Raw genomic sequence first — 215,461 nt, 5'->3', positions numbered from 1 at the left:
GAGGAGCAGGCGGTTTTAAAGTTCTTTATTGTGCATTCCAACTATAAAGCAGATGCAAACTATTTTTGTACCTTTTGATATGTAGGCTGCCTCTCTGTAAATTCTTCTATTTGTTAGTTTAAACCATTGTTTATTTATTAGTGTCACTAGTAGGCTTACATTAACACTGCAATGAAGTTACTGTGAAAATCCCCTTGTCGCCACACTCTGGTGCCTGTTCGGGTACACTGAGGGAGAATTTAGCATGGCCAATGCATCTAACCAGCATGTCTCTCGGATTGTGAGAGGAAACCAGAGCACCCATAGGAAACCCATGCAGACACGTGTGGAGAACATGCAAACTCCACATAGACAGTGACCCAAGCCGGGAATCGAACCCGGGTCCCTAGCGCTGTGAGGCAGCAGTGTTAACCACTGTGCCACCGTACTACCCCTTCTATCCTTCATGATGACTTCCCTCTTCTATGTGCCACCTACGGCCAATGACAAGTGTCTCAGCCTCTGTTTCCAGGTCTACCGAAACCATTGGGAAACTAAACACCAGGGTTTAAACAAACAAATAAATAGTTCCCACTAATTTTCGACAGCAAGTAGGGCAACTGAGGATGGGCAATAAAAATGTTGACCTACCAAGCAATGCTCATGTCCCATGAAAGAATAAAATAATTTTCCGAGCTAACTCATTTAACCTTCCTATATGAGCTTCTAGTTAACTCATTGCCTTCCTATAGAAGATCTCTACCTAACTCATTGTCTTCCAATAGGAGCTCTCTAGTTAGCTTTCATCATTTTTCTACCTAGCTCGTATGCACTCTAGATAAGAGATTCTGGTTAACCCATGTTTTCCTCTCTCAACTCTTCCATTGTTAAATTATTTGACTGCCTATCTGACATTCAGTACCGGATGAGCAAAAATTTCCTCTAAGAAATATTCTGAAGATTGAAGCCATTGTTTTCAGTCCCTCTGTTCCTCGACCATTCTGCCCCAGCCCCTCCATTAATGTTTCATCAAAAGTAGCGCAAACAAAAACTAGCCCTTATTCAACATGACAAAATGTCTACATCACAGGCTGTAAAACTTGTGTCTGTTTGATAGTGAGTCCAGCACTCAACGACCCAAAGACACTTAAAGCAGACATGATAAAACCATTCCCAAAATGCAAACAAGCTGTTGTTATGGTGTGAAACCAGGGCAAGAAAGCAGAATATTTCAACTTGTATAGCTGTCATTGTAGCAGATTTTCTGAGAGTCGATACACATGTTGGTTACTAGTTACTGCGGCAGAGGGATCAAAAGTAATGTCTTGGAGCTGCCTTTGGACTAGTTGTCGTCGTTTTGTTGCAAGGATTAGATACAATTTTGGTAAATTAAGAAATGCCTCAAGATGTTTTCAAATCCCTCCACCTGGCCAAAGAACTTTGGAAGTAGCTCTTTCATCTTTGCTCATTTAATGAATTCTTCCATTGGCTGATTTGTCAACGGCTGTAATAATGTTAAGGGTATTGGTGTAATGTTTGTGCTGGGACGCAGGATCTGTGATGTTTGCTTTTCAAGGTTATGAAATTAATGTGGATTTCTGCCTGAAGATTCTGTGGGAGAGCTGATTCCGGTTCCCAGGAATTTGCAGCCCAGCAGTCTTTAAGTTCCTCTTATAAGTGTGGAATTTTAATTTGTTGGATCATAGTGAGTAGATTAACTGTTTCTATCCTCGGGTAAAACTCCAGTGGCCTGATTGTTGTCTGTACAGACACATAGCCGGAACTCTACCAGCTCGCCCGCCATGGAATGGGCGTGGGCGAGGGTCCGACAACGGAAATCTCCGTTGACCTCGGGCGGGAATTTCCGGTCTCGCCCGAGCGAGGCACTAAAATCCCATCCGATCGAATTTACTAACAATTGTAATATTCCCAAATGCTCAAAAGGCAGAACAATTGATAAATCTAATGAATTTGATCTGTTTCATCCTGTTTGAGGCTACTTGACTTGTCTTTAATTTGCAGTTAGTTTTAGTACTGCATGTAATATTTTTTTCCCGCTTGACTATTTGGTTGCCTTATCAAAAGTCTCTTAAAACTAAGGTGCTTCTCTTGGTTCGGAGATCTGCTTTCCTCCCTAAATATTTTCTGTTTTTTCCGGGCTAACTGTATACTGGGTGTTCAAGGAGGGTTTGTCTCTCCCTTCCGTATCCCTTTGCTTTTCCATCCATTTGTCATATTCTCTCTCCAATGATAAACAGAAGCTACGATAGCACGCCCCCCCCCCCCCCCCCCCAACCAACTGTTGGTGCAGAGCGTTTAACTTGACGACCTTGTGCGAATGTGCACCGCTATCTGTATAAAGTTTCAAACAAGCAGTCTCATTGATTCAGTCTCTGTACATGGATTGTAGGCAGCAATGGCACTTTGTCATTCATTCTCTTTGCCTTATCTATGTGGGAATGCTACAAAATCAGCTTGAATCAATTTAAACCCAGAAGTGGAGTGGTCTGCTCTGTCATAGTAACAGTTTCAAATCCATTGGAGATAATATGTGTATCATATTATTGATTTGCAATATCTAATATTGTGTTTACTTTTCCCTTGTGAAGTACTAATGTCACATTTAGCCTCATGCTCCTCTATTATAGAATCCTACACTGCAGACAGAAACCATTCAGCCCGTTATGCCTATACTAGCTCTTTGAAAGAGCCAACCAATTCATCTTGGTACATTGGGTTGTAAATATTATGTAATAATTTTAAGCACCATTTCTGTGCCAGCAAATCTTAGCTAACATTACTACCACAAACATTCCAATTCAGGACACTAACCGATTTCAAACCTTTGTAATAAATAAATTGCTTCCACTGATACTGCTGAGATTTGCTGGAGCAGTAATGGGGATTAAAACTAGAGGGCATAGGTTTAAGGTTAGAGGGGAGAGATACAAAAGGGTCCAGAGGGGCAATTTTTTCACAGAGAGGGTGGTGCGTGTCTGAAACAAGCTGCCAGAGGTAGTCATAGAGGCGGGTACAATTTTGTCTTTTAAAAAGCATTTAGACCAGTGGTTCCCAAACTTTTTTCACTGGGCCGCACTTTTGGAATAAAAATTTGCTCGCGCCACACCAAATTTTTTATTGGTAAGAAATACATTCAAAAACAAAACAAAAACAACTCCTAGCAGTGCTTGATTCACAACATAGAACACAACTACTTTATAATATGGATCATGGGACATCCAGAAAGTATAAAACAATGCTTGTTTAAACCATGGTTAAATGTTTCTTGATTGTCCTTGAATCTTCCCGCCACACTTGCCATCCTCTCTCGCCGCACCAGTGTGGCGCGCCGCACCCTTTGGGAACCACTGATTTAGACACTTACATGGGTATAGAGGGATATGGGCCAAATGTGAGCAATTGGGACTAGCTTTGGGGTTTAAAAAAAAGGGCGGCATGGACAAGTTGGGCCAAAGGGCCTGTTTCCATGCTGTAAACCTCTATGACAAGTGTTCCAACTTCATTAGTTTTATTTTAAAAACTCTTATCACTGCAACCGTTTCCAGAATGTTGCAAAGTGAGGTTCCAGGAATTTTTCCTTATCTTTTAAATCCCATTTGCAAGAACTTTAGTGCCACAAAGCTCAATTCATACTCCATCTATCCCACCAACAGATTGTTGCAGTAAGAGCTTGTACGACGTTTCCATTGGGAGAGGGCAACATTGCCATCCAAAACAAAATTGCCGAAATGTTTCAAATAATGATTGACATTGTCACCGGCACTCGAACCTCTGCCCTCATCACAAGAGTGGCAAATTCAGAACACTGGTGGAGTTAACATGTTGTGGAAGTGATTGCTGCAATACAAGCATAACTTGAATGCCAGTCTTGATCTGGGATACATCAGAACTTCCTGATATTCCTGGTAGCAGACTGGCTCATGAGACTGAGACTGGGAATCTCCAATCTTAAAGTTTAAAGTTTTAAAGTTTATTTATTGGTGTCACAAGTAGGCTCACATTAACACTGCAATGAAGTTACTGTGAAAATCCTCTAGTCGCCACACTCAGGCACCTGTTCGGGTAAACTGAGGGAGAATTTAGCATGGCCAGTGCACCTAACCAGTACATCTTTCAGACTGTGGGAGGAAACCGGAGCACCCGGAGGAAACCCACGCAGACACGGAGAACGTGCAGACTCCGCACAGACAGTGACCCAAGCCAGGAATCGAACCCGGGTTCCTACCGCTGTGAGGCAGCAGTGCTAACCACTGTGCCATCATGCAGCCCTTGCATTCCCTGCCACCGCTGCCAGCTAGAACGGAGAATTTGGCGCTCAACCAAAATTTTCATTCACTGCAGTGGGATTGGAGAATCCTAACCAAGGGCGAGATCGGAGAATTCCAACCTGTGTGTTCATTAAACCTTTATATGTCACCAGGTCACACCGCTATTTACAAGAATGGAGGGTAAATCTCTGAACTGTTCACAACTTTTTTCTATTTTTATAATAAAAGATGAAAAAAATTAATTGCTGAGTATTTATACTTGTAGAAAGAATCAATTTTGTAAGTTTGTTGTGAATATTTTTTACTGAGATGGGTATGTTTTGTAATCTAAATTAAATGTTCTTATGAAATGGTGTTTATGTTATTGAGTGTTCAATTCATCTCAAATCAACCCATGGTGCCATTAACAGCTTTCAGTCAAATCCCAGTGGAGAGATTGAGCTGCTGCATTAAGGGGAGAGCTGGTTATACATTGGCTGACTTAGCAGTAATGCAACTGGTCAGCCCAGTCTCTATATCTCCATACTCTGGTGAAGCTGTGAGCCACTCTTAAGATTTCAAGTGAAGTTGTTCCTCTTTTCAGGTCTCCCCACTCCAGATATCCGGAAACTCCACCCATTCTGCCCCTGAATTGGATGCTGTGATGCAAATGTGCCTGATACTTGGGATGAGAGGATTGTCCCTTAGAAAAGATTGAGCAGACTAGGTCATAGAGACATGAAGATATACAGCGCGGAAATGGGCCCTTTGGCTCAACTCATCCATAATGACCAGGTTTCCAAAACTGAACTAGTCCCATTTGCCCGCGTTTGACCCACATTGTCTAAGCCTTTCCCATCCATGTACCTGTCCAAATGTCTTTTAAATGTTGTAATTATACCAGCCTCTACCACCTCCCCTGGCAGCTCATTCCATATACGCACCACCCTCTGTATGAAAAAATTGCCCCTCAGGTCCCTTTTAAATCTTTCCCCTCTCACCTTACACCTATGCCTTCTAGTTTTGGACTCCTCCAGCTTGGGGAAAAGACCTTGGCTATTCACCTTATCTGTGCCCCTGATGATTTTATAAACTTCTGTAAGGTCACCCCTTATCCTCCTACACTCCAGGGAAAAAAGTCCCAGCCTATTCAGTCCCTCATAATTCAGACCTTCTGGCCCCAGTAACATCCTTGTAAATCTTTTTGCAGCCTTTCCAGTTTATTAATATTCTTTCTATAACAGGGTGACAAGAATTGTATGCAGTTCTCCAAATGTGGCCTTACCAATGTCTTGTGCAGTTGTAACATAACTTCTGTACTCAATGCTCTGACCAATGAAGACAAATGTGCCAAATGCCTTCTTCACCAACCTTGTCTACCTGTGACATAAGTTTCAAGGAATTATGTAACTACACTCCTCGGTCTCTCTTTTTGACAACATTCCCCAGGGCCGTACCGTTAACTGTATAAGTCCTGCCCTAGTTTGTCTTACCAAAATGCAACATCCTGCATTTATCTGAATTAAACTCCATCTGCTATTCCTCAGCCCACTATCCCAATTGATCAAGATCCCGTTGTAGTCTTAGATAACCTTCACTATCCACTACACCACCAATTTTGGCTGCCATCCGCAAACTTCTACCCATGCCTCCTATACTCGCATCCAAATCGTTTATATAAATGACAAACAACAATGGACCCAGCACCAATCCCTGCACCACACTGCTGGTCACAGGCCTCCAATCTGAAAAACAATCCTCTACCACTTCCCTCTGTCTCCTGCTGGCAAGCCAATTTTGTATCCAATTGGCTATCTACATTCCCTGGGGTTTAATGAATGAGAGTTAATCCCTTTGAAACATAAAATTCTTTAGGGCTTTACAGGGCAGATGCTGATAGGTTTGCCATCGAGGTGGGAAGCACAAGTAAAGAACACTCCTGATTCGGCAGACCCCTCTCCGTGGAAACAAGTCCCACACACACTTTCTTCACTCCAGGGTGGGGTGGAGTGAGGCCAGGCAGGGGTGGCCATGGAGATAGGCATGTGCTGAGATACACTGGTTAGAAACCCCTCAATTCTCTCAGACTTCTGCCCATTGTATAAAAAGGTGTTAGGCTCTCTAACCCTCACCTCCCCGCTCATCTCCATGATCTCTCAAATCCCCAGGCAACCTTCATAGCCACGCACTCTAGTATCTACTATGGGCTGACCTTGAGAAAATTAAACTTTAACAACCTAAGAGGGCTTCCAATTACACATATTTTATACAGAAAAAAAATCATGAATGAAACCCATTCAAAGATTTTTAATCCCCTCAATGTGTAATATGTAAAACAGTTATAAAAGTCAAACCTCTATTTACTAACCAAATCAATTTTTTTTAATAGCATCTTAAAATTATTGTTCAAAATGTGAACGCAACCTCCCTTTTAAGGTAAGTAGTTTTGGAACTTTTGAAACTCACTCAAGCATTTATAAAAGTCTCAGCTGTAGTAACAGTCCTTCCAATTTGATAATTTAATCTATTGAAACTGCAAGAACAGATGATAATAGTTTTTTTTATAAGCTAGACCAGATGATCTGTCAATCAATGCACTTTGGCAGCAGTTTGTTTTTATTCTGACAGCTGCAGTCCTTTTTCATTTTTAAAGGGCTGAGGATTTAAATAACTTAAGATCACGACATTTAGAACAAAGAACAGTACAGCACAGGAAACAGGCCCTTCGGCCCTCCAAGCCTGTGCCGCTTCTTGGTCCAACTAGACCAATCGTTTGTATCCCTCCATTCCCAGGCTGCTCATGTGACTATCCAGGTAAGTCTTAAACGATGTCAGCGTGCCTGCCTCCACCACCCTACTTGGCAGCGCATTCCAGGCCCCCACCACCCTCTGTGTAAAAAACATCCCTCTGATATCTGAGTTATACTTCGCCCCTCTCACCTTGAGCCCGTGACCCCTCGTGATCGTCACCTCGGACCTGGGAAAAAGCTTCCCACTGTTCACCCTATCTATCCCCTTCATAATCTTGTACACTTCTATTAGATCTCCCCTCATTCTCTGTCTTTCCAGGGAGAACAACCCCAGTTTACCCAATCTCTCCTCATAGCTAAGACCCTCCATACCAGGCAACATCCTGGTAAACCTTCTCTGCACTCTCTCTAACGCCTCCACGTCCTTCTGGTAGTGCGGCGACCAGAACTGGACGCAGTACTCCAAATGTGGCCTAACCAGCGTTCTATACAGCTGCATCATCAGACTCCAGCTTTTATACTCTATATCCCGTCCTATAAAGGCAAGCATACCATATGCCTTCTTCACCACCTTCTCCACCTGTGTTGCCACCTTCAAGGATTTGTGGACTTGCACACCTAGGTCCCTCTGTGTTTCTATACTCCTGATGACTCTGCCATTTATTGTATAACTCCTCCCTACATTATTTCTTCCAAAATGCATCACTTCGCATTTATCCGGATTAAACTCCATCTGCCACCTCTCCGCCCAATTTTCCAGCCTATCTATATCCTGCTGTATTGCCCGACAATGCTCTTCGCTATCTGCAAGTCCAGCCATCTTCGTGTCATCCGCAAACTTGCTGATTACACCAGTTACACCTTCTTCCAAATCATTTATATATATCACAAATAATTTCTTCTGGCAAAGGAGCAGCGCTCCGAAAGCTAATGGTGTTTGCTACCAAATAAACCTGTTGGACTTTAACCTGGTGTTGTTAAAACTCTTACTGAGCTCTGCACTATACAGGAATGCAGGTTTGAGCCCATGCTCACCAACTACTTGCATTTAGATAGTACCTCTAACCTGGTAAAACAGCTGAGTTTCACTGCACTGCGGTCAGACAAAATAACACCAAGATACAAGGGAGGTTAGGACAGGTGATCTAAAGCTTGGTCAAAAAGGAAGGTTCACAGGAACATTGTAATGGAGGAGGGAAGGAATTTGACAGCTTAAGGCCCAGACAGGTGAAGACAAGGCTGCCCAAGGAAGGATAAAAGGTAATCAGAATTTCATAAGACTCTCTGGGCAGGATTTTCCGGCCACGCTCTCCCCAAGATCGGAAAATCCCATCCAAGGTCAACAGACCTTTGTATGGTCTTGTCCCACCTGCTACGAATCCCATGGCGGACAGGATGAGAAAATCCCGCTCACTCTGCAAAGTTTGCACATTCTCCCTATGTCTACATGGGTTTCTTCCGGGTGCTCCGGTTTCCTCCCACACTCCAAAGATGAGCGGGTTAGGTTAATTGGCCTTGGTGTCATGGGGATTAGCAGGGTAAATACATGGGGTTACGGTATAGGGCCTGGGTGGGATTGTTGTCGGTCCAGGCTAGATGGGCCAAATGGCCTCATGCACTGGAGGGATTCTATGAAGAAGCTTGAATTGAAAGAACATAGAGTTCTTAGAAAAAAAATTTGAAACAAAGTTAACCATAATAATGATAATACTTCTTCCATCCCTGAAAAACAAGGTTTCCTTCACAAATTGCATCTCTCATCCCAAACTTCAATCAATATAGGTGATGGAAGGCATTACAAACATGACTTCCAATTAAAGTTATATTTTAATTGTTTTGGAATGCTGAATAGTTGCAAATTAGGACGGTGAACTTCAAAGCAAAAAACCTTTCTTGCGAGTGAAGTAGTAACTACTTTGTGTATTAACCAGAGTGCTGTTTAATCATAAACATCTCCTAAACAAACTTATCAAAGTGTGTGGCACAGAGTTTCCATAAACCGCAGCTCAAAATATTCATCTTTGTAGAACCTTGTTCAACATTCCGATGTAACTATCCACCAGTCCAACCAGAGCAAAACATTCGTCATTTTTGTAGAAATAATATTTAACCTGTTTTGTGTTACCAGAACAAAACATTATTAAATTGTTTAATTTGGGATCTGTTTTACACTTTGACCAATATCTGTATTTAGTTACTTTTCCTCTGATTGAGTTACTGAGTTACCCTACACTCCTGCCCCCCACCCAACCACCCTCCCTTCTCAAATGTCCAAGTAGCCCCATAGTGACCAGTGCTTCTGATTTTCTGTACTTGGGGAGAAGGGTTAGGGTATTCACTCATCTCTTCCTTAAGCAGAACTTGATTGTAACTTGATGCATTAGAAAAGCTCGAGTCTGCATCAACTCTCCAAAAGAGCATCCCACCCAGGCCCTCCCTTCTGCCCTATCCCTGTAACCCTGCGCATTTACCATGGCTAATCCACTTAATCTGCACATCTTTGGACACTAAGGGGCAATTTAGCATGGCCAACCCACCCAACCTACACAATTTTGGACTGTAGGAGGAAAGCCACACAGACATGGGGAGAATGTGCAAACTCCACACAGTCACCCGAGGCCAGAATCGAACCAGGGTCCCTGGCACTGTGGGGCAGCAGTGCTAACCACTGTGCCACCGTGCAATGGGTTCAATGGCATGTTTCTGTGCTATGGATTCTATATAGTAAAATATGAATTTTAAAATGTTCATCTAGTGATTCTAGGAGCAAACGAGTTGGGCTAGGTGACTCATGTCCAAAGTCTAATCGCTGATTTCATGCTGCCATACGTCAGCTAATATTTATGATGCATCATGTTACTCCTTAGCTCAGTTTACTGAAGTGTGGATTAGTTTCTGACCTGTGCTAACGTGTTCAGAAGTCTCAAGGAGGCTTGAAGGGGAACTTTGTTCAAAGTTACCCCGATGTTCCATGAAAGAAAATAAGTTTTATTAGAAATGACTGCTTTTTTTGAGCCTCTAGTCTTTGCAAAAGTATTAAAAGCAACCTTGCAATATTTAGAAACTTGCAGCCTGTGAAGGCAGCTCCATGATGGCTGTGGTGTTAGAATCACAGTGGCACAATGGTTAGCACTGCTGCCTCACGGCGCCAGGGATCCGAGTTCAATTCCCAGCTTGGGTCACTTTCTGTGTGGGGTTCGCACGTTTTCCCAGTTCTGCGTGGGTTTCCTCCGGGTGCTCCAGTTTCCTCCCACAGTCCAAAGATATGCAGGTTAGGTGGATTGGCCATTCTAAATTGCCCCTTAGTGTGAGGGGGACTAGCTAGGGTAAATGCATGGGGTTACGGGAATAGGGCCTGAGTGGGATTGTAGTTGGTGCAGACTTGATGGGCCGAATGGCCTCCTCCTGCACTGTAGGGATTCTATGATTTTAACTAGCAATGAGAGGATGCAAAGGTGTGGATAACATTGAAGGAGATGGCTAACTATTAAGTCTGTGGCATGTATCAATGCTTCCACAAGAGGACACAATGGCACAGATTTCTGCTGCTGAATGCGCAGAAACAGGTGAATTCCCAACTCCAGAAACCGACCTATAAAAATGGACACCCAGACGTTGAGCCAGAATAGAAATTGGGCAGATAATGCCCAATGTAGTGACGGGTTGGCGGCAGGCCTTGCTTGGGTTGGGAAACTCGGGTGCAGATAAAAAGCAGGCTTTGCGAAAGGCCCATTTCAGAGGTAGGTCATCAGTGGTGGAGCCCCCGTGTCCAGGAGGAGACACAATAGGCGGGACTTTCCCGCCGCACTCGCCCCGAAACCAGAAAATCCTGCCCGAGGTCAACTGACCTTTGCATGGTTCCCCCCACCCTCTCCCCCCCCCTCCCCCCTGCCCCCACCCCCCCTGCCCCCACCCCCCCTCCCCCCACCTCCCCTTGCCCCCCCTGCCCCCCCTCCCCTGCACCCCCCTCCTGCCCCCCCGCCCCCCCCCTGCCCCCCCGCCCCCCCCTCCCCCTCCCCTCCCCCTCCCCCTCCCCTCCCCCTCCCCCTGCCCCCCCCGCCCCACCCCCGCCCCGCCCCACCCCGCCCAATGTGATTCTTGTGGTGGGCGGGATGGGGGAAAATTCCCCCCAATTTCCTTGTCAACTAAGTGTCAACGCTAGGGTTGCCAGCCCTCCAGGAAGTGCTCTCATTCACTCGTGTGTGCTTACATGCACTAACCAGTTTCACCATAGCAGCAACGATTACGGGAAAGGGTTGGCAGAGAAACTGGCTCAGTGCTCAGTGCCACTTATGGTGCAGCTCCAAGCTAGCATGGTGTGCTCTGGGATCACTAACAACCCTACTGGTTTCCTTCCTCTTCATCACACTGTTGTGCCATGATAGTGTGAAGTTGTGAGGGACTTGGTCGATGGTCAACAGTGTGGGTGTGTCTTGTTAGATGAGTGGCAAGAGGGCAAGTGGATGGGATAATCAGCTTGTTTAGCATTTATCCGCCCACTGAGTCTTGACAGCTCACTACTAGTTAGCTGCCAAGACTCAGTGGGCGTATGAATGCTAAACATGCTGATATCTGTACCAAGTAATAGTTGCAAGGTGATGCCACCTCCGTGGCTGTATCTTGAGAATCCACTCCATGCTTTTAGTTGTTCAGTAGAGAATCATTTGATTAGGCAGCAATAATGCCAATTCTCCCTCAGGGAAAGCAAGCCCATGATGGTCCACCTGTTCCGGTCAGCTAACAGTTGGATAACAATTACACCATTGACTAGGGTTGCTAACTGTGATTAAATGTATTCCTCAAGGTTTCGTCACATGACATTTTGCTATGCTTCAGCTGTGACCGGATAGGGTACCCGGATGAGCACTCAGATCCTAAATGGACCAGCTGGCAGAGGTATTCGCAGATATCTTTAACCTCTCCTTACTCTGATCTGAGGTTCCTATCTGCTTCAAGACGATGACCATCATCCTGGTACCAAAGGAAGGCCAGGCAGCGTGCCTTAATGACTATCACCTGATGGCTCTGACATCCATCATTATGAAGTGTTTCAAAAGGCTAGTCCTGCCACACATCAAGTCTGCTCTCCCAGATTGCCTGCATCCACTAGTTTGCCTATTGCCACAACAGGTCCACAGCTGACACCCTGGCCCTACACTCAACCCTGGACCACCTGGATAACAAGGACCCTTATGTCATACTCCTATTTGTTGACTACAGCTCAGCTTTCAACACCATTATCCCAACAAAAAATCATCTCCAAACTCTGTGGTCTGAGGCTTGGCTCCTCCCTCTGTGACTGGATCCTGAACTTCCTAACCCACAGACTGCAATCAATAAGGGGTCAGCAATGACACCTCCTCCACGATCGTCCTCAACATTGGTGCCCCGCAAGACGGTGTCCTCAGCCCCTTACACCTATGACTGCATGGCCAAATTCTGCTCCAACTCCATTTTTAAGTTTGCTGCTGACACCACCGGAGTGGGTCGAATCTCAAACAACGATGAGATGGAGTTCAGGAAAGAGACAGAGAATCTGGTGAAATGGTGCAATGACAATAATCTCTCCCTTAATGTCATTAAAGTCGTGGCAGGAGACTCCCAAGCGGAGAGCAGAAAGACTTCAGTGACGTCCTCAAAGTATCCCTGAAGAGATCAAACATCTCCGTCAACTCAAGGGGGTTCCCGGCTTGTGACTGACCAAACTGGAGAAGGTTCATGCTGGAACCATCAAGAGACTTCATCGGGAACATGTAGAGACAAGGTCAAGGCATCTGAGACAGCACACTAACCTCCAAACATCTCACGTGCTCCTCCCTTCGAGTGCCACTTGCCCCGCATGGGGAAGGGTCTGCAGATCACACTAATCAGCCACCTGAGAACCTATCCAACCAGAGTGGAAGCAAGTTGTCCTCAATCCCAAGGGACTACCTAAGAAGAGATTCCCCTGCCTTGCTTTCCCCATTCCTCGAATGCACTATCTGTATCACAGATTTATACCAATTTGAACTAAGCTATTAAATAGCGGGATGGGCAAATGTTGCGATTTTTCCCATATTTTCTTCTAAGAACAAATACTGACATTTTTTGAAAATCATGATGTGGAGATGCTGGCGTTGGACTGGGGTAAACACAGTAAGAGTTTTAACAACACCACGTTAAAGTCCAACAGGTTTATTTGGGAGCACGGTAGCACAGTGGTTAGCACTACTGCTTCACAGCTCCAGGGACCTGGGTTCAATTCCCGGCTTGGGTCACTGTCTGTGTGGAGTTTGCACATTCTCCTCGTGTCTGCGTGGGTTTCCTCCGGGTGCTCCGGTTTCCTCCCACAGTCCAAAGATGTGCAGGTTAGGTTGATTGGCCATGCTAAAATTGCCCCTTAGTGTCCTGGGATGCGTAGGTTAGAGGGATTAGTGGATAAAAGATGTAGGGCCTGGGTGGGACTGTGGTTGGTACAAACTCGATGGGCCGAATGGCCTCTTCTGTGCTGTAGGGTTTCTAAGATTCTAAGAAATATTACCAAATAAACCTGTTGGACTTTAACCTGGTGTTGTTAAAACTCTTACTATTTTTTGAAAAGCCAGAGAATGGAGGGGAATTCATACAAATATAACAAATAATAATACTGGTCTGCTTTTACAGTAACAGGGTGAAATCATGGAGATGTCAAGTGAGATTCTCCAGCCTCCTAGCCGTGTGTTTCCCATCGGTGGGAGGTGGCGCGTTGTTTGCTAGCGGCGGGATTCTCTGGTCCTGCTGCTGTCAGTGGAATTCCAATTGACGTCACCCCATGCCAGCGTGAATGGCCAGAGAATTCCAGCCATCATGTTTAGGATTTGGGACAGCACAGTGGCACAGTGGTTAGCACTGCTGCCTCACAGCGCCAGGGACCCAGATTCAATTCCAGCTTTGGGTGACTGTGTGGAGTTTGCACATTCTGGGTACTCCGGTTTCCTCCCACAGTCCAAAGACGTGCAGGTGGAGGGATTGGCCGTGCTGAATTTCTCTTTAGTGTCAGGGGGTTAGCAGGGTAAAATACGTGGGGTCACGGGGATAGGGCCAGGGTGGGATTGTTGTCAGTGCAGGCCCTACAGTGCAGAAGGAGGCTTTCGGCCCATCGAGTCTTGGGCCGAATGGCCTCCTTCTGCACTGTAGTGTTTCTAAGATTCTATGATTGATGAAACTAAATTACACAGCACCTTGATAGTTTTGCAAATTAGACTTTATTTCATTACTATTCTTACAAAATTTAGTCAGTCTAGGTTTACAATGTGACAGTATTTGGCAGCCTCTGATATGCAGACGGAGCTAGCAATGTAAAAAAATAAGAATGTCATTCTGGAGAGAGAGTACTATTCACAACACCCGTAGCTTGCTTCTAGCCCTCCGACAACGTGTCCTTTCCATTACAGTTTAGAAAAAAGAGGGAAAGAATAAAGTGCTTGGCGCAGGGTAAGATTTGAACCAAAGTATCCAGGCAGCGTGCACACTGGAAAGCTTTACGCTATAAGTACAAGTCTTGATTTGTTATCAAGCATTAGCAATGGCTCAAGTTTCAGAATGTCGACTCATCATAAAACAGAAACTTGCATCTGTGCAGTGCGTATTAGCTCAATAGCAGAAACTGCCCCAAATTCTGCAGGCAGTCACAATCTCAGCAGTTATGTCCTGTGTACTTTAGTTGGCAGTGAAGAAGCAGCAACTAGCTGTGCTGTAGTGGAAACTGTACCTTAGAATATAGTGCACATCCTGAACTGTCTGCAATTACATATAGGTGGGACTTAGGATTTGTAAGGGTAAACACTGACAAAACGATTGAGCGATCTTTTTAAAGTATTAGTGATAAACACGTCAATTTTAATGGAGCAATGATCAATGTTGTGGATTATTGCAGTGTTGGATATTTCATGTATACCGAGATTGGCTATTTACATATAATTCAAGGTATTTAATTTCAGTATAAACCATCTCTGCGGAACAACCTTCGAAACCTTTTGCAATGTGTCGCAACACATCTGGAAGCTTTCTATTTCAGTTGCACTTGATTTTATTAACCCTCTGTCTGCTGGATTTTCCTTTGAATAATACAAAAATTGTGAAGATAGCTGTTACCATTTCAGCACAGCAGACCCTGGATCAAGTGGTGATGCAGCCTTAATTCTTGCCAGGTCGGGGACAAGTTTAACCATTTTCTTAAGACCGTCGTACCTCTGAGGCAGTGCAAACCCGCCTTACAAGACATTTGGCTTCTTACGGGCAATCGTTGAAAGAATACATACAAATTGTGAGACCAATTGAATCCCTCCTCCATAGAAGACTGAGTCAAACAGTGGAGGGGAGAGGGGAAACAAAGCTCAGAATATAAATGGGAAATAGAAGATGGGAAGAAGCCAGCATATTCTAGAAGGACATGGCGCCACATTTTCGCAAAAAAACTCTCAGCTTTGGACAGTGGCTAACGAAACCGGAATCTTTGGAACATTGAAATGTAAATGAAAGGAGATTAGATGAAGAGTGCGCCCATGTTGTGTGTGATGGAATGTGTAGTCAACTGCGAGCTGTGTGCGTCACGATCATACTTAGTCCAGCTGCTGAGGAATGGGATTTGTTCATTTGTCTCATTTCACAGGTAGTTTACAAAGCATCGGCGCCAACTGGTCCACTGTTTCTAGACCAAGTTCATTACATGAAAGTATTAAAATGATTGCCATGTTCCCTTGTTATTAAAGTACCAGTTTAAATCTTCACATTCACGAGTCTTTCTTCAATATTCCTATCGCTACCTCATTTACGAGATGGGATCTGCCTGTGCACTTATGGGATATCATAAGTGATCAGAAGGGAATCAGCTAAAGCTTTCATTCATTTTGCAGCCAAGGCCAGGCCATTCCACAAAGCGCACAATTAATCTTCCGAGGGAATAATTCACCGAGAAACACCAAGATAAAACAGCCCTAAGCTGAAGAGCAGAGGGTAGGCTTAGTAGAATGTGATAAAGGTGGAATGAAACCAAGTAGCAGAAACCAAGAAACAAAGGAGGTGACCACGTGCCAGTTTCTAATTACTCCCCTAAGCAGAGTAAGGCAAGAATGTGTAGTACAAGGTCCATCATTATAACATACACAATCACTGTAATACATGTTACTCCCCCTAACAGAACCATTGGTTGATAAATGCCTCCCTCGAGGCATGTAGAATCTGTGCTAACTGTACATTTTTTGGAAGCAGAAATCTAATCAAAGATCTGTCTGACTATTTTACAGATTCTGTATCTTCATAGTCAAAATATATCTGGGTCCAGAGAGAAAGAAACAGTTCCTATCTATGTTGTACAGGCAGTATTTGCTTTGATACAGGACAAACACCTACTTCCCAGACTGTATAATGCTTTCAGGCAGGCTTGGTCATTTTTACTTGTACGAGGATTAATCTCCAGCTGTTACTTTCATTCAGTGTAAACTGTTCAAGATCTGACTGAGAATCATTAAAACAGTTGGAAGTCTTTCATCCCAGTCAGATTGGCACACAGGTATCCGGATATGGGAAGACATGTGAAGGTGCTGAGGGCGTGATTCACCTGTCTCCTGGATTCTCCCACCAGCTACCCATCCGTATCTTCAGGTTGTTCAGCGTTCCTCATGCAGTGTTCCTCAGCTTGGATGACAGTCACTGTGGCTGGCCATACATTTTTCAGTTGTCTATGGTGTCTGCGAGCGATAGTCCTCAAGCCTACTTGCTAAATCCACTGGTTCCAATCTTGCTTTCTTCTAAAGGTTGATGGTGCTTGACACTTCAGAGTTTACCCAAGTATTCCTTTGGCAGGCAAAATACAGCAATTGGGTTCACGAGTCCTGTCCCCTTTATGTTGAGCACATCTTTAAGGGACACACTGTTAAATCGGTATTGGAGAACCATGTGTCACCAGTGTGATACCTGCAGATATCTTCTCACCTCTTTACGATGCATTTTTCACAACGAAAATCCTGTTCATTGGCTAAGGTGAGATTTTCCTTTCCCATCTGACCACCCAGGTTCAACAGAAATTTGTACAGTGAGGCAGCCAAAGAGGACACACATCTGCACCCGGCATGTAGAGACTGACATTTCTGTGTTCTTCCATTTTGGCATCTACTTCTTCAATCAGAGTTTTGAGTGAGAGAGAGAGCCCACAGGATATAGTTTCATAACACCTTCCCAACTTTGAATGAGGATTTTGCGGAACATCAGAGAGCTTGGAAACTTTTGTCTGTCTCACCGATTGCTGTAAGAAGGGACGGTCACCTCGTGATGCAGAGAAAGTGCAATGTTCTTGTGCCTCAGAGAAGGTTCTTCGCACACAATCCATCAAAGAGGTGACCATAATGCACCAAGATGAACCATTTCAAATGCTTGTGGTGATGAACTAGCGGGAATTGTCCATTAGAAGATTGGTCCATTGATTAATAATCATTGGTGGTGCTATATTGCACTTGATCGGTGACAGCCATTCAAAAACGACAGATATTCACACTTGACCAATGATGGTGGTGGGGAATGATGGAGGGTGTAGGGTCTTTCTGTACTTCTAATTGGAGGTATAAATGTCAATGCTCTTTCTAACAAACTAGAAATATGTTGAAATGAACGACGATGATTTAGGTTCCTATTATGATTCTTTCAGCCAAGCCGCTTGGAGATACATTCCTGATGAAGGTAGTGCGTATGTCGAAAGAAAAAAAGTTTACTCATTTTTAGTTCCTTTTACTTTCTGGTCATACGTGCCAGCGTGTTTGTATCCCACTACGTAGCCTGTGTTTTGAACCAGGTACTCTCTGCCTGCTTTTCCTCGGCCTTTCCCACTTTGATCAAACCTTTCCTTGTGGGAACCGGTGAACTTTGAGGTGTCTGTTAGCCGTGTCAAAGTGGGGGACAGCACAGTTTTCTGCAGAGAAAGCAGTTAAAGCAATATTACATTTTAAAAAAAGTACTTATGGTGCATAATTTTTAAGAAACCAAATTTAAGCTCTTACAGAATTGTACACGGGTATCATCTTGGCTCAGGGGGCTGTAGTTTCTTACCCAAGTTAATGGTTTATGGATTTAAGTCCCATGCTAAGGAATTGAGCACAACATTTAGGCTGCTATTTAAATGCAGTAGAGTCATAGAGGTTTACAGCATGGAAACACGCCCTTCAGCCCAACTTATCCATGCTACCCAGTTTTTACCATTAAGCTAGTCACAATTGTCCACATTTGGCCCATATTCGTCTATACCAATCTTACCCATGTAACTGTCTAAATGCTTTTTAAAAGACAAAATTGTACCCGCCTCTACTACTACCTCTGGTAGTACTTATGTCTTTCACTGAGGCTCTTTCTGCTCTCTCATGTGGCCCAGGGCACTATTTCGAAGAGATAGGGATGGCTCTCCTTGGTGTCCTGGCCAACATTCATCCCTCAGCCAGCACCACAATTATCTGGTCAGTTAACTCATTGCTGTTTGCAGGAGCTTGCCGAGTGCAAATTGGCCGCTGTATTTCCTATCGGACAATGGTGACTACATTCCATTAGCACTGGATTGGTTTTAAAGTGTTTTGTGCTCTCCGGTGCTACAAATTGGTCTTTCTTCTTTCTGTCTGATGTTCGTAAACAGCCTTTTCGCAAACAAAATGCATCCAGCATTTGGGCTTTGCTAAGCTCAGCTCTCGACATGCTTTAACGGGTGTCTGTATGATATTCCTGAGCGGTGCCTCCAACCAGGCTTTGTGAGATTTACAGAGTAATGTGTTTTTTCTTTATTCATTGGTGGGACATGGGCATCGCTGGCTGGCCAACATTTATTGTCCATCCTTATTTACCCGAGAGCAGTTGTCAACCACGTTACTGTGGCTCTGGAGTCACATGTAGGCCAGACCAGGTAAGGACTTCCTTCCCTAAAGGGCGTTAGTGAACCAGATGGGTTTTTCCAACAATGGTTTCATAGTCATCAGTACATTCTTAATTCCAGATATTCTTTTATTGAATTCAAATTCTACCATCTGCCATGGCGGGATTCAAACCCGGGTCCCCAGAACATTCGCTGAGTTTCTGGATTAATAGTCTAGCGATAATACCACTAGGCCGTCACTTCTCCTTGCAGACAAGAAATTAGTATTTTTGGCAACCTTAGTCTAGACTCTGGAGAACATTAGCCCTGGCAGCAAGCGTGGAGCTGCACTTGTAGAGGCAGCCAATCTAAGAATGCACAAATGCATGATAACGTGCAGAGCTTGAGCTAGAACATTAGCGCCAAGTCCAGTGCTTTTAACCCAAGTGTTCTAAAGCAGAGGTGGATCCCCCTCTGAAAACTAACACCTAACCACTCAAAGAGGAATACCTCCCCCTATAATCTGTTAGAGTGTGAAGTGGTACGCTCTGCTCTTCAGCAACTTCTAGTGGCTAAATCAAAATAACTCCCTGACTCACTCTCTAAAATCAACAAGTAACAATTTATTTATCTAACTAACAGTGACTGGTGAACTAAACTATTAACAAACCAAATAAAACACGATTCTAATGGTATGCTGTTCCAATAAATACGATTCCCACTCATTAACAAAAAAAAATAGAATTTTAGTCACTCTCTAAATTACAACCAGGTTTTGTGTCTTCCGGAATATCCTGGGTCTTCTCTGTTGATTTTTTTTTGGTACCTTTGCTATCTAGATGAGGCTTTGAGCTAAGAGCTGTGACAGGTGCTCTTTGTCTTTTGTCCCACTGCCCTCTTCTTTTATACCTGTGATGACCTATCAATATTTCCCATAATAATTTTGGCAACCTAGGACCAATGCTATCAGATTTAAATTTAGTAGGTTCTTGGTATCTAAGTGCCCAATTCAAATTGATTGGCTGAATTCAAAAAATTCAAAAGCCTGAAAGCCTGTTGCCTTGGTAACACTGCCGTTTGGCCTTTCGATACAAATGTTTCACTTTGGGCACGCTATGTGCTTGCACTTTTAACCATTAAGCATTTTACAATTTTACAAACACCAAATTCTAACATCCTCCTTTTCAATCTACAATTGCTCTACTCAACTTCGCAACATTAAACAACTGGACATGAAAGGCATAGATAGGGTGAACGGTGGGAAGCTTTTTCCCAGGTCGGTGGTGACGTTCACGAGGGGTCATAGGTTCAAGGTGAGGGGGGGGGGGGGGAGGTTTAACACGGATATCAGAAGGACGTATTTTACACAGAGGGTGGTGGGGGCCTGGAATGCGCTGCTGGGCAAGGTGGTGGAAGCGGACACACTCGGAACGTTTAAGACTTATCTAGATAGCCACATGAACGGACTGGGAATGGAGGGATACAAAAGAATGGTCTAGTTTGGACCAGGGAGTGGCGCGGGCTTGGAGGGCCAAAGGGCCTGTTCCTGTGCTGTATTGTTTATTGTTCTTTAAATGAACAGCTTACATTTATTCAGCAACTAAAATGTCCCCAGGAGGCCCCAGAACACTTCGCAGCCATTTAATTACTTTTTGAAGCGCAGTCATTGTTATTATTCAGGCACATGTAGCTGATTTATGCACAGCAAGATCCCACAAACAGCAATGAGTTAAAATGTCCACCCATCTTCAAATATTTTCACTGGAACCATCTGAGCAAGTAGACAGGCTTAACACTTTTTCTGAAAGATGTTCTGACAGTGCAGCACTCATTTAGTACTGCACTGGAGAGGCAACCTGGATTACAGGCTCAAGCAGTGATAGTGGTTATGTTCCTGAAGTAGTAATCCAGAAGTTTAGTAAGTGAGAGATCAATAGTTCAATTTTCACCATGGCATTTGCATTTGTTTTTTTAAAATCTGAAATCAGTATAAGTGACCGGTGTTGTAAGAACTCAATGGGGTGAATTTTACCATCCCGCCTGCCACAGGGATAGGAGCGGATGAGGGGACAGACCATGGAAAGGTCCGTTGACCTCAGGTAGGATCTTCTAATTTCGGGGCGAACAAGGCCAGAAAACCCCACCCCATGGGTTCACCAAAGCCTTTAGGGAAGGAAACCTGTCATCCTTACCCAGTCTGGCGTATATGTGACTTCATCCCACACCAAAGTAGTTGATTGTCATTTGTCCTCTCAAGTGATCTAACAAATCACTCAGTTGTATCAAACTGCCTATGGAGATCGGTCCACCACCTTCTCGGGGCTACCAGAGATGGGCAATAAATGGTGGAATAATGGGGGAACAAAATTCGAACAGGGACAATTTCTTTTATGAAAACTACATTCTGTTGAGATGAAACCTCATTGTCATTTTTGCTGGCCCTGAAAATCTTGGCATTTTAATACATTCAACCAAAATAAAAGCTGTGAAATCCTGTCATCACATATTGACCATCGCTTATGGATCAGCCATGATTTTATTGAATGGCAGAAACAGGCATGAGGGGTCGAATGGCCTTCTGCTCCTATGTTGCACGTGAACATGACCTGCTATTTAAATTAAATAGCAAGTCATGTTGGGTGGCACGATGGCACAGTGGCTAGCACTGCTGCCTCATAGCGCCAGGGTTCAATTCCGGCCCCGGGTCACTGTCTGTGTGGAGTTTGCACATTCTCCCTGTGACTCCGTGGGTATCCTCCAGGTGCTCCGGTTTCTTCCCACACTCCAAAGATGTGCAGGTTAGGCTGATTGGCTATGCTAAATTAAGCGTAGTGTCAAAGGGAGGGTAAATAAAGCCTAGTGTCAAAGCAGCGTAAATATGAGGGGTTGTGGGGATAGGGCCTGGGTGGGTACAGACCCAATGAGCAGAATGGCCTCCTTCTGCACTGTGGGGATGCTATGATTCTATAAAATAACTTTGGTGGGATGATTTTCTGCTAACCATCCTATGTATAAGGGAGCACAGTAAGAAGTTTAACAACACCAGGTTAAAGTCCAACAGGTTTATTTGGTAGCAAAAGCCACACAAGCAATAGTGTCACACTATTTCACATAAATATTTCTGCTTTTTTCCTCCTGAGTCTTTATCATGCGATCCTAGAATCAGAATTTATGTCACACTATTTGTAACTCCCACAGTTGCGTGGACCTGCAGAGTTTCACTGGCTGTCTTGTCTGGAGACAATACACATCTTTTTAGCCTGTCTTGATGCTCTCTCCACTCCCATTGTTTTGTTTCTTAAAGACTGGATTAGTTGTAAGTATTCGCATTCCAACCATTATTCATGTAAATTGAGTCTGTGTCTTATAAGTTCTGTTTGTGAACAGAATTCCCACTCACCTGAAGAAGGGGCTCAGAGCCTCGAAAGCTTGTGTGGCTTTTGCTACCAAATAAACCTGTTGGACTTTAACCTGGTGTTATTAAACTTCTTACTGTGTTTACCCCAGTCCAACGCCGGCATCTCCACATCATAAGGGAGCACAGACAGTTACATATCAAACTGCTGGGTTACTCCCCTCGTAGGGGGCACAGGCTGTGGTGTAGCACTGTAGATGGTTAAGTCATGTAACTGTGAATATACAAAGAAGCCCATGACGTACTGTTATGCCTGAAACGACAGGTGACATTCCTTCAATTAACTTGTGAATCTCCTGGATTGCTTCTTCCTTGATCTTCCCTTTAAACCTCTTCTGTGCAAGCTCGTCAAGAGCATCCTTAAACTGGTCAAAGGTGATAGTCCTATAAGATTTTGCCCTGGAACACAAATTAGTAGATGTTAGAAAGACAATGTTCATTTTTAAACCGGTTCCTGTGATTTTTCAATGTGCGCTGGCTATGTGCAATCTCTTATAAAAATTCACGCCATGGTCTCTCAGTAATCCCTCGATATATAGAATAAATCCCTGCATTTTATAGCACCATCACCCTCCCCCCAAATATCCCAAAGCACTTTACAGCCAAGTAAGTACTTCTGAATTGTAGTTGCTGTTGCCATTATGTAGGGAAATGTGACAGCCACTTTGCACACAGCAAGATCCCATGGACAGCAATGAGATAATAACAAGATTGAAGTGATTTTGGTTAAGGGATGAGTACACGGTCTGGAGTGAGTTACATGCAGCGATAGGCGGAGGAGTCAGCAGACAAGCTCACCAGAAAAAAAGCAGCCTACCCTGTGTTTTGAGTTGACAAGGCCAAGTTAATTCCAATTTTGGTAGAATCTCCTCCCTCCCTTAAACTGAGAAGAAAGTGTTAGTCTTCTACAATGCTTTCAATGTGAGCGCTTTGATGAAATGCTTTAATCTTTTGTGGTCTCAGGTTTTATTTCAGTATATATTCCAGCGATTAGCAGTCACTGTGTACTGGAAATGTTGTATATTCCAGCGATTAGTAGTCACTGTGCATTGGAAATGTATATTCCAGGAATTAGCAGTCCCTGTGTATTGGAAATGTTGTATATTCCAGGGATTAGCAGTCCCTGTGTCTTGGGAATGTTATATGTTCCAGGGATTAGCAGTCCCTGTGTATTGGAGTTCATAGAATCCCTACAGTGCACTGTCAGGAGGTTGTGATTACAGCATGACATGGTCTCACAGTCATTGTCCATGATATATGTGGAGATAGAAATTCAACGCTCTCATCCAATTATCCCCGCCATCTAACCCTATTTTATCTGATTACTAACACTTGATCTCAACTCCACCTGTACAAAACCAGGAAATATAATGTTACACAATATTAGTGCAAAATGCAAACATTTGTCTTCTTTGAATTTTCTAACAGCTTGCATTTACACAGTGTCCTTCGTTACTTGGGGACTTCCAGGGATTCCCCAGTTTCTCAGCTACCTCCTAGGTACCATGGCCAATTCCCTCAACCTGCACATCTTTGGACACTAATTGGCAATTTAGCATGGCCAACCTGCACATGTTTGGACTGTGGGAGGAAACCAGATTACCCAGAGGAAACTCACGCAGACACGGGGAGAACATGTAAACTCCACCCAGACAGTGGCCCAAAGCCGAATCGAACCCAGGTCCCTGGCACTGTGAGGCAGCAGAGCTAACCACCGTGCTGCCAGCCTTCCAAAATCTCCCCCTCCCCACGTAGCAGAAGTTCTGGGCCATGGTGTTCGTAGAATAAAACTTATTTTATTGTAGGACAGAGCAACTGGCAAAATATTTTTGTTTTAGGTGGTTAAGGGCCTTATGAATGCAATCCTCTTTTCATTCTTTCCAAGCGCATGCAATGAGTCAAAATACGAGCGATTCATAACCAAAGATGCTGATCTGTTTTCACATGGTGTCTTTGGACCAATGTGAATAGAATCAGGATGAAACAAATATGCGTTTAGGTATGATCACTTAGAAATGAGATCAATCAGATCTGTTTGAAAGTAAAGCATGAAACAAAACCTCAAATCATGATTATTTTCGCCATAGAAAGTCAGCGAGCTTTCGGTTTGGAAGGCAGGCAGCAAGGTGGTTAGCACTGCTGCCTCATGGTGCCAGGGACCTGGGTTCGTTTCGGCAAAAGTTCTCTGACTGTCTTCTGTTATAGGTTAATAATGGCACTTTACCCTCCAGCCATCAGCTATTGAAGTTAATGGAAATATACTCAGAAAGCATTGCTCTGGAAAAAGCAATTCATCAGACACTGGCTGGCTTCAGAAAGACTCTGTTTACTGCTGATGTGCTAATGCCCCTTTCAGAATCTTGGCTCCATGTAGAAGAACGTACATGTGTTCTAAACAAAGCAATATTTGAATTCCTCCAGTGCAACAGCTGATTTAGGTACAGTAATAAGCCAGCAGAATTTCTTTATTGGACTGTAGGCTCTGTGAAATCTCTCAGAAGCATCTAAGGAAGCATTCTGTCATAAAGACCCGTCAATATGAACCTTGGATGACACCTCGGTCCCAGAAATGGGGAGCATGACAATGACCCTCTTCTCGGCACGGTAGCACAGTGGTTAGCACTGCTGCTTCACAGCTCCAGGGACCTGGGTTCGATTCCAGGCTTGGGTCACTGTCTGTGTGGAGTTTGCACATTCTCCTCATGTCTGCGTGGGTTTCCTCCAGGTGCTCTGGTTTCCTCCCACAGTCCAAAGATGTGCGGGTTAGGTTGATTGGCCATGCTAAAATTGCCCCTTAGTGCCCTGAGATGTGTAGGTTAGAGGGATTAGTGGGTAAAATATGTAGGGATAAGGGGGTAGGGCCTGGGTGGGATTGTGGTCGGTGCAGACTCAATGGGCCGAATGGCCTCTTTCTGTACTGTATGGTTTCTATGGAATTCTATGGAATTCTATTTCTATGGAATTCTCCTTTTGCCGTTATGTGTTAATGTTCAAGTAGGTGTAGGCATTTGGTTCACCTACCCTATCAAACTTACATGGACAGGTGGCATAAGCTTGGTTTATATTCCCTGGAATGTGGAAGATTGAGTTGTGATCTAATTGAGGTGTTTAAAATAATAAAGGCTTTAGATAGGGTAAATATGAAGAAGCATTCTTCCAGTGGAGGGGGGAGGGGGGGGTGCCAGAAATCCAGAACAAAAGCAACATAATCTTCAAATTTGAACCAAACCATTTTGGAGTGGAGTTCAGGGAACACTTCTGCACATAAAGGGTAGTGGAAATCTGGCACTCTCTCCCCTAAAATGTTGCGGATGTGGGACATGTGGAACTTTTGCGGAAAGACTTTTGTTAGTTGAGGGAATGAGGATATGAAGCCAAGGCAGCTAAATGGGGCTGAATTACAGATCAGCCATGATTTAACTGAATGGTGGGAGGGGCTGAGTGACCCTTCCACCATTCAGAATGACTGTTCCTAATGTTCTGAGCTGGGAGGACAAATTATAGAATAGTGCTGAAGCAGGACTTTTGGCCCATCGAGCCTGCACCAGCAACAATCCCACCCAGGCCCTATCCCCAGACCTCCACATATTTACCCTGCTAATCCCCCTGACACCAAAGAGCAATTTAGCATGGCCAGTCAACCTAACCCGCACATCTTTGAACTGTGGTAGGAAACCGGAGCACCTGGAGGAAACCCACGCAGACACGGGGGAGAATGTGCAAACTACACAGTCACCCAAGGCCGGAATTGAACTTGGGTCCTTGGAGCCGTGAGGCCAGCAGTGCTATCCACTGTGCTGCCCTATAGGAAACAACAGCCAAGCAACGCTCATCCGGGAAGAGTAAGCTTTAACGCAAAAATATAGGTGGAAACTTAGCTACATGTCCGGATTCCACTGATAGCTCCTGCAGTTCCAATTATGGCCAGTGCTCTTGGTGGCGCTGCTGGGACAAGACACTTGAAAGCCATCTGATTGGCCAGCAGCTGTCAAATGAGGGACTTCCTTGCTGATGAGGATGGAAGACTCGCCTTGAGCCAATTAGCGGCCCGGCAGCCATAAAATGGCCGGCCAGTCAGCCATGTGGTGACTACTGACTTTCATGTAAGGGGGCAGGTACCTCACCCCCAGGGTAAAATTCAATCCCTGTTTCAAAATAAGACAAAGACCTTTTCAAGTAGAAAAGGATTCACAGGGTCAACCAGAGTGCCAAGTGCGCACTGTGATATTTACCAGACAGCAGTTAGACTTAAATAAACCTTATTGGTGCACATCGAGGCAAGGATATTAATAACACAACATTTTCGCATCACACTGAACACCAGGTAGTTCAGCTCATGGACAGTAATACAAGGTGCAGAGGAAAGTTCCCTCTACTCTGCCCTAGCACCATTGAGAATCATAGAATCCTACAGTGCAGAAGGAGGCCATTCGGTCCATCAAGTCTGCACTGACCACAATCCCACCCAGGCCCAATCCCCATAACCCCATGTATTTACCCTAGCTAGTCCCCCGACACTAAGTGGCAATTTAACATCATCAATCCACCTAACCCGCACATCTTTGGACTGTGGGAGGAAACCGGAGCATCCCGGAGGAAATCCACGCAGACATGGGCACAGACAGTGACCCAAAACCGGGAATCGAACCCGGGTCCCTGGCGCTGTGAGGCAGCAGTGCTAATTACTGTGCCACCGTGCCGCTCACTATATGAACAATACAGCATTGCAGCACTAATTGTCAAGTCTGTGTTGCAATTTCTTCATCAAAACACTTCTTCCGGTCCTACTCTCCCACGCACACCCTTTGCCCTTCAATATCCCTGTTTTTCCACGAGGAACCAATTTTGCTTTGCAGAATGCACAATTGAGGGGGTGCTGGCAGAAATAGGCACAAATGATAACTTTCAAAATGAGTTTGGGATAAATACTCGAAAGAGAAAAAATTGTAGGGCAATGGGGTAAAAGTGGAGACTTCTTTCAAAAAGCTGGCACAGGCATGATGGGCCAAATGGCCTCTTTCTCTGCTGCACGATTCTATAAAATGTACAATTATGACTTGACTTTCACTTCATCAACCTGCGTTGGATTTGAAAGCCTGTTCTATTTGCAACAGTCGAGTGCTGTAACATAACATAGCATCAAGTTTCCCACGATCCGCATTAAATCTGAACCTCAAAATAACCATCTCAGAGTTCTTTCAGGCTTATCATTCATTTCAGCCCTTGTCCCTAAAGCCTGATGGGATGGTGCTGTAAGCAGAGACCTTGCAGTCTCACCACTGTCATATTCAATGCCCCAGACAAGACATGATATTCCAATCAGCCAGCTATAGTTTTGATGAAATACATATTACACCACTTCATACCACAGTATCATCTCCAATACTCAGACTTCTTAAACTCTGAAATTACATAGCAGTATGCATAACTTTCCACTTGAAAACTAACAGGCCTTAATGAAGATCTATTCTTGCTTCGCTACAAGATGAACAGGTGGTGGGTTATCATTAAGGAAAATTATTAGAAGGGAAGACTTTTTTTTTATTATTCACAAAACATCAGCATTAACTGGAATTACCAACATCCTTTCTCAGGGGGCTAAGGAAATTCGGCATATCCGCTAGGATTCTCACTAATGTTTACAGATGCACCATAGAAAGCACCCTTTCCAAGTTGTACCACAGCTCTGTTTGGCTCCTGCTCTGACCAAGACTGCAAGAAGCTCCAAAGGGCTGTGAACGCAGCCTAGCCCATCACGCAAGCCAGCCTCCCAGACTCCTTCTACACTTCCCACTGCCTCAGAAAAGCAGCCAGCATAATCAAGGACCCCGGACATTCTGTCTCCCACCTTCTCCTGTCGGGAAAAAGATATAAAAGTCTGAGGTCACCTACCAACCGACTCAAGAACAGCTTCTTCCCTGCTGCCATCAAACTTTTGAATGGACCTATCATATTAAGTTGAGCTTTCTCTATACCCTATCTGTAACTGCAACATGCTGCAACTGTACAGGACCTTGGTGAGACCACATTTGGAATATTGTGTGCAGTTCTGGTCACCTCACTATAAGAAGGATGTGGAAGCGCTGGAAAGAGTGCAGAGGAGATTTACCAGGATGCTGCCTGGTTTGGAGGGTAGGTCTTATGAGGAAAGGTTGAGGGAGCTAGGGCTGTTCTCTCTGGAGCGGAGGAGGCTGAGGGAGACTTAATAGAGGTTTATAAAATGATGAAGGGGATAGATAGAGTGAACGTTCAAAGACTATTTCCTCGGGTGGATGGAGCTATTACAAGGGGGCATAACTATAGGGTTCACGGTGGGAGATATAGGAAGGATATCAGAGGTAGGTTCTTTACGCAAAGAGTGGTTGGGGTGTGGAATGGACTGCCTGCAGTGATAGTGGAGTCAGACACTTTAGGAACATTTAAGCGGTTATTGGATAGGCACGTGGAGCACACCAGGATGATAGGGAGTGGGATAGCTTGACCTTGGTTTCAGATAAAGCTCGGCACAACATCGTGGGCCGAAGGGCCTGTTCTGTGCTGTACTGTTCTATGTAAAACACTATATTCTGCACCCTCTCCTTTCCTTCTCCCCTATGTACTCAAAAAATGGTATGCTTTGTCTGTCTAGCTCGCAAGAAACAATACTTTTCACTGTATCCCAATACGTGACAATCATAAATCAAATCAAATGAAAGGAAAACATATCTGACGAAAACCCCCACTCTATATCACCTCAAAATAACCAGATTTAGTGTGTAGTGAGATGGTGCGTGTGTTAGGAGCATGGGAAATGCTCCCGTTTGCAAGCAAGGGTGGCACGATGGCACAGTGGTTAACACTGCTGCCTCTCAGCACCCTGGACCCGGGTTCGATTCCCAGCATAGATCACTGTCTGTGTGGAGTTTGCACATTCTCCCCGCGTTTGCGTGGGTTTCCTTCGGCTGTTCCTGTTTCCTCCCACAGTCCAAAGATGTATGGATTGGCCATGCTAAATTGCCCCTTAGTGTCAGGGGGACTAGCTAGGGTAAATGCATGGGGTTATGGGAATAGGGCCTGGGTGGGATTGTGGTCGGTGCAGACTTGATGGGCTGAATGGCCTCCTTCTGCATTGTAGGATTCTATGATTCTAAGTCATTACAGCATCCTCTAGAATGTAGCAAATGTGATGATCATTCAGTACGCACAGTGCATTGAGCGTATCATTCAGGGGCAGGGCAGAAATCACACTTGTTGAATTGCCTCAATTACATTTTTTCAAATCAACTTCAGTAGTTGATAATGCAATTTTTAATATATAATGTACATGCGACTAAATCAGATCAAACTCTGGCCAACAAGGTTTCCAGTGAGATTCATACGGCTATAAAAATTTACTGCCATAATACATTTCTTTAATAAGAGTTCCATTCACATAGAGTGTCTAAACCGAGGTGAATCACTGCTTGCTCTAGAGGTTTTTGTGGGTTTGGCAGAGGATAAAACTCAGGTCTTCATTCAAAACAGCATGCTGAGTGACCACAAGTGTGTAAACTCTGTCGAAAGATCATTAAAGTAGTGATCCTGTGTGTAGTAGGCCCGCTTTCAACCTCTTTGGAAAATCCCAGCTAGAATTCTGAGGTGCTTCATTATAGAAAACTAAAGCAACATATTATTGACTTTCCTGGTATTCTACTCAGTAGACAAAGAATTCCATTTACCCATTGCTGTGGAAACTATTTGGCTTCACACAAAGGACTGATGCACAGTTTTCTCCATCCCGTTCCGATCTTTCTATCCTCAGCCTCCTACACTGCCCCATTGAAGATGAACAGAAGCTCAAAGAATCACAACCCATCTTTCAGTCGGTACTTTACAGCTTTCCGACCTCAACAACACTGAGTTCAACAAATTCAGGCTATAATTGCTTCTCCCGATTTGTGGGGCAGCCGATTCGGCTCTTGATATTGACACCTCCTCACTGGCCCTTCGCTTCATACAAGTTACACACGGTCAAGGAATACAAGTCTTGAATTTGTAACATTAGTAGCTGACGACCTTAGGTAATTGTCCTTCCACTGCTAATTATCCGAGGCTTTGAACTTTTTGAAATTAACCCGTGCCACAATCACAAAGGAACTTCCCGCGGACAATACTGGTTCTGTAGCTGTCACCAACAGCAATCTGCAGCCTATGTGAAACTAAAGTTCATGGGCTCTGCTGTACCTTTAACCCTCCTCCAGCCACCCTGACCAATTCATTGGTCAGTGCGTTTCTGCCCCAAGATGGCTGCAATTCTTACGTTTCCTGGATGGAAGAGGGTCAATCGTGAAACAATACAGCTAAGTCCGGCAATCTTTCTACCAGGTCCTGAAGCACAGCGTTGACCATCACAGATTTCCCTGTCCCATTGGCTTTCTTTTGTACATCATACAATAAACCTCGCATGGCAGATGATGGTAATCTGAGAAGCTCCTGAAAAGGGTCCATCTCTGTGCAGTGTTAAACCAGCCTCCCATCCATCTCTCTACACTTGCCGCTGTCTCGGAAAAGCAGCCGGCATAATTAAGGACCCCACACACCCTGCACATTCTCTCTTCCACCTTCTTCCGTCGGGAAAAAGATATAAAAGTCTGAGGTCACGTACCAACTGACACACGAACAGCTTCTTCCCTGCTGCCATCAGACTTTTGAACGGACCTACCTCGCATTAAGTTGATCTTTCTCTACACCCTAACTATGACTGTAAGACTACATTCTGCACTCTCTCCTTTCCTTCTCTATGAACGGTATGCTTTGTGTAGCGCGCAAGAAACAATACTTTTCACCTGTTAATTAATACACGTGACAATAATAAATCAAACCAAACATTAAAATACTTTGCTTAAAGATTACTTCAGGTGAGGACAGTTGGAGATGAAAATGACAATTCAAAGAAAAAGCGACCGCCCATTGGCTGAACAGCAGATGAAGGACGTACTTGACTTTGGAAAACACAATGTCAACATCTGTGATCGTCACATTCTTCCCGTCAATGATGTTGCAGTCTTTACATAGTTTTGACCAATTTTTGCCGTTCATCTCTTTCCCCATGGCTCTCGTGTCTCCATGAATGGCAAATTTTCTGAAGGCCTCTTCGAGGTCAGTGAGCTCATCCACTGGAGTTGATCCCCCATCGCTGCCATTCGAGTCGGATATGCGCCGTTTGGCCACTTTCTCCTTTAGCCTGTCACTCTGAACCTTGGCGGAAAGTTGGTCCCTCTCACCTCTTGCCGGTTTGGCTTTGCAGTCGGCCATTTTTAATCCACTGCTGGGGGGAATAAAAGACATTTTATGTATCAGATTTCAAAACAAGAAGAGGAGACATTCACTTCGTTATGATCATAATGCATCCCAAAGAGCATTGTTATTGAGAGGCAATATTCTTATACAAGGCACAAAAGCTTTCGAACTAAGTACATTATTCAGCTTTTTCTGCTATCGCATTGCTGCAGTACGGTAGCTTCTAACTTCACCAATTTTTCTGCTCTGGGTAAGACTGGGGCGGCACGGTGGCACAGTGTTTAGCACTGCTGCATCACAGTGCCGCAGACCTGGGTTCGATTCCCAGCGTGGGTCACTGTCTGTGCGGAGTCTGCATGTTCTCCCGTGTCTGCGTCAGTTTCCTCCGGGTGCTCTGGTTTCCTCCCACAGTCCGAAAGACGTGCTGGTTAGGTGCATTGGCCACGCTAAATTCTCCCTCAGTGTACCCGAACAGGTGCCAGAGTGTGGTGACTAGGGGATTTTCACAGTAACTTCATTGCGGTGTTAATGTAAACCTACTTGTGATACTAATAAATAAACTTAAAAACACCTCTAACAGTCCAGCACTCCCTCAGTACTGCACGGGAGCGTCACCCAGGATAATGATTGTCTGGAGTGGGGCTTGACCCCACAACCTTCCCGCTCACTGATGTGACTGCCAACAACTGATCGTTAGCTGACAATACGCTTGCAGCACACCACAAAATACAAAGAATGAATAAAAGGCAACAAGGCGGGACCCCCATTCCCCGCGGCACTCTTTACAGGGGTGGAGGCAGCCTCCCATTGGCCGCCGGTGGGATCTTTCGGTCCTTCCACCCGTCGTCAACGGGTTTTCCCATTGTTTGCACCCTTCATCATCGGGGAACCTGTGGCAGGGGGCCACGTTGGCGGGAACGCCGTCAGCGGGACCAAATGATCCCACCTGTGGAAACTGCCGGAAAATTTTGGCCAACCTATACACTGGTTTAGTTTTTCCCAGAACTGAACCCAAACTTAAAATTACACTCAGTTATCAAATCTTGGGAGAAGGCCTGAAGCTGTGGAGTTATTTTATTTTTTTTCCTTTGGGATTGGCAGATTGTCCACCTAAAATGGCCCCTTCCCAAGACGGAAACATAACGTTATGTTGAGGCCATTACCTCTAGTTTGTAAGGTGTCATTTTGTAGTTCATTTCTAGTTTTGTTTTATTCCTTTGTGGGACATGGTTGTTAACGAATTGCCAGCATTTATTGCCCATCCCCAGTTGTCCTTGGAGGGCAGTTGAGAGTCAACCACATTGTTGTGGCTCTGGAGTCACATGTAGGCCAGACCAGGGAAGGACAGCAGATTTCCTTCCCTAAAGGACGTTAGTGAACAAGATGGGTTTTTCCAACAATCAACAATGGTTCCATGGTCATCAGTAGATTCTTATTTCCAGATTTTTTTTTATTGTTTAAAGTTTATTTAAAGTGTCACAAGTAGGCTTACATTAACACTGCAATGAAGTTACTGTGAAAATCCCCTGGTCACCACATTCCAGCGCCTGTTTGGGTAAATTCCACTATCTGCCATGGTGTGATTCCCAACTACATCTGTAGTTGGGAAAATATTAGTTTCCCAACTACATCCGTAGTTAGGAAAATGCTGGAATCTATCATTAATGAAGAAATAGCAGGACACCTGGAAAAGAATGGTTCAATCAAACAGACGCAGCATGGATTCATGAAGGGAAAGTCATGTTTGACTAATTTACTGGAATTTTTTGAGGATCTAACGAGTGCGGTTGACAGAGGGGAACCAGTGGATGTGGTGTATTTAGATTTCCAGAAGGCATTCGATAAGGTGCCTCACAAAAGGTTGCTGCATAAGATAAAGGTACACGGAGTTGGGGGTAAAGTGTTAGCGTGGATTGAGAATTGGCTATCTAACAGAAAGCAGAGAGTCGGAATAAATGGGTGCTTTTCCGGTTGGCAATTAGTGACTAGTGGCGTGCCGCAGGGATCGGTGCTGGGGCCTCAACTATTTACCATATACACCCTACACTCGGTCCCCTATCTGCCATGGTGTGATTCCCAACTACATCTGTAGTTGGGAAAATATTAGTTTCCCAACTACATCCGTAGTTAGGAAAATGCTGGAATCTATCATTAATGAAAGCAAATTGCGTGGAGGATGCGGAAAGTCTGCAGAGAGATTTGGATAGGCAAAATGAGTGGGCAAGGATCTGGCAGATGGAGTATCACGTTGGTAAGTGTGAGGTTATCCACTTTGGATGGAATAATAATAAAATAGACTATTATTTAAACGGTGAAAAATTACAACATGCTACTGTGCAGAGGGACCTGGGGGTCCTTGTGCATGAATCACAAAAACTCAGTTTGCGGGTGCAGCAGGTAATCAAGAAGGCAAATGGAATGTTGGCCTTTATCACGAGAGGGATGGAGTATAAAAGCAGGGAGGTCATGCTGCAACTGTACAGGGTACTGGTGAGGCCGCACCTAGAGTACTGTGTACAATTTTGGTCCCCTTATTTAAAAAAGGATACATTAGCTTTGGAGGGGGTACAGAGAAGGTTCACCAGGTTGATTCCAGAGATGAGGGGGTTAGCTTATGAGGAGAGATCGAGTAGACTGGGCCTGTACTCATATTGGAGTTTAGAAGGTTGAGGGGAGATCTTATAGAGATATATAAGATAATGAAGGGGCTAGATAGGATAGAAGCAGCGAGGTTATTTCCACTTACAATGGAAACAAGAACTAGGGGGCATAGCCTCAAAATACGGGGGAGTCAATTTAGAACAGAGTTGAGGAGGAACTTCTTCTCCCAGAGGGTAGTGAATCTTTGGAATTCTCTGCCCAATGAAGCAGTAGAGGCTACCTCATTAAATGTGTTTAAGTCACAGATAGATAGATTTTTAACCATTAAGGGTTATGGGGAGCGGGCGGGTAAGTGGAACTGAGCCCACTCTCAGATCAGCCATGACCTTATTGAATGGCGGAGCAGGCTTGAGGGGCTAGATGGCCTACTCCTGCTCCTATTTCTTATGTTCTTATGTGATGCGAGTCCGAGTCCGCAGAACATTAGCTGAGTTTCTGGATTAACAGTCCAGCGATAATACCACTCGGCCATTGCTTCCTCCTAATGCTCAGGAATATCCTTTGCCCCTAGGCGCTCGCTGCTATTCCTATGTTGATGCGGTTTCCACAGCACCAGAACAGAGGAAAAACAACATATGTGATACTGTATTTGGTTGCTGTTCCTTTCCTTCTGGCTGGGGAAATCTGTGTGCAGGGCAGAATGTAGAAAACAGTGGCCTACTGAGAGTTTGGATGCACAGCTTGCTTGAAAAAACTCAAAATAATTTCAATCTATTTTGTTCCATTTCTTACCAATTCTAAACTGGCTGCAGACAGCAACAACAACAACTTGACTTTATCTTGCACCTTTAATTGAATCGCATCAGGAGATACTCGGCCAGGGAATGAAAGGTGTGATCAAAGCTATATGGATCACCTGAAAGTGGAGAGATGGAGAGGTTTAGGGACAGAGCTTAGGCAGCTGAAGGCACAATCACAATGAAGGGGTAATGAAAATCAGGATGTAAAGAGTGTGGAATAGAGGGGAGCAGGGATCTCAGAGTTGTAAGGGGAAATTATAAAGCTAAGAAAAGGCGAGGCCTTTGAGCGATTTGATTTGTCACATGTATTAGTATCCAGTGAAAAGTATTGTTTCTTGAGCTCTATACAGACTAAGCATACTGTTCATAGAGAAGGAAAGGAGAGAGTGCAGAATGTAGTGTTACAGTCATAGCTAGGATGTAGAGAAAGATCAACTTAGTGCAAGGTAAAACAAAGATGAGATTCCTAAACAAAAACAGAAAATGCAGGAAAATCTCAGCGGGTCTGACAGCATCTGTGGGGAGAGAATAGAGGCAACGTTTCAAGTCTGGATGACCCTTTGTCAGAGCTCTCTCTCGCTCTACAGATGCTGTCAGATCTGCTGCGATTTTCCAGCATTTTCTGTTTTTGTGTCTAAGCTGTTGACTGCAGAGTCACCACACGGATGAGCAGTGAGGTGCAGGTGTTTACCAGGTCAGCATTAGGACCCAGAGCTGTGTCTCGTCTGCACACTCTCCTTTCCTTCTCTATGAATGGTATGCTTTGTCTGTATAGTGCGCAAGAAACAATACTTCTCACTGTAATACATGTGACAATAATAAATCAAATCAAAATCAATGTTAACATATTACACAACACTGGACCAGGGAGATAGAAGCAAGTCTTCAGAATGCCAGCTATATCTTACATTTTGTCTTCACAACCATAAACAGAATACCAGAGTACTGAGCGAGTGCCTGCCAAGCAGCGACAGATTCACGAACTTACCCGCAATACCCAATAATCCTTAGGCTGCACAAACTTACATTTAGCACTCAAGGAAGAGAAATAGCGCAAGCTTCATTTTGTATTGTCATCACCCTTGGGAACAGATTATTGAAACATTCAGGGAGATTAGACTCTTTACGCTCATTTAAAAGGGAACTTGACAAGTTCCAGACTGGAGACAACATGGCTGGTTGTAGGAAGCCCATCACAATCTCCTGGCGCTTGGTTCGTCTTTTGGGAATCAGGAAGGAATTTTCCAGTGTTGCAGTTTGGAATCGGTCACTAATCCCCCCTCCTCCCCCACACCCACCCACCCAAATGCACACCCGCCCCCACCCAATCCACCCCCACCACCCAATCAACCCCGATCCAAATACACGCCCCCACCCCAATCCATGCCCCACCCATCCAATCCAACACTCCCATGCCCGCCCCACCACCCAATCCACCACCCCCTCGTCCCCAACGCCTCTCCATGTTGTTAGAATTTGTTTCCTTTCCTTCGGGAGGTTGTGCGCTTTGGAGCCGCTCAGTGATGTGTGTGGCTGCACTATTTCTGCATGCGGTGTGTCTAACAGGTCCCATGGAATTTTCCTGACATCCTCCTCTTGTGTAGGAAAGCGGTGCAAGTACAAACACGAAAAACAGTTCAATGCCATTATGGATGAAATTGAAGGGTTTGTGCCAATGGATGAGTCAAGGTGACCTTCCTCATTAGTATCCATTCTCTGGTCTGATATTACACCTGGCAGTGGGAAGGGGGCTCAATGAACCAAGCTACCAAGAAGGCTGGAGGCAAATAAGGCAGGATTTCTGATTGTTCATCCAATGATCTCTGCTGGAAAGTGCTGGGTTTGGAGAGACCCAAGCCTGGCCCATTCTCTGGCCACATTCATCCAGAACACAAGGCCGAGGACTGCACGAGAACTGTGGGACCATGGGCGGAATCTTGTGCTCTCACTGGTGGTGAGCATGGAGCTGAGAAAGGCATGTGATTAGGTGATATGGTGGTGTACTGGAACCCTGTTGCCTTCCTAACTCGCCCAGAATTAAGAATGGATGGCACAGTGGTTAGCACGGCTGCCTCACAGCGCCAGGGACCCGGGTTCAATTCCGGCCTCGGGTGACTGTGTGAAGTTTGCATGTTCTCCCTATGTCTGCATGGGTTTCCTCTCGGTGTTCAGGTTTTCTCCCACAGCCCAAAGATGTGCAGGTTAGATGGACTGGCCACAATAAATTGCCCCTTAGTGCCCCAAGATGGGTAGGAAAGGGGAATTAGCCTTGACAAATGTGTGGGGTTACAAGAATAGGGCAGAGTAGTGGGCTTGAGTAAGATACTTTGCCAAATGGCCTCCTTCTGCACTGTGGGGATTCTATGAAGTTCTGGGTGGGTAGGGCCATGGGCAACCTTTCTACACCCACCGCCATTTGAGGCCTCCAAATGGTCAATGAATGAGTACTTAACGGCTCCATTCACCAACGCTGGTATTAATTCATCTGCAGGTAGTCCTGACACCAGCTAAATCCGTGCGGGCTGCCTGTGATCTCAGGAGGTGGGGGCACAGGAAACAAGTGGGTCCCTCGATCAAAGACATTCTGTCCCCGATTGGAAAGGGGCCCAGTGAGTGCCACCAACACCAACCCCCCCACCCTTACTGCTGACCCACTGCATCTCTCTTCCCATTACCCCCAATTCTCAAAAACACCTCCCACTTAGCTGCAGCTTTGGTTGCTCCCCTACCTGGGACTACCTGTCCTTCCAGCAGCCGCATAGCCTCCCGTCTGGCACTGCTGGGCACAAGAATTGCTGGCCTCTGATTGGCCGGCAGCTCTTGGTAGGTGAAGCATCCGCCCCAGGGTCTTGATTCCAGAGCTAGGCCTCGCCACTGCCTGAGTGCTTTGCAGTTCAGAAGGCAGTGCAGGGCCTCTCGCCAACTCTCCAGTCGACGGGCAAGATCTGTGGTGCCCTCACAAGATTCCGCCCCATATCTCAAACAGTCACGGCCTTCAGGAGATGAGGCCCGAAATTTGGAAGGACGGGGAAAAGAAAGGTACAAGTTGGACAATTCACTTTGCAGATAAGAAGCTTATATTCGAAATTACTGCACAGAAAAGAACAGGGATCCCTAGCTCTTCGACAGAAGAAATATTCAACCAAATCATCAGGATGACACAGTGAAAATAATGATGGCACATTCTTTGGAGTCCAATTTCCCATTACACATTCAATCATAGGATTCTAGCATTCTTCTAAGCTGCACGAAGTGGATCAGTTACCATGGTTCACGGATTCTGGCTGTCGGAGGAGAAGGGAAGTAGGAGTTGATTTATTTTAAAAATCATAATATTTAGAGGGAACGTTCCCATCTGGACTCCTTTGAAACATCAAACCATTACAAAGAATCATCAGCCCAAAGGCGAATCCGTGGCCATCTCTTTGAGCATTGACTGACAATGACAGTCGGGGGGAGGGGGGCAGTGGGGTTCAATGTGTTACTGAGCCATCAGTATAAACAGCACTTCACTCAGGAACAGCTCGACTATCTACAGATGTGAGTTATCATGCTCAACAACATCTCCGAGACAGCTCTCGCCATCATTGCCAACAGCCAACTATTTAAAATCAACAACATGACAGAAAGCTAAGATAGGTGGAAACTAACCATGCACTGAAAATTAAAAGCAATTATTTTGCAATGGTCCGACGGTACTCTTTCAATCAATTCAAGTAAGTTACAGGAAAAGGCCAACAGAATTCATCGACATATTTTGCTTCGAACCAAGGAGATCTTAATTTACTACCGTCAGAGTTAAGACACGAATAACGGTGTGCAGATTGCTGGAATAGTCATGTACAAAGGCAGCAAAGCATTGACATGCATTTCGACAGCAGATGAGCTGGGACAGGGATGGATTCAGAGGTGGAACTAGGCTGTCACTATGGTGGCCGGGATAAGACCATAAGATATAGGAGCAGAATTAGGCCATTCAGCCCATCGAGTATGCTCTGCCATTCGATCATGGCTGGTATGTTTCTCAACTCCATTCCCCCACCTTTTCCCTGTGACCTTTGATCCCCTTCCCAATGAAGGACCTATCTATCTCTGTCTTAAATACACTCAATGACCTGGCCTCCACAGCCTTCTGTGGCAATGAATTCCGCAGATTCACTACCCTCTGGCTGGAGAAATTCCTCCTCATCTCGGTTCTGAAGCCCTTTACTCGGAGGCTGTGCCCTCATATCGCAGTCTCTCCTACTGATGGAAACATCTTCTCCATGTCCACTCTATCCAGGTCTTTCAGTACGCTACGTTTCAGCAAGATCCCCCCTCATCCTTCTAAAGCCCATCAAGTACAGACCCAGAGTCCTCCAGCACTCCTATGTGGTCAGAAGCTCATCTCGGGATCAAATGTGACACCAAGGTTATGACCAATCTGAGACTGTCACTGCGGAGAGGAATGGAGTTAGTCGACAGGGAACAGAGATTGTGGCTGGGATTGAAAACAAGGACTTCTGTATTTCCAATATTTAGCTGGAGGAAGTTCTGCTCTTCCAGTCCAGGATGCCAGATAAGCAGTCGGATACTTTAGCAATAGTGAGGTGGCCTTGACAGAGAGTTGGGTGTCATGACCGTACATTCACAGGAGCATTATCAGGCTAAAATGGAAATTGAAACAAAGAAGGAAACATTAAGACAGATGATCAGAAGCCTGGTCAAAGCATTAACTTTAGGGAGGGAACAAAATACTGGATAAATTATGTGGTTCGGGGAGCATCCATGCAGTGAGGAACAGAGATAATGCTTTCAATTTGGGGTGGCATGATGGCACAGTGGTTGGCACTGCTGCCTCACGGCGCCAGGGACCTGGGTTCAATTCCGGCCTCGGGTGACTGTCTGTGTGAAGTTTGCACATTCTCCCCGTGTCTGCACACTCCAAAGATGTGCGGGTTAGGTTGATTGGCCATGCTAAATTGCCCCTTAGTATCACATGATGTGTAGGTTAGGGGGATTAGCAGGGTAAATACGTGAGGTTACGGGGACAGGGACTGGGTGGGATTGTTGCCGGTTCAGGCAGAATGAGCTGAATGGCCTCCTTCTGCACTGGAGGGGTTCTATGATTCAGACTTCCAGCAGGTTAAGGAGGGCTGGAGATGTGAAGGAGGGAAATGCAGAGCTTGTCACCTAGATGGCTGCAGAGATGACCACCAGAATGAAAGAGGAGAGTGATGCACTAAATGCCAGCATTGGATGAGTGAAGAGTTCTCAAAGGTTATGAGGGCTGGAGGAGGTTTGAGAAATAGGGAGGACAAGACCAGGGAGGGATCTGATCTGCTGGTCTGGTGGAAGAGAGAGATGACTCTGGGGCAGCTGACTGGAGGTCTCAATCTTAGTGATAAAGTTGTTCATGAATTCCTCACACTTATTAGGAGAGAGGAGGTGGAGGGAGAAAGGAATTTGAGAAGACTATTTGCATTTGAGAAAAGTAACTGAGGGTTACCCTTTGTATTTATTTCTTATCCTCTCACCTTAGTCCTTAATGGAGACATAGCCAGGTGTGAGGAATGGTGTTTTGATCGAACAGCATCACATGTAACTGCCATCATTGAGAGTGCAAATGAAATCTGCCAAGATCATCCACTTAATACAAACCCTTCCCATCCCAGGGGTAAACAGAACAAAATTGTACAACTGAGTCAATGAGTGTAAATCTGGGACAAATCAACTAATACTTCTGATGGTGAATTTATAATTGGAATGAATAGTTTAAAAAGATAGTGACCTGAATGTTGCAGAGCTGACTCCTTTTCAAACAAGCCTTGGGTTTGGAAGGACAAAAGAGTAAAGGAATGGAATCTGGCACACCATGATATCCAAGTACACATCTTCTGCTGTGCTTTGCATTATTAGAAATTACAACATGGAAACAGGCTGCTTCACCCATTTTGTGTTTGTGCTTATCCCCCACACGAAAACCATCCTAATGCTTTCCCATGTCCTTTCATTCCTATTTCCTTCAACCACCCACTCTTAAAGGCTGATATGGTAATTGGCACAATGACAAATTATATAGTCATTGTCACTTTGGGAGAACATGTTGTGCACAAATTGGCTGCTGCATTTTCCACATCAGTGACGAGATGGAATTGGATGTAAGGTCAGGAAAAGTCCTACACAAATATCATGTTTTTGCCTTTGTTCCAGTCTTTAACTTCAACATTCCACAGCCTGAGAACTTATAGCCATCATTTTAAAAAGTGATTCTCTTGTTCTCTGCTCTTAACTTTAATCTTATAGCCATGACCCTTGCTCTGGACCCCTTACTCAATGAAAGTTTGTTTTTCTTTATTATATTCACCCTGATTTTCCAAATCTTTCTTTCTTTGGCGAGACTATGTTTGATATTCTTGCTTATGAAATATTGAGCCTGGAGTCTAAGTCATTTTTTATTCAGTGTTTCATAAGCTCATATGATCTTTAGATCATGATAAATAAGAGTAGGCCATTTGGTCCATTGAGTTTATTACAACATTTGATAGATCATGGCTGATCTGACTGTGACCTTAACTCCACTTTCCTGCCTGTTCCCTTAATTCACTTGTCGATCAAAAAATCCATCTAACTCAGCCTTCAATATACTCAAGTGACTTAGCCTCCATGGCTCTCCGGAGTAGCAAATTCCAAAGACTAACAGCCTTCTGAGAGAAGAAATTCCACTTCATCTGTGTCTTCAATGGAAGACCCCTTACTCTTCATCCCCTAGTCTAGAGTTCCACATGAGAGGAAACATCCTCCCAGGGTCTACCTTGTCAAACCTCCTCAGAAGCTTCTGTTTCAATAAGATCACCTGCATAACCTTTCCTCCTATGACAGATTCTTCCTTGCAGTTGATTCCTCGTCTTAACCTCACAAAGTTAATCACACATTCAGCAGCAGGAAAGATCCCCAGCAGATCCACGTAAAGGAATTATCGATTACTTACAGGTTAGTTGTTGGCTGAGTCCTTATAGCTATTGCTGCAATTTTATTAGTGTCTGATGCTTTCCAATGTTCTTTCAATTTATAAACATCCACAAGGAATGAAGTCGTAAGTTTTCATGGATTTTCTTGCTAACTTCAAGGCTCTTCATTTGCTTCAAGTCATGGGTCCAGAGTTGGGACTTGTCCAGTATTACTGGGTGAATGAATAGAGGCCATGTGGAGCAGGACCAACTGCTAGAAGAGGGAGGAGAAGAGAAAAGGACTCAATGGAAACCATATCCATTTAGGGAGCAATTCTTCTACCTGATCATCAATGAGGGACAATGACCAGAAATTTCCTGGGAGTCGTAGCAGGCGGGCTCGCGGGCAAAATAGGCAAAGGTTCACTGAGCTCAGGCAGGATTTTCTGGTTTTGGGGCAAGCATGGCTGGAAAATCCCACCCGTTGTGAGTTGAATGCACTCATAGGAAGGGCACCAACACTGAAATGTGCCACCTACTGCAGCCACAACTGCAACCTCAGAGCAGGGCTAGGACCAAATTGCCAGTGACTGTGAAGATAACCATTGTAATGAACTTTTATCTATCTGGCTTCTTCCAGGCTGGAGCTGGATATAATTACAACATCTCTTTGCCGTCCACTTTTGCATCAGGGAGGACAAAGGCTTTCCATTCAAAGGATGCTAATTATAGTTCATTCTTTCTGGCCAGAGTGAGAATTTGACTTTAACAGGATTGCAAGCTTCTCCATGGTGCAGGGAGTCATTGGCTGCACACACACTTTGTAAGTAGCACAGGTCAACTCTGCCCTGTATTGGAGCTGAAACATATTCAACACCCCCAGCTGGTGTGTGACCATTGGCAGAGGCCAGGGTCTTGGCATCAATCATGATGTCTTCATTCTGCAGCAGTCAACTAGGCCTTTGAGCCAATGCAGCAACCAAGAGACGGGCTGGAAGTGATCTGCGAACAGCATGGCTCAAGACTCTGGTGTGCAGCCCATGCATGCACGGGCAGCATGTACACAATGACAGCCACACAGAGCATGGGAGAGCAGACCACTGGCATCCTGAAAGAATGCTTCCTCTCCGGAGGAGCCACCCATTCTCGGCAGAGTGGGTGTCAACATTTGTGGTGGTGCGCCGCATGCTGCACAACCTCGCCACCATGAGGCATGACCCTTGCCACCAGCTATACAGAAAGCAGCTGAGGAGAAAAAGGATAAGAGGAAGGCAGGAGGCAACCTAGACAGCCGCTTTCCACCAGAGCTGTCTGGAAGAACCAACTTTGAGTGCGAGATCAATAGTCGCAATCTTAATTCCACGTTCAACAAAAGTTCCAAGTTCACAAAAGGGTGACACGGTGACACAGTGGTCAATTCCAGCCTTGGGGGGTGATTGTGTGTGTGGAGTTTGCACTTTCTCCCCATGTCTGCGTGGGTTTTCTCCGGGTGCTCCGCTTTCTTATCCAGGTAACGTTGATTGATTGGCCATGCTAAATTGCCCTTAGTGTCAGAGGTATTAGCAGGGTAAATACGTTGGGTTACGGAGAGAGGGCCTGGGTGGGATTGTTGCCGGTGCAGGCTCGATGGGCCGAATGGCCTCCTTATGAACTGTACGGATTCTATGATTCCACATCTTACCTTCCCTAAGTCACTGGCTATCACAATTGCCACAATGCAAGAGTACAAGCCACCACAAAATCAACATTCCAAACCAAATGAATAAATAAAACCACGTCATATTTCATACAAAAGTCAACTAATCACACTCATACTTCATGCCAGTCCTAAGCACCTGAAACTCCAGTGGTTGTCGATAGAAGACTTTCACTGAAGGAAAGATTTCGAGCAGTCCTGGGTCTGAAGGACAGCAATCTGGGGTTGGCCAACAGACAACGCAAGGCACTGACGGAATGGCAGGGATGGAATGGTATCTTTCAGAGAGAGGACTGTAGGTTTCTGCTCCGTGGAGCCACTCCACTGTCCTAAGGTGGCACAACAGCAATCTGTTGAAGGACAGAGTGCTGCACTGCCCTGACACCCTGTACACAACCCACAGTCATAGAGATACAGTCTGATCTTCCACGCTAGCTAGCTTTCAAAGGGGCTATAAATTACAAGGAACAAAGAACAATATAGCACGGGAACAGGCCCTCTGGCCCACCAAGCCTGCACCAATTCCCAATCCTTATTTAGACCCACTACTTATTACCCATACATTGGGGCCACACGGTGGCGCGGTGGTTAGCACTGCTGCCTCACAGTGTCAGGGACCCGGGTTTGATTCCCAACCTCGGTCACTGTCTGTGTGGAGTCTACATGGGTTTCCTCTGGGTGCTCCAGTTTCCTCCTACAGAGCGAAAGACGTGCTGATTAGGTGCATTAACCAGGCTAAATTCTCCTTCAGTGTACCCGAACAGGTGCCGGCCGGAGTATGGCAACTCAGGGATTTTCAAAGTAACTTCATTGCAGTGTTAATGTAAGCCTACTTGTGGCACTAATAAATAAACTTTAAACTTTTCTATCCCTTTGTTCATCTCCTGTTCATGTGTCTATCAAGATATGCCTTGAACTTTGCTAATGTGCCTGCTTCCACCACCTCCACTGGCAATGCGTTCCAGCCACCCACCACCCTCCGTGTGAAAAACTTTCCATGCACGTCTCCCCTAAACTTACCCCCTCTCACCTTCAACCTGTGCCCTCTCGTAGTTGATCTTTCCAGCTTGGAGAAAAAGCCTCTGACTATCCACCTATTTATGCCTCTCATAATTTTGTTGACCTCTATCAGATCGCTCCTCAGCCTCTGTCTTTCTGGTGAAAATAATCCGAGTTTATCCAAACTCTCCTGAACCCAAAAACCCTCCAGACCAGGCAACAACCTGGTAAATCTTCTTTGCTCCCTCTCCAAAGCATCCACGTCCTTCTGGTAGTGTGCGACCAGAACTGCACACAATATTCTAAATGTGGCCTAGCTAAAGTTTTAAACAGCTTAAAGTTTTAAAGTTTATTTATTAGTGTTACAAGTAAGCTTACATTAACACTGCAATGAAGTTACTGTGAAAATCCCCTAGTCGCCACACTTCGTCATCTGTTCGAGTACACCGAGGGAAAATTTAGCATGGCCAATGTACCTAACCAGCAAGTCTTTTGGACTGTGGGAGGAAACCGGAGCACCCGGAGGAAACACATGCAGACATGGGGAGAACATGCAGACTCCGCACAGACAGTGGCCCAAACTGAGAATCGAACCCGGGTCCCTGACACTGTGAGGCAGCAGTACTGACCACTGTGCCACCATGCTGCCCTGTAACAGAACTTGTCAACTTTTATACTCGATGCTCCGGCCGATGATGGCAAGCATGCTGTGTGCGTTCTTGATCACCTTATCATGTGGCCAATGCCCAGTGCAGTTAATGTGTCTGCGTATAGAAATCATTATAATGAGCAGGCAACGCAAAGTTGGTATGCTGTGTACATTTCAATCAAAAGGTGTGGATACATTGCAGATTAATTTTTAGGTGCTATCCAACTGGTCTCTACATTGAATATTTGCTCAACAGGTGGGAGGGGGGGGGAGACAACAGGATATGGAATTATACATGTTGTTCCATTGCACATGTAGCACATCAGAGTCTCAGTGTGTTTCCCCCCTACAGACACACGCACGCAAAACCTAGTGGCGCATTATGGGCAAACAAAAATATCACTTCAACCCCAACCACTAATGATTACATTATATCTCCCAATCACCCACAACTCGATTGCAGTAGGCGAGAGATGGAACCGGCAAACAAGCATGTCAACCAGAAATACAAATTTCCCCACCTACCCATCTCAAAACGCACCCTGACGGGGGGCTAAAAAATCCAACTAATAATTCGCCAAAGCAGACAGAGTAGAACGTTTCAATTACAGAGTAACAGGGAACTTCCACTTTAAATGTGGTCGCAGGATTCGAAATGAAAAAAATTGAAGGGTACACAAGGTTGTTCTCCTTTCCGTCAGGTGAATTACAAACTTTCAACTTTGCAGGTTCTTCAGTGGCGAGTTTGACCACGCAGAGTAAACACAGTAAGAAGTTTAACAACACCAGGTTAAAGTCCAACAGGTTTATTTGGTAGCAAAAGCCACAAGCTTTCGGAGTCTTAAGCTCCTTCTTCAGGTGAGCTTAAGGCTCCGTAAGCTTGTGGCTTTTGCTACCAAATAAACCTGCTGGAGTTTAACCTGGTGTTGTGAGACTTCTTACTGTGTTTACCCCAGTCCAACGCCGGCATCTCCACATCATGCAGAGTAACACAGACTAGATAAGTCCCAGTTTGATTCCAGGTCACAAAATGTTGTTTAAACCAAGGCCCCATTTGCCCTTTCAAGTGGCTATAAAGGATCTGATTACAATCTTTCCAGGAAGGAATGGGGAACTTCCCTCAGTGAACAGACCAACAGTTACTCAAAAGCAATATCACTAAATAAAACAGATCTGACCATGATCACATTGTGGTTTGAGAGTCCTCGTTGAATGCAAATTGGTTGTTGCATTTCTCTACATTGGAGAGACTTCAAAAATATTTCATTGACTGCAAAGTACTTTGGAATGCCTGAGGTAGTTGGTTTTTCATGCGCAAGTCCCTTTTCTTCATTAATCTGTACAGAGTTAGCTGATCTAGAATGGGGCAGTTGCTATATATTTAGCTTTGTACTACTCAGACTGGGGGATAGATTTTCTTCCGATCCAGTAACTAAACCCTTCAGCACCGTCCACCACACGGGCGAGAAAGGGCAGTAGGTGTATGGGAACAATATCACCTGCAGGTTTATCTGTTCCTACATTGGCACTGGGTCAAAAATCGGAAATCCCTATCTAACAGCACTGTTGGACTACGAGGACTGCTGCAGTTCGAGACGAAAGCCCACAATCACTTTCTCAAGGGCAACAGCAACAAAAACTTGCATTGCTATAGCACCTTTAATGTAGCAAAACACCCCAAGGCACTACACATCACAGCTTGTTCAAAACAAACTTTGGCGCACAGCTGCATGAAAAGGTACCCGGGCAGGTTAACAACGATTTTAGCCAAAGGGGCTTTAAGGAGTGGCTTGAAGGACGAGAAAGGGTTAGGAAGGCAGAAAGACGCAGGAAGGGCCTCGGAAGCTAATGACATGGCCGCCAGCAGCACTAATCCCATAATGATAACCATCTTGTGTCAACAAATAGCTATTGAAATTGTAAGCACTGATCTTTTTTCCAACTGAGAGTTACAGCATGAAAGGGGATTTAAATGTCTCAACACATGATAATTCTGCAAAGCTTATCCACCTTTTACACATATTAACATTGACTGTTAACAATCTGAAAGGGATATGGTAAACCTCCGCAAAAGGACAACTACATCACTCCCAAAGGCTACCTAACCTTTCCAAAGAACCAGGTTCAGACATTTCCCTCAAACGCCTGAAGCCCTTGAGATATGTTTCAGAAACCTGCGTGAGGAAAATTACTTCTGAGTCAAGGCAGCTGCACATTTAAACATGCTGCTCCCTCCATAAACTGCAAATGTGCAAAATATGAACATATGAATTAGGAGCAGTAGGTCACTCAGCCCCTTGAGCCTGTTCCACCATTCAATAAGATCATGGCTGATCCAATTGTAACTTCAACCCCACATTCCTGCCTCCTCTTTTTAAAAAATTAATCTGTGGGACATGGGCGTCGCTAGCTGGCCAGTATTTGCCCTTGGAAGGCAGCTGAGAGTCAACCACATCTCTGTGGCTCTGGAGTCACATGTAGGCCAGACCAGGTAAGGACAGCAGATTTCCTTCCCTAAAGGGCATGAGTGAACCAGGTGGGTTTTTCGACAATTGACAATGATTTAATGGTCATCAGATTTTTAATTCCAGATATTTTTTATTGAATTCAAATTTCATCATCTGCCGTGGCGGGATTCGAACCCAGGTCCCCAGAACATTAGCTGAGTTTCTGGATTAATAGTCTAGCGATAATAACACTAGGGCATCGCCTCCCCTGATAACCTTTCACCCCCATCTTGTTAATCAAGAATCTATCTAACTCTGCCTTGAAAATATTCAAAGAATTTCCTTCCACTGCCTTTTGAGAAAGAGTTTCAGAGACTCATGACTCTCAGAACAAATTCTCTGCATCTCTGTCTTAAATGAGCGACCCCTTATTTTTAAAAATTGTTCTAGAATCTCTGACAAGAGGAAACATCCTCTCCACATCCACCCTGTCAGTACCCCTCAGGATCTTAAAGATTTCAATCAAGTCATCTCTTACTCTTCTAAACTATAGTGGATGCAAACGTAGCCTCTCCAACTTTTCTTCATTAGCCACCTATTCCTGATTTTAGTCTTCCAACCCTTCTTTGAACTGCTTCTAATGCATTTATTTACATCTCTCCTCAAGGTATAGCTCCTTGAGGCCAAAGGGATCAAGGGTTATGGGGGGCTGGGGGGGTGGTGAAACGCCAGAACAGGGTATTGAATTTGCTGATCGGCCATGATCAAAATAAATGGTGGAGCAGGCTCGAAGGGCTAAATGGCCTATTCCTGCTTCTATTTTCTATAAAAGACCAATGCTGTACAACACTCCAGAAGTGGTCTCAATTCCCACAAGGTTCCACCCTCCCCCCTCCTCCCCCGGAGTAAATATGTGATGGATTCAGGCATGGGATTTCCAGATTCCAGCATCATTTTGCCGAAGACCCAAAGCTCTTCCAGCTCTGTGACTACTTGGCTGATTTAGAGGGAGGTCATAGAGGTTTACAGCATGGAAACAGGCCCTTCAGCCCAACTTATCCATGCCACCCCTTTGTTTTTAACCACTAAGCTAGTCCCAATTACCCACGTTTGGCCTACATCCCACTATACCCATTTTAGCCATATAACCTTTTAAAAGATAAAATTGTACCCACCTCTACTACTACCGCTGGCAGCTTATTCCAGACACTCACCACCCTGTGTGTGAAAAAATTGCCCCCTGGACTCTTTTGTATCTCTCCCCTCTCACCTTAAACCTATGCCCGCCAGTTTTAGACTCCCCTACCTTTAGGAAAAGATATTGACTATCTAGCTGCTCTATGCCCCTCATTATTTTATAGACCTCTATAAGATCACCCCTCGGCCTCCTACACTCCAGAGAAAAAAGTCCCAGTAGTTTATCCAGCCTCTCCTTATAACTCAAGCCCTCAAGTCCCGGTAGCATCCTAGTAAATCTTTTCTCCACACTTTCTTTTTAATAATATCCTTTCTATAATAGGGTGACCAGAACTGTACATAGTATTCCAAGTGTGGCCTTACCAATGACTTGTGCAACTTCCACAAGACATTCCAACTCCTGTATTCAATGTTTTGACCAATGAAACCAAGCATGCTGAATGCCTTCTTCACTACTCTTTCCACCTGTGACTCCACTTTCAAGGAGCTATGAACCTGTACCCCTAGATCTCTTTGTTCTATAACACTCCCCAATGCCCTACCATTAACTGAGTAAATCCTGCCCTGGTTTGATCGACCAAAATGCATCACCTCGCATTTATCTAAATTAAACTCCATCTGCCATTCGTCAGCCTACTGGCCCAATTGATCAAGATCTCGCTGCAATCCTCGATAACCTTCTTCACTGTCCACTATGTCATCAATCTTAGTGTCATCTGCAAACTTACTAACCATGCCTCCTAAATTCTCATCCAAATCATTAATATAAATGACAAATAACAGTGGACCCAGCACCGATCCCTGAGGCACACCGCTGGTCACAGGCCTCCAGTTTGAAAAACAACCCTCTACAACTACCCTTCCCTTTCTTCTGTCATCCAGCCAATGTTGTATCCATTTGGCTACCTCACCCTGGATTTCGTGAGATTTAACATTATGCAACAACCTACCATGTGGTTCCTTGTTAAAGGCCTTGCTAAAGTCCATGTAGACAACATCAAATGCACTGCCCTCATCGACCTTCTTGGTTATCCCTTCAAAAAACTCAATCAAATTTGTGAGACATGATTTTCCACTCACAAAGCCATGTTGACTGCCCCTAATTAGTCCTTGCCTTTCTAAATGCCTGTAGATTAAATGTTCTGTCAATCAAAAGCCTGTGAGAAGGTATTCTGTCTCTCAGAATGCCTTCTAACAACTTACGCCGGCCTGTAGTCCCCAGACTTTTCCCTACAACCTTTTTTAAACAAAGGCATGATATTTGCCACCCTCCAATCTTCAGGCACCTCACCTGTGGCTGTCGACGATTCAAATATCTGTGCAATTTCCTCCCTTGCCTCCCACAACATCCTGGGATACACTTCATTATTTCATTATTCAGTTAGACAAAATTACTCCTCATCCATTTCAGAATGTGGGACAAGCAGTGGGACAAATCAGGGAAAGTGGAGGCATCAAGAGAGGTAGTGGTGAGGCACAGTTGAGTGTCAATGTAGATGTGGAGCCTGAAATTGTGTTCTTAGGTAATACCATCAAGGGGCAACAATATGGATGAGAAATACAAAGGGGCCAAGGATAGATCCTTCAGGGATTCCAGACGGAGTGAGAGTGGGAAAATAAACCATTACAGGTGATTCTCTGGCTACGATTAGATAGATAAGAATCAAACCAGACAAGCTTACTCGCACCCAAGTGTCAGAGGGGATGTTGGAGGACGATGGTGTGGTAACCACCTCAAAGGTTGAAGATGCATCAGAAATATTTTGTCACTGTCACAATCACGCAGCATACCATTTATTACTTTGATTGGGACGTTTCAGTGGTGGGGACCCGTTTGAGAAATAGGCACAGATTTGATAGGTCCCCACACTTTCAGGCAGTTTATAAAGTCAAAGGAAGTTAGAGAGGAGACGATTGTTAACAAAGACACCGGAGTCTAGTGTTTGCTTTTTGAGAAGAGGAATGAATGCAGCAGATTTGATGGGAACAGTACCCAAGGGAGGGAACCATTAATAACACCAGCTTTACAGGGGCTGAGAAGGGAAAGTGGGTCATCAGCTGTCTGATGGGAACAGGTTCTAGAGAGCAGGGAGTGTATTTCATGGACAAGGTGAGCTTGGATTGGATATGATGGGAAATAGGAGCAGAACTAAGAAACAACAAGGGTGGGGCAATAAATGCTGATCTAACCAGCCACGCTCAAGTTCCAAGAATTAATAAAGAGTCACATTTCCTAATTTGAACATGAACTAGTTATTTCTGCTGTTGCTGCACATTTTCTTAAATGCAAAGACAAGAACAATAAGATGATAACTGACTTATTCCAATCTACCTTCATTTAAAACAGGATTCTGCAGGGATGATGACAAAGGGCAATTCTTCACATGAGATCAAACATGTTGAGTATTTGCCTTTGATTCCAGTTTGGAATAATTTGGGTGTTTTCCTTCCTCCTCCTAATTAAGAGGAATATAAAAAGGAAGAGGCCATTCAGCCCCTTAATAATTCTCTGTTATTTAACTGGATTACACCTGGTCTTTATTTTAACTTCAGTTATCCCCCATGTTTCCATATTCTGTAATATCCTTGCCTGATAAAACCCTGACGCGAGTCATAGCGTCATTGAAGTTTACAGCATAGAAACAGGCCCTTTGGCCCAACTTGTCCATGCAGCCTTTTTTTTTTAAACACACCTAAGCTAGTCCCAATTGCCCGCATTTGGCCCATATCCCTCTAAACCCATCTTACCCATTACACTGTCTAAATGCTTTTTAAAAGACAAAATTGTAACTGCCTCTACTATTACCTCTGGCTGCTCGTTCCACTCACCACCCTCTGTGTGAAAAGATTGCCCCTCTGGACCCTTTTGTATTTCTCCCCTCTCACCTTAAACCTATGCCCTCTAGTTTTAGACTCCCCTACCTTTGGGAAAAGATATTGACTATCTAGCTGATCTATGCCTCTCATTATTTTATAGACCTCTATAAGATCACCCCTCAGTCTTCTACGCTCCAAAGAAAAAAGTCCCAGTCTATCCAGCCTCTTATAACTCAAACCATCAAGTCCCGGTAGCATCCTAGTAAATCTCTTCTGCACTCTTTCTAGTTTAATAATATCCTTTCTATAATTGGAAGGTTCATTTGAGACACTCTGCTGCATTAAAAAAATGCTCTCTGACACCACCCCCTATTTGTTTACTTTTAATTTTAGGTGGATAAATGGGTCTCCTCCACATGAGAAGTAATCTCACTGCTCCTAACCCCTTCTTGGGGTGTGGTTCTACATGAAGGTCAATGATATAAATTACACACTGTGATTGTTGTACAGAGAAAGTGAGTTAGTACAACCGCTCCCCCAAATGGAGAGTTTTTGACCTGTGGCCTGCAGAGGACGTTACCAGTAAGAGAGGAAACGCCTCCGAGCAGTATTAATCTCCCTGATAAATGTGTGAAAGGAGGCCAAATTCATTCGTCACAGACTGGGCTTCAATTTGCCCTGATCTCAAGTTCACCTGTGATGTTACAAGGAAGCAGCACCGGATAAACCAAAGCCCTGGCCAATGTTGCCCTACCCCTCCTACTCAGCTGAGAACCTCCAAAACCAACTGCAATAAGTGCCCCAGAGCGGATTAATACCAGTCCAGCAATCAAACTCAGAACTTGTACCAGTTTCCATTTGCTTTGTATGCAATGTTAGAAGCACCGAGGCAGCCGCTGCTCCTCTCGCCACAGACACTGTCTTTCTTGCTGAGAATTTCCCAGCCCTTTCTGTTCGATTCCAGCATCTGCAGTATTTTGCCTTTACAATGGGTTTACACGGGTTTAATGGTTAACCCAGGAAATTATGGCAGTCGAGACTGGTGACCATTCTACCTGTGTGTGTCTTGTACCACAAGCATTTCCACATTTACATCGCAAGCTACAGTGAAGGAAGACTAAAAGTGTACATATTTTTTAAAAATGCAACAAGGACCTCTTAAAGCACAAACAACTCTTAATCCAACCTCTCACACCCCAGTCTGAACCAGGCACCTTGCAGCTCAGAATCAAACCCCTGACACTGCATCCTGTTTTGTGTCATGGGCAACCCGAGCGATGTAGAAAAGCATAAAAGATCGTCGCACGGTCGCCAGTCTGAGTACAAGGGGAGGGAGGTAGCATCGTCCAGAGACTGAAATGTACAAGAGTCAGCTTTGGCACACAAGGATCGACTTTTTGCTTTGTGAATGGTACCTGGGACAAGGCAAGGGTTTCGGATCAGCCCCCCCCAATTACTCACAGCTACTCCTCGGCGTCTCCGCACAGGCAGGTAGGGTCGAGGCAGCCTTAGCCTGGGACAGGGGAGCAGACGGTGGGCACAGCCCATTGGCCTCTCCGCCTGCAGCCCCAATCCCGGAAATGGGCCACCCATTGGCGGAGGCGGCTGTCACTCAGGCGGGGAAATTGACACACTGATGTTGCAGGGAGAACGCGGAGTAGCGAATTGTCCTTACATGGGGGTTTCCCCAGGGGGGGATTTCCAGCCCGGCCTCACACCCACTGTGCGGGAGGGTTTCAGCTTCTGTCGCTCCCAGGGGCAATGTGCTGTGTTTATCTGCCTGGGAATGTCTGCTGGTGAGTATCTGCGTGTGTGCGCGGGTGAGTATGTTGATGTGTGTGTGAGCGTCTGCATGTGGGTAAGTGTATGTCTGTCTTTGGTGAGTGTGTGTGTGTCTGCATGTGAGTAACAGTGTGTGTCGGTCTGTTGGTGAGTGTATATGTGTGTGGGTGGGTATCTGCATGTTGGTAACAGTGTCTGTTGAAAAAAAAGTTTAAAGTTTATTTATTAGTGTCACAAATAGGCTTACATTAACACTGCAATGAGGTTACTATGAAAATCCCCTAGCCGCCATACTTCATCGCCTGTTCAGGTATACTGAGGGAGAATTTAGCATGGCCAATGTACCTAACCAGCACATCTTTGGACTGTGAAACCAGAGCACTTGGAGGAAACCCACGCAGACACGGGGAGAACCATGACCCCATGCAGACTCCACACAGACAGTGACCCAAGCCGGGAATCGAACCCAGGTCCCTAGCGCTGAGAGGCAGCCGTGCTAACCACTCTGCCACTGTGCTGCCCCTGCACCGCCTGTGCTGTGTGTTGGTGAGCGTGTGTGTGGGTGAGTGTCTGCGCGTGGGTAACAGTGTGTGTCTGTCCGTTTGTGAGTGTGTGTGAGGGTGAGTGTCTGTGAGTGGGTAACAGTGTGTGTCTGTCCGTTTGTGAGTGGGTGAGTGTCTGCGTGTGGATAACAGTGTGTGTGTGTCTGTTTGTGTGTGGGTAAGAGTGTGTGTCTGTCCCTTTGTGAGTGTGTGTGTGGGTGAGTGCGTGTGGGTAACAGTGTGTGTCTGTCCATTGGTGAGTATGTGGGGGTCAGTGTGTGTGGGTGAAGGGGAGTATAGTGGGACAGTGGTTAGTACTGCTGTCTCAACTCCAGGGATCCGGGTTCGATTCTGGCCTTGGGTCATGGCTCTCCCCCTGTCTGCGTGGGTTCCCTCCGGGGGCTCCGGTTTCCTCCCACAGTCAAAAGATGTGCAGGTTAGGTGGATTGGCCGTGATAAATTGCCCCTTAGTGTCTGCATGTGTGTTTGCACGTGTGTGTTAGCAGTGTCTGCATGTTCGTTGGCAGTGCCTGCTTGTGTATCGGCACACTTGTGTTGGGAGTGCCTGCATGTGTGTCAGCTCATGTCAGGGTTGTGGGGATTAGTGGGGTAAATACATGGGGTTATGGACATGTGTGATAAGGCCTGGGAAGGAGAGACTCGTTCTGCACTGTAGGAATTATATGATTCTATGACAGTGTGTGTCTTTGTGTTAGTGTGTGTATGTTGGTGAGCATGTCCATGAGTGTGTGTGTGTTAGTGAGCTGTCTGTTGGTGGGTGCTTGTGTGGCTGAGTGTGTCTGTGTGTTGGGAGTGTCTTTGTGTGTGTGTTGGCACACGTGTTGACAGTGTCTGCATGTGTGTTGGCACGTGAATGTTGGGAGTATCTTTATGTATGTTGGCAGTGCCTGCTTGTATGTCAGTTCATGTATGTTGGGAGTGTCCGCATGCATGTTGTCACATGTTTGGGAGTGTCTGCGTGTGCATCAGGAGTGTCAGTGCATGCATGCTGGCACGTGTTGACAGTGTCTGCATATATTGACATGGGTCTGGCAGTGTCTGCATGTGTGTGGGCTCATGTGTTGGGAATGTCTGCCTGTGTGTCAGCACTTGTGTTGGCCGTGTCTGCGTGTTTGGCAGTGCCTGCGTGTGTGCTGGCAGTGTCTGTGTCAGTTCATGTGTGTTGGGAATGTGTGCATGTATGTTGCCATGTGAGTTTTGGCAGTGTCTGCTGGTATTGTCTGTGTGTCGGCGTGTGTGTTGGGAGTGTCTGCATGTGTCTCACTGCATGTATTGCGAGAGTCTGCATGCAACTCACGCAGACAGGAGGAGAGCCATGACCCAAGGCCAGAATCGAACCATTTGTGTTGAGAGTGTCTGCATCAGCTTCTGTCTGTGGTCGGGCAGTCTTAGCGTGTGTGTGGGTGAGTGTGCATGTGTGGGGTTGCTGGGTGTGTTCAAGTCTTTTTCACACTCAGGTTATTTGAATTAGATGCTGACAGGAGTTAGCAGTGATTCAAATGTAAAAATGGGTTTTGGATGATCTCCCTATGGAAGATCTCCAGTTGCATGTATACAACTGAAGAAGTGATAGGAGGATGACAGGACTGTGAGCTGCCCCCCCAGTTCTGCATTTACAGACATATTGAACTTTCAAATAAGATGTGTGTTTAATAAGACATGTCTCAACCATTACATGAGTTGGTGTTAAACTTGACCCTTTGTGTCCTACAGATGACTGACCTATAACTTTGTTTTTGTGGCTTGTGATGGGGTCTTCACCCCCGCCATCCAGAGTCATCAGGGAATGCAACCCTGCATTGATTAGCAGCGGGTGGGAATTCCATCTGGACCTGGAGGACCCGCTTTGAACTTAAAAATTGCAAGAAAAGTACGAGACAATTCAAGTGTGGTGCTAATTCTCTCACTTAAACTGCCACAATGTTGGTCAGGATTTCAAAGTCTACCCCTTCCCAAATCACTGTGCTTTAATCTCATTTCTCATCATTTTCATTGTGTGGCTATTGGATAGATGTTGGGCGGCATGGTGGCACAGTGGTTAGCATTGCTGCCTCACAATGCCAGGGACCCAGGTTCGATTCCTGGCTGTATGGAGTTTACACATTCTCCCCGTGTCTGCATGGGTTTCCTTCGGGTGTTCCGGTTTCCTCCCACATTCTGAAAGATGTGCTGGTTAAGTGCATTGACCTGAATATGCATGTGTGGCGACTAGGGGAATTTTGCAGTAACGTCATTGCAGCGTCAATGTAAGCCTTACTTGTGACTAATAAATAAACTTTAAACTTTATGTTCAGTCGTGCTAACTGGACAGCTCTTTCCAAGAGCCAGCATTGGTATCTTGGGCAGAATGATTTCCTTCTGTGCTGTATGATTCTGTGATCTCTCTATTCTAAGTAACACTTTCAATCTGTTGCCAATTTTGTGCATTGTGTCCACATGCTGGAAATAATGAGAATTTCTACAGCTTTCACCCTTTGTTTTGCTTCTTTCCCTTTCTCTGCAGGCTCTCTCTGTTGCTAGGAGCTGGCTTGGCCTCGTTTTATACTTGGACTATTAAGTATTGTATCCTCTTGAACTGCGGCAGCAATAAGCAATACAATTGGCCTAGGGGTTTTTGAGTAGCTGGCTGGCACACGAACTCCGCAGCCCTCCAAGAAAGAAGTTGTTTATCCCACCAGTTTGCACTGGATTCAAACCCAGGTCACAGGGGACAAAGGAGAATGCTTTAAGCCATCAGATCAGCCAATCCCTTGTCTTGTATCCAAATCTATTCCTGCAATTTCCTATTGCGCAAGCAATATAAATTGAAACTGAATTTAGCCCTCCTGCAATCAGAGCACAAATGCTTCGTTAAAAATAATTAATTGAAAGAAATCTTGAATAGAAATGCAAACTCCTAGATACAGACAATAGGTTAACCAACATCTGAAAGACCGGGTGGACTCAGAGTTATGGTGAATGGTTGAACCCAGAATGTTATTGTGTCTTCCTCTTTAGGATGCCAATCCACTTGCTCTGCATGTTTCAAACTCTTTCATTTTCAGACAGGATATTTAATTCATGGCAAATACTCACCTTGTGGCTGTTCTTGGTGACTTGCTACTGCATTAACACATCAGGGGGAGGCAGTGGTGTGGTTGCATTGTCAATGGAATTCTAATCAAGAGACTCGGAGCAAGAGCTGGGGAACTGGGTTCAAATCCCACCATAGCAGATAGTGAAATTTGAATAAAATAAAAATCTGGAATTAGAAGTCTAATGATGACCATTATTGTTAAAACCCATCTGGTTCACTAATATCCTTCAGGGAAGGAAATCCTTCCCTGGTCTGGCCGACATGTGACTCCAGAGCCACAACAATGTGGTTGACTCAAATGCCCCTGAAATGGAGGGCAGTTAGGGATGGGCAATAAAATGCCGGTCAAGCCAGTGATGCCCACATCCCATAAATGAATTTTAAAAACAATTTCTAATGCATATTTTGGGAGAGCCACATCATGTAGAGAGGAGTGAAATCTGTAGAGAATAATACAAGAGAGAAAAGTGGACACTCAAAGAGATATCGTTCTGATTTTGACAGTTATGTTGAGAATGAACTAGGTGTCCTTTTTTTTGCCAGTTCCCTCTAACCCCACTGATCAAATGTTTCAAAATATATTAAAGGGTCTCCAGGCTGTTTCAATATCTGGGGAGTTGTAAATGAACACTGTGCAATCCTCAGCGAACGTCCCCACTTCTGATTGATGGGGAGATCATTGATGAGCAGCTGAAGATGATTGGGCCTCGGACACCACCCTGAGGAACTCCTACACCAATGTGTAAAACCCAATGATAAAGGGCAAAGGTATTATTTCCCAGGCATAGACAGTCAAGAGCAGAGTTATATGTTTACAGTTTATTTATTAGTGTCATAAGTAGGCTTACCTTAACACTGCAATGAAGTTACTGTGAAAATCCCCTAGCTGCCACACAACGGCACCTGTTCGGACAAACGGAGGGAGAATTTAGCATGGCCAATGCACCTAACCAGCATGTCCTTCGGACTGTCGGAGGAAACCAGAGCACCCTGAGGAAACCCACGCAGACACGGGGATACCGTGCAGACTCCACTCAGACAGTGACCCAAGCTAGGAATCAAACCCGGGTCCCTGACGCTGTGAGGCAGCAGTGCTAACCACTGTGCCGCCCTGTAACAGAACTTGCCAACTCAATGCTCTGGCCGATGAAGGCAAGCATGCTGTATGTCTTCTTGACCACCTTATCAGCCTCTTGCCATTGCATGTGGCCAATGTCCAGCGCAGTTAATGTGTCTTCGTATAGAAATCATTATAATGAGCAGGCAGCACAAAGTTGGTATGCTGTGTACATTTCAATCAAAAGGTGTGGATACATTGCAGAAAACCAGAGCACCCGGAGGAAACCCACGTAGACACGGGGAGAACGTGCAGATTCTACACAGACAGTGAGCCAAACCAGGAATCGAATGCGGCTCCCTGACGCTGTGAGACAGCAGTGCTAACCACTGTACTATAGGATTTGCTTCAGAATTTTCTTCATAAATAAACTGGAGGTGACTGCTTGTAATACTGCAAAATTTACTGATGATACTGGGCTATGAGATTCGGAAGGAAGATACCCTAGGGGTAGAAGTATAAATACACATTCAAAGTATCAGTTTCCAAATTTGTTACAATCACACAAAGAAAATAAATCTTCAACCAGTTGATAAATATAAGGGAGATGAACAGCAATCTAAAATATCTGAGAAACTGGGTTAAACAATGTTTGATTTTAATATAGCATATAGGAACAGGAAATGTGCTGACACCCACTAACAACACTTGAAGATTGTGGGAGAGTATTGGTAATTCACCGAATTTGTTCCATTAATGTAAAACTGGTAATTGTAAACATTGAGAATAATTAACAAACTTTGGTGGGTACAGACATACATAGGGGAGATGGTGGCATAGTGGTAAGGTCTTTAGACTAGTAATCCAGAGACTCGGCTAATGCTTGGGGAAATGGGTTCAAATCCCACCAGCTGCCGTGGTGGGATTTGAATTCAGTAAATAAATCTGGAATATATCAGGAATGGTGACCATGAAACTAATACCAATGGTGGTTTTAGAAAAATGCTATCTGGTTCACTAATGATGTGGAGATGCCGGCGTTGGACTGGGGTGGGCACAGTAAGAAGTGTCACAACACCAGGTTAAAGTCCAACAGGTTTATTTGGTAGCACGAGCTTTCGGAGCGCTGCTCCTTCATCGGGTGAGTGGAGAGGTATGTTTCACAAACACGGCATATATAGACAAAGACAAAATTGCAAGATTTGCATTCCAACCATTATCTTGCAATTGTGTCTTTGTCTATATATGCTGTGTTTGTGAAACCTACCTCTCCACTCACCTGATGAAGGAGCAGCGCTCTGAAAGCTCATGATTCCAAATAAACCTCTGGTTCACTAATGACATTTAGGGAAAGGAAATTGCTGTTCTTACCAGGTCTGGCCTACACATGACTCCAGACCCACAGCAATGTGTTTTTTTTATTCATTCATGGGCATCACTGGCTGGCCAGCATTTATTGTCCATTCCCTAGTTGCCCGTGTTCAGAGGGCAGTTGAGAATAAACCAACACTGCTCAACTCTAGAGTCACATGTAGGCCAGACCAGGTAAGGAGGGCAGATTTCCTTCCCTAAAGGACATTAGTGAACCAGATGGGTTTTTCAGACAATTGACAATGGTCTCATGGTCAAAAGTAGATTCTTAATTCCAGATATTTTATTGAATTCAAATTCCACCATCTGCCATGGTGGGATTCAAACCTGGGTCCCCAGAACATTAGCTGAGTTTCTGGATTAATAGTCTAGCGATAATACCACTAGGCCGTCACCTCTCCCTTTGACTCTTTCTTAACTGCCCTCTACAATGGTGTAGCAAGCCACTTAGTTTAAGGGCAATTAGAGATGGACAACAAATGCTGGCTATGCCAGTGGAGCCCACATCTCATGAACGAATAAAAAAATACTGTTGAAATGGCAGATTCAATTTAACACAGAAGAGGGATACATGTTGGATGGAAGAATGAGAACCAAGATGAATTAAATGAACCATTTTATTGGGACACAAGAACAGAGCGATCGGAGGGTTTGCAAGGAGAACTCTTTGACAGTGATTTGTTGATAAATTAAAACATCTGAGAGGTTGGCTTAAAAACAGAGAGGCCCCGAGTACAGAAAAGGAAGTTATGCTAAAGCTTTATAAATCAGTGGTTAGGCCTCAGCGAGAGTATTGTGCTCACTTCTGGGCAACACACTTTAGGACGGATGTCAAAGCCTGGGGGAATATGCAGTTGATGATCAGCCATGATCAAAATGAATGGCGGATCAGGCTCGAAGGGCCGAATGGCCTCCTCCTGCTTCTATTATCTATGTACGTTTCTATAAAATGAAGGATGTAATTCTAAAATGGCATCAAGAGCAGAGGAAACTGGTGGATATGTGAATTGAAGGTGGTAGGACAGGTTGATAAAGCAAACGGTATCCAGTCTTATATTAAACATGTAAGGAACACTAGTATGATCTGGAGCGTTATGTCCAGTCCTGGGCACCACACTTTAGGAAAGATGTGACGACATCAGCGAATACAAAGAAAGATTCTTGAGAATGGCCCCAGGGGTGAGCAACTTGAGTTACGTAGAAATATTGGACTGCTTTCCTTGGAGGGAAGGTTGAGGGGAGATTCGATAGAGGTATTCAAAATCATGATGGGTCTGGACAGAGTAGGTAGAGAGAAACTGTTCCCACTGATAGAAGGATCAATAACAAGTGGGTACAGATTTAAGGCAATGGATAGAAGAAACAATGGTGACGTGAGGATCTGTAACTCACTACCTGAGACTGTGGTGGAGGGTTAATCGAGGTTTTCAGGATGGAATTGGATTGTTATCTGTAAAGGAAGAATGTGCAGGACTACGGGAGAGTGACACTAGGTAAATTCATCCTATGGGGGGCCTGCACAGACACAATGGGCTGAATGGCCTCCTCCTGTGCTGTAACAATTCTACGAAGTAATATTTTCTCACATTTCAAAACCTGTCTGAAGAGTCCATTCATGCTTTCTGTACACTTGGGAATTGTAGGGGCCTTGTATGCTGGAAATGTCTTCCCGGTTTGCCAACTCTGAACTTCAGACAAAGCTCCGGGAAGGTAGGGGGCTGGGGTTTGGTGGTGGGTTCGGGAGGAACAGCGATGGTGGGAGCGGTGCAGGAGTTGGGGTGGGGAAAGGAAGAGTGGGGGAAATGGCAAGCAAATTCAGGGTAAAATGATCATTCTGTTTCACGTTAAATCACTGGTGCAATCTGCAATTTGTTGCAAATACTTGTTTCTGTTACTTTGATGCAGTTCCCTGCTCTGCACACGTTCCTGATGCCAGCACTGCTGGACATGAGTGAAATTTTAAACGGTGTCGTCCGACAGAAGTCACAGACTAATCACAGACATGGCTCCAATTTTAACCATAGTCACTAATTTTAGTAGAAAATACCTTACACATGGTACAAATGGATGTACGTCACATATGAAAGAAAAACAAAGAACTTGCTATTATATGGCACTTCTCGCAACCTTGGGACACCGCAAAGTGTCTTACAACCAATTTAGTGCCTTTAAAATATAGTCACTGTTGGTGGATATTTACAGCAGTCACAACAAAGTGCCACCATAAACAATGGAATAAAGACCAGATAAGATGTGTTCTTGTTGATTTACAAAGAACAAAACAGCATAGGAACAGGCCCTTCGGCCCTCCAAGCCCGTGCCGCTCCCCGGTCCAGGATTGAATCCTGAATCCAGGATCCCCGCCCAATTTTCCAGCCTATCTACATACTAATATCCTATCCACCGAGCTGTCCCTCATAGCTATGATGCTTTGTTCATCACAACCTATTAACTCACCCCTACCCCCCCCATTCCAGACCATGTGATCTCCAGGGAGAGGCGAAAACCCAGAGTGAAAACCCCAGGGCCAATATGGGGAAAAAAAATCTGGGAAATTCCTCTCCGACCCCCTGAGGCGATCGAAACGAGTCCAGGAGATCACACTGGCCCTGATCGGAAAATGCTTCCCAACCCTATTCATTTCCACTTCCATGAACACCATATGAATTCCCTGCCCCCGAGACAGGTTCCCAACTATCCGCAGTCTCGCTCTGTACTGGCACCAGCAAGATGATCATAGAATGAAGCCTTGAAACGAGAAACAAAGAACAATTAGCCCGCGCCGCTCCCTGGTCCAAACTAGACCACTCTTTTGTATCCCTCCATTCCCACTCCGTTCATATAGCTGTCTAGATAAGTCTTAAATGTTCCCAGTGTGTCCGCCTCCACCACCTTGCCCTGCAACACATTCCAGGCCCCCACGACCCTCTGTGTAAAATATGTCCTTCTGATATCTGTGTTAAACCTCCCCCCCCCCTTCACCTTGAACCTATGACCCCTCGTGAACGTCACCACCGACCCGGGGAAAAGCTTCCCACCGTTCACCCTATCTATGCCTTTCATAATTTTATACACCTCTATTAAGTCTCCCCTCATCCTCCGTCTTTCCAAGGAGAACAACCCCAGTTTCCCCAATCTCTCCTCATAACCAAGCCCCTCCATACCAGGCAACATCCTGGTAAACCTCCTCTGTACTCTCTCCAAAGCCTCCACGTCCTTCTGGTAGTGTGGCGACCAGAACTGGACGCAGTATTCCAAATGCGGCCGAACCAACGTTCTATACATCTGCAACATCAGACCCCAACTTTTATACTCTATGCCCCGTCCTATAAAGGCAAGCATGCCATATGCCTTCTTCACCACCTTCTCCACCTGTGACGTCACCTTCAAAGATCTGTGGACTTGCACACCCAGGTCCCTCTGCGTCTCTACATCCTTTATGGTTCTTCCATTTATCGTGTAGCTCCTCCCTACATTATTCCCACCAAAATGCATCACTTCGCATTTATCAGGATTGAACTCCATCTGCCATTTCTTTGCCCAAATTTCCAGCCTATCTATATCCATCTGTAGCCTCTGACAGTGTTCCTCACTATCTGCAAGTCCTGCCAGTTTTGTGTCGTCCGCAAACTTACTGATCACCCCAGCTACTCCTTCTTCCAGATCACTTATATAAATCACAAAAAGCAGAGGTCCCAATACAGAGCCCTGCGGTACACCACTAGTCACAGGCCTCCAGCCAGAAAAAGACCCTTCCACTACCACCCTCTGTCTTCTATGACCAAGCCAGTTCTCCACCTATCTAGCCACCTCCCCCTTTATCCCATGAGATCCAACCTTTTTCACTAGCCTACCATGAGGGACTTTGTCAAACGCTTTACTAAAGTCCATATAGACAACATCCACGGCCCTTCCTTTGTCAACCATTTTGGTCACTTCTTCAAAAAACACCACCAGGTTAGTGAGGCATGACCTCCCTCTCACAAAACCATGCTGACTATCGTTAATGAGTTTATTCCTTTCTAAATGCGCATACATCCTATCTCTAAGAATCTTCTCCAACAACTTCCCCACCACGGACGTCAAGCTCACCGGCCTATAATTACCCGGGTTATCCTTCCTACCCTTTCATAAATAACGGGACCACATTAGCTATCCTCCAATCCTCTGGAACCTCACCTGCGTCCAGTGACGAGACAAAGATTTGCGTCAGATTTGTTTCATGGGTAAATATTGCCGCGGCCAACAAGACATCTCCCCGCTCTTCTTCAAGTAGTTCCTTGGGATCTTTAGCATTTACTTGAGGGGACAGACATGGCCTCTGTTTAACGTCTCATCTGAAAGACAGTGGACGACACCCCCGGACAGTGCAGCATTCTCAGGGTATTGCACTTGGAGTAGTGACTTGGATTAAGTGTTCAGCTCTCTAGAGTTAGGGCTGAGCCCATGAAATCTGACTCAAATGATTCAGTGCTGTCACTGAACCACATTGCTTAAAAAGACTCCCACCACTGAATAGCCAACAAACACGCTCACAACAATCTGCTTTTCATTTTACTTTTTCATAAAATAAATGCTCAAAAGTAAAAAGTTCATGCATTCATGAGTATGGAGATCACACGCCCAATGATGGTGTCCATTACTAGTTTTTATTTCATTAGCCATATCTATATTTCCAATTAACCATGTGCAGCGAATATATTGGACAGCTCTGCTTTATACCAAACAAGAAGTTTGCAAATGACCTAAGACATGGCAGGTTGGACTGCAGAAATACAGTATGAAGAGATTTCAAAAACTAATGAAAAGTGCCATTAAAAATATGACTACAATCCAGCTGTACAGAGAGACTTACACATTTCAAAACCTTTTCAAGTTTCATATAATAGGCACTAAAGTACAATCATATAAATGGCTATAAATGTTAAAAAGTGACATATTTAGCACAGTATATCTTCCATCAAGAGTGCATTTAAATAAATCTAAATAAAATCGAAATTCACACGGATTGTACCAATTGGAAATGGCATGTCTAGACCATGCTGCACATCACAGTGTCTAGCTATACGGTCGTCCTTTGGTACAACACTAGTGAATACTACTTTGTTTTATCTAAACAGTTCTTCAAATCATTCAGCCAAGGATATGTTCAGACTTAGCTGGTAGCCTATACCAAAGTTTTAAGAAGATAAACATTAAAATGTTTATCTGCCATTGCTGATTTTTATCTGGGCATCTTGATAACCAATTACGAAGTGATGGTTCTTCGAAGATTGCTATTTATGAAAACTTATTTGTCATTGATTTCCAATGATTTTTTAACCTTAATACTAGTTAATCACCTCCTGTAACACACACAGACAGTTAAGACCAACTATAGTCTTTATTAGAGACGGTGCTGGATAATTGGATCTGGGTGGGAAGACTTCATTTAGCTATCTTGTCCTTGTTTGTTATATTTTTGTAATAACTTCCTAAGTCAACATTTATATTGGAGACTCCCTGGGTAGTGTATTTATTAGTGTCACAAATAGGCTTACATTAACACTGCAATGAAGTTACTGTGAAAATCCCCTAGTCGCCACACTCCGGCGCCTGTTCGTGTACACTGATGGAGAATTTAGCATGGCCAATGCACCTAACCAGGATGTCTTTCAGACTGTGGGAGGAAACTGGAACACCCAGAGGAAACCCACGTAGACAAGGGGAGAAAGTGCAGACTCCACACAGACAGTGACCCAAGCCCGGAGTCAAACCCAGGCAGCAGTGTTCACCACTGTGCCACTGCGCCACCCTTAACTTGTTTAACTTGTCACATTGTAATTGCATCTTCCTGCCAATGCAAGTGGTACGGCACCAGCATTGGGTGGAAGGGTTAGGGTTAGGGTTGACTGTTAGGCATGACTGTTTTCACAGGCAGTTTCCATTATAAAAATTAACACAGAAAACTGTAATAGAAAAAAATCTACAGGAAGTGCGCATAGATAGAAGATTTTAATATATGACAAATTGAGCCATAAATCAATCTCATTAAAAATATTTTAAATTCACTGTGGAGCAACTGCTTTGTATTTTACTGTGAAAGGACTTCATTTGAGTAGTGTAGGCCAGTGGTTCTCAAGCTGGGGTCTAGGGATCCCTAGGAGTCCACAGAAATCTCCCAGGAGGCTTGCAAAACAATGAACAGACCTTAAGGGCAGCCACATGCCACCTTACCTTCACCAACTTGCCTCCAGGTTATATAGTGTATGCAAATCAGAGACCTAGTTTGTTCCATTCGTTTCTGTAAGTATGGTTCAATGACCATGTGTCTGATGTCTTGGCAAATAAAGATGGCTGGTTTTCTGATTAATTGCATGTTTTAAAGTTAACCGTTTGAATTTAAACTGATCGTGTACTGTGTGTAAGTTAGGTAAAGAGTGGAACCTCTTATCTGCATTTCAGTTTTTGATCTTTCTGATTGGCTGCTAATATTTTCATGGGACAAAAGCTGACACTGGAAAACAGTTGTATAATCAGACAAAGTCAACATGGATTTACAAAGGAGAAATCACGCTTGATGAATCTATTGGAATTCTTTGAGGATGTAACTAGTAGAGTTGACCAAGGAGAACCAGTTGATGTGGTTTATTTAGACTTTCAGAAGGCTTTCTACAAGGTCTCACATAACAGACTACTATGTAAAGCACATTGGATTATGGGTAGTGTCTTGAGATGGATAGAAAGCTGGTTAGCAGATAGGAAGCAAAGAGTTGGCATATATGGGTCTTTTTCCAATTGTCAGGCAGCAACTAGTGGGGGACCGCAGGGATCTGTGCTAGGACTCCAACTGTTCACATTATATATTCATGATTTGGACGAGGGAACTAATTGTATTATGTCCAAATTTGCAGACGGATACAAAGTTGGGTGGGAGGGTGAACTGTGAGGAGGATGCAGAGATGTTTCAGTGTGATTTGGACAGGCTAAGTGAGTAGGTATATGAATGGCAGATGCAGCATAATGTGGATAAATGTGAGGTTATCCACTTTGGTAGCAATAATAGGAAGGCAAATTGTTATTTGAATGGGTGTAAATTGAGAGAGGTAGATATTCAGTGAGACCTTGCTGCATCAGTTACTGAAAGTAAGTGTTCAGGTACAGCAGGCAATAAAAAAGGCAAATGGTATATTGGCTTTCATAGCAAGAGGATTTCAGTATAGGAATGGGGATGTTTTGCTATAATTGTATAAGGCATTGGTGAGGCCACACCTGGAGTATTGTGTGCAGTTTTGGTGTCCTTACCTGAGGAATGATGTCCTTGCTTTAGAGGGAGTACAGCGAAGTTTTACCAGGTTGATTCCTGGGATGGCAGGATTGTCATTTGAGGAGAAACTAAATCAGTTAGGATTGTATTCACTGGAGTTTAGAAGAGTGAGATGGGACCTCATAGAAACTTACAAAATTCTAACAGGATCAGACAGGGTAGATTCAGAAAGAATGCTCCTGATAGAATCACAGAATCCCTATAGTGCAGAAGGAGGCCATTCGGCCCATTGAATCTGTACCAACCACAATACCACCCAGACTCTATACCCATAACCCTAGGTAGTCCCCCGACACCAAGGGGCAATTTAGCATGGCCAATCCACATAATCCACACATCTTTGGACTGTGGGAGGAAACCAGAGCACTCGGAGGAAACCCATGCAGACATGGGGAGAATGTGCAACTCCACATGGACCCAAATGGGGAATCGAACCCAGGTCCCTGACCCTGTGAGGCAGCTGTGCTAACCTCTGTGCCACCGTGCCGCCCGATGGTGGGGGGGGGTGTCCAGAACTAGGGGTCATAGTTTGAGGATAAGGGGTAAACCTTTTAGAACTGAGGTGAGGAGAAATTTCTTCACCCAGAGAGTGGTGAATGTGTGGAATTCACTACCACAGCAAGTAGTTGAGGCCAAAACATTGTGTGATTTCAAGAAGAAATTAGATATAGCCCCTGGGGCTAAAGGGATCAAGGATATGTGGGCGGGAGGCGGGATCAGGATATTGAATTTGATGATCAGCTATGATCAAAATGAATGGTGGAGCAGGTTCTAAAGGTCGAATGGCCTACTCCTGCTTCTATTTTCTATGTTTCTATGAGACATCAAAATTACTTTTACAAAATAATTTTCGACTTTGCATCGTCCTTGGCTTTATTTTTCTTCATAGGGAATTGATGTACTAAATCTGTCAGACTGCAGCACGGGGACTCAACATTCTGCCAATTTGCCCTTAAGAGTATATAATGGAGAGTTCACTGGATGTAATATAACATGGGGCATTTTGCTCACAATGTGTGTGAATTAAGTATGTGCACATGATATGTGTATAATTGCATGTGTACAATCAACACTTATAACAGTACTAGTAGACCAACACGATAAGCACGCTTTAAAAAAATATTTCATGGGATGTGGGCGTTGCTGGCTGGGCCAGCATTTGTTGTCCATCACTAATTGCCCTTGAACTGAGTGGCTTGCTAGACCACTAAACCATTTCAGAGGGCAGTTAAGAGTCAACCACATTGCTGTGGGCCTGGGGTCCCACGTAGGTAGATTTATTTCCCTAAAGGGGCATTAGTTCACATTAGTGAATCAGATGGGTTTTTAGGACAATGCTTTCATGGTTATTATTAGACTTTCAATTCCAGATGTTTTTATTGAATTTAATTTCCACTGTCTGCCATGGTGGGCCTCGAACCCAGGTCCCCAGATTATTACCTTGGGTCTCTGGATTACTGGTCCAGTGACAATATCGCTATGCCACCGTCTCCCCCTACATTTCTAAGCATGTATGTATCAACTCACAATGACTTATAGAGTCATAGATGTTTACAGCATGGAAATAGGTCCTTTGATCCAACTTGTCCATGCCGCCCTTTTTTTAAACTCCTAAACTATTCTCAATTGCCCGTGTTTGGCCCATATCCCTCTATATCCATTTTACCTATGTAACTGTCTAAATGCTTTTTAAAAGACAAAATTGTCCCCGCCTCTACTATTACCTCTAGCAGCTTGTTCCAGACACCACCTTGTGTGTGAAAAATTGCCCCTCTGGACCCTTTTGTATCTCTCCCCTCTCACCTTAAACCTATACCCTCTAGTTTTAGACTCCCCTACCTTTGGGTAAAGACATTGACTATCTAGCTGATCTATGCCCCTCATTATTTTATAGACCTCTATAAGATCACTCCTAAGTCTCCTACGCCCCAGGGAAAAAAGTCCCTGTAATCTATCCAGCCTCTCCTTATAACTCAAACCATCATGTCCCGGTAGCATCCTAGTAAATCTTTTCTGCATTCTTTCTAGTTTAATAATATCCTTTCTATAATAGGGTGACCAGAACTGTACACAGTATTCCAAGACTTGTTTAGTAAAGGGATACTTAAACAAAAATGAGCACACTTTATCATTGATGAACACATTGTTTGTTCAGTATAGAAATTTGCCATGATATACAACAGAATATTACATATATGAACTTTAACACACAGACATATAAGTCCTCAGTAGTATAATAATTTAGATCGAAACACCCATGATGATTATCCATTTGAAAGGAACTCCTTCAACCAAAAATGATTGACAACTACTGACGCAGATTTAATATAACAAGAAATGTATTCCTGTAACACTTCTTTGTCTCACTTTGATTAATGCCAATTTTATTTTTATAAGCAATGGAAAATATGTTCCAAGATTTCAATGTAAGTGACTGAAAAGCAAAATACTGAGGGTATTGGAAATTTGAAATTTTAAAAAAATACTGGAAATACTCAGCACAGACCTGAAATGTTAACTGATTTTATCTCCACAGATGCTCCCAGATCTGCTGAGAGTTTCCAGTATTTCCTGGTATTACATGCAAGGGAATAAACTATGTAGACCATTAATTGAAGCACTTTCTATATTCCAATTATTTAGTGTGCAACTCTATCGATTCTTTCACACATAAAATCCCTTATTTTACAATGCAAAATCACCATGGTGTTCCATTTACACCAGGTTAGGCAAAAGCAGCTCATATTCTCAATAGCTTGTACACTATGGAAAATTAAAGATGCCCTTTTTGGGTACAGATCACATACTAAAGTTATGATGTGGAGATGCCAGCGTTGGACTGGGGTGGGCACAGTAAGAAGTCTCACAACACCAGGTTAAAGTCTAACACTTTATTTGGAATCACTAGCTTTGAGAGTGCTGCTCCTTCATCAGTTGAGTCCTCAGGTGACACCTGATGAAGGAGCAGCACTCTGAAAGCTCGTGATTCCAAATGAACCTGTTGGACTTTAAACTGGTGTTGTGAGACTTCTTACTATACTAAAGTTGGGTTTTGTGCTGGCAAGCAGTTCAGTCTGAAGTACATGTGTCTGGATACCGAAGATAGCCAATGCTTGTTAGTGAAAAAGGTTTTCATTGGAATTTTGGCCTTGAGAAAGTCAAATGTGCTTTTTTGAGCCATTATGCTAAGGAAATCTCATGTGTCATTTTGTAGAATCAGTAGTCACTTGGGCTTGGGGTCACGTACCAACCTTGTGGTAATGGAGATGGGCTTACATCAGTGGATTTACTTTAAATGTTCTAAACTGAGGAGGGTTTATTTTTAAAGCAGGTTATCATTCCAATTGCTCAACTCTGCATGTGACCTCAATCACGGCATGAGTTTGCTTTCTTCAGCAAATCACATTTTTAACAAATCACCAGGAGGAATAATTACTGCACAGGAAAGCCGAGAAGTTAATTTTGGCCAAAGCCTTTGATTGAAATTGAGGCCTGCAATTCTTGGGATTAGAAAGGCAAAGATACTCAACTGGGTGTTCCCTTGGGAAATTATACCATCATATGCCGTCCATTGGCTTCAGGACCCTATCCCAGGTGGCAAATGAGTTCCAGTAAATGCCCCAGAAGCTCCCCAAGTGAAAACTAGGCAATCTCAGAAAGGACTGTTGCTTTACTTTCAATGGTGCCCATAATTCCTTTGAAGCGAAACACATTCCTACCATATTTCTTCTCGTGGACCAGTTTTAGGGCATTGCATTTCAACCGGTGGGACAGAATGGGCAGCATTGAAGTACCCCTTCAGTTGCCATGTACTGCCCCAGCCGTGTAATTGATTCAGATATGGCACGGGGCCTCCAGGTTGCAAGGATTGCTGGGTCACTACCGATGGGAGGGGAGGTGGGGGGGCTCCATTTGTATCAACGGAGCGGACCCTACAGGGGTTTTTGGGGTCTGAATTGTTTACATTAGTCACATTGCTTTCTTCCATGCATCACCCTTTATACCATTGCCGTTAGATGAAGCCCATCACGTCACCAGGATACAGAGCGAGTGGGACACTTAACCCAAATAATTCCGCTCCCAGAGATTCTGCCTCGGTCTGAAACACTACCGGCTGACGATGCTGGCCAATCATATGAAGGCTCCGGTAACCTTGGTGATTTCAATCCATTTTTATATTGCAAAGCAGAGTTCTGTGAAGATCTTCAATTTACACTGACATGGCGTTCTGCCCAGCAATGCTGGACCGCTGAGCTATCTGACTGTGCCTTTGATGAGCTATTTCTACGTCCTGCTTGACCAAAGAAGTCCTTGCCGATTGTTGGCTCGCACCTCTCACAGACAACTGTGCGGAATCTCTTGGATTAACAAGTAAGCTTGGAATATTGTCCTGGAGTTCACTTTGATTGGATGCATCTAAGCACTTCTCCGCATTGCCTGTCCCTTCCCTGCATCCACTGTCCATAGCAGCACTACCAAGAGGGTTTTGGACCACTGGGTTCTCTTCAATGGACTCAAGGCTTCGTCGGTGCGACCCTTGAAAGTTATGATCAGTCTGTAGCGTTCCTTCAGAGTTCTCCAGTGGTTCCGGAATAAAGCTGGCTGTGGAGACGAGTAACAAGAAATTGAACAACAAGTACGAATGCATTCATATCTTGAGGAAAAGTGACACACTGCGCATCAACTCCTCATCAGAATACATGGGTCTACATTAACTCCCAGACTACCGACGCCTCAACTTTAGAGTTCTCATCCTTGTGTTCAAATCCCCCCCCAAAGACTCACCCCTCCTTATCTCTGTAACTTCCTTCAGTCCTTTAACCCTCTGAGAACTCTTCATTCCTCCAGTGTGCATTCCGCATTGCTTCACCCCACCCCTGAGGGCTGAATCTTCAGTGACCTGTCCCCTAAGTGTTTGAATTCTCTCCTTATCCCCACCTTACAAGCTAATTCTTTGATCAATCTTCTGGTCACTACTCCTAATATCCCCTTACATGGCTTAGAATCATTGAACCAGACAGTGCTGAAAGTAGTGATTCGGCCCATCGTGCCTGCACTGACAACAATCCCACCCAGGCCCTATCCCCGCCACCCTACATATTTACCCGGCTAATCTCCCTAACACTAAGGGGCAATTGAGCATGGCCAATGAACCAAACCCGCACATCTTTGGACTGCGTGAGGAAATTGGAGCACCCAGAGGAAACCCACGCAGACATGGGGAAAATGTGTAAACTCCACACAGAGAATTACCTGAGGCCGTGTCCCTGGCGCTGTGAGGCAGTGGTGCTAACCACTGTGCCACCATGCCAATTGGTGTTATATTTTGTCTGATAATATTCCTGAGAGGCATCTTGGGATGTTGAAGGCGCTATATTAATGCCAGGAGTTGTATTTGCCATTAACAAAAACCCTTTTAATGAAATTGGATTTCATTTTGAGAGTGTTTTTTTTCCCTTTAAACACTGGAACTTGAGTGTCAAAGGGCGAATGAAGATAAAATATATGTTAAATTCATCTGTAAGGAATACAGAATTTATTGCTCATTCCATAAGTGAGAAGGTGACTGATTAGTCAGTAAGTTTAGGCAATTATAAAGATTTTTCTTACTGTGTTCAAGTGTTTGAACTTGAACTTACAAAACAGTTTGAAACCGTGCACACACACTCTCAGTAACTCATCTAAAAAGAGTTAGACATTACAGAGATCTTCAAAAGCGAAGAGGTTCCCTCAATATTTCCCACAAAATTTTACTGGCATGGGGGAGGGAGGGGGGATGGAGAGATTTCTCTGTGCCTGGGTGTTTAATGGTTAACTTATGAGTCTGTTCTTTTTTTATTAATTCGTGGGACATGGGCGTCACTGGCTGGGTCAGCATTTATTGCCCATCCCTAGTTGTCCTTGAGCTGAATGGCTCTCTGGGCTATTTCAGAGGGCAGTTGAGAGCCAACCACATTGCTGTGGATCTGGTGTCACATGTAGGTCAGACCTGGTAAGGATGGCAGACTTCCTTCCCTAAAAGGACATTAGTGAACCAGATGCGTTTTTATGACCATGGTTTCATGGTCATCAGTAGATTCTTAATTTCAAGTATTTTTATTGAATTCAAATGTCACCATCTGCCGTGGCGGGATTCGAACCTGGGTCCCCAGAACATTAGCTGAGTTTCTGGATTAGTAATTTAGCATAATATCACTCGGCCATCACCTCCCCACACTTGAGCTCAATCTGTTTTTGCAGGGGACATGACCTGGATTTCGTGCTCAAATCTCTGATGTGGGTCTTGATCCCACAATCTGCAGGCTCAGAGCTGATATCCAAAGGAATGTTGTGCGTTGACTATATTTTTGTGACTGACTGACGGGTAGGAGTAGATGAATGAAGACGGAAGTAGATTATTGACAATGTTGTACAAGGTACAAAGAACATTTGTAGAAATACAAGTACCTTCTTTGTTTAGTGACTAAGGTGATGATCTTACAACCTCATCCTGCCCTTTGTTCAGCGAGGCAGGTGATACGATAGGGTGAGAAGTGAAAACCCAGGTTTGTGCCCAGTTTCTAACCTCCCCCGATCTTACTGGCCCCGTTCTTCTGGCAAAATCAGCATTGTGCCCAGAGGGGAGGGAAGGGGAATTCTGCAGGGATGGTGAGAACTCTGCCAACGGGGCTGATTGGCAGGGAGGGGTACGACTCTGCAGATGGGGGAGGGGGTGATTAGCAGAGTGGGGGGGGGGGCTAACTTCTGCAGACTGGGGGTGATTAGCGGGAGGGGAGGAGCGGCAAAGGCAGTCATCGGGGCAGGGGGGGGGATCTCAGGGCCTGCACAATGGCACTCCAAGAGCTCAGCAGCCAGCTTCACCGGTGAGCTTAGATTCTGCGCGCCCCCCTACTGGCGAGAATCACATCCTGGCTCTTTTTTTGCACTAAGTGCCATAAGATTGCAACTCGTAGCTCGCTGAAGAAAACAGTGTGATTCTCTCATTAGGTGCTTAGAATTATTTTTGTGAGATCGCGCCCTAAGTATAAACCGTTTTTCCAGTGTTGTCATGGTTATTTTCTGGGACATTACAGCACTTGCTTAAGTATGGGTTACTGTGGCTCCAAAGTAAACCAGAGTAACACCAAAGTGGATTTGTTGTTTAAAAAAAAAATGACTCTACTATCAAATCAAAGTTATTTTCAGATGTCCTGGCAGATGATTTAAAAATAGTTGAAGTCACTATGGATTAAACTGATTAAACCATTCACGTGCATCAGCTCCATAATGGTGAGAATAAATGTCCGTTTTACTTCTCAGTTATACAAGGCTTTGGTGAGAACACATCTGGAATATTGGGCAGGATTTTATGGCCTCGCTCATCCCGAAACTGTAAAATCCCACCCAAGAGCTTGCCATGTTCCGCCCCTCGCCCGCTCTGATTCCTGTGGGGGCAGGGTGATAAAATTCCAGTCATTGTGTGCACTTTTGTTCTCTTCACTGAAGGATTGATGTGATTGCATTGGAGGTGGCTAATGAGATTAATATTAGGAATGAACGGGTTGTCTTATGAGGATAGGTTTGAAAGGCTGAGCTTGTTTTCATTGGAGTTTATAAGAGTAAGGGCTGACTTAATTGAAGTACACAAGATCCTGAATAATTCTGACAATGTGGACCTGGAAAAGATGTTTCCTCATGCGGGTGAGTCCAGAATTATTAAAATTAGTGGTCACCCTTTTAGGACAGAGAAGAGGGAAATACTTTCCTCTGAATGTTGTCCGACTTTAAAACTCTGCCACAAAAGGCAGTGGGACAGGATTATTGGATATTTGTAAAGCGGAGGTAGATAGATTGTTAAGCAAGGGGAATCAAAGATTATTGGGGGTAGATGGGAAGAATTTCAGTAACCAAAGGATCAGATTTAAGACAATTGACAACAATAAACAGAGGGGAGGGGGGGGGATAATTTTTTAAAGCAGCAAGTTGTTACGATCTGATTTGCACTTTCTGCAAACCTGGTGTAAGCAAATTCAACGGTAACTTTGAAAAGGATAGATGTGCAGGAAAATTCCCTATGTAAACATGTCACACTAAATTACATCATCCCATTCCTGGAAGACTTATGGGACTGTTCAAATAAAATAACATTATAATTTGTAGATAGATCATAAAATGACCCATTTTTAAAAATTATATTTCTTACCAGATGATGTTCTCTCAGAAGTGAATTTAATCTCATCTGTGTGATTGTCCCCTTTGAAACCACTTTTGGGCCTTTTATTCAGAGGCTAGCATTAAAAATGGATACAGGAGGAAGGGTTTAGTAAAATGAACTGTACACATATACACTGTATTTTTAAAAAGTCTTCATGTAACATAGCCAGCAACTTCCTGGCTCCCCAGTGTCAGATTTGGAGGTATCCCAAAGAGATGCCAGGGAAATCCTCTGGGAAATTCCCAGGTCAAGGTTTACGCAGTAATTGTCCAGAAGTGCTAACTTCTCTTGGACAAATGTACAGGGCTGAGAATCATCCAACAAAATGATTTAAATCACTAATTTGGTTCTGACAATAGGTACTTTTCAATAGTTAGAAGAAATAAAACCTCTTCTAACCCCAGCGTTAACTATTTTAAACACCCTGACATTTCAGTAGGTTTGTCAAACATGAATTCCCTCTCAAAATCCATGCTGACTCTGTCCAATCCGGCCACTGTTTTCCAAATGTTTTGCTGTTAAATTTCTTATAATGGACTCTAGAATATTCCCCACTACTGACATCAGGCTTACTGGTCTATAATTCTCTGTTTTCTCTCTAGCTCCCTTTTAAATTGTGGGGTGACATTAACTACCTTCCAATTGTAGGAACTGTTCCAGAGCCTTGGAAAATGACCACCAATGCATCCATTATTTCTCAGGCCAATTCCCGAGAGGCAAGGACAGAGGATGGACTTCAGCAGCCCCATCCCCACCCACACCCCTGCTCCCTTAATCGAGCATTCAGTGGGCATGGGTGAAGGCTTCCCTCCTTCCCATGATGCCACAGGTAAAGTCAACAGGGTTTTCTACAAAAACTTTGGGAGCCATGAATGCGCCACCAATGGATTCTAGTGGCCTCAACAATAATTGTTGTCATGTGACTCATGAATGAGCCTAATTGGCATCCTACTGCCTTCAGGCAGAATTTCCATATCAGGTCCTGCCACAATCGTGTCCCCCCTCCCAACCCCCGACTTAATTGGGGACAGTTTTCCCAACACCAGGAATCAGACATGAGTACTAGACCAGTAAGCCTGAGTCAACCCAATGCTGTAAAGTAACACTAAGGGGAGGATTTTCCGGCCGCGCTCGCCCCAAATCCAGAAAATCTCGCCAGAGATCAACGAACCCTTTCATGGTCCGTGTCCCGCCCACTCGCCATGGAAATCGTAGCGGCAAAATCCTGCGCTAAGTGTCCACATAACATTTAAATATCAAACCATTAAACAACCTTAGGATAATTGACCTGAATATTATCATTGTATTTTTCTGACACTGGTAAAACCATGGCTAAAAAGAAACAATTGGAATTTCTTGCGACTGAGCCGTAAAGTTACCTGCCCACTGAGAGAGGAGTTTGTAGCTGTGGAAACACTTGAAGTCTCCAAACAAATACTGTTGGACAATCTGTTGGTAACTGGACCTTGGTCTTGATACTTCAAAGCACTGGTGGAAGAAGGAAGGATATATCTCAGGAACGTGGGCACCATTGGCGCAGTCAACTTCAGATCCTGTCATTGGATTTTTTTTTCAAGTCTGCTGTCTCTTGCAGTTAACCGATCAGTTTTAAACTGGGAGGTCATACCTGTTGTAATTGGACCTCAAGCCCTCTGTCCATTAGAAATACTCTTGAATGGCCACCACATAATTAGAATGAGTCCTGGCCAAAGAACTCTCCCAAGTAGACAGCAAATACCATGATGAACCCAACCTACCAGCCAGTGAGCCTTTCACTCATTTGGTATTTGATTTATATCACGTTTTAGCCCCTAATGCAACCTATGCCTATCGAGATCACCGGATGTTATAGAAATTTGCATTCCTAATCCCCTCCCCTGCCACCCCACCCCACTGAGATCACTGGATGTCATTGATATTTGCACTCCGAGCTCTCCCCCCACACCCAGAGGGGAGACCTGGAATGGAAGATAAAAGATAACACAGCAGCCTCAGTCTAAAGTAAATTTCTGCTTGCCTCCATTTTCTACATTTCCAAATAACAAAGAGTTTGAGGCAAATTATCATGAGAGCAGTGCCCCTTTAAAAAAGTGCTCAAGGGTTTGCAGTGAAATTATATTCATAAATTCATAGAATTGGAGAATCCCTACGGTACAGAAGGAGGCCATTCAGCCCATCGAGTCTGTACTGACCACAATCCCACCCAGCCCATATTCCCGTAACCCCACAAATTTACCCTGCCGATCCCCTGACACTACGGTCAATTTAGCATGGCCAATTAACCTAACTCGCACATCTCTGGATTGGGGGAGGAAACTGGAGCACCCAGAGAAAACCCATTCAGACATGGGGAGAATGTGCAAAGTCCACATAGATAGTGACCCATGGCCGGAATTGAACCCGGATCCCTGACACTGTGAGACAGCAGTTCTAACCACGGTGCCACCCTCATAAGCCTCAACAACTCATCAAAATAGTTGCACAGGAGAGATGATTGTGAGTCATCCCATTGCTGTACAGTAACACTAACGGCAGGATTTTCTGGCTACGCTCGCCCCAAGACTAGAAAATCCTGCCCGAGATCAACAAACCTTTTCATGGTCCATGTCCCGCCTGCTACGATTTCCACGGTGGGCGGGCAGGATGGCACAATTCTGCCCTAAGTGTCCACATAACATTTAAATATCAACCCATTGATATTAATGAAGTTGGAGTGTAAATATGTTCCTACTGAACAAAACATGGGATTTTGCAGTCTTCCACTGACTGGCAAGACGCAACAACAATGGACTATCGCAAAATATATCTTCCACAGAAACTACACCTTACCATCCTTTATATGTAATTTAGCTGTCTTACATTAGGGGGCACTATTACACCAAAACATTATCTGTCAGTCATATAGGATATGGAGATGCTGGCGTTGGACTGGGGTAAACACAGTAAGAAGTCTCACAACACCAGGTTAAAGTCCAACAGGTTTATTTGGTGGCTTTTGCTACCAAATAAACCTGTCGGACTTTAACTTGGTGTTGTGAGTCATATAGCAGGAAGACCACAAGACCATAAGAGATAGGAGCAGAATTAGGCCACTTGGCCCATCAAGTCTGCTCCACCATTCAATCGTGGCTGATATTTTTCTCATCCCCATTCCCCTGCCTTTTCCCCATAACCCTTGATCACCTTATTAATCAAGAACCTATCTATCTCTGTCTTTAAAGACATTCAATGACCTGGCCTCCACAGCCTTCTGCGGCCAGGAGTTCCACAGATTCACTACTTTCTGGCTGAAGAAATTCCTCCTCATCTCTGTTTTAAAGAATCATCCCTTTAGCCTGAGGTTGTGCCCTCTGGTTCTAGTTCTTTCTACTAGTGGAAACATCCTCTCCACGTCCACTCTATCCAGGCCTCGCAGTATCCTGTAAGTTTCAATAAGATCCCCCCTTATCCTTCTAAACTCCAATGAGTACAGACCCAGAGTCCTCAACCTTCCTCATACGACAAGCTCTTCATTCCAGGAATCATTCTTGTGAACCTCCTCTGGATCTTTTCCAAGGCTAGTACATCCTTCCTTAGATACGGGGCCCAAAACTGCTCACAATACTCTAAATGGGGACTGACCAGAGCCTAATACAGCCTCGGATGTACATCTCTGTTTTGTATTCTAGCCCTCTCAACATAAATGCTAACATTGCATTTGCCTTCCTAACTGCCGACTGAACCTGCACGTTAACCTTAAGAGAATCTTGAACAATGACTCCCAAGTCCCTTTGTGTTTCTGATTTCCTAAGCATTTTCTCATTTAGAAAATAGTCTATGCATCCATTCCTCCTTCCAAAGTGCATAACCTCACACTTTTCCACATTGTATTCCATCTGCCACTTCTTTGCCCACTCTTCTAACCTGTCCAAGTCCTTCTGCAGCCCCCCTGCTTCCTCAATGCGACCTGTCCCTCTACATATCTTTGTAACCAGGAAACCAGGTACAAATATTTACAGGCAATTTCAGGTGTATCCATTGATGTATGATACTCCTTTGCTAGAAACATCTCCAAGTTAATGGGAAGGTTGATTTTTGCATTGAAACAAATTCCAGTCTAAAATCAATGAGGCACCAGTTATTCTGCATCTTTATTTCTCAGCTGCTAGGCACTGAGGGAGAGATTGAGAATTATACTGATGGGATAGAAAGAGAAAGTTGGACAGAAAGATCAGAGAGACTGTAGCTCCCAGTAGCAAATTATAGACTAATGCAGGCATCAGCCTAAAGACCAGAATGGTTAAAGTTAATTTATTAGTCACAAGTAAGGCTTACATTAACACTGCAATGAAGTTACTGTGAAATTCGCCTAGTCGCCACAATCTAGCACCTGTTCAGGTCAATGCACCTAACCAGCATGTCTTTCAGAATGTGGGAGGAAACCTGAGCACCCAGAGGAAACCCACGCAGACACGGGGAGAACATGCAAACTCCACAGTGACCCAAGCCAGGAATTGAACTGTGAAGCAGCAGTGCTAACCACTGTGCTACCGTGCCACCCGCGGTTCTTTTTAAGCTCCATATGTGTGAAAAGCTGATATCACAGCAAATGGTAAATTTTTTGATTTTTTAAAATTTTGATTTATTGTCACATGTATTGGTATACAGTATATTGTTTCTTGCTTGCTATACTGATAAAACATATAATTCATAGAGTACATAGGGGAGAAGGAAAGGAGAGGGTGCAGACGATAGTCTTAGAGTCATAGCTAGGGTGTAGAGAAAGATCAGCTTAATATATGATAGAACCATTCAAAAGTCTGATGGCAGCAGGGAAGAAGCTGTTCTTGAGTCGGTTGGTAAGTGATCTCAGACTTTTGTATCTTTTTCTCGACAGAAAAAGGCGGAAGGGAGTATGTCTGGGTGCGTGGGGTCCTTGATTATGCTGGCTGCTTTTCTGAGGCAGCGGGAAGTATAGACAAAGTCAATGGACGGAAGGCTGGTTTGCGTCATGGACTGGGCTACGTTCACAATCCTTTGAAGTTTCTTACGGTCTTGGTCAGAGCAGGAGCCATACCGAGCTGTGATACATCTGGAAAGGATGTTTTCTACAGTGCATCTGTAAAAATTGGAGAGAGTCGTAGCTTCCGGAGAAAATAGAGGCGTTGGTGGGCTTTCATTATAAAGTCATGTAAAAGATAAGGCTGAAGCATTGCTACAATCTTTTGCCAGAAGTGCCAAGTGGATGATCCATCTCGGCCTCCAGAGTTCCCCAGCATTACAGATGCCAGTCTTCAGCCAATCTGATTCACTCCACATTGTATCAAGAAATAGCTAAAGGCATTGGATACTGTTAAGACTATAGACCCTGACAATAGTCCAGCAATAACACTGAAGACTTGTGCTCCAGAATGTGCTGCACCTCCAGCCAAGCTGTTCCAGTGCAACACTAGCATCTACCCAGCTATTTGGAAAATTGGCCAGGTATGTCCTGTACATAAAAAACAGGACAAATCCATCCCGGCCAATTACTGCTCAACATCTATTCTTGATCATCAATAAAGTAATGGAAGGGGTCATTCATAATACTATCAAGCGTCACTTGTTTAGCATTAACCTGCTCACGGACACTCGGTTTGGGTTCCCGCCAGGGTCATTCAGCTCCTGACCTCATCATAGCCTTGATTGAAACATGGACAAAAGAGCTGAATGCCAGAGGTGAGGCGACATTTGACAAGGCAACATTTGACCAAGTGTGGCATCAAGGAGCAAAACTGGAGTCAATGAGAATCAGAGAAAACTCTCACTGGTTGGATACAAAGAGCACAAAGGTTGTGGTTGATGGAGGTCAATTATCTCAGCCTCAGGACATCACTGCAGGCATTCCTCAGGAGAGTATCCTAGGCCCAACCATGAAAGTAAATTACTGTGGATGCTGGACTCTGAAACCAAAAGAGAAAATGCTGGAAAATCTCAGCAGGTCTGGCAGCATCTGTAAGAAGAGAAAAGAGCTGACGTTTCGAGTCCAGATGACCCTTTGTCAAAACTTTGACAAGATGCTGCCAGATCTGCTGAGATTTTCCAGCATTTTCTCTCTTGGTTCTAGGCCCAACCATCTTCAGCTGCTTCATCAATGACCTTCCCTCCATCATAAGATCAAAAGTGGGGGTGTTCACTGCTGACTGCACAATGTTCTGCGTTATTCGTAACTCCTCAGATACTGAAGCAGTCCATGTTCAAATGCAGCAAGACCTGGACAATATTCAGACTTGAGCTAACAAGTGGCCAGTAACATTCATGCCATGCAAGTAGCAGGCAATGACCATCACAGATAAGAGAGGATCTAACTAACACCCTTTGACATTCAATGGCATTACCATCGCTGAATCCCCACTCTCAACATCCTGGGGGTTACCAAGACCAGAAACTGAAGTGGACTAGCCATATACAAACTGTAGCTATCAGAGCAGATCAGAGGCTTAGAATTCTGCAGCAAGAAACTCACCTTCTGACTCCCCAAAAACTATCCACCAGGTACAAGTCAGAATTGTAATGGGATACTCTCCCTTTCCTGGATGAATGCAGCTCCAACAACACTCAAGAAGCTTGACACCATCCAGGACAAAGCAGCCTGCTTGATTTGCATCCCTTCTACATTCACTCCCTCCACCACCGATGAACAGTGGCAGCAGTGTGTTCCATCTACACAATGCACTGCAGGAATTCACCAAGGCTCTTCAGAAAGCACCTTCCAAACCCACGACTGCTACAATCTAGAAGGAAAAGAGCAGCAGATCCCTGGAACATCACTACCTGGGAGTTCCCCTCCAAGTCACTCACCATCCTGACTTGGAAATATATCGCTCTTCCTTCACTGTTGCTGGGTCGTAATTAAGGAACTCCTTCCCTAACAGCACTGAGGGAGTACCTATAACCACATGGACTGCAGTGGTTCAGGGGGACAGTTCACCACCAGCTTCTCGAGGACAATTAAGGATGGGCAATAAATGCTGGCCTAGCCAGCGAGGCCCACAATCTTTGAATTAATTTTTTAAAAGTTAGAAAAAGTTAGAAAAAGCGGCACGGTAGCACAGTGGTTAACACTGCTGCTTCACAGCTCCTGGGACCTGGGTTCGATTCCTGGCTTGGGTCACTGTCTGTGTGGAGTTTGCACATTCTCCTCGTGTCTGCGTGGGTTTCCTCCAGGTGCTCCGGTTTCCTCCCACAGTCCAAAGATGTGCGGGTTAGGTAGATTGGCCATGCTAAAAATTGCTCCTTAGTGTCCTGAGATGTGTAGGTTAGAGGGATTAGCGGGTAAATGTGTCGGGATATGGGGGTAGGGCCTGGGTGGGATTGTGGTCGGTGCAAACTCGATGGGCCAAATGGCCTCTTTCTGCACTGTAGGGTTTCTATGATTCTAGATCAGGAAAAAAGGGGGGTGGGTGGAAGTGCTTTTTGCCACAATGAGAAATGGACCTTCAACAAACGAGAAGCCAGTTCACCAGCAATTTGTTTTGTGCGACTGTAGGAGGTAAAATGAACTCCCTAACTCGGCAAGTATTCCATTTCCGTCTTCAGCTTTTCTTGGATTGTGAGAGTTTAAGGTTTTGCGAACCTAATCCGGATAAGTCCAAGAACATCATATTAAGCAGTTGATAGCTTCTAATGCATTTTCCCAGTGTTTGGGTGCAATGAATTCAATACCATGGTGAGCAGTGGAAAACAATCAGAATTTTACCGGCACGTCCGCCCGAGGTTTGGATGATCCACCCAAGGCCAATGGAGCATGCCGTTCTCCGAGCCTCGCCCGCTCCCGGAATTGGTGAGGGCGTGCCATTAAAATTCTGGCCCATGTCTCATACATGGGAGGGCCTAAAGTGTCAGGTGCAAGTGCAGCAAGCTGATTATATAAGAAATAAGAGTCAATATTTAAGTCTTGATGGTTTATTTGTTTTGTTGTGTTGCTTTAAAAAATAGGTATTTCATATTCCCGAACAATGTCGCTTATAAGCTGTGCAGCCACGCGCAAGCCTGCCCCTTTAAGTTACATTGCATGCATGACCATGCAAAGAAATTTAAAGGGCCCTCATGCATAAACAAATTGGCTTCATGCTGCAAAAGAAATTTGAAGGGTACATTGTTCTTGAACACCTTACCTTAACCTGGAGGAGGCACCAAGTTCTATTTCTGGCTGAGTCTTTGTCACGGGTAGACCCTGCAAATGATAATACAGAAGATACAGATAACGGCAGCAACAGATAGAACAAATATCCAATTACACCCAACAGGTTCAGCTGGGTCTATCAGCGATGTATGTAAAATTATTTACAACCGCCATCCCTTTCCCTCTCCAGGCCATTGAATACAGAATCGTCCATAGCCTACTCCGAGCTTCCTTCTGTAACCTTCTCCAGCGTGGTGCCCCAGCTCCGACCATTTAGTCCTTTCTTCCTTCCCTCCTTAAAGACGTTGCTCAGTTTTGAGGATTGTGGTTGAAGGCAGAAGGTTTTGGCATGAAAGTTTTCCCCCTTGTTATTTTTAAAAATATAAATTACAAATACACGCAGGTACAGCAAGCAATTAAGAAAGGGTATGTTGGCCTTTATTGCAATTTGAGTATAGGATTAGGAATGTCTTATTGAAATCATATAGCTCCTTGGGGCGGCACGGTAGCACAGTGGTTAGCACTGCTGCTTCACAGCTCCAGAGTCCTGGGTTCGATTCCCGGCTCGGGTCACTGTCTGTGTGGAGTTTGCACATTCTCCTCGTGTCTGTGTGGGTTTTCTCCGGGTGCTCCAGTTTCCTCCCACAGTCCAAAGATGTGCGGGTTAGGTTGATTGGCCAAGTTAAAAATTGCCCCTTAGAGATCTGAGATGCGTAGGTTAGAGGGATTAGCAGGTAAATATGTGGGGGTAGGGCCTGGGTGGGATTGTGTTCAGTGCAGACTCGATGGGCCGAATGGCCTCCTTCTGCACTGTAGGGTTTCTATGATTCTATGGTGGAATCGCACCTTGAGAGTTGTATGTAGTTTTGGTCTCTTCACCCAAGGGAGATATATTTTCCATAGAGGGAGTGAGAGAGACTAGTTTCTGGGATGGAGGGATTTTCCCATGAGGAAAGATGAAATAAACTGGGCCTTTTTTCTCAGGAGTTTGACAGAATGAGAGGTGATCTCGTTTAATCTGACAAAATACTTACAGGACTCAACAAAGTAGATGCAGGAAGGATGTTCCCTCCTGGCCGTGGGAGGTCTACAACCAGGGGACACAGTTTCAGTATAAGGGGCATGCCATTTAGAGCTGAGATAAGGAGAAATTTCTGCACCCAGAGGGTGACAAATCTTTGGAATTCTCTACCCCGGGGGGCACTGGAGGCTCAGATATTGAGTATGTTCAAGACGGAGGTTGATGGATTTCTACATATTGAAAACATCAAGGGATATGGGCAGGAAAATGGTGTTGAAGAAGATCTGCCATGAAGAGCTGCATGACCTACTCATGCTCTTACATCTTATGTTTCCTCTTCACCGCTTTTAGAAACAGTCTTGATCCATCTCAGCCCTACTCTCTGGACCTCTCTCCCTGCCTCACCCCCCTCCCTCATCACACATCTTCCAAAGCCTCCTCAGAATCATCTCATCTCTTTGATGACCAGTTCTAATTCTTCTCCTGTTGCTGTCTTGACACCCATTCATACCTTATGGAAGTGCCTTGGGCAACCTTGGACACCAGGTTAAAGTCCAACAGGTTTATTTGGTAGCACAAGCCACAAACTTTCTGAGCACTGCCCCTTCATCAGGTGAGTGAGAGTTGTGTTCACAAACAGGGCATATATAGACACAAACTCAATCACCTCCTATGATTTTCCGCGGGACAGGAAAACTCCCCCCCAATGTTTCAGTTTGATGATTTTATGTCAGAGCAAACCTGCAATGTTAGATGGGATTTTCTGGCTGTTCCTGCCAGCACGATCTTTTGGTTCCCCGACGGCAGAGGATATGAATGACGGGAAACCCTGTTGTTAGTGGCAACACCGGAAGATTCCGCCACGAGCCAGCAGCAGACTGTCTCTACAGGATGCACCACTGGGGGATTGTAGAAAATCCCATCCTTTAACTCTGTTGCCTTTACTTCAGACGCTGCCCGACCTTTCTGCAACCTGGGCCAGCCTGGAGGAACCCTGCCATAGTTGGCCGTGCAGGTGTCAGGCTTGATGGAAGTCTGCCACATGCTGCACAACCTCGCTGTGCTGAGGGGACAGAGTTTATGGTAAGCACGAAGGTGAGGAGGAGGAAAGCGAAGGGGGAAGAGGAAGACAAGAGCATGCCTGGTGGAACTGCTGACTTTCAGTATAGGAGTTTGGGGTGGCACAGTGGTTAGCACTGCTGCCTCACAACGCCAGGGACCCAGGTTCAATTCTGGCCTCAAGTGACTGTCTATGTGGAGGTTGCACTTTCTACCCGTGTCTGCGTGGGTTTCCTCCGGGTGCTCCGGTTTCCTCCCACAGTCCAAAGATGTGTGGGTTAGGTTGATTGGCCATGCTAAATTGACTCTAGTGTCAGGGGGATCAGCAGGGTAAATACGTGGGGTTACTGGGATATGGCCTGGTTGGGAATGTTGTTGGTGCAGTCTCGATGGGCCGAATGGCCTCCTTCTGCACTGTAGGGTTTCAATAATTCTACGAAAACATCAGATTTATGATCCAGTCCCCAAAACTGGCAGATTAGTGATCGTACTCATCTATTAGAAGACAGTTTGTGATATTGTTGTGACACGCTGCACTGTAGGATGACCTTTGAACACAATAATCCACAATGACGATGGTAGACCATCTTTCACTGCAGCATTCAGGATGGGGAAGATTTTGCTTTGTGGATGCTGAAACATTGACCATCTTGGCTGGGTCCACACGCGTGCAAACGGATCTGGTCACCACTTCCATTCTGGAGAGGATGAGCTCCAAGTTCTGTGCGAAGCCCTATGCCAGAGTAAAACTGGACTCCTCTATGCTCCTTGACATGGACTGCAGGTTCCCTGGCAGGCTTCCCCATGCACTGAATATTGTGTTGTGTATAACCATCAGTATGTATCTTCTATCGGCTGCCCTGACAAAGTGCTCACCTGACTCCTCCACAGCGGCTGGGCAACAAAGGCTGGACTTGCTTTCAATGTTCGCACCCCTTGGGGTGAATTTTACTGTCCCACCCTCCACGGGAATCGTAGTGGGTGAGGGGGAAAACCGTGGAAAGGTCCGTTGACCTCGGGCGGGATTTTCCGGTTTCAGGGCGAACGAGGCCGGAAGACGTCTGCCCCATGAGTGAGTTATAAAAAAGAATTTGTCCCCTAACAAGTTGACACTACGGAGACAATGAACAGCACAGTTAGTGCAGGCAGCACAAATCCAGCGCACTGCTTGCATGACACTGACCGGGTGTAGGTTAATCACAAAGTGCAAGATGCGTGTGTGTTCTATTGGGTTATCTAATTTAGCCCTCCCACATCTCTCTCCTGAATTGTACCATGGGATCTTCCACATCCACCTGAGGGGCAGTCAAGGCCCTAGTTTAATCAAACGATGCCACCACCGACAATGCGGCACTCCCTTAGGACTGCATGAAAAACTAGACTGGATTATCAAGGCTGGAGTAGGCCTGAAGTCAGGACCTTGTGATTGCCTCTACTGCACTCTACCTGAACAGCGGTCATCCTAGCAGATGCAGTCTGTGCACACTCATCGTTGGTCCCATGGTCTCGGACTTCCTGGTTATGACGCTCCCGTACCACATATTCATACGTGCTTAAGTTCTTGAACACTGGAAAAGTAGAGGAGTTACATTCAGCTCATCTCCTCTGAAGAGACCAGTACCATATCCATTTCCTGTGCAGTTAGATACATTATGGTGCTACAAAGAAATTGGCACCAGATGTAAGATATGATTCTAAATTTTGAACAACCACTTGAATTCATCAAGGTTCTCTAACTCATAACCATTAGTTAATGGGAGCGATCTTATGAAAAAATTCGAATTGCCAAACGAACGAGAAAACGGGGGACCTATTTTGATTAGGTTGATTGACAGGGACAGTCATGTGTTAATAGGTGGAGCTAACCTTCAGGGAAAAAGCAGTCAGTTTCTACCGGGTCCTGAAAAAAGCAAGAGGAGTCTTTCTGACTCTCTCTCTCTGGAGGCTGCTGATTGGGCTGTCAGAATGTAGGTCTCTCCCTCTCTTTCTCTCTCTCTCATCCTCTCTTTCACCAGAGCTTTTCAAAGACTCTGGGACTGTTAGCCAGTACAAGTACATAAGCCTGGAGGTTTGTTAACTGATTTTGAAGAGGGAGTTTAAGTCTATAAGAGGAATATTGCTTGAATTGGGACTAATAGAGATAGGTTAGCAATTAAGAACCGTATCTTATCATATTTAAGTATTTCAATTGGTAAAAGTTGAACAAATTCATTTGTTCTCGTTAAACTGTATTGTTAAAGTTTGTTTTGATAAAAGCTTCCTAGTATGTCAATAGAATCACAACTGGAGTGAATCCTCACACTAATGCCAAAATAAAAAAATCTGTTGGGGTGCAGTTGGGCTTCATAACGTATTTTGGGGTTTCTGCTCTGTTATCCTAACACCATGAGTGAATGAAAGGTCATACAGACTTTTAAGGCCTGAATTTTATTTCTTGAGGGATAAATTAAAAAGTAGGAAAGTTATGCCAAACCTGTATCGAACCTTGGTTAGACCATATTTCGGGTACTGCATGCAATTCTGGCTGCTGTATTATAAAGTATTATATTTTATATAATCACATAGAATATTGAAGGCTTCATGACATTTAGGAAGGATATGAAGCTAGGAATAATTGGAGGGGTGGCTCTGTTAATTAATGATGGCAATAGCACAATGGAGAAAGGTGACCTAAGTTCAGGAAACCAGAATGGAGAAGTGGTTTGGATAAGAGGTGAGAATTGATAAAGGCGAGAAGTCACTTGCGAGAGGCTCTCTAACAGTATCCACACAATCAGACAGAGTATAATGGAAGAAATAATGAGAGCTTGTCTCATAATCATGGAGGATTTTAAGCTATATATAGACTGGAAAAATCAGAAAGTAGCAGAGATGAGGAGTTCATAATGTCTTTGAGATAGTTTCTTTGAACAGCATGTTCTGGAACCATCCTGAGAGCTGACTATACTGGGCCCTGGTATTGTGCAGTGAGGTAGGATTAATCAATGACCTCATAGTGAAGATGCCCCTAGGTAGCAACGATCATAATATGATTGAATTTGACATTGAGTTTGAAGGAGAGAAGAATGGTTCTGAGATTAGTATTTCAAACTTAAATAAGGACAATTATGAGGGCATGATAGCAAAGCTAATTAAAGTGGACTGGCAAATTAGATTAAGGAAGGCTTATCCAACCTTCTCATACGAGGGACCCCATTTCAATTTTTTTCCCACTCCAAGAGCAACTTGCAAAAAGATAAAATTTGACACAACATGAAACATGAATTTCAATAAGATGTTGAGGTATGAAGAAAAGAAAAAGCTTATTGAGCAAAAATACAGCAATGTCAAAGCGATAAACTGATAATTTAAAATATTAATTATTAAAGATGACCATTAAAGTGTGAAGGAGCTGTGTTTTTCCAGCTCATTCTCAGGCTTTGGAGAGGGTACAGAAAAGGTTTACCAGGATGTTGCCTGGTATGGAGGGTATTAGCTATGAGGAGAGATTGAATAAACTGGGATTGTTCTCCCTGGAAAGACGGAGACTGAGGGGCAACCTGATAGAAGTTCAGAAAATTATGAGGGGTATAGATAGGGTGAACAGTTGGAAGCTTTTTCCCAGGGCAGAAATGACAATTACAAGGGAGCACAAGTTCTAAGTAAGGGGGGAAAGGTTCAGTGGAGATGTGCGGGGAAGTTTTTTTACACAGAGGGTGGTGGGGGCCTGGAATGCACTGCCAAGTGAGGTGGCTGAGGCAGACACGTTAGCGACATTTAAGACTTATCTGGATAGACATATGAACAGACAGGGAATGGAGGGATATAAGCGGTTGGTTTAGAAAGGACAACGTGATTGGTACAGGCTTGGAAGGCCGAAGGGCCTGCTCCTGTGCTGTACTGTTCTTTGTTCTTTGTACCATAGAACCAAAGAATCCCTACAGCGCAGAAAGAGGCCATTCAGCCAATTGAGTCTGCACCACTCTCCAAAAGAGCATCCCAAATACACTTTCTCTCCCCCCTCCCCCCCACACCGACCACTCTATCCCGTAACCCCAAGTATTTACATGGCTAATCCACCTTTGGACTGTAGGAGGAAATTGGAGCACCCGGAGGAAACCCACGCAAACATGGGGAGAATGTGCAAACTTTACACCATCATCCAAGGTCAGAATCAAATCTTGGTCCCAGGCACAATGAGGCACTGTGTCACTTAATGCATTCACGTGCAACCACTGTGTGAGCTGTGAATGTGAACCCCATGACTGGGAGTGACACACGCACGCACACACGCATCTTGGATGTGGAAAGGTTATGCATATCAGGAACGAATTTTTTCGTGAAAAAAGAAATCTGAGGGGTGACCTAAGAGAGGTTTTTAAAATGATGGAAGGTTTTTATAGAGTGGATACAGGGAGAAAGTTTCCTGTTGTGGGAAAGAGAATAATTAGAGGCCATCAATATAAGATAGTCACCAAGAAATCCAATATTGAACTGAGAAGAAACAGCTTTACCCAGAGAGAGGTGAGAATGTGGTGCTCGCTATCACAGGGAGTGATTGAAATGAATATGCCGATGTATTTAAAGGGAGGTTGGTCAAGATCAGGAAAGACAGGAGAAGGCTCAAGTTGATGATAAAGGCCAACGTAGCTGGGCTGAGAGTCTGTTTCTGTACCATATTCTGTGCAATCCTATGAGAAAGAAGGGGAAAGATGGAAGGATTTAAATTCAGAGTTCTGGAAAGTAGGGCTCGGGTAGCTGAAGGTTTCATCACCAATGGTGAGAGAAAGTGAGTGGGCATGAGAGTGGCTGGAGAAGATTACAGTGATAGGATGGAAGAGTGCCAAAGGGCACAGAAGACTGGAGGAGATTGTGAAGATCAACCAGAGCCTATAGAGAGACGTATCTGAAGATGAGGCTGAAGATTTTTAATTTATTCTTGGGATAGAAAACAGGAAACCAGATTGTGAGAAATGGATGGTAGGTGAAGAGGAGTTAATGCAATAGAGGACAAGACAGGATAAGAAAAGCAAAGTTCTGTCCAAAGTAGAGTTATGGAGGGTGAATAATGGGAGTAATTGAAGGAAAAAAGTGTGAAGAATTGTTTTAGTGGCTGAGGAGATGAGGTGTAGATGGGCAATGTTGGTGAGCGGGAAGACCTTCAACTCCCTTTGCCTTCTTACTGGAACACCATCACCAAATCACTCCATCTCGCCCACTTCAAAACCCTTTGCTGATGGATAGTTTGTTAAATTTGACATTTGTAACTGTCTCAAATAGGACACCTGGATCTGGAAATTGGTCAGTGCAGCATCTATTTTACAGGCATAAAATGGCCATCTTAGTATCTATCATGTCAGGTGGCTTTATCAGTTTACATTCTGCACTGTTAGGGTGCTGCATTAGTAAAGGCTGGAGTATAGATGTCTAGAGACTACATCATGCACAAATAAGAGGTCTTTTCCCAAAATGGATCCATCCTGGATTCTGAGCGGTGGACCCACTGCATTGAGGAACAGGTGGACTACTGGTGGCACAACCATTGTCCTTTAACCATTGCTGCCAAAAATTCAGGTCTCCTGTCCACTCACTCCCCTCCTTCCCAATCACATCCCACTCCCAGCCCACCCACTACCTACCTGAATGTCATGACCAGCAATGCAGCACGGCAGACTGAAATTTAAATCACAGCCCTTTACCACTAAAAGAAAATCTGGAAATTCCCTCCATAATTTGAAAAGACAAATGAAACTCACGCAGATAAATGTGAAAGCCCAGCAAGTGACCAAGTAACAGCAGTGAAGCGAGTCCGAGAACAATGGTGATTCCTGCTATGACTAAAATTCCAGCCTGCGTTGTCTCCACGGGAGCAATGGGCAGAAATACCAACCAGGTGTTGTTTCCTCGAACTTCTGTGCGGATAAAGCAAAATGCAATCGTTTAAGCTTGGCGCAATCGGCTGAATGATAACACCCCAATATCATACGCGAACAGCTACCTGAATATCTTGTCTATGATCAACATCAAGGGGAGGTTGTTGAGTTATAACTAGCTCCTGCACTTGTATAATTCTGTCCCTGGATCTCTGCCCCATAGAAGCCCCCAGAGGGTGGTGAATGTGTGGAATTCACTACCACCGAATGTAGTTGAGTCAAAACATTGTCTGATTTCAAGAAGAAATTAGATATAGTTCTTGGGGCTCAAGGGATCAAGGGATATGGGAGGAATCGGGATATTGAATTCAATGATCAGCCACGATCAAAATGAATGGTGGAGCAGTCTCGAAGAGCCGATTGGCCTATTCCACTTCTCGTTTCTATGTTTCTGAGCAGCCAAGCGTTAGAATGTTCTGCGAGGGTATTCTTGTTTCTGTTCCATTTAGAATTCAAAGGGGAATTGTTGAATTGATCAATTTGATTTATTATTGTCACATGTATTGGGATACAGTGAAAAGTATTGCTTCTTGCATACTGTACAGCCAAAACATACCGTTCATAGAGTACATAGGGGGGAAGGAAAGGAGAGCGTACAGAATATAGTGTTACAGTCATAGCTAGGGTGTAGAGAAAGATCAAATTAATAGTTGATAGGATCATTCAAAGGTCTGATGGCAGCTGGGAAGAAACTGTTCTTGAAACGGTTGGTACGTGACCTCAGACTTTTGTATCTTTTTCCCGACAGAAGGTGGAAGAGAATATGTCCGGGGTGTGTGGAGTCCTTGATTATGCTGGCTGCTTTTCCGATTGTGTTAGATTTCACATTAAACATTCTTTGACTTATGAGCTAATCTGGATTAACAATACAGACAGGGGCCAAAATTCTCCCATCTTGCCTGCTGCGGGAATCATAAATGCAGGGGACCATTTAAAGTTCGGGAGGGAATTTCCAGTCTTGGGGCGCATTGCGGCCGGAGAATCCCGCCATGTTTTTCAATCTAGCAAGGTCAATTTATGTTTATGTAGTGCCAGTAACATATTAAAATGTCCCAAGTCGCTAATTCTCAGGGGCATTATCAAACAAAATTTGATGCCTACTCAATTCAGAAGATATTGGGACATGTGACCAAAGCTTGGTCAACAAAATATATAAGGTGCATCCTAAAGAAAAGAGCAGGGTTGAGATGTGGAGGCAGGAAATGCCAGAGCTTGCTGTTCCAGGCAGCCTCCAGTGTTAAAGCAAAGAAAATCAGAGAAGCGCAAGAGGCCAGAATAATGGATGGGATGGCTGGTCTTTCAAGTGTCAGTCGCAGAGCAAGTGCACATCATGACCAACAATCATGCAGCTTTCTGGGAAAGATAGGTAAATGAGAAATTGGGTTTACTTCTCTTAACAAAATCTGACATGTTAAGAAAATGCTGGTGAATGCATTCTGCTCAAAATGGCACCATAAGACCATGAGACATAGGAGCAGAATTAGGCCACTCAGCCCATCGAGTCTGCTCCGCCATTCTAACATGGCTGATATTTTTCTCATCCCCATTCTCCTGCCTTTTCCCCATAACCCCTGATCCCCTTATTAATCAAGAACCTATCTATCTCTGTCTTAAGGACACTCAATGACCAACACAAACCAACAGTATTACTCTAGGCTTCAGCTACTGCTAATATAACAGCCAAGATAAACTGGTGTAAAGTACGGTGTGGAACTAACCGGGGGGAGCAAATTAATGTCTCCAAGATGCAGAAGTAATGATGGGATACAAAACAGACTTCTCTATCAGCCATGTCTCTTTATCACCTCAGAGTCAGAAGGTTGTGGGTTCAAGTCCCACTGCAGACAAAATCTAGGCAGTCATTTCAATTCTGAACTGAAAGAGTGCTGCACTGTCAAGAGGTGCCATCTATTGGATGAGACATTAATGCAAGGCCTCATCCACATTCACACTTCAACACAGCACCCTGTTGTTTTATATTTATTTCACAACCAACATCACAAAATTAGGTAATCAGGTGAGTATCTCCTTGCTGTTTATGGGACATTGCAGAGGTAACTCCCACATTACCTTGCGCTACAAAAATGACCACACCACAATGTACTAACTTAGTTGTAAGGTGCTTTGGATATTCTGAGGTCATGAAGGGTACTATATAAATGCAAGTTTGTTCTTCTTTGCCTAAGCTGTATGATTAAGGCATGAAATTCCAACATGTCACACCAAAGAAAGAGTTGGCAGCAGTAAGGCCCAGTGTCAGGTGAGTAAATGGAGTCATCACACTAATCTATCCCTCGGAGGTGAATCAGTCCACAGCTAGTTGCTATTTTAAAGAAAATTGATTGCCTTTCATGAGGGTCCTTCTGAGGCCTGTGTCAAAGGCCTCATCACTACACAAACCAGTTTCTAGTCAGCAAGAGTTGTACTGAGGCCTTTTAATATATGTAGTGGAATTACCAGACTCAAAGTACTGGAAAATTCCTAAATCCCGCTTAACTGAAAATGGCTCAAAATAAAAATGGAGTAGAATCCCTGTTAGGTTTTCTGAGCATTGGTCCGGGGATTGCCTGAATTTCCACCCATGTCCAGATTAAAATTTTAGGTCCTGGATGTCTAGATTATATTCCAGATTTTTTTGTATAAAAGACTTGAAAAACAAACAGGTAGAGAGCATAGACCCCTTTGCCAAAGTATTAAATCTCTGGGATAAAAGCAAATTACTGCAGATGCTGGAATCTGAAACAAAAACAGAAAATGCTGGAAAATCTCAGCAGATCTGACAGCATCTGTGGAGAGAGAATAGAGCCAACGTTTCGAGTCTAGATGAACTTGGGCGGCACGGTAGCACAGTGGTTAGCACTGCTGCTTCACAGCTCCAGGGACCTGGGTTCAAATCCCAGCTCGGGTCACTGTCTGTGTGGAGTTTTCATGTTCTCCCTGTGTCTGCGTGGGTTTCCTCCGGGTGTTCCGGTTTCCTCCCACAGTCCAAAGATGTGCAGGCTAGGTTGATTGGCCATTCTAAATTGCCCCTTAGTGTCCCGGGATGCATCGGTTAGAGGGATTAGTGGGTAAATATGTAGGGATATTGGGATAGGGCCTGGGTGGGATTGTGGTTGGTGCAGACTCGATGGGCCGAATGGCCTCTTTCTGCACTGTAGGATTCTATGATTCTATGACCCTTCATCAGAGCTAAAGAGAACTTACAAAGAGAGATCAGGCACTTTAGCCCTAAACTCCCTGGATCTTAGAAGAATGGGAGGAGATCTAATTGAGGTATACAAGATGATAAGGGAGATTGATAAAGTAGACATGGAGAGGATGTTTCCTCTCATAGGGCAATCGAGAACAAGAGGTCATAGTTTTAAGATAAGGGGTGGCAGATTTAAAATGGAGATGAAGAGAAATTACTTCTCTCAAAGGGTCCGGAGTCTGTGGAATTTTTCTGACAATCGACAATGGTTATCCATGGATTCTTAATTCCAGATTTTATTTGATTGAATTCAAATTCCACCATCTGCCGTGGTGGGATTCGAACCCAATTCCCCAGAACATTAGCTGAGTTTCTGGATTAATAGCCCAGCATTAACACTATTAGGCCATTACCCTTTACAAATCATCTAAAATTATCACTGTCATTATAAATGTGCTTGAACAGGCACGACCAATCAGGTGGGACAGATTGAAGTTTTGGAAAGGGTGCAGAGGAGATCCACGAGATTAATTCCCAGTTTGAAGCAAGTTCGTTATCAAGACAATCTCAAAGGGCTGGGACTCTACACTTCAGAGAGACTTAGAATTAGGGGTCATTTGTTTCAACTGAATAGAGCATGAGGGGGACCAGGGTCACAATTTTAAGTTGGGTAAGGCAGAGTTAGGTTCGATGTCAGAAGATGGTTCTTTTCCCAGTCGCTAAAACATTTAGGCTGCCGCTCATGTGGTGGAAAGTGATTCGCTAAATTCCTTCTGGTAGGAGCTGGATCTGTTTCTGACTGAGATCACTTTGTGCTGAAGGTAGACACGGCATAACATCATCATCATCAGATCTCCTTATTCATATATAAATGGTCAGTCTGGAATTACACAGATACCTCTTCGGCGCGGTGGCACAATGGGTAGCACTGCTGCCTCACAGCGCCAGGGGCCCGGGTTCGATTCCCAGCTTGGGTGACGTTCTCCTAATGTTTGCATGGGTTTCCTCCAGGTGCTCCAGATTAGTAAGGGTAAATACATGGGGTTATGGGGATAGGGCCTAGGTGGGATTGTGCTTGGTGCAGACTCGATGGGCTGAATGGCCTCCTTCTGCACTGTAGGGATTCTATGATTCTAAAATACCCAGCCCATATTCAATGCCATGTGCACAGATGAAGAATATATAAAGGACATAGAGGTACAGTTAGCAATGATGACCAAAATGCAGCCCTATTATTTAAAAGGATCAATATATGAGGATGGGTTATGTGGGCAAAGCCTGTATTTCCTTGAGTATAGACTAAGGGGTGATTGAATTGAGGTGTTTAAGATGATTAAAGGAATTGATAGGGTGGGTAGAGAGGAGCAGTAAGAATCCCAGAGGCTGGAACACAAAATATAGAATGAGGTTGTGCAGGGGTGGCATCAGGAACGACTTGTTCACACAAAGTGTAGTGGAAATTTGGAACTCTCTTTCATCTGAAACCTGTTGTGATTAGGGTCAATTGAAAATCTCAAGACTGAACTTTTGTTAAATGAGGGGTATGAAGAGATATGGAACCAAGGCGGGTAAATAGGCTTCAGATACAGATCTAGTTGAATGGCAGTGCAGGTTCCAATGACCTTCTGTTTCTAGAATGAGCCTCCTCCTAAGTTGGAATCACACTTGTCTGATCTTTCTTCAACATATCAATGAAGGTAGAATATGCACATAATTTTATAACATTTTAACTTCAGCCTATTATGCAGATTAAAACACAGCCATCTTCCACTCATAATCAAACAGATTGGTCCTTGAGACTAATTATATACTGAGGAGAGCAATCAAATTGTTTCTGTTTGACTCTGAAATATAATTACACAGATCCTTCAGCATAGGATTCTGATTTAGAAAGCTGTTAATCAAATCTTTTTCCTGTAAGATGGCGCACACAGCTTTAAGTATTTCTGTGGAGATGTTAAACCGAGCCCTAAGAACATAAGAAATAGGAGCAGGAGTAGGCCATCTGGCCCTTCGAGCCTGCCCCGCCATTCAACAAGATCATGGCTGATCTGAAGCGAATCAGTTCCACTTACCCGCCTGCTCCCCATATCCCCTAATTCCCTTATCGATCAGAAAACTATCTACCCGTGATTTAAACATATTCAGCGAGGAAGCCTCCACCACTTCAATGGGCAGAGAATTCCTGTCTGGTGGATGTACGTGATTCCCTATTGAAGAGTAGGGAAGAACTTTGCTTCTTGCCCCTTTTTCATTTATCATTTTCCCGTTCACTTATTTTTCTTTATCTCTTTCCAGCCTTCTGTCTTTCCATCCATTGATCATTCCCACCTCGTCTGTGTTTTCTATCCATCTGTCCTTTCCACCCTATCTTTTCCATCAGGGCAGCCATTGTCTTTGTGAATTGCTAACTCTATGTGGATAATTGAAGTGCATCATAAAATTGCATTGCCTTGAGCAATGTTAGACGGTCTCCATCCCATCCAAAGCCACATGGATTTCCTGGGAGAAGAAAAACCCCAGACCAATTTTATAGAATCATAGAATCCCTACAGTGCAGAAGGAGGCCATTCAGCCCATTGGGGGTCTGCACCGACAGCAATCCCACCCAGGCCCTGTCCGGGTAACCACACAGATTTACCCTGCTAATCCCCCCGACACTAAGGGACAATTTAACATGACCAATGAATATAACCCACACATCTTTGGACTGTGGGAGGAAACCGGAGCACCCAGAGAAGACCCATGCAGACATGGGGAGAACGTGCAGACTCCACACAGACAATGGTCCCAGGCCGGAATTGAACCCGGATCCCTGGCACTCTGAGGCCAGCAGTGCTAACCACAGTGCCACCATGCTGCCCTCCCATTTTTCCACACGAGATATCATAACCAATGTATAGCTCAGGATCATTGGATAGTTTTAAGGAGTGAGAAACATGGCTGAGTCGCTTCAGCTGTGTCGAGGGTCCCTTTGTTTCAAACATAAGGAACAAGGAGCAGGAGTAGGCCATTCAGCCCCTCAAAACTGCTCCGCCATTCACTAAGATCATGGCTGAACTGACAGCAACCTCAAATCTGCATCCTGGCCACCCCTGATAACCTATCACTTCCTTGCTTACCAAGAATCGACCCACCTCTGCCTTACAAATATTCAAAGACTCTGCTTCCATCGTCCTTTCAGGAAGAGAGTCCCAAAGACTCATGACCCTCTGAGAGAAAAAAAATTCCCTCATCTCATTTTTAAAAGGGTGAGCCCTTATTTTTAAACAGTGACCCTGAATTTTAGATTCTCCCACGAGAGGAGACATCCTCTCCACATCCATCTTGTCAAACACAAATTATACGTTGTACTGTCTTGCCCTGTGTAAGCAAAGAGGATAATGCTGGACACAATTGTTAAGGATTCAGGTGATGAATTCTCCATCAAATTGGCTGATTTCTAGAGTTCAGAATTCTGAGGCAAATTGCAGCATTCCTAAAGCGCCCGATGTGTATTCATTTTATTCCTAGTTGGAAAAAGGGCACTCTAAGGGATTGAATCCCGTGACATCCTGATGACATCATCAGCCATTTGCACAGGCAAATGGGCAGTCTATCCTAACAGCCGGTAGAGTAAACACCTTTCCGATAAAGCTTTTGCGGTCTGCAAGTCTATCCTTTAAAAATACTACAAAGAAAACTGGCGACGAGGTGATTGACCCACACTGCAAACATCCAAAAAAAAAAGGAATTGCAGAAATTATGTAGAACAAGAGAAAAATCTTCGGTCCACGCTGCAATTATACTTCAGAAGTTAAAAAAAAAATCACTGCACCAAAGCTGGTGACGGGTGAATAACGGAAGCAGCCATCGAATGAACCAAAATTTAGGATTCTAAACTTGTTTAGGATTCGGCAAAACAACATCAAGAAGAAGCTTGTTGCATGCTCTACCCGGAAAGATCTGGAACAGTGCAGGGAGCATCATGAGTAGGAAGTACCCAGCAACCCTGGGGCAGCATGGTGGCACAGTGGTTAGCACTGCTGCTTCACAGCGCCAGGGTCCTGGGTTCGATTCCCGGCTTGGGTCACTGTGTGGAGTTTGCATGTTCTCCCCGTGAATGTGTGGGTTTCCTCCCACAGTCTAAAAGATGTGCTGGTTAGGTGCATTGACCCGAACAGGCGCTGGGCTGTGGCGACTAGGGGAATTTCACAGTAGCTTCATTGCAGAGTTAATGTAAGCCTTGCTTGTGACTAATAAATTAAACTTTAACTTAATAGGTTTAAAGCTGGGATTGTTGCAAAACTTGGAAGGAAACAGGCTGAGCACAGGGGTACTTTGTTTGAAAAAAGAGCGAAGTGGTGCTAAAAGTCTTTGTGGCACATCGTGCTTATGCGAGCGCTTTCCAGTAAAAAATGGCGGGAATTTCTGGTGTCATGGCGTATGATGAGAATACAGAGCTGTGGAGCTCATGTACTGAAAGATTTGTTTATTCTGTCCATAGAACATAGAACATTACAGCGCAGAACAGGCCCTTCGGCCCACGATGTTGCACCGACCAGTTAAAAAAAAACTGTGACCCTCCAACCTAAACCAATTTCTTTTCGTCCATGAACCTATCTACGGATCTCTTAAACGCCCCCAAACTAGGCGCATTTACAACTGATGCTGGCAGGGCATTCCAATCCCTCACCACCCTCTGGGTAAAGAACCTACCCCTGACATCGGTTCTATAACTACCCCCCCTCAATTTAAAGCCATGCCCCCTCGTGCTGGATTTCTCCATCAGAGGAAAAAGGCTATCACTATCCACCCTATCTAAACCTCTAATCATCTTATATGTTTCAATAAGATCCCCTCTTAGCCGCCGCCTTTCCAGCGAAAACAATCCCAAATCCCTCAGCCTCTCCTCATAGGATCTCCCCTCCATACCAGGCAACATCCTGGTAAACCTCCTCGGCACCCTCTCCAAAGCCTCCACATCCTTCCTGTAATGTGGGGACCAGAACTGCACACAGTACTCCAAGTGCGGCCGCACCAGAGTTGTGTACAGTTGCAACATAACGCTACGACTCCTAAATTCAATCCCCCTACCAATAAACGCCAAGACACCATATGCCTTCTTAACAACCTTATCTACTTGATTCCCAACTTTCAGGGATCTATGCACACATACACCTAGATCCCTCTGCTCCTCCACACTATTCAAAGTCCTCCCGTTAGCCCTATACTCAACACATCTGTTATTCCTACCAAAGTGAATTACCTCACACTTCTCCGCATTAAACTCCATCCGCCACCTCTCGGCCCAACTTTGCAACCTGTCTAAGTCTTCCTGCAAACTACGACACCCTTCCTCACTGTCTACCACACCACCGACTTTGGTGTCATCAGCAAATTTGCTAATCCACCCAACTATACCCTCATCCAGATCATTAATAAATATTACAAACAGCAGTGGCCCCAAAACAGATCCCTGAGGTACACCACTTGTAACCGCACTCCATGATGAATATTTACTATCAACCACCACCCTCTGTTTCCTATCCGCTAGCCAATTCCTGATCCAATTTCCTAGATCACCCCCAATCCCATACATCTGCATTTTCTGCAGAAGCCTACCATGGTGAACCTTATCAAACGCCTTACTAAAATCCATATATACCACGTCCACTGCCTTGCCCCCATCCACCTCCTTGGTCACTTTCTCAAAAAACTCAATAAGGTTAGTAAGGCACGACCTACCTGCCACAAAACCATGCTGACTATCACCTATCAATTCATTACTCTCCAAATAACTATAAATCCTATCCCTTATAATTTTTTCCAACATCTTGCCGACAACAGAAGTGAGACTCACCGGTCTATAATTCCCGGGGAAGTCTCTGTTCCCCTTCTTAAACAATGGGACAACATTCGCTAACCTCCAATCTTCTGGTACTATACCAGAGGCCAACGACGACCTGAAGATCAGAGCCAGAGGCTCTGCAATCACTTCTCTTGCCTCCCAGAGAATCCTTGGATAAATCCCATCCGGACCAGGGGATTTATCTATTTTCAGACCCTCCAGAATATCCTGCACATCCTCCTTATCAACTGTAATACTGTCTATTCTACTCCCCTGCAACCCAGTGTCCTCCTCAGCTATATTCATGTCCCCTTGCGTGAACACCGAAGAGAAATATTGGTTCAATGCTTCACCAATCTCCTCCGGTTCCACACATAACTTCCCTCTGCCATCTATAACTGGCCCTAAACTTGCCCTAACCAACCTTCTGTTCTTGACATACCTATAGAACGCCTTAGGATTCTCTTTAACCCTATCCGCCAAAGTCTTCTCATGTCCCCTTTTAGCCCTTCTAAGCTCGCTCTTCAACTCCCTCTTAGCCAATCTAAAGCTTTCTAGTGCACTACCCGAGTGCTCACGTCTCATCCGAACATAAGCCTCCTTTTTCTTTTTAACCAACAAAGAAACTTTTTTGGTGCACCACGGTTCCCTAGCCCTACCAATTCCTCCTTGCCTGACAGGGACATACCTATCACAGACTCGCAGTAGCTGCTCCTTGAAAAAACTCCACATGTCGGACGTTCCCAGTCCCTGTAATCTCCTAGTCCAACCTATGTTTCCTAATTCTCTCCTAATAGCCTCATAATTACCCTTCCCCCAGCTAAAACCACTGGCCCGAGGTTCATGCCTATCCCTTTCCATCACTAAGGTGAACGTAACCGAATTGTGGTCACTATCACCAAAATGCACACCAACTTCCAAGTCTAGCACCTGGTCTGGCTCATTTCCCAGCACCAGATCCAATATAGCCTCACCTCTAGTTGGCCTGTCTACATACTGAGTCAAAAAACCTTCCTGCACGCTTTGAACAAAAACTGACCCCTCTAACGAGCTAGAGCTATAACAATTCCAGTCAATATTAGTCAAGTTAAAATCCCCCATAACAATTGCCCTATTACTTTCACTCCTAAGCAGGATTGACTCCGCAATCCTTTCCTCAACCTCTCTAGAACTTTTAGGAGGTCTATAAAAGACTCCCAACAGGGTGACCTCTCCTCTCCTATTTCTAATCTCCGCCCATACTACCTCAACAGATAAGTCCTCATCAAACCTCCTCTCTGACACTGTGATACAATCTTTGACCAATAATGCTACCCCTCCCCCTCTTCTACCTCCTTCCCTACTTCGACTAAAACATTTGAACCCCGGGACCTGCAGCATCCATTCCTGCCCCTGCTCTATCCATGTCTCTGAAATAGCCACAACATCGAAGTCCCAGGTACTGATCCACGCTGCAAGTTCACCCACTTTATTGCGAATACTCCTGGCATTGAAGTATACACATTTCAAACCCTGCTCCACCCCACCTCTGCAATGCCGTGCATTGCAGTCCCCATCCATGCATCCCTCACTTTCAGCCCCACTACTCAGAATCCCTCCCCCCCCCCGAATCAGTTTAAACCTCCCTGCATGGCCTTAGCAAATTTACCCCCCAGGATATTGGTCCCCTTCTGATTAAGGTGTAGACCATCCTTCTCATAGAGGTCACACCTTCCCCAGTACGAGCCCCAATTGCTTAAGTACCTGAACCCCTCCCTCCTGCACCATCCCCTCAGCCATGAATTCAAACCTTCCCTCTCCCTATTCCTCTCTAAACTATCCCGTGGTACAGGCAAGAGTCCAGAGATAACCACTCTGTCAGTCTTGGCCTTTAGTTTCCACCCCAACTCCATAAATCCCTGCCTAATATCCCCTTCCCCTATCCTCCCTATGTCGTGTGTCCCCACATGTACAATAACTTGTGGTTTATCTCCCTCCCCCCTAAGAGTCCTGAATACCCTGTCAGACACATCCCGGACCCCAGCCCCTGGTAGGCAACACACCAACCCTGAGTCCCTACCTTTAGTTCCGACCCTCCAAGCGAATAAAATTGCGGCAGATATTGTAGTCCCACTTTTCTGAGTACAATGAGGGGGGAAGGGGAGGGGCAAACATTCAATCTCCTGAGAAGTCTGGTACAGCCGGAAAAGCCAGGTTCAAAATCCGATGACGTGATAGCAGAAATATTGCAGGGTACTCCCCACCTAAACCGTTGGTCATCATCGAGAGCTTTTGGTTCCATAAGTGTATCCAACAAGGTGAATCAATCATGCAGTTCATAACTACTTTGAAGAACTTTAGCTGAATACTGTGAGTTTGGGGATGTCTTGAATGACATCATTAGAGACGGACTAGTGTCTCGAAGGAGCTGAAAATACGAAAAGGACGGACAGAGGTAATGAACCCGAAGATGGGAACTGGCCTGACTCGCGTTTCCAAAGCCTAACATAAAAATTCCAAGGATCTGTCTTTGCTCTCCAGGATGATTCTAGAAGACTGGTGATTCTTAGTAGGGCTATGAGAGTTTGCAGAGCTTTATTTGGACAAGTCAGATCTTGTGATGGATAGTTAAGCAATGTGTGCTAGGTTTACTCAACAGCCTCATGGTCAGTTTTCCTGTTGCCAGCTTTTAATTCCCAGATTCTTTACATTCAGTGTAACATGTCAAATGGACCACAGAAAACAGAGACCCTAAAATACAGGGCACGTTAACTGAGCTCTGGATCTTAGGCCCTCTTCCTGCCCCCATAGGCACCAGAATACAACGCCAATGCTCCTAAGTATGGAACATAAATAGCAACTTGCAGTTAGAGCACTTTAATGTTGTAAAACATCCCAAGGCACTTCACAGAAGCACTTTCAGACAAAATTTGATAAAGGAGATATTATGGAAGTGGATTAATAAGATAGTCAATCACCTTTGGTCAAGGAGATAGGTATAAGGAGCAACTTAAAGGAGAAGAGGGAGGGGGACAGGTTTATAGGGGGAATTCCAGGGTTCTCGGCTGAGACAGCTAATGACACGGGTGGCAATGGAGCAATGATGAAAAAACTCAGCAATAATGGTGGAAAAGATTACTCTCTCATTGTAACAGCATAAAGTTATGGTCAACATGAAGCTCAGCCACTTACTTTCAAACTGAGGAGCAGTGCGGAGTTCCTCTGGATTTACAAATTGCTGGATGAAAACATAAAGGATAACCAGTACAATCATCAGGATACCAAGAACAGCTGACACCACAGTATGGAAAAAAAACCTAAAGAGATTTGAAAAGAGAGGAATATTAGATGTGGCAAATTTAAAAATTAAAACATGCTCAAATTGCTTAACCCTTTGGGGCCAGTAGGTTTGCACTTTTTAAAAAGTCACTCATGATTCAATCATGGGATGTGGATGGTGCTGGCTGGGGCAGCATATATTGCCCATTTCTTATTGTCCTTGAACTGAGGCCATTTAAGAGTCAACCACATTGCTGTGGATCTGGTGTCCCAAATTTTTAATTCCTCCCTGGCCATGGGGAGTGCCAAAGGATTGGAGAACAGCTAACGTGGCTCCACTATTTAAGAAGGGTTGTAGAGATAAGCCAGGGTCTCACGTCAGTAGTGGGGAAACATATTGAAGAAAATGATGAAGGAGAGCATGTATCTCCACTTGGAGAGGCAAGGTTTAATCAAGGATAATCAGCATGGTTTTGTCAGAGGGAGGTCGTGCCTAACAAATTTGATTTAATTTTTTAAGGAGGTGACCAGGTGTATAGATGTGGTTTATATGGAGTTCAGCAAAGCCTTTGACAAGGTCCTACATAGGAGATATATAAAGAAGGCAAATGCACATGGAATACAGGGTGATTTGATAAGATGGATTCAAAATTGGCTTAGTTGTAGGAGACAGAAGGCTGCTTTAGTGACTGGAATTCAATGTCCAGTGGCGTAACACAGGGATCTGTGCTGGGTCCCTGGGATAGCTGCATGCCTTCGCAACAAGGGAAGTGTGTTAGGTGATCCAGTCTCAGTTTCATTTTGGCCACTGAGCGGAACACAGCACACACAACTCTGCTGCTGATGTCTTCAAAGCTTTTCTGTGCAGTCACCATGCTGCAATTTCAACACACTCTGACGCTACAAATTTGTTGTGGTTTGATGAAAATGTGGAGAGTTGTGTCATGCGACGTAACATGATCTAAGGCTGGTCACCATGTTGTACCTGTACTTAATCTTGCTACCACTCTGTTTGGCCACCACTGAACATCATGTTCATTTTTGTGATGATATAAAGGCACCAATCAATGAGAAGGGATTGTGCAAACATGTTCTGGGTATATATATTTAAATTAGACACACAACAACATTGATAGCAAGCTTGAAGACATTGCGAGCAGGGTTGTGTGTGCTGTGTTCTGCTCATAGACCAAAGTGAAACTAAAGCTGGATCACATGACACACTTCCATTCAAGTGATGGCAAGCTGCAATCCCTTAAAGGTATATTACAACAGAGAGGTGGCCAGGAGAGCTTTGTGAATTCATTGCATCTACAGGGAGAGAATTCAGAAATCAGAAGTTCAAAGGGACTTGGGAGTCCTAGTTCAGGATTCTCTTAAGGTTAACTTGTTTGTTAAGTTGGTAGTTAGGAAGCCAAATGCAATGTTAGTATTTGTTTTTAGAGGACTAGAATACAAAATCAAGGATGTACTGCTGAGGCTTTATAAGGCTCTGGTCCGACTACATTTGGAATATTGTGAGCAATTGTGGGTCCCGTATCTAAGGAAGGATGTGCTGGCCTTGGAGAGATTCCAGAGGAGGTTCACGAGAATGATCCCGGGAATGAAAAGCTTGACATATGAGGAGCGTTTGAGGACTCTGCGTCTGTTTTCGATGGAGTTTAGAAGGATGAGGGAGGATCTCATTGAAACTTACAGAATACTGACAGGCCTGGATAGAGTGGATGTGAGAAGATGTTTCTATTAGTAGGAGAGACTAGGATCCGAGGGCACAGCCTCAGAGTAAAGGGACGACGCTTTAGAACCAAGGTGAGGAGGAACTTCTTCAGCCAGAGGGTGGTGAATCTGTGGAATTCATTGTCACAGAAGGCCAGGTCAAAAGTCTGAGGTCACGTACCAACCAACACAAGAACAGCTGCTGCCATCAGACTTTTGAATGGACCTACCCTGCATTAAGTTGATCTTTCTCTACACCCTAGCTATGACTGTAACACTACATTCTGCACTCTCTCATTTCCTTCTCTATGAACGGTATGCTTTGTATAGCGTGCAAGAAACAATACTTTTCATTGTATGCTAATACATGTGACAATAATAAATCAAATCAAATCAAGGTCACAGAGTATAGTTAAGACAGTGATAGATAGGTTCTTGATCGGTAAGGACATCAAAGGTCACGGGGAAAAGACAGAAGAATGGAGTTGAGAAAGTTATTGGCCATGATTGAATGGTGGAGCAGATTCAATGGGCCGAATGGCCTAATTCTGCTCCTATATCTTATGGCTTCAGAAGCAGATGAGGTGATGCAAAGACGGAGGTGGGAGTAGGTAGTTTCGGTGATGGAAACAGTCACTTAGAGTGTGTTACACTTGTTTAGATTTAGGATCATTTGAGGGCACCAAAAATTAAATACTCTTAATGGAAAACTCAGTTGTTGAGGGAAAATGGCTTTTAAAAATTATGCAAGTATTTTAAGCAACTCAAAGCAAACAGTTGTTCCCCTCCAAGCCTCAGTAAACACAGTCTGACCTGTGAGTAAGCATTTCACGCTACCTTGGTAACTGTTCCATATAAATTCTTTACTCTGGCCCTGCTAGGCAGTTAACCATTAATGATATCTGGGAAGCTAAGAAGAGAACTAGTTACTTTCAAATCAGTTTTAAATAGCGACTGCGCAATTACAACACAAGGAGATCTTTTCTTTAAAAATAAGCTGTTTACAAGAACCAGCTTAGAGTCACTGCAAGGCAAAAGATTAAATATTAAGCATTTGGGGCTAAAGATTAGCTCTTTTAAAAGATATTCGATGTACAGCAGGCCTTCTCTGAGAAAGCGATCAGAATTTCTCAGGATATTTGCCTTGCCCCCCTCATTGCTACAGATCAAGGAAAAGCTTCTCACAACCCGTTGGGCTAACAATTAATTTTTACAAACTCTGTTTCCCTCTCCTTAAAAAAAAACCACAGAATCCACAGCACACCAAATAATTTTCAAGATTTGGGTCAGAACCATTCTCTTCATCGCCTTCATTGAAATCCTCTCAGGACAGGTGGCACAATGGCTAGCACTGTTGCCTCACAGCGCCAAGGATCCAGGTTCAATTCCGGCCTCAGGTCACTGTCTGTGTGGAGTTTGCACATTCTCCCCGTGTCTGTGTGGGTTTCCTCCGGGTGCTCAGGTTTTCTCCCACAATCCAAAGATGTGCGGGTTAGGATGATTGGCCATGATAAATTGCCCCTTAGTGTCAGGGGGGTTTAGCAGGGTAAGTGTACGGGGTTAAGGGAATAGGGCCTGGGTGGGATTGTCATCGGTACAGACTTGATGGGCTGAATGGCCTGTTCTGTACTGTAGGGATTCTATGACAGATTGTCCAGGCATTGCAGTTACGACCATCAGGAAAGACTGAACAGGCTGGGGCTCTTTAGAAAAGAGAAAGAGGTGGGCTGATAGAGGTTGTTAACATTATGAAGAGTTTGATAGTTTGGACAGCCGAAGATGTTACGCCTGCGGGGAATCCAAAATGAGAGATCAAAAATGTAAGAAAGTCGCTAATAAATCCAAACAGAATGCAGGAGAAACTTCTTCACAAAGAGAGTAGTTAGAATGTGGAACTCACTACCACAAGTAGTTGAGACAAATAGCATAGGTGCATCTGAGGAGACTTTAGGTAAGGACAAGAAGGAAGAAAGGAATGGAAAGATCTGCTGATAGGGTTAAATTAAGTAGAGTGAGAGGAGACCATGAGGAGCATAAAGACTTGCAGAGCCCAGTGGGGCTGAATGGCCTGTTTTTCCTGCTGTAAACTCTCTGCAATCCTATGTATAGCCCAGGTTGTCTTTAAAGTACACAAGGAAGTCGCAGTAACATTGTTCCCTATTTGCACACATGCATTTTGATTATACATGTTCTCAGAATAAAAAGCCACACTCCAACAAACTGGTTAATTATTAATATCCACTTCCTAGCAACACTCCATATTGAGACATTAATTTGCCTTTTTCCCTTTGCAGATACTGATTAGACTGTATACTTCATTTTTATTTCCAGCACTTGCAGTTTTGTTCAGCTTTTAAAATATTTAACATAATTAGCAAATCTCAGCTACAGAAAACAATGGTCATATACTTGGATCTGTGGACTAAGATGGATAAAGAAAACTAGTTTCACCAGCTCAAATGCTGCATTGATAGAATGAGATATGCGATGGAATTTTAATGATATTCTCACTCCATAAAGCATCCGACCAGGATATTGAGTGAAACTCATACCAGTTCAGCTCAGGGGCTAACTCACTGATCCCCGAGTCTGAAAGTTGTGGATTTACGCTCCACTGTAAGACTTTGGCCCATAATCTAGGATGGCACAGTGGCACAGTAATTAGCACCGCTGCCTCAGAGTGCCAGGGACCCGGGTTCGATTCCCGGCTCGGGTCACTGTCTGTGTGGAGTTTGCACATTCTTCCCATGTCTGCACGGGTTTCCTCCAGGTGCTCCGGTTTCCTCCCACAGTCTGAAAGACGTGCTGGTTAGGTGCATTGGCCATGCTAAATTGCCCCTTAGTGTCATGGGGTTAATACATGGGGTTACGCAAATAGGGCCTGGGTGGGATTGTTGTTGGTGCAGCCTTGATGGGCCGAATGGCCTCCTTCTGCATTGCAGGAATTCAATGATTCTAGGCTGACACTTCAGTGCAGTACTGAGGGAATGCTGCACGGTCAGAGGTGCTGTTTTTCAGAGGAGACTTTAAGCCATGTCAGTCAGTCCTTATAGGTGGATTTTAAAAAAATACTTGGCCACTATTTGAAGGAGAACAGGGAACTTATCTTGGCTAACAATTATCCTTCAACTAATACCAAAGAGAGGGATTATCTGGTGATTTATCTCATTGTTGTTTGTGGGACTTGCTGTACGGAAATTGGCTGCTGCATTTCCACACATTACAACAGTGCTGGAATTTCAAAAGTATTCCATTGGCAACAGAATACACTGGGATAGTCTGAGGTTGTGAAAAAGTGTTTTATTACAACAAGCCTTTATTTTCCTTTTTTAATTTATGAATGGCCCTCAAAAATTAAATGGCCCAGCTTTTGCAGAGATTGACAAGGTGACAGTACTCGCCACTGGCTTTGGGGAAAGATGCCCACAAGGATCTAGTGATCCCTGTGGTATAGATTTCCTCCTTTCCCAACGGTACTTTGAATCTGGCATCAAGGGAATCACCAGGCTTCCAGCAACAGTGATATTATCAATCAGGGTATGCAGCCAAACACACTGACCTATTCTCATAGACAACAAACCAGGAAGCAAAATACACTGATCATCCTTCACTTTTAATTATAATTTACAGAGAGCAAAATAATTAGGGTAGAAGGTGAAATATCATGAACTTTAAAATATATATTTTAAAAATGGGAATTCTATCTTAATGGAAAAGTTTTTCTTTATTCATTTGTGGGATATGAGGCGTCAGTGGCTGGCCAACATTTATTGTCCATCCCAAGTTGCCCTTGGAAAGCAGTTGAGAGTCAACCACATTGTTGTGGCCCTGGAGTCACATGTAGGCCAGACCAGGTAAGGATGGCAGATTTTGATCCCTAAAGGACGTTAGTGAACCAGATGGGTTTTTCCAACAATTGACAATTGTTTTATGGTCATCAGTAGGTTCTTAATTCTCTTTTATTGAATTCAAATTCCACCATCTGCCATGGTGGGATTCGAACCCGGGTCCCCAGAACATTAGCTGAGTTTCTGGATTAATAGTTTAGCAATAATATCAAGACAGTTATTCTGGGGAGGGCCAGGACTGTCTACCAAAGCAATTTTTCCTCCTTCGTTTCCACTTTCCTTCCATTCACACAGTTCAAAATGACCCATAACCAATCCTGAGCCCAATGCCAGATTCCATTCCCAATTTGCGTTGAGTTTCCCGAGTGGCCCTGGCGGCACAACAGTTAGCCTTGATGCCCCTGGGCTAGTGAGTCAGTCTGGGTTTTGGCTCCTGGTGGCCGACCAGTGACCTCCCCACTGCTGGCAAAACATGCGTGGATGGCAGATGAGGATAAAGTCGGACTCGCTCGGAATCTCACTCACCGCCCTGGTGTCACTTCATTGTATATTTATTCCTCAAAAGCCGAGAAACCCGAGGAAGAGGAAGCATCCCCGCTTCAGAAGAAAAAGAAAAGAAGCCAGGAAATAAGTAAGTAAATAAACTCTTTCATTTATATTACTGAGGTTGGGGGGAGGGGTGGGGGGGGGGGGAGGGGGAGCGGAATAAAGGCATGTCGTCGAAGCTTTTCATCTTGCACTCATCGGGAAAAATGCAAGAATGGTTTCATGGTCATCAGTAGATTCTTAATTCCAGATATTCTTTTCTTGAATTCAAATTCCACCATCTCCCATGTCAGGACTCGAACCCGGGTCCCCAGAATATTAGCTGAGTCTCTGGATGAGTAGTCTAGCGAAAATGCCACTAGGCCATCACCTCCCTCCCTTTTAACTGCACGCATACAAACTCATGCAGTCGCTGTCAGTTTTAGAGGAGTAATAATGGCAAATACCAACAGTTATCCAGACCATGTAATCTTGGCTGATGAAAATGTAGGTGCTTTCACTTGTTAATCATCTGCTGAGTGCTTCAACTATCAACCATTTTAATTAACCACTTTTAAAAAAATCTGAAGTTTTTGAAGTAAATTCATAAATGCCACGTGACTGACCAGTAGTTTCGTCCTCCGACGCAGTTGTTCAGCCATTTGCAATGATGATCAAATTCAGAAATGCATTTGTTACAAGTGCTGCAGTGTTTGGCTTTCACTCCCCTGAAAAGAGAAAGCAAAATGTAAGATTCATTCAGCACACGGCTGCTCAGAGTATCCTCTGGCAAGGAGAGAAAACATCACTTGCTTTACACTGGAACAGCGATTAGGAAGGACAAAGCGATGAAAGTTTGGAATAAGCTGCTTGAAGAGGCTTTTAAAAGGCAAAAGCCACAGCACGGTGGAACAGTGGTTGGCACCGCTGCCTGACAGCACCAGGGACCCAGGTTCGATTCCTGGCTTGGGTCACTGCCTGTGCGGGGTCTGCACATTCTCCCCGTGTCTGTGTGGGTTTCCTCCGGGTGCTCCAGTTTATTCTTAGTCTGAAAGACGTGCTGGTTAGGTGCGTTGGTCATGCTAAATTCTCCCTCAGTGTACCCGAACAGACACCAGAGTGTGGCGACTAGGGGATTTTCACAGTAACTTCATTGCAGCGTTAATGCAAGTCTACTTGTGATACTAAAAAATAAACTTTAATACTTTAAAAACATTGGAGGTTATAATGGGGGACTATTTGCTACTTTCCTAAATTAAGAATTGAAGGTTTCAAACAAGTGGTTTTCCCATTATGGGGATCATGAACTGGGGTCTTTCAATTAGCACCAACAAGGTTAAAAGGGTATCTGATTGGAGATGTTAACAGTTACAAAGTGTTGGAGATAAAGAAGGATGAACTATGTGATGAACCATTACCAGTGACCTGATGATATAGGTCACTCAACTGGTAAACCACAAACCTAGAGTAATGTTCTGGGGTTTGAGATTCAAATCCCAATATGGTAGAGGATAAAGCCATCTTGTGGCAGGCATGGGGAATCTGAAAAATCTTTGTGGTGAAAGTGATGATGGTGTAGTGGAAATGCCACTGAGCTAATCATCCAGCAGGCCTCTGGGGACGTGGGTTCAAATCCCACTTTAGGAGCTGGTGGAACTTAAATCCAATTAATTTTCGCCATATTGATGAGGCGATATCAAAGTGCACATGCATGCTCTTGCCAATGCTGTGACAAGCATCAACAATGCAGAGGAGCATGGAAAATGGCAGGTTCTTGTCTGACCGTGCTCCAGAGTGATTGTGAGATTCCTGAATGTAATGTTGAAGCATGGTTACATTGGGGAATTTGAGATTATTGATGCCCACGGAGTGTGTGCGCGCACACCTGTATCTGTGTGCGCCTGTGTCTGTGTGCACACACATGTGATACACGTGTGCTTGTATGCGTGTGCGCACGTGCCGGTCTGCCTGCGCACACCAGTCCGCGGGCGCACGCCTGTCCGCGGGCACGTGCCTGTCTGTCTGTGCGTGCGCACCTGTCTTGCGCACGCGGGCGCCTGTCTTGTGCATGTATGTGTGTGATACACATCTGCGTGCACGTGTGCTTGTACACGTGTGTGTGCCTGTACATGTGTGTGTACTTGTACGCATGTATGTTTTTGTATGTGTGTGTGTGTGTGTGTTGTGTGAAGATAATTGCCAATCTCACAGGCAGACTGAACAAGTGCAGTGTCATAAGCCCCAGGTTTGATTTTCAAAGAGCTGGAAAGGTCTACAGCCTTCCCGTCAGTTTAAAAAGTCCTAAAGTTCTAAAGTCTTCAGCTGGCATCATGGACCGTGAAGAGACCAAGCAAAAACATGCGGGCGCAAAAATCCTAGGATTCTTTTTCTAAAATGTGAAACCAGTCTATAATAAAACATTGGAGGCGATCTTACCAGAATTTGGCAAAGTATCGGAGTCTGACTAAAAACCGACATGCATTCATATTTGAGGGGCAGGCCAGTAAAGCCTGGCTACACAGATCAGGGCGCCATGGTTAAAAGAAACAATAACATCCCCCCCAGCCCATCACCGAGGTCTCAGGGGCTCCTCTCCTCTTCCCCTGACCCCCCCACTGTAATCAGAGCCGGCACCTCTCCCCCCACGCCCCACTCCAAACAGTCAATGCTGGCACCCCACCCCCTCACTAAATAGTAAATGCCAACAACCCTGCATCCCCCTGAACATCGGACCCCTCCCCCTCCCCACCACCCAAACATCCATCACCGGCCTCCCCAGCTCACACGCCCATTCCCCCCACCATCACAAATAAATGAATCCCATTCCCCCCAACCCGCCACCCCTGGCACTGCTCTTTGGCACTGCCCACTGGTACAAGTTGGCACTGCAGGTTGACAGGCAGTGTCAACCTGTGCCGTGGGCACTGCCAGCCACTGCCTGGTTATGTCCTTTTCCACTGGGGGCTATACTCACCTTTATGGCCCCAAGGGGATCCTACAACAAGTTCACATCTGGGTGAACCTGTTGTAAACTCACCAATGTGACAGAGGTGAGGTTTGAAATTACGATGAGGGGTAAATATATGGCGAGTGGTGTTTAATTATATTAAAATATATTCAAATGTATTGAAATCAGGTTCGTGTTTGGCCGTGAACCTGATTACAACCCTGGCGAATGGCAGCGAAAATCGGAAATCGCGATCTCGCCGGAGAGATTCGCAATTTCCAGGTTACGCCGGATTTTGAGCTTCCACTGCCAATCCCCTGGATGACAAGAGGGGGCTCGAGATCCCACCCAAAGAAGCCAGAATAAAAAAGTGCTCAAAGGAGGAAGTTTAAACTGACCATCAAAAAAAGCAAAAGGAGATTAGGGGCAGCACAGTGGTTAGCACCAAGGACATGGGTTCAATTCCCAGCTTGGGTCACTGTCTGTGTGGAGTTTGCACATTCTCCCTGTGTCTGCGTGGGTTTCCTCCGGGTGCTCCGGTTTCCTCCCACAGTCCAAAGGTGTGTGGGTTAGGTGGATTGGCCATGCTAAATTGACCCTTAGTGTCAGGTGGATTAGCTGGGGTAAAATGCATGGGGTTATAGGGATAGGGCCTGGGTAGGAGTGTGGTCGTTGCAGACTCGATGGGTCAAATGGCCTCCTTCTGCACTGTAGGATTCTATGGCTTCTATGAGAAATATAAAACAGACGACTGGTCGGACATAGCATGATGTGGAGATGCCGGCGTTGGACTGGGGTAAACACAGTAAGAGTTTTAACAACACCAGGTTAAAGTCCAACAGGTTTATTTGGTAGCAAATGCCATTAGCTTTCGGAGCGCTGCTCCTTCATCAGATGGAGTGGAAATCTGTCTCAAACAGGGCACAGAGACACAAAATCAAGTTACAGAATACTGATTAGAATGCGAATCTTTACAGCCAACCAGGTCTTAAAGATACAGACAATGTGAGTGGAGGGAGCATTAAGCACAGGTTAAAGCAATGTGTATTGTCTCCAGACAGGACAGCCAGTGAGATTCTGCAAGTCCAGGAGGCAAGCTATGGGGGTTACTGATAGTGTGACAGTGCCGGACATAGCATGCCAGAAGTGGAAGCAACACCTGCAAATAGCTTCTGAAAGACATATGCATTAATATTTTAATTTAAAATGAAAGGAGAGGGGACTGAGATGTTGTGGACAGCTCTTTCTGAGACCTAGCAATAGGCAAGATGGGCAAAATGGCTTCCTTTGTGCTACAAAATGTTATAAGTTTATGGAATTTTAGCAGTTGCAGCCTACTGGGATAAAATTTGAGGGGCTGAATGGCCTCATCTCAGTCTCCACTTTCTTTATATAATTCTCTGACTGGGTATCAACCTCCAAAACTCTATTAGTTGCAAACCTTTGGGCCTCATACCATCTTCTAACAGGTTTTCAACTACATTTATAACTGATGCATCACTGGTAATATAGCACTCCCAGCCTTAGGAGGAAGCAAAATAAAACACACAGCTTTTTAACTCTCAGTCTGCCCATTGATTCATGCTGGAAAGTGCAGGTGCATGGGTGTTGTTCCATTCAGCCTCAAGCCTGGCTGTGGATTATTTAGAATTCGTAGCACAGAAATAGGCTATTAGGCTCAACTGGGCTGGATTTTGTGTCCCTTCCCTCCACTGGTGTATTTGAAGATGTGGGGACATGGGGTGGGGACTCAAAATGAAATGAGAAGCCTTCCCACTGGCTTCCTGCCCACTCCTGGCCTATCTCCCATTTACCATGGCTGGGAAAAGCATTGGGAAGCCCACCCTCCCTTTACCCTATTGAGGTCCTCATTCCACTTCTGCTGCTATTATTCCAACAGCAGGAAAAGGCAGAGCCAAGATGGGCATCTCAACAGTGTTCGCTGTGCTGTTGTTGGGCAGCAAGTGTAGGGGTACCTTCTTTAGAGGAGGGGGCATGAAGGGTACCTCATGCCACTCCACAGGAGTGGAAACCCCCTAAAACCCTTTGCCTTCACAAATGCAGCCACCTCCCCTTCTCATTCCTCCTACTCCTTGCTGGGGTCTGCCAGCGAGGCCTGTTCAAAACCCCAAGCTTACCTTGAATGCCAGGCTCCATCACCTCTTCACCTTTGGGGACTTGCTGCAGTCCCAGCAGTGGCCACCGCTTGCTCCTGGCGCTGCTGGGACCACAGAGCAGCTGACCAATCAGATTGGTCTACATGACTCACTGGGGAGCGTACAAAGCACCTGAGCGATTGCTGGGAACTCGGTTTGACTCGCTATGGGGGAATTACCCCTGCCCCTTCTGTTATCCAGTGCTAAAAGTGCCGAGACCCATTTGGAATACCGTGCGTCAGCTCATGAACCTTTTACACTGCTTAACCAGGCTAATACATACACGTCCACTTCACACAGGTAGCAGTGCTGGTTCTGAATGGCATGGGAATGCTTGGCTCGATCAAGTGTTGGCATGGGAGTGTTGTAGTTTTTTCTGGTACGCACACTGTGGTCTGCTGGGTCAATGGTGACAGCAACCAGGTGGACAATGAAATGATAGACAAACAAGAGGCCAATTATCTGAAACCGCTGGTGTTAAGGGACAAAACTAGACTTAGGAAGTGAAGGAAATTAAAAATAAGTTAACACAACTCACACCTTTAGCATAGGACTGCACACAGTAATGAAGACCACTGGACAATTGATTCACCGTTTGAAGGGAAATGAGATAATGTGGCTGGAAATTCGACCTATGTGAAGTAGATTGTGAGAGACCTTGATTGTGAAGTAGAAAGCATCACAAATGTATGGGCCAGGCTAGACAGACCAGTTGGTCACTTCCTGTCTGACATTCTAGTACATTTATACATGAATGAAAACTGTATCTTTTTCACAAGATAATTCAGACCCTAGTGCAGCTAAACACCATGTGAGACAAAGCAGCCCACTTGATTGGCACCTCATCCACAAATATTCACTCCCTCCCCTACTGATGCACAGTGGCAACAGTGTGTACCATTTACAAGATGCACTGCAGGAACTCACCAAGGCTTATTACACTGCACCTTCCAGACCCACGGCCACTACTATCTAGAAGAGGAAGGGCAGCAGATTCCTGGGAATACCATCACCTGGAAGATCCCCTCCAAGCCACTCATCATCCTGACTTGGAAATATATTGGTGTTCCCTCAGTGTTACTGGATCAAAATCTGAGAACTTCCTCCCTAACAACACTGTGGGTCTACCGACACGACAAGGGCTGTAGCAGTACAAGAAGGCAGCTCAGCGCCACTTTCTCAGGTGCAAATAGGAATGAGCAATAAATACTGGCCGAGCCAGCAAATCCCATGTCCTTTGAATGAATGACAAAAAAGAAACACACACTTGTTCATAGAATCCAACAGTACAGAGGCCATTCGGCCCTTCGATTCTGCACCGACCACAATCCCACCCAGGCCCTATCCCCATAAACCCATGCATTTACCCTAGCTAGTCCCCCTGACACTAAGGGGCAATTTAGCATGGCGAATTCACCTAACCCTGTGGGGGGAAACCGGAGCACCCAGAGGACACCCATGCCAACACGGGGAGAACGTGCAGACTCCACACAGGCAGTGACCCAAGCCGGGAATTGAACCTGGGCCCCTGGTGCTGTGAGGCAGCAATGCTAACCATTGTTCCACCGTGAGGCAGCAATGCTAACCACTGTGCCACCGTGCTGCCCTCTGTATATTGTTTGTTTTTGCAAGTCAATTACAGCTTTGTTTTAGGCCAGTCAGTTGTGGGTTGCACAAAGCCAGAAGCGTATGGGTTCCAGTCCCAATCCAAGACACTGGAGTACAGAAATGTAAACACTTCAGTACAGTGCTGAGGGAGTGCTGCACTATCAGGGGTGCCGTTTACAGATGCAATGTGAAACCAGGGCGTTGTCTGCCTTTTCAGATCTATGTCAGTCTTTTTGAAGAGCAGGGAATTATCGCCGGTGTCCCGACCAACATTTATCCTTCAATCAACATCATTAAAACAGATTATCTGGTCTTTATCACATTGCTGTTTGTGGGAGCTTGCATGCAGAAATTGGTTGCCACCCTTGCTATATTCAAAAGCAACTACACTTCAAAAGCGCTTTGAAATGCTTTGGGATCTCCTGAGGTCAGGGTAGATGCTACAAGTTCTTTCCTTAATAACACTCCACTTTATTTTCCATTGGTCCCTAAGATTACTTTGACCACCTTAGTTACAGTCTGACAATGAACAGTGGCACATTCAGACACTGAAGGAAAACTATGTTTGTACTGAGATTTACAGAAGTTCAGAAAGTAGATAGTTGGCTTGCAAATCATTTTTCTTTCGCAATACCCCTTGTATTTAGTGAGCGGTTGAGGCTGCTGCATCTGAAACTTTGTATACCACTGGTTGCTATGAGGATTTTTTTTTCCATCCACCGTACTATTATTAATTTCACAGTAAACATTTTCACTGGGAGACAATGGAGTTCCAAAAGCCTATTTATTCAACTAGAAGACAGATCTGTTGTATATTCAGCATATGCTTTATGCTTTCATTCTTTGTCAGTTGGTCCACTCATGCAATGCAGTTGACAACAGTATGTCAACTGTCTGCTGTTGCTCATTGGTAACTGCTGAGCCAAACTCCAACTCAAGGGATTTGAGCACATGCTTTGACTGATGCTCCAATTTGGAACTGACTATCTTTCCGATGACACCATTAAACTGTGTCCCCCACTTGCCCTCTTAAGTGGGGTATAAAAGGCCATGCTACCATTTCAAAGACTTGATGTCCTGGCCAACATTTATCACTCAGACAAGCACTACAAACAGATTAATTACCCCACTACCACCTTACTGTTTGTGGGACCTTTCTGTGCACAAATTGGTTGCTGTATTGCCTACATTACAGTAAGTAGTCTCACAACACCAGGTTAAAGTCCAACAGGTTTACTTGGTAGCACGAGCTTTCGGAGCGTTGCCCCTTCATCAGGTTAGTGACTCAGAGTGTCTCACCTGATGAAGGACAACACTCCGAAAGCTCATGCTACCAAATAAACCTGTTGGACTTTAACCTGGTGTTGTGAGACTACTTAATGTGCCTACCCCAGTCCAACGCCGGCAACTCCACATCATGCCTACATTACAACAGTGACTTCACTTCAATGGCTACGATAGGCTCCAACACAATCTTTTTTGGCAAGCTGGAACTTGTGGGGCTGTGCAGATGCCCAGCTATCTTAAAGGGACTGCACAGTGCAACATATGCACCTCACAAAGCAAAGAAAATTGAGAGGGAATGTTGCACTTGATCCCGGGACTTACTGACTAAGAAGTGAAAATGCTTCCTGGAGCCACGACTGACACTTCCAGACAATATGGCCAGAATTCTCTGGCTGTTCACACCGGCGGGATTCTCCAGTCCCGCCAACTGGAATTTCCCATTGACAGCGGAGGGACCAGAGAATCCCACCGCTGGCAAGCAACATGCCACCTCCCATTGGTGGGAAACACGCGACTGGGAGGTCAGAGAATCTCATCCCTCATCTTTCTCCCAGCCTCAGGAGAGGGACTCCTGCTGGATCAGTAATAATTCCCACCTTGTCACTTTTGGGTATTTGTCTTTTGATTGTTAGCTCTGTGCCCCTGGGGGGAAACATAGGAACAGGAACACCCCGTTCAGCCCATTGAGCCTGCTCCACTATTCAATTAGCTCATGGCTGTCCTGTACCTGAACTCCAATAAGTAAATATCCAATGATGTCTTCAACCAGCAAGAATCTATCCATCAATCTCAGTTTTGAAAACTCCTATTGGCCCCCAACATTTTGGAGAAAGAACGTTTCAGATTTCCAATAGTCTTTGCATGAAAGTTTAGGTCCTGCTGTTACTTCCAATAGCCCTAGCTCTTATTACAAAATGGTTGCTCTGCACAGTCCTCCCCCGCCCCTCCCCTTCCGCCATCTTTGTCCTGGATTTCCTCCGCCTGGGAAAACAGTTTCTCTACATCGACCCTTTCATTATCCCAGGCTCTTTCACTTTGAATTTATCTGACAGGCAGAGAGAATCATAGAAACCCCACAGTGCAGAAAGAGGCCATCTGGCCCATCGAGTCTGCACCGACCACAATCCCACCCAGGCCCTACCCCCTTATCCCTAAACATTTACCTGCTAATCCCTTTAGCCTATGCATCTCAGGACACTAAGGGGCAATTTTAGCATGGCCAATCCACCTAACCCGCACATCTTTAGACTGTGGGAGGAAACCGGAGCACCCGGAGGAAACCCACGCAGACACGATGAGAATGTGCAAACTCCACACAGACAGTGACCCAAGCTGGGAATCGAACCCAGGTCCCTGGAACTGTGAAGCAGCAGTGCTAACCACTGTGCTACCGTGCCGCCCCAAAGAGAGAAGGGTATGGGATAAAGTTTGAGAGGGCAAAGAGCATGGGACCAGGACTAATAGGATAATCCTTCAAGGAGTTTGCACAGACTCAAGGGCCAAATGCTCCCCTTCTATGTTGCAGAGTATGAAATAGATACAAATGGTCTGGTTTTTTTTTAAGTTAATAACTTACAAAGTGCAACCCATTGGGAGATCTTTCTCAGCCATCAAACATCGCCTCATACAAAGTTTTTTCTTTGGGTATGTCAGTGAAATTCAGGCAAGATGTGTAGGGGCATACAGATTAACTTTGATGGAAGAACGTCAATTTATTTAATCAATTTCACAGAATCACAGAATACTACAGTGCAGAAGAGGCCCTTCGGCCCATCGAGTTTGCGTGACAGGTCCTGACCTATCCACCTAATCCCACTTGCCAGCACTTGGCCCATAGCCTTGAATGTTATGGCTTGCCAAGTACTCATCCAGGTACTTTTTAAAGGATGTGAGGCATCCTGCCTCCACCACCCTCCCAGGCAGTGCATTCCAGACCATCACCACCCTCTGGGTAAAAACTTTTTTCCTCAAATCCCCCCTAAATCTCCCACCCCTTATTTCTAACTTGATAACCAGGGAAATTGAGGGACTGGTCAAAAAGAAAAGAGAGGCGTACGTTAGGTCCAGGCAGCTAAAAACGGAGGGAGCTCTGGAGGAATACAAAGAAAGTAGGAAAGAACTCAAACGAGGAATTAGAAGGGCAAAAAGGGGTCACAAAATGTCCTTGGCAGACAGGATTAAGGAGAATCCCAAGGCATTTTATTCATACATTAGGAACAAAAGGGTTGTCAGGGAAAAAAATCGGACCTCTCAGGGACAAAAGTGGGGAATTATGCTTAGAGCCCAAAGAAGTAGGGGAGATCCTAAATGAATACTTTGCGTCGGTAATCACAAAGGAGAGGGTTGTGTTGACTGGAAGTGTCTCAGAGGGGAGTGTTGAACCGTTAGAGAAAATCTCCATTACAAGGGAGGAAGTGTTAGGTTTTTTTAGAGAATATAAAGACTGACAAACCCCCAGGGCCTGATGGAATCTATCCCAGGTTGCTCAGGGAGACGAGAGATGAAATCACTGGGCCTCTGACACAAATCTTTGTCTCGTCACTGGGCACAGGTGAGGTCCCAGAGGATTGGAGGATAGCTAATGTGGTCCCGTTATTTAAGAAGGGTAGGAAGGATAACCCCGGTAATTATAGGCCGGTGAGCTTGACGTCCGTGGTAGGGAAGTTGTTGGAGAGGATTCTTAGAGATAGGATGTATGCGCATTTAGAAAGGAATAAACTCATTAACGATAGTCAGCATGGTTTTGTGAGAAGGAGGTCATGCCTCACTAACCTGGTGGCGTTTTTTGATGTGACTAGAATGGTTGATGAGGGAAGGGCCGTGGATGTCGTCTATATGGACTTTAGTAAAGCGTTTGACAAAGTACCTCATGGTAGGTTGGTGCAAAAGGTTGGATCTCATGGGATAAAGGGGGAGGTGGCTAGATGGGTGGAGAACTGGCTTGGTCACAGAAGACAGAGGGTGGTAGTGGAAGGGTCTTTTTCCAGCTGGAGGCCTGTGACTAGTGGTGTTCCGCAGGGCTCTGTATTGGGACCTCTGCTGTTTGTGATTTATATAAACGATCTGGAAGAAGGTGTAACTGGGGTGATCAGTAAGTTTGCAGACGACACGAAATTGGCTGGACTTGCAGATAGTGAGGAACATTGTCAGAGGCTACAGATGGATATAGATAGGCTGGAAATTTGGGCAAAGAAATGGCAGATGGAGTTCAATCCAGATAAATGCGAAGTGATGCATTTTGGTAGAGCTAATGTAGGGGGGAGCTATACGATAAAAGGCAGAACCATGAAGGGTGTAGATACGCAGAGGGACCTGGGTGTGCAAGTCCACAGATCCTTGAAGGTGACGTCACAGGTGGAGAAGGTGGTGAAGAAGGCATATGGCATGCTTGCCTTTATAGGACGGGGCATAGAGAATAAAAGTTGGGGTCTGATGTTGCAGATGTATAGAACGTTGGTTCGGCCGCATTTGGAATACTGCGTCCAGTTCTGGTCGCCACACTACCAGAAGGACGTGGAGACTTTAGAGAGAGTGCAGAGGAGGTTTACCAGGATGTTGCCTGGTATGGAAGGGCTTAGTTATGAGGAGAGATTGGGTAAGCTGGGGTTGTTCTCACTGGAAAGACGGAGGATGAGGAGAGACCTAATAGAGATGTATAAAATTATGAAAGGCATAGATAGGGTGAACGGTGGGAAGCTTTTTCCCAGGTCGGTGGTGACGTTCACAAGGGGTCATAGGTTCAAGGTGAGGGGGGGGCTGGGGGGAGGTTTAACACGGATATCAGAAGGACATATTTTACACAGAGGGTGGTGGGGGCCTGGAATGCGCTGCCAGGCAAGGTGGTGGAGGCGGGCACACTGGGAACGTTTAAGACTTATCTAGATAGCCACATGAACGGAGTGGGAATGGAGGGATACAAAAGAATGGTCTAGTTTGGACCAGGGAGCGGCGCGGGCTTGGAGGGCCGAAGGGCCTGTTCCTGTGCTGTATTGTTCTTTGTTTGTGTCCCCTCGTAACTGACCCTTCAACTAAGGGAAACAGCTGCTCCCTATCCACCCTGTCCATGCTCATCATAATCTTGAACACCTAAATGAGGTCGCCCCTCAGTCTTCTCTGCTCCAGAGAAAACAACCCAAGCCTATCCAACCTCTCTTTGTAACTTAAATGTTCCAGCCCAGACAACATCCTGGTGAATCTCCTCTGCACCCCTTCCAGTGCATTCACGTCCTTCCCATAATGTGGCGATCAGAACGGCACACAGTACTCCAGCTGTATTTTTCCACACAACCCTTTCCATCCTGAAAGGGTGCCTCTAGCCAGGCTCGAACAGCACGGCGGATTTTGAAGCAACTTGTGTAGGGCCAGGGAGGCTGATTAACGATTGTTATTTTAATCTTAAATTCTATTCTCCACAAATAATGTCTCCACAAATAATGTAGATCAGAGACGGATTGCGCTGGTGGGTCTGGACAATGCTTCAGTATCTAAGCCAAGACCCCACTCAGTTGAACTCCCTTGGGAAGCAGAGATTAATCTTTTCAGGTCGAATTCAGAGCTGAGGGTTCTGAGATGTAGGAATTCTCACGCTAACTGGTGAGCATCAATCCACCATCATCGCAGGCCTGAGGCCTACCATTGCTTACTGGCTCTATTGCCAGGGAGTCGCTATGCTCACTTTAACTTGCACGCTATTATTTTTGACATTTTACCCCTCTATTATAAGATACAAGACCTCTCCCAGCACGAGATGGATGGCACAGTGGTTAGCACTGCTGCCTCACAGTGCCAGGGACCCGGGTACGATTGGGTGACTGTGTGCGCGGAATCTGCATGTTCTCCTCGTGTCTCAGTACAGGTGGCTCTGTCAGACCTGTTCCTAAGCCTCATTTCTGGGTTTCCGAGCCACCTTCTCCATCCTCTTTTCCCTTTTTCTGTTTCTTCTCCTCAGCCTCCCAAGTTTCACATTCAAAGAGGTCAAATTTATCATCCAGGAAAACTGCTCCAGTGCTTTAATCACAGGTTTCCTAACTGCCACCCTTGCTGCTCCTCCAGTCACAGATTCTGCCACTGGAGAAGCAGCAGGAGGGGAAGAGTTAAGGGGGCAATTGTCATAGAATCCTTACAGTGCAGAAGGAGGCCATTCGGCCTATCGAATCTGCACCGACAACAATCCCACCTAGGCCTTAGCCCCATAGCCCCACATATTTACCCCGCTGATCCCTCTAACCTACGAATCCTGGGACACTCAGGGGCAATTTAACATGGCCAAAGCACCTAACCAGCACATCTTTGGTCTGTGGGAGGAAAGCGGAGCGCCTGGAGGAAACCCACGCAGACACGGGGAGAATGTGCAAACTCCATGCAGACAGTGACCCAAGCCGGGAATCGAACCCGCTTCCCTGGAGCTGTGAGGCAGCAGCGTTAACCACTGTGGCACCGTGCCACCCATATTCTCCCAAAGAATTTCTGTGATCACAATCCACCCACACATAGACATTTCTTTGGTGTTTGGGGTGATTTGCTCCATATAGGAGATGTGTGGGCCATTTGTAGAGGGCACCCTGAGCTCAAATAACGCTACAGACCTCTTCTCGCTGGCAAAGACCCCCACCCCACCCAAAACACCAGCATCAGCACCACGCCCTGGTCGATGGTACAAGTAGCCCCCCCCCCCCCAAAGTGAGGGGCATCCCACTATGGGGTTGCCAAATGCCCCATCCTCTTCAGCCCCCCACTTCAGGCCCTAGCCTTGACAGTACCAATCTGGCACTCGCCTGGTACCCTCTCAGTTCCAACCTGACAGTGTCACCCTGATTGGCACTGCCAGGGTGCCAGGGGGGCAGTGCCAGGTCATTGTCCAGCCCTGTTCCTGACCAGCCAGGAGTTACAATGGCTAGGAACCCAGTAGCGTGGTCATCGTTTCTATCCAGAGAATTCAATAGTGGCTGCGAGAAGGTCCTCGTTGAGGAACCCTTGCACTTCAATGTCTGAGTGACACCAGTTGCTTGTATTGTGGAAACCAGCCTCCAGTAAAGGCATGCTGTTCAGACATAAGAGTAAGAAATAAAGCCCCTTTAAAAAACATGAGCGCAGACTGAACACCTGCGCTTTCTTGGAAGCACTTCAGAATTAGTGGTCTGTGAAGCGCTGTATGAATAAACAATCATAATCTCTCATTTTAAGGAGGCAGCAGCAACCCCGGGGACTTGTAAAACTGAATGGGGCAAGAAATGGATCATAAACAAAGCACTTCAAAGCTTTTAAAGCAAACAGAAAGTAGACTAGCCAGTGCAACCTGACAGATCTTTGAAATTGACTTCCAGAGAAAAAGATTAAAGATTTTACAGCAAGCAGAGAGCAGATTAGCTACATGACCCCAATCCCAGGGAAGACCTCTGACCTGCACCCCTCCAGAGTAGCCCAAGCCCCCCGACCCCACCCCGCACCTTGGAAATGAATGCTTTTGCCCTTGGGCACCCTGGAGTTAAGTGCTGCGCAGTACTCACCTCCTTGCACCCCCTCCCCCTTAATCACTGACATCATCGGGGTCCCCCTCATCACCAACATCAAAGCCCCCCCCACCCCACATGCGCAAACCCCTGCTATGGGCGCAGCTATAGGCCCGTTAACAAGTGAAAAGACATAGATGGATGATACATAACTAGAAATGATCGCTGAAAACTAACTGCTTCTTATAATACCTTCAGTCTCTCCACTTTTGGTTGACTTTCTGTCATTGCTAATGACTGTCCCTGTTAGTGAGTCAAGCTAACTCACCAAGGGTCCTGCTAAAGGTTCAGATGAAGTTTTCTTCCATGGGTTTCTTGGAAACAAAGTATTAGCCCTCATAATACTCTTCCTGCCTCTTTTAAAGCATTATTTACATAGAATCACGAAACTGGAAAAGGCCATTTAGCCCATCGTGCCAGTGCAAGCTCTTTGAAAAAGCTATCTTGACCTTCCTCCCTCCCCATTACCCATAGTCCTACAAATCTCTCCTGCAAATATGAAACACCTTTTACATAACAAGTGGTTGGAAGGTGGGCGGGGGGGGGGCGCGTGGGGGGGGTACAGTGGTTAGAAGTGCTGCCTCACAGAGCCAGGGACCCAGGTTCAATTCCGCCACTGGGTGACTGTGTGGAGTTTGCTCATTCTCCCCGTGTCCGTGTGGGTTTCCTCCAGGTGCTCCGGTTTCCTCCCACTGTCAAAAGAACTGTAGGTTAGGTGAATTGGCCATAGTAAAATTACTTTATCATAGTCTTTGTGTCCCAAGATATATAGGTTAGGGGGATGACCGGGGTAAATGCATGGGTTTACGAGATAAGGGTGGGTAAGAGTCGGTGCCGACTCGATGGGCCGAATGACCTACTCCATCACTGTAGTGATTCTATGACTGGAATGCACTACCTGGCAAGGTGGTGGGAAAAGATTCACGGTGGCACAGTGGTTAGCACTGCTGCCTCACAGCGCCAGGGACTCAGGTTCAATTCCAGGCTTGGGTAAACATGCGGAGTTTGCATGTTCTCCCCGTGTCTTTGTGGGTTTCCTCCGGTTGCTCCGGTTTCCTCCCACCGCCAGAAAGACGTGTTGGTTAGGTGCATTGGCCATGCTAAATTCTCCCTCAGTGTACCCGAACAGGCGCCGGAGTGTGGTGACTGGGGGATTTTCACAGTAACTTCATTGCAGTGTAAGTCTACTTGTGACTAATAAATAAATAAAAACTTTAAACTTTGAACAATCGCAGCCTTCAAAAGGAATTGGATAAATACGTGCAGGAGAAAAAAAATTATAGGGATAAGGGGAAACTGTGGGCGAGTGGGATTAACTGGATTACTCTCCGAAAGTTGAATGGTCTCCTTCTGTGTTGCACTACCCTGTGACTCTATGATAAAGACAGAAATGGGCATTTACCTGGCGAGTATGGGTGTGGGGCAAAAAGTTTTCTCCTTTCTGTAATACAAGTCGATTGACTATCAGTGGATACTTTGAATAATCACTAATGATTGTCCCTGTGGTTATTTCACCTCACCATGGAAAATAAATCCAAATCAAACACGAATAAATCACCCATACACCTTTAAACGTGTGCCAAAATTATACAAATATTGTCAGAGTTCCAGCCTCAAAATTGCATCTCTGAGCGCTTGCCACATTAAAAATTAATGGCGCGGCTTTGTTTGTAATACAATGTCACAGTCAATGCTTTGCAATGAATAGTCCTGGTAATTTAAAGGATCGTCGCTACATAACTAACAGCACTGTACACCTTCAATCATATCATACAGTTGTCAAATAAGAATGGTGATCAGTGAGAGTGGCCATACTTTGCAGTAATGTAGATGGCAGGATCTTAATACCAGGTACAAAGTACAGAGAGATATGCCAGTATTTGAGACTTTCTAGCTAACTGAAGAAATCATCAGTGAATTAAGGGGTGTCGATATTGGTAAATATTGATGGTATCACTGCCAGCCAGGAAATGCATTCCAGTAACTAAACACATGGAGCAAGTTTTCACCTAGGATTTAACAAAACTGGTTTTCTTGGCATCATTGACAAGGGCAGCATTTATTGCGCATCCCTAGTTGCCCCATCAAGGTGGTGGTGGTCTTCTTGAACAGCTGCTGTAGAGGTTGGATATTGAAGTAGTCCATGTCTCCATGCAGCAAGACGTGGACAACATTCAGGCTTGTGGCAAATGACATTTGCTCCATACAAATGCCAGGCAATGACCATCCCCAGCAAGGGAGAAGCTAACCATCTCCCCTTGACATTCAACAACATTGCCATAGTTGAATCATCCACTGTCAACATCCTGGGGGGGGGTTACCATCGACCAGAAATTGAAGTGGAACAGCCATATCGATACTGTGGCTACAAGAGCAGGTCAGAGTTTGGGAATTCTGCAATGGTTAACACATTCCTGAATTCGCAAAGCCTGTTAATCATCTACAAGGTACTGGTCAGGAGTGTGATAGAATACTCTCCACTTGCCAGGATGTGTGCAGCTCTAACAACACTGAAGAAGCACGACATCATCTCTGGGGACGGCATGGTGGCACAGTAGTTAGCACTGCTGCCTCACAGCACGAGGGACCTGGGTTTGATCCCCGGCTTGAGTCACTGTCTGTACGTAGCTTGCATGTTCTCTCTGTGTCAATGTGGGTTTCCTCCGGGTGCTCTGGTTTCCTCCCAGAGTCCGAAAGACGTGCTGGTTAGGTGCATTAGCCATGCTAAATTCTCCCTCAGTGTACCCAAACAGACACTGGAGTGTGGCGACTAGGGGATTTTCACAGTAACTTCATTACAGTGTTAATGTAAGCCTACTTGTGCTACTAATAAATAAAAACTTTAAAAAAAACATCCAGGACAATGCAACATGCTTGTTTGACACCCCATCCCGCAGCTTAAACATTCATTGCCCCCACCAGTGGCGTACAGTAACAGCGGTGTGTACCATAACTAAACGACACTGCAACAAATCACCAGGCTCCTTAGAAACCCACAGCCTCTACCACCTAGAAGGACAAGGGCTGAAGACACTACCATCCACAAGTTCCCCTCCAACTCACACACCACCCTGACTTGGAATCATATTGCTGTTCCCTCACTGTCACTGGATCAAAATCTTGGAATTCCCTTGCTAACAGCACTGCAGATGCACCTACACCACATGGACTGCAGCGAAAAGGATGGCTCACCATCACTCTCTCACGGGCCAATAGGGATGGACTACAAATGCTGGCCTTGCTGGTGACGCTCACATGCCGTGAGAGAATTTTAAAAATGACAACTGAGTGGTTTGTTAGGGCAGGCCACAAGAAGTCCTATTTGTGTTAGCACACAGGGAATTGGATCATTTAAAAGGGTTGGTGCTGATTTGTGGATTCTTTATTGATTGGTTCCTGGGATCTCAGTATCACTGGCAAGGCCAGTGTTTATTGCGAGAACAATAGGTCAGATCGGAGAACTACCTGATCAGCGAGTGCAGCGATGGATCATCACTCAAGGCTTGATTATGATCCAGATGGTGAGATTAGGATCTCAATCTCCACAATGCTCTGAGATGTCACTGTGGCTGGCACCATTATTTCCACTCAGTACCAAGGTGTCCAAATATAACAGCTTGGGTTTTGTGACTCGGTAATTTCTGTAATAACTCAGCATGATGACTGTTGGGGCGGCATGGTGGCACAGTGGTTAGCATTGCTGCCTCACAACACTGGGGACCTGGGTTCGATTCCCGGCTTGGGTCACTGTCTGTGTGGAGTCTGCACATTCTCCCTCGTGTCTGCATGGGTTTCCTCCGGGTGCTCCGGTTTCCTCCCACAGTCCAAAGATGTGTAGCTTAGGTGGACTGGCCATGATAAACTGCCCCTTAGTGTCAGGGGATCTAGCTAAGTTAAATGCATGGGGTTATGGGGATAAGGCCTGTGAGAGATTGTGGTCGGTGCAGACTCGATGGGGCGAATGGCCTCTTTCTGCACTGTTTCCTCCCACAGTCCAAAAGACGGCTGGTTAGGTGCATTGGCCATGCTAAATTCTCCCTCAGTGTACCCGAACAGGTGCCGGAGTGTGGTGACTAGGGGATTTTCACAGTAACTTCATTGCAGTGTTAATGTAAGCCTACTTGTGACACTCATAAATTAACTTTAAAAATATGAAACCTTTCACTTATCAATTCTGAATCGTCCGTAAGGTTGAATTTTCCATCTGTGTGGGCCATATTTGGCACTAACTCTTTGGCTGATCAATCATACAATCAGCTCCACCCAGCTTGGGTTTACCAACTCCGCTTGAACAGATCTGAAGAGATTTCACTGTGACCTCAAGCCTCCACCCACCCCATCCCCACACTTAAATCGATGAACGCCCAATACTCGTGGTGCATTGCCTTCCCGTACCAACTGGCAAGCAAATAGATTCCTCATTACCCAATTGGATGATTCCTCGCGGTTAGTCAGATTGCATCCCATAAGACGCAAGAGCAGAAGTAGGCCATTTGGCCCATCTGGTCTGCTCTGCCATTCAATAATATCATGGCTAATCTATATGATAATCCTCAACTCCACTTTCTCACCTTATCCCCATAACCCTTGATTCCCTTACTGATTAGAAATCTGCCTATCACAGCCTTGAACATACTTAATGACCCAGAACTTACAACCCTCTATGGTAAAGAATTCCACAGATTCACTACCCTCAGAAAAGACATTTTTCCTCATTGCTTAAATAGGCTAAGGCTACTGGAGAGACTTTAAACTAGAAAGGTTGGGGGGAGGGAATCGAAATGAGGGGACTGAGAGCGAGGAGGTTAGCTCGCAAATAGATAAGGAATGTAGACAGGGTAAGAGGGAGGTTAGACGAGTGAGGGAGAAGGGAAGTGCTCAGGCTGAAGGTCTGAGATGTGTCTATTTTAATGCCAGGAGTGTAGTGAATAAAGTGGATGAGCTTGGAGCGTGGATTGCTGCTTCGAATTGTGATGTGGTGGCCATTACGGAGACTTGGATGTCTCAGGGACAGGACTGGGTGCTTCAGGTGCCAGGTTTTAGATGTTTCAGGAAGGACAGGGAGGGAGGCAAGAGAGGGGGGGGAGTGGCACTGTTGATCAGGGATAGTGTCACGGCTGTAGAGAAGGTGGACGCCGTGGAGGGACTGACTACGGAATCTCTGTGGGTGGAGGTTAGGAATAGGAAGGGGTCGGTAACTTTGCTGGGTGTTTTCTATAGGCCGCCCAATAGTAACAGAGATGTTGAGGAGCAGATGGGGAAACAGATCCTGGAGAGATGTAGGAATAACAGAGTTGTCGTGATGGGAGATTTTAATTTCCCAAACATAGATTGGAATATCCCTAGGGCTAGGGGTTTGGATGGAGAGGAGTTTGTTAGGTGTGTCCAGGAGAGTTTCCTGACACAGTATGTGGATAAGCCTACTAGAGGAGAGGCTGTTCTTGATCTGGTGCTGGCTAATGAACCTGGACAGGTGGAGGATCTCTCGGTGGGTGAACATCTTGGGGATAGCGATCATAATTCTATCTCCTTCACGATAGCATTGGAAAGAGATAGGGTCAGGCAGGCTAGGAAAGTGTTTCTCTGGAGTAAAGGGAAATACAGTGTCATCAGGGAGGAAATTAGACGGGTAAATTGGAAGGAGGCATTCTTGGGGAAAAGTACCGAAGGAAAGTGGAGGATTTTCAAGGAATGTTTGTCTGGAGCTCTGCATGACAACGTTCCGATGAGACAGGGGGGTGTTGGTAGGGTACGGGAACCGTGGTGCACGAAGGTTGTGATGAACCTGGTAAATAAGAAAAGAGAGGCGTACAGAAGGTTCAGAGAGCTAGGAGGTGTTAAGGATTTAGAGGAGTATACGCGATGTAGGAAGGAGCTTAAGAAGGAAATTAGGAGAGCGAGAAGGGGTCATGAGAAGACCTTGGCGGGTAAGATTAAGGAGAATCCCAAGGCTTTCTACAAATATGTCAAGAGTAAAAGGATGAGATGTGAAGGCATAGGACCCTTAAAAGGTGAAGGGGGAAAAGTTTGTGCGGAACCGTTAGAAATGGCGGAGGTGCTTAATGAATACTTTACCTCGGTATTCACGGTGGAAAGGGATCTGGGTGGTTGTACTGCTGGATTGCGGAGGACAGAAAGGATCGAGCATGTGGACATAAAGAAAGAGGATGTGTTGGAACTATTGAATGGCATCAAGGTTGGTAAGTCGCCGGGACCGGATGGGATGTACCCCAGGTTACTGTGGGAGGCGAGGGAGGAGATTGCGGAGCCTTTGGCGATGATCTTTGCATCGTCGATGGAGACGGGAGAGGTTCCGGAGGATTGGAGGATTGCGGATGTGGTCCCTATATTCAAGAAAGGGAACAGGGACAGCCCGGGAAATTACCGACCGGTGAGTCTAACCTCAGTGGTTGGTAAGTTGATGGAGAGGATCCTGAGAGACAGGATTTATGATCATCTAGAGAAGTTTAGTATGATCAAAAGTAGTCAGCACGGCTTTGTCAGGGGCAGGTCGTGCCTTACGAGCCTGGTTGAGTTCTTTGAAAATGTGACCAAGCACATTGACGAAGGAAGAGCGGTGGATGTGGTCTATATGGACTTCAGCAAAGCGTTCGATAAGGTCCCCCATGCAAGACTTCTTGAGAAAGTGAGAGGGCATGGGATCCAAGGGGCTGTTGCCTTGTGGATCCAGAACTGGCTTGCCTGCAGAAGGCAGAGAGTGGCTGTGGAGGGGTCTTTCTCTGCATGGAGGTCAGTGACCAGTGGAGTGCCCCAGGGATCTGTTCTGGGACCCTTGCTGTTTGTCATTTTCATAAATGACCTGGATGAGGAAGTGGAGGGATGGGTTGGTAAGTTTGCTGACGACACCAAGGTAGGTGGTGTTGTGGATAGTTTGGAGGGATGTCAGAAGTTGCAGCGAGACATAGATAGAATGCAGGACTGGGCGGAGAAGTGGCAGATGGACTTCAACCCGGATAAGTGTGTGGTGATCCATTTTGGCAGATCCAATGGGATGGAGCAGCAGTATAAAATGAAGGGTACCATTCTTAGCAGTGTAGAGGATCAGAGGGACCTTGGGGTCCGGGTCCATAGGACTCTTAAATCGGCCTCGCAGGTGGAGGATGCGGTCAAGAAGGCGTATGGCGTACTAGCCTTCATTAATCGAGGGATTGAGTTTAGGAGTCGGGAGATAATGCTGCAGCTTTATAGGACCCTGGTTAGACCCCACTTGGAGTACTGCGCGCAGTTCTGGTCACCTCATTACAGGAAAGATGTTGAAGCCATTGAAAGGGTGCAGAGGAGATTTACAAGGATGTTGCCTGGATTGGGGGGCATGCCTTATGAGGATAGGTTGAGGGAGCTTGGTCTCTTCTCCCTGGAGAGACGAAGGATGAGAGGTGACCTGATAGAGGTTTACAAGATGTTGAGGGGTCTGGATAGGGTGGACTCTCAGAGGCTATTTCCAAGGGCTGAAATGGTTGCTACGAGAGGACACAGGTTTAAGGTGCTGGGGGGTAGGTACAGGGGGGATGTCAGGGGTAAGTTTTTCACTCAGAGGGTGGTGGGTGAGTGGAATCGGCTGACGTCGGTGGTGGTGGAGGCAAACTCGTTGGGGTCTTTTAAGAGACTTCTGGATGAGTACATGGGATTTAATGGGATTGAGGGCTATAGATAGGCCTAGAGGTGGGGATGTGATCGGCGCAACTTGTGGGCCGAAGGGCCTGTTTGTGCTGTGACTTTCTATGTTCTATGTTCTATGTTCTTACTCTGAGATTATGCCCTCGGGTCCTAGACTTTCCCACAAGGAGAAACAATTTCTCAGCATCTACCCTGTGGACAGCAGGGTGGCACAGTGGTTAGTGCTGCTGCCTCACAGCGCCAGGGACCTGAGTTCAATTCCGCACTTGGGTCACCATCTGTGGGGAGTTTGCACGTTCTCCCCATGTCTGCATGGCACGTTCTCCCCATGTCTGCGTGGGTTTCCTCCGGGTGCTCCGGTTTCCTCCCACACTTCAAAGATGTGCAGGTTAGGTGGATTGGCGGTGCTAAATTGCCACTTGTCAGGCAGATTGGCAGGGTAAATATATGGAGTTATAGGGATAGGGCCTGGATGGGATTGTTGTCGGTGCGGGCTTGATGGGCCAAATGGCCTCTTTCTGCACTGTAGGGATTCTATGATTTTAATGACCCTGTCAAGCCCCTTGAGAATCCTATATATCTCAATAGGGTTGCCTCTCATTCGTCTAAACTCCAAAGAGTACATTCCCCACACTCCTCCCCCAATCAACTTAATCTAAAAATTGTATCCTGGGCGGTGGCACAGTGGTTAGCACTGCTGTCTCACAGCAGCAGGGACCCGGGTTCAATTCCCAGCTTGGGTCACTGGCTGTGCAGAATCTGCACGTTCTCCCCTTGTCTGCATGGGTTTCCTCTTGGTCCTCCAGTTTCCTCCCACTGTCCGAAAGACGTGCTGGTTAGGTGGATTGACCACGCTAAATTCTCCCTCAGTGTACCTAGTGGCAACTAGGAGATTTTCACAGTAACTTCATTGCAGTGCTAATGTAAGCCTACTTGTGACTAATAAATAAACTTTCATATACAGCATGCAACACATAGCAACTACTTGCGATTTAACATGAGTTGATCAAGTCATCTTTGGTAAAGGATACAGCATAACCAGCATATTTCCAAGAATATGGCAACATTGGTATGTAAATCCCAAAGGCGACAACTGCCAGGTAGAAAAACAGAACAAAGGCAACCAACTGGAAGGAGTGCAGAGGTAAGGCCCAGCCATTGACTCTTGAACGTGTTGGAGGACTAACTAGATCATTTCTGCTATTCTCCCGTTCAGGCCCAGTTTTCCGTAGTCTTCGGTCATAACAATTCATCTGCAAGACAAAGAGAGAAAATTAATACTTTCCCCTGTCCCATTTTCTTCCAAAGTGTAAAAACATTTGCTTCTAAAAAATCCAGTTTCTGGAAAACTTTTACCATTCTTGGCCAGGATGTGGGTATCAAGGTTGGCATTTAATACCCCTCCCTGGTTTCCCCAAAGCCGGTGGTGGTGGTGGGCCTTCTTATTGACCTGCTGCAGTCTATGGATCAGTACCTGGGACTTCGATGTTGTGGCTATTTCAGAGACATGGATAGAGCAGGGGCAGGAATGGATGCTGCAGGTCCCGGGGTTCAAATGTTTTAGTCGAAGTAGGGAAGGAGGTAGAAGAGGGGGAGGGGTAGCATTATTGGTCAGAGATTGTATCACAGTGTCAGAGAGGAGGTTTGATGAGGACTTATCTGTTGAGGTAGTATGGGCGGAGATTAGAAATAGGAGAGGAGAGGTCACCCTGTTGGGAGTCTTTTATAGACCTCCTAAAAGTTCTAGAGAGGTTGAGGAAAGGATTGCGGAGTCAATCCTGCTTAGGAGTGAAAGTAATAGGGCAATTGTTATGGGGGATTTTAACTTGACTAATATTGACTGGAATTGTTATAGCTCTAGCTCGTTAGAGGGGTCAGTTTTTGTTCAAAGCGTGCAGGAAGGTTTTTTGACTCAGTATGTAGACAGGCCAACTAGAGGTGAGGCTATATTGGATCTGGTGCTGGGAAATGAGCCAGACCAGGTGCTAGACTTGGAAGTTGGTGTGCATTTTGGTGATAGTGACCACAATTCGGTTACGTTCACCTTAGTGATGGAAAGGGATAGGCATGAACCTCGGGCCAGTGGTTTTAGCTGGGGGAAGGGTAATTATGAGGCTATTAGGAGAGAATTAGGAAACATAGGTTGGACTAGGAGATTACAGGGACTGGGAACGTCCGACATGTGGAGTTTTTTCAAGGAGCAGCTACTGCGAGTCTGTGATAGGTATGTCCCTGTCAGGCAAGGAGGAATTGGTAGGGCTAGGGAACCGTGGTGCACCAAAAAAGTTTCTTTGTTGGTTAAAAAGAAAAAGGAGGCTTATGTTCGGATGAGACGTGAGCACTCGGGTAGTGCACTAGAAAGCTTTAGATTGGCTAAGAGGGAGTTGAAGAGCGAGCTTAGAAGGGCTAAAAGGGGACATGAGAAGACTTTGGCGGATAGGGTTAAAGAGAATCCTAAGGCGTTCTATAGGTATGTCAAGAACAGAAGGTTGGTTAGGGCAAGTTTAGGGCCAGTTATAGATGGCAGAGGGAAGTTATGTGTGGAACCGGAGGAGATTGGTGAAGCATTGAACCAATATTTCTCTTCGGTGTTCACGCAAGGGGACATGAATATAGCTGAGGAGGACACTGGGTTGCAAGGGAGTAGAATAGACAGTATTACAGTTGATAAGGAGGATGTGCAGGATATTCTGGAGGGTCTGAAAATAGATAAATCCCCTGGTCCGGATGGGATTTATCCAAGGATTCTCTGGGAGGCAAGAGAAGTGATTGCAGAGCCTCTGGCTCTGATCTTCAGGTCGTCGTTGGCCTCTGGTATAGTACCAGAAGATTGGAGGTTAGCGAATGTTGTCCCATTGTTTAAGAAGGGGAACAGAGACTTCCCCGGGAATTATAGACCGGTGAGTCTCACTTCTGTTGTCGGCAAGATGTTGGAAAAAATTATAAGGGATAGGATTTATAGTTATTTGGAGAGTAATGAATTGATAGGTGATAGTCAGCATGGTTTTGTGGCAGGTAGGTCGTGCCTTACTAACCTTATTGAGTTTTTTGAGAAAGTGACCAAGGAGGTGGATGGGGGCAAGGCAGTGGACGTGGTATATATGGATTTTAGTAAGGCGTTTGATAAGGTTCACCATGGTAGGCTTCTGCAGAAAATGCAGATGTATGGGATTGGGGGTGATCTAGGAAATTGGATCAGGAATTGGCTAGCGGATAGGAAACAGAGGGTGGTGGTTGATAGTAAATATTCATCATGGAGTGCGGTTACAAGTGGTGTACCTCAGGGATCTGTTTTGGGGCCACTGCTGTTTGTAATATTTATTAATGATCTGGATGAGGGTATAGTTGGGTGGATTAGCAAATTTGCTGATGACACCAAAGTCGGTGGTGTGGTAGACAGTGAGGAAGGGTGTCGTAGTTTGCAGGAAGACTTAGACAGGTTGCAAAGTTGGGCCGAGAGGTGGCGGATGGAGTTTAATGCGGAGAAGTGTGAGGTAATTCACTTTGGTAGGAATAACAGATGTGTTGAGTATAGGGCTAACGGGAGGACTTTGAATAGTGTGGAGGAGCAGAGGGATCTAGGTGTATGTGTGCATAGATCCCTGAAAGTTGGGAATCAAGTAGATAAGGTTGTTAAGAAGGCATATGGTGTCTTGGCGTTTATTGGTAGGGGGATTGAATTTAGGAGTCGTAGTGTTATGTTGCAACTGTACACAACTCTGGTGCGGCCGCACTTGGAGTACTGTGTGCAGTTCTGGTCCCCACATTACAGGAAGGATGTGGAGGCTTTGGAGAGGGTGCAGAGGAGGTTTACCAGGATGTTGCCTGGTATGGAGGGGAGATCCTATGAGGAGAGGCTGAGGGATTTGGGATTGTTTTCGCTGGAAAGGCGGCGGCTAAGAGGGGATCTTATTGAAACATATAAGATGATTAGAGGTTTAGATAGGGTGGATAGTGATAGCCTTTTTCCTCTGATGGAGAAATCCAGCACGAGGGGGCATGGCTTTAAATTGAGGGGGGGTAGTTATAGAACCGATGTCAGGGGTAGGTTCTTTACCCAGAGGGTGGTGAGGGATTGGAATGCCCTGCCAGCATCAGTAGTAAATGCGCCTAGTTTGGGGGCGTTTAAGAGATCCGTAGATAGGTTCATGGACGAAAAGAAATTGGTTTAGGTTGGAGGGTCACAGTTTTTTTTTTAACTGGTCGGTGCAACATCGTGGGCCGAAGGGCCTGTTCTGCGCTGTAATGTTCTATGTTCTATGTTCTATGTGGCTTTGTGGTGGTATTGTCCACCTGAGTAGGCCACTTTATAGAGGGAAGCACATTTTTGTGGGGTCACTTCCAGGGCAGACCAGTCCCTAATTGAACCAGTTGTGTTTTATGACAAACATCTCATGGTTAATTTTGCCAGTAGTTTTAAAAAATATATATATGTATTTCCTTATATTTTCAAACAGAATCCAAACCCTCAAGCTGCCTTTGAGAGATTTGAACTAACATTCTCTGGAATATTGGTCAAGTTACACGCAAACAATCAAATGAATTAGGAGTAGGCCACTCGGCCCTTCGAGCCTGCTTAACCCCACATTCCTGCCTAACCCCGATAACCTTTCACCCACTTGCTAATCAAGAATCTGTCTTAAAAATAATCGAAGAACTTGCTTGCACGCTCTTTGAGGAAGAGAGTTCCAAAGATTCTCTGACTCTCTGAGAGAAAATATTTCTCTTCATCTCTGTCTCAAATGAGCAACCCCTTATTTTTAAATAGTGCTTCCATATGGGAGGTCCGTGGGGGTGGATGGGGGTTTTCCCCATGTATTTGGGAGGTTATCCCATGACCGTGGGCCGGTGGGGGGGAACCTTGTTTTATTTTTCAGATCAGGGCACCCTTTTTCTCTAGAAGGCCGAGGTTGCTAGCACAGCAGAATTGAGAGAGGCACGTGCACGGTAGCAATGAGATCGGCCCTCTTGAAGACAAAGACAAGGATGCTCGTCACTGAAGCTAGCAAGCAGATGGAAAGATGGATAGAACACTCTCTCAAACTCTATGCAGTGGAGAACATTGTCATTGAAGAAGCTCTTAGTGCCATTCCAGACTCTCCTGTCTGGAGGAGTTGGTCTGTGAGGCCACCATAGCTGAGCTCGACAAGGTCACTGGCGATCTTGCCAATGGCAAAGCCCCAGGAAACAATGGCATTCGACCCGATATCATCAAAAGTGGAAATCCAGCACTGCTGCAGCATCTCCATGAACTTTTGTGTTGTTGTTGCAAGGAAGGATTTGTGCCTCAAGTCATGTGTGATGTAAAAACAGGGGATTGCAGTGACTGTAACAATTATCGAGGCATCTCCTTCTTAAGTATTGTGAGGATGGTCTTTGCTCATGTTGCTCCGACCAGATTGCAGAATCTGGCATTAAGCATCTACCGAGTCTCTGTGTAGCTTCAGAAATTGATAACTGCTTTTCTCACTTTGGCAGGGGAAGAGCTCTGAACTGCGCAGATCACCCTACATTATCTTCCTAGCTTTCACCGAAGCCTTCAGCCTTGTGAGCCGAGACAGACTCTTCAAACTGCTGCAAGAACCGAGCATCAGGAAGACCAAAGTTATGGGCCAGGATGTAAAGGTTCCATAGAAAGCATCATTTCCGGGTGTATCACAGCTTGGCATGACTCCTGCTCTGACCAAAACCACAAGAAACTACAAAAGGGTCGTGAACGAAGCCCAATCCATCATACAAACAAGCCTCCCATCCATTGATGCTGTAGACACTTCCCGCTGCCTTGGAAAAGCAGCCAGTGTAATCAAGGACCCCATGCACCCTGGGCAACCCTCTTCCACCTTCTTCCATCGGAAAAAGATAAAAAGTTTGAGATCACGCACCAACCGACTCAAAAACAGCTTCTTCCCTGCTGCCATCAGACTTTTGAATGGACCTACCTTATGTTAAATTGATCTTTCTCTACACCCTAGCTATGACTGTAATACTACATTCTACACTCTCTCCTTTCCTTCCCTATTTAGGGTAGGCTTTATCTGCATAGCGTGCAAGAAACAATACTTTTCACTGTATACAAATACATGTGACAATAATAAATGAAATTTAGAATGCTACAAATTGCCAAAAAGGCAGAAAATTACTCAGATTGAAACTGATTCCCATCAGATTCCTGATCGGTAAGGGAATTAAGGGTTATGGGGATCAGGCGGGTAAGTGGTACTGATCCACGTCAGATCAGCCATGATCTTATTGAATGGCGGGGCAGGCTCGAGGGGCTAGATGGCCTACTCCTGCTCCTATTTCTTATGTTCTTATGTTCTTAAGTCGGGCGGCACGATGGCAGAGTGGTTAGCACTGCTGCCTCACAGCGCCAGGGACCCCTTTCGATTCCCAACTTGGGTCACTGCCTGTACGGAATTTGCACATTTTCCCCGTGTCTGCGTGGGTTTCCTCCGGGTGCTCTGGTTTCCTCCCACAGTCCAAAGATGTGCGGGTTAGGTTGATTGGGAATGCAAAATTGACCCTGGTGTAGGGGATTAGCAGGGTAAATATGTGGGGTTACGGGAATAAGGGTTAAGGGGCTGAGTGGGATTGAGGTTGGTGCAGACTCAATGGCCGCCTTCTTCACTGTAGGGATTCTTTGATTCTATGAAGACAAAAAAAGCCTAATTTCCAATAAACAAAAAGAAAAATCAATTCAACCTCTGCTTGATCAGTGAATAGAATTTAATTTGAATTTCAGAAGAATTACTTCACCATGTCCCTTCTACAGAGCCATTCTAATTAATCATGGTTAGAATTTGCAACATGCAAATCAGACTATCTCCAACATAATCCCAGGCACCTGGCTACAATTTGCATTAAAACCAAACACCAGCCTTCACCACCGAACTTCCTTTCACACTGAGCGTTGCTGGCACTGTTTTTGATCAGGTTAAAGTCCAACAGGATTATTTGGCAGCACTAGCTTTCGGAGCCTCAAGCTCCTTCATCAGGTGATGAAGGAGCTTGCGGCTCCAAAAGCTAGTGCTGTCAAATAAACCTGTTGGACTTTAACCTGGTGTTGTGAGACTTCTTACTGTGTTTACCCCAGTCCAACGCCAGCATTTCCACATCACTGTTTTTGATGCACAGGACATTTTTTTCTAGTCCTGACTCTTGACTTGTTGATGACTGCTTTGATTTACTCCCCATTCCGTAGAGAAGTTGTGAAAGTTGATGTTAACTAGCTTGGATTGTGACAGCTACTAACTCTGTCAGAAGTCACAACGTGCTGCTGCTTTGATTTTTTAAAAAATGTTTGTGCAGTCAAAAACACAAAGGTAAACAAGAGGCAGAGGAGTTAAGTTACTGGCCTGAGGGGTTGTAGAGGAAACCATGATGTGGAGATGCCGGCATTGGACTGGGGTGGGCACAGTAAGAAGTCTCACAACACCAGGTTAAAGTCCGACAGGTTTATTTGCACTGCTCCTTCATCAGGTGAAGATCAGGAGAGGATCTCCAAGAAGATCACACTTACCTGATGAAGGAGCAGCGCTCCGAAAGCTCGTGATAACAAATAAACCTGTTGGACTTTAATCTGGTGTTGTGAGACTTCTTATTGTAAAGGAAAGTCATCAGAGAATGTAATTTTCAAAACACTGATTGGGGCTAGAGTAGCAGAACCTCGGGCCACAGCTGGACTAAGAATTCTTGGGGCCTTGGACACGGACACTCAAGACGCCTTTGCAGAAACCCTTCCCCCAATCCATCAAAGCACAACATGTAGGCCGGAATTCTCCAGCTGGCGGGATTCCCTGGTTCCGCCGGTAGCACACCCGCCCGTGGCTTTCCCGCCGGCATGGGGTGAAGTCAATGGAGGGAAACATGTGGCTGGGAGGCCAGAGAATCTCACCCGTGGTAACCTGCGTGCAGAAACAAGTCAATTAAATGTTTCAATGCTGCATTCATTAATAATAAAGCAGGACATCTTATGATTTACTGTGCTTAATTGAAACCAAACTAGAAAGAGATGTTAGGACAGCCGGTCAAAATCTCAGTCAAAGTGAAAGGTTTGAAAATGTGCGCGTTTATCATTACCACATGGTGCTTTACAAATAAGGAAGTGATAAGTTTTCTTAATTTAGTGCAACTGTTGTAATGTAGAAAATGGGGCTGCATTTTATATGCCTCCAACCAGGAATATGGGGGGGGGGGCACGTAAAATAGGACAGGCGCCCACCCCATCAGCTGCCACCCACCTTCCGAACTCACCTGAGCAACATGTGGACGGGTGTCAAAATCGGCAACCGTTCCAAAATGAAACACACCATTCTTTGATCTCAGCCAAGAAGCAAGGCTGTGTCTCTACTGGGTTGTTGGTTTCATAGAATCCCTACAGTGCAGAAGGAGGCCATTCGACCCATTGAGTCTACACTGATTCTCCGAAAGAGCATCCTACGCAGGCCCACACCACAGCCCTATCCCCCGTAATCCCATGCATTTACTATACCTAGTCCAACTAATGTGTACACCTTTGGACACTAAGGGGCAATTTAGCATGGGCAATCCATCTAACCTGCACATCTTTGGACTGTGGGAGGAAACTGGAGCACCGGGAAGAAATCCACGCAGCCACAGAGAGAACGTGCAAAATCCACACAGAGAGTCACCCGGAATCGAACCCGGATCCCTGGCCCTGTGAGGCAGCAGCGCTAACCATTGTGCCACCCTTGAGTATTAGCTCTTGGCTATCTGTGCGGTCCTGGGCTTTGACTTGTGCAGTTCACCAAAGTGTCCCTGTTGGTTGCAGTGGATACTGATCTTTCCTGTGAGGGCACGTCGCACCACAGCACTGGCAAGGTCACTCCGCTGGACAGTTCAGGGGTAGCTTTCCCTGACTTGAATGACCCCCTGTGTTTCTGTAACTCAAAATTGCGTGTGGAGGCTTAGTTTCTGGCCAAGTAGTGTTCTCTCCAGCTTTTGCTCTGACACAACAAGGACACTGTAAGAAGTCTCACAACACCAGGTTAAAGTCCAACAGGTTTATTTGGTAGCAAATACCATAAGCTTTCGGAGCACTGCTCCGAAAGCTTATGGTATTTGCTACCAAATAAACCTGTTGGACTTTAACCTGGTGTTGTGAGACTTCTTACTGTGTTTACCCCAGTCCAACGCCGGCATCTCCACATCATGACAACAAGGACAAACAGAACAAAAAATGTCCTGGCTTACTCCAGCCTTCATTCTGTAAATAAAAACGAATTTCATACTTCATAAATAATAATATTCATAAATAATAAGTATAACCAGGAGCTGATTGGTGGATTATTAATCAGATGTGAAGTAACTGCAGGAGAATTGTTCCACTTTGGTGAAATGTTCTCTCTGGGTCCTACCTCCATGACTATTTAGTTGCTGCTGGATCAAGCCATGATTCAAACCCTATTCGGAAGTAAAACTCTGGTCACCCCATTGGTTTACCACTTCACCCAAGTTACACCACAGAACCTATAAATGCCATATTAACTCTATAATTAAACAGAGAACACACACGAGAAACAGACGATGCGAGATATTCATTAAGATGTATAGTTACTGTAAAATCCTGTAATTGGTAAGTAATTTTCCCTTTCCCATTTTTCTTCCAACCACTCCTCACTATGGGTGACACGGTGGCCCAGTGGTTAGCACTGCTGCCTCACAGCGCCAGGGTTCGATTCCTGGCTTGGGTCACTGTCTTGTGTGGAGTTTGCTTGTTTTTCCAGTGTCTGCATGGGTTTCCTCCCTTCGTCCAAAGATGTGCGGGTTATATGAGGGCCATGCTAAATTGCCCCTTAGTGTCAGGGGATTAGTGGGGTTGCGGGCTAGGGCCTGGGTGGGATTGTTGTCAGCGCAGACTCGATGGGCCAAATGGCCTCCTTTTGTGCTGTAGGGATTCTATGATTCCTCCACTCAAAGGCAATAAAGGACTCTGTCACAGCAGACTTCCTCAATTAGAAAGAGCATGGTTAAGAATGTCCAGGTATAAAGGCATCCTTTGATGCTTTCAGTTTCCACATGGCATCATTCAAATTAAGACTGAGAGAAACTGTGATAGCGATGATGGGTCTAACCACATTTCCACAACATAAAGTTTAAAGCTTATTTATTAGTGTCACAAGTAGGCTTACATTAACACTGCAATGAAGTTACCATGAAAGTCCCCTAGTCGCCACATTCCGCACCTGTTCGGGAACACTGAGGGAGAATTTAGAATGGCCAATGCACCTAACCAGTATATAGCGACAGCAAACTGAACAACCCAGACTATTGACAGATTATCAAAACAACAACAACAAGCTTAATACCAAACATAGCGTCAGACAGTAGCCAACATCAACACACACCACCCCAAACCCTTCCTCACCATCTTCCCAACATTTGATTACTTCTCTGGAAATGAATGCAAGTTCATAATGAGTGTAACTTCCCCTCCAACAGCTACGTTCTGAGAATTAGGTCACCCACTTCTGATTGGACACTTTCTAAGAGGTTTCATCACATGATACCCTGGACGCCAAATGCTTCCACAATCCCACCAGATACATATGCATCCTTATTGCAATTGCAAAGCAAGCAGACTTGATTATCCAATTGGATGATTCTGGTGATCACACACACTTTTTTACCCTCCTAACTGCATCTTCATCTGTTTCTTGTTAATTCCCCTTCAAATTTTCCCCACAGGTTCCTTGTTGGGGATCTCCAGGGAAAAATGTATAATGCAGTCCTGAAGATTCCAGGACATTTGAGGATGGTTGGCAACTATTAAGAGACATATCGCTTATTTCTCCACACATCAGTCCATTAGAAATTCCGTGGAGAGATGGTTCGCACAAATTGATGTCAAATCTGTGCATCTACACTCTGTGATACTAATTGTTATGCAAGTTGGGGGGCGTAGCCCCTTTAAGGGAATGGGTCATGTGACCCTGGATGCCTGGAGATCTGCCAGGGACCGCCCTTCTTGAAACCATTTAATGATTCAGACTCCACCGTGCTGTGAGGCAGCGAGGTCCACAAATTCACCATCCTCAGCGAGAAGTAGTTCCTCCTCATCTCAGTTTTAAATCTATTGCCTCCCCACCAATCCCTGTGACCTCTTGTTCTAGTTTGCCCCACAAGGGGAAACATTTGGTCTGCGCTTACTTTATCAATCCCTTTCAGTGTTTTATATACCTCGATCAGATCCCCTCTCATCCTTCTGTGGAGTCAGTTCTTGGGATACACCCCAGTAGCTGAATACATCCCAATAGCCAACACTAATCATCAGTATTCCAAAATGCACATTATTGGCCCAATCTCTTTATTTACCCTTTAAAATAACAGGAGTCACCTTCCTCTCGCGTAGATTCTCACCAATGTCAGAGACTTCTCCTTGACCGGTCCGGAGAGAAGGGTTAGGGTTAAATCTTTCCAAAACTACTGCTCATATTGCCCCTCGGCTGACCATTCAATCGTTTCACTTCCGCCCAGGGATGGGATTGCTTCATCACTGAACAGGACTCCATCACAGCACTTCCTCAAGTAGAAAGAGCATGGCTAAGAATGTCTAGGTATAATATTTTACAATACATGCACTTCTAAACTTGATCATTTAAGGCATATGTATTGTGATTCAACACATGGACTATTCGCATTTATTGCAAAAGGACTGCAGTATAAAAGTAGAGAAGTGTTGTTGCAATTGTAGAGTGTTGGTGAGACCACATCTGGAGTATTGTGTGCAGTTTTGGTCTCCTTATTTGAGAAAGGATGTGGTGGCATTGGAGGCAGTTCAAAGGAGGTTCACCAGATTGATTCCAAGGATGAAAGGATTGACAGATGAGGAGAGATTAAACAGTTTGGACTTATACTCGCTGGAGTTTAGAAGGATGAGAGGGGATCTGATCGAGGTATATAAAACACTGAAAGGGATTGATAAAGTAAACGCAGACCAAATGTTTCCCCTTGTGGGGCAAACTAGAACAAGAGGTCACAGGGATTGGTGGAGGGGCAATAGATTTAAAACTGAGGTGAGGAGGAACTACTTCTCGCAGAGGATGGTGAATTTATGGAACTCGCTGCCTCACAACGCGGTGGAGTCTGAATCATTAAATGGTTTCAAGAAGGAGATGGATATATTTCTGATTTTAAAAAAGGTTAAAGGGACATGAGGAACAGGTAGGAGATGGATTTGAGACCAGGAAGAGATCAGCGATGATCTGATTGAATAGCAGAGCAAGGTCGAAGGGCTGAATAGCTCACCTCTGCTCCTAATTCCTATGTTCCTTTGTCCTATTTGCTTTACTACCTGTCCACTACGGCAGATACTACTGCAGTTTATAAAGGTCACATGATCACCAGTGGCGCCATTATCAAATATGGCTGCTGCTACTATTGGGAATATTACTCAAAGGTTGCTGCATAATGAAGATGCAGTCCATTAACTACTTTAAGGATTTAAGGATTTACTGAACTATGAGACAAAACAAATTGAAATCGAAATTCTTGGATTCAATATATAATTTGTTCTGTCACTCCCAGATGGCAAGTTCGAACATGCTCTGACTTGGACATATGAATGGTTACTATGTAGCAAGTTGCAAATAAACCTACCAAAAATAACTTGTCAACGACTACACATTATTCAATATATCCACTTCTGACAAAGAATTTATTTTATTTGTTCATGGCTTTATGGGCCAGGCCAGGATTTATTGCCCCTTTGCAGGTGGTGGCTAACTGGCTTCTTAACCCCTGCCAGACATGTGGAGTAGATACACCCACAGTACGTTTAGGCAGGGTGAAGGGATGGTGAAGGGATGGCAGTGTATTTCGAAACTGACACAATGTGACACTGAGCTACGCAATGAGACATTAGGGGAGACGACCTTTGTTATAAAGCAGAGGTTGATCCCCCTTCCGAGACGTGGGCCAGCATGGTAGCACAGTGGTTAGCTTCACAGCACCAGGATCCGGGTTCGATTCCCAGCTTGGGTGACTGTCTGTGTGGAGTTTGCACGTTCTCCTCCTTTCTGAGTGGGTTTCCTCCGGGTGCCGGATCCGGTTTCCTCCCACAGTCTGAAAGATGTGCTGATTAGCTGCATTGACCCAAACAAGCACCGGACTGTGGCGAGTAGGGGATTTTCACAGTAACTTCATTGCAGTGTTAATGTAAGCCTCACTTGTGACAAATAATAAACGTTACTTTTACTTTTTAACCCCGAAACACCTGAAGTGGAGTACCTCCCCTCACAATCTGTAAAAGGTGTGTGAGAAGTGGTGTGACCTGCTCTTCAGCGCTTCTAGTGGTTAAATACAAAATAAATCCCTGACACGCTCTCTAAAATCAACACGTAACTATTTATTTATCTAACAGTGAACAAATTAACTAAACTCTTAACACCCCAAATAAAACAGGATTCTAATGGAATGCTGTTCAGACATATACAATTCCCACTCATTAACAGAATAGAATTCAGTCACTCTCAAAATTACAACCAGGTTTGGTGTCTTCCGGAATATTCTGGGTCTTCTCTGTTGATTCTTCGGTCTGGAACTTCTTTCTTCTTGGGTACTTTTGCTCGCAAGATAGTGCTTTCTCTTAAGACATATATGAAGCTATGAGAGCCAGTAAGTCTCTCTCTCTTCATAGAATCATAGAATCCCTACAGTGCAGATGGAGGCCATTTGGCCCATCAAGTCTGCACCAACCACAATCCCACCCAGGCCCTATCCTCATAACCCCATGCATTTACCCTAGCTAATTCCCCTAACACCAAGGGGCAATTTAGCATGGTGAATCCACCTAATCCACACATCTTTGGACTGTGGGAGGAAACCGGAGCACCCGGAGAAAACCCACGCAGACACGGGGAGAATGTGCAAACTGCACACAGACAGTGACCCAAGCTGGGAATTGAACCCGGGTCCTTGGTGCTGTGAGGCAGCAGTGCTAACCACTGTGCCGCCACTCCAGAGCTGTTATCTCTGGCAGGTTGCAGTTGCTCCCTCAGCTTGTCCCTCAGCCCCCCTTCTCTTATACCCATGATGACATATCAATATTTCCCTCAATAGGATTGGTCCTAGGTTGTCAAAACCATCAGATTTAAATTTAATAGGTATCCAAGTGCCTGATTCAAATTGATTGGCTAAATTCAAAAACCTGTTGCCTTGGTAAAAATGGCTGCTTGGCCTTTCGATACGAATGTTTCAGTTTGGGGATCTCTTATGTACTTTTAAAAATCTCTAAGCACAGAAAAAACACCACCTTTTAACAGGACCATGCAATGCTTTCTGTTCTAGCACTTTACAATTTTGCAAACACCAAATTCTAACTTTCTACCTCTCAATCTACAATTACTCTACTCAACTTCACGACACCTTGGTCAATGAGACAGGTTGCCAGGAGGAAAGTGAGGTAGTGAGCTGGAGAGGTGTAGGGAGGGAATTCCAGAACTTACAGCCCAGGTACTTGGAGAGACGGCTTCATCTGGCGGGACCAATAAAATCAGTCAGACCAGGACAAGTCCAGAAAGATTGTAGAGCCGGAGAAGGTTGCCATCTTAGGGAAGGAAGGATGAGGCCATGAAGGGATTTGAAAACAAGCACGAGAATTAAAAACCGAAGCATCGTTAAATTAGGAGCCAATGTGGTTCAGCGAGCATAGGGAGGATGGGTGAATGAGGCTTGGTGAGGGTAAGGATGCAGGCTGCACAACGTTTGATCAACTTCAGTTTATTAAGGGTGGGAAAATGGGAAGGTGGCCGGGGGGGGGGAGCTTCAGAATAATCAAGTCTAAAAGTAACAAAGATATGGATGAGAATTTTCATGAGCGGATGAGCTGAAGCAGGGGGAAGAGTTGGGTGATGGTGGAGGCAGGGATGGATATGTCATTGCAATCTTATTTTGGTAATAAGTTGCGAACAGCCTAGTTCAGCCTCGTACTGTTGCCAGCAGAAGGGTGAAGTCGATCTCAAGACAACAGGGTTTATGCCAGGGACCAAAGACAATGGTTTTGGTCTGTTCAACATTTAGAGTTGGAATAAAGTTCTCTGCTTACCAAGTACTGGATGGTTAGCAAGCGGTCTGACAACTCAAAGACAGTCGAAAAGTCGAGAAAGGTATGGTGAGGTATCATAGAATCCTACATTGCAGAAAGAGGCCATTCAGCCCATTGATTCGGCACCACAATCTCACCCAGGCCCCATCCCCATAACCCCATGCATTTTACCCTAGATAGTGCCCCCCCAACACCAAGGGTCAATTTAGCATGGCCAACCCACCTAATCTGCACATCTTTGGACTGTGGGAGGAAACTGGAGCACCCGGAGGAAACCCGCGCAGACACAGGGAGAAGGTACAATCTCCACACAGACAGTGACCTAAGCTGGGAATCGAGCCCGCATCCCTGGAGCTGTGAGGCAGCAATGCTAACTGTGCCACGATGCCGCCCCAAGAGCTGGGTGCCTTCAGCACACTTGTGGAAATTGATGCTGTATTTGTGGATGATGTTAAGAGGGACCGCATGTAGATGAGGAGGGGGCTAAGGATAGATCCAGAGCTAATGCTGTGCGAGCAAGTCATAAGACCATAAGACATAGGAGCAGAATTAGGCCACTCGGCCCATTGAGTCTGCTCCGCCATTCAATCATGGCTGATATTTTTCTCATCCCCATTCTCCTGCCTTTTCCCCATAACCCCTGATCCCCTTATTTATCAAGAACCTATCTATCTCTGTCTAAAAGACACTCAATGACCTGGCCTCCACAGCCTTCTCCAGCAAAGAGTTTCACAGATTCATCACTCTCTGGCTGAAGAAATTCCTCCTCATCTCTGTTTTAAAGGATCATCCCTTTAGCCTGAGGTTGTGCCCTCTGGTTCTAGCTCTTCCTACTAGCGGAAACATCCTCTCCACGTCCACTCTATCCAGGCCTCGCAGTATCCTATAAGTTTCAATAAGATCCCCCTTCATCCTTCTTAACTCCAATGAGTACAGACCCACAGTCCTCAATCGTTCCTCATACGACAAGCTCTTCATTGCAGGGATCATTCTTGTGAACCTCCTCTGGACTCTTTCCAAGGCTAGCACATCCTTCCTTAGATACGGGGCCCAAAACTGCTCACAATACTCCAAATGGGGTCTGACCAGAGCCTTATGCAGCCTCAGAAGTACATCCCTGCTCTTGAATTCGAGCCCTCTCAACATGAATGCTAACATTGCGCTTGCCTTCTTAACTGCCGACTGAACCTGCACGTTAACCTTAAGAGAATCTTGAACAAGGACTCCAAGTCCCTTTGTGTTTCTGAATTCCTAAGCATTTTCCCATTTAGAAAATAGTCTATGCCTCCATTCCTCCTTCCAAAGTGCATAATCTCACACTTTTCCACATTGTATTCCTTCTCCACTTCTTTGCTCACTCTCCTAACCTGTCCAAGTCCTTCTGCAGCCCCTCTGCTTCCTCAATACTACCTGTCCCTCTACGTATCTTTGTATCATCTGCAAACTTAGCTACAGTGCCTTCAGTTCCTTCTTCCAAATTGTTAATGTATATTGTGAAAAGTTGTGGTCCCAGCACTGACCCCTGTGGCACACCACAAGTCACCGGGTTACAACCGGGTCACACTCTCGCTACAACTGGAGAGGTAATAACAGAACCAAGAGGGAAGAATCCCATCAGATTGGACGACAGAGGAGAGATGTTAGAGGAGGACTAGTTGGTTTGTGGTGTGAAAGGCCACATACAGGTCACAAGGGTGAGGAGGGAGAGGTTACTGTGGTCACGGTCAAGTAGAAGGCCATTTTGATATGAGCTGTTTCAGTAGACTGGCAGGGGAAGAAATGTGATTAGGGAAAGCTGTGGTGTTGTGGTATTGTTGCTAGACTAGTGATCCAGAAACCCAAGATAAGGCTCTGGGACCCAGGTTCAAATTCTACTGTGGCAGATTAATGGTGAAATCTGAATTCAATATTTTTTTTAAAATCTGGAACTTAAAACTCTAATGATGACCTTCAAACCATTGTTGATGGAGTTGCAGGTAACTTCAAAGCAGCCAAGTACTTTTCGTTCCTCTTTTGTATCAACATTGCAGTTAGGAACAATGGGGTACTTGAGATGCATCCAAGCCTGAAGGGAAAGGTAAATAAGTACAGCTGACTGCATGCTGAGTAAAAACTATTAAGCTGTCAATCAAATGAGAGTTAAAAGGACTGGACTGAAATTGAATGGAAACAAAGGTTTTCAGAAGGTTGGGAGGTATTTAAAAGGCTCTTAGCTTTCTATGAAGGCTCCGGGACTTGAAATAAATGTTGTGTTAAAACAATGGGGTTGAGCGAAGAGCAAAGGAGAAAGGAATTCCTCCCCTAATGAAAGTGAGTGACTTATGTCAGTCGGGGACTACAAAGGGATCTTTTCACACCTGCAACTTCCTAGAGAGAGATAGGGGGAATCCCCTCTGCTGCATGGATTGCTGCAGTGATTTGGAAGTCTTCCAGCTTTTCAGAGATCATGGATATTAAAGTAACTGGGGAAGTTCAGAGTTTTTTTTAGGAGAGACAATAATGAGTATTTTAGCCCAGGCTGGTGTCTGAATTCACCATCCTCAAACTGAACACCACCTTTCATAGAATCCCTACAGTGCAGAAGGAGACCAATCGGCCCATCGAGTCTGCACCGACCACAATCCCATCCAAGCCCTAACCCATAACCCCATGCATTTACCCTAGATAACCCCCCGACACTCAGGGGCAATTTAGCATGGCCAATCCACCTAACCCGCACACCTTTGGACTGTGGGAGGAAACCCACGCAGACACGGGGAGAATGTGCAGACTCCGCACAGACAGTGACCCAAGCCGGGAATCGAACTCGGCTCCCTGGCGCTGTGAGCAGCAATGCTAACCACTGTGCCACCGTGTGGCCCCAGGGCTAGACGGGTCAGACCAGCCACCAGACTCTCATCCCGGGGGTTAGTGGTGAAGTCCATCCCTTATCCCCAGCCCAAGCTCACCCAACACCCAGGACTCTTGAGGGATTCTCTCTCTGCAGCCTTGGAGCAGCAGAGGGGCACTGAGATGCTGGATCTACTTCCTTGACCCCCACCCCCCCATTCACCCATCTTCCTCACTCTAGTTTTCCCATTGGCATGGGCACTTAGTGCCAATTCGGGAGATTCACGCCTCATATTGGCTCACGTGGGGACCAGGAAGGGAAGTTGAGTGGTCAGCAGTTTAGTGGGGATGGCTGGTGGAGGGAGCATTGGCACAGTGATTAGCACTGCTGCCTCACAGTGCCAGGGACCCGGGTTCAATTCCTGGCTTGGGTCACTGTCTGTGTGGGGTTTGCACGTTATCCCCGTGTCTGCGTGGGTTTCCCCTCGGTGCTCCAGTTTCCTCCCAGAGTGTGAAAAACATGCTGGTTAGGTGCACTGGCCATGCTAAATTCTCCCTCAGTGTACCCAAACAGGTGCCGGAGTGTGAGGACTAGGGGATTTTCACAGTAACTTCATTGCAGTGTTAATGTAAGCCTACTTGTGACACTGATAAATTAACTTTAAACTTTAAATAAACATTAAGTGGTGGGTCTGAAGCACAACAGAACCTCAAGAGGGCACAAGGGGGAGATTGGAGACAAAGGAGAGAAAGATGCAAGTTTAGGGCTAAGGCAGGGATGAACCTTGGAGGAAATGTGGCCTGGCGAGCTCAGAGGAGGGAAACAGCAGAAGCAGCTGATTGGATTTTCATAATCTTGGTCTCAAATAAACCCACAAACTCCTCACACCTGTTGGAGGCGAGAGGGGAGGAGACAAGGGGCGGGATTTTCTGTTCCCGCCCACCCCAGGACTGGAAATTTCCACCCGAGGTCAACGGACCTTTCGCTCCATCAAATTATCCACCCCGTCCACGACAAGCGGGATCGGAAGATTTAGGCCAAAAGATGATGAGTTTATGAAGAGGGTTTGTGGCACGGAATGGAAGCCAGGGTTGTTTCAGCATTCCAGAATGATCTGGAAAAGGAATAAAGAAAGACAGGATGGAGGCCATTTAAAAAAAGGAGTTGCTTTTTGTCAACAAGCAACAAAACCAAGTCATTTAATAGATAGTCAGCAATAATTGGGTGGCACAGTGATTAGCACTGCTGCCTTACAGCGCCAGGGACTCAGGTTCAATTCCGGCCTCAGGTCACTGCCTGTGTGGAATTTGCACGTTCTCCCCGTGTCTGCGTTGGTTTCCTCCAGGTGCTCGAGTTTCCTCCCACTCGCCAAAGATATGCAGGTTAGGTGGATTGGCCATGACAAACTGCCTCTCAGTGTCAGGAGGATTAGCTAGGGTAAATACATGGGGTTATGGGGATGGGTCTGGGTGGGATTGTGGTCGGTGCAGACTCGATGGGCCAAGTGGCCTCCTTCTGCACTGTAGGATTCTATAATATGCTTTCGGTTATTAAGTCTTAGAACACATCTGGCAAATGTTACTGATTTCTATTTAATTAAAATGAAAAAATATCTCGCACTGATGTCCAAAGGAATGCCCCAAGGTGTTTCACTGTAAGGAAACGGATGCTGAAGTAGACGAGACTGGATTTCCTGGGGTGTGTGTGGTGGGGGAGAGGGGTGAGAGAGAGACATATTGCTCGCTCCCACCACCCTTCACTGTAAGAGTCGGCTCACAGCTGACAACCTTAAACACAGCTTGTCCTGCAGCCATAATGCAGAGCAGGCTAAACAGGAGGAAATCTCACCCCCGAGAGCTACCAGCAGTGGCAGTGGTTCAGCACAGCAAGAAGCTACACAGGAGAACAGCACAATCCCTCCCCACTCTGCCACTCCACCATGAGCCTTGCTACCCGTCAGTCAACCAGGCCGGACCACTGCCAACCCTGCGGAGACGGTGATGATCAAAGCAGGGCCTTCTCGGCCCAATGCATAAATGACCTGGAGATGCCGGCTTTGGACTCGGGGTAGGCACAGTAAGAAGTCTCACAACACCAAGTTAGAGTCCAACTGGTTTATTTGGAAACACGAGCTTTCGGAGCGCCGCTCCTTCCTCAGGTGACCCACCTGATGAAGGAGCAGCGCTCCGAAAGCTCGTGATTCCAAATAAACCTGTTGGACTTTAACCTGGTGTTGTGAGACTTCTTACAATGCATAAATTAGCAGCATTATTAGAGAGAGATACAGAGGGTTAAACAATAGTCTTATGTCCTGGCATAAGAGGTTAGGGGAACAATTTACTATTGACATGAAACTTCCGTACAACAGAAGTGGATAAATAGAAAATAATATCTTTCCCTCTTGGGAATTCTGTGTTAAAATTAAAATCCTATTTAATGGTTCAATATTCTTCACACGTTGGCCCGGCCAAATTTTTTTTCCATTCATTCACGGGATGTGGGCATCGCTGGCTGAGCCAGCTTATATTTGCCATCCCTAATTGCCCTAGAACTGAGTAGCGAGGCCATTTCAGAGGGCATTTCAAAATCAACCACATTACTGAGAGTCTGGGGTTGCATGCAGGCCAGACCAAGTAAGGATGGCAGATTTCCTTCCCTGAAGGATATTAATGAACCAGATGGGTTTTTAACAACAATCGATAATGGTTTCATGGTCATCATTAGCCTTTTAATTCTAGATCCTTATTGCATTCAAATTTCACCATCTGCCCTGGTGGGATTCAAACCCAGGTCCCCAGAGTAGTACCCTGGGTCTCTGGATTACAAGTCCAGTGACAATACTTGCTATGTCACCACCTTTCTTATTGCACAACTAAGATCACCAAAACAGATTGCCATTATTTCATTGTTTCTTGTGTGCAAATTGGTTGCAACATTTCCGACAAAACAACAAATAGACTTCGAAATTAAATAGTACTTCATTGGCTGTGAAGTGTTCATAGTTCATAGAAACCCTACAGTACAGAAAGAGGTCATTCGGCCCATCGAGTCTGCACCGACCACAATCCCACCCAGGCCCTCCCCCCATATCCCTATATATTTTATCCGCTAATCCCTCTAATCTACGCATCCCAGGACACTAAGGGGCAATTTTAGCATGGCCAATCAACCTAACCCGCACATCCTTGGACTTTGAGACATCCCGAGGACATGAAAGGTTATTTATAAATGCAAGTCTTTCTTTTCATACCAAGTGTGTCCAAGAAGTATATTCAAGAGTCACAGGATTCATTACGAGGCAGAAACAGGGATAATTTCACAAACCAAACGAAGTGATTTTTATGCGGTTTTTAACTATATTTTGCACTTCAAGATGACATTACATGCCTTTTCTGCTCTCATACTCCTTATTTCTGTCGTATGTGCTGGGGAGCTTCTGCGAGCTTTATTTTACATTGGCATCAGTTTATTTTTCCCGGATATCATTTATCTAATTAACAGATGAGGGCATCTGCAACAAAGAATTGAAGATTGCTGCATAATTACAGGATGTTTCTCAGCACTGATTCACAACTGAGCAGCAGCACATGCAAGTGCACATTGTAATGAGTTAACTGCGCAGTTCAGATTTTAAATGAGTTGTTTATGCATCATTTGAACTGGGAGTTTGTTTTTGATGAGTTCGACAGAGTATTTGTAATGCCGTCATTTGCGCTTTTGGGTGGATCTTTCCATGCTGTTTTGTACAGGCACACCCTGTACTCCAACTTTTACACAACTGGCTGTGTCATGAAGAAATCAAAATTGTTCGATCTGAGCTAAATTATGACCATAGGCACCCAGGGCTCTATATTTGCTAGTCAGCTTCCATAGGGCAGAATCTTAAACACTTTAAATGATAATCATGGATCAAGACCATTTCCCGAGAATGCCCTCCCCAACCCCCACGTTAGTGTACACGCCTGGGTGATGCTTCAGGCCAATTAAAAAGATGCCCTCCAAGTCCACTGAGGCTTCAGGGCCGACAGGAGGGCTTGTAGTCTTGGGAGGACGGCAGCCTTATTGGCAGAGATGAACACGGCCACTGCACGATGGGAAACGCCAGGGCACCTCCATTTTGAGGTGCCCTCTAAACAGATTTGGACATTTTTAGCAAAGCCTGATCACAAGTTGCTGGGCTGCCTCTGTGGAGGAGAAGTCACTGATTTATGTTACTTCAGTAGCAGGGGCGGGGCGGGGAATAGGGACAGAAGACCTCGTGGGCCCCCCCTGGCCTGCCATCTCCAGATACCTGCCCAACTTTTGTCTCAGTAGGGCCCCTATGCCACTGGAAAGAGCACTGCCTTCAATCTACCCACTAATAGGTACTGAACTATTAAAATTGTCCACTTCCCACTGCCTGGTGGGCATTGAACCACAATGGCAAGATGCCCTGAGGTGGGAACAGGCCGGGCCACTGACCTGATCCCCCCGCCCCATCTAAATTTCCTCCTGTCCCAACTTCAAACCCACCTGTGTGGAACCGGGAAGATTTTGCTCATAGTGGCTTCGCTTTGCCTCCGTAGCTAGTACTCCCACTCTTGGATCAGAGGACTCGGGGTTCAAATTCCATTCCAGAGATGGGGACACAAAACCCAGGCTGACACTTCAGTGCAGTTCCAGAATGGAAACAAGCCCAGCCTTTCCAACCTACCCTCATAAGGCAACACTCTCATTTCAGGTACTAATCCAGTAAAGCTCCTCTGAACTGACTCCAATGCATTTACAACCTTCCTTAAATAAGGAGACCAAAACTGCACACAGTATTCGAGATGTGGTCTTGCCAATGACCGGTGTAACTGAAACATCGCATAATGGTTCACTGTGTGAAATTACCATCTGGCATTCAGACGAAGTTTATCACATCCCTGTTCTGTGCTGACTTAGAATCATAGAATCACCGCAGTGCAGGAAGCTATTCTGCCCACTGAGTCTGCACTGTCAACAATCCCACCCAGGCCCTATCCCCGTAAACGCACATATTTACCCTGCTAATCCCCCCGACATTAAGGGTCAATTTATAGAATCATAGAATCCTACAGTGCAGAAGAAGGAGGCCATTCAACCCATCAAGTTTGCACCGCCAACATTGCCACCTAGGCACTATCCCTGTAATCCCACATATTCACCCTGCTAATCCTCCCTGACACTAAGGGGCAATTTATCACGGCCAATCAACCTAAGCTGCACATCGATGGAATGTGGGAGGAAACCGGAGCACCTGGAGGAAACCCACTCAGACACGGGGAGAACGTGCAAACTCCACACAGACAGTGACCTGAGACCAGAATTGAAGACAGGTCCCTGGTGCTGTGAGGCAGCAGTGCTAATCACTGTGTCACAGATCTCACCTGGGTGTTCTAATTAGGATGCTACAATTGTCCTGAGCTGTTGGACTAGGAAGGCCAAAATAAAAAAAACTAGCTAGAATGTTCACTGCACACAGTCTGAGTGCCGCTACAAGGTTGATACGTGTCTGACAAAGTCATGAATGCATTGCAGTGTTAAATATTGAACAGAACTCTGTGACATCTTTTATATGAACATGGAAGTCTCATTTCAATGTCCAGCAAACAATTTACAGCAGAAACAGGGTCTCCTGAGAACTTGGTTCAGTTACAGTAAACATGTACATGAACTGATAAATTATAGAGTGACGAACCATGCCCCAAATACAAAAGTGAAAATGGGTTATGTGCACAGAGGAACTGCAGCAATCTTGGGCTTTGTGGTTAATTTTGAAATAGTTCACTGAGCAACTATAAGACTTCTTCCTAGAACTTAAAACCAGTTGGCTTCCTGTGACCAACAGCACTGACTGAAGATTCACATCGCTGAAGCCAGAAACTATTGAGTGAAAACATATTGCTCAGGGAGAAAAATCACATTAGCCAGAATCAGTACAGAAAATAGTGGCGTTTGTGGCTGTTCACATAAGAAACCACTTGCCTTATCTATGAGGGAAGTTAAATTCTTAAGTGTATATAAAAATCCTTTCAAGGCATTTGGCTTTAGACCTCAATGGATGGATGGTCATGCCCATGTGTAAGGCTCAACTCATCACAGGCCCCTATCAACTGTAAAACCAGAGAAAGGGCAGAATTCTCCGGCCGTGCTGGTCTAAAAGCCAGAGATTCCCACCCGACTATCAATGGAGTTTCACATTGTCCGCAACCTGCCCGCTAACATCCCAGTGGCGGTTGGGATGGAAAAATTCCAGCCAAAGAGTTGGGATGAGTTAGCTTGGAATTCCATAGGATAACACCAAAGATTACTTTCTAAATAATCTTTGGTTGCCATCATTTCCTGATGAGACAGTAATGTTGAGGCTTGCAATTTATTTTCATCAGCTGTTATGTAACAAAATATGCAACATCATCCCCTAGGCTTTTTCAACAAGTCGAAAGTTATTGTTATTCCACTGCTGAGCGATATAAGAGAGAGCGGTGGTGTGACCCCTTCCACTCTCCCTCTGTAGCGCCTGTCTCATCGTGTCCTCGACATTCCGTCATGCAGCATCGGATTTTCTGCAGTACACAGCCCACAAAGCTCCAAATATGTTGGTGAGCAGCACTGTCAGTAGGCAGGGCCACTTGTTATATTGGGTAGAGGTGGGGGCAGAGGAATGCAAGATGGAAACATTTCAATAGCAGAATCGTTTATGTAAATTCGGACCTTGCCCACTGTGGAAGACCCGGTGTAGATTTTGTCTTGCCACAAGCCCAACGTACAGGGAAAACTGACAAAGATGTGGACATAGCCTAGCTCAATATGGGGGAGGCTGAGCGGAATTTCGACTCCCGAGCTCCCGTTAAAAGAATGTGGGCCATTTTCTTCAACTGTCAGTGGTTAGCACTGCTGCCTCACAGCGCCAGGGACCCAGTTCGATTCCTGGCTTGGGTCACTGTCGGTGAGGAGTTTGCATATTCTCTCAGTGAGTTTCCTCCAGGTGCTCCGGTTTCCTCCCACAGTCCGAAAGACGGGCTGGTTAGATGCACTGACCATGCTAAATTCTCCCTCAGTGTACCCGAACAGGTGCCGTGATGTGTGGCGACTAGGGGATTTTCACAGTAACTTCATTGCAGTGTTAATGTAAGCCTACTTGTGACACTAGTAAATAAAAAAAACTATCACAGCACCAGCCACCCCCTCCCCCAACCCCAACCAACCGCTGCTCCAACTACTGCTACTCTGTGTCCCGTCAAACCCCCACCACACCCCCTCCCACCCCTGTCCCCTCAACTCCCATCACTTCCCAAAAGCATTGGCCCAACTATTCATCACGATTTACAGGAAGATTGTCAGTTTCAAGGAAAAGAGACTGTGCACAGAAGTGAGGGCATCTCTGGTGTCACCATCAGGCAAAGGAAGCACATCCTACACTCCCTCCTCCGTCTGCCCATAAATGGCAAACCCAAATTTTGTGACCCACGTAATTGTAATTCGTTCCTCAGAGCTAGAGCTTAACCACAGACTTTTTCATAAATGGCCATGACCTTTAACACTTTAAAGTTCCCAATGGCGCAAATGATTACAATTGAAGTAGGACTGAAGAGGAATTAGACCTTAACACTCTAATTTCAAAGAGCTAGTTCAAATATTTCTCATTTTTTTCTGTTGTCAAATACTTGCCAAAAGCATGGCAAAAATGATAGATCTTGTAAATGAAGCACATTTGTTTTCAATGCAAAAAAATCACGAGAGGAACTTCGAAAAAATATTGTTAATCTATATTTCTAGATTATAAAATCTAAAAATTTCCTAACAGGAAACGTGGAGATAATCTCCCTTCACACCACACTTGTAATATGAGAAAAAAAACAAGCAGTCTGGCACCAGTGGGAAAGTTATTCACAATGGATACAGTCATTTCCTCAACACACTGTCAGTGTGCTTCTGTGGTTAGACACAAGTAACAAGAATGAGTAAAGTGTAGTCAACACCACTTTCAACAGGCCCTGATCGATCTGCTGTGTCAAAGACTATTCCACTCAAACTGTTGAAGGAAGATTTGTAAAGAAACTCCCCACTCTCCCCCCCCTCAGACACAACAGTGCAAAATCTCAGGATAGTTATCCGTTCTCACATTTTTCACACTTCAGCTCAGAAATGCAATTGGACCAACGACATAAATGACAGAGGATATGAGCAGGCCATCGCGCACTCAATCGTTCACCTCCTGACTCCCCAAAGCCTTCCCACCACCCGGGAGGCACAAGTCAGGAGTATGGTGGAACATTCACCACTTGCCTCAATGAGTACAGATCCAACAGCACTTAAGAATCTTGACACCATCCAGGATGAGGCAGCCAGCTTCACTGGCACCTTTTGATTTGATTTATTATCATCACATGTATTAACATACAGTGAAAAGTATTGTTTCTTGCGCGCTATAACAGACAAAGCATACCGTTCATAGAGAAGGAAATGAGAGAGCGCAGAATGTAATGTTAGCGAGGGTGTAGAGAAAGATCAGCTTAATGCGAGGTAGGTCCATTCAAAAGTCTGATGGCAGCAGGGAAGAAGCTGTTCTTGAGTTGGTTGGTACATGACCTCAGACTTTTGTATCTTTTTCCCGACGAAAGAAGGTGGAAGAAAGAATGTCCGGGGTGCGTGGGGTCCTTAATTATGCTGGCTGCTTTGCTGAAGCAGGGGGAAGTGTAGACAGAGTCAATGGATGGGAGGCTGGTTTGCATGATGGATTGGTCTATATTCATGACCTTTTGTAGTTCCTTGCGGTCTTGGGCAGAGCAGGAGCCCATACCAAGTTATGATACAACCAGAAAGAATGCTTTCTATGGTGCATCTGTAAAAGAATGCGGCTGTAGTATGCACTACCTCCACCATGAGTAGGTGAGGTAAACGGCACAGATGCGTTTGAGGGGAAGCTTGATAACCCTATGAGGGAGAAAGGAATAGGAAAGTGTGCTGATAGGTTTAAAAGAGGAAGCGCGTGTGGATTACACAAAGCAGATATACATGTGTTGGACTGAATGGCCTTATTCAGAGGTCTGGACTCAATTAGGGGTGTTTCCAAAGACACTGGGAATGGTGTTTCCAGATGTGCGGTGAGTTAAATCCCCTAAAAAGCGACAGCGGGTCAGGATCCTGACTTCATCATGGTTCCACCTAGGTGGGTTTGAACATAAGTGCAGAAAGTTATACTTGAGTACTGCTGAAAAACGTTTCAGGGTCAGTTTAGCTCAGTTAGCTAGACAGCTGGTTAGCGACACCAACAGCCCGAGTTCAATTCCTGTACCCGCTAAGGTTATTCATGAAGGCCCCGCCTTCTCCACCTTGCCCCTCGCCTGAGGTATGGTGATCCTCAGATTAAATCAGCACCAGTCACTGCCTATGGTCATGTGGGACTATGGTGACATTACCTTCCTACTGCTGAAAAAAGACACATGCTGTTGACACTTTTTATCTTGTACTCATCAGGACAAGAGTTTCAAGAATGCCAACTGTAAAGGGAACAACAATTTATATTGCATGAGAAGAGAGTGCTGATTGATTGGCAAATGATTGGTAGAGACATTGCCATGGAGAATGCACCAGGGAATAATCAACTGTCAAGCTTTTAATTAAATCCATCCCAGGCCGGTTGACTCTGATTGCCCATGGCAATGCTTTGACCATTGGACAAGGGAGTGGCTGTCCTGCAAGCTTTTGTTTTGTTGGAAAAGATAGAACGCATGGACATGCTCCATCCATCTGCCAAGGACAGTGCCCTGTTTGTGTGAACATATATAGCTTCCAGCATGCCCAGGTGATCCATACAGCGTGTCTAACTAATAATCTTGAATTAACTGTCAGCGTAACTCATAGCAAAATTTTTTTTAGCAAATGCCGTCCAATCATGGAATCATATCTCGGGGTGAATTTTCTCATTCCGCCCACCACGGGAACGTAGCGGGTGAGGGGCAGACCATGGAAAGACAGGATCCCTCAGTCGGGATTTTCCAGTTTCAGGGCGAGCGTGGCCGGAAAATCCTGCCCCTAATGTTGGACACTGTGTTTTGAGATTTGCAAGCACGGGCTAGTTGGGTACAGTCAATATTTAGCTGTTCTGAACAGTCGAAGGAATGTGCTGTTTGATACAATCCACCAGTCATTGGAATGTACGGCCTACATAAGTGGCATCACACCGGCACTGAGGTTCATGTGACAGGCAGAAGACATCTTTGGCTTCTCAGCAGCATCTTGTTAGTGGAAAATATGACTTGTGTTGCTACGGCATAGTAACAGTGAGAAACACCAACTTCACCTGCTGCTCACATTTTTGAGACACCTTCTGAGGTAGAGTGGGCACCTATCGGGGCCAAAAGTGTTGGCCTTAGGCCCATTCATGAGTTTGCACAATATACAGCGAGCAATGATCTAATCAGCGAAGCCGTTAGCCCCAGGATGGCTTTGATGTTCCTTATTTCAGGATCAAGCTTGCAAGGTAAGCAAATGGCTTGGGCCCTGAGGTTGCCGAGAAGGCTAATCTTGTAGTGTGTGGAACTGCAGCAATCCCAACATGTATATTGACCACTGAAGGTTGGCTTGTAGTAGAGAGCCCATTAGCAGATTTCGCGACTCGCACTTTGGGGAAAGGGAGCTCATTTCACTGCTCAATTTCTTAGGTAAATTTGTACAGAGGATGCGGCTCATTAAGGTATGTAAAAAAGATTTTTACATGCAGCTGTGGATTTAAATATAGCAAATGTATCATATTGCAGACATGCACGGGATAGGAGCTTAGGTCTCATTCCATCTAAAAGGCTGATCTCGTGGATGTGAAAGCTGGGCCTAGAGGGGATCCCATGGCAACACTGTCGGTTTGGGTATACATGGTGTCATTAAAGCTGAGTTCAACTGCATAACCTGCGGAGTTCATAAGTTCAATGAATTCAGTTGCAGACAATGGCGACATGCCTAGATCTCCCTGATAAAGTGAAGCACTGCAAATGTCAATGGCTTTCTGGAACAATATATTGATGAAAGCAAATTACTGCGGATGCTGGAATCTGAAACCAAAAGAGAAGATGCTGGAAAATCTCAGCAGGTCTGGCAGGAGTCAAAGCTTTGACAAAGGGTCATCTGGACTTGAAACGTCAGCTCTTTCCTCTCCTTACAGATGCTGCCAGACCTACTGACAATATATTGATGAATAGGCTAGCAATGTCAATGAGCACATGGACAAGTCCTGGACATCCAACACAAATGTGAAAGAATCCTTCACCGAGAATGTGGAAAACTTACTCAGAACTGGTTGTAGCAACTCATCCAACCACTTGGCCAATGCATGTTGTGCAGAACCAACCATAAGTAAGATAGGACATAAAGGGACCTCACCTTTGTGTGGGGCAGCCCAGACATACGTGGATGCAGTGAGCTGTGAGGACGAATCCTATTATATGTACCACCCAGCAGCATGTTACTCTTACACAAGTCCCATTTTGTAACTTGCTTTTGAGTGGAGTTGTCCAGTTAAGATTGGCGCAGGTCCACTGGATATGGATTTAGACCCACCATTAAGAATGGGGTGCATTGTTTTAGTTCAGTCACTCTTGTTAAGGATGACGATTCTAGTCCCATTGTCAGGTTTACTGATATGTATGCCCGGTTTGGCGTTGAGATCTCGCAAAGTTACCAAACACTCGAAAATCAGCCAAACCATTTGAAGTCTCACAATATGCATGCAGTGGATCAGCTAGGGGCAGTTTCAAGGGTTCAGCATCTTCAGTGGAAATTTGTGGCTAGATAGCTGGGAATAGTGGAGAAAACAGCAAATACCGCTTCCCATCTGATGTGACACCAAAATTGAAGATATGATAAGATCAAACTCCTCACTTTCAGAGAGAAAATGGTCAACAAATTTTATTCCAGGTTTAGCAGTGTCATTACTTGCAATGCCAAACTACTTCTGCTTCACTGAGTTTACAGTGTGGGCTCAGTATTCTTGCGAATCTGTCCTGATGAGTGTAAGACATTTAAATACTCTAATAAGCAATTAAATTCTGCTTTAATGAAGGATTCGAGATTTAACTGGCACAGGGCTGCTTCCCGAATTGTGTGGAAATCGCCAGGGGCACCTCAATGGGAAATGTTACTTCACCAAAACTGACAGGCTGGGAAGCCTTCAATCAGTGAAACTGTAGAGCTACCGCCATGACTAGGTGAGAGGCCGGAGCTTACACCTTCTCAGGAAGTGTTTTCCGTGCTTGGTGGGTGATTGCCAATTCCGTGGAAGGCTCATCATCTGTTTTGCACTTCACTCACCTTTAGCCTTACTTCCCAATTGTCAGCCCTCACTGCAGCATGAGAGCAGCCTATGCAGTTCTATCTGAACGGTATCTCTGATAAAGAACAAGAGTAGCACCATTAGCATTGACACCAACGGCAGCCATAGGAGCAACCTCCTCAGCCCCTTTCCACTCCATAGGACAGAGAGATCCAGCTCCAAGGAGGTGAGATCATCCCCAACTCCCCCAACAAAGGGTCTCCAGTCAGAGGAGGGTCAACTTTGTCAACACGGGTGTGCTGATTTGGAGCCTCAGATTTTCATGCCAGATTATTGCTGGAAGTTCCAGCTCCATTGCCCCACCTGACGCCACCCCTGCTTCTCAGTTTCTCCTCAAGGTTGTGTGCTTATTTCTGCTGCACTGAGAGAAAGCAGACAGTAATGAGTGTTAGTTATGGTTCGTGTTGATAAGAGGAAAGGACAACATTTCTGGGAGGTCACTGAGAGATGTGGGTGTGAGAAGACAACAGGACAAGGGTGGATTTGAATGCTGAATTGCTTATATGGGGTTTTGACGTACCCGTAGAGAATGGAGCTGCAAGATGTATTTGAGCTGTGGAGTGCTGTGCTGTCATTTCCTCGACAAGGTGTGGGACGTGGCACCTGAAAGTGTTACACCACTCATCTGTCATGTCTTCCCGAGATCCTGGATCCTCTTGGCATTGTCTCCAGGTTGGAGGCAGCACACTTCTACTGCTGACTTCCTCGGTCACTTCCATCCATGCCGGCTTGGTTGCAGAGGTTGTCTACTTTGGGGAGGTTCCTCTCCCCTCAGCTGCTTAGGTTCCACTTCTGACCTTCAGGTAAGAGTGAGAGACATGGGTAACAGTCTTCTCCCCATTCCCATCACTGCCGCATCCTCAAAAATCCATGTGCAGGTGAGTCACTGTAAGCCATGTCATTGTCCATAATTAGAAACCTTTCCAGCCTGTGATCCTGCACACCCACCCTGACTAGTCAGGGAATCTGGCAGCAGGTTGCTACTTAGAGAGCCTTGGCAAAGTCCATTGAAGGGTCCAATAGGTTTCTGACCTGATAACGATCCCGTCATTTCAGCAGGGGCTAAATTGATAACATTCCATCTGAGGAGTCTGCAACAATTGCCACGTGGCTTATTTGACTGCATCTCTGAAACCCAGAACCTTAACTACAATGAATGGCCATGAAACCAGTGTGATTGTCATACAAACCCATCTGGTTCACTAATGTGCTTTAGGGAAGGAAATCTGCCATCCTTACCTGGTCTGGTCTACATGAGACTCTAGATCTAGACTCTAGTAATGTGGTTGACTCTTGACTGCCCTCTGAAATGGCTTAGCAAGCCATTCTGTGCAAGGACAATTGGGGGCGGGAGATATATGCTGGCCCATCCAGCGATACCCACATTCCATGAATGAATAAAAAAATCATTGAATACTTTCACATGGATCATAGTCCAAATTGTTGCTTTGTCCTCAAACAAATTTCTCATGTTCAAAGGTGTCCAGGTGGACTGACCTCTTGAGAACAACAAGCTTAGCAATTATTCTAGCAGAGTTAATTATCTAAGTTATCTACCCGAGTGTCTCAGAGAAAAAAAACAACCTGCATTTAATTAATGCATTGGATGGAGAAAAAAGTCCTCAGGCATTTTCCAGAGGCCTAATCAGACAAAATTGAATGCTGAAACAAAGAAGAAATTAGGAAAGGTGGCTAAAGATTTGGCCAAAGAGGTGGCTTAAGAAATGGAGATGCCGGTGTTAGACTGGGGTGGGCACAGTAAGAAGTCTCACAACACCAGGTTAAAGTCTAACAGGTTTATTTCTTTAAAGACTTGTTTACCTGAAAAGACTCGCATTCCAACCATTATCTTGCAATTGTGTCTTTGTCTATATATGCCGTGTTTGTGAAACCTACCTCTCCACTCACCTGATGAAGGAGCAGTACTCTGAAAGCTTGTGATTCCAAATAAACATGTTGGACTTTAACCTGGTGTTGTGAGACTTCTTACGTGGTTTAAGAAGAGTATTAAAGGAACTGAGAGAAGGTGGGAGGGATTTTCAGAGTACTGGGCCTAGTTGGCTGACAGCATGGTTGTCAGCTGCTGTGGTAAAGGCAGAGTAGTGACAAAAAAACATTTTCAAGCTGATTCTACTGGTATAGTTAGTAATATGGGTTTTAGTCATTTTAATATAAGACCAGCTAACGACCCGAATATTAAATACAATTCTGCATAACTATCATGGGTTTTGAGGCCTTGTCACAATATAAACAATCCTCAATGTAGTAGTAGATCAAACAGGGGACCGTGGAGGAGATTTTTGGTGCTGAAGGGTCAAGTAAAACATTGTTAGAAATGAGTCACCAGCCAGAAAAGTTTGTTAACAGGAAACCTCAGGAGAGATGACTGTCATTGGGCACAAGATTTCGGGCAAAAGCCAAGAACCATCCTTCAACTTTGAGGCCAGGTACAAAGGAAGAAGATGAGAGCTTCATGAAGATGCACCCAGCCCGGTGAATCATACGATTCACTGAATGGTTCCAACACAGGAGGCGGTATTTTGGCCCATTCTCTCTCTGCTAGCTCTCTGTAAGAAATAACTCATCTGCTGCCATTCCCCTGCCTTTTTTCCCCTAGCCTTGCATATTTTTTTCTATTCAGATAGTGGTTCAATTCTCTTTTAAATGCCACAATTGGATTTGCCTCCATCATCTGCCTGGTTGCGTATTCCACATTCTAACCATACGCAGAGTAAAAAATCTTTTTCATGTCGCTGTTGCTTCTTTTGCTAATCATCTTAAAACTTTAAATCTTGATCCATCCTCAAATAGGAATAGTTACTCTCCATAGACAACATCCAAATCCTTCATGATTTTTAACACTTTTGTCAAAGCTCAGTTCAATCTTCTCTTCTCCAAGGAGAACAGCTCAGCTTCTCCAGTCTATCTGGTAAGTGAAGTTCCTCATCCTTGAAGTGTATGCAAATTGAGAGACAATGATGCATGTCGAGTTTAGATTACCTGCTACAAATCAGCATGGTAGAAGTAATGGACTTGTATCATGCTGATGGGGGGATGTGGAGGCAGCATGGTGGCACAGTGGTTAGCACTGCTGCCTCACAGCGCCAGGAACCTGGATTCGATTCCAGTCTCGGTGTGGAATTTGCACCTTCTCCTTGTTTTTGCAAGGGTTTCCTCCGGGTGCTCTGGTTTCCTCCCACAGTCCATGGGGTTAGGTTGACTGGCCATGCTAAATTGCCCTAAGCTGAATAGCAGGGTAAATATATGGGGTTACTGGGATAGGGCCTGGGTGGGATGGTTGACGCTGCAGACTCGATGGGCCAAATAGTCTCCTTCTGCACTGTAATGATTTTATGGCTTTGAGAAGGTACCAATAGATTGAAAACAAACTCATATTCAAAAGGGGACAGATGCACAAGACCAATTATTCCAAGTCAAATAACACGGTTATCAAGAGTGAACACAAATATCTCTGCAACTAAAACAAACAAAAAATAATCTAGTTGATAGGAGGGTTTCGAAAGGGGGAGACCCCATGTATCCTAAGTGTATAAGGCAAAGTTTCAAGATGTGGTGAAAGATAAAATAAACAGCAAGTACTTGCCAGAGGAGTTACATCGCAATGAGAGAGGAGGAAGTACTCATGGTAGAGTCCCATGGCTTAGCGTTGAGGCTGTTTCTTACTTACATCAATGACCTGAGTTCAAAAAAGCTCAAGGCAAAATAGTCCAATTTGCCGAGCAAGGTGGGGCAATGGAATTGGAGGCGTCAACTCAAATTCCAGAATGAACTGCACCGAAAATCATTTGGAACAGTGGCAGGTGAAATTCAATGCAAAAGAGTATAAAGTACTGCATATGAGATGTAACACTCAACAAGACATGCGAATGGTGTAGAAATAGCAAAGAACCAAGTGGAAAGAGAATTAGGAGGAACTGTGCCAAACGTGTCCAACTAATGCAAGGGAGCAATCAAAAAGCCAATACAATCAAAACAGCAAACCACAAGTGAGAATGAGAATAGAGCAGAGACACAGGGCGGAACGGTGGCACAGTGGTTAGCAATGATGCCTCACAGCGCCAGGGACCCGGGTTCGATTCCCGGCTTGGGTCACTGAGTGGGTTTCCTCCGGGTGCTCTGGTTTCCTCCCACAGTCTGAAAGACGTGGTTAGGTGGATTGGCTGTGCTAAATTCTCCTTCAGTGTACCCAAACAGGTGCCGAAGTGTGGTGACTCAGGGGTTTTCACAGTAACTTCATTGCAGTGTAAGCTGACTTGTGACTAATAAATAAATGTTACTTCCAGATGGATGAACGTGTTGAATGGTTTTCCTCAACCTCAATTGTGTTACAATCTTGTGGTGGACGCAAATCTTACTCAATGGAGAAGTATCTGGTTTTGGTCAGAGACTGTCAAGCAACTGGCCCAACTGTAAAGGCCAGGCTATCCTAACAGTTATCCAGAATGGCACAAAGACTACGACCAGACATTGGGGCAGTCTGTGGGGCAGTTGACGGGCTCCCTCAAAGCATGCAAGTAGACACTTCCGTGCAATGCTGCATTTGGTTGAATTTTTTAAATCATCTCATGCGGACATAAAAGATCCCGTGGCACTTTCAAAGAAGAACAGGGGAATTCACACTGGTGTCCTCACTGATCTTTATCCATCAACCAACTTCATTAACAGATTATTTGGCCACCAGTGCTGCTTGAGAGCACGCTGTACACAAATTGGCTGCTGTATTTCCCTTACGGTTTGGAGATGCCGGCGTTGGACTGGGGTTAACACATTAAGTAGTCTCACAACACCAGGTTAAAGTCCAACAGGTTTATTTGGTAGCAGAAGCCACTAGCTTTCGCAGTGCTGCCCCTTCGTCAGGTGAGTGGGAATTCTATTCACAAACAGGGCATGTAAAGACACAAACTCAATTTACAAAAAGGATGTCCCGAGGCATGGTACATTGGGGAGACCATGCAGACGCTACCGATGAATGAACACCGCTCGACAATCACCAGGCAAGAGTGTTCTCTTCCTGTTGGGGAACACTTCAGCGGTCACGGGCATTCGGCCTCTGATCTTCGGGTAAGCATTCTCCAAGGCAGCCTTCACGACACACAACAGCGCAGAGTCACTGACCAGAGACTGATAGCCAGGTTTCGCACACACGAGGACGGCCTCAACCGGGATCTTGGGTTCATGTCACACTATGACTTGCCTGGACTTGCAAAATCTCACTAACTGTCCTGGCTGGAGACAATACACATCTCTTTAACCTGTGCTTGGCCCTCTCTCCACTCACATTGTCTGTACCTTTAAGACTTGATTACCTGTAAAGACTCGCATTCCAATCATTATTTTGTAAATTGAGTTTGTGTCTTTATATGCCCTGTTTGTGAATGGAACTCCCACTCACCTGACGAAGGGGCAGCGCTCCGAAAGCTAGTGGCCTTTGCTACCAAATAAACCTGTTGGACTTTAACCTGGTGTTGTGAGACTTCTTACTGTATTTCCCTTACAACAGCAACGACATTTCAAAAGTACTTCATGAGGTGCAAAGCACTTGGGATGTCCTGAGATTATGAAAAGAACCATGTAAAGGCAAGCCTTTTATTCTCATTCATTATTACTTACAAACGGGTAATCATGATGAAACCTCCCAACATAAAAATTGGGTAAATCATTATGTACACCAAATAAGAAAGAATTATCATCTTTGGCCAAAGCCTCTTAGTACTGAATATCACAGCTGTACTGCAGGAGGAAACTTCGGAGGGCTCATACAGCGAGGCAATATGGGTAGTGCTCAGGAAAAGGAAGGGTGTAATCACAATGTTGAGAGTTTACTATAGGCCACCCAACTGCCAGCAGGAGATAGAGGAACAAATATGTAGGCAGATTTTGGCAAAGTGTAAAAGTAACAGGGTTGTTGTGGTGGGAGATTTTAACTTCCCCGATATTGACTGGGACTCACTTAGTGCTAGGGGTGTGGATGGAGCAGAGTTTGTAAGGAACATCCAGGAGGACTTCTTGAAACAGTATTCAGATAGTCCAAAGGGGCCATACTGGACCTGGTATTGGGGAATGAGCCCGACATTTCAGTAGGGGAACAGTTCGGGAATAGTGATCACAATTAAGTAAGCTTTAAGGTACTGATGGATAAAGATAAGTGCAGTCCTCAAGTTAAGGTGCTAAACTGGGGGAAGGCTAATTACAACAATATTAGGCAGGAACTGAAGAATGTAGACTGGGGGCAGATGTTTGAGGGCAAATCAACATCTGGCATGTGGGAGACTTTCAAGTGCAAGTTGATAGGGATCCAGGACCAGAACATTCCTGTATGGATAAAGGATAAGTATGGCAAGTTTTGGGAACCTTGGAATAATGAGAGATATTGTGAGCCTAGTCAAAGAGAAAAAGGAAGCATTTGTCAAGGCCAGGAGGCTGGGAACACATGCAGCAAGTGTGGAATACAAGGAAAGTAGAAAAAAACTTAAGCAAGGAGTAAGGAGGACTAAAAGGTGTCACGAAAAATCTTTGGCCAGCAGGATTAAGGAAAATCCCAAGGCTTTTTATACATATATAAAGAGCAAGAGGGTAGCCAGGGAAAGGGTTGGCCCACTCAAGGACAGGGGAGGGAATCTATGCGTGGAGCCAGAGGAAATGGGCGAGGTATTAAATGAGTACTTTGCATCAGTATTCACCAAAGAGAAGGACTTTGTGGATGATGAGTCTAGAAAAGGGTGTGTAGATGGTTTGGGTCATGTTGAGATCAAAAAGGAGGTGGTATTGGGGTTCTTAAGAAACATTAAGGGAGACAAGTCCCAAGGGCCTGATGGGATATGCCCCAGAATACTGAGAGAGGCAAGGGAGGAAATTGCTGGGGCCTTGAGAGAAATCTTTGCATCCTCACTGGCTACAGGGGAGGTCATGATGTGGCGATGCCAGCGTTGGACTGGGGTAAACACAGCAAGAAGTCTCACAACACCAGGTTAAAGTCCAACAGGTTTATTTGGTAGCAAAAGCCACTAGCTTTCAGGGCGCTGCTCCTTCATCAGGTAAATGGGAGTTCTGTTCACAAACAAGGCATCTAAAGACACAAACTCAATTTACAAAATAATGGTTGGAATGCGAGTCTTTACAGTTAATCAAGTCTTAAAAGTACAGACAATGTGAGTGGAGAGAGGGTTAAGCACAGGTTAAAGAGATGTGTATTGTCTCCAGCCAGGACAGTTAGTGAGATTTTGCAAGCCCAGGCAAGTTGTGGGGGTTACAGATAGTGTGACATGAACCCAAGATCCCGGTTGAGGCCGTCCTCATGTGTACGGAACTTGGCTATCAGTCTCTGCTGGATCCAGATCTGGCTTGCCCAAAGGAGGCAGAGAGTGTGTATAGATGGGTCTTTTTCTAATTGGAGGTCGGTCACCAGTGGTGTGCCCCAGGGATCTGTTCTGGGACCCTTGCTGTTTGTCATTTTCATAAATGACCTGGAGGAGGAAGTGGAGGGATGGGTTGGTAAGTTTGCCGACGACACGAAGGTTGGTGGGGTTGTGGATAGTCTGGAGGGATGTCAGAAGTTACAGAGGGACATAGATAGGATGCAAGACTGGGCGGAGAAGTGGCAGATGGACTTCAACCCAGATAAATGCGTAGTGGTCCATTTTGGCAGGTCGAATGGGATGAAGGAGTACAATATAAAGGGAAAGACTCTTAGTATGGAAGAGGATCAGAAGGACCTTGGGGTCCGGGTCCATAGGACTCTAAAATCGGCCCCGCAGGTGGAGGAGGTGGTTAAGAAGGCGTATGGTGTGCTGGCCTTTATCAATCGAGGGATTGAGTTTAGGAGTCCAGGGATAATGATGCAGCTATATAAGATCCTCGTCAGACCCCACTTGGAGTACTGTGCTCAGTTCTGGTCGCCTCATTACAGGAAGGATGTGGAAAAGATTGAAAGGGTGCAGAGGAGATTTACAAGGATGTTGCCTGGATTGAGTGGCATGCCTTGTGAGGATAGGCTGAGGGAGCTCGGTCTTTTCTCCTTGGAGAGACGTAGGATGAGAGGAGACCTAATAGAGGTATATAAGATGTTGAGAGGCATAGATCGGGTGGACTCTCAGAGGCTTTTTCCCAGGGTGGAAATGGCTGCTACGAGAGACACAGGTTTAAGGTGCTGGGGGAAATGTTGGGGGCAAGTTTTTCACACAGAGGGTGGTGGGCGAGTGGAATCGGCTGCCGTCAGTGGTGGTGGAAGCAAACTCAATAGGGTCTTTTAAGAGACTCCTGGATGAGTACATGGGACTTAATAGGATGGAGGGTTATAGGTAGGCCTAAAAGGTAGGGATATGTTTGGCACAACTTGTGGGGCCGAAGGGCCTGTTTTGTGCTGTAGTTTTCTATGTTTTCTATGTTTTTTCTATATATATATATATAAATGAATTGGAGGAAAATGTAACTGGTTCGATTGGTAAGTTTGCAGATGACACAAAGATTGGTGAATTTGCAGATAGCGATGAGGACCATTGGAGTATACAGCAGGATATAGACCGGTTGGAGACTTGGGTGCAGAGATGGCAGATGGAGTTTAATCCGGACAAATGTGAGGTGATGCATCTTGGAAGGTCTAATATAGATAGGAAATATACAGTAAATGGCAGAATCCTTAAGAGTATTGGTAGGCAAAGGGATCTGGGTGTACAGGTACACAGGTCACTGAAAGTGGCAATGCAGGTGGAGAAGGTAGTCAAGAAGGCATACGGCATGCTTGCCTTCATTGGCCGGGGTATTGAGTTTTAAAATTGGCAAGTCGTGTTGCAGCTTTATAGAACCTTAGTTAGGCCGCACTTGGAATATAGTGTACAATTCTGATCCCCACATTACTAGAAGGATGTGGAGGCTTTGGAGAGGGTACAGAAAAGATTTACCAGGATATTGCCTGGTATGGAGGGCATTAGTTACAAGGGGAGGTTGGAGAAACTTGGTTTGTTCTCACTGGAACGACGGAAGTTGAGGGGCAACCTGATAGAAGTCTACAAGATTATGAGGGGCATGGACAGAGTGCATAGTCAGAGGCTTTTTCCCAGGGTGGAAGAGTCAATTACAAGGGGGCACAGGTTTAAGGTGCGAGGGGCAAGGTTTAAAGGAGATGTACGAGGCAAGATTTTTTTTTACACAGAGGGTGGTGGGTGCCTGCCAGGGGAGGTAGTGGAAGCAGATACGACAGTGACTTTTAAGACGCGTCTTGACAAATACATGAATAGGATGGGAATAGAGGGATATGGTCCCCGGAAGGGTAGGGGGTTTTAGTTCAGTCGGGCAGCACGGTCAGTGCAGGCTTGGAGGGCCGAAGGGTCTGTTCCAGTGCTGTAGTTTTCTTTGTTCTTATTTGGGGGTTTTGGTCTGTAAAGATTAATGTGGCCCTGGGGAAACAGTACATAGAAACTTGGGAAAACAGAAAATAGAAGCAGGAGTAGGCCATTCTGTCAAATCCTGACAAGTGTGGGAAGAGAAAAAACAAAGCAAAATGATTACCGGTATGCAATTTAAAATAAAACAGCCTTGGATGGTAAATCAGCAGTGTCAGACTAATTATGGCAGATGGAAGGGCCAAATTAGGCACAAAATGGGTGCTAAGGAGAAGAGGATTTTAAAGATATATGATGGCATCAGGCTTGAATAAGAAAACAAATGTTGAATAAGTGAATACACTATTATATTAGGTAGGTCCAATTGCCAATGACATAATTGCCTGACAAGGATAAATGAATCTTCGGATAACTTTGAAGAGGTCATGAAGTCCTTTGACACCAACTTTAACCTTAGAAGCAATAACATTTTGGAGTAAGCAAAATTGGACAAGAGTCTAAACACCTGGGGGGCCCATAGACTCTTCCATAAATGGTCACGGAGCCTCTATTATACCTTCTCAAAAAGGGCCAAGCATGGTGTTAGCATGCACACAAAGAGCAAGCATTCCATCAGATGAAAGACATGCTGCCCTCCTCAGATAACCTGACACACTACAATCCATGCCTGCCAACTACAATCACAGTGGATGCTTCGTCAACAGGACTCGGAGCAGTTATGAACATATGAATTTGGAGCAGGAGTAGACCATTCAGCCCCTCAAGCCTGCTCCACCATTCAATAAAATCACAGTTGCTCTGATTGTAACATCAACTCTGCATTACCCCTACCTCCGATAAACTTTCACCCGATGCTTATCAAGAATTTACCTACCTCCGTCTTAAAAATATTCAAAGACCCTGCTTCCACTGCCTTTTGAGGAAGAGAGTTCCAAAGACTCAGGATGTTAAGCTAATTGTCCTGTAGGTTAATGATTTCTATCTCCCTCCGTTTTTGAATAAAGATGTTACATTTGCTATTTTCCAATCTAATAGAACCTTCTCCAATTATTGGAATTTTGGAAAATTAAAACCAACACATCAACTATCTCACTGGCCACTTCTTTGAGACCATAGGCTGAAATCCATCAGGACCTGGGGAGTTGTTAACCCGCAGCTCGAGCAGCTCTGTTCCACTTCCCTGAAGATTGTAATTTTCTTTAGTTCCTCCTTCCCCTCCATTCCCTGATTCACAACCATTTCTGGGATGTTAGTTGTGTCCTCTATAGTGAAGACTGATGCAAAATACCTGCTCAATTCATCTACCGAGTTCTGTTCCAAGAGCAGCTGGATGGATGCCTCTGACCAGTCTACATTTCGCATCTAGGGGGCTGCCAGACACAGGGATACGGTATGCAGTCATTGAAAAAAAGAGGTCCCTGCAGCAACGTGGGCCTGTGAGAAGTTCTCTGACTATATTGTTGGGCTGAACATGATCATGAAGACAGATCACAAATCTTTTATCTCACTATTGATCTGGAATACACTCAGAATCCCTAGAGTGTAGAAGGAGGCCATTTGGCCCATTGAGTCTGCACCAACTCTCTGACGGAGCATTCCACCCAGACCCTATCCCTGTAACCCCACATATTTACCCCACTAACTCCCCCACAACCTGCACATCTTGGGACACTAACAGGCGATTTAGCATGGCCAATCCACTTAACCTGTACATCTTTGGATTGTGGGAGGAAACCGGAGCACCCGGAGGAAACCCACGCCAACACGGGGAGAACGTGCAAACTCCACACAGTCACCCAAGGCTGGAATGGAACCCGGGTCCCTGGTGCTGTGAAGCAGCAGTGCTGACCACTATGCCACCGTGCCACTCTATTGGACTGTTGGATGAGAAAGAACTGAGATTCCGCTTGCGTCTCATGCGCTTTGCATATGAAACAGTGCATGTCCCGAAGTGTCAAACGACTAGACACACTTTGTCCAGGGCCAAAGTTGACCATCCTGCAACACACAATGTCAATCTGGGTGACGAACTCCAGTCATATTCCCAATCAGTGACAACACAACTGCCAGCAAACTCCAAGAAGCTTCAACAAAATGGCAGGGGCAGATGTGATTTGAAGAGTGCGTCCACATATTTCAATATTGTAACAGGGTTGGCCGCAGCAGCATCCAGCTTGCAATGTTATGAAAATTTTCTTCAAACATTAGAAACTGTTCACTGTAATTGATAAACTGTTAGTGTACGATGGGCTGTTCATCATTCACATCTCATTCTGGCCAGAGATACTAGAACAAATCTACCAGGGTTAATTCGGCATCACAAAGCACACAGTATGAGCCCAGTTTACAGTGTGGTAGCTGGAAATATCCAGAGCAATTGAAGGGATGATTTTACCAGGTGCAGCATTCTTTCTGGTTGTATCACAGCTTGGTATGGCCCCTGCGCTATTGTTTCTTGCAGTCTTGGACAAAGGGTCATGAATGAAGCCCAGTCCATCACTCAAAACAGCCTCCCATCCATTGACACTGCCTGCACTTCCCATTGCCTCAGAAAAGCAGCCATACATTCTGGACATACTCTCTCCACCTTCTTTCGTCAGGAAAAATATACAAAATTCTGAGATCACATACCAACCGACTCCCTGTTGCCATCAGACTTTTGAATGGACTTACTTTGCATTAATTTGATCTTTCTCTACACCCTAGCTATGACTGTAACATTACATTCTGCATTCTCTCCTTTCCTTCTCTATGAACGGCATGCTTTGTCCGTATAGCGCAAAAAGCAATACTTTTCACTGTATACGAATACACGTGACAATAATAAATCAAATCAAAGGTGTACGCTCCACAAAAAACAGCCCATAGGGAGACACTTATCCCCACCCCCTGCAGTTCCCTACTGGGCCATGGGAACAGTTGGGAATGGATCAATTCATATACAATAGCAAGTCTTCATTGTTAACCACTTCTGTCAGTGCATCGAATTGAGGCATGAACACAAAACAACCAGAGTCAGTCATTAGGTCCTTGAAAGAAATCTTAGCGATTCATGGAATCCTGGAATACATGGTGTCCAACACAGCCCGCAATTCGCTAATCAATACTTCACTGACTTTGCCCGGAATTATTAATTTTAACACCGCATCAGCTCCCCAAGGTATCCACAATCTATCGGTGAGGCGGAAATGGGCATCCTCAATATTAAAACCCTCTTGAAGAAAAATGACAACTTTCCAACAGCGCTTTTGAAATATAGATCCTCTCCACTGCAATGTGAATTGGCCCCATCAGAGGTGCTGATGGGCAGAAAACCTTGCACCCAACTTTCCACACTGCTGAAGAAATCAATCCCAGGGTTGGCAGTCAGGGATTATCGGGAAGTTCTGCACAGGGAACAGCCCGACACCAGCGACAAGCTTCTACTGACAATAGGTGGTACCGTACTAGAAACCTGCCCAGGCTAAACAGAGGTGACAAGGTTTGCCTCAGGAATCTCAACAGAGAAGGCGCCATTGGCCTGAGGGATGAAGATTTTATTTTTTATTTATTCGTGGGACCTGGCCATCGCTGGCTGGCAGCATTTATTGCCTATCCCTAGTTGCCCTTGAGAAGGTGGTGGTGAGCTACCCTCTTGAATCGCTGCAGTCCACATGCTCTGGGTTGACCCACAATGCCATTAGGGAGGGAATTCCTGGATTTTGACCCAGTGACTGCGAAGGAACAGCGATATATTTCCAAGTCGGGATGATGAGTGGCTTGGAGGGGAACTTGCAGCCGATGGTGTTCCCATGTATCTGCTGCCCTTGTCCTTCTAGATGGAAGTGGTCATGGGTTTGGAAGGTGCTGTCTAAGGATCTTTGGTGAATTGCATTTATTGATTCTCCACTATGTTTCTCAAAGTCTGTAAGTTATTCTGATCTCAAAAACATTTCCAGTCATAGAAATTCCACTTAATATCAGACTGTGATCGAAAATATAAATAATGGAGGCGATTCTCCCCCAAAAAACTAAGTGCCCAATGGGTGGGAAAACGGGACGTTTTCACGCCCGTTTTTTGGGGGTGCGTAGTTGAATGAATCTCTGGCACTCTTGTGCATCACTGAGTCTACCAGGGATTCACGCTGGTAAGGGGTGGGGTACGGCCTAATCTTGTCGAAGAAGCCGGCATCAACAAGCTGGGTGAGCCACTGTGCATGCGCCTATTTGTCGGTGGGGAGATTGACACATGTGCACTGGCAACCCCCCAATCGCCAATCTCCCCAACCGCTTCCCAGGCCCCTCTGCCCGACTCCCAGCTTCCCAAACTCCCTTGGCCCTGATCGCCAGGCTCCTTGAATGCCCCCCCCATACCCCACCCCGGCCAGCCCCGACCCCCGCATGTGCAACTGATTCCCTCCACCATATCCAGCCCTGATCGCCCCCCTCCCTTCCAACCCCACCAATCCCTAATGCAGAGTGCACAGCGGGTCCCCCCCCTCTTCCAGTAGGCCCCGTCCCCTCTAGCCCCACCCCCTTGGCACTGCCCACTGGGCAGTGCCAAGGTGCCTGGTGGACAATGCCAAGGTGCCCGGCAGGCAGTGCCAGGATGACATGGTGCTGCTAGGGTGCCAGGCTGAAAGTGCCCAAGGGGCACCACCCTCTCTGCCCCCAACCTCCCGGGGAGGGGAGTCCTCACTGGCTTCTGTCTCCACCAGTGGGGTGATCACACCTGGTCCTTGTTGACGGGGACCAGCTTTCATCCCCACTGGTGGGAACGTTTCCCGACGGTGGGTGGTTGGGGGGGAGGGGTGGGGGGGGGGGAGACGGGAGACATTAGCAAGCCCAGAGACTACCGTCCCAGGCTTGCTACTGGTATGGAAATGTGAATTTCCATATTGGAATCAGCCTTGCGCTGATTATGCTTTAAAAAGGGGCCTGGGAGATTATGATTGGCCGGACATTGATCGCAAATCCCGCTAGTGGACCCCCGGGTGATGTCTCCTGGCCCGCTCCACTGCTCGAGTTGTGCAGCAGGCCGGGAGAATTGTTCCCAATATCTTTGAGGTGAATGTTTTCAGTTGTGATTTACTTCTCAAACGAAATGTGGAAATTTTATGTCTGTGTAAGTCAAGCATAGGGCATCTGTTACATATATTTTAAACCAATTAATCAGAAATAAAGGTTGGAAATTAGTGAACCAAATATGTTGAGCAGCCTTTAAGTATTGCACAGCTTGTAAACAGAGAAGGCGGCAAAAAACATTGCCCTACATTATCTTCTGACATGATACAGGAAGCATGCTACACTGCTTAAAGGTTTAGTGTTATCTTCAGCATCAGTCTGTACAAGCAAGCTAGGATATGCAGTGAAAATTTGACCTTCCTTTTTAAGAAACGCAGCAATTCCTTTTATCTCCTAATATGTTCAAAAAAAATGAAAATGAGATAAATCACTTTCCTGAGGAAAACATGCAATAAAGGTGGGGTGCAATTCTGAGCTGTAATTTTTGTGTTATAAACCTATTAGCCCCCTTGAACCTAACTGGCCCAGACACTGTCTCACTAATTTCCTAACTCTTTTTACTTGCCTCTCGCTCACCACTTCCCAGCATCTGCCCATCTCCCACGCCCTCACACTTGTCACCCCTCTTGTCATCTTCCCTCGCATTGCCCCTGTCTCGAGCCCTCAGGAGAGGGGTGGCAGGAGAGGGGTGGCAAGAGAGGGGTGGCAAGAGAGGGGTGGCGAGCAAGTGTTTAGATGAGAAAAGCGAGATGGTGAGTGGTAGTGTTAGCGGAGGGAAGCGGTGAGCAGGAGGGTCAGAGGAAAGAAGCCATGAGCTGGAAGGTCAGGGGAATGGAAGTGGTGAGCGGGAGGGTGAGGGGAGACAAGCGGTGAGCAGGAGGGAAGCGCCAAGTGGGAAGGGCGAGGGAGACAAGCGGCGAGCGGGGGGGAAATTGGCAAGTGGGAGGGAATTGTCGAGTGGGATGGTCAAGAGAGACAAGTGGAGGGTGGGAGGTAATTGGCAAGTGAGAGGGAATTGGTGAGTGGGATGGTCGAGGGAGACAAGCGGAGGGCAGGAGGGAAGCAGTGAGTGGGATGGTCAGGAGCAGGGAAGCAGTGAGCGGGAGGGAATGAGGGGGTGGGGAGAGGCAGTAAGCAGAGCAGTGGTTTGTTTTAGAAGACTGAGCATGCGCAGTCGCCGCGTCAAAATAAAAATGGAGGCAACGCGATTCGGTGAATTTCACTAAATTTACAAACCACATGAAAATATAAAGACACTGTTAAAACGTGCTTAAATGGGGATACCTGTAAAGGTACAATGAATAATCTGGCTTATTCCATACAACACTGAATAATTTCAAGAGACAATGGCATTAAAGCTGATGATATTAAGAAGAATGGTCATACGTACCCAGTTCCAGATTGCACAGCAGCATTGAAAATAATGGTTTAAAAATCCCACTTGTCCATAACGGTTCCCTATTACGGTGCTGTACCCCTTGAAAGAAGCACAGCTTTGAGCACCACATGAGCAAGGGTAGTGTAACGCAGTGTTGATTACCGACATTTTGAGCACAAGGCAAGAGAATGAAATACCCTTGAAAGTTCTTAACAGCGTGCCCAGGAATAAGCCAGAAGCTGCCCAGATCTACATTTTCTCAGCATTCCAGCCGCTGCTGCACTCAGCAGCCGGGTCCAACGTCTTCCTCCTCGCGGACCAGCGAAGTCTGCTTTATCATCGCGAGCAAGCGACTTCCTTCAGTTGATGCAGTTCTGCTCTGTCACAACTACCTGAAAACCCACGTCCCTTGGAGCCGGGGAAAGAGGAAACTGCGAAAGGAAGTGGCCAGCCTCACCAACTGTTCACAATTGAACCAAATCAACTTCCATACTTTGTAACAACGTACTTATCTTGTATAACGCACAAGGCCGTGATGTTATATAAACTGCTACTTGCACAGTGAGAAAGAAACTGCAAATCATAATAGTGGTTGAATACGTGTGAAGGATGTTTTGTGCCAGGCAGATGTAACACTTTTTCCCCTTTTCAAGTACCCAGAGTAACCAATAGGCACACATGTTATAGAAAACTGTGTAGTAAAGCTATCTTGACATTGCCTCAACAGTGCCCCCCTCCCATGTAGTTGGTACTGCAGTTCATCAGTGAAATGATACCATACTGGGCATCCAAGGGACTGTGGATAAATAAAATTCAGGATTCAGGTCACTGAGCACGTACAACAACAATTTTTTGCCCCAATTGCCTCCACTTATCTCTTAACATTGTACAATGTCTCAAGTTGCTTCATAGGAACATAACTAGGCGGCACAGTGGTTAGCACTGCTACCTCACAGTGCCAGGGACCTGGGTTCAATTCCAGCCTTGGGTGACTGTGTGGAGTTTGCACATTCTCCTCGTGTCTGCGTGGGTTTCCTCCGGGTGCTCCAATTTCCTCTCACAATCCAAAGATGTGCAGGTTAGGTGAATTGCCCCTTAGTGTCAGGGGGATTAGCAGGGCAAATATGTGGGGTCGGGGGATAGGGCCTGGGTAGGATTGTTGCCGGTGGGAATGGGCTGAATGGCCTCCTTCTGCACTGTACTGATTCTATGATTCTATGAAAATGTGATGTATTGATGGACCATTTGGGAGATATTCGGATGGCTTGGTTGTCGAGGGAAGTTTTAAACAGTAAAGAAAATGCTTTTGAAAAGGGGAGAGAGTAGAAGCTTAAAATGTTTAGAGAAGGAATTTTGTAGCTTAGGCCCTAGATGTCTGCAGGCAAGGCCACCATTGGTGGGGTGAAGCAAGTGACAGATGCACAAGAACCTGGGGTTGGAGGAATACAGAAATCTGGGAGCATTTTGGGTCCAGAGGAGCTGACAGAGATCAGCAGATGCGTGATCATGATAAACACAAGGATAAAAATTAAAAATTGTGAAGATAGATGGGCGAGAGTCAAAGAATGCATTAAACCAAGGTCATGTCTGCTCTTTCAGGAGGATGTAAATGATCCCTTGGCACTATTTGAAAAATAGCAGGGGAGTCCCTAGTGCCAATCTTTTTCTAATGATTAAATGATTAACTAATCAAATTAACTGATGGACAAAGTAAAAGGGACAGCTCCCAAAAAGAAGGGACCCGCCCAAAACAAAAGACAAAGAAGAAAGGAAATTTAAAACATCAACTAAAATGTGTTTAAAGGGGTCGATAATAGACCGCAGCCCCTGCGGTGCCCAGCGGGCACGGAAGGCATCAATACTCATCTCTTCATCAGCACCTAAAGAACAGATAATCATTGCCACTTGTGAGAATTTGCCGTGCAAATTTCCTTATATCACAACAGTGGTCGCACTTGAAAGGTATGCCATTGGTTGTGAACCACAATAGGATGTTCAAGGTTCGATAGAAATGCTAATTCTCTCTTTCTTTTCCTCCTTTCTCTTCCTCGTCCCACGTTCAAGAACAGCCCTTCCACCAGGAGGAACTTCCGACTCAGCATGCCTGGAAATTCTCCATTATTTTGCAGATGAGCTCACACCAATTAAGGAATTGAAGATATGAATCAATCGGGACACCAGAAATGGGGGAGCTGGGGTGGGGGGTGGGCAGGAGGAGGGTATCGTTCAATGGTTGGGGCAAGTGTCCTTTGCAGCATGCAGCATGCCCAACGAAAGATAAAATCAAAATCATCTTGAAGAAATGTTCAACTCTTGTAAGAGGCAGTGGTTTCAACTGTTCAAAGAATCAATGAGATTGGATGAAGAATTCACCCAAGTTTCCAAACGGAGAGCGGCTCCTCAGAAAACACGGGACGGGGACTGGTCTCGCCTCATTTTCCAGCCTGGTAGCTAAGGACCTCATCAAGAGGTTTACGTTGGTTCTCATCAGAATCTCAGTTCCCCACCTGCAGCCTGGACTCTAGCAGGGATTTTAACACCACAATGAATTATGCCTTTGGGAGCACCTAACTGCATAGACAGCCATGATTCAAGATGGCGGCCCACTGCCACCTTCTCAAGGACCACAAGGGACGGGCAATAATCACCAATGGCACTCACATCACAAGAATGAATAATAAAGAGAATTCTTTGCACTTTGTTAACAAATTGCTGTAAAACAGCCAGAAGTTACAAGCTTGTGACACGAGATAGCAAAAACATGTGTGAAGACAAGTAGGCGAAGATAAAGAATCACTGGGCTGAATTTTACCACAGCACGGTTTGCCCAAGTAACACCGCTCTTTGCCCCTTTGAATCAAAAGGTGTTTGGGTCTTAACTTGCTGGTCTGCACGCTGATGGTGGCATGACAGGGGCAAGGGGCAACTAGAAACTCAATGAATGACGGGACCAGAGTATCTCATTAACCAATGATTTTCAGGGACTAGGAAGAAAGCAGAGGAATGGCGAGGGAGATGGGTGAATTTGAGTCAAATCAGGTGCAGAAAGAGAAATAAGGGGGGGAAAATATGCTGTGTGTCGTGCATGTTGTGTATTGCATGTTATGTGTTTGTGTGTTATATGTGTGGTTTACACGCTATGATGAGAGATCAGGTTACATCCAGCCATTGTTTGCTGCAAGGCATGTCACAACAAAAGGTTTGTCGCAACATAAGGTTTCAAACCACGGTTGCACCATCAGATTTCTCCACATTTGATCTGTGATAAATTTTGACCCTTGATGATGCTCAACAGAAGGAGAAATAAATTGCACAAAAAACTCAGAGCATTTTCCCAAGATTGTAAATCGCTATGGGCAGATGATACCGAGATGCATTGGTAAAAAACAGGAAACTATTAGCTGTACTTGCAACAACTAAAGCTTCAACTAGTTTATGAGTCATCAGTGTGCCCTTTTTAACCTACCTTGCAGAGGCCTAACACCAACTCTCTACCTCCCACTGGGCCACAATCTCACTACCCAAGTTCAAGCCACTGTATCCAGGACCGTGAGTGGCTTCACTTCCTCAGGAAATCCTCCTTCCCCAGCCTCCAACCTGAACTGCTTCTCCCTTCTTCCCAAAATTCATAAACAGGACCGCCCGGCTCTGATGAAAGGGCACAGACATGAAAGGTTAGTTCCGTTTCTCTCTCCACGGCCATGGCCTGACTTGCTGAATTTCAAATTTCAGGCATTTGCTGTATTTTGAGTTGGTACTATTATTTTTAAAAAGTTTATTTATTAGCGTCACAGCTAGGCTTACATTAACACCGCAATGAAGTTACTGTGAAAATCCCCTAGTCGCCACATTCCGGAGCCTGTTCGGGTACACTGAGGGAGAATTGAGCATGGCCAATGCACCTAACCAGTCACGATTTTCGGACTGTGGGAGGAAACCGGAGCAGCCGGAGGAAACCCATGAAGACAAGGGGAGAACGTGCAGATTCCACACAGACAGTGATTCCCAAGCCGGGAATCGAACCCGGGTCATGGAGCTGCGAGGCAGCAGTGCTAACCACTGTGCGGGACGGGTTTTATAGAGCAAAAACTAAAAAAGAAATATACTTGTAGAGCATACACTTTTACACTCGGTATGGCCCAAACCAACAGCACATTGTAAGGAAAGGTACATTCTATACAAGTAATTTTTCACAACTATTTGCATAAATGCACCTTATAGGTAGGTGTACACTGTATATGGAAAGTTATGGTATTCCGCCATAACCAACCACATTATTACTGAACTACATGTGTCATGGGGTGATCCTGTTGTATAGTACACCGATAAGATAGGACTTAGAAGAGAAAAATGAGTTACAGCCCTGGACTAAAAGTTCAATTGTTGCAGTGTACCTATTCTATTGTACATATATAATGCAAGCAAATTCAAGGCAGACTTGAATAAAATACGGGGAAACTGCAACATATTTTAAAGCAGGCAGTTAGTAAGTTTAAATAATTAATTTTATAGTGATTCACTGTTACTGCTTTGCTCATGTCCCACTTGATGTAACCGCTGCACCTGTCCCTAGATTATGTTACAGGAGTAGTCACCAGCTCACTAACTGTGCTGGAGGGACAGAGCAGTGGCCTGGGAGGTTGAGCGATGTCCAGAATGGCGGAAGTCAAATCGAGAGCATTTTCTATATGTTCTGCCGATTAATGTAAAATATAACAAAGCTCCAGGCACAATGCTGTATACCGATATTGATTTTGTGAATCATTCAATGGAACTCAACAGAACGGTGCTGCCATAGTTAAGCCCAATAAAATGGCACTAACAGACATTTTTTTAAATATTTCATTTGTGGGACATGGTGTTTGCTGACTGGCCATCATTATTACCCAACACTTGTTGCCCTTGAACTGAGTGTCTCGCTCGACCATTTCAGAGGGCAGTTGAGAGTTAACCACATTGCTGTGGCTCTGGAGTCACATGTAGGCCAGACCGGGTAAGGATGGCAGATTTCCTTCCCCAAAGGACATTAGTGAACCCAGATGTTTTTTCTCCGCCAACTAACAATGGTTTCATGGTCACCAGTAGATTCTTAATTCCAGATATTTTTTATTGAACTCAAATTCCACTATCTGCTGTGGTGGGTTTCGAACCCGGGTCCCCAGAACATTAGCTGAGTTTCTGGATTAATAGTCTAGCGATAATGTCACTAGGCCATCACCTCCTCATAAGTCTGTGCTTCTAACCATACAAAGTAGGGATTGACTAAATGGAAACTGCTGTTACCAGTTCCACAGAACACACTCAGCCATCTACACCGATGGAATCCAGTTGCATCTCAATGTGTTCATTCTTACACACAGTTCAGTTACAGGAATCAATCTCAGGATCAGAGTTTACGAATGGCATATTCAATTTAAGTTAAGCTTATATAGCAAAACATCTTCCCATGGTGAACCTTTGAAAGTTGGGGGAATTAGCTTGATTGGTAGAGCACTCACTTCGCATGTGAGAGGCAGTGGGGTCCAGGTTCGATTCCGGCCTTGGGTCACTGTCTGTACAGAGTGTGCATGTTCTCCCTGTGTCTGTGTGGGTTTCCCCCGGGTGCTCCGGTTTCCTCCCATAATCCAAAGATGTGCGGGTTAGGTTGATTGGCCATGCTAAAATCGAGCCTAGTGTCAGGTAAATGCGTGGGGTTACGGGAATAGAGCCTGGGTGGGATTGTGGTCAGTACAGACTCAGTGGGCCGAATAGCCTCCTTCTGTACTGTCGGGATTCTATGATTCTATGAAACCACTTGACAACTACAAGAGAGTGGGCAGAATGTCAGTGACTGTGCGGCACTTTGTTTGGGTGAGCTGCCCATCACAGCTGAATAGCTGGAGGTGTCGGGACAGCAAGAGGTGGTCGGAACATTTATTTCCCTTGCCACTGGCCCTACTGTCTTTTGAGGGTCTCCTATCGCACTCTGGAAACATAGCCTCTCCTGGAATCTTCTATACGCTGTACCTCCAGCTTGGCACCTGAGAATTGTAGGACCCTTGCCCAGACCTGATGTTCCACCATGTTCCTTCACTTTGTATCATTAAGGTATCAATCAGTTAACCAGCCCCCCAACCCCATAAGAGGGACAAGACTACCTTTAAAAGCTGACAGATATTTAGAGCAAAAGCTAGTCTCAGATGCTTTTAGCCCCCCTTTTGTGTTTGCAAACAGCCAGCAGCACAGGTTATGCTGAACTGTACATCACAATCATTTACATATATTGTAGCGTCTGCAATAATGACCAAGCCAGGCAATAGCTTCCTCAGTGGCGAAATTGAGTTCTTTGAGCCCTCTGCTGAATTTTGCCAGGGAACAGTCTTCAATGATGAGTCATTGATTGGGGTGCACCTCAGCTCAGTTCGGGTTCCCCCCACTGGCGTCAATTTACTGCACAAAGGCCTTGGCCAGTGCAGAAACGGCTGACGAGTGCCCGGTGTTGGTGTGCCAGGTTGAAGCCATATTTTAATGAGGAGGCGGGACAATCATTTAAATGTAGAGGTACTCACCAATCTTTAGCCCATTTAATTTAAATTGCGTGCCCAGTGTAACCACAACTCACCGGCTGGACATGGTGTCAGTAGTGTGTGATTTTGATGAGCTACCAGGGAGACACCCAGTTAATGTCGGTTGTTCTGGGAGTTTGTCATTCAATTGGTCTTTCTGTTTCACTATAAAGTCTTACCAAAAGGGACAAACCGCAGCTCTAACACATTGTGCTGCCTTCCAGAGCTGATGAGCACTATCCCTTGGATATTGGCCCTTAAACATGGCTCTTTCAGCACTGGCAATCTATTGATTAAAAGTAGGTAAAACGAAATGAGGCATCTTGCTTACTAAATGAGCAAACATGGACAGAACGCCTTGAAGTACATTGTGTGAGACTGTGTCGAATAGAATGGAATCATATTGTGTCTTTGTCAGCTCTCCTAAGGATCAAGTCACGTACTACCCACCCCGTCCCCACACATTCCTCCTTTTCAGATGTTTCAAAAATGTAGAAGCATTCACGGTACAGAAGGAGGCCACTCTGCCCATTGTTTCTAGCCTAATCCTGAGCCTAATCCCAGTTTCCAGCACTTGGTCCGTGACCCTGGAGGTTAAGGGAAATAAGAAAAAAAAAAGCACTGCATCTGAAACAATAAACATTCCTTTTATTGGGGATAAGAAAACGATGGCACAGAACATTCCAGGCCATAGTAGGACTAATCACGGGAGGAGAGAGGGAATGTTGGCAACGTATCTTTCTTTGGGTGAGCTGCCGGGGGAGGTGGGCAAGAAAAAACAGGAGCTCATTGGTGTAAAGCATTCTTCAGTCCCAACGTCTGCAAATGTTGTCCAATAGGTTGCAGATATTTTAAAAAGTAACAATTTAGGCCAGAATATTTCTGCACCCCCCCCCCCCTCCCCCCACCATCACCACCCCAATTGGGCAGGCAATCGTTACCTCAATCAGGGAGCTCATACTCCAAGCCTCGTTGAGGTCATTACAATCTCCATTCTCTCCAGCAGAAGATCCCACCAGCATGAGGGAGGGGCTGGAAAATCTCAGCCTTGGAGTTGACTAGAAGGAGTTGCTAAGCCCAGCAATTAGTAGGCGTAGAATCAAGATCAGCGGAAACTATTCATACCTCCTCTGCAGATTTGTTGGTTTAAATGTGCGCAATAAATTGGAGTGATTCAGTGCGAGTATAAGTTCTTCTTGGACGCTAATACAAAATGAGCAGCAGACAACCTGTAACCTGTTTTACAGCATGCTTAATTCTGTTTCCCAGTGAGCTCTGCCACTGACCACTATGGCCTGTTTTGTGCTACTTTCCAATAAACTTTCCAAGTCAATTCTCCTGAACCATGACACAATCAAATGGAAAGCAGCATATTTTAAGGAGGATCAATGTTGGCGAACACAGCAGCACTCTACTGTTCACACACTCTGCTTACAGCTTCACTCCAGGCCTTCTGCTAAATAATCATTACTGGGCCAAGGCAGGTTTCACCATTCCCCATGTCACATCAAGCTTCTCCCATCAAATGATGAGATCTCCATTAATTATAGATTCATTCATTTTCTGGCTTCAAGTGACAAAGATGCATTCCACAAATAACCATGCACCCTGTCCACCGTACCCTCCTGTCCCACACCCACGCACACATCAGTCCACCTTCCACATGCACCCACCCATGCTATGCAAACACACTCTACATACATAAACATACACACACACACAGTACACACCCACCCCCATACACACACACACCTATACACTTCCCCACTATTCACACACAACCCCCCAATATACACATAAATATCCCCACTCTGCCCACACACACCCACTCTGCCCACACACACACACACTCTGCCCACACACACCCACTCACTCTGCCCACACACCCACCCACTCTGCCCCCACACACACACCCACCCACTCTGCCCACACACACCCACTCTGCCCACACACACACACACTCTGCCCACACACACCCACTCACTCTGCCCACACACCCACCCACTCTGCCCACACACACACACCCACCCACTCTGCCCACACACACATACACCCACCCACTCTGCCCACACACACATACACCCACCCACTCTGCCCACACACACACACACCCACCCACTCTGCCCACACACACACCCACCCACCCACTCTGCCCCCACACACACACACCCACCCACTCTGCCCCCACACACACCCACCCATTCTGCCCCCACACACACCCACCCACTCTGCCCACACACCCACCCACCCACTCTGCCCACACACACACCCACCCACTCTGCCCACACACACACCCACCCACTCTGCCCACACACACACCCACCCACTCTGCCCACACACACACACCCACCCACTCTGCCCACACACACACACCCACCCACTCTGCCCACACACACACCCACCCACTCTGCCCACACACACCCACTCTGCCCACACACACACACATACCCACCCACTCTGCCCACACACACCCACCCACTCTGCCCACACATACACACCCACCCACTCTGCCCACACACCCACCCACCCACTCTGCCCACACACCCACCCACCCACTCTGCCCACACACACACACCCACACACTCTGCCCACACACACACACACACACACCCACCCACTCTGCCCACACACACACTCTCCCCACACACACCCACCCACTCTGCACGCAGAGTTAGGGTGAAAGAGAGGAGGAGAGCTGGGCTAAATGTTGCAGTGAACCAGTGAGAAGGGAAGTCTTTTTTTTTGCTGCAATCAGCTACCATATAAGTGATGAAATGTTGCCTCAATTTGCATAGTCTTAACAAGCCCATGCCTCACTGCATTTTCGTGTTAACTGCATATTTTTAGACTGGATGGAGGGCTGTTTCATTTAGTGAGCAGCTATTTTTGGGCTGGATCATATTTTGTTGTTTTTCAGGGCTGTTTCACAATTTTAAAACTGCTCGTGCTTTAATAGCAAATGAGTATCAGTATCTGTACAGTAAACAGTTACACTACACAGCTTGTATTGGTACTGAATGATCTCAGCTCCATATCTCTGCAAGTTCCACAATGGCTGAGGTTTGACTTCATCCTATTCAAATTTACACAAGAAGTGTGAGACCAGTATCCAGTTTCCCTCATCTCGAATTGAGGGAAGTAGCTCAAGTCTCCCAATCCAACACCACACTCACCAAGTATTGATGTCAAATTTGTGTTAACACTCATAAATCCTGCATCTAATAACGGCGAGGGAGCTAAATTTTAAAAGAAATACCACCTGTCAGATAATGTTTTCCAGCAACACCACCATCTTTGTATTCCCTTGTGGGTAAGATGTCAAAACTCTAAAGGTTAAAGGCACTACGGCCAAAGAGGAGCCAAGAGAAGAGATGGAATCAATAAACGTTTTACTGACCCTGGGAAAACCCCAGGGCTGGTAAACCCAAACCACCATCAACAAAAATACAAAATAGAGCTGAGCGGGTCTCATCTCCCGCAAAGAGAACTCAGGGTGCGTTCACCATTGGGCATAGGTTGTTTGTTCTATGCTCTTCCGAGCTGTAACCATTGAACCTCTCAAATCCATACAGGAGGAGACTACTGCTGGCAGTCTGAAGGAGATCAGGGGACAGATCAAGGGTTCGAATCTGTCGAAGGACAGTGTACACAAGAACAAAAGGCATCAGAGAGGAAGGATTAAACAAATGTACTGATAGTCCTTTGATTTGATATTAAAAACCCATTAAAAGAAATCAACCAGCAAATCCAGGAACTTAAAAACACTACACCAGAAACTTCTCCAATCAAACAACTATTCATCTGTTAACTCTTGGTTGAGCTCTGGGATGGAAAGCTAAGTTATTGCCCAGTCACAACAGTCAGGAATCATTAGCTATATATTTCTACTGCTGGTTATAATTAAAGGAGAATGCTTCATGTAGAGGACTTTATCCTCAATTGTAAATTTGAGACCCTCCCAATGCAGCCTTGGAGTTGCTGTCTTTCAATAAAGTGTTAACACTGGGACGTCTAACATTTCAGCTGGGCATAAAAGATCCCACACTATTATTTGAAAGTCAGAATAGAATAGAATTGCTACAGGGCAGATCGAGGCCAGTTGGCCCATTGAGTCTGCACCGACTTGCTGACAGATCATCTTACCCAGGCCCTATCCCCATTACTCCACTTATTTACCACTAATCCCCCTAACCGACACATCTCTGGACACTAAGGAGCAATTTAGCATGGCCAATCAACCTAACCCACACACGTCTGGACTGTGGGAGGAAACCGGAGCACCCGGAGGAAACCCTCACAGACACGGGGAAAACAAGCAAACTCCACACAGTCACCCAAGGGCGGAATTGAACCTGGGTCCCTGGTGCTGTGAGGCAACAGTGCTAACCACTGTTCCACCATGCTACGGTTCTGTTCAATATTTATCCCTCAGTCAATACCTCAAATAACAACTGATCTGGCCATTGTCTCTTTGCTGTGGAGAACTTGCTATGCACAAACTGGCTACTGCATTTCCTACAATAGCGATTACACTTCACAAAGTACTTAATTGGCTGTCAACTGGGACGTCCTGAGATTGTGAAAGGTTCCATATAAATGCAAAGCCAATTCTTTACCTGTTAATCATGTTCCTAGAAACTAGAGGATTGACATTTTGGGCCTGTTCTTTAGTAAAAATGCATTCAGATCAATGAGAAGCCCCCTGTGAGAAACTTCCAATCAGAATCATTTTCAGTCCTTTGCTCTGATCAGGAATGTAACATTTTAAGGTTCAGATCCAAGAATGTGCTGCACTGTTCCCAGCTAATGAATTTTAAAAGCAGTGACGTCTGTAGCATATTTTGAAAAGTGCAACATTATACATATTGTTCACTTGAAGTTATCATACAGAATTGTACCAGCAGAGGGAGTCTGCCAGCAGAAGCAGAGAGTATGAGGAAGTTGTTTAATAAATGAAGCCATGTTGCTCATACATTTTTAATTCTACGTGTGCCTGGTCGTTTCTCATCTCAAAAACCTCACACTGACAATGACGGTCATGCAAAATAAGAAGATATGAATTTCTTTTGGATGGTTTTGCCTACTCTCTGCAGAGAAGACAGCATTTGATTTGATTTATTATTGTCACATGTATTAGTATACAGTGAAAAGTATTGTATGCTATAGAGACAAAGCATACAATGCATAGAAAGGAAAGGAGAGAGTGCAGAATGTGGTGTTACAGTCACAGCTAGGGTGCAGAGAAAGATCAACTTAGTGAGAGATAGATCCATTCAAAAGTCTGATGGCAGCAGGGAAGAAGCTGTTCTTGAGTCAGTTGGTACGTGACCTCAGACTTCGTATCTTTTTCCTGACGGAAGAAGGTGGAAGAGAGTATGTCCAGAATGCGTGGGGCTCTTGATTGTGCTGGCTGTTTTGTCGGGGCAGCGGGAAGTGTAGACACAGTCAATGGATGGGAGGCTGGTTTGAGAGATGGACTGGGCTTCATTCATGACGTTTGTAGTTTCTTGCGGTCTTGGACAAAGCAGGAGCCATACCAAGCTGTGATACAACCAGAAAGAATGCTTTCTACGGTGCATTTTAAGTTGCAGATAATATTTCAAGATAAATTCAGGTTGTTTTAAAGGCACACAAGCTTGGATCAAACAAGTAGGAAAGCTTTACAGAGAAGTTTAATCAATATTGGGGCTTTGTCTGTGCCCCAATCTTTCACCCGTTGAAGACACCTGCAGCCATCCTTTGTACTCCCCATGTTGGCAAAAGTGGTTGTAAAGTTTTGAAGGGGCAGTGGCACATTTTGCCATCACAGAGGACAAAGGGAAAATGGCTTTACTTTTTGATTTGAAGAATTAGAAGATGTTTTTGAAACACTTACACCTAAGCAAAGGCACTAACATCCGATTTTACGACAAGGAAAAACACCATAAAGGAAACAATCATTTTCAGATGCATGAAGGTTTGATTCCTGGCTTGGGTCACTGTCTGTGTGGAGTTTGCACTTTCCCCCTCTGTCTGTGTGGGTTTCCTCCGGGTGCTCCAGTTTCTTCCCACATTCTGAAAGACATGTTAGTTAGGTGCATTGACCCGAACAGGCACCTGACTGTGGCGACGAATGGAATTTCACTGTAACTTCTTTACAGTTTTAATCGAAGCCTTACTTGTGACTAATAACTAAACTTTAACTTTACAGATGAGACAAGTGGACAACACCGTACGCGTTTGAGATGAGCAAACAGATGGGACTTTGGTGACGTGGAGCATGTTGAAAAGAAAATGAAAACACAAACCATCAAAGATCTTCTCTCCAGTCCACTAAACCAAAAACTGGCTGAGACAGACAGAAAGCTGGCAGAACTTTCTGAGCCCAGAGCTATGGATTGTTAAGGCTGGCAAAAAAAACACACGTCAAGTTCAATTTCTATGAACACTGTTCATCACCCAAATAGCAGAAAATGACCCGCAAGCCGACAACCGCATTCTCACAAATAGATCTGTAGCTTGCCCAAATAACGTGTCCACTGTGGTGGTGAACAATGCAGACCAACCACGTTGCTCTTATCTGTCATTCATTCATTAAATCAACAACCAAGACCACTATTGCTAAGAAAGGTGTTGCATATTGCATCACAGAGAGAATGTAGCCAAAGTAGAGGCAGATGACACCTCTGATGAAGGGTCATCCAGACTCGAAACATTGGCTCTCTTCTCTCTCAATGTGGAGATGCCGGCGTTGGACTGGGGTGAACACAGTAAGAATTTTAACAACACCAGGTTAAAGTGTATTTGCTACCAAATAAACCTGTTGGACTTTAACCTGGTGTTGTTAAAACTCTTACTGTGTTCTCTTCTCTCTCCACAGATGCTGTCAGGCCTGCTGATATTTTGCAGCATTTTCTGCTTTTAATAGAGGCAGATGACCCTGAACGTATTTTTATTCTTTAGTTCAGACACAGCAGTCACATGTACAGTGACCGTTGGCTGCTAGGGTGCAGATACATTCGTAGAAACAGGAGCATCCTGGCAATGTTATGGGAGACAAAACATACAAATTTCAGGATTGGATTGCCTGCAAACGAAGGAAGAGAAACATTTTTCTTTACCACAGTGACAAAGCACTGAAAACTCTTTAGGCTTCTGAAACCCCAACCTCATTCAAAGGTTGCTGAACAAATGCTGCATTTTATTTCAAATGCTGGAGAACGTGACATGCTTATCCATTTCCACATATATGTGATTCCTCGGCATGCCAGTAACATTCTTGAATTGCAAGCCGACCATGTCACTGTTATCATCAAAGTAAAAGGCGTTAGGTGTGAGCTACATGTAGGCCCAATGTGACCTCAGTCACGTAACAACAGCCAACAAATACCATTTCTTGCCAGGAGGCAGAATGAGACGGAACTTCAGCCTCTACTTGACCTTGGCATTATTGAGAAAGTTGGGACACCTTGGGGGTCGTCAAGAAACGCAAAGGTCATCTAGACTCGAAACATTGGCTCTATTCTCTCTCCACAGATGCTGTCAGACCTGCTGAGATTTTCCAGCATTTTCTGTTTCAGATTCCAGCCTCCGCGGTAATTTGCAAATTGTGTATCACCTGATCCACGGAAAGTTGAAGTCGTTGCAAGTGCTGCGATCCTACACAGTGCAAGAGGTCCGGAATCTGCTGGGTCGCATCACATCTTGTAGAGGCTTCATTCCTGAACTTGCCATTCCTATCTCTCCCTCTGCACCTCCCCCACCCACCACACGTTCGGACAAAAGAAAGCACCAACGTAAGGGCAGGCTGTACACCAGATCAAATCATGTTTTTCAGCAAGTTGCACAAATACCTATTTTGTCCCAGAGAAAGCGATCCAGTGAGATGCTGATGCAAGCCTGGTTGGTTTAGGTACAATTCTCATGCAAAAAAAAGATAGAAACCCCATCAATTATTGCGATGGCAAGCAATCACTAACACCCACAGAGGTATGCTATTTGGAAAAAAGAGAAGTGCTTTCAATCACATGCAGCATCTTATATTTTCATCTCTATTATACAGGTTTGACAATGTTTAACAATCCTCATGGCAAACTGGGATAGAGAATTGTACACTCAAACTACAAGACTATAAACTCCATGTTGATTATCAGCCAGGAAAGCTCAATCAGTGGACTACTTTTTGTGACATCCATTGCTGTCAGTCCGACCAGCTCTAAGGAAAAGGTTGCCGAGCAACATGCAAGGGTTAAATGTGGCGCCAACATTGCTAAAACCACTTGACATCAAAGTGACAACAAAATACAATGAGACATTATAATTGTGTGTGACGGGTATAGAATCATAAAATGGGAAAGTGGGATCAAAAGAGCATCTACAAACAAAATAGCTCACACACTACAAGGTCTTTACAATGTTCGAAGTGAGATTACATCAACATCTGATGTCATTTTACACAGCAACTGTGTTGTCATTCCGCAATCGTTAAGTGAATTTTTTTTCAACATAGCCAAGATCACCAGGGAATTGTCAACTCCTTTGTGAAAAGGTATGGTTTTACCATGGCTAACCCCCCTAACCTACACATCTTTGGACACTAAGGAGCAATTTAGCATGGTTAATGCACCTAACCTATACACCTTTGGACTGTGGGAGGAGACCGGAACACCCGGAGGAAACCCACACAGACTCGGGGAGAACTCCACACACAGTCACCCGAGGCCAGAATTGAACCCGTGTCCCTGGCGCTGAGGAAGCAGTGCTAACCACTGTGCCACCGTGCCACCCTTCATGACCCTTGCAAACCTGTGTGAAGTTGCTCAAGGTGGTTTCCCTTTTATGCTAAGTTCCACCCTAAGACTCAGTTCTGAATTATTCTTGATAGAATCATTAGTTTTGAGCCCAACAATGTGCTCCCTTGAATACTTCGCTGCACCCTTCAGCTCAGGCATAATTCACAGCATAGTTTGTGGGAAGTGTGAGCTGCTAACAGTGCAGCAAGGAGAAAGAAGCATCTGGGTCTAACAGTCTAACTGCTTAACCATTGATACTCAAAGATTTAGAAAGAAATAAAGTCAGGATAAGACTAATCACCACAGGGGTGCAGTGGGCCAGCCAAAAGTCCACTGACTCTTGGCGGGGCCAGAAAGTCCTGGCCAAAGAGTGGGAAAGAAAGATTGGATGAACAGGGAGAGAAATCAGATAAAGAATTGAAAAAAAAAAGTGAAATTAAAAGGTTTTAAAAAAAATGTTGAAGAGCAATGTACTAAATGCAGGAATGCGATTCCACAATTAAATAGAGAGGTGGTATTGAATTAACAATTATCGTGCCATTCCTATGTTAATTAAGATCATAAATTGACCAGAAAGGTCTGGAGATTTACAACTTTCAGAATCTCTCTTTAATACCCTAAATTTGCTGGCCACATCGGTAATGATGCTCTGTGTGATTTACTTCTGGCCCAATGAGTGACACGAAACACTCACTTGATACAGTACACGGTGGCACAGTGGTTAGCACTGCTGCCTCACAGCGCCAGGGACAAGGATTCGATTCCCAGCTTGGATCACTGTGCGGAGTCTACACGTTCTTCCCATGTTTGCATGGGTTTCCTCCAGGTGCTCCAGTTTCCTCCCACAGTCTGAAAGACGTGCTGGTTAGGTGCATTGGCCATCCTAAATTCTCCCTCAGTGTACCCGAACAGGCACCGGAGTGTGGCAACTAGTGGGTTTTCACATTAACTTCAATGCAGTGTTAATGTAAGCCTACTTGTAATAAATAAACTTTACTTTTTACCTAGGGTTCAGACATAAAAATCACAGTGGCGAAAGTGTCACCTACACCTCTACCCTTCAACACTACACAAGTGATCCAGATCACACCTTTCCTGAGATAGAGAATCTGGTGAATTGGTGCGGCAACAATAATCTCTCCCTCAACGTCAACAAAACGAAGGAGATTGTCATTGACTTCAGGAAGCGTAAAGGAGAACATGCCCCTGTCTACATCAACGGGGACGAAGTAGAAAGGGTCGAGAGCTTCAAGTTTTTAGGCGTCCAGATCACCAACAATGTGTCATGATCCCCCCATGCCAACACGAAAGTTAAGAAAGTCCACCAACGCCTCTACTTGCTCAGAAGATTAAGGAAATTTGGCATGACAGCTACAACTCTCACCAACTTCTACAGATGTACCATAGGAAGCATTCTTCCTGGTTGTATCACAGCTTGGTATGGCTCCTGCTCTGCCCTAGACCGCAAGAAACGACAAAAGGTCGTGAATGTAGCCCAATCCATCACGCAAACCAGCCTCCCACCCACTGACTCTGTCTACACAGCCCGCTGCCTCGGCAAAGCAACCAGGATAATTAAGGGCCCCACACACCCTGGACATACTCTCTTCTACCTTCTTCTGTTGGGAAAAAAGATACAAAAGTCTGAGGTCAGGTACCAACCAACTCAAGAACAGCTTCTTCCCTGCTGCTGTCAGACTTTTGAATGGACCTACCTCGCATTAAATTGATCTTTCTCTACACCCTAGCTATGACTGTAACCCTACATTCTGCACTTTCTCATTTCTTTCTCTATGAATGGTATGCTTTGTCTGTATAGCGCACAAGAAACAATACATTTCACTGTATGTTAATACATGTGACAATAATAAATCAAATCAAATCCTAAAAGCATTATATGAAACACTTGTCCGAAAGAGGGATTCTTAGCATTAAAGGATTAGTGGCATACCTTGCTAAGCCCTTGCTGTAAAGACATCAAAGCTTGCTTGGGAATGATGACTTTATGACCATTCAAGAGGGTGGCCAGGCAATTATTTTCTGAGAGTGGACCAGCTCAGAAGACAAGCCCCCACTGCACACCTGTGAGCCGTGAAATAAAGAGGAAACTCGGCAGAGTTCTGTGATTTATCTACAGCAAAATTGTCACAGTACAGCTGTATTGTTCCGCAAAGGCTCCTAGCTGAACAAAGTGGCTGAAAGGCTCAGAATGTCAAAACATCACTTGCAAAGAGAACAGGGATAATTGGCGATCACGGAAGCATTTTATGTTTGTTATACACAAGTAATTAATGAGATATGTAACGGTTTCTAAAGAAGTTCAAAGGACTGATACTGCATCTTCACACCTTTTTCTCATGGAGTATGGGCATTGCTGGCAAGGCCAGCATTTATTACCCAGCCCCAATTGCCCTTGAGATGGTGATAGTGAGCTGCCTTCTTGAATTGCTGCAATCTATGTGGTGCAGGTACACTCACAGTGCTGTTAGGAAGGGAGTTCCAGAATTTTAACACAGCGACAGTGAAGGGACAGCAATATGGTTCTAAATCAAGATGGTGTGTGACTTGGAGGGGAACTTGCAGGTGGTGGCATCCCATGCATCTGCTACCCATGTCCTTCTAAAGGTTGTGGGTTTGGAAGGTGTTGTTGAAGGAGCCTCGGTGAATTGCTGTAGTGCATCTTGTACATAGTACACACTGCTGCCACTATACATCAGTGATGGAGGGTGCGAATGTTGAAGGTGATGAACGTGGTGCCAATCAACTGGGCTGCTTTGTCCTGGATGGTATCAAGCTTCTTGAATGTTTTTGGAGCTGCACTTATCCAGGCAAGTTTAAGTTTAAGTATTTGTGTCACAAGTAGGCTTACATTAACACCGCAATGAAGTTACTGCGAAAATCCCTTAGTCGCCACACTCCAGCACCTGTTTGGGTACACTGAGGGAGAATTTAGCATGGCCAATGCACCTAACCAGCCGTCTTTTGGACTGTGGGAGGAAACCAGAGCACCCGGAGGAAGTCCATGCAGACACGGGGAGAACATGCAGACGCCGCACAGACAGTGACCCAAACCGGGAATCGAACCCGAGTCCCTGATGCTGTGAGGCAGCAGTGCTAACCGCTGTGCCACCATGCCGCATCCAGGCAAGTGGAGATTATTCCATCACACTCCTGACTTGTGCATGTAGATAGGGGCTTCGGGAAGTCAGGCAGTGAGTTATTCACCACAGAATTCCCAGCCTCTGACCTATTCCTGAAGTCACAGTATTTATATGGTTGGCCCAGTTCAGTTTCTAGTCAATGGTAACCGCGCCCCCCAGGATATTGTTGGAGGATTATCAATGTTAATGCCATTGAATGCCGAGAGGAGATAGTTGATCTTTCTTTTGGAGATGGTCATTGCCTGGCACTTGTTGACCATAAAATCTTCATTTAAACAGGTTAATTAGTGCCAGATTACTGTGCAACAAAGAAAAAAACACAAATGTAAAAAATACAACAGCCAATGTGCACTCAGCAAGATCCCACAATCAAGTATGCAGTAAAGGCCAGATAAACTGATATTTTCTGAGCAATGTTTGTTGGAATATTAACACTGGCTGCACACCAAGGAAAGCTTCACTGCTTTGTCTTTGAATTGTGTCAATGAATCGTTTCTGTCCACCTGAAGGGGAAGATGGTATCTGGACTTACTGTCTCATCAGCTAGATGACTCCCTCTGATGGTTAGCACTCCCCCAGTACTGTGCTGGAGTCTAAAGGTTGGATTGTATTTATGTTACTGATATCACACCAGAACAATGACTACCTGCAAGAGTGTGACTCACTCACCCAGTAACTATTTGCAAAATAAATTTATGCAAATACAAATTGTATCAACACAACAATTACAGTCTTAACGCAGGAATAGAATGCCGTCAATCTGATGTAATTGCAGTAGCATAATTTACTGTAATAACCTACACAAGTGCACAAGGTGGATTAACACGATTATGTGTTTTATGAACATTCGGACAAGGAGAAGGAGGAGGCTATTTGGCCCCTCGAGCATGCTCTGCCATTTAATAAGACCATGGCTGAATCTGATAGTAACCTCAAATCTGCATCTTGCCTACGCCTGATAATCTATCAATCCCTGGTTTACCAAGAATCTAACAAGTTGAAGTTTATTTATTAGTCACAAGTAAGGCTTACATTAACACTGCAATGAAGTTACTGTGAAATTCCTCTAGTTGCCACACTTCAGCGCCTGTTTGGGTCAATGCACCCAACCTATCTATCCACCTCTGCCTTAAAAATATTCAAAGACTCTGCTTCCATTGCCTTTTCAGGAGGAGAGTTGTGTGGCTCTCGAGATTTCAGCATTTTTCTTAATCTTTTCATGTTGGTGGGGAGGTATTTGGTCAGATGTATGCCAGAAACCCCAGCTATATCATGAACGGGATTTCTGCTGCATATCTACAGTTATTAACCAATTCTGACCTAAAATAATAAATCAGGGTCCTCGGAGTCCAATTTGCACAATAAAAGAAACCACTGCCTGGGGCAGGTGGAAACAGTGAATTCCCAGCACTAGGCTGTGTTAATGCCAGGTGATACAGGTGCCAATTGAACCCACTGTACGAGGAATAGAAAAAGCAGTGCTTCACCATCTGATCAGAGTATGCTGAGGGAAGGATTCTGTTCCACTGAACCAACCTCTATGGACCTCAACTTGAAGAAAAGACAATGAATGAATGACTGGCATTTATAAACACAATCCAGGACCACACGGTGGCACAATGGTTAGCACTGCTGCCTCATCGTGCCAGGGACCAGGGTTCAATTCCGGCCTTGGGTCATTGTCTGTGCAGTGTCTGCACGTTCTCCCGTGTCTGCATGGGTTTCCGCCGGGTGCTCCAGTTTCCTCCCACAGTCCAAAGATGTGCAAGTTGGGTGGATTGGCCATGCTAAATTGTCCCAAAATGGCAAGTTTAGGGGAATTAGTGGGACAAATATGTCGGATTACGGGGATAGGGCTGGGTGGGGATTGTTGTCGGTGCAGACTCGATGGGCTGAATGGCCTCCTTCTGCACTGTAGGGATTCTATGATTCCAAATAGAACCTTGGCATCCCAAAGCATTTTACAGCCAATGAATACTTTTGAGGAGAAGTCACTGCTGTAAAGTAGGAAATGGGGCAGCCAAGTTGTACACAGAAGATTCTTCAAACAGCCATGCGATTAATATTAACAAGATTATCTGTTTTTGTAATGTTGATCGAGGGATAGATATTGACCAAGTTACCTAGGATATAATTCCTCTAATTTTCTCCCGGTGAAGGGTCAGAGCGCTCCGAGACTGGAACGGTAGAGGTAATCTAACATTCTTGAAGTTAAGGACAGGTGCTAAATGCTGGCCTTGCTAATAACACCCACATCCAATTAACACATTAAAAAGGGAGCCCAGAAAATACAGGCAGTTAGCATGAATGAGGGCGTATGCTTATGACATCAGGCAGTTCACACCTTTGTGATTTATTTTCCTATGAAATGGGAAGCAAAAGAAAAGTTATCCACAGCACAACGAAGTCTACATTTTAGATGAACTAAATAAACTCTGCAGTCTTGATTTTACACCTCCTCTCAAAGTTTCGAAGTCTACTTATTAATCACAAATAAGGCTTACATTAACACTGCAATTAAGTTACTGTGAAATTTGCCTAGTCGCCACAGTCCGGCGCCTGTTCCGGTCAATGCACCTAACCAGCACGTCTTTCAAAACGTGGGAGGAAAGCGGAGCACCCGGAGGAAACCCACGCAGACACGGGGAGAATGTGCAAACTCCACACAGACAGTGACCCAAGCCGGGAATCGGACCCGGGTCCCTGGTGCTGTGAAGCAGCAGTGCTAATCATGGTGCTACTGTGCCACCCTCAAGAGAACTATCTTCAGAGCTGCCTTCTGTAAAGGCAGCGTGAGTCTTCTTCTGTTCTCTGCCCAAAGGAAAGTCATTGGCCATTATTCCACAAACCATGGCAAAGTCCAACGGTTTTTATTTTGGGTAGGGTGAGGAAACAGGCCCCGAGTCTACCTGAGTCAGGACAAATATCAGACCCCAGGCTGTTGGCATTAATCTGATCCATCAAGCTAACCAGCACTGCCCCCCGACTAAGTATGTGGGATCACATAATCATTAAATACTAAGAAAAGCGTGGCACGGTGGCACAGTGGTTAGCACTGCTGCCTCACAGTGCCAGGGACCCAGATTCAATTCTGGCTTTAGGTCACCGTCTGTATGGAGTTTGCATGTTCTCCCCGTGTCTGCGTGGGTTTTCTCCAGGTGCTCCAGTTTCCTCCCACAGTCCAAAATATGTGCTGGTTAGGTGCATTAGCCTTGCTAAATTGCCCCTTAGAGCCAGGGGAATTAGCAGCATAACTATGTAGGGTTATGGGATTGGGGCCTGGGTGGATTGTCGTCGGTGCAGGCTTGATGGGCCAAATGGCCTCCTTCTGCATTGTAGGGATTCTATGATTCTATGAAAAGTATCGTTGTGAGGTATATTGTTGGAAGTCACTATTGTATTCGGATGTTCAGGAATGAAAGGGTTAATATGGGACTGGAGAAACAGTACTGCCCACATGATGTAGTAAAGACAGTCACATGACTAGTAATCTGACTAAAAATAGCTCATGACTCGGACTGAAGAAGCCAACTGTCTTGTACATCAGTACATTGTTATGTTCTACAATAAATACTTACTGTTTAGATTCTATGGGCAGGATTTTCAGCCGCCAGAAAATCCCGCCCGAGGTCAACAGACCTTTGCATGGTCCGTGTCCCATCCACTACGATTTCCGTGATGGACGGGACAGGAAAATTCTGCCCTATGCCTCTGAACTGAGGATTTCAGTATAGGGATATTTTGCTGCAATTGTATAGGTGCTGGTGAGGCCACACCTGGAGTATTGTGTGCAGTTTTGGTGTCCTTATCTGAGGAAGGATGTCCTTGCTATAGAGGGAGTACAGTGAAGGTTTACTAAGCTGATCCATGGGATGGCAGGTCTGTCATATGAGGAGAGACTAAATTGGTTAGGATTATATTCACTGGAGTTTAGAATATTGAGGGGGAATCTCCCAGAACCATATGAAATTCTAACAGGGTTAGACATGGTAGATTCAGAAAGGATGTTCGCAATGGTGGGGAAGTCCAGAACTAGGGTCACAGTTTGAGGATAAGGGGTAAACCTTTTAGGACTGAGGTGAGGAGAAATTTCTTCACTCAGAGGGTGGTGAATATGTGGAATTTACTACCACAGGATGTGGTTGAGGCCAAAACATTGTCTGATTTCAAGAAGAAAATAGATATAGCTCTAGGGGTCAAAAGAATCAAGGGATGTTGGGGTGGGGGGGGGGGGGGGGAGAAGGAGGGGGAAATCAGGATATTGAATTTGGGGATCAGCCATGATCAAAATGAATGGCGGAGCAAGCTTGAAGGGCTGAGTGGCCTACTCCTGCTTCTAGTTTCTACAGTTCAATGTTTCTAACCTCTTCCCCAGAGAATGACCATAATACACAACAATGACTGGGAATGCGGAACACAAAACCTGAAAATAAGGAACACCTGGCTTTTTGGAGAACTTGAAGCTTTCAAGTAAAAAGGTGTAATGGCAGCACTGAAATATGATGATCTTTCCAAGAACATTTCAAAACTCATCCACTGATCCACATTAATGATTCCATTACCAGGCTGATGGATGTTGAAGTAGATGAACCTTCGCCTCCCTTCAGCCATAAGTTCCGATGTTACCCAATATTATTCTTTAAACATGACTTAATCACTTGGTCTCCACTACATTTTAAACTGTTTTGATTTAGTTACCATGAATTTCAACTGCAGTTTCACCAGCATTTTAAACACTTCTCACTTTCCTTCCATGGTTCTCCCAAGTTTCTGTTCAATTAACTGTCTTACTACATTCTCTCGCTCTGGCAAAGGGCAATATTTTTTGAGTCATTGCTTTTCTTGTGTACCTTAAGGTCGAACATTATGATCACTTGATTCTAGAAGCTTCCCTTCCTCCACTTGTGGAACTATACATGATCAAAGTCCTGGGTCGAGATCACAATTTATCTAAGTACAACCCTGCATCATCACAAGAAACATGTTCTCTGATTCCCATTCATTGTTGCCTAGCTGTTTTCCCAGTTTATATTTGGATAATTGAAACCTCCCATGAAGAATGTTCTGTTCTGCCCCTCCCCATCCCCCCCGCCCCCGCCACCAAATCTGTAACCCAGTTTTCCTAAATCTCCAATCCTCCTCTCCAGAAGTTCCATGACAATTTATAATGACTCTTCTCTTTCAAGATCCCAATCCATCTAATTCCAGCTATCTTGGCCAAGCACTTGTTGACACAGTTCAACAGGTTGATAATAAGCCTGTTAATTCTTTCAAAACTTTCCCAATATTCCCCAAAGGAGAAAGAAGGTGAGAAGAAACAATCTGTACATTTGATAATTTAGTCTTCGAAGTCTTATTTTTAGCCAAGCCCCTGTTATTTTCTGCTACACTCACCTTTTCTTTGACACCTCTTTCCAATTCCAAAATTTAGTATTCCATGTTCCTATTATTGTATAAATCTAAACAGATCAAACCCAGCTGACCATGTTCCCTCCCATAACTCTCCATAAGACCATAAGATGAAGGAGCAGAAAGTAGCCATTCGGCCCTTTGAGTCTGCTATGCCATTTAGTGAGATCATGACTGATCTGATATGATGATCCTCAATGCCACTTTCCCATAACCCATATCCTTATCCCATAACCCTTGATTCCCTTACTGATTAATAAAAATCTGCCTTTCTCAACCTTGAACATACTTAACCCAGTCTTCACAGCTCTCTGTGGCAAAGAGTTCTGCAGGTTCACTACCCTTAGAGAAGAAATTCCTGCTCATTTCTGTCTTAAATATGCAACCCCTTACTCTGAGATAATGCTCTCTGGTGCTAGACTCTCCCACAAGGGGAAACAATCTCTCAGCATCTACCCTGTCAAGCCCCCTCGAGAATCCTATATGCTCTATCAGAGAGTTGGTGCAGACTTGATGGGCTGAACGGCCTCCTTCTGCACAGTGCGATGACAATAATCTCTCCCACGATGTCAACAAAACGAAGCAGATAGTCATCGACTTCAGGAAGCGTAGTGGAGAACATGCCCCTGTCTACATCAACCGAGGTGAAGTAGAAATGGTTGAGAGCTTCAAGTTTTTAGGTTCAGGTCACCAACAAACTGTCCTGGGTACCCCCATGCTGACACTATAGTTCAGAAAACTCGTCAATGTCTCTATTTTCTCAGAAGACTGAGGAAATTTGGCATGTCAGCTACGACTCTCACCAACTTTTACAGATGCACCATAGAAAGCATTCTTTCTGGTTGCATTACAGTCTGGTATGGCTCCTGCTCTGTCCAAGACTGCAAGAAACTACCAAGGGTCATGAATGAAGCCAGTCCATCATGAAAACCAGCCTCCTATCCATTGACTCTGTCTACACTTCCTACTGCCTTGGAAAAGCAGCCAGCATAATTAAGGACCCTGGACATACTCTCTTCCACCTTCTTCCTTTGGGAAAAAAATACAGAAGTCTGAGGTCACGTACCAACCGACTTAAGAACAGCTTCTTCCCTGCTGCCATCAGACTTTTGAATGGACCTACCTCTCACTAAGTTGATCTTTCTCTACACCCTAGCTATGACTTTAACTCTACATTCTGCACTCTCTCCTTCCCTTCTCTATGAATGGTATGCTTTGTCTGTATAGCATTCAAGAAACAATATTTTTCACTGTATACAAATACAGGTGACAATAATAAATCAAATCAAATCATCGTAGTTAAATCATCAGTGGGGATTCTATGAAGTCCCACTTGAAACCACTTGTAATGTTTGTCTCGGCAACCTGCCCTGTTAATTTACTCCACAACCCTGTTATCCTTTGGATTCCTAGTTCACTATTGTTCTCTTTGATAGCTGAATCCTTCACCATAGTGAATCATTTCCTGGATCCAGTTGGTGTGTTCCCTACACAAATTAATAATTTTTCAATTCATCCATGGGGAACAAAGGCACTTCCCCAATCTTTCCTTTAAACAAAGTCCCGAAGCTTGGGTTCACTTCTGCTGTTCACCTCTGGAACGTGGCAGAGCTCTGCATTGATGACAGAGTAGCTGAGAAGGATCAAACCCTTGACTTTTGGTTAAATGCAAATGTTTGTCAAATCTGTGCGACACGGCCCATGAAACCAGCCTCTCAAATCTCAAACAAATAACTCAAATCCCTTCAGTGCTAAACACAGGTCAGAGACACAGCCAGGGGTTTGGGTCTGGAATGCAGTGCCTCTGTGTGGTGGAGGCAGGTTCAATCGAGGCACTCAAGAGGGAATCAGGTGATTATTTGAAAAGAAACAATCTGTAGGAGTACCGGCTGAAGAATGGCAGCAGGTGAAGTTTGGAGTTTTACCTTCACAGAGCACTCACCTTTGTTCTGTTATTCTTACCTGAATGCCACAATCAGCACCTTCTTACATAGGAATTAGAAGCAGAAGTAGGCAATTCAGCCCTATGAGCCTGCTCCGCCATTCAATCAGATCATGGCTGATCTCAAATCCACCTCCCTACCCGTTCCCCATATCCCTTTATCCCGTTTTTTAAATTCAGAAATATACCTACCTCCTTCTTGAAACCATTCAATGATTCAGACTCCACCGTGCTATGGGGCAACGGGTTCCACAAATTCACCACCCCCTACGAGAAGTAGTTCCCCCTCATCTTGGTTTTAAATCTACCGCCTCTCAACCTCTACCTGTGACCTCTTGTTCTAGATTGCCCCACAAGGGGAAACATTTGGTCCACTAATTTGATCTTTCTAATTTAGCATTAGGATTAACATTTCCTCTGTCTGGTGTCCAAAACATTTTAGCCCAATCTCCCTGATCTCACACCTCTCCCCGGCTTTGTACTGTGTGCCACAGTACAAAGAGCATAAAATTCATGGCATTGATCATAGAATCCTACAGTGCAGGTGGCCATTCAGCCCATCAAGTCTGCACTGACCACAATCCCTCCCAAGCCTTATCCCCATAACCCCATGTATTTACCCTAGCTAGTTCCCCTAACACTTAATTGACACTAAGGGGCAATTTAGTATTGCCAATCCACCTAACTGGCACGTCTTTCAGACTGTGGGAGGAAACCAGAGCACCTGGAGGAAACCCACGTAGACACAGGGAGAACGTGCAGACTCCGCACAGTGACCCAAGCAGGAGATCGAGCCCGGGTCCCCGGCGCTGAGAGGTGGCAGTACTAACCGCTGCCCTCCCTTTAACTCTGAAACAAGTCATACAATCTGGAAGCCTGCTTCTCTCAGTAAGAAGTCTCACAACACCAGATTAAAGTCCAACAGGTTTATTTGGTAGCAAAAGCCACTAGCTTTCGGAGCGCTGCTCCTTCGTCAGGTTGACTTACCTGACGAAGGGACAGCGCTCCGAAAGGTAAGTCAACCTGACGAAGGAGCAGCGCTCCGAAAGCTAGTGGCTTTTGCTACCAAATAAACCTGTTGGACTTCAACCTGGTGTTGTGAGACTTCTTACTGTGTTTACCCCAGTCCAACGCCGGCATCTCCACACCTCTCTCTGTGCAGATGCTGCCAGAATCGCTAAATTGGTTCCAGCATTTTCTCTTATCATTACTCAGTGGGAGAGCTGGTGCAGACACGATGGACCGAATGGCCTCACTCTGCACTGTAATAATTTTATGAAATGACTAAAAAAATACCCAGGCTTTACTGAGAGTGGCGGACAAACTTCAGACCGAGCGAACTGACGATTTGCCACCCTCTCGTCTTCCCCATAAACCACAATATATAACCACAAAATATACATTTTTTTAAAAATCAGTAATCACAGGTAGGCTGTAATTAATGAATTCCATGCACGAAGTTCGAAAGGCATTCAAAATCCCCTCGTGTGGACACTTGCAGACAGTAGGAAGGACAATGAATATTTCTCTGACACTATAATCTCAGGAGTGTTGCGAGATAGTTAATTTCAACAGAGAAATGGGACATTTCAACTTCATAACTTCTGGCTCAACTTTGTAACAGAATTAAAAGATACAGTTTAATTAACAAACAAGTACTGGTGTGTTTGTCCGCTCACCTCACTGCACTTTACATGAGTGTTTCTGCCATTCAGTTCCTAGGTTACGCACATTCCCAATACAGGTTCCAGCCTCTCCGTAAACTTGTCAGCAGAAAAGCAAAGCGAGATCACACACAAATAAAATTAAAGTGGAATGGCAAAATACTGCCCTAATTCGGTCGCCTGGGCAGCATCGTTCTCCCCCTGGATGTGTTAAGATGCAGCTCCCTGGGAACCAGCCCCATTCCCCTCGCTCCCTCTTCCGCTTCTGAACTGCGACTTGCTCCCTGAAGATGTTGAAGTGGACACACACACACGGCCACTATGGAAACTGCCAGCTACTCCTCAGCACAACACTACACACAACTCCGGGTCCTAACGCTCACCTGGTACACACCTACCTGCACCTCACTGCCCATCCGTGTGGTGACTCTGCAGTCAACAGCTTAGGCACAAAAGCAGAAAATGCTGGAAAATCTCAGATGGTCTGACAGCATCTGATTTGATTTGATTTATTATTGTCACATGTATTGGTTATACAGTGGAAAGTATTGTTTCTCGCTCACTATTCAGACAAAGCATACCGTTCATAGAGTTCATAGGGGAGATGGAAAGGATAGGGTACAGAATGTAGTTTTACAGTCATAGCTAGGGTGTAGAGAAAGATCAACTTAATGCAAGGTAGGTCCATTCAGAAATCTGACAGCAGCAGGGAAGAAGCTGTTCTTGAGTCGGTTGGTACGCGACCTCAGACTTTTGTATCTTTATCCGACGGAAGAAGGTGGAAGAGAGAATGTCTGGGGTGCATGGGGTCCTTAATTATGCTGGCTGCTTTGCCGAGGCAGCGGGAAGTGTAGACAGAGTCAATGGATGGGAGGCTGGTTTGCGTGATGAACTGGGCTTCGTTGACGATCCTTTGTGGTTACTTGAGGAGAGAGAATAGAGGCAATGTTTTGAGTCAGGATGATCCTTCATCATCTATTCTCTCTCCACAGATGCTGTCAGGCCTGCTGAGTTTTTCCAGCATTTTCTGTTTCTGTCTCAGATTCCAGCATCTGCAGTATTTTGCCTTTAGGTAAGAAGACAAGCAGTGCAGCATTATCAAATCAGATGCTGTCAGACCATCTGAGATTTTCCAGCATTTTCTGTTTTTGGGTCTAAGCTGTTGACTGCAGAGTCACCACATGGATGAGCAGTGAGGTGCAGGTAGGTGTGTACCAGGTGAGCGTTAGGACCCGGACTTGTGTGTAGTGTTGTGCTGGGGAGTAGCTGGCAGTTTCCATAGTGGCCGTGTGTGTGTGTGTCCACTTCAAAGAGCGACACAGTTACTGAAATATTTGTAAAGTGCCATCACTGTTGTAAGTGTGGGGGAAGCAGGCAGCAACTTTTAATCATGGAATCTACAGTGCAGAAGGAGGCTATTTGGCCCATCGAGCCTGCACCAACAACAATCCCACCCAGGTCCTATCACCGTAACCCCATATATTTACCCTCCTAATCCCACTGACATTAAGGGGCTATTTACTATGTCCAGTTAACCTAACATGCACATCTTTGCCCATGACAGATCCCAGAACCTCTCATGACCAAATCATTCATTTATCTTTAGCTATCGATTGAGGGATAAACGTCGTATGAACAAAAGATCTGAATTTACATAATACTTTTCACCAATGCTCGGCTTCTCAAAGCGCTTTTGCCACCGCTGAAGTACTTTTGAAGGGCGAGCAATGTTCAATGTTGGAATAGAAATAGCCAAATTGCACACAGTCCGTCTCTGATGTGGGATCATGGCCATATTCTCTGTTTCAGTGATATTGATTGAGGGATAATCGTGGGCGGCACAGTGGCACAGTGGTTAACACTGCTGCCTCACAGCACCAGGGACCCAGGTTTAATTCTGGACTTGGGTGCCTTTGTGGTGTTTGCACATTTTCCCCGTGTCTGCGTGGGTTTCCTCCGGGTACTCCAGTTTTCTCCCACAGTCCAAAGATGTGCAGGTGAGATGGATTAGCCATGCTAAATTGTCCCTTAGTGTTTCAAGATGTGTACGTTTAGGGGGATTAGCCATGGTAAATGTATGGGGTTACAGGCAGAGGGCAGGGGAGAGGGCCTGAGTAAGATGGTCTGTCAGAGAGAGTCCCCCTGTGGGAGAGCACTTCAGCAGTCACGGGCATTCAGCCTTGGATCTTCAGGTAAGCGTTCTCCAAGGCGGCCTTCACGACACACGACAGCGCAGAGTCGCTGAGCAGAAACTGATAGCCAAGTTCCGCACACATGAGGACGGCCTAAACCGGGATGTTGGATTTATGTCACATTATCAGTAACCCCCACAGCTTTCCCCCTGATCTTGCAGAATCTTACTAGCTGTTCTGTCTGGAGACAATACACATCTCTTTAACCTGTGTTTAATGTTCCCTCCACCCACATTATCTGTACCTTTAAGACCTGGCTGGCTGTAGAGATTTGCATTCTAATTAGTATTCTGTAACTTGATTTCTGTGTCTCTGTGCACTGTTGGAGAACAGATTTTCACTCCATCTGATGAAGGGGCAGCGCTCCGAAAGCTTATGGTATTTGTTACCAAATAAACCTGTTGGACTTTAACCTGGTGTTGTGAGACTTCTTACTGTGCTTACCCCAGTCCAACGCCGGCATCTCCACATCAGAGAGAGTCGGTGCAGACTCAATGGGCCAAATGGCTTCCTTCTGCAATTTAGGGATTATATGATAAATATATTTTTTACATCCACCTGCGAGGACAGATGGGGGCCTCAGCTGAATATCTCACCCAAAAATGACAGCACCTCCAACACTCCCTCAATTCTGCACTCGGGGATGTCAACCAGGCTTATGTGGTCAAGTGTCTGGGATTTGAACCCATTACCTTCTTCATTGAGAAGGGAGTGTTATCACTGAGCCAAAGCACTAAATATTATCACAATGGGACTTTACTGCGTTACTCCAGATATCTGAAAGGTGCGAACACCACTGGTATGATCATGAGTTTATATATTTATTTTATTCTTTTCATAAGATGGGGCCATCACTGCCACAATAGAGTCAACCCCACATTGCTGTGTGTCTGGAGTCAGATGTAGATCAGACCAGGATCAATGGCAGATTTCCTTCATTATCAGATGGGCTTTTAACAACCAGTGATAGTTTCATGGTCAGCATCAAAGTTCTCAATAATTCCACCATCTGTTGAGGTAGGATTTGAACTCATGCCCCCTTTTACTAGTCCAGTGGCATAACCACTACTCTACCATCTCTCCTTGAGTGGGTCCTTATCTAATCTTGTTGTTGCAGGTGGGCTAATGCTTGGGAATCCTTATTGGAGTAAACACAGTAACAGTTTTAACAACACCAGGTTAAAGTCCAACAGGTTTATTTGGTAGCAAATACCATTAGATACAGTGCTCAGTATTTGGCTGAGCTGCCAACACTTTGTGTGTGAAGCACTCAGTAGCTCATAACTACACAACTTATATAATGTAACAAATAAATGTACAGTACTTTATTGGATTTCTGATCAAGTTGCCATGTGGGATCCGGAAGACAGTCCCACTGCAGCAATGATTTATCAGCCTCTGTAACACAGCAAATTTATTCAATTATTAGCATCTACAATTACTAATGTGGACCATTGTCATTGGCCATTCTGTTTCAGTGCTGGAACTTTGTTACAGCAATCCAAAACTTCTCCCACTCTCTCCTTATTGGCCTGTATTCTCATACTGGCAAAATACTGCAGGAGCTGGAAGTCTGAAATAAAAACAGAAAATGCTGGAAATATTCAAAAGGTCTGGCAGCACCTGTGGAGAGAGAGACATAGTTAACGTTTCTGTGACCATCATTATGTCCAGTATAGGGTGTCATAATGGTTAGCACCCTGCCTCACAAAGCCAGGGATCCGGGTTCGAATCCTGGCTTGGGTCACTGTCTGTGCGGAGTCTGCATGTTCTCCTCACGTCTGCACGTTCTCCTCGTGTTTCCTCCGGATGCTCCGGTTTCCTCCCACCATCTGAAAGAGGTGCTGGTTAGGTGGATGGCCGTGCTAAATTCTCCCTCAGTGTAGTCAAACAGGTGCCGGAGTATGGCGACTAGGGGATTTTCACAGTCACTTCATTGTGGTGTTAATGTAAGCCTATTTGTGACTAATAAATAAACATTACTTTATATGTTGCTTTTATTGGCCCTTAACTTTGCTTCTATTTTCTATAACAAGATGAACTGCTCTACAGATGAACAGTGGTTAGCATTACTGCCTCACAGTACCAGGGACCCTGGTTCAATTCCAGCCTTGTGTGACCGTCTGGGTGGAGTTTACATGTTCTCCCTGTGACTACGTGGGTTTCCCACAGTCCAATGATGTGCAGGTTAGGTGGATTGGCCATGTTAAATTAACCCTTAGTGTCCCAAGATGTACAGGTTAGGGGAATTAGCAGGGTAAATATGTGGGGTTATGGGGATAGGGCCTGGGTAAATTGCTCTGTTGGAGAGTCGGTGGGCTGAATGACCTCCTTCTTCACTCTAGGGATTCTATTGCATGATTTGATAACTTTCTGTATAAAGTCGTTAATCTTAAACTCTCTTCTGATGTTCATGGCACCAAATTTTAAGATGACAACTCTATAACCACTGACTCCTCAGCCAAAGGAGGTAAGGTTGCTTTATTTAAGTTATAAAAACCTTCATGATTTGAGTATTGCTGAAAAAAGAGACTTTCTATTGAAGTTTTTCATCTTGCGCTCATCAGCACAGAGTATTGTTCCCTTTACTGTTGGGTTATCTTGCAAGATATCCTGTTGAGTACAAGACAAAAAGCTTCAACATGCCTCTTTTTTCAGTGATGATCAAGCTCTGTACTCCCAAACTTTGTAAACATTCATAACATTAGAAGTGTCCATTACATATCTGCTCTTAGCCTTCTCTGCTCGAATGGGAATTGTCCTTTTATCTTTAGTTTCTTCATCCTGTTGAACCTTTATTCCAAACTGTTAATGACTGGGGCAGCCCGATGGCACAGTTAGCACTGTTGCCTCACAACACCAGGGACCTGGGTTCGGTTCCGGCCTTGGGTCACTGTCTGTGTGGAGTTTGTACGTTCTCCCCGTGTCTGCGTGGGTTTCCTCTGGTTTACTCCCACTGTCCAAAGATGTGCAGTTATGTGGATTGGCCATGCTAAATTGCCCCTTAGTGTCCAAAGATATGTAGTTTAGGGGGATTAGTGGGGTAAATGCATGGGGTTACGGGGTTAGGGCTTGGGATGGCCTGTCAGAGAGTCATGCAGACTCAATGGGCCAAATGGCCTCCTTCTGCACTGTAGGGAATTCTATGATTTTCATGCCTTTTGATAATGGTGTTCCAAAACTGGTCAGCAATCTCATTGTGGTCCAATTGTTTCATTGTGCACAATTACTACAATGTCATTGCTGTTGTACTCTGTGCCCCTTTTTTTATAAAACCCAACATGCTGTTAGCCTACCTCAAGGATTTAACCTCCTACACTTGCACCTTCAAGGAACTGAATCTCTGCATGTCCATTAAATGCTTATTAAATTCCATTGCTTGTTGGGGGCAGAATTTAATCAGTAGTGTGCTGTTCCCAGAACCACTTTTGCATTAAAGGTTATTAGTCTTATAAGTAGGCTTACATTAACACTGCAATGAAGTGACTGAAAATCCCCTAGTCGCCACACTCCAGCGCCTGTTCGGGTACACTGTGGGAGAATTTAGCACGGCCAATGCACCTAATCAGCACGTCTTTCAGAATGTGGGAGGAAACTGGAGCACCCGGAGGAAACCCACGCAGACATGGGGTGAATGTGCAGACTCCGCACAGACAGTGACCCAAGCCAGGAATCGAAAATGGGTCCCTGGCGCTGTGAGACAGCAGTGCTAACCGCTGTACCACTGTGAGGAGGTACTTGGTATTACACTTTGGTAGGAGCCATTTTCACTTTAGTGTCAGGACCCAGCGCCCATACGATTCATATGAAAATAGGGTCAAGTCGTGCAATATCTAGTGGGGTCGGTTCCTACTGGAGGAGCCTGCTCTCAGGTGATGGTTCAGGAAGTCTGGGTGGGTTAGAAAAGAGCCACCTGGCAAGCAGGGAGGCTCTGCATCAGGGCCTTGGTTACAAGTCCCACCTCCATTCATTCTGCAGTTTTGGTCAATTTGATTTTGCTATCCTTCATAACGCTCAGCCTCCCTCAAACCTATGCCCCTCCGCCCCATCATTCTCCCCGTCTCCTAAATCTATTGCCCTCCCAGAGTGTTGCCCAACAATCCCCACCCCCCACCCCACCACCTCCTGCCCTACCAACCCAATCCCCCCAAGATATAATTTGAGATGTCAGGGCAAAGAGATGAACTGGTCCAACGGTTCAACGACATCTCCCAGCGGATCTTCCCGTCACTTGTTGGGAGAGTAAAGTCAGAAAGCAGTTTAAACTGCACAATTTATGTTCACGAACTTAAAAGAGAGAAAGACTTGCATTTGTACCACGCTTTTCACAACTTCAAATGTCCCAAAGGACTTTACAGCTGATGAAGTATTTCTGAAGCGTAGTCAGTTACAGTATAAGAAAACAGGAAGCCAGTTTGCAAACAGCAACTATAATCGGTTAAATGAGAAACAGATCAAAGGGTTTCAAATGTAACATTTATTATATGCAACCATTAATTTGAACACGCCCCATTCATAATCTGCTGACACCTTTCTGTTAAACAGCCCCCCTCCCGGGTCAGGTGCCCCACAGCATGTGCCGCCTCATGGAAATGTCCTCCGTGCCTTTTTCCGCCGCGCGGAGGCATTTCCTGTATGGGCTGCTGCTGCACACCTTCCACTACCGCATCCTCGCCTGGATACACCTTGGCGGGCCATGTTGCCGCCAGGCGGTGGAGGTCCCCAGTGGAGGTCCCCCTACGGAGGGATCTCCTCCAATTACATCGGGGACTTGGGTGGAGGGTGATGCATGCAGCAGTCCCGCACAACCGTAGGATTCACTGGTTCACGGGCTCCGAAGCTTGCCCTTTCTGTGGCCTTGTGGAGTCCGTGGACCATGTCTATGTTTTGTGTCTTAGGGTGCACTTCCTTTTTGTTTTCCTGAAGAACATTTTATTGGTGTTTTGTTTGCACTTCAGTCCCACGCTCCTGATCTACGGGCACCCGGTGCGGAGAGGGGCGGGTCGGGATGGTGACCTCCTCGTGAACCTGCTCCTGGGCCTGGCGAAACGTGCCATTTACAGGTCCAGGCAGCGGGCAATCGAGGGGGCTGTCCATCCTGACTGTCTACCGGGCTACGTTCGCGGCCAGGTGTCCCTGGAGAGGGAGCATGCGGTGTCCACGGGCGCAGTTGACGCCTTCCGCACCCGTCGGGCACCGCAGGGGTTGGGGTGCTTTATCGACCCTGATAATCACATTATAATTTGATGTTTTAAGTTTCCTTTGTGCTTCTGTTCTGTTCGGGCTGTTCCCCCTCCTTTTTGGGGAGCTGGCCCTTTTACTTTATCCCTGAGTTAATTTGAGTTGGTTTATTTGTTTGGCCATAAAAGAGGCTTTTCTGTGAAACAGAAATAAGCTAAAAACTATTTTTTATCCAATATCTCACATTGCACCATAACACTGCTTCACATTTCACAACATTATGAACAGTTGCCATGGGCAAATTTGTATTCAATTACATTTACCTCTACAAAGCATTCAGTTGAGTGACAGAAGGCAATTGGAATATACAATGGAGTGTTCTGTGTTTGAGTCAGTATATTTGTAAAAGATGTCCTGTTTTACATCAGTGGTATAATATATGGTGGGCTTTTATGGCCCTGTTGCGGTAGGGATGGGGCCAGAAAATGCAGTGGGCTGTTTAAATGTCCGCTGACTTTGGTGGGACCGGAAGATACTTCGGGCGGGAAGGGCCGTAAAATTCCGTCCTATGTGCCGACAATATTTTATTGTTTAAAGGTGTACGCTATGTGCATATGCACTGCCTGAGAGTACAGTGGAGCCAGAATTGGATTATTATCTGAAAAGGAACAATGTGCTGGACTAAGGGGAAAAAGAAGGGGAGTGGCGCCAGGTGAATTGCTCCTTTGGAGAGTCAGCATTGACACAATGGGCTGAATGGCCTCCTGTGTGGCTGGAAGCGCTTTTTATCTGGGTTCTGAAAATGAAAACATTTTGCATTTGGTCGTTCAATCATTTCAAACAACCTTACACAGATGTTGAAGAACATGAGAAATATTATCCATTAATTATAATTGGTGGTCTTTCGTTCCACTTTGTTTTGCAAATTATATATTTGTTTCTGGATGAGTCATAACTTCCTTCAATGGAACATCAGGAAGACAGAAGCCAGCATTTTTGATCTCCACAATCAACACTTATCTCTTGCTGATTCTACCTCCCTTTTTAACTAAACAATCAGGTTGGACAAGGCAAGGCCTTGACATCCTGTTCAACCCATCATTGAACCTTAAATCCCACATTATAGTCATCACCAATGATTTGTTTTGACTCTCCCCAACCAATTCCCTACTTTAGATCTTCTCCTGCCTCTAAAATGCTTATCCATAGTTTTTCCACCTTGAGATCTGGTCATTACAATGCTCTTGTCAGCCATCCATCCTCCACTCACTATAAGCCCTACTTTGTCCAAATGTCTCTTTCATATAGCCTGCGCCATACCATGTCTTGCTCACCCAAAGCCCCTATGTTTGCTATCCTACTGAAACTCCTAGTTCCTCCATGCAGTAAACTTAAAATTTATGTCCTTATCTTTAAACCTCTCCATAATCTCATACCTCTTTGACCATATATCCCCAGCATCTGGCTTTTTGTGTAGTCCTTCTCCTTTTGTTCTGCCATTGGTAGCAGAGCTTTCAGGTACTTTGGCCTCACTCTCTGTAACTCCATCTTTAAACCCCTCCATATATCTTGAAAACATTACTCAACATTATTCAATTAAGTTCTCCGGCGCCTTTCTTAATCTCCTACTGAGTGGCTACTATTAGATTAAAATATATCTAATTTCCCCCAGTTTGTCACTCATAGCCCCGTCTATTTCCATCATCTAAGTTGCTATTAAATTGAAACTTGCTGTTGTTCGAAACTAAAAGCCTTGCATCTTCCTGTTGTGCAACACTTAATTGCTGTAACTTGCTTTCTGTTGATTTCAGTCCCAATTTCATCGTAATATGTTGTTCATCTACTAAACTGTATGTGTTGGGATGAAGAGATTGGCTAGAAATTGGGTAGAAAAATGCCAGCTGAAAGGAATACATTTATGTATTTGTCTTGCCTGCCAATCACCTGGACTGTATCCAGGCAGTCAGTCAAAATGTCCTGTGTCTGACCTGACTTCATCTAGGTTTGCAGGTTCAAATTATTTACAGCCTCCCACACCCCAACATCTGCAGAATCAGATAGGAAAAGCCTACAACTGCAGCAGAGATTGTGAGAGTTTTTTAGTCACTGCCCAACAGCACTTAATGCATATTCCTAAACAGCCTGTTTGGGAGTCAATCGCATTGCTGTGGATTTGGGGTCATCAGGTAAGGGTGGCAGATTTCCTTCCCTAAAGGACAAAAGGGAACCAGATGGGTTTTTACCACAATGGTTTCATGATTATCATTAGACTTTTTAATTCCAGGTTGTTATTGAATTCAAATTTCAAGAGTGGCATGCTGGCACAGTGGTTAGCACTGCTGCCTCACAGCGTCAGGGACCCGGTTCAATTCCCGCTTGTGTCACTGTCTGTGCAGAATCTGCACATTCTCCCCATGTCTACATGGGTTTCCTCCAGGTGTTCCAGTTTCCTCCCACAGTCCGAAGGATGTGCTGCTTAGGTGCATTGGCCATGCTAAATTCTCCCTCAGTGTACCCAAACAGGTGCTGGAATGTGGCGACTAGGGGATTTTCCCAGTAACTTCTTTGCAGTGTTAATGTAAGCCTACTTGTGACACTAATAAATCAATAAAACATGTCACTATTTGCCGTGGCAGGATTTGAACCTGGTACCCCAGATCTTGCCCTGGGGCTCTGGATTACTAGTCCAGTGACAATACCACTACACCACTGCCTTCCCTTAACTTGGGTTGCTGATCCATTTGTGTCACTTTCATCTCACAGTATGACAGGGGTCAGGCAAGGCCTTTACTGAAGTTTTTTCTGGGACCCGTGCATCTGGGCACTAATCCAAAGAGCCTTCAGGATAATGGGGGTCGGGGACACCCCCAGCACTTAATTTACACACCCACCTATTGCCTGTGCCAGTACAAAGGAGGGAAGAAATTGGTCAGCACACCTACCACTTGCTCCCTCTCCTGTGTGCCTGGGAATTGAGTATTCCCGAG

The 215,461-nt window shown here is 45.2% G+C and overlaps 2 protein-coding genes and 1 pseudogene across 7 annotated transcripts; 1 reads left to right on the top strand and 2 right to left on the bottom strand.

Annotated features, from left to right (window-relative positions):
* Positions 1–14,211: 14,211 nt before the first annotated feature.
* Positions 14,212–53,214, bottom strand: tppp (tubulin polymerization promoting protein). 4 transcript variants are annotated; one of them, XM_078198237.1, is made up of 5 exons: positions 41,887–41,970; positions 34,909–35,032; positions 31,214–31,543; positions 22,503–22,656; positions 14,212–17,918 (listed from the first exon to the last, which is right to left on the bottom strand). In XM_078198237.1, the coding sequence occupies exons 3-5, from the start codon at positions 31,528–31,530 to the stop codon at positions 17,718–17,720; spliced, it is 672 nt and encodes a 223-aa protein (XP_078054363.1). In that variant the 5' UTR covers positions 31,531–31,543; positions 34,909–35,032; positions 41,887–41,970; the 3' UTR covers positions 14,212–17,717. The 4 variants fall into 4 exon arrangements, with proteins under 4 accessions (XP_078054363.1, XP_078054355.1, XP_078054373.1 ...); XM_078198229.1 differs by lacking the exons at positions 34,909–35,032; positions 41,887–41,970 and adding an exon at positions 53,112–53,214 and having other exon boundaries at positions 31,214–31,540; XM_078198247.1 differs by lacking the exon at positions 34,909–35,032 and having other exon boundaries at positions 41,887–41,964.
* A 16,578-nt stretch (positions 53,215–69,792) lies between these two features.
* Positions 69,793–177,926, bottom strand: zdhhc11 (zDHHC palmitoyltransferase 11). 3 transcript variants are annotated; one of them, XM_078229121.1, is made up of 12 exons: positions 177,807–177,926; positions 177,622–177,708; positions 132,678–132,899; positions 114,888–115,066; positions 110,128–110,229; positions 103,326–103,450; positions 90,958–91,113; positions 86,669–86,790; positions 83,135–83,193; positions 76,379–76,487; positions 74,988–75,072; positions 69,793–71,407 (listed from the first exon to the last, which is right to left on the bottom strand). In XM_078229121.1, the coding sequence occupies exons 3-12, from the start codon at positions 132,897–132,899 to the stop codon at positions 71,016–71,018; spliced, it is 1,551 nt and encodes a 516-aa protein (XP_078085247.1). In that variant the 5' UTR covers positions 177,622–177,708; positions 177,807–177,926; the 3' UTR covers positions 69,793–71,015. The 3 variants fall into 3 exon arrangements, with proteins under 3 accessions (XP_078085247.1, XP_078085250.1, XP_078085241.1); XM_078229124.1 differs by lacking the exon at positions 90,958–91,113; XM_078229115.1 differs by having other exon boundaries at positions 177,622–177,820.
* LOC144503969 (small ribosomal subunit protein uS8-like) lies at positions 111,209–111,894 on the top strand (annotated as a pseudogene).
* Positions 177,927–215,461: the final 37,535 nt, after the last annotated feature.

This window comes from Mustelus asterias, chromosome 2, assembly GCF_964213995.1.
Source record: "Mustelus asterias chromosome 2, sMusAst1.hap1.1, whole genome shotgun sequence".
In the NCBI taxonomy this organism is placed as follows: domain Eukaryota; kingdom Metazoa; phylum Chordata; class Chondrichthyes; order Carcharhiniformes; family Triakidae; genus Mustelus; species Mustelus asterias.
Note: the sequence above shows the minus strand (reverse complement) of the source record. Positions and strands in the feature narration are given on the sequence as shown.

Bases quoted from the DNA above. Each gene is read 5' to 3' on its own strand.
- zdhhc11 (XM_078229115.1), bottom strand. From the start codon at position 177,777: ATGTCGGTAATCAACACTGCGTTACACTACCCTTGCTCATGTGGTGCT. The intron at 132,900-177,621 runs GTACGTATGACC...TTTGTCTTGCAG, and splicing joins GCTGTGCAATCTGGAACTGG to ATGAATTGTTATGACCGAAG. The intron at 115,067-132,677 runs GTATCCTTTACC...CAGCGGTTTCAG, and splicing joins GGAAATATGCTGGTTATGCT to ATAATTGGCCTCTTGTTTGT.
- tppp (XM_078198229.1), bottom strand. From the start codon at position 31,530: ATGGCCGACTGCAAAGCCAAACCGGCAAGAGGTGAGAGGGACCAACTT. The intron at 22,657-31,213 runs GTACGTCCTTCA...TTTGTGTTCCAG, and splicing joins ATTGTGTTTTCCAAAGTCAA to GGCAAAATCTTATAGGACTA. The intron at 17,919-22,502 runs GTACGTCATGGG...CTTTCTCTGCAG, and splicing joins CTGTCGTTTCAGGCATAACA to AAAACTGTGCTGTCCCCCAC.